We start from the raw sequence: 258538 nt of genomic DNA, 5'->3' as shown, positions 1-258538 counted from the left end.
GGTGGTGGAAAACGTAAGTGTCCACTAAGTTGTATATTACTAATTACCGCTGTCAGGAGAAATTAGGAGTCCATCCTTTAAACTGGTGTGACAGAACTCCTACATCGACATTACCACTAATACCGTACCGGAGGGGTTCAAGGAAGCCAGAGTTACTCCTCTCTTCAAGAAAAATAGTAGATCTAATGTAAGCAACTATAGGCCTGTTAGTATACTCAGTATAATATCCAAGATTCTAGTTAAGTACCTTAATGACAACAACATTCTCCACAGCTATCAATCAGGCTTTAGAAGATCTTACTCAACTGATACCTCCCTAATTAATCTGATGGATTACGTGAGAACTGAAATGTCAATGGGGAACCTCATAGTACCTTCGGTACTGTCAACCACAATATATTAGGTAAGAAACTTCAAGCTATCGGTATAGGTTCTGTAGACTGATTTTAGTCCTACCTTAGCAACAGAAGACAAATTGTCAAAATCAACAAAACGGAATCAAAACCCCTGCCGACAGCATGTGGAGTTCCTCAAGGTAGTATTCTGGGTCCCTTATTAACATAGCATAGGAATCTGTGCTATGTTAACGACATGCTTATCAGTGTCAAGTGCAAACTCCTACTGTATGCAGATGACAGTGCTCTGTTAGTGTCAGGTAAAGACCCACAAGATATAGCTAATGTATTAACACTAGAACTGGAGTCCTGCAGGAAATGGTTAGTAAACAACAAACTATCGTTACACCTCAGGAAAACTGAAGCCATTCTCTTTGGCACGAAACAAACTGAGAAGGGTAAATAATTTTAATGTTCAGTGTAATGGGGAGCCCATCACTTCAGTTTACTCAGTAAAATATCTGGGAATCTCCTCTGACACATACATGTCAGGACAATTAATAGGGAACAGTGTGGTAAAGAAAGCGAATGCCAGACTGAAATTCCTCTACAGACAAGCACAGTGTCTACCTACTGAGGCTCGCAGGACCCTATGTCTAGCCCTTATACAGTGTCATATGGATTACGCTTGCTCTTCATGGTACTCTGCCTTGACAAAATAAATGAAAGATAGACTGCAAATCACCCAGAACAAAATAGTAAGATTCATCTTGGACCTGGGACCAAGAGAGCATGTAGGCCAGGATGAATTACAGCAGTTGGATATGCTGAATGTTGAAGACAGTAAAATAACTGAAGCTAAATCATGTTTATAAAATTGCTCACAAACAGTGTCCAGAATATCTTGCTGCCAATTTTGTCAAGGTTGGGAACCGGAACAATCATAGTACTAGGGGGAGAGAACACAACTTTGTAGTAGCCACAGTCAGTGGCCAGGCTTCAAACACCTTTTATTGTACAACAATAAAGGAATGGAACAGACTGCCTGCACATGTCAAAGCCAGTCATAGCATGAACCAGTTCAAGAAGAGTGCCAAAAGGTGTCTGATGAATGTAGCTACAGAAAGGGAGGGGAATGATTTTTTATTTTTTTAGCTAACACACGTGTAATTTTACCTTATTCCTAGTAATGACCCTCGTATTGTAGATAGTATTAATGACCCTCCTGTAGTCGTGTTTTTAGTATGATAATAAGATATTATCTCAATTATAGAATAAGATATTATAACCTTTATACATATTATAATAATATGGTAACAGGACCCCAATGGAAATAAGTCACTCTGCCTGATTTCTTTGTGTTATCCCAGGTTCTCTACACACATGCTGCTATGTATGATACTCTACTTAACTGTATTTGTGTATACCTGAATAAACTAATTTATAAGAGGAGACATTTGCAACATGCAAGATACTCGGCGACGTATATATAAAGTTGAAAGCAGGATAAGGTCCAGTTCATACTGGAATAAAGTTTAAAAGAAAGCTATTCCTAGCATTGAGCAAGTGCAATGCGTGTAAGCTAATTCCATAAATGGACCATTCAAAAGTAAATACGACAGTCCAACAGATCCGGGAGTAGTAACAGGCGTAGTCAGCAGGCGTCAGCTAAGGGGGATGACAAGACCAGGAGCTCAAACCTCAGACACAACTTATATGTACGTATGTCAAGGAGCCCAGACTCGCCTAGTGCTAACACAACAGATGAAAGCAAGACGTATAATATACCGTACTCGTACTGTACGTGGATAAGTACTGTTACAATGTAACAGTACTTATCCAGTTACATGAAGAATAAGTCTTTATTTTAAGTTTCGGTCTAAGCGGACCTTTTTCAAGACGATAAAGTTCTGCTAAAGTATATCCAAATAAGGGTTTGTTCACGATATTGTGTATTTTCCCCATACACTTGTGGGCGTTACCCCCCCCCCTCCCCCAGACAGCAAGAGGTGAAGCATCTCTCAGACGGATCCCAGAGGCTGATCGGGCGAACCTCAGGATGAAACAGCCGATGCTGCGGTAAGAACAAGCTTAATTCAGTCATGTGCTCCGCCTGGTAACTAAAGCGACATCCTGGACACCTCCCACCCACCCGTTGCACACCCCAATCTCGCCCACCAACCAGGAGTCCCCCCCCCCCCCCCCCACCTTCTCGTCCTCACCAGCCATCACAAAGATTCAGCTGAAGAGGCATCATTCAATCTGGACTCCTGATAAGGACAGTCTCGAGACGATAGTGGCGGACTCCTAAAACACACACTCCCCTCCCTCCACACAGTTGGGTAAGTGGTGAAGGCCTTCTCGATACACAACTTCAACAACTGATATGACAATGTCCAAGAGATCAGAAATCAATAATGCTGGTCAAAGTAACCAAGAAAGCAAGCTTACAAGCGGAGCCTCGACTCCGCAAACTCAACTCGATTTACAGTAACAGACAAGCTATTAGCAACAATATATTAAATTTGATCGAAGGAAAAGGACGGTAACTTCAATTACCTAGAAAGAATTATTCACTAGCACAAAAACACCGTCCCCCCCCCCCTTGAAGGGAGCGCTAACAGCACCTGCCTGGCGTTCTGCCTCACACCAGCCTTCTCATCCCTCCCCACACACTAAAAAATAAAGTAACAAAAAAAAGGATTCAGAAATAAGCGGTAAAATTATGATTTCGCGAGTAATTAAATATGTATAATCGAAGTAAATATATATATATATATATATATATATATATATATATATATATATATATATATATATATATATATATATATATATTTCGCCCCGATTTGGTACAGGAGATAGAGCGATGCCAATGAAATAACAATATACAGCGAAGTGCTTAACAATTGGCAAACGGGCGTAGAGACAATGTTTATAAAATAAAGTATGAATCCATGTTTAGGAGGAAAATCATTTTGTCTTTCAGTAAGTTTGGTCAGGAGAGTTCTGCGACGAGTTTCCATCTATCTTAGAGTTGTAAATAAATGGTATAAAATACTGACACAGTGGAAATATAAACACATAAGCAGTATAATGTGACCCTTTATTGACAACATTTCGCCCACACAGTGGGATTTATCAAGTCACCAACAGATCTATCTGGGTGAAAGGTACGTGAGTATTTATAGGATGAAGTCAGGTGGAGAATGTTGGGTCAGGTGGAGAATGTTGGGTCAGGTGGAGAATGTTGGGTCAGGTGGAGAATGTTGGGTCAGGTGGAGAATGTTGGGTCAGGTGGAGAATGTTGGGTCAGGTGGAGAATGCTGGGTCAGGTGGAGAATGCTGGGTCAGGTGGAGAATGCTGGGTCAGGTGGAGAATGCTGGGTCAGGTGGAGAATGTTGGGTCAGGTGGAGAATGTTGGGTCAGGTGGAGAATGCTGGGTCAGGTGGAGAATGTTGGGTCAGGTGGAGAATGTTGGGTCAGGTGGAGAATGTTGGGTCAGGTGGAGAATGTTGGGTCAGGTGGAGAATGTTGGGTCAGGTGGAGAATGCTGGGTCAGGTGGAGAATGGTGGGTCAGGTGGAGAATGTTGGGTCAGGTGGAGAATGTTGGGTCAGGTGGAGAATGTTGGGTCAGGTGGAGAATGTTGGATCAGGTGGAGAATGATGGGTCAGGTGGAGAATGTTGGGTCAGGTGGAGAATGTTGGGTCAGGTGGAGAATGTTGGGTCAGGTGGAGAATGTTGGGTCAAGTGGAGAATGTTGGGTCAGGTGGAGAATGTTGGGTCAGGTGGAGAATGCTGGGTCAGGTGGAGAATGTTGGGTCAGGTGGAGAATGTTGGGTCAAGTGGAGAATGTTGGGTCAGGTGGAGAATGTTGGGTCAAGTGGAGAATGTTGGGTCAGGTGGAGAATGTTGGGTCAGGTGGAGAATGTTGGGTCAAGTGGAGAATGTTGGGTCAGGTGGAGAATGTTGGGTCAAGTGGAGAATGTTGGGTCAGGTGGAGAATGTTGGGTCAAGTGGAGAATGTTGGGTCAGGTGGAGAATGTTGGGTCAGGTGGAGAATGTTGGGTCAAGTGGAGAATGTTGGGTCAAGTGGAGAATGTTGGGTCAGGTGGAGAATGTTGGGTCAGGTGGAGAATGTTGGGTCAGGTGGAGAATGTTGGGTCAGGTGGAGAATGTTGGGTCAAGTGGAGAATGTTGGGTCAGGTGGAGAATGTTGGGTCAGGTGGAGAATGTTGGGTCAGGTGGAGAATGTTGGGTCAGGTGGAGAATGTTGAGTCAGGTGGAGAATGTTGAGTCAGGTGGAGAATGTTGGGTCAGGTGGAGAATGTTGGGTCAGGTGGAGAATGTTGGGTCAAGTGGAGAATGTTGGGTCAGGTGGAGAATGTTGGGTCAGGTGGAGAATGTTGGGTCAGGTGGAGAATGTTGAGTCAGGTGGAGAATGTTGCATGTGACAATCTGTATACATGTTGGTAGAATTACCGACAATATGTCAAGTAAAAGAACACATGTGCAACTAATGTGACATTTTATTGTGACAACGTTTCGCTCTCCAAGAGCTTTGTCAAGCTTGACAAAGCTCTCTGTGTCCTTTTAAAAACTTTACACGTGACAATCTTCCGAGAAGGGTGGTGACCTGTACTTAACTCTGTGAAGAAGTGTCTTGTGTGCTATCCGTGGACTGAACCAAGATGCCCTCCGTCGAGCAACTTTACCAGCAGCTTAATGAAGAATTGAGAGTAGCGAAGATGGAAATACGGCGATTGACTGAGGAAAACAAGAGGATTCGTAGTAGTCCTCCTGTTTTGAGTCCTCAGGTCAAGAAGGGAACGTGGTCAGTGGCTGGACAGCATGGAACGAAGTTGACGATCAAGAAGAATGGAAAGACAGAAACGATGAAGAAGAAAGAGACTACTGTGGAAACATCTAATGCATTTTCCGTGCTACCCGACGAGTGAGAGTCGACTACTGGGAACGTCACGACGAACGACGCCATTGAAGGTAAGAATATTGTTGTTGTTGGGGATAGCCAGGTTAGATATATGGATAGGGCGTTCTGAAACTACCCAATGTCCTAGCCTCAATAACCCAACTAGGTAGACTGTTCCACTCATCAACTACCCTATTTCCAAACCAATACTTTCCTATGTCCTTTCTAAATCTAAACTTATCTAATTTAAATCCATTACTGCGTGTTCTCTCTTGGAGAGATATCCTCAAGACCTTATTTATATCCCCTTTATTTATACCCATCTTCCACTTATACACTTCGATCATGTCTCCCCTCATTCTTCGTCTAACAAGTGAATGTAATTTAAGGGTCTTCAATCTCTTCATAAGGAAGATTTCTAATGCTATGTATTAATTTAGTCATTCTATGCTGAATGTTTTCTAACGAATTTATGTCCATTCTGTAATATGGAGACCAGAACTGAGCTGCATAATCTAGGTGAGGCCTTACTAATGATGTATAAAGCTGCAGTATGACCTCTGGACTTCTGTTGCTTACACTTCTTGAAATAAATCCCAATAATCAATTTGCCTTATTACGTACGCTTAGGCATTGCTGTCTCGGTTTAAGGTTGCTGCTCACCATAACCCCCAAATCCTTTTCGCATTCTATACGGCTAAGTTCAACATTATTAAGCTGGTAGGTGATAGGGTTTGAACATTTCCGAGCTTTAGAACTTTACATTTATCTACATTGAACTGCATCTGCCACTTTTCTGACCACGAACTGGGTTTGTCTAAATCCTCCTGAAGTTGTGAGACATCAACGTCTGAATCTATTATCCTACCTATCTTCGTGTCATCAGCAAATTTGCTTATATCACTAGTAATTCCCTCGTCAAGGTCGTTTATGTATATTATAAACAACAATGGGCCTAAAACTGATCCCTGCGGAACGCCACTTGTTATAGATCCCCATTCAGATTTAACCCCATTTATGCACACACTCTGCTTCCTATTAGTGAGCCATGACTCGATCCATGACAGCATTTTTACCCCAATGCCATGAGCAGCCACTTTCTTCAACAGTCTCTGATGTAGTACTCTATCAAAAGCCTTACTAAAATCTAAATAAACGATATCGAATTCTTTATCCTGATCAACGGCCTCAAAAGCTTTGCTGAAGAGGGCTAATAAATTAGTTAGGCAGGAACGGCCCCTGGTGAAACCATGTTGAGTATCATTCACCAAATTATGCCTATCGAGATGACTTCTTATATTATCAGCTATAATTGACTCTAGTAATTTACCTACAATTGAGGTTAGGCTTATTGGGCCTAACCTCAAAACTCCATCCCCTGGAGTCTTGATTATTAATTTGAGATTTCTTGTAATTTGTTGCAATACTTCTCCAAATGCATCAGCTCCCTCATTACTTGAATTTGTATCCACATTTGTTTCTACCATTTTTATATTTCGTATTTCCCTCCAACAAGATATTTCTGGAGTTTAAAATGATGAACAAAGCTGAATCCGAAGATACAGTTGAGCTAATTCTTATTTTTTTTTTAAATTTCAGTAGGTAAGTCAAGGTCAACTAATTCAGCCTGGGTTGATGATGCAAGTTCTGGACTCTTACAACCGTTTCAAGATTAATGACAAAGTTTTGGTTTCTAGCTACAGTAATGGCTGATACAGCAACAATACTAAGTATATACTGCTCCATCGGTGAATATCTGGTGCAAATCTCTATCACATTCAGTGTTGATAATAATAAGTATTCATTCATTCACTATCATTAGCAAGGTATCCGAGTTTCTCAAGTTGGGTTTAGTTAATTTACTCTCTTTCCTCACACGACGGATCCATTTTCCTGTCGTTCCTACTACGCCAGAGTTACTTATGCAGTTTATAATAATTTAAGGCCTTAGCAGTTACCTTTAACAACTACTTCCCCAATCCTGCCTTTAAGTCCAATTTTCATGTCTGTATTAGATTTTTTTATGCTTCTTAATAATTTAATGAAAAAAATCGTTACCGTCTTTAGAAACTAGTTTCATTGGTAGGGCTCAGTCTCCAAAATGCACTTGTTTAAATAAAGCATTATAAATTATCATAGAATATTAGAGTATTTCACATTTTTATTACAGTTCCATCTATCATTTTTCTAATTGTTTTTCACTATCATTTTTCTAATTGCTTTTCACTAATTGCTTTTTCACTGCCGCTCAAACAATGGGTATTGAGTGCACAATATACTATGAAGCTAACAGAGTCAACGTGGTTTTAGAACAGAACGATCCTTTAACACAACTATTAGAAACCTACGGCATAACCAGAGGCACTGAAGGATAACCAAATACCAATGTGATTTGCAATCCGAATAAGCATTTGATGAATTGTACCGTCGAGTAATTGCTTACAAAATGAGGTCAAAAGGCAGTCACAGAATGAGGCAGGCAGGCAGCAACCGAGGTGGCGGGACCTTGCGGCGCCTACCCTGCTATGCAACAAGCTGTACACAAATGAACCAGAACACACACCTCCCGTTTTTGTATGCCCTGCCTGCAACGCGAGGGGGGAGGGCACTAAGGAAATTAGCTTTTTGCTCCCCACATGAGAAAAAAATGTATTAAGATCAGCAGGATGGCGATTATGATGATAGGTGAGTGGTAGAGGAGGAAAAGGAGGCAGCAGGACGAAAAAGAAGTAGGGAATAAATGAAGGCGGAAGATGAAAAGGAGGTAAGAGGAAGGGAAAAAGGGCAAAGGAATCGGGAAAGACAGGACGAGAATGAAGTGGAAAAGGAAGGAGGAAAAGAGAAGTCATAAGGAGAAGGTGACTGAAGGAGGCAGTGGCAGAAGACGGCCAGAGGAAGAGGAGGCAGAAGGAGAAGGCTTAAGGAAGAGAAGGCAGAAGAGAAGGTAGTGGAAGGAAGAAAAGAAGGCAGAAATAGGAGGCGGAGACGGTGGCAAGAGGATGGTGGTGGTATATTCGTCAGGAAAAGGCAGTGTCAAAGACAGTGGCGCGGATCTGACCCATCCCAACTAGGTCTCTACACCTTATACAAGAAAACTAAGGACTTTTACATAGTGGTGTATCCTAAGATGTAGATCCTCTCATGGTATCCTTGGATCAGTCAGGAGAAGGAATTATGAGAGTGGCCTACGTGAATAAAGAACATTAGCTATGTAATAAATTCAACGTGTCGTAATATAAAAACGTCTCTCCAACTTCCTAAACAGAAAAACGTTAATCAAATTACAAAACAAATCAGATAACCTCTACCTTAAACGTCGCTAGCGTACCACTTCCCCCCCCCCCACCTCCCATTCCCCCTAAACTCAATGTTGCCCTTGTCCCCACACTATTTACTGTAGTCTACACCAAGGATGGCTAAAACGTCGATAACAATCCACCAGGAGAGTGCAGAGTAATTTCTAATAGATCGCAGGATGACTAGTATTGCCAAGCAACAGCGACTTCTCATTACAGCACAAAAAAGCACAAGACCCGACCCTTATTAAAAACCATAAATTACAGTTATGTTATCACCTCTGTCAAAAAAAAATTGTATATTATCTTTGTATTTACCTGTCATTTAACAAGAAATAAGACGCCTGTCTTATTTGCGAATGGAGGATGACAGATGAGAAAAACTGGACTGAGGTAGATCATATACCGAGAACTTTAAAAAAAAAATCATTCTCGTCTCACTAAAGCCCAGCCACCCCTGTTCTACACAAACCCAGGCATCCCCCAGGGCCCCTGGGGTCAGGGTCCCCCCCCTCAATATTCACCCTGTACACAAACCCATTATTATTAATAATATAATAAAATTAAACGCTAACCTCACAAGGGTCACAGCTCTGCTTTACACAAACCCAAGTTATTACCTCAGCTTTTCAGAAGTCCTCCCCCAGCTCTCCAGAAACCCTCCGTAAAGTCTGCAGGAAGTATGCTTCAGGGCTCAGTACTGCTCCCGCATATTACTCACCCATTTAACCGGTGGTTCTTAACCTTTTTGGAGGCCGCACCCCTTTAAATCTCGATTATCTTGTACCGTTTATCAAAAATCAGTGACTTAGGATGGATAGATAATTTATAATTACCTGGGGTACCTACAGGCACCCAGGTAGTTATGAAAACCACGACTTATACGAAAAGGCCGAAGCTGTGACTGAACAGTAAATATCCTCCACAGTCGACTGTAAGTGGCGCCACCAATAGGAGGTGGTGGGGCGAATGCATCTGATCCTCGCTCACTTTACAGCCACGTCTCTCTGGCAGCCCCCTAGTGTCACCTGCACTCGATGTTTAAGACCCTAAGGGAGTTGCTCTCAGCAGGGGAAACTCTCACCCCCCACCTCCACACCTGCATCATAAATGAGGGTCTCCGGGTGTACACGTCAAGTGTTCTCTTTCCCCTCACGTTCTCCCCTCGCCATAAACTACGATGATTAATACACAAGCCAGATAAAGTGTTTTAAACTGACAAAAAAAAAATGCAAGTTAAAGCAAATCATGCATTAATGTAACCTATTACGAGGACAAAAATTCCTACCCTTGGTCTACATAACCTGGTTCACCAAGCATCTTCTGAAGCAACTTGTCGAGTCTCCTGTAGTACACTTCTCCCTTTATACATGACTTCTTTTGCTTGCTAGATAAGGGGTTGAAGTGCCAAGGACCTCAGATGTTGATACAATGATCTTAACTGCTATGTATATATACAAGATTGAAATTTGTTGATCATTTAGTTTAAATGATTTGAAAGATGAGAGGAAGAGCCCACCACTTAACGCAAGTTACTGATCATGGACATCAAAAAATATGGAAACAGACTGGAGGTGCAAGTGGTGACGGAAAGCTTCATGTATCAACATGTCTGGTGCACAACTTATCTAAATGAGAGAGAACAACTGTGTTTGATGATTAAGACACATATGCAACACTTGGATATCTTTATTGCCCAAATGTGTCGCCTGCACAACAGGTTCCTTCAGTCGAATACAGGAAACATGACTGCTGTAGGTTAGAGGGACTGACCATCTCCCACCGAGGGTGACTGACGGACTGATCATGTCAAAACTACTAATACTACTACCAAAATTCTACTGAAGAAACATATGCACCAGTTAGGTATCTTTATTTCGAAACGTTTCGCCTACACAGTAGGCTTCTTCAGTCGAGTACAGAAAAGTTGATAGAAGCAGAAGAGACTTGAAGACGATGTAATCAGTCCATCACCCTTAAAGTTTTGAGGTGGTCTGATGGACTGATTACATCGTCTTCAAGTCTCTTCTGCTTCTATCAACTTTTCTGTACTCGACTGAAGAAGCCTACTGTGTAGGCGAAACGTTTCGAAATAAAGATACCTAACTGGTGCATGTGTGTCTTACCTAACAATCTGTCGGTATTTTATACCATTTTAATGTTCAATCTACTGAAGAAACCTGTTGTGTAGGCGAAACGTTTCGGCAATAAAGATATGTAAGTGATGAATATATGTTTTATTCATCAATTTGTCAGTATTGTATTCAATACGAAACAAATACTTTTATAAATACAGTACCATCAGTAACGTGGCATCTCTTGACTGAAATGTTCACAGTCAAGGTTTTTATTCTCAATGTTTTGTGACCGGTTTAAAAGGTTCATCTACCCTCGCAGCCCGACCTCGGCGTCCTTGATAACTCACAAATACCACACACTTTGTAGACGACAATATTAGTCACTAATAAGTCAATAATGGTCGAGGAAAGACAAACAATGTCTGAAGTTTCCTCTCCACAGTGTGGGTTACCTACGAGTTGTTCCAGCCAGGTTTTTTTTCCTTCATAACTGCCTGTTTAACCAGGTTGTTGCTGTTAACAATAGGATAGGTGGAACAATAGCCCTTAACTTATAAAAGGAGCTAAGTACTTAGCTTGTAAAATAGCTCAGAATGAGCTAATGTATCATAACATCACTTGTAAAATGAGCTAATGTAACAATTGCACGTAGCTTGTAAGCAGCCTGAGGTAAGATAACATCACTTGTAAATTAAAGACGAGTTGTTTTACCTGGAGAGAGTTTCGGGGGTCAACGCCCCCGCGGCCCGGTCTGTGACCAGTCCTCCTGGTGGATCAGCGCCTGATCAACCAGGCTGTTGCTGCTGGCTGCACGCAAACCAACGTACGAGCCACAGCCCGGCTGATCAGGAACTGACTTTAGGTGCTTGTCCAGTGCCAGCTTGAAGACTGCCAGGGGTCTGTTGGTAATCCCCCTTATGTGTGCTGGGAGGCAGTTGAACAGTCTCGGGCCCCTGACACTTATTGTATGGTCTCTTAACGTGCTAGTGACACCCCTGCTTTTCATTGGGGGGATGGTGCATCGTCTGCCAAGTCTTTTGCTTTCGTAGTGAGTGATTTTCGTGTGCAAGTTTGGTACTAGTCCCTCTAGGATTTTCCAGGTGTATATAATCATGTATCTCTCCCTCCTGCGTTCCAGGGAATACAGGTTTAGAAACCTCAAGCGCTCCCAGTAATTGAGGTGTTTTATCTCCGTTATGCGCGCCGTGAAAGTTCTCTGTACATTTTCTAGGTCGGCAATTTCACCTGCCTTGAAAGGTGCTGTTAGAGTGCAGCAATATTCCAGCCTAGATAGAACAAGTGACCTGAAGAGTGTCATCATGGGCTTGGCCTCCCTAGTTTTGAAGGTTCTCATTATCCATCCTGTCATTTTTCTAGCAGATGCGATTGATACAATGTTATGGTCCTTGAAGGTGAGATCCTCCGACATAATCACTCCTAGGTCTTTGACGTTGGTGTTTCGCTCTATTTTGTGGCCAGAATTTGTTTTGTACTCTGATGAAGATTTAATTTCCTCATGTTTACCATATCTGAGTAATTGAAATTTCTCATCGTTGAACTTCATATTGTTTTCTGCAGCCTACATCCTGTAACAGGATCTGGGAGGTGTAAGGAAAGAGGGAGTTATTCACTGCCCTAACAGAATAACGTCAGAACCTGCATAAATCCTCTCGCAGGTTAAGAAACTATTGCACAAAATATTAGTGGAAGACTACCCCGCCAGTGCCGCCGCCGCCGCCGCCACAACTACACCACTACCCCTTATAATAACAACCACCATCATACAACCAACAATATTGTCACCACCACCGTTACAAGACCACGTCTGATCTACTCCACGAGGGAATGACCCAAGCTAGTAGCGAGTCTTACAAGACACTAAAGAATGACTTGGCAACTAAACCAAAGACCACGTATATGGTGCCACAGATGACCACCACTATGCACCACACGTACCTCGCCTCTAACACCACCTGCAAGTCCCCTCTACCCTCCCACACCACCTGCATGCTTCACTCCCACTACATACCACATGCAAACATCCATACCCCTCCCCCTAAAACATGAGAACACACAACATACCCTCTTTCTCCATCACTTACGGGAAGACACCTTTCCCTCTCTTTCACCTTCAGGCAAGCATCCCCTCTCCACCACCTACAGGCAAGCATCCCCTCTCCACCACCACCTTCAGGCAAGCATCCCCTCTCCTCCACCACCTTCAGACAAGCATCCCCTCTCCTCCACCACCTTCAGGCAAGCATCCCCTCTCCTCCACCACCTTCAGACAAGCATCCCCTCTCCTCCACCACCTTCAGGCAAGCATCCCCTCTCCTCCACCACCTTCAGGCAAGCATCCCCTCTCCTCCACCACCTTCAGACAAGCATCCCCTCTTCTCCACCACCTTCAGCCAAGCATCCCCTCTCCTCCACCACCTTCAGGCAAGCATCCCCTCTCCTCCACCTTCAGACAAGCATCCCCTCTCCTCCACCACCTTCAGACAAGCATCCCCTCTCCTCCACCTTCAGACAAGCATCCTCACCTCTCCATCATCTTCAGGCAAGCATTCCCTCTCCTCCACCTTCAGACAAGCATCCTCACCTCTCCATCATCTTCAGGCAAGCATTCCCTCTCCTCCACCTTCAGACAAGCATCCTCACCTCTCCATCATCTTCAGACAAGCATCCCCTCTCCTCCACCTTCAGACAAGCATCCTCACCTCTCCATCATCTTCAGGCAAGCATTCCCTCTCCTCCACCTTCAGACAAGCATCCTCACCTCTCCATCATCTTCAGGCAAGCATCCCCTCTCCTCCACCTTCAGACAAGCATCCTCACCTCTCCATCATCTTCAGGCAAGCATTCCCTCTCCTCCACCTTCAGACAAGCATCCTCACCTCTCCATCATCTTCAGGCAAGCATTCCCTCTCCTCCACCTTCAGACAAGCATCCTCACCTCTCCATCATCTTCAGGCAAGCATCCCCTCTCCTCCACCTTCAGACAAGCATCCTCACCTCTCCACCACCTTCAGGCAAGCATCCCCTCTCCTCCACCACCTTCAGACAAGCATCCCCTCTCCTCCACCACCTTCAGGCAAGCATCCCCTCTCCTCCACCTTCAGACAAGCATCCCCTCTCCTCCACCACCTTCAGACAAGCATCCCCTCTCCTCCACCACCTTCAGACAAGCATCCCCTCTCCTCCACCTTCAGACAAGCATCCTCACCTCTCCATCATCTTCAGACAAGCATCCCCTCTCCTCCACCTTCAGACAAGCATCCTCACCTCTCCATCATCTTCAGACAAGCATCCCCTCTCCTCCACCTTCAGACAAGCATCCTCACCTCTCCATCATCTTCAGACAAGCATTCCCTCTCCTCCACCACCTTCAGACAAGCATCCCCTCTCCTCCACCTTCAGACAAGCATCCTCACCTCTCCATCATCTTCAGACAAGCATCCCCTCTCCTCCACCTTCAGACAAGCATCCTCACCTCTCCATCATCTTCAGACAAGCATCCCCTCTCCTCCACCTTCAGACAAGCATCCTCACCTCTCCATCTTCAGACAAGCATCCCCTCTCCTCCACCTTCAGACAAGCATCCTCACCTCTCCATCATCTTCAGACAAGCATTCCCTCTCCTTCTCCACCTTCAGGCAAGCTCCTCCCATGCTGATATCTTCATAAATTCCATTTCCCCTGTGAGGAAGAGGCCGTGTTGAGAGAGGCTAATTCCCGAAAAATAAAACTCCAGCTCTTCGAAATGAAACCCGACTATTCAACAGTCTCCCATCAGCGGGCTGATGTTCGTCCGTAGGACCACACGGGGCCTGCAGTTAACAGCCTGTCTAATTGGTTATTGATCCACCAGGCCTGGTCTGTGACCCGGCAGCGGGGGCGCTGATTCTCGGTCTCAGTAGTACCAGTTACCAGTAACCATTTACCAGTAGTATGACTCACTACCAACCGTCTGTGTGAATCAGACTGTTATTCACGTTGCTGCTGACCATAGCATGTTTTTGAACGCCGCTCACCCCCTAGGCTTCACTGGTGGGTCAGTCTTAAGATAGAGAGGCAGGGCGGCTGATGGTTCTTCCCATACTTTCCGTTATAATTATACGTAAAAAACCTACAGTAGAATTCTTGGCGACATCCTCATCCCTCTACTCAAGTTGACAGACTTCATTATCTGATGACAGAAACCCATCCTGTATAATGAAATTTAAGGAAACACAGCTAATTTTATTACCACTATGTATCTATAACTATTATATAACTATTATACGGTAGCAGGGTGTTCCATAGGTCTGGAACTATTTACAAGCGCTCATCATCGACGCATGTAACACCATCACTCCTAACACCATTTGTCATTTACTTACTGACTGGACATCTAGTATGCATTCGAGTCGAGTTGGGTAGTAACATAATGCTGTACTCAATTCTGTTTAATTAAAGGACCTGCCTAGTATGGGCCAACAGGCCTCCTGCAGTGTTCCTCCTTTCTTATGTTCTTATGTTCTTAAAAAAAAAAAGGCATCCCTCCTCGAGTCATCCTCACTAACAGGATTTGTACAGCTAGACTTGTCAGGTGTCATCTCCCACACTTCCAGGATCTGATCTCACCCACCTCCCTAATTAAGGGAGAGAATATATGAGGCAAGACAGGAGGGAGAGGGGGTAAGGGAATGCAAGATAGACGGGAGGGGAAGGTGGGAGGAAAGAGAGTAGGAAAGGGGGATCCAGTACGTATCACAGCGGAAGTTATTACGGACCAGTTATCCTGATACATCCCCAGACCGCCGCCGCCGCCTTATCTCCGCCCACTGTAGTCTACCTCAACACCCCCTTACCCCAACACTTCTACTCAACACCCTCATACCAATGAAATCGCCTCCCTTCACTTTCATCACCATTAATCACCTTCCTTCACTTTCATCACCATTAATCACCTTCCTTCACTTTCATCACCATTAATCACCTTCCTTCACTTTCATCACCATTAATCACCTTCCTTCACTTTCACCATTAACCACCTTCCTTCACTTTCATCACCATCACCTTCCTTCACTTTCATCACCATTAATCACCTTCCTTCACTTTCATCACCATTAATCACCTTCCTTCACTTTCATCACCATTAACCACCTTCCTTCACTTTCATCACCATCACCTTCCATCACCATTAATCACCTTCCTTCACTTTCGTCACCATTAATCACCTTCCTTCACTTTCGTCACCATTAATCACCTTCCTTCACTTTCGTCACCATTAATCACCTTCCTTCACTTTCATCACCATTAATCACCTTCCTTCACTTTCATCACCATTAACCACCTTCCTTCACTTTCATCACCATCACCTTCCTTCACTTTCATCACCATTAATCACCTTCCTTCACTTTCATCACCATTAATCACCTTCCTTCACTTTCATCACCATTAACCACCTTCCTTCACTTTCATCACCATCACCTTCCTTCACTTTCATCACCATTAATCACCTTCCTTCACTTTCACCATTAACCACCTTCCTTCACTTTCATCACCATCACCTTCCTTCACTTTCATCACCATTAATCACCTTCCTTCACTTTCATCACCATTAATCACCTTCCTTCACTTTCATCACCATTAACCACCTTCCTTCACTTTCATCACCATTAATCACCTTCCATCACTTTCATCACCATTAATCACCTTCCTTCACTTTCAATTATATCCACACACCCTGGCCCTTTTACATACCTGAAAAATCTTAGAGGTGCTAGTCCCAAACTTGCACACCCAAATCATTCCGTTTGAAGGTACGAAGGAAACTTGGCCGACGGTGCAAAGTACCTCCAATGAAAAGCATGATCTCGACGAGTGAACCAAGAAAAAACTCGATAAGTGTCAGAGGTCCCTGACTTTTCAACGCCCTCCCTTCGTGCATAAGGGGAATCAACAACAAACCATTGACTGTTTATAAGAGAGAACTTGATAAATTTCTGATATCGGTTCCCAATCACCCGGGCTGTGATTCGTACGTCGGATTGTGTGCGGCTAGCAGCAACAACTTGTCTGATCAGTCCTTGATCCATCAGGAGTGTCATGGATGCACCCTCGGTATGACAGGCCTGGTCAGAGACCGGGCCGCGGGGGCAATGACCCCCGGAAGCATCCTTCAAGTACACGCCCCTCACACTCCTTTTACCCACTAATTATCAATCATCATTCCTCCTAGCACCACCCGTGTGGCTCACTGATGAGAAAATTCGATGCACAATAGCAGGGCCTCGGGTCCGATTCCCTGCCTCTGAGAAAAATACAGGCACGTTTCTTTATACCCCTGCCCACCTAGCAGCAAAAATACGAGAGTGCAAGCTAACAGTTGTGGGCAGTATTCAGGGGAAAAAAAGTGAAAACTCAGTCCTGGGAATGTCTTATCCTTTGTAAGAACACTCCAGTACCGGCCGGAAATATTGAAGTGTCTGACATAAGGCATCGTGTACTTACCCATGTTAATTACAAAAAAAAAAATCGCCCCAGCCATCACACCCTTTGTCCCCACCAGTCAACTCCAATCATAACCCCTCAATGAAGTTACAGTACAACGGGAAAAGACTAGACCTAGATATATATATACTAAGGGCCCAGACATGGTATGTTGAGTATATGAGAGCTGTGGATCAACAGCGATCATTAACATGTAACCTGGAACTTGGCAGCTACCAGATACATGGAACACAGCAAATTATGTACTGCTGCATAAATTTTGACACAAAGGAACCACTACACTTCACCCAAGTAGCACTGACAGCTGTATATCCCAAGTGACGGATATAGCAATAACGAAGAGAGCACAGAGAAATGATATATAATACCGATACCATGAAAAAAAACGACAAATGCAGTATAATGCAGTGTGTTTTATCGAGTTATCAAAATAAAGTCCATTGTGTTGGCGAAACTGTTAATAAAGGATCGCATTATACTCTCTCTCTCTCTCTTTCTAAAGAAGAAAGCAGCTGAGCACCTGGAGAGGAATACATATCTTACCGATAGTAATCTGATTATAATCAACAGATACGTGTTTATCAATGGCAAAATCTGCCTCTCACATCTTGAGTTTCGCTATTATCATCAGTATATATCAGTAAAGTTTACACGTCGCCTGGGATATGAGCGGCAATTAGCATCGAAACAAGGCGAGGGTAACTCCAAATCCTTGATCCGAGAACCCTTCACAAGCATCAATGAAGTTTCACGAAAAAGTCACAGAACATTGAAGAGTGAGTTGAACACAAGAAGGTCTTCGTGCGCCACCAGAGTCTGGTCCACAAACTTAAGAACACACAGGGTTAAATGTGGAAAATAAAAACTAACTCAAGGAATAACTGTAAAACAACAGTGACAGTGAGAAAGTATCAAAATACTCCAGTGTTGAGAGCGGGGTTCACCCGAGGATTAGTATTAGAACCTACACTATATCTAATAAGTGTGTATTTATCAGAGAGGATAATGTGAAACTAATGTTTAAAAGTACAATCGGCACACGACTGAGAGAGTAACGGCAGTGTAAAGTGTGCGGAGAGAATAAAAAAAAAATATGGCACATCACATTTAGACAAGCTGAGTATCTAACAAGTGGTTACTCTCGGTTAACGTTAACCCTCAGCAAATTTAAGGTAATGACAACTAGAGAGGACAAACATAAGACCGGAGACAACTCAGTTTAAGAACCTCTTCACATCGAATAAGGGAAAAGACTGTGTATTAGGACAGACCATCACGCTGGAAGCATCATCATCCTGAAGACATGTAAGGCTAGTGAACCTAATAACTTCCAGGAACTTAAACAATATTTGAGTACACTATACACATCATATGCTGATATTTGAGTATACAGAACCAGCCTGAACTAACACACAATCAAACATGTACAGAACTTCGAGAAAAAAAATATAGATATTCCGCGAGGACGCTGGTTGCAAACGTGAGGGAAGTTTACTATGAGGAGACTTGAGAATTGAGCCTAACATATTTAAAGGATGAAAATGAAAGGGAAACATGATAGATACATACCAGATACCCACAAAGTATTAACGGTACAGATCAGAAATGTCTGATATGAAACCTGAGAGCTGAAAGCTCAGGGATATTAAGAAAAATCACTTCAATCTAAGAGCAGCTGTAAGAGAAAGTGCTAAAACAAACATCATACATAATGGATAACAGAAATACTGCTGAAACAAATGTAGACGTTTTTAAAAAAGAAAATAGACCACTAACTCAGCCAATTAATAGATCATTCAGGCTGTGATGGCGATGCGAGCCCGAGGGCCGCTAACAGTCAACCTCCTTGTTGAACAAAACAATCAACAATGAAGGCTGGCCTTAAGACGGGATGCAAGAGTTGGAAAAAAACCCTCGAAAATGCCACAAGTATGCCACAGATATATCACAGGGTTACGAACCAACGTCAGCCGCTTCCACGTTAACAGGTGGCGCCCCCAACTGATTTCTTTGCAGATGTAACGCTAATATACGCTTGGTTTGCTATTATTATTATTATTAGTAGTAGTAGTAGTTAGTTAATAGTTTTAGGGATTTATCGCCCCCGTGGCTCAGTCTCAGACCACGCCATTAAAAAAAAAAAGGACAGTAAAGATGAGCATATAATCAATGTAAATTTAAGTTGTTAAGATTTACCTGTCATTTTACATGCTTACGAAACAAAGAAAAGTCCAGTAATCCTGTTCAGCGTGCAAAATATTTAACAAGCTTCCTTTTCATAGTCCACTGACAAAACAACGATCCATAACCTCCCTGGATGACTCACGAAATCGTAATGACACAATGGTTAGTCTACCAACATATTACCTGACATAAATAAAATGCAATTCCTGAAGCCCAGCACAGGCAGCCAGAGGAAGCCTTCCTGAAGTCATCTCTAGTTAAGCCCACTATACGACCTCGCCAGTCCTTATCTCTCCCCTCCCTCCTGCATCATCCCTCACCACGCCGCCTGATAACACCCCAGGATAAGCTAAGCTTTTATCACCACTAAAAGTTTCCTCGAGGGGTTTATGCGTGTTATGTGTTCATTTATTCTCTGCTCCCTCTCACTATGACGATTCTTCCACACGAGCTTCCTTTACTGCAGTGTTCGCCTGTTCTTTGCTCCCTCTCACTATGACAAAACCTCTTCCCTCTGTGACATAACCCGCTACCTAACTTTCCTTACTACATACACAAACTGCCTCAATAATTATTGCAGATAAAATAAGATCAACAAAACTAACAAATCAAGTGACCCACTTCAGTATTAGTTGATGTTACTTCTTAACCACTGAGACTAAGTTAGGAGCAAACAAAAGAACAATTGAATTATGTGACTTGATTGTTTCTGCCACACTGCCGTCTTTTTTATTGTCGTTTTCTCACTGCTTGGAAAAATAAATAAATTACCAGCATGTGGTTTCGAAAGCGATTTGTTGACACCAGCTCCAGACTAGCGTAAAACTGGGTCAGACTGAAGTAAACTTAACGAGAAAATCAGCTGAATTCTTCAATTATAAAAGCATCAAAAGGATAAGTGTGGGGGGCAGTGTGAGCGTTTTGATCAAAGTTCAACTTAATAAAGAAATATAATTTTTTAATTAAACATATTCAAAAAAATAATTAAATAGATTCAAAGATGTATATACAAGACAAAAAACAACTCGGACTGAACAAGATCAAAATCCAAGGTGTAAGAAAAAAAAAAAACGGAATTATGTAAGGTTAGGTAAATCTTATTTTCCACAAATTGTACATTACTTTGTAAAGGAATACAATAATAGAGAATATAATCTACAAAGTTATCCATTACCTTATAAAGATAATACTTGTGATCGTTATCGAGGGCTTTTCTACTCGGGTCTTCAATTCCCGTGGTGTCGACTGGATTGCTAGTGATGATTGATACTGTTCTTTCAGGATCGAGTTCATTTCTTTGTCATCATCTGTGACTTAAGAAATCGTAATGACACGATTGCAAATAAACCATACCCCCGGCCGGGATTGAACCCGCGGTCATAGAGTCTCAAAACTCCAGCCCGTCGCGCTAACCACTAGACCAGCTAGCCACAATAAGATTCATCCAACTAGGTATATTTCTACACCATAGGAAGGTTAGCACAGGCACCTCTGTGACCACAAATGCAAGTTTTCACAGACGAATCTCCAGCTAGCGTGGCCGTGACGAACTCTAGCTCAAGTCCCTTCACTGCCGTCAACATGACGGCAGTGAAGGGACTTGAGCTAGAGTTCGTCACGGCCACGCTAGCTGGAGATTCGTCTGTGAAAACTTGCATTTGTGGTCACAGAGGTGCCTGTGCTAACCTTCCTATGGTGTAGAAATATACCTAGTTGGATGAATCTTATTGTGGCTAGCTGGTCTAGTGGTTAGCGCGACGGGCTGGAGTTTTGAGACTCTATGACCGCGGGTTCAATCCCGGCCGGGGGTATGGTTCATCATCTGTGTATGAATTTTTCATTAGATAACCAATACTATAAGAGGTTTCTTACTTGGACTTTGCATTATGTAAAAAGTATTTAGATTTTTCCTCAAGTTCCTCAATATCTTTGTTCTGTCCGGTATGGTGCTTTAGTTTATAAGAACATAAGAAGGAACACTGCAACAGGCCTACTGCCCCATGCCAGGCAGGTCCAATTCTCCCACCAATCCAATTCTACTTGTCTGGTCAGTCACATTCACAAAAGGCATCTGACCTAGCAGCACAAGCTAGTCACATCCAACTCTCACCCACTCATGTATTTATCCAACCTATTTTTAAAACTACTCTATATCTACAATTTTTCGGTCTGTCCAGAATGGTGACAGTTGTAGTTAGTGCTTGTGGACGCTGTTACTGTTTTTCCAGTTTGTGTTCTTTGTCCCACCTGATGTTTTCCCATATTTCTATCTGCAACTGTCGTCTCTCTCTTTGTTTTCGGCTATTTTTACGCTTATAAACGGTGCGTATCTGTACCTTTCAGGGTTGTTAAGTGAAAAAATGGCCAGTCTAGCTCGTAACATTCTTTTCTCACGCGAGTTTTTCATTTCAAGATGGCAAAAACTACATCTTTCTCCAAAGCGACAATTTCTCTTTATTGTTCTTGAAACATCTGTTTGGGCAGTCACTAAAAACGACAGATATAGCCCCACTCCATAAAGGTGGCAGCAAAGCAGTAGCTAAGAACTATAGACCAATAGCTTTAACGTCCCACATAAAAATCTTTGAGAGTTCTAAGAAGCAGGATAGCAAACCACCTGGACTCCCAAAAATTGCACAACCCAGGGCAACATGGTTTCAGAGCAGGTCGCTCCTGCCTTTCACAACTGCTTGACCACTATGATATGGTCCTAGATGCACTGGAAAACAAACAAAATACGGATGTAGTATACACAGACTTTGCAAAAGCCTTTGACAAGTGCGACCATGGTGTAATAGCACACAAAATGCGTGCCAAAGGGATAACCGGCAAAGTAGGCAGATGGATCTTCAACTTTCTAACCAATCGCACACAAAGAGTAGTGGTAAACAGAGTTAAATCAGATGCTGCCATAGTGAAGAGCTCTGTCTCACTAGGCACAATACTTGCACCTATCCTGTTCCTTATTCTCATATCAGACACAGACAGAGATGTAAACCACTGCGCTGTATCATCTTTTGCAGACGATACTAGGATCTGCATGAGAGTGTCATCCACTGAGGACACTGTTAACCTCCAAGAAGATATAAACCAAGTTTTCCAATGGGCAACGGAGAACAATATGATGTTCAATGAAGACAAATTCCAACTACTCCGTTACTGAAAACTGGAGGAAATAATAACTAGAACTGAATATACTACAAACTCCAATCGCATAATAGAGAGGAAAAGTAATGTGAGAGACCTGGGAGTGGTAATGTCAGAGGATTTCACCTTCAAGGATCACAACAATGCCACTATCACATCTGCTAGGAAACTGATAGGATGGATAATGAGAACATTCAAGACAAGAGATGCTAAGCCAATGATGATCCTTTTTAAATCACTTATTCTTTCTAGGCTGGAATACTGCTGTACATTAACATCCCCATTCAAGGCAGGTGAAATTGCAGAGCTAGAGAATGTACAGAGAACCTTTACTGCACGTATAAGTTCCATCAAACACCTTAACTACTGGGAGCGCCTGAAGCACTTGACTTGTACTCACTAGAGCGCAGGCGAGAGAGATATACCATAATCTGCACCTGGAAGATTCTGGAGGGACTGGTCCCTAATATGCACACAGAAATCACTCCATACGAAAGCAAAAGACTTGGCAGGCGATGCAACATACCCCCAGTGAAAAGTAGGGGCGTCACTGGTACACTAAGAGAAAACACAATAAGTGTCCGGGGCCCAAGACTGTTCAACAGCCTCCCACCAGCAATAAGGGACATTACGGGAAGACCCCTGGTTGTCTTCAAGAGGGAGCTGGACAGATACCTAAAGACGGTGCCGGATCAGCCGGGCTGTGGTTCGTACGTTGGATTACGTGCGGCCAGCAGTAACAGCCTCGTTGATCAGGCCCTGATCCACCGGGAGGCCTGGTCGTGGACCGGGCCGCGGGGACGTTGATCCCCGGAATTCCCTCCAGGTAGATACACACTTTTCTTCATATCCGGGTATTTCCCTGGCATAATATTTACAATTTCCTTAATACGTGCTGACGCTATCTGAAGAGTTTGATTTTTTTTTTTTGTAAAAGTTTTGCATTACTTTGCATCCAAGGATCAACAATACTGTTTTCCACAAGTTACGAATTACCCCAAACGCTGTGTATAGCATGGTCTTTCAAATTACTGTGTATGCTTGTACAATAATTTGAAAGTCATTATTATTATTATCAAGGTCGAGGTAATTTTTATTTTCTAGAAGCTGTGCATTAGCCTGAACCCATGGTAGCAGTGACCACCTGAGATGGATGTATATTTGGTGTTGCAGGAGGATCGTGGCTGGTAGCTGCTTGCAACTGGTAAGTAAATCGTCCTTCTCTTTGGTTACCTTCACTCACACAACTACACCCTCACCACCAGCCTTCTATCATCAAATGTAACTTTCACCCACCCCCCTCCTCCCACGACCAGCCCTCACCCCCACCCTAACACACCTACTCGCCTTCATCCAACGCTCACCTCTCCCCCAGATACATTTTCTAACCCCTTCCCCCTCCCATAAGCATCCTTCTTCCTTCAAACCCGCCTTACCAGACTGAAGAACATTAAACTCCCCTATTCTAATAAAGGATCCTCTTTTCCCCCTTCCTATAAATAACCATATTCGCCCCCCTCCCTTAAAAAGTCCTCCTCACCCTCCCCTCACCAGCCCTCTTTCTCCCCCTCCCCTCAACCGCTCTCATCAAACCTCCCTGTCAAGAAACCTCAACCTCCCTCCCCCACCCTCAAGCATCACCACCTGACCTTGCCTCAATCTTCAAACTCCTTCACAACACAGGCTTTCTCAACACTGCCTTTCAAACTTCAGTACACCAACACAAAACAATGAAGCACGAAGCCTTGGTAAGGCTCCGTGTTAGGCTGTGCTACATGTAGGGGACAAGCCACTCTTAACAGATAGGGAATACAACATTTAACAGGTAAGGGAATACACCATTTAACAGGTACAGTGTAAGGGAGAGGAACATTTAACAGGTACAGTATAAAGGAGAGGAAAAATTTAACCTCTGAGTGGGCTATACTATCACGTGACCTCCATGTTTCTCCTCCTGACCTTTAAAACTGACAAGAAAACAGATTTGAAAACTCACAAAAATATATAAATATAACAAATGTATCCGGTATCATAGTAACGCGGCGAACGGAGAACCGAGCCTCTACACAATGAATAAATCACACGGATTCAATGCTACCTGGAGTTTACCTGGGAGGGTATTCCGGAGATCAACGCCCCCGCAGCCCGGTCCACGACCTGGCCTCCCGGTGGATCAGGGCCTGATCAACCAGGGTGTTACTGCTGGCCGCACGTAGTCCAACGTACGAACTACAGCCCGGCTGATCCAGCACCGACTTTCTTGGGCCCCAGACACTTATGGTGTTTACTCTTGGTGTACCAATGGCGCCCCTACTTTTCATTAGGGGTACTTTGCATCGCCTGGCAAGTCTTTTACTTTCGTAGGGAGTGATTCCTGTGTGCAGATTCGGGACCATTCCTTCTAGGATTTTCCAAGTGTAGATTATGATATATCTCTCTCGTCTGCGTTCCAGCGAGTACAACTCAAGTGCTTCCAAGCGTTCCCGGTAGTTCAGGTGCTTGACAGAACTTATACGTGCAGTAAAGGTTCTCTGTACACTCTCTAGATCTGCAATTTCACTTGCTTTGAACGGTGATGCTAATGTACAGCAATATTTCAGCCTAGAGAGAACAAGTGATTTGAAAAAGATCACTGGCTTGGCATCTCTTGTTTTGAACGTTTATCATTATTGTGATCGTGGCACTGTTGTGATCCTTGAAAGTGACATCCTCAGACATTACCACTCCCAGGTTCCTCACATTATTTTTCCGCTTTATTGTATGATCAGTTTGTAGTGTAATCACGGTTCTAGTTATCTCCTCCAGTTCTCCATAACGAAGTAGTTGGAATTTGTTTTCATTCATCGTATTTTTCCCGTTGCCCATTGGAAAACTTGGTTTATATCTTCTTCTTCTTCTTCTTCTTATGACCAGAGCTTTGGTAAGATGGGTAAGGAAGAAGGATGGGTAAGGATGGAAATATTGGAAAAGGGTGGGAGGGGGGAGAGAGGTAGGATATAAAAGGGAAGTGGCCCAACCACTTTGGTGTAATTTAAAAAGTGTATGTGAAATGATAAGATATTCTTTAAGGGGTATAATACTAACCCATCAGTCACATAGATATAACAGATATATAAGTACATGACTCTGAATTGGTAGTAATTATACAGGTTGCAATTGCTTCTTTTTTTTTGCGATTGCACAACGGATATTTATGCGACAATGAAGGCAATAATTTTCTGGCCAGTTTATAGAATTACGTGACAATGGTTTCTTACAGGTGGTGTCCAGCCATGGTAAATAGCATAATTTTTACATTAGATTGTTATATAAGATGTCTCCCTAATTGGGGGCGATGATTTTCTCAGTATACATAGAAGGGTTCTGGTGCTACCCAATCTTCTTCATCAGGGAGGTTGCTCAATATCATGGGTCGATGGTAATCATCTTTATGTATAAAACGACGGACCCTCTGTGGGAGAGTCATTCTTTGAGTCCTGTGAGGAGTATTGATATAATCCGTGGTATTTACCACTTGTATAGGATGTTCTCTATCTGGCATGTATTTATATCTTCTTGGAGGTTAACAGTGTCTTCAATAGATGACAGTCTTATGCAGATCCTAGTATCGTCTGCAAAGGATGACACGGTGCTGTGGATTACATCTCTATGTCTGATATGAGGATGAGGAACAGGATGGGGGAGAGCACTCTGCCTTGAGGAACAGACCTGTTTACTATGGCAGCTTCCGATTTAACTCTGTTGACCACTATTGTGTGTGTTCGATTTGTTAGAAAGTTCAAAATCCATCTCCCCACTTTGCCAAATATTCATTCTGCACGTATTTTGTGCGCTATTACACCATGATCACATTTGTCAAAGGCTTTTGCAAAGTCTGTGTATATTACATCTGCATTCTGTTTTTCTTCCAGTGCATCCAAGACCATATCATAGTGATCCAGTAGTTGCGAGAGGCAGGAACTACCTGCTCTGAACCCATGTTGCTCTGGATTGTGCAGTTTTTGGGAATCCAAGTGGTTTGCAATCGTGCTCCTTAGCACTCTTTCCAAGATTTTTATGAAGTGGGACGTTAGAGCTATTGGTCTGTAGTTCTTAGTTAATGCGTTGCTGCCACCTTTATGGAGTGGGGCTATATCCGTTGTTTTAAGTGACTGTGGAATTTCACCCATGTCTAAGCTCCTTCTCCATAGTGTACTTAGGGCACGTGAAAGGGGTTTCTTGCAGTTCTTAATGAACACAGAGTTCCACGAGTCTGGGCCTGGGGCTGAGTGCACGGACATGTTGTCAATGGCTTTCTCAAAATCTATCGGAGTTAGGGTAATGTCGGAAATCTGGCATACGCTGATGAAGTTTTGAGGATCATTCATGAAAAAAAAAACATCCTTTGGACTGTCGATCTTCAGATGCATTAGTTGTTCGCTAAGCACAGAGTCGTATTGGGATTTCGGTATCTCACTCATTTCTTTGTTGTCATCTGTGTAAGTCCAATCTTGTCTGAGCATGGGCCCGATACTATATGTGGTATTTGCCTTGTTTTAGGAATATGAAAAGAAATATTTCGAATTTCTTTCAATTTCACTAATCGCTTTTAGCTCCTGTCTCTCCTGGGTCCTGTAAGAGTCCTTTAACTTCGATACTTTCCACTTCTCTGGTCAGCGCTTCCTTCCGTGTATCAGATAATCTAGCGTTCTTGCGAAGCTCAGCGATTCTTCGTCGTCTTCTGTAGAGGGAGCGTGTATTGAACCAGCATCGACTCAGAAACAGGTGGTGGTGTTTAATAACCATATAGACCTATACGATAAACGGAGACAAAACAGGAGGAATAAATGCATATTCCTAGACAGGAGAAAATTTTTAGATATAGTTAACACAATAAAATACATTAATTATATGTTACCACCGCCGATGATATAATTTACCGAGTCATACATTCCAGAGGAAAATGTACACGGATGCATACACTTAGGAACAATGAAGATATTTCAATCACGAGACCTTGATTACTTCAAATCCATGCATCTGAAGTGATAAAAGCCAAAACGTTACCAATAAGGTATAACTCTGATGACTTCCGAGAGTCTTTCTACTCCCTTTAGTAGTTGGCAGCCATTTGCCTTCTTACCACTGACACCCCAGACATCATAAGTACCACCAATTACATAACTTAGCTGACATCACAACCACAACCTATAACAAGTGGGTACAAAAGCGAGAGTTCAAGCCCTGAGTTCATTAATGACAACATATACAAAGATAAACAACAAAAAAAAGCTTACAATAGCAAGGTCTCGCCACAATAGGAGTCGACAAAAGCTGACTCAACAATAACTTACTCTCTCACAATGATGTTAATATTAAAATAGTAAAATTAACAAATGGAAAAGTCAACGTTGCAAATCACAACTAAATCATATTACAAAGACACAATGTTATATAACAAATTAAAGTTACAAAAACGAGATGAGCAGAACAAACAATTGTAAGAATAGTAGTACAAACAATTGCAGGAATAGTAGCACAAACAAGGATGAGATTAGTACAAACAATTGCAAGAATAGTAGTACAAACAATTGCAGGAATAGTAGCACAAACAAGGATGAGATTAGTACAAACAATTGCAAGAATAGTAGTACAAACAATTGCAAGAATAGTAGTACAAACAATTGCAGGAATAGTAGCACAAACAATTGCAAGAATAGTAGTACAAACAATTGCAAGAATAGTAGTACAAACAATTGCAAGAATAGTAGTACAAACAATTGTAGGAATAGTAGCACAAACAAGGATGAGATTAGTACAAACAATTGCAAGAATAGTAGTACAAACAAAGACGAGATGAGTAGTACAAACAATTGTAAGAACAGTAGTACAAACAATTGCAATAATAGTACGAACAAGGACGAGATGAGTAGTACAAACAATTGCAACAATAGTAGTATAAACAAGGATGAGATGAGTAGTACAAACAATTGCAATAGTAGTACAAACAAGGACGAGATGAGTAGTACAAACAATTGCAAGAATAGTAGTACAAACAAGGACGAGATGAGTAGTACAAACAATTGCAAGAATAGTAGTACAAACAAGGACGAGATGAGTAGTACAAACCAAGGACGAGGATAGTAGTACAAACAAGGACGATGGGAGTACAAACCAGGACGATGAGAGTACAAACAAGGACGAAGATAGTACAAACAAAGACGAGGAGAGTACGAACAAGGACGAGGATAGTAGTACAAACAAGGACGAGGATAGTACAAAGACGAGGAGACTACAAACAAGGACGAGACGAGTGATACAAAGCTACTATTTACGTTACCTCCACAATTCCAGAAGGGGAGGGGAGATGAGAGAGGTGGGGGGAGGGGGAGGAGGAGGGGGAGGGGGAGGAGGAGGGGGAGGAGGGGAGGGGGAGGAGGAGGGGAGGAGGAGGGGGAGGGGAGGGGGAAAGCCATGGCTTCCGCGGCCTGGTCCAAGACCAAGCTTAATGGTTAATCATACGCTGTAAATCAAGCTTTTACCGAGACAACGTTTCGCTGTATGTCGAGCTTTATCAAGCGGCCGAGACTTGAAGCTTGACACAGAGCGAAATGTTGTCCCATAAAAGCTTGTTCCGCAACACGTCTCTTTTCTTCAACGTCGTTGGCTGTACGACATTTGGCTCGAAGCCTCCTGATTAATGCCATGATCGGTCAGGTTATTGGTGCTAGCAGCACACGCAGTCCAACGTCACTACTACAGCCTGGTTGATCATGGACTGACTAGCCTCTGCAGTCATTTTTTTACATCACTGAATTTAGTGTTAACATACCTACCTCTGCAGGCGGGAGAGAGGAGGGGGGAGAGAGGAGGGGGGAGAGAGGAGGGGGAAGAGAGGAGGGGGAAGAGAGGGGGGAGAGAGGGGGGAGAGAGGAGGGGGAGAGAGGAGGGGGAGAGAGGAGGGGGGAGAGAGGAGGGGGGGAGAGAGGAGGGGGGGAGAGAGGAGGGGGGAGAGAGGAGGGGGAGAGAGGAGGGGGGAGAGAGGAGGGGGGAGAGAGGAGGGGGGAGAGAGGAGGGGGAGGGAGAAGATTGCCGTAATGCTGATGAAGGGTTCGTTATCCCTCTCTTCCCTCAAAAAAAAAAAAAAAACAGGTTTAGATCTTCTCAGTGTATATAATAATAATAATAATAATAAATAATACTTATTCTATGTACTATTCCAAAGCCCAAAGGTATATTACCGCCCCCACGATGCCACACACAACAAAGGTACATACTCAATAACCCACATGGAGACAGAAGCTCAGAAGACTGCTCTGTATATTTTGACTCAGTACTCTGGGATTCTCGTCAGGTAAACAGGATACCAGAAGGGATCGAAATAAACAGAACAATCAGAGTGTCTGTCCCCATGTGGGTTATTATTGAGCACTAACAAATGTTCATTACGTTTTTGTTATTTATAAAGGTACAGGTATCCAGGTACCAGGTATACATATTTACTACTAGATGAACTGGGGAGCAGGTGTAAGGAGACTTGTCCATACCTCTACCTCTGATATACCTTTGATGAGTCTCCAATCTCACTAGTCTCGGAGCCCGGCCATGGGCCAGGCTCGCCTGATGCTTGCCTGGTCAACCAGGTTGTTGTTACTGCAGGCCCGTTGCCCCAAATATCAATCACAGCCTAACTGATCTGGCACCAGGTGAAGATGCTTGTCCAGTTTTCTCTTGAAGACCTCTACACTTGTTCCAGCCGTGTTTCTGATATCTTCTGGTAAGATGTTGAATAGTTTGTACATGTTCTTATGTTCCAGCTCCAATATTTCTCCAGTCTTGAACGGGGCCGTCACCACTGAACAATATTCCAAATGGGGAAGCACTAGCGATTTCAAGAGTGTTACCACTGGCATTATTTCTCTTGATTTGAAAGTTCTCAATATCCACCCAGTGATCCCTCTGGCTGTCGTGATCTTTGTCTTATTATGTTCTTTGAAAGAAAGGTCAATCATACATCTCTTCTCGCCCTAGATTTAACCCGGGTCCTTCGGTTGCTGAGTTATGAGAACTTCCCTGTAACACGTTGTAATATTCTTCTGGGCTTGTGAAACATGAAAATCCAAAGGCACTCGCAGGAAACAGTCGAACAAACGTCACCAAAATGAAGGTCAACTGAATATATTGTTTTTAACACACATGCACACACACACACACACACACACACACACACACACACACACACACACACACACACACACACACACACACACACGCACACACGCACACACACGCACACACACGCACACACACGCACACACACGCACACACACGCACGCACACGCACGCACACGCACGCACACACAGTGAAGAGGCGGGGCCAGGGGCTATGAATCGACCCCTGCAACCTCAAATAGGTGAGTACAAATAGGCGAGTACGTACACACACACACACACACACACACACACACACACACACACACACACACACACACACACACACACACACACACAGTTTATATATACTGATCACCTTCGTTTACTGAAATGTATATATTAGACTATGAACATCAGTGAATTAGAATAAACTAGAATTGAACTGGACTAAATAAATGCAAATAAAGAGATAATTCGGCAAGAAAATTAATAAGCAGAGATACAAAGCGGCTGTGTGTCTACTTCTTTACTATTAAATTAATGGAAGGAAGTAAAAACGTTAGGGAGTCGTACAGCGCCAGAGACGTGGGAGGTAATGAGGGTCAATGTAGGGAGGGAGAGCACGAGTATAATTTCTTGAATCAAGAGCTCCACACCGGCATCCAGGAACCTTCCTTGACGGTATCTGAAACTCAACCACGCTTCAAAGTCATCACTCCTCAACCACGCTTCCAAGTCATCATTCCTCAACCACGATTCAAAGTCATCACTCCTCAACCACGCTTCAAAGTCATCACTCCTCAACCACGCTTCAAAGTCATCACTCCTCAACCACGCTTCAAAGTCATCACTCCTCAACCACGCTTCAAAGTCATCTCTCCTCAACCACGCTTCAAAGTCATCATTCCTCAACCACGCTTCAAAGTCACCATTCCTCAACCACGCTTCAAAGTCACCATTCCTCAACCACGCTTCAAAGTCATCACTCCTCAACCACGCTTCAAAGTCATCTCTCCTCAACCACGCTTCAAAGTCATCATTCCTCAACCACGCTTCAAAGTCACCATTCCTCAACCACGCTTCAAAGTCATCACTCCTCAACCACGCTTCAAAGTCATCACTCCTCAACCACGCTTCAAAGTCATCACTCCTCAACCACGCTTCAAAGTCATCTCTCCTCAACCACGCTTCAAAGTCATCATTCCTCAACCACGCTTCAAAGTCACCATTCCTCAACCACGCTTCAAAGTCACCATTCCTCAACCACGCTTCAAAGTCATCACTCCTCAACCACGCTTCAAAGTCATCTCTCCTCAACCACGCTTCAAAGTCATCATTCCTCAACCACGCTTCAAAGTCACCATTCCTCAACCACGCTTCAAAGTCATCACTCCTCAACCACGCTTCAAAGTCATCATTCCTCAACCACGCTTCAAAGTCATCATTCTTCAACCACGCTTCAAAGTCATCACTCCTCAACCACGCTTCAAAGTCATCACTCAACCACGCTTCAGTCATCATTCCTCAACCACGCTTCAAAGTCATTATTCCTCAACCACGCTTCAAAGTCATCATTCCTCAACCACGCTTCAAAGTCATTATTCCTCAACCACGCTTCAAAGTCATTCTTCAACCACGCTTCAAAGTCATCACTCCTCAACCACGCTTCAAAGTCATTCCTCAACCACGCTTCAAAGTCATCATTCCTCAACCACGCTTCAAAGTCATCATTCCTCAACCACGCTTCAAAGTCATCATTCCTCAACCACGCTTCAAAGTCATCACTCCTCAACCACGCTTCAAAGTCATCACTCCTCAACCACGCTTCAAAGTCATCATTCCTCAACCACGCTTCAAAGTCATCATTCCTCAACCACGCTTCAAAGTCATCATTCCTCAACCACCACGCTTCAAAGTCATTCCTCAACCACGCTTCAAAGTCATTATTCCTCAACCACGCTTCAAAGTCATCACTCCTCAACCACGCTTCAAAGTCATTCCTCAACCACGCTTCAAAGTCATCATTCCTCAACCACGCTTCAAAGCCATCATTCCTCAACCACGCTTCAAAGTCATTATTCCTCAACCACGCTTCAAAGCCATCATTCCTCAACCACGCTTCAAAGTCATCATTCCTCAACCACGCTTCAAAGTCACCATTCCTCAACCACGCTTCAAAGTCATCATTCCTCAACCACGCTTCAAAGTCATTATTCCTCAACCACGCTTCAGTCATCACTCCTCAACCACGCTTCAAAGTCAGCATTCCTCAACCACGCTTCGAAGTCAGTATTCCTCAACCATGCTTCAAAGTCATCATTCCTCAACCACGCTTCAAAGTCAGAATTCCTCAACCACGCTTGAAAGCCAGAATTCCTCAACCACGCTTCAAAGTAATCATTCCTCAACCACGCTTCAAAGCCATCATTCCTCAACCACGCTTCAAAGTCATTATTCCTCAACCACGCTTCAAAGTCATCATTCCTCAACCACGCTTCAAAGTCATCATTCCTCAACCACGCTTCAAAGTCATCACTCAACCACGCTTCAAAGTCACCATTCCTCAACCACGCTTCAAAGTCATCATTCCTCAACCACGTTTCAAAGTCATCATTCCTCAACCACGTTTCAAAGTCATCATTCCTCAACCACGCTTCAAAGTCATCATTCCTCAACCACGCTTCAAAGTCATCATTCCTCAACCACGCTTCAAAGTCATCATTCAACCACGCTTCAAAGTCACCATTCCTCAACCACGCTTCAGTCATCATTCCTCAACCACGCTTCAGTCATCGTTCCTCAACCACGCTTCAGTCATCATTCCTCAACCACGCTTCAAAGTCATCATTCCTCAACCACGCTTCAAAGTCATCATTCAACCACGCTTCAAAGTCACCATTCCTCAACCACGCTTCAAAATCATTCCTCAACCACGCTTCTAAGTCATCATTCCTCAACCACGCTTCAAAGTTATTCCTCAACCACGCTTCAAAGTCATCATTCCTCAACCACGCTTCAAAGTCACCATTCCTCAACCACGCTTCGAAGTCATCATTCCTCAACCACGCTTCTAAGTCATCATTCCTCAACCACGCTTCAAAGTTATCATTCCTCAACCACGCTTCAAAGTCATCAATCCTCAACCACGCTTCAAAGTCACCATTCCTCAACCACGCTTCAAAGTCATCATTCCTCAACCACGCTTCAAAGTCACCATTCCTCAACCACGCTTCAGTCACCATTCCTCAACCACGCTTCAAAGTCACCATTCTTCAACCACGCTTCAGTCACCATTCCTCAACCACGCTTCAAAGTCATCATTCCTCAATCATCGACAAAAAAGTCACCTTCGTGTTTGAACACCAGGGGAGTTGAACAGTGAAATTACTTGACGGACAATGATAACTTTGGCAAGTGTGGCAATACGCCCACGTTGTGACGTTAATGTGAGCCAGCGGTCGCTAGAACCAACTGTTTGCTCGTATTTATCCAACCTATTTTTAAAGCTACACAACGTTCTGGCCTCTATAACGGTACTTGGGAGTTTGTTCCACTCATCCACAACTCTATTACCAAACCAGTACTTTCCTATATCCTTCCTGAATCTGAATTTTTCCAACTTAAAACCATTGCTGCGAGTCCTGTCTAGGCTAGATATTTTCAGCACACTATTTACATCCCCTTTATTTATTCCTGTCTTCCACTTATACACCTCAATCATATCCCCCCTAATTCTACGTCTTTCTAGAGAGTGCAGTTTCAGGGCCCTTAGTCTATCCTCATAGGGAAGGTTTCTGATACATGGGATCATCTTTGTCATCCTCCTTTGTACATTTTCCAGAGAATTTATATCCATTCTGTAATACGGTGACCAAAACTGTGCAGCATAATCTAAATGAGGCCTAACCAAGGATGTATAGAGTTGAAGAACAACCTGAGGACTCCTATTATTTATGCTTCTTGATATGAAGCCAAGGATTCTATTAGCTTTATTGCGAACACTTATGCACTGTTGTCTTGGTTTCAGATTACTGCTAACCAGAACTCCTAAATCTTTTTCGCAATCCGTAATATTAAGATCTACATTATTTAGTTTATATGTGGCATGGTTATTGTCCTGTCCAACATTTAGAACTTTGCATTTGTCTATATTAAACTGCATCTGCCACTTCTCCGACCACTGCATCAGTCTATTCAAATCTTCCTGGAGTGCTCGAATGTCCTCGTCAGAATGAATTCGACGGCCTATTTTGGTGTCATCGGCAAACTTGCCGATGTCGCTCTTTATGCCCTCATCTATGTCGTTTATGTAGATTGTGAACAGCAGGGGGCCCAACACTGACCCCTGTGGAACACCGCTCGTGACGCTTCCCCACTCTGATTTCTCCCCATTTATGCAAACTCTCTGCTGCCTATTTGTCAACCATGCCTCTATCCAGGAAAAAATTTCTCCTCCTATTCCATGTGCTTTAATTTTCCTCAATAGTCTCTGATGTGGGACCCTGTCAAAAGCCTTACTGAAGTCCATATACACAATATCATATTCATTACCATGATCTACCTCCTCAAATACCTTAGTGAAAAAAGTTAATAAATTCGTAAGGCAGGAACGCCCCTTTGTAAAACCATGCTGAGATTCGTTGATTAATTTATGCTTTTCAAGGTGGCTACGAACTGCCTCGGCAATTATTGATTCCATAAATTTTCCCACTATGGAGGTTAGGCTTATTGGTCTATAGTTCGAAGCTAAGGACCTGTCACCTGTTTTGAAAATAGGTATCACATTTGCCATTTTCCACTTATCTGGCACCATGCCAGTTTGTAGTGATATGTTGAAAAGATTAGCCAAAGGTGTGCTAAGCTCCTCTTTACATTCCTTTAGAACCCTTGCATACAGTTCATCAGGGCCTGTGGATTTGTTAGGTTTTAATTTATCTATTTGCCTAAGGACCATGTCACTTGTGACCCTAATAGTGCACAGTTTATTATCGTCCTGTTCTACATAATTTATCATTACTGGAATATCACTGGTATCCTCCTGTGTAAAAACTGAGAGGAAGTATGTGTTAAAAATTCTACACATTTCCTTATCACTGTCAGTGAGCTGACCCGAGGAACTTTTGAGTGGGCCTATCTTGTCCCTGATCTTACTTCTGTATACCTGAAAGAATCCTTTTGGGTTAGTCTTCGATTCTCTTGCAACTTTAACCTCATAATCTCTTTTTGCTTTTCTAATTCCCTTTTTTATTTCTCTCTTTAACTGAATATATCGATTTCTTAATTGCCCCTCTCCTCTTTTGATTTGCCTATATATGCCTCTCTTTTGACCAATCAGATATTTTAATCTATTGTTCATCCATTTAGGATCATTTTTGTTTGATCTGATTTCCCTATTTGGAACATAATTTGACTGAGCAGCTAGAACTATGCCCTGGAAAGCATCATATCGGCAACCATCACCACCTACCTGACCCTTAGTCAGGTCATTCCAGTTCAGCCCACCTAAGTAATTTTTCAGTCCTATGAAATCAGCAAAGCGAAAGTCAGGGACGGAGACTTGATTGCCATTATTAGGGGAATTCCATAATATGTTAAAACTGAGTGATTTGTGATCACTCTCCCCAAGCTCATCATTAACCTCAAGATTATTAATTAGTGTTTCCCTACTGGCAAGAACCAAGTCAAGGAGGTTATTTCCCCTAGTTGGCTCTGTCACAAACTGTTTTAAAAAACAATCCTGGATCGAATCAAGAAAGTCACCCGACTCTAAATTTCCTGTCAAATTGCTCCAGTCAATCTGTCTATAGTTGAAATCTCCCATTAGCACAACATTTTCGTATGTAGATGCCTTACGAATTTCGTCCCATAGAAGTTTACTGCACTCCCTATCAAGATTTGGGGCCCTGTAAATCACACCCAAAATTAGTTTTTCTCGGCCCTCGAGAAGCTGTAACCAAACAGATTCAGTGGCTGACGCTTCTAATTTAATATCTTGTCTAACACAACAATTTAAATTGTCTCTGACATACATCGCTACTCCACCACCTTTCCTGTTGACCCTGTCAGTGTGGAATAATTTATAGCCTTGTATGTGACATTCAGAGGGCATCTCTCTATCTTTCAGATTGAGCCAGGTCTCTGTTATAGCAATAATATCTATGTTTCCTGCACTTGCAATTAATCTTAGCTCATCTATCTTATTTCTAACACTCCTGCTATTAGTATAGTAAACCTTAAGGGAGCTAGTCCCTTGCTGCCCTCTGCTGTCCCCCTTTGTTTGCTGACCTGTTCTATTGTCTTTATTTATAACTTCATGCTGAATGCCTTTTATACATTTACTGTTTTCAACCCTAGTGTTGCAACCTGCTTGTTTCCCACACACACCCATACCTCTATCTTCCATCAGTTTAAAATCATAGGCATTTCACCAATGGCCTTCTCAATCGAGTCTGCAAGTGCTACCACCCCTGCCCCAGAGAGATGTACCCCATCCCTTGCATACATATCATGTTTGCCATAAAAGTTGTTCCAGTTGTCAATGAATGGGATTGCAAGTTCCTTGCAGTATCTGTCTAGCCAGCAATTTACACCAATTGCCCTAGACAACCATTCATTTCCTACTCCCCTTCTAGGCAAGATGCTACATATGATTGGGATCCCTCCCTTAGACCCACCCCACGCCTGGACACGGAGGTGTGAACACCCACCCCACGCCTGGACACGGAGGTGTGAACACCCACCCCACGCCTGGACACGGAGGTGTGAACACCCACCCCACGCCTGGACACGGAGGTGTGAACACCCACCCCACGCCTGGACACGGAGGTGTGAACACCCACCCCACGCCTGGACACGGAGGTGTGAACACCCACCCCACGCCTGGACACGGAGGTGTGAACACCCACCCCACGCCTGGACACGGAGGTGTGAACACCCACCCCACGCCTGCACACGGAGCTGTGAACACCCACCCCTCGCCTGGACACGGAGGTGTGAACACCCACCCCACGCCTGGACACGGAGGTGTGAACACCCACCCCACGCCTGGACACGGAGGTGTGAACACCCACCCCACGCCTGGACACGGAGGTGTGAACACCCACCCCACGCCTGGACACGGAGGTGTGAACACCCACCCCACGCCTGGACACGGAGGTGTGAACACCCACCCCACGCCTGGACACGGAGGTGTGAACACCCACCCCACGCCTGGACACGGAGGTGTGAACACCCACCCCTCGCCTGGACACGGAGGTGTGAACACCCACCCCACGCCTGGACACGGAGGTGTGAACACCCACCCCACGCCTGGACACCGAGGTGTGAACACCCACCCCTCGCCTGGACACGGAAGTGTGAACACCCACCCCACGCCTGGACACGGAGGTGTGAACACCCACCCCACGCCTGGACACGGAGGTGTGTGAACACCCACCCCACGCCTGGACACGGAGGTGTGTGAACACCCACCCCACGCCTGGACACGGAGGTGTGAACACCCACCCCACGCCTGGACACGGTTTGAACACCCACCCCACGCCTGGACACAGAGGTTTGAACACCCACCCCACGCCTGGACACGGAGGTGTGAACACCCACCCCACGCCTAGACACGGAGGTGTGTGAACACCCACCCCACGCCTGGACACGGAGGTGTGTGAACACCCACCCCACGCCTGGACACGGAGGTGTGAACACCCACCCCACGCCTGGACATGGAGGTGTGAACACCCACCCCACGCCTGGACACAGAGGTGTGAACACCCACCCCACGCCTGGACACGGAGGTGTGAACACCCCCCCCACGCCTGGACGCGGAGGTGTGAAAACCCCCAACGCCTGGACACGGAGGTGTGAACACCCCCCACGCCTGGACACGGAGGTGTGAACACCCCCACGCCTGGACACGGTGTGAACACCCCCCCCACGCCTGGACACGGTGTGAACACCCACCCCACGCCTGGACACGGTGTGAACACCCCCCACGCCTGGACACGGTGTGAACACCCCCCCCACGCCTGGACACGGTGTGAACACCCACCCCACGCCTGGACGCGGTGTGAACACCCACCCCACGCCTGGACACGGAGGTGTGAACACCCACCCCACGCCTGGACACAGAGGTTTGAACACCCACCCCACGCCTGGTCACGGAGGTGTGAACACCCCCCCACGCCTGGACGCGGAGGTGTGAACACCCCCACGCCTGGACACGGAGGTGTGAACACCCACCCCACGCCTGGACACGGAAGTGTGAACACCCCCCACGCCTGGACACGGTGTGAACACCCACCCCACGCCTGGACGCGGTGTGAACACCCACCCCACGCCTGGACGCGGTGTGAACACCCACCTCACGCCTGGACACGGAGGTGTGAACACCCACCCCACGCCTGGACACGGAGGTTTGAACACCCACCCCACGCCTGGACACAGAGGTTTGAACACCCACCCCACGCCTGGACACGGAGGTGTTAACACCCACTCCACGCCTGGACACGGAGATGTGAACACCCACCCCACGCCTGGACACGGAGGTGTGAGCACCCACCCCACGCCTGGACACTGAGGTGTGTGAACACCCACCCCACGCCTGGACACGAAGGTGTGAACACCCACCCCACGCCTAGACACGGAGGTGTGTGAACACCCACCCCACGCATGGACACGGAGGTGCGAACACCCACCGCACGCCTGGACACGGAGGTGTGTGAACACCCACCCCACGCCTGGACACGGAGGTGTGTGAACACCCACCCCACGCCTGGACACGGTGGTGTGAACGTACACTCACACCTTCACACGGTGTGAACGTACACTCACACCTTCACACGGTGTGAACGTATACCCACACCTTGGCACGGAGATATGTGAACGTACACTTACGCCTTGATACGGTGTGTGAACGTACACCCACGCCTTGACACGTTGTGTGAACGTACACCCACGCCTTGATACGGTGTGTGAACGTACACCCACGCCTTGACACGGTGTGCGAAAGTACACCCACACCTTGACACGGAGGTGTGAACGTACACCCACACCTTGACACGGAGGTGTGAACGTACACCCACACCTTGACACGGTGTGAACGTACACTTATACCTTGACACGGTGTGAACGTACACTCGCACCTTGACACGGTGTGAACGTACACTCACACCTTGACACGGTGTGAACGTACACCCACACCTTGACACAGAGGTGTGAACGCACACCCACACCTTGACACGGTTTGAACGTACACTCACACCTTGACACGGTGTGAACGTACTCACACCTTGACACGGTTTGAACGTACACTCACACCTTGACACGGTGTAAACGTACACTCACACCTTGACACGGTGTGAACGCACACTCACACCTTGAAACGGAGGTGTGTGAACGTACACCCACACCTTGACACTGTGAACGTATACCCACACCTTGACACAGTGTGAACGTACACTCACACCTTGACACGGTGTGAACGTACACTCACACCTTGACAAGGTGTGTGAACGTATACCCACACCTTGACACGGTGTGAACGTATACCCACACCTTGACACAGTGTGAACGTATACCCACACCTTGACACGGTGTGAACGTACACTCACACCTTGACACGGTGTAAACGTACACTCACACCTTGACACGGTGTGAACGCACACTCACACCTTGAAACGGAGGTGTGTGAACGTACACTCACCTTGACACGGTGTGAACGTACACTCACACCTTGACAAGGAGGTGTGTGAACGTATACCCACACCTTGACACGATGTGAACGTATACCCACACCTTGACACGGTGTGAACGTACACTCACACCTTGACACGGTGTGAACGTACACTCACACCTTGACACGGTGTAAACGTACACTCACACCTTGACACGGTGTGAACGCACACTCACACCTTGAAACGGAGGTGTGTGAACGTACACTCACCTTGACACGGTGTGAACGTACACTCACACCTTGACAAGGAGATGTGTGAACGTATACCCACACCTTGACACGGTGTGAACGTATACCCACACCTTGACACGGTGTGAACGTACACTCACACCTTGACACGGAGGTTTGTAAATACAGATGAATAGAGGTTCATGCTCTCACCACCACACAAACACTGAACAAATGGGAAAATGTAGGGCAAGGTGATCCACAGGTGGTATTGTATGTACACGTGATGCTACTGATGCTGCTGCTGTTACTGCACCACCAGCAGGTGATGGTAATAGTAGTGGTGGTAGTAGTGGTGGTGTAGTTACTGTTGATGCTAGCGACGGTGGTGGTAGTGGTGTGGTGGGTGGTGGTGGCAGTAGTGGTGCTGTTGGTGTAGTTACTCTTCTGTTGCGTGTATTTCATCCAACACTTGTCGGTATATCCCTTGTTGGTGAACCCCTCTGTTTGTCTTCCCAGTGTCTCTTCTGTCTCCAGTGTAAATACTTCCTTATCTCGTGTTGAGCTCCTCACACACCTCTTGGTCGTTGCTTGTGAACTCCCCACCTGGTCCTTGACTTGTCTTCCTCCTAATGTGGCTATAAAACAGTTTCGGGTCAGACTTGACTCTCGATGCTATGTCGTTTTCCTACTGCTGCTGGGCCTCCCTCCTTATCTGTGCATACTCATTTCTGGCTCGTCGACTAATCTGTATTGTCCAGGGTTCTTTGCGTTCTGTACTTTTTCCATTCTCTAGAGCACTCAGTTTTTGCCTCCCTATACGTTCGGGTAAACCAAGGGCTCATTATGGCCTTCCCATTTTTTCTATTGTCCTTAGGAACAAACATTTCCTCTGCCTGTGTGTGTGTGTGTGTGTGTGTGTGTGTGTGTGTGTATGCATGCATGTGTATGTATGCATGTATGTATGCATGTATGTGTGCACATACATATACGTGTGCACGTATATATGTGTGTGCATGTATATATATGTATATATATATATATATGTATATATATATATATATGTATATATATATATATATATGTGTGTGTGTGTGTGTGTGTGTGTGTGTATTTGTGTGTGTGTGTGTGTGTGCATGTATATGTATGTGTGAATGTATATGTGTGCATGTATATATATATGTGTGCATGTATATGTATGTGTGCATGTATATATATGTGTGCATGTAAGTATTAATCTCAGGTCGAAGGAGACTCGAACCTACGAACCTTAGAACAAGGTACGCAGTGCTCTACCACCGTACCACGCTGGTCCAATACCTTGGCACCCAGCTAACGCAGCCAGCTTTCAGCTTTTCATCTCATCCTCTGCATGGCTGAAGGACTAGGCACCTCAAAACTACTTCAAGACTGATGGGCTGATCACTTCATCTTCACCTCTCCACTGTTTCTGTCTCCATATTTAGGCACATATGAATTCAAATTATATAGAATCTTAAAAAAAATATGTGAGTAAAGTCTGCCAGCGGGCCTCGGACAATAGAATTAGAACTTTGAAGACAAGGGATGCTGGGCTACTGATAATTTTTCAAGTCACTTGTTCTCTTGAGACGAATACTGCTGCATTCTAATGGCGCTATTAAAGGCAGACGAGATTGATAAGTTGAAAAACGCGCAGAAAACTTTCACTACTTGTACACATTAAAAAAATCTTAACTACTGGGAACATTTAAGTCTCCTCAGCTTTATACTACCTTGAAATGTAGGCGAGAAAGATTCATCATTTTCACCTAGAATTTTCTGCTTCAAGCGGGAACTTGACAAGTTTCTCAAAGTTGGACTGTGTGAGGCCAACAGTAACAGCCTTGATCCAAGGAGAGACCCGGTCTGGGACCGGTCTGTGGGGAAGGGAGGCGAAGACTGAAGAAGCCTTCAGGAACCTTAACAGAGAATCTTAAGACTGTGCATGGCATATTTTTGGCCTATCTTAATGTAGAGTATGGAACAGCATGGAGCTCATATTTGGTCAAGTATGTTCGGAATCTCAAGGTCAAGAAGCTTGCAACAAAACTAGTCCAGGAGTTCAAGGGTTTGAACTTTAATCAGAGGCTAAGGTACTAAATTTGACAACCAATAAAGAGAAACAAAAACATAACTGGAGGGCGAATAGAGACATTAAAAACAGACGAGAAGAAAAACCTCTTCATCTCTGGTAAACAAGTGGAATAAACTAGATGAGGAAGTGGAGGAGGGAAATTCCATACAGGTTTCAAGAGTAGATACGAAAGGACCCAGAAGCTGAGACAAACACATACAAAGAAGCTAGATTTTGGGCCTGGAGTTTACCTGAAGAGAGTTCCGGGGGTCAACGCCCCCACGGCCCGGTCTGTGACCAGGCCTCATGGTGGATCAGGGCCTGATCAACAAGGCTGTTACTGGTGGATGCACGCAATCCAACGTACGAACCACAGCCCGGCTGGTCAGGTAGCGACTTTAAGTGCCCGTCCAGTGCCTGCTTGAAGACAGCCATGGGTCTATTGGTAATCCCCCTTATGTATGCTGGGAGGCAGTTGAACAGTCTTGGGCCAATGAGATGCTAAAATTTAGATGCTTGTAATGTGATCCACATGTACACACAGTATTCACAATACAACACAGAGCATCTTTCACCCACCCGCATTCCTGGGACCTAACACACACAACTCACAACACAGTCTTCTGGATCACCCAGGCAGGCAGTGGGTGAACACTTCACAGGCGCCTAGCATGGACATACAAGCACTCACTCACTCACACTCACACTCTCACACTCTCTCTCTCTCTCTAATGTCGTGCCGAATAGGTAAAACGCGATTTTACGGCAAACATAAAAAATAGAAATAGACAAATATATGGCACCAGCGTTATTGCCTAAAGGAAATACGAGAGAGTTGTGGAAAAGAAAATAAGACAGTTTCTCCATTACTAGCAATTATCCAGTAAATATCGAAGTTCACACACACTCTTCAATGTTTAGCACTGGAGACAACATGTACTCTCTTCATAGGAACAGATTACTTTCCGAAAATAGGGAGATGTTGATATTCCTCAACTTCAATTTGAGAATTTCAAATTTTAGCTATTAAAAGGGTCTGTGTATTTTCTTTTAATTTCAGGCATTAATTTTGTTTTTCTATTTTTTTCAAGGTGTCAATTACTGAGAGCGCTTGAAGTTCCTGAACCTGTATTCCCTGGAACGCAGGCGGGAGAGATACATGATTATATACACCTGGAAAATCCTAGAGGGACTAGTACAGAACTTGCACACGAAAATCACTCACTACGAAAGCAAAAGACTTGGCAGACGATGCAACATCCCCCTAATGAAAAGCAGGGGTGTCACTAGCACGTTAAGAGACAACACAATAAGTGTCAGGGGCCCAAGACTGTTCAACTGCCTCCCAGCACACATAAGGGGGATTACCAACAGACCCCTGGCAGTCTTCAAGCTGGCACTGGACAAGCACCTAAAGTCGGTACCTGACCAGCGGGGCTGTGGCTCGTACGTTGGTTTGCGTGCAGCCAGCAGTAACAGCCTGGTTGATCAGGCTCTGATCCACCAGAAGGCCTGGTCACAGACCGGACCGCGGGGGCGTTGACCCCCGGAACTCTCTCCAGGTAAACTCCAGGTTTGTGTAAAGTTAAAAAAAAAAAATTGACCTGGATAATGGAAATATGTCAGTTAATTCAGTTTACTAATATAAAGATTGTTGCTGAATTTCTGAACTATAATTTAAGAGTTTTCAATTTCTAATTATAATAAAGTACTTTTTCAAGTGTTCAAAATGCTTTTAAAGCTTCATAAATATAACTAACCGGAAATTATTCACTTTTATTTTCCTAAATTATTTCTGATTATGTTATCAGATTGCTAAATATGGACACAGGCGGGGCCCCGCTTTACAGCGCTTAACTTTACAGCGCTTCACTTTACAGCGGTTTTCAATTATATCCATTCTTCAATTATTCAGACTTCCTACAATAAATATACTGACCATTCACTATAAGCTAAGGACGAAAATATTTATAGGTGAGTAATGTGTGTACTGTATATCCATTTTTTTTAGTCCTAGCTCTATTGGTCACTTAATATATGAGAGTTTAAACGTGCTATCAAGATTTAATATTCATTTGAAAGTGAAGAAATGTTATGTTTCACTTTACAGCGATTTTCGCCGTACAGCAGTAGCCCAGACTCTAAGCTGCTGTATAAGCAGGGCCTGCCTGTATTCTGAAATTTTATTTCTTTTAATTTGTAAGCGTCATGGGGGTTCCTGTCATCACTAACGAGTAATGACACTGGCATCTTAAAGAAATTAAGTTATTTAATATTTAACTTCTATGGACTGACAAAAATCTATTGAGCAATAGCAATTCCCTTGTTTATTAAACATGTTTAGCATAATTTCAAAAATATATTGAAAAAGTAACGGTATCTGTAAAAAAGTTGGGTATCGTGCCATAATACGTACTGCAATCCAAGAGGAACTTGAGGGTGTACAACTACTGGACTGGTATCCAAGATGAACCAGATGGTATACAACTACTGGACTGGTATCCAGGAGGAACTAGAGGGTGTACAACTACTGGACTGGTATCCAAGATGAACCAGATGGTGCACAACTACTGGACTGGTATCCAAGATGAACCAGATGGTATACAACTACTGGACTGGTATCCAGGAGGAACTACAGGGTGTACACCTACTGGACTGGTATCCAAGAGAAACTCGAGGGTGTACAACTACTGGACTGGTATCCAAGAGGAACTCGAGGGTGTACAACTACTGGACTGGTATCCAAGATGAACCAGATGGTATACAACTACTAGACTGGTATCCAAGATGAACCAGATGGTATACAACTACTGGACTGGTATCCAGGAGGAACTACAGGGTGTACACCTACTGGACTGGTATCCAAGAGGAACTCGAGGGTGTACAACTACTGGACTGGTATCCAAGAGGAACTCGAAGGTGTACAACTACTGGACTGGTATCCAAGATGAACCAGATAGTGTACAACTACTGGACTGGTATCCAAGATGAACCAGATGGTATACAACTACTGGACTGGTATACAAGATGAACTCGAGGGTATACAACTACTGGACTGGTATCCAAGATGAACTAGAGGGTGTACAACTACTGGACTGGTATCCAAGATGAACTAGAGGGTGTACAACTACTGGACTGGTATCCAAGATGAACTAGAGGGTGTACAACTACTGGACTGGTATCCAAGATGAACTAGAGGGTGTACAACTACTGGACTGGTATCCAAGATGAACTAGAGGGTGTACAACTACTGGACTGGTATCCAAGATGAACTAGAGGGTGTACAACTACTGGACTGGTACCCAAGAGGAACTAGTGAGTGTACAACAACTGGAAACTTTACAAACGGGTAATTACGAAACAATTACATTGTCGACCCATGTTAAACACACAAATAGCGATGAAGAGGATGTCATTACAGTAATTCTATGAACAATGTTACGCAGAACAGGAACTGAAGCAACAATAGTACCAGCAACAAAACGATATTATTTACTAACAACAGCAGCATCAGATGGTATGGAAACAAATTAACTAATAAAAGCAGCATCATGAATGTAAAAAATAATTAGCTAACAGCATTAGAAAGTAAAACAACCAATTAACTAATAACAGCAGCATCAAGGAGTATAGCAACCAAAGTTCTGAGAAGGAAAAGCATGAAACAAAGAAATATCTACAAACATTGTAACCAATGTAACACTGGGAACATCATTTGATTAAAAAAAAAACACCAGCACATCTACGGTAGAGTAAAAACTGGAGGGATCATAAAACGTAGCAGTAGCAGCTAAACAAGAGTGGCAAAAGTGACAGGAACAACCGCACTGGCTGACCCCACAATGCAGACCTCTGGAAACAGCGACAAGCAATGGCTATAAAAGATATTTACTGCAGTAACCGTAGAGATCATGGCCACAACAGCCAACTCCCAATTGTTAATCCCTATATTCAAGTTAGGATTAAGACGGGAGGGAGGGAAGGAAAAAATTGTAAAAGAAACTTTTACTGGGGCAGCGTTCTGCAACTAGTCTTTTCTTCACTATTGTCTGCAGCAAGACATCTGTATCCAAGACCGGAGGAGGTTGAAAATAAAAGGGAAGTGGGACGACAAAAAAACAAAGGCAACAGGACACAACACTAGAAGACTGATCGACGATCAACTCCCTTTGCATGAACCGTAAGTGGGATTCCACAGTGTCAAGAGGGGTTCCAAAGCGTCTCAAGAGGGGTTTCCACCATGTGAAATGGGGATTCCGGTGTCAAGGGAGTCCTACAGTGTGAAGTGGGATTCCAGTGTCAAGGGGGTCCTACAGTGTGAAGTGGGATTCCAGTATCAAGGGGGTCCTACAGTGTGAAATGGGGATAACCAGTGTCAAGGGGGTCCTACAGTGTGAAGTGGGATTCCAGTGTCAAGGGGGTCCTACAATGTGAAGTGGGATTCCAGTGTCAAGGGGGTCCTACAGTGTGAACTGGGGATTCCAGTGCCAAGGGGGTCCTACAATGTGAAGTGGGATTCCAGTGTCAAGGGGGTCCTACAGTGTGAACTGGAGATTCCAGTGTCAAGGGGGTCCTACAGTGAGAAGTGGGATTCCAGTGTCAAGGGGGTCCTACAGTGTGAACTGGAGATTCCAGTGTCAAGGGGGTCCTACAGTGAGAAGTGGGATTCCAGTGTCAAGGGGGTCCTACAGTGTGAACTGGGGATTCCAGTGTCAAGAGGGTCCTACAGTGTGAAGTGGGATTCCAGTGTCAAGGGGGTCCTACAGTGAACTGGGGATTCCAGTGTCAAGGGGGTCCTACAGTGTGAAGTGGGATTCCAGTGTCAAGGGGGGTCCTACAGTGTGAAGTGGGATTCCAGTGTCAAGGGGGTCCTACAGTGTGAACTGGGGATTCCAGTGTCAAGGGGGTCCTACAGTGTGAAATGGGATTCCAGTGTCAAGGGGGTCCTACAGAGTGAACTGGGGATTCCAGTGTCAAGGGGGCCCTACAGAGTGAACTGGGGATTCCAGTGTCAAGGGGGCCCTACAGTGTGAAGTGGGATTCCAGTGTCAAGGGGGTCCTACAGTGTGAAGTGGGATTACAATCTCAAGGGTTGGGGGGGATCCTCAGTGTCAAACGGAGTCTCACGAAATCAGAATTGTCTTGAGTGTTTGAGAGCAAGGGTAGATTACAGTAAATGTTGAGTCTGTCACACACGATTAGACTTTCTTAACGCTTAACAAGTTGTATAACCCTAGTCTAGATTTACTGGCACGTCCACATATGATGCCTCGATGTTCTTTCTTGTGACACAAGTTTCTTCCCTGCTTGTAGCACATCAAACTTCAACCAGTGGACAAAGACACTAACATGGAGGAGCCATTCTTTAGATAATGTTTCATTCTAAGAGTCATGAATACAGCGAGGGGTGGTGATACCAACTCTTTTAAGGGACTACAATGAGTCCCAGGATAAGCTTAGAAGCACTTGACTTGCACTCGTTGGAACGCATGCAAGAGAGATGCATCATAATGTACACTTGGAAAACCCTAGAAGGAACGGTCCCTAATCTGCACACAGAAATCACTCCCTACGAAAGCAAAAGACCGGGCAGGAGATGCAAAATACCCCCAGTGAAAAGCAGGAGCGCCACTGGTACACTAGGAAAAATCACAGTAAGTGTCCGGGGCCCAAGACTGTTCAACAGCCTCCCACCAGGTATAAGGGGAATTACCAATAGACCCCTGGCTGCCTTCAAGAGGGGGCTGGACAGATACTTAAAGCCGGTGCCGGATCAGCGGAGCTGTGGTTCGTGCGTTGGACTACGTGCGGCCAGCACTAACAGCCTAGTTGATCATGCCCTGATCTACCGGGATGCCTGGTCGTGGACCGGGGGCGTCGATCCCTGGAATACCCTCCAGGTAGGTAGGTAAGCCTCCGTTAATGCTCTGTGGTTATTTTCCGTCAACTGTACGTAAATATTGGATTTTTTACGTTAACCTAACCTAGAATAACAGTTTTATGTAAAGCATGAGCTCGGGCAAAAATCAATGAACTGAAAGGCATGCCAAAACGCCCCTTCTATTTGGAAATGCTTTGCTACTCTTTTAGACAAAAGTTTCTGCTCTATGGTACGTGCTGAATCTAGCCAAGACAGAACTCGCAGCAATGTGTTCAAGTTCGAAGTAATAGTTTGGCAACAAGAGTTGTTAAGTGACTCCCAAGTAGCGTTACTGGCTGGCTAGAATCCTGAGGGTGAGTCGGACCTGCCTAGTATGGGCCAAAATGCCTTCCAGAGTGTTTCTTTGGTCTTATGTTCCTATTTTTTATCACCATCTCTATTCAAAATTAGCACTAGCTCTTCCCATATGCCGACAATTTAAAACAAATCGATCAGTGTAAAATATAAATTATATATATACATAAACCATAATATCCTGGTCAAGTAAGTCGATATCCTTGTATACTAAGCAAATCCCTCAATATACTCGACAAGTACAGTACTCCGCATCTCAGGCAGGTGCCTCAAATATAGGCAGGTAATTTCATATCCTAATGTATTATCCAATGAATCAGTCTAATATTGCAGCATTCTGCTCAAATTACATATATTAATCATGAAATGTTGGTGTTGTGTCTCACTCCCGAAGTGTTTCATTTCAATACAATTACAAAACAAACTAAAACAATTTTAATTAAAATACTAAACAACATACTTCATTAGCATGTATACATATCCCTCATGAAATCGAAGTATGTTTCACTAAGAGAACAAAATGCGATATATAATTTTATTAAGAAAGCTACACTCTTCAGGTTGGTGCGGACCACGGCAGGGGTTACGCAAGTGCTAAGATGGAGTTATATATATCACAGGGTCTGGAGCGCCACCCCAGTGATTCATTTTGCTGTGCTATGCTTTGTGAGGCTGCTGCAGTGGTGCACTCGGCAGTCATCCGATTTTATGATGCATACCGTTTATGTCTGTCTGCATCTCTGTCTCTGACACACGCAATAATATAATTATATATATATATATATATATATATATATATATATATATATATATATATATATATATATATATGTATATATATATATATATATATATGTATATATATATATGTCGTGCCGAATATGTAAAACTGGTCAATTAGCAAGAACTCATTTAAAATTAAGTCCTCTCTGAAATTTTCTCTTATACATTTAAAGATATATTTTTTTCATTAATGTTAATGTAAAAATTTTTAATTTTGCACCAAAAGAATCTTAGAAAACTTACCTAACCTTATTATAAAAAGAGCAATTTATTTTAGCCTAACGCAACTAAATACATTTCAGATTTGTTTACAATAATTTAATACTAAACAAACACAGTGAAATATATTTTTTTCGTTAGGTTCAGGATGATTTTGGCGAAATTATTGCATACACAAATTTTCACTTGTCCTATATGGCAAGATGAGCGTTGCTATTTAAGCCAAGATCGCAAATTCTGCCTATTCGGCACGACATATATATATAATATATATATATACATACATATATATATATATATATATATATATATATATATATATATATATATATATATATATATATATATATATATATATTGTTAAGATCGTCTGTTTCAGATTGGCCATCTTGGAGTATGTAATACCAACATTGAACCTGCACCAAATCAAACGTGTTAAGAAACTGGAAAAGCTGCACAGACTATTCCCGAGCTCTGGGGTACGAGTTATGAAAATAGACCAAAGGAACGACATTTTGCTAATTAAGAGGTGGGAAACATCTACACAAGAGCATAGTTAAACGTTAAAAACGGTCGTCGCTGGGATTTAAAGCTATGCAAAGTTCTCGCCTCAATGACTACCTGGGAGTTTGTTACGCTCGTGTACAATTCTACTGTCAAAACAGTATTTCCCTATCTCTCTTTAAATCTATAGTCATTCAAGTGCGACCATGGGATAACTGCGCACAACATGCGCGTAGTCGAAAAGGCGGGCAAACTGATATTTAACTTTCTAACAAACAGAATCCAAAGAGTAAGAGTAAATGGTGAAACCAGGAGCTGCTACAGTGGAGTGTTCCGTTCCCCAAGGAAGAGTACTAGACCCAGCGCTTTTTCTCATCTGACAAACTATAGCACTGTATCCTGCTTTGCAGATACTAGAATCTTATTCTGGAGGGATTACCTGGAGTGAGTTCTGGGGGTCAACGCCCCCGCGGCCCGGTCTGTGACCAGGCCTTCTGGTGAATCAGAGCCTGATCAACCAGGCTGTTACTGCTGGCTGCACGCAATCCAACGTACGAGCCACAGCCCGGCTGGTCAGGTACTGACTTTAGGTGCTTGTCCAGTGCCTGCTTGAAGACAGCCAGGGGGCTATTGGTAATCCCCCTTATGTATGCTGGGAGGCAGTTGACGTCTCGGGCCCCTGACACTTATTGTATTGTCTCTTAACGTGCTAGTGACACCCCTGCTTTTCATTGGGGGGATGTTGCATCGTCTGCCGAGCCTTTTGCTTTCGTTGTGAGTGATTTTCGTGCAAGTTCGGTACTAGTCCCTCTAGGATTTTCCAGGTGTATATAATCATCTCTCCCGCCTGCGTTCCAGGGAGTACACGTTCAGGAACTTCAAGCGCTCCCAGTAATTGAGGTGTTTTATCTCCGTTGTGCGCGCCGTGAAGGTTCTCTGTACATTTTCTAGGTCAGCAGTTTCACCTGCCTTGAAAGGTGCTGTTAGTGTGCAGCAATATTCCAGCCTAGATAGAACAAGCGACCTGAAGTGTGTCATCATGGGCTTGGCATCCCTAGTTTTGAAGGTTCTCATTATCCATCCTGTCATTTTTCTAGCAGATGCGACTGGTCCCAAATCTACACAATGACATCACTACTCGTGAAAATGACTTGGCAAACGGTTCCGGATACCACTGGTGAAAAGCAGGGTCGCGAAGTATACATAGAGAACAAAATACGTACAAAGGAACCAAGATTCTACACTTCCCTCCCTTCATACGTAAGGGGAATTACCAACAAACCTCTAGCTATCTTCAAAAGGGAACTTATCAATTCTTCAAATCAGTTCCTAATCAGCCGGGTTGTACTCACCTTTATGTATTCGCCTTTTTGTGGTTTGCAGGGGTCGAGTCTCAATTACTGATCCCACTTCTTTGCTGGCCACTACAAGGTTCACTCCTGGCTTCTTGAGCTTATCACATCGCAAAACGGGTGGGGCTCGAACCCAGGGTAAGAGTCTTAAATCTGAAACCAGTGCTAACCACTGGCTTACGAGTTTTAAGACTCATTTGCCATGGGTTCGAACCAGACCTATTCTGTAATTTGTTTGTAATCCTGTTATTAATTTTCGTGATTCGAAAACACTATCGTACCTGCATGAACTGTATTACTGTAGGCAACAAGAGCATTTCACCCCTCCATGGAAGATGTGTTCATTTAATATCACATACCTACAAGTCCCTCCCAAGAAGCTCATTGCTAGTAATTCCTTCCTTAAATCACTTGTTAAAACAACTGCTCAAGAAGAAATTTCTCGCCTAGCTGGTAGTAATAAGTTATCACAAATTATATACACTGATGTATCTAAACAGGAGTCTTCTGGCAGGGCTGCATCTGCTCTTGTTGCCACCTCCCTAGTTAAGAACCATAATAAATTTGAGTTAGGCATAAGAATTAACAACTGGGCGTCTACACTGCAAACTGAATTGTTTGCAATCCTAATGGCGCTAAAGCTAACCTATGACACCGAGCTTGACTCTATCATCATTACTGATTCTATGTCATCATTGAAGGCTCTTGACTCATATGACTCCAACAACATGCTCATTCGAGAAGCCAGGTATAGATACTTAAAAATCAGGGAGTCTACCTGGAGGGCATTCCGGGGATCAACGCCCCCGCGGCCCGGTCCACGACCAGGCCTCCCGGTGGATCAGGGCCTGATCAACGAAGCTGTTACTGCTGGCCGCACGCAATCCAACGTACGAACCACAGCCCGGCTGATCCGGCGCCGTCTTTAGGAATTAATGTACAATTGCTATGGATCCCATCACACATTGGATTACTCCTTCATGATAAAGTTGATATGTTAGCCAAGAAAAGTACCCAGGAGAATGTAGAATATAACTTGGGTATATCTGTGTCTAGCATTAGGAATAATATTAGGAGAGAAGTAAATAATGAAAATGATTGTTATAGGAATGCAGTTAGAAGCCTGAGTAGATCTATAACCCACTATGATAACATGAACCTAGATAAGTATGTTTATGGAGCAACTTGCAATGTGAACAGACTGATGTTGTAGTGGCCAGGCTTAGGCTTGGTTACAAGTACTTCTGGCAGTTTGGGAGAGACACAGATGATGATCAAACTAAATGTAAATTATGTGACCAGGCATATGGTCATTGTCTTGAACACTATGTGCTTAATTGTCCACTTATTGAGGAATAAAAAGATACAGTATAATAACCTACGTGACATGTCAAGATATCTTATTAATGAAAATAAGATACCAGATATACTAAGCAAATTTCCTAAATTTGCTTGTAACAGATAAGTGAACTGTAAATATGTAGATAAATAAAAACCCATATGTACACCTATTAACCCTTTTGGGGCCTAGTTCCTAGGCCTTTTGTGTATCAATATGCTCTTGCGCTACCGTCCACATAATGGATATGGGGTGCACAATAAACTAGCCACTTCGGTGGCAAAATCTAAAATCTAATCTATCGTACCCCTTCTTAAAGCTATGTATGGATCCTGCCTCTACCACTTGTGCAGGTCGTTCAACTTTCTAAGAGTGAATATCCCTATGAAATTGTTTTCAACTTTCAGCTGTGCCCTCGTTTTCCTGTTTCCTGTCTCTTGAAGAATGTCCCTGTCCACCCTATCAGGCTTAGTTCCCTTTTTCTCTCTCTTCATGGTACATATCCATTAGCTCCAGGACTAATCTTATTGCAAAACTCTGTACTTTCTCTGCATATATATATTGCAGGCGGCGGCCACCAACAGCCTGATTGATCAGGCCAGCACCAGACCAGGCTGGGATCGGGCAGCTCCCCTCAGGAAGTGACTACAAGTAAAGTACAGGTATTAACGGTAACCATTCAATAACCGGAGAATGCCTCTTCTTATCGGCTTCAAATCTTAAAGGCTGGTGTGTCTTAGAGGAAGGTTCGGATTGATCTTCGGCTGTGTAGGTGCAATCTGGCCTATCTACTAACATAATTAAAAGATGTCCATTTGTTTAGTGTAATTTACCGGCAAAGATCTGTTGTATTACCTCAGCTTATTTCAAAACCCAGCTCTAAGGTATACTGCCGCCCCCATAACAGTACAATCGCATAGGTACATTACTACTAGGTGAACAGAAGCATGAGGTACAAGGAGACTTGCCCATAATTATGTTTTTTTCCAAGAGACTTGCCTATACATAATTATGTTTCTTTCCAAGCTCGGGAACCAAACCTGAGCTGAGTGTTAGGTGGTAAGGGCCGAATGCTCTACCAGCTAGTGCGTCTCTTTCTTCTAACACTAATTAAATTACAAGTGTTCTCGGAATTTTAAGTTGTATATCCCGCTGAATACATTACGATCACAAGCTATGCACTGTAGTCACTTCTCCCGGATGATGTACATACATGCTTCCAATATTGTCAATGTCTTTGCTACTCTAAATTAAATGTGTGTTGTGCTGTCTAGCTTATAATGACCTAATCCTAGATTAGAAAGTGTTGATAAACCTAGATTAGAAAATGTTGCTATTTTACTTTAAGCCTTGATTAGGTGTCGCTAATCCTAGATTAGGAGCTGGTAAAAATAGATTAAAATGCGTTGCTAATCTTTCATCAGAATGCGGAGGGTTTTGATGATTTTAGATCAGAAGGTGTGTGTTTTACTAATTCAAAATTGGCATTCTATGTTGTTGCATTCATTCATTTTCTTAACATTTTATCCAGTCTTTCCAATAGCAATTTATATTTTTTTTTTACTTTCGCCAGTTAAGCGTTAATGCAAGAACAACTTTCCCTTTGACGTGGTGGCTTCTATATAACAAAGTGTATTTTTATACATATGTCATATCATCAGCGAAAAAAAATTCTAGCTGTTCTTCACTTACCAGATTTATCTGCAGCCCGCTTCTTCCTCCTGGTGAAGTAGAACCAGAATCGCCACTTTTCCTTCTTTCCACTAGGAACGGTTGAGTCTTCCTTGTCTATGAGACTCAGTGCCATCTCAAGGCACACTCTGGCATCACACACACACCAAATTTAAGTTTTCAACATTTTGCATTTTTCAGGACTCCACATGTACTTCAACATGCCCACTGATATTAACCACTAATAAATGTATCACTTCCGTTCATTTGCTACAAATTTTTAACTGTTACAAAGTAATAACCGAACAAGTTTTCGTGTACTGGATGAATACCATAGTGAAACTGGCATATAAGAGTAAGCTCGTGTGGTGTCATACCTGGTCTCTATTGGTCAACACAAGGCTCCATCCTCACCACTCGTGTTTTAAGTTTCAGGCATAGTAAAGAAAGAATAAAAAAAATCACTTCACTTTCACGTTTATCCTGGTTAATCGGTGTTTTCGCATTATTATAATCATTTTAAGTAAATACAGCTTTCTGATTCAATCAAAATATGTGAATCCGAAGTAAACTAAAGTTACACTATGCTAATAAATAAACATTTTAAAACAGTACTTTTAATTAACTGACTCTAGATAAAAAAAAAGTTCGGTATATATAGAGAACACGGAACTTACGGCGTTGAACGTACATGTATATTTATCATGAAGAATTCCCCGGCACGCGTGCATCAAGCATTGCAACAGTGGCACACCATCTTCTAGTAATTATTTCGTAACTAAAATTATTAGTGGTAGTATGCTAGTGTCCTTATCTTGGTGGAGCTCTTGGTCTGCCATCTGCGGTTAAGACTAATGTAGAGCTCCGGTCGATGCCTGGTGTTATATGCCACACCCTCCCCTAGCATAAGTACACGCGCGCACGCACACATGCACATTCGCTCCCTTAAGCAATCTATCCTCATTGATACTGTTCGTTTTTTAGCACATTACCCCAACGTTAATTTCTGAACGCTCTGTTTACAGAGAATCAGCTTTTATTTTAGGCTAAATTACTGTAAGGTTAGTCACATACAGAAAAAAAAAAGTTTATTTAATCATAAGTAAATAAATAGTGCACCTGCCTGGCGTTTTGATGAAAATGCCCAACGATTTTTTTCACGATGGTGAGGGGCGGGTTTAAAACAGGATCATACTTAAAATTACGACGGAAGACAAGCCTCTTCCACTTTATTTTTACTAATCAACTGCAATAAACAACGAACTTAGCATATTTCAAGTTAAAAATTAAAAATATAAATTTCATTGCATAATTACTTTTATTTACGTAATTTCTTTGTGTAACAGCGTCGACAATCAACGTTTAAGGCCCGGTGGCCTGGTGGCTAAAGCTCCCGCTTCACACACGGAGGGCCTGGGTTCGATTCCCGGCGGGTGGAAACATTTCGACACGTTTCCTTACACCTGTTGTCCTGTTCACCTAGCAGCAAATAGGTACCTGGGTGTTAGTCGACTGGTGTGGGTCGCATCCTGGGGGACAAGATTAAGGACCCCAATGGAAATAAGTTAGACAGTCCTCGATGACGCACTGACTTTCTTGGGTTATCCTGGGTGGCTAACCCTCCTTAACGTGTAACACCCACAGCATCAACACACCGCACCCACAGACTACACGCAGCACAGCGTCAACAAGCTCAGCTTGAATCTGGGGCTTGTGCAAGGGGCGAATATTATTAATTAGCATTCCCTTCGAGGAAATGTTACAGGCGACCTCATCGACCTCCGTGGTCTTAAACAGGTGCAGAATGAGCAGTACTTCCTGGTCCACCATAGCGGTTTCCCCTCTTCTCTTGTGCGTCTTGGTAATACCTTCCGGGTACAAGGTCAGGACATTTCTAGCACCATTTAGTCCGTGCTAACAGTTGATAAAATTAACAGATTATTAGTTTGAGAAAGCGTTAAAACCGTATGGATCATACGTTTGGAACACGAGGGTAGATCAAAGAAAGCAGCAAATTGGACACTGAACCCAATCTGTAACTTTTTTGGTGTTTATACCTCTTACGCCCAAAAGGATGGTAGCTCCTAGCTCTTAGATCAAGCCCTTCACAGGCATCAAGGCACCTGAAGGCATAAAATTAATAAAATCCATGAATACATAGCCGGTAAGAACTTCCGATCAGCACCTAGCACTGGTGCTAGACTTGTAACATTATGATTCAGAAATTTAAAAAGTTTTATGGAATTGGCACAAGTTGGCGAATAAAACATGACCCAGAGCATCACGTTAGCTACACATGGTAGTAAAATTAAAAATATTAATTACAATATTTCACTTATGTAATGATTCAGTGAAATTAATGTAGCACCCCTTAATGATGCACCTCTTGCCCGATCCGTTCTCCTTAGACAACACATTATTCCTAGGGCCTTCATGCGGATTTACTTGTTTTGTAGTGTATTCTGTATAATACTTTAATAAAACGCATTAAGGTTCAAATGGACTTGTTTTAAAGTAGTAACATCCATCATATTCACAGGCTGCCATGATTATGCGCGGCTCATCTTCGACGCCAGATGTTCTCAGTATAACCGTTACACAGTATGCCATAAAATTACTTGAAATTTACGTCACTGTTAAGACTCCGTAGCTATTCCACAGCGACAAGCTTATCCTCAAACGAATCGCAGCATGTGTGAGCCCTGGCTTGCACAGTACTCTTCGCAACACCTTGACATCCACGAGGCTGCCTCACTAAAACTTCTAAGAGGACTTATTTTTAAACATATACTCGAGATTTAAGTCTAACTTTTTATTTCGGTTAGTCACAGCCCAGTATTCAGCCTATAAACTCATTCGAGGGGGAAGATCCTTCAAAAAAATAAAAATTCACACAACACTATGATGGACACACGCTTCCACGGAGCGAAACTGCCTGTGAGGACTTGCTGACTGGCAAGCGTCGGGAGACAACACAACCACCACCATCCCTACCACTACCACCACCACCTTACCAACACCACCAACAGCGGCAAAAGGGGTGCCCAATCTTCTCCACTGATAACTATTTTTTTTATCTTATCATGATTAATAATACTTGGAAATATAAACACGATGATGGCAATAAAGATAATTCCACCCTATTCTCTTCAAATACCCAAGCACTTCCGCCATGCTTTAACAATGGACAATTGTGCTGCGGCATCCTTCAAGCATCCTGTATTATGACAGTAAATAAAGAACTGTTTGCACGTCTTACATACCAAGATTAGGAAGGAATTATCACTATGTTCTTTTATTTCCTAAATCGAGAAAATTTTTCCTGTTTCTCGTGGAAAGATACGCAACAGCAAGATGATAATTTTCAGTGTTTTACCCTAAAGTGAATTTGTTTTTACATATCTGCTGTTATTTATAAGTAACCCTCAAATGTCATTCATTTTCTTTCAACTCTACCGTGCCAAAAGGTACCGTGACGAGGCTTTTCAATCTCAACAATATACAAATTCACCAATATCTCTCCCTCAATTTTTTGTATACAAGCAAGATATAATGCCGTATACTTCAATCTCCATTTTAGGAACTAAAGTATTAATCCCTAGTTTATGAATTAGGGTATTTATATGTTAATCGTGTTAATGATTATTATTATTATTAAAGATTTGCCGGTATTCTCTCGGCCCGGGCCTTTTCCAAGTGGTGGCCCGGCCTTGGCTCCCTCTTTAGGAAGTGTCTGAGACCTAAGTCTCCCATGGGAGGAGGCACAAGTACCTCATCTTTGGGACCAACTGTCCCCAGGCCTAGCCACAAGCTAGGCCTCTCTGGTCTGCCATCCCCGCCCCAAGGAGGCAAATGGGAATGACAGTCTTATGAGCTAAAGGCTCGGGCTCAGGCACCTACCCTACCCTAGAAGGGTTAGGCATGGTAACGATGTGCGTGTTAATGATATACGGCTTAATGGCCCTCGTGTAATGAAAGGCTATAAATACAAAAAATATGTACTTTACATTACATGTAATGCATATCAACAATAAAATGGAGCATTCCCTTTCATACAACTGACACTAGTCATTTCTTATAAGGAGAACCATTTTAAATGAATAAAACACCAGTTAAACACAATTAAAGAGAGAGGTCTACAGGTGTCAAGATAAGCAACTTAAAAACCTCTATAAAGGGGAAAATTCGAGGATTGAGAAAACGTGAGGCTGAATATACACACACCAATAACAACCCCAACATTCTGAGGAGGAGACACTGGTGTTGAAAATTTAAGGTCGGTCAGAAGAGGCATCAAATCATAGCATGAAAACCATAATCGGGAATGGTCTGTACAAAACTGATCATAGGATGCCTGCACAAGCTAAGTCTTGGGAACCTTCGCTTACAGTTCATCAGTGTTGAAAATGTGAAGCAGATTCAATAAGATTTTCTAAGTTATAAATGAAAGTCTTGGGGAGAAGAGAAAGAAAAAGAAAGAACAGTGTACTTGAGTATGATTTATTAATTGGCCTATCGACTACCCAAAGAGTTATTAAGGCTGCATATCACCTATTCGCCACTAGTCAAGATTACTTTAATACTCAAATTTGGATTATACTAAACTCATTATACATATACAAACATACACCTCTTGGTGTATATATTCTAGAGCATATGACTGGCTCTGGACAATAGCTGTAAGAAAATGTGATATTTAAGGGCTCACTAAACTTGTGGAACTTAAAAATGTGTTTCCAATATTTCTCAAGCTTTCTTTTCTTAATGTTCTATTTAAAATTCTCTAGTAGATGAATATGACATGTGCAACAGGTGTCTTTCTTTATCGCCAACAATAAAGATACCCAACTATTGAACATGTCTTATTCATCTACCTGGAGTTTACCTGGAGAGAGTTTCGGGGGTCAACGCCCCCGCGGCCCGGTCTGTGACCAGGCCTCCTGGTGGATCAGCGCCTGATCAACCAGGCTGTTGCTGCTGGCTGCACGCAAACCAACGTACGAGCCACAGCCCGGCTGATCAGGAACTGACTTTAGGTGCTTGTCCAGTGCCAGCTTGAAGACTGCCAGGGGTCTGTTGGTAATCCCCCTTATGTGTGCTGGGAGGCAGTTGAACAGTCTCGGGCCCCTGACACTTATTGTATGGTCTCTTAACGTGCTAGTGACACCCCTGCTTTTCATTGGGGGGATGGTGCATCGTCTGCCAAGTCTTTTGCTTTCGTAGCGAGTGATTTTCGTGTGCAAGTTCGGTACTAGTCCCTCTAGGATTTTCCAGGTGTATATAATCATGTATCTCTCCCTCCTGCGTTCCAGGGAATACAGGTTTAGAAACCTCAAGCGCTCCCAGTAATTGAGGTGTTTTATCTCCGTTATGCGCGCCGTGAAAGTTCTCTGTACATTTTCTAGGTCGGCAATTTCACCTGCCTTGAAAGGTGCTGTTAGAGTGCAGCAATATTCCAGCCTAGATAGAACAAGTGACCTGAAGAGTGTCATCATGGGCTTGGCCTCCCTACTACAGTTATTAATATGACTGAAATGCTCAAGTCTACAATAAGAAAATACTGCCTGTTAGTTTTCAATAAACTGGAATTTACATATTTCCTGAGTTATCAGACAAAGACATTCGAGGGGTTGAAGTAAAATTTTGCAACCTGGCTCCTACACAGACTGAAATCTGTGGAGAGTGAAATCAGGGCACACGAAGAATACAGATTGTGATAAAATAGTGTCTGACAGAGAAAAGGGGCCTAAGAGTTACTATTTAAAAAAAAATAACTTCATGATCATATAAACAATTTTGAGAAATTCTGACGCTATTCTGGCGATTTATAAAATAGCTCTTAAATATGGAGATGGAGAAATACAAAAGACAATGACCACACACGTCATAAAAGGTTCAGAAAATTAGATACAAAAGGATTTTTTTCCTTCCTGCAACAGAGATAACATGAAGAAAAAGTTGTAAGAAAAAAAAAAGGTAGAGCCAAACGTATACTAAAAACAAAAAAATTCTTCGCAGAGTGATAGATTTACGGAATGAATTAAAAGAGGATTAAATGAGAGTTACAACCATTTTAAATTTAAAATGTACAAGATGAACAAATTATGGAAGACGGGACACCATGAACATAGCTCTACTGTAGCTGCACCTAGGCAATTACAAACAGATAATTACAGTTTCATAACAATTCAAAGCTACATGAGCATTAAGAGTTTGATGGTAATTGGATGAGGTATTTACAAATTATCTCATGAAAACCATTATTAAAATTCTCACAACATATTCAATCAACTTAGCTAACTGGTATTTACACGTTCAAGGGAAAGTTAAAAATGCCTACTAAAGATATACCATCGTTTAAGGTTTGAAGTCGATCAGAAGATGCATTTTTCAGTTACTGAGTGGAAAACAATTTGTTTAATAAAACTGAAATACGGCCTTACTTTAAGCCCAAAATCAATACAAACCTTCCTTTGGGCAAAGCCCGCTATCGCTCATCCAATTATTGTTCAGAATCCAAAAATTAATAATAATAATAATACTCATTTTGGCAACAAACTCACCCATTAACTAGTCATACAAAATCTGTGCCATTCTTTTGGCACTGTAAGGTACTCTTGCACCAACAGATTACCACACAGCAAATGTGGAAAAACTGATTTTTTCCATTCTAGGTAACGCTAGAATACCTGAACCGTTAACAAGCAGGATGGGGAGAATTAGGAGCGAAGGGAAAAGCTTCAAGATGGTTTCCCTACTACAAAAGGTTTGTCGAGAGCCGTGTTGCCACACTGCCACCCCAGACTTTAAATTGTAAGATAATTAACTGTTTATAATTATATAATTATAATTATGAGGAGCGCTAAACCCGTAGGATTATACAGCACATGTGGGGGGGGGGAAGGTATTCGGGCTCAATTCAGGGAACCGGCGTACAGATCCAATTCCCTAGATCATGAGTCACTCACCAGCGTCAAGGAACCTCCCTCGAGGGGTAGACTGTAGTTTAGATAGGTAAGTTATACTAAGTATATAGGCGTAAACAGCACTGCCTCGCTATTATAGATCTGTCAAATCTCGGGCACCGAGTGTCCCAGTTCCAGCTTCGTGCCGACTACTGGAGCTTGAAGAGATTTTGCCACCGAAGTGGCTAGTTTATTGTGCACCCCATATCCAACCCGTGGACGGTAGCGCAAGAGCATATGGATACACAAAAGGCCTAGGAACTTTCCCCAAAGGGTTAACAGGAATACATATGGATTTATATCTACATATCTATAGTTCAATTATCTATTACAAGCAAATTTAGGAAATTTGCTAGGTATATCTGGTATCTTATCTTCATTAATAAGATATCTTGACATGTCACATAGGTTATTATACTATCTCTGTATTCCTCAATAAGTGGACAATTAAGCACAGTGTTCAAGACAGTGACCATATGCCTGATCACATAATTTACATTTAGTTTGATCATCATTCCGGCATAATTAACCACGGAACTAAATTCTATAGTATAGATTCTGGTTCATTCATTTCAGCCGGGACCAAATTTTGCTGCACAGAGTCTGTGGCTCATTCATTTCAATCAGACTCGGTAGAAAGCCAGTATACCAACACGTCACATCCAAGGAATTTCCACACTGTAAGTCTAAATGAGGAACCTAGTTTAACAGACTATACTTTAAATAAGCCTCTTTACACATTAGTTTTCCCTGTTAAGTCATTACTAGCGTAACAATGTTAAAAACTGCATAATTACCGTAAACACTTAAGTATTACTGGTTTTACCAAGGGCCGGTTTGTGGGTCTAGTGTTGCGTCCAGGCCACATCAAGATATAAATAACAAAAAAAAAGGCACATTACCGTGACTGGAACGATACACAAATAACCCGCACGTAGAAGAGAGGAGCTTACGACGACGTTTCGGTCCGACTTAGACCATTTACAAAGTTACACTTTGTGTGACTTTGTAAATGGTCCGAAACGTCATCGTAAGCTTCTATGTGCGGGTTATTTGTATATAGTGAACACATCAAGATATATCCGTCTAAAGCAATGTACATCAGTCTACACACCGTAAGTGTATACCGGTGTGCATTTTTCCTACAGCCCGGTGGGGTAAGATCGAGCCATTTAGTTATACTAAGACTGGAACAGGTGGCACTGAACGTGGAATTGCTTAATGTGATATTAGTGTCAGCCAGGTAAAGTCCTTTCTCGACAGCATATACAATAGTAACTCAGAATGAATAGTTTAAAATCGTGCCACTAGATTTCGTCACTCATTAATTTAGAATAGCTAGTGCGTTCTTTATCATATCCAATCACAGTTTCATAAACGAGGTAATGAAGCCAGTCATCCTTCTAATAGCAAACTGCTTTTCCACTGTTATTGTTTTTCTATATTAATTTTGGCACGATCTATGCAGAGGCCTAAATTCAATGATTGTTACTTTAAAATAGATTAAAATTTCTGCTTTATTCTTAATAATTTAATATTTACCCGTAGTTAACAGCCAATAACTAAGGTACATAAAGGAAAGGACAACACCGCCCCCCTTTTTTTTTTACTGTTAGGGACGGGGGGTGCACCGATGGGGATATCGTTAAGAGAACATAACTTATGGTTAAAACATTGCATATTCACTTTCTAGATCGTATACGTTAGCAGACACGGAAGCTGAAAGGCGGTACGTGGAGGAGTGATGTAGGAAGTGTGTTGGGGGTGACTTTAATGTGTAAGGCGGAACGAGAGGAGGCGGGGGAAGGGAAGGGGAGGGAAGGATGGAGCAGAGGTGCCGGAGGTGTTGAAGGAACAAGACGGGGTGGCGAAGGATGCCTGAGTGGACAGGGATGGGGCGGACAGAGTAATTGAAGAGGTGAGAAATCAGGATTTTTTATTCTTAAAAATTAAGCACAATCGTATTATGCAATCACAATGAAATAACTTCAGGCCGAGCTTCGAGAATGTAACTCGCGAAATCAGTCACAGGTTTGTCTGTATGAGATGATTTACAAGGTTAAAGCAAGAGTTATGCTTAGTTATGGTGACGGCGCTAAAGCCTGAGGTGCGGCTGTGGGAGGGAGTAAGGATGAGTGGGAGGCGAGTGAGGCATGGAAGTTTAAATGGGGATGTAGACGAGACAGAAGTGAGGGGATTGAAGAAGAAACATGAAAAAGTTCAAGGAAGAGGGATTGGAGGAGGCGTAGAGGGGAAAATGAGGGATACGGAGAGAGGGAAATATCCTTGGTTTCTCAGCTAGAACCATATCTATTTAATTAGCAGGGTAACTACGGCTGGGGGGTGGTGTGTGCTAGTGTATGGACATTTTTTTTTTTTGTATCCATCAAAGTTCGGTATACCCCGCAGTGCGCAGTTACATTAAATAAGCAACTTATATGTTGGGAAAAAAAGCTGTTTCCCTCTCATATTACACCACACAGGGTGGGTTTTACATCAGGTAAAGTCTTTAAGCCTTATCTGGGACATTTCAGGAGGGTGATGAAAATATCGTTAAGTATTCCACTATGGGGATCATCTGAGAAAGCTTCTGAAGGTTTCATTCCAGCAGATGTGGGAATTATAATGCCTTTGAATGGCCTATGTAGCACCCAGGGAAAGAAATTTACGAGTACACCTGTTTTGGGTATTGAGAGATGCATGCACCTAAGCCACGATTTCTTATGACGCGAGAATACGACCCAACGGCTACAGCCAAAATATTACTTCTCCAGTCTCTTGCTAATCAATTAAATTCTTTGCCTTCATATTATCTTGCATATTATACTGCATAATTACACGTAGTGTTCCTAATCACACACACACTACACTCTTCGTCGGAACTAATAGTAAGTTTCCGCCTCGTATATATCAGCTTAAGATAATCTTGTTAATACAAGACAAACAAATACCTGTACGTGTCAGGATGACAGGTACTATGAAACCAATATTTTTTTTAAAACCAAGTCGATTCGTTAAAGAACGAATTAGGTTATTTACCTCCAAGCACACATTTTAATATACCATGACCTTTAATCAGAACGTGACCTAAACTGTAAGAAGTATCTTCTTTTTTTCTTCTTTTAGCCCCAACACGGACATTCTAACAAGGCATTGTGGTCGAACAAAGAACCAGGTGCGCGCTCATGTTTAATCAGCTGCACTTTGGTAGCGTAGGATTTTCCCGGTTGAACCTATCTTGCGTGGCCAGCACAATGACCAGGTAATGCTTAGCAGGTCACACGTGCAACACAGTGCACAGGTATTGAAATCCTAACTCATGGATGATTAAAGCCTTTGTTAACCAAGAACATTACTCAAATCACCAGAAGACTCACCCAGCCATCATCTCCAAGGTCTACCTGGAGAGTGTTCCGGTGAAATATAATACAGCATTTTTTTTTATTTAATCATTTTAATTTCGTGCTAAAACAAACCTAGCAGGCTAACTTCCAAATTACACGCAATATAAAATAAAAATTTACTTGGAGATAGAAAGCTGAATCTTAGTTGACCCCATTACTCATATTAATATCACTTTATCAAAGACGTCTATATCAGCTATGAAAGCTCTGCTTCAAATTTTGTGCACAAACGCTGCACTTTTAATATTTCCGGCACCGAGACCTTGAGCCCAATACATCAACATCAATTCCACTTAAAATTCACAGGTCGCCAAGCACGGAGTAATAAACTGCCCATCAATCAAAACGTATACTACTAGTATTGTGATTTCCACTGGACGACAAAACCGCTCGACACTTTTAAGCTTATTTAATCTCTGGGGGTTATTACATCAAGATATCTGTGATTTACCTGTGACCTGTATCCGGAGTTTCCCCTACTCCAGCTGCCCAACCCGGGTTCAGGCCTCCTTGTTAATTGCCTGGTCGACGCTGTTGGCAGCCCGCTGGCCAACATGTCCATTCTAGCCTGGCTGATCTGTCACGCCGCAGAACTTCTACATTTGTTCCAGCATTATTTCTTATATCTGCTGGTATCAAGTTGAAAAGTCTAGGTCAACAGATGTTTATACAATGTTCTCGTGCTGGTGGTGCCCTAGGAAGTCCTAGTATGGCTCATTTCCTCTGGGATTCTCTCAAAGGCTAAGACCCACAATAGTCCACTAACACCAAGGTAGGTAGGTGGATGTAGGTAGGTGGATATATATATATATATATATATATATATATATATATATATATATATATATATATATATATATATATATATATATATATATATATATATGTGTGTGTGTTGGTGTGTGTGTGTGTGTGTGTGTGTGTGTGTGTGTGTGTGTGTGTGTGTGTGTGTGTGTGTGTGTGTGTGTGTGTGTGTGTGTGTGTGTGTGTGTGTGTGTGTGTGTGTGTGTCTGTGTGTGTGTGTATGTGTGTGTATGTGTGTGTATGTGTGTGTGTCTGTGTGTGTGTGTGAGGCAGTAGGTAAAATGAAAGGGGGTAAGGCAGCCGGGATTGATGGGATAAAGATAGAAATGTTAAAAGCAGGTGGGGATATAGTTTTGGAGTGGTTGGTGCAATTATTTAATAAATGTATGGAAGAGGGTAAGGTACCTAGGGATTGGCAGAGAGCATGCATAGTTCCTTTGTATAAAGGCAAAAGGGATAAAAGAGAGTGCAAAAATTATAGGGGGATAAGTCTGCTGAGTATACCTGGTAAAGTGTATGGTAGAGTTATTATTGAAAGAATTAAGAGTAAGACGGAGAAGAGGATAGCAGATGAACAAGGAGGCTTTAGGAAAGGTAGGGGGTGTGTGGACCAGGTGTTTACAGTGAAACATATAAGTGAACAGTATTTAGATAAGGCTAAAGAGGTCTTTGTGGCATTTATGGATTTGGAAAAGGCGTATGACAGGGTGGATAGGGGGGCAATGTGGCAGATGTTGCAAGTGTATGGTGTAGGAGGTAGGTTACTGAAAGCAGTGAAGAGTTTTTACGAGGATAGTGAGGCTCAAGTTAGAGTATGTAGGAAAGAGGGAAATTATTTCCCAGTAAAAGTAGGCCTTAGACAAGGATGTGTGATGTCACCGTGGTTGTTTAATATATTTATAGATGGGGTTGTAAGAGAAGTAAATGCGAGGGTCTTGACAAGAGGCGTGGAGTTAAAAGATAAAGAATCACACACAAAGTGGGAGTTGTCACAGCTGCTCTTTGCTGATGACACTGTGCTCTTGGGAGATTCTGAAGAGAAGCTGCAGAGATTGGTAGATGAATTTGGTAGGGTGTGCAAAAGAAGAAAATTAAAGGTGAATACAGGAAAGAGTAAGGTTATGAGGATAACAAAAAGATTAGGTGATGAAAGATTGAATATCAGATTGGAGGGAGAGTGTATGGAGGAGGTGAATGTATTCAGATATTTGGGAGTGGACGTGTCAGCGGATGGGTCTATGAAAGATGAGGTGAATCATAGAATTGATGAGGGAAAAAGAGTGAGTGGTGCACTTAGGAGTCTGTGGAGACAAAGAACTTTGTCCTTGGAGGCAAAGAGGGGAATGTATGAGAGTATAGTTTTACCAACGCTCTTATATGAGTGTGAAGCATGGGTGATGAATGTTGCAGCGAGGAGAAGGCTGGAGGCAGTGGAGATGTCATGTCTGAGGGCAATGTGTGGTGTGAATATTATGCAGAGAATTCGTAGTTTGGAAGTTAGGAGGAGGTGCGGGATTACCAAAACTGTTGTCCAGAGGGCTGAGGAAGGGTTGTTGAGGTGGTTCGGACATGCAGAGAGAATGGAGCGAAACAGAATGACTTAAAGAGTGTATCAGTCTGTAGTGGAAGGAAGGCGGGGTAGGGGTCGGCCTAGGAAAGGTTGGAGAGAGGGGGTAAAGGAGGTTTTGTGTGCGAGGGGCTTGGACTTCCAGCAGGTATGCGTGAGCGTGTTTGATAGGAGTGAATGGAGACAAATGGTTTTTAATACTTGACGTGCTGTTGGAGTGTGAGCAAAGTAACATTTATGAAGGGGTTCAGGGAAACCGGCAGGCCGGACTTGAGTCCTGGAGATGGGAAGTACAGTGCCTGCACTCTGAAGGAGGGGTGTTAATGTTGCAGTTTAAAAACTGTAGTGTAAAGCACCCTTCTGGCAAGACAGTGATGGAGTGAATGATGGTGAAAGTTTTTCTTTTTCGGGCCACCCTGCCTTGGTGGGAATCGGCCAGTGTGATAATAATAAAAAAAAAAATATATATATATATATATATATATATATATATATATATATATATATATATTACTGTTAGGTGAAAAGTAAAAAAAAAATCGTACCACAGGCCTTTGGATTGCGAGCCGAACGTTACAGAATGCCTCTTGATACGCAACCAACAACAAAGTTTAGATTGCCCAGAAAGCCATCAACAAAATACGCTCTTGGGATGTCCGTCTCGTGAAAATCTGGGAGCCTGTCCAGAAGAAATTCTAAAGCTTCCACGCTTCTCACTATTGACACTACATTCTCACTCGGCCTGCAGTGGCATCTGAAATGGTTGTGGCAGCTGTGTATTCACTATGTGAGAGGGGGCACGTGTGTTTCAACACCTGAACCTGGGGGGGCACAAGTGTTTAAACACCTGCAGTTGTGCTCCTTGCCCAGGATGACTTCAGCCCCGTCCCCGTCCAGGTAGGTAGGTAGGTCCCCATTTGTCCCTAACCGAAGTGACCTAGTAATTCTATCTTGGTTCGCTGAAACACGTTTATTGCAGTGAAAATGAGAGATAATAAATAAAAAGGTTTTATAAAACAGACTCCTCTCAGTCCTCTTAAGCTGCAGAGTTAAGATTAGAGACACTCCCATAGGTACACCACTAGGTAGTCTCATGCTATTTAATGTATTAATTAATGCTCTTCTACCCACTTCACTTTAAGCTGCAATCTATCCTGATAACATGATCCACACCACAAGACAAAACAATGAGTACAATTCTTAATGAAGTTCAACAGACTCGTCTAAGACGGAGTGAAGCATCTGTCTGCAAGATATACTAGTGAGCTACGTCAAATTTAACAAATACACTTTCATGTCAGCGTACTCTTCAATAAATCCACTGTAATGCAACAAAATAAGAACTGCAAAGATATGACAAATGTTCTCAAAACTGTTGACAACTACAACTCTAACTTTGGTGCTAGTATAAGATAAGCGAGAATGTTGTTCATAGCGTATATTAGATCTTATATAGCTGGTCTAGTGGCTAACGCGACGGTCTGGAGTTTTGAGACTCTCTGACCGCGGGTTCAATCCCGCCCGTGGCATGGTTTAAATAGATTATTCTGCTCATATGTTAACTAACGAAAAAATATCGTCGATTTTTTGAATTAATGCAATACAAATCCCTAATTTTTTCTTGGTTGACCTAAAAATTAAAGAACACAAGATAAACATAAACTTGCCCAATATCACATGGAGCCAGAGCACTATATATAACGAAATATATTGTACCTTTATTATATCGTTGACAGGTGTCCAGTTTTCCTACCCTCGACGCCCGGTCCTGGGCTAGGTTTGCCTGATCAATCAAGCTGTCGATTCGTGGTCCCATTACACTATCGAGTTTTCTGTGTAATCATCGCTCGAGTTCTCTGTGTAATCATCGCTCCTCTGCTTTTCACCAGAGGTATCCTGCACTATCTGCCAAGCCTTTTGTGTTCATATGAAGTGGTTTCAGTGTGCAGATTTGGAACCAATACTTCAAGTATTTTCGAGGTGTAGATTATGATATATCTTTCTAAAAAAGTAAAGGTCGAGGGACCTCAAGCATTCCTACTTTAAATTAAGGTGCTTGATTGAGTTTAATACGACTGTGAAGGTTCTCTGTATATTTTCAAGCTCAGCAATTTCGCCTGCCTTGACAAGGGTAGTTTGTATAATTCATTACTCCAATATACAGAGAGCAAGTGACCTAAAGAGCATCACCATCATTGGCTTGGTATCTGTTTTTGAAAGTTCTAATTACTCAACCTATTAACCTTCTTGCAGTTGTCATAAAATTAGGCTTTTTAAACGCAAGATCTTGATATTATCACTCCTAAGTCTCTCACATCTGACTTACGCCCTATTAAGTGATCTGAGTTTGGGTTAATAACCGGATGATGATGATGATGATGATGATGATGATGATGACGATGACGATGATGATGACGATGATGATGACGATGATGATGATGATGATGATGATGATGATGATGATGATGATGATGATGATGATGATGATGATGATGATGATGATGATGATGATGATGATGATGATGATGATGACGATGATGATGACGATGATGATGACGATGACGATGACGATGATGATGATGATGATGATGATGATGATACTCAGCTCTTAAAAAAAACACGAAAGCTAAGCTCTGCTTTATATTCACCTGGGTGCTTTGGTTCCCTTTGAGGATGCGACCCACAACAGTCTACTAACTCCTTGGTATCTAATGCAAGGCAAAGGGCAGCAGCTCTTAGGGAGTTTCCCATATGTCTAGTTCCAACCCGAATTGAATCCTGATTCTTTCATTTGAGTCTAAAACTCTACCACTAAGATACAAATTACTAAGATATTTACAGGTCCTGCGAGGACCAGGAACAAGGTGAAAGCTGCTACAATCTTAGGGTGTTAGAAAATTAGAAGGTCAACAGCCTGGTTGACCAGGCTAGCACCAGACGAGCCTGGCCCATGGCCGGGCTACGAGAGTAGCAAGACTCAAAACTCAAAGGTATATCTTTATGGAGCGTTGGATTAAAAGTGGCGGTGGTAAACTCCTTAACTTACACAGTTTAAAAAGTACGGTAGATATGATAAAGCAAAAGAGGTTAGGGAACAATAATGCCGGTTGACGAAGCATAAGAGGTCGAGTAGGGAGCAAAGACTAGATTACAGACAACACAAAGGTAATTAGTACACACAACCCAGGTCAACATGGGTTCAGAACAGGTCGCTCTTGCTTTTCGCAATTTCTGGACCATTACAAGATCTTGGATGCACTTGATAAGCAAAATGCAGATGCAGTATACAATGACTTTGCAAGTCTTCAACACGTGCGAATATGGGGTCTACCCTGAGGTTACCTGGAGGTTATTCCGGGGATCAACGCCCCCGCGGCCCGGTCCACGACCAAGCCTCCAGTAGTAGCAAACAGTGAAATCAGGGGCTGCTACAGTGAAAAATTGTTTCCCAAGGCACAGTACTCGCCCCACTTCTCTTCCTCAGTCTCATTTCTGACATAGACAAGGACAAAAATAATAGCATTGCATCATCCTTTAGAATGCGTAAAGAATAAAGACAATATATAGGAGACGTTTCGGTCTAACTGGATCATTGAAACGTTCCAAGTCGGACCGTAGCGTCGTCTTAAGTTCGTCTCCTACATGCTGGTTATTTGTGTCTAGGATCTGTATGGAAGTGGCATCCATTGAAGACACAAATACAAGCTGATATAAACCAAGTCTTCCACTAAGCTAACAACACTGATGGCCAATGTGAGAAACCTGGGAGTTATGATGGCATAAGATCTCACGTTCAAGGAGCACAGCGATGTTGTAATTGCGAATGCAAGGAAAAAAATATATATTAAAAATGTATTAAAAATAACACGTACGCTTTTTTAAAGCCTCTGGCTCGTTTGACATGCCTACTGTATGAATGTAGGGAAATCAAATATATTAATACAATATACAACAAATAAAACTGAAAAATCGATTTGAAATTGACCTGATGGGTATGACTGGTCGGTCCGCCTGAAAAGCATCTCACGACCCAGTACTAGGTACGCTACCCGTAATTTGAAAATTCAACCAAATCACTTACCCGCCCTCACCCTTTCCCCACACAACCACCTGTCTTGACTTCCTAGCGAGTTTCTTAATAATTTTTATTCCCATGTTCACAATAACCCTGGTGGTGTGGGTTATTCTCCGCCGCAGCTACTGTGCGTGTTGTAGTCTACTAACACCCTGGGAACAAGGGGCTGCTTACTCACTTTTTATATGTATGCGACATTTTTTCCGAATAAAGAGGAAACGAGGAATAGAAAGAGGAAGGAAAGCAGAGAAAATGAGGGAAAGAAGAGGAAGGTGAGGAGAGGGAAGAGATAGTGGAGGAAGGAGGGGGGAATGGAGATAAGAGGGGGGGAAAGGCGAAGACGAACAGGAAGGGGGAAGGAGGAAGGAAAGGAGGGGGAGAGGGTAACAGAAGTAGGGCTCAGGTGGGAGGGAACTAAGCACACACACGAGTAAAAAACGTGGGCGACTGAAGGTGTGAGGTGTATGAGAGTTCAAACGTTGGCGTGTTTACCTCCAGGTTTTGTGTGGTGGGTTTTGATAACCCTGCCATACATGGCTGGTATACCTCCTGCCACACCAATTCAGCACAACATCCTTACTACCTCCTGCCACACCAGGTTGGTATGGAGGCCAGCACATCCACACACCCGCCACAACAGGCCAGCACCCCACTCTTACCACCACCTGCCACACCAGGTTGTGCAGTCACGTCACTAAGGCAGCTGAATTACAAGTCATACTGGTGATTCCGGGCCAGCTTGTACTGGTAAGCTTTGAGATACACTCATCATTAATATCAATTTTTCTTTCCACACTAACGGATGTGAAAGCCTACAAACGCCTTGATACATACCAGTACTTTGGGGCTGAATAACAAGTCTACCTTTACCTTTGCCTAGCCTTTGATGAGCTCCTAGAGTTTTTCTACTCAGAGCCCGGCCTTGGGCCAGGCCCATCTGGTGCTTGCCTATCAACGAGGCTGTTGAAGCTGGTCTGCTGACGCACACATCCATCATAGTCTGGTTGATCTGGCACCTGGCGTTAGTGGCATCTGGAGCTGGTACAAAAATAAGCATGAATAGCAAAAGCAGGCCTATTAAATAAGACATTTTACCCATCAGAAGTTATTATCTAATAATAAATCCTCGTTACGTGAAATGTCGCACTTAAAAATGAAAAAAATCTGTTTTTGCTTCACTTGTAATTTTCCAGCACTTGGCAATGCACCGTCTCACTCCGCTACCTGGGTACACCACGCAATTTCACAAGTACCCACCAAAATAAATAAAATAAATATACATACACACACACATAAACGCCCTATAAATTATCCATCCATGCGTCAACCAATGTGAAAGTTTGACTTTCCATATATATTTCACCTTCAATCCATCAACTGATATGAAAGTTTGACTCTCCACATATTTTCCATCTCAAACTACACTTATAACCAGCTGGTGACGCTGTGAATACACAATTCATTAATCGTACAATAAAAAATGACATGTTATAATGACTTTACATAGAAAATTCACACTAAACAATACTCAGTTTCTCTAGTGTCTTGGGCGAAGGGCTCTTCATTATAAGCAGTGGAGCTACCACTTATTTATTATTATTATTATTAACACACTGGCCGATTCCCACCAAGGCAGGGTGGCCCGAAAAAGAAAGACTTTCGCCATCATTCACTCCACTGTCGTGCCAGAAGGGTGCTTTACACTACATTTTTTAAACTGCAACATCAACACCCCTCCTTCAGAGTGCAGGCACTGTACTTCCCATCTCCAGGACTCAAGTCCGGCCTGCCGGTTTCCCTGAATTCCTTCATAAATGTTACGTTGCTCACACTCCAACAGCACGTCAAGTATTAAAAACCATTTGTCTCCATTCACTCCTATCAAACATGCTCACACATGCCTGCTGGAAGTCCAAGCCCCTCGCACACAAAACCTCCTTTACCCCCTCCCTCCAACCTTTCCTAGGCCGACCCCTACCCCGCCTTCCTTCCACTACAGACTGATACACTCTTTAAGTCATTCTGTTTCGCTCCATTCTCTCTACATGTCCGAACCACCTCAACAACCCTTCCTCAGCCCTCTGGACAACAGTTTTGGTAATCCCGCACCTCCTCCTAACTTCCAAACTACGAATTCTCTGCATTACATTCACACCACACATTGCCCTCAGACATGACATCTCCACTGCCTCCAGCCTTCTCCTCGCTGCAACATTCAGCACCCATGCTTCACACCCATATAAGAGCGTTGGTAAAACTATACTCTCATACATTCCCCTCTTTGCCTCCAAGGACAAAGTTCTTTGTCTCCACAGACTCCTAAGTGCACCGCTCACCCTTTTCCCCTCATCAATTCTATGATTCACCTCATCTTTCATAGACCCATCCGCTGACACGTCCACTCCCAAATATCTGAATACATTCACCTCCTCCATATTCTCTCCATCCAATCTGATATCCAATCTTTCATCACCTAATCTTTTTGTTATCCTCATAACCTTACTCTTTCCTGTATTCACTTTTAATTTTCTTCTTTTGCATACCCTACCAAATTCATCCACCAACCTATGCAACTTCTCTTCAGAATCTCCCAAGAGCACAGTGTCATCAGCAAAGAGCAACTGTGATAACTCCCACTTTATGTGTGATTCTTTATCTTTAAACTCCACACCTCTTGCCAAGACCTTCGCATTTACTTCTCTTACAACCCCATCTATAAATATATTAAACAACCACAGTGACATCACACATCCTTGTCTAAGGCCTACTTTTACTGGGAAATAATCTCCCTCTTTCCTACATACTCTAACTTGAGCCTCACTATCCTCGTAAAAGCTCTTCACTGCTTTCAGTAACCTACCTCCTACACCATACACCTGCAACATCTGCCACATTGCCCCCCTATCCACCCTGTCATATGCCTTTTCCAAATCCATAAATGCCACAAAAACCTCTTTAGCCTTATCTAAATGCTGTTCACTTTTATGTTTCACTGTAAACACCTGGTCCACACACCCCCTACCTTTCCTAAAGCCTCCTTGTTCATCTGCTATCCTATTCTCCGTCTTACTCTTAATTCTTTCAATAATAACTCTACCATACACTTTACCAAGTATACTCAACAGACTTATCCCCCTATAATTTTTGCACTCTCTTTTGTCCCCTTTGCCTTTATACAAAGGAACTATGCATGCTCTGCCAATCCCTAGGTACCTTACCCTCTTCCATACATTTATTAAATAATTGCACCAACCACTCCAAAACTATATCCCCACCTGCTTTTAACATTTCTATCTTTATCCCATCAATCCAGGCTGCCTTACCCACTTTCATTTTACCTACTGCCTCACGAACTTCCCCCACACTCACAACTGGCTCTTCCTCACTCCTACAAGATGTTATTCCTCCTTGCCCTATAGACGAAATCACAGCTTCCCTATCTTCATCAACATTTAACAAATTCCTCAAAATATTCCTTCCATCTTCCCAATACCTCTAACTCTCCTCTCTTATTTTTAACTGACAAATCCATTTGTTCTCTAGGCTTCCTTAACTTGTTAATCTCACTCCAAAACTTTTTCTTATTTTCAACAAAATTTGTTGATAACATCTCACCCACTCTCTCATTTGCTCACTTATTCAGTTTTCATCAAATCTGACTGCTTATACTGTACATGTATTTCGAACGCTGTATGAATCCTGTGGGTTTAGCGTTTCCATCAATGTAATATATTAAAAATGAGCGCTAAACGTACGTGGCTTATACGGCGTGTAACTCTGGTTTATTACTTGCTTTATTATATATTCATGGTGAAGCACTGGTGAAAGGGAGGTTATAGGGTTTGATCCGAGGAAAGACAGAGTAGCCCCAAATCTCTGAACCCTGCAAGAGCCCTTCACCAGCATCAAGGTACCTCCACTGAAGGGAAATTTTTGTCGACAGTATTTTCATCTCAAGACAGAAATCTTTTGTTTTCGTCTTGCATAATAATAGAGGAACCTGTAAAATATTTGATATGAATCATCGTGTCGGTTAATACACACCAAAATCACACCAACTGATAACCACTGTAGAGGCCTAGAAAGATTTGAGAAATCTTTCTCATGTGCAGTATGTGTATGCAGTTGTCAATGTGGCTTCACTTCCAACACAAGGCTGACATGTAACCCATGACTTCACAAACAAAACCTGAACAAAGACCAACATCCCATCCTCACTACCCCTGCTGTTGACAAACACTAACCTAGAGCTTTTCAGCCTTTTACGAGAAGAGTTCTCTTGTCAAGTGAACCGAATTTAACTTGCACTCTGTAGGTTCTTGTCACTCTTATCTGTGTAATACAACCCTGTGTAATACAAGCCTACAGTTTTTATAATGAAAACCTTGATCCGACATGTCAGCGATTGTATAATTAATTCCCGAAAAGTTAAATAAGTGTGACGTGTGTGCTTAATGTTACGCTAACACTTACTTCCAGTTAAAACACAAAATTATTATAGCATTATAGAGTATTAGTTTTATAAACATAGCTATACTGTTCACTATGGTACTGCACTTACCCCCTCCCTGTATAACTACAGCTTAGTCTTAAGAAAATTTATCAGAATGGACTGGTCCGGTGTTCGGTAATGGAAGCACAAGCGTTAAATCATCATACAATATCACGTAAACTGTGAGTGGTGTACTGTGGCATCGTTTTAAATGAAACATTGTTATATTCATGGAGAATCGCTAAGTCTATAGGGATTGTATAGCTCCTGGGAAATTACATGTAAACTGCCCTTGATTCAATTACGTGAATCAAGGGTCTCTTCCCCTCACTGGCATCAAGTCACCCCTTGTGGGCATTCATATGTCCCTTTTGAGGGCTACAGTAGGGGCACTGTTTTGAGGCAGAAACTCTACCCTGAAGTTGGGGTGACCTTGGGCGAGGTTGTCTGGTTGGCTGGGAGCATCAGATTGCAGAATGGAAACCTTTATTGAGACATTTTGCATGGAGACCAAGCTTTTACAGATTTATAAAAGGTTTCCTACAAATCATCTAAATATGACACTCATAAAACGTGCCTGTTTACTGCTAGGTAAACATAGGTAGCAGGTGTAAGGAGATTAGTCTCAATATTTTACCCAACTGCAGAAATGAACCAGAACCCCTTCAGTTGATAGCCAACTGCAAGAACACCATAGAACTACAGATCTACTTCCTTTTCTTATATTTCTCCATGGTGAAAGATGCTGATGAGAGTGGATGCCTTACTTTCCTTTCAAAATATGAATAACTGCTTTTAACACTATTTTTACCTTTGACTGCATGTGAATTAAGTAAATGATAATGTAAAATACAGGCTTCCTAGTACAATACAGGAAAGACTCAACCTAGCCTTAGCTGTCTTGAAGCCAGAAGCAGAATTTTAATATACAAATTGTTTGTTTAGGCGTGCATCTATGATCATCTTGAGCAGAACATCTTGCCATGCTTGATCTGCAAGTGTAGACTTACCCATCACCTGGATGTACACACTGCAATCTACCTCCTTAAATTTTATAAACAGTCCTTGGACCTGCCTCGCATGGGCCAGTAGGCTTGCTACAGTGTTCCTTCTTATGTATACTACTACAGTTTTAGCTGCTGATGCTTGCAAGTCTGCCATTTAACAGTGATGTCCATATAGATGCCTTTCTGATGCACATCCCCAACCCACAAATTTGGGCTTTTCTCTAGCTTCCCCATGGTATCTGTCATGCATAAATGAAAGAACCTTAACACCTGCTGTACTGGTCACCACACCTACCCAAATCCTCTCCTGTTTCCTAAATAACAAAACATGAATTCACAAATGCCTTGTCTTCCAATAGACCCCTGGTTGTCTTCAAGAGGGAGCTGGACAAATACCTAAAGTTGGTGCTGGATCAGCCGGGCTGTGGTTCGTACGTTGGACTATGTGTGGCCAACAGTAACAGCCTGGTTGATCAGGCCCTGATCCACCAGGAGGCCTGGTCATGGACCAGGCCATGGGGGTGTTGATCCCCGGAATACCCTCCAGGCAGACTGCCTCTCACCCTGTCCAAACTCATTCAAGTAATCCCATTTCTTTAGGATCTCAGAGATTGAAATACTATACAACTCATGTTTTAGTGAATAATAATAATAATAATTATTATTATTACTATTATTAAATCCCTGTTGGCTATGCAGCACAAAATGTGGGAGACTAATCATAGTCTGCTAATCAATGTCAACCAACAAAGTCTGTGTAGAAAAAATTACAAGTTACTGTGTATAAATACCACCAAAACAAATATTTCTTAAGAGTAATAATAAGAAATCAGACACAAATTATTGTCAGCATACAGGCAAAAAAGTCAGCACTCACATTCACACTATATGTACTCTAAGAAAATGAAAAGCAGCAGGTAAATTTTCTAAAGAAATTATGTATTGTACTCAGTTCTATTCTGAAAAATTTGGAATACTGTATAACACTAACATCCACATCTCATATGTGATCTATTCATCAAAAATGACAACCAGTTCCTTTCTCAAGCCAATTACTGTATGACAATATAAAAAGTATAAAGATTCCTAACTTACTCAAACTTTAGACAACTCACAACACCCACATCAAAATGCCTAAAACTCTGGTCATCTCTGAATGACAGGCAACCCGAAAAAGAAGGAAATGCTTTCAATTTCACTCAAACACTGTCTTGCAAATAGCTGGAAGACATTAAAGTTCAGATAACCTTCCAAACCACACCATCCCCAACCCTCCCTCAGAGTGCAGGCACTGTACTTCTCAATACTGTAATATATTCAATATATATCTAGAGAATTCCGAACCACAATTTCAAATATGGCTGAAATAGGTCCCCTGGGCACAACCCAAGAAGTCTCTTTGGTATGCTCAATGTACATCAACTAACACAGAATCCTGCTGATAAAAAAGGTTCCAAAATACAGAACTGAATACCAGAAGTAAAAGTTTGAAAATGGTCATCAAATTTAAATCCATATTTAAAGAACAATACCCTAAGTAATGTACTGTATATCTTATTCTTGTAACAGTGTCCAGAATATCTTGCTGTGAATTTTGTCAAGGTTAGAAACAAAAACCAGTATGGTACTAGGGTGAGTGAACATATTTTTGTAGTACCTACAGTAGGTGGTCAGGCCTCAAATACCTTTTATTATACAGCAATAAAGACGTAGAGTGGATTGCCTGAACATGTCAAAGTCTCTCCTAAGCACATGAGCCAGTTCAGGAAGAGCACTAAAAGTTTCCTAATGAATGAAGCGGCAGAAAAAGAGGAGAGCGATTTCCTGTATAGTTACTAAACATTCGTGTATTTTTTATTGTAAACTGATTTTGTATTTAATGGTCATGTAAATAACTGTTCACTTTATTCCTACTGTAACTGATTTTCACACAGGTGAGTTACCCGTTTTAATTTTTAAGGTTATAATCATAACTGATTTAAGCCGTATCCTATACAGCATGACCCCCCATATCCACAGGTCCAGTATCCATGGTTTCAGTTATCCACTGTTTACTGTGGCGGAAATTCTTTAAAGATTAAGAGATGCTGTAAAGTGCTTCTCATCAGTGAAAAATTGATAATTCTCTACTTATTGTGTGTACTTTATCAATTAAACTTTATAATAAGTATGTATATTAATGAAAAAACTTACATATAGGGTTCATTAGCTATATACAGTGGGACCCTCGTATCCCCCTCAGATACAGGGGTCCTACTGTATATAGCTAAACTTTAAATAAGATATTACAGGGACCACAATGGAAATAAGTCACTTCCTATGACTTTTTTGGGTTATCCTAGGTAATTTGCACATGTTATTATGCATAATTGTAATCATCTAAATTTCTATAACTGCACTAGTGTGTATCTGTACCTAAATAAATTTACTATCATCATCTTCCCACTACTAGAAGCTACATAGTTCTTGTAACTAGTGTACCTCAATCCTATGTATCGTTACCTCAACAATAACTACTGTACTAAGTGATACCAAGGAAAGTAATCACTATTCAAGGAGAGGCTATGTAAATGAGTGCTGACATTCATAATTAAATGTAGAGTAACATGACTATATACTTATGTAAAGCCCTAAACCCATACGAGTTTTATGCAGTACACAGAGTAAAGGTTCAATGCTGTCATCTAACAGGTAATTCAAATAAGGATGGACAGATTCTGTGGACTCGGAGCTGCCACCACCTTGTGAATGGAGTTGAAAAATACCAATAAATAAACTTTCTTGAATTTTATATTTGCAGTTGGTTTAGAAGAAAGAATTTTGATCTTAGCCCTGCTTTATATGTACAGTAAAATATTCTTATGAAGAAACCTCGGAATGTGACTCCTCAGAAAACCATTATGCTTGTTTTGGTCAAATACCTTAGGTAAATTCTGCTAAAAGTACACACTACAGAAAAATAATTATTTTTCTGCATTATCATTACATTCCCAAGAAAGCACTAAACCTGACAAAATCAATAATTTAGCACATACTTAACCTTCAACATATTTAACGAACAGTATTAAAATTTGCAATACCTGCCTGGCCCTTTAACAACTGACATTAAAAATAAAGAATATTAGAAAGTCACGCAAAATCACTCCCATCAAAATGATATACATTATACAACATTTGCAAAAGAAGTGATGCAAATGTAATACAATATACACCAACATTTACCGTACCTAATACAATACAGTATTTTACAATATTAATAAGAGAACACTAATACATGGTACAATACATCCACCATTAACAAGCAAGCACCAGTAAGTGCATTATATAATGCACAGAACTATTAACAAAGGAACAGTGATACATAATAGAATGCACAGCACATAATAATAAGAGCAAAAATACCTTAGGTAATATGACAGCTTAAAATTAAAACTTTCTGAGGAATTGTAGGTGATCCTAGGTTAAGTTATCAGTGACACATATGTACATCTATAACTGGTATATGCAATATTGTCAGATTCCTGTTTTAAAGAAAAGTTATATCGTCTGTAATTCTTCTACAGAAGAATCAATTAGAACAGAGAAATAAATGAGTTGGTACAGAAAGCATCTAATAACCCTCAATGGTACACCTGTAAAGTATTAATTAATATTTCCTATTAGATACAGTAATTTTATTCTAGCCAGTGTAAGGGTAATGTGTGTGTTTTTCAATATTGTGGTGTTTGCTAGACAGCTGCTGCAGGAGGTATAAAGCTGTTAAATCATTGATGGAGCAGCTCCCCTACACCATTGATTTATCAACAAAAACAATACCAAAATAATATGTGGCAACTGGCCAGGTTGACAGGTAGCGGTTCGTCATGATGTAACCCTTGACCCCTCATGACCTGTGACCCTGGTATTCATATTAGGGCAAAGTACGATGCAGGAGTGTCTAAGGAAGAGCATAAAAGAGTCAAGAGCTGAGGCAGAGGTGACCTCAGCTCAGGGAATCCATACAACTCCTGACCACCTTCATCCCTATTTCTCACCTCTCACTACCCACCAAACAAATGAGAATTTGGGCAAGCAACACTCACCTATGTTGTCTGTGTTGGAGGAAATGTTGGCTGGCGAGCAGAGACACTTGCAACGAGTCAAATTTTCCCGACAAAAGTGAGCCCGACAATGGCCTGGTCTCACCTGGTGCCGCGGAACGCCCGACTCACCCACCCTCCGCACTCACTCTTACACAAAGTAGGTCTTTTAGGCTCACAGTTAAAATTTTACGACTCTGTCACCCACACACCCACGCCCGTGCCCTTCTTAGACTATTTGCCCAGGGAAAATGAGCGGAGTGCGTTTCCTACGCAGGTAGTGAGAGCGACCCAGCGACACTGGTTTGTCATCCCGTTGTGATGCCGCAGCCACCAACAGAAAACTTACACACTTACTGGGTTACTAAAGTAATCATTTCTTCCATCCATGTACAGTATGTATGTACGTGTATAATGTTCGCCAAGACCGTAGTCCTGGCACAGGTCTCAATCTTGCGATGACCCATCTCTGGCTCCCGAGGGAGAAAGGTTTTTACAATGATGCGACGTATGCTGCTCTTCTGGTCAGTTCATCTGGTGCATCTCATAAGGGACAACACCGTATGTACTCCTAACTGTAGACACTGGCGAGGAGGAGGATATGTCGTTATCACGGGCAACAGCTTGTCTGGTTCGTTGACTCCATGGTACACTAGTGTGATCGCAGTCATCTCTGGGTCCTCTTCGGGAGGGGATATCAGTGCTAGTTGCCTGCGGAATGTCTCAGTAACTTCGCGCTCCAGAAGATAGTGTGTTAGGTGGCGTTGGACAACGTGCTGGCAGTACTGGCACATCTCCTCAGCCTTGTCTACCATCATGTTGGCTATGGGAAAGCCCAAACGAAGCCGATGGATGGCGGTACACTGCGCTCTGGACCAACTTCTATCATATGGAGGGAGTTCTCCCTGAGTCGCTGCTCGGTTACCACTGTTGAGATGGGGTATCACCTAAGACCTCCCCAATAAGTTTAATTGCTCTGGCAGCCACCAGTTTGGTCTGTCGTAGGCTGATGGGGACAGTAATCCCAACATGTGGATACCCTGTGGCTGCCTTGGCTGCATCATCTGCCGCCTCATTTCCCCGGATGCCAGCATGGCTGGGGATCCAATTCAATGTCGATCTGTTACTCTGAACTTCTAAGGCTGTCATTATGCTCAGGATCGATGTGATGAGGTGAACATTGTCCTGTGGTTGAGGATGGGAGAGGGCATTGATTGCAGAGGTGTAATCAACATGTATGACAGGTCGGAGTCGATGTCGTAGGGCATGTGACAATGCCTGCTGAATCGCCACCAGCTCAGCTGGAAGGACCGTGCAGTGGTCAGGGAGTCGCCAGCCTTGTGTGTGACCATTGTGGTACAGTCCAGCTGCTGCTCTCTTCCTGTCAGGGTCGACAGAACCATCAGGTCACTCCTGGTTCTCACAACTACTGGACTAGTATGACATGGTCTTGGATGCTCTGGAGAACAAACAAAATGCAGATGTAGTATGCACAGACTTCACGAAAGCCTTCAACTAGTGCGGGAGAAAACATTACGAAGTTCAATGAGGCTGCCATCCCCACGAGCCCCTTCGAGGCGGGGTAGATGGCAGACCAGAGGCCTAGCTTCTCCCTACGAGCCCCGTGAGGGCGGGGAATGTGGCTAGGCCTGGGGACAGCTGGTCCCAAAGATGAGGAGGTACTTGTCCTTCCTCCCATGGGAGACACTCCCCAGATAGGGAGCCAAGGCCGGGTCACCACTACTTGGAAAAGACCCGGGCCGGGAGAATACCGGTGAATAAAAAAAAAAAAAAAAGTTCAATGAAAGCAAATTTCAGTTACTTTGCTATGGAAAACTCGAGGAATTTAAAAACGGGTGATCCCGTGGCCTGGTCGCCCACAGGATGGGTATGTGGTGCATAATAAACATATTAAACTAAACTGGTTGGCAAAGCTCTCGCTTCACACAGGGAGGGCCCGGGTTCGATTCCCGGTGGGGTAGAAACATTTCGACGCGTTGCCTTAGTAAGTAAGTAAGTAAGTTTATTCAGGTAAACACAAATACAGTTACATAGAATTATCATACATAGCAGCATATGTGTAGGGAACCTAGGATAACCCAAAAAAGTCAGACAGAGTGACTTATTTCCATTGGGGTCCTTTTACCTTATTATTATAATATAAAGGTTATAATATTAAGGTAAAAGGACCCCAATGGAAATAAGTCACTCTGTCTGACTTTTTTGGGTTATCCTAGGTTCCCTACACATATGCTGCTATGTATGATAATTCTATGTAACTGTATTTGTGTTTACCTGAATAAACTTACTTACTTACTTACTAAGGCAACGCGTCGAAATGTTTCTACCCCACCGGGAATCGAACCCGGGCCCTCCCTGTGTGAAGCGAGAGCTTTGCCAACCAGTTTAGTTTAATATGTTTATTATGCACCACATACCCATCCTGTGGGCGACCAGGTCACGGGATCACCCGTTTTTAAATTCCTCGAGTTTTCCTGTTCACTTAGCAGCAAATAGGTACCTGCGTGTTAGTCGCATCCTGGGGGACAAGACTGAAGACCCCAATGGAATTAAAACAGAGAGTCCTCGATGACGTGCTGCCTTTCTTGGGTTATCCTGGTTAACTAACCCTGCGGGGTTGAAAATCCGAACGAAATCTTATCTTATCTTAGTATAAAACAAATTCCAGTTACACAATAGAGTGAAAACTAATGTGAAGGACCTGGGAGTGATGATGTCAAGGATCTCACTTTCAAAGATTCAATTCAAATTCAAATTCAAAGTTTATTCTCTATAAGGATTACAATGCTGAGTACAGAATCTGGTTATTGTGTGGTTTACATGTAGTAAAATACTAATTACAGAGGGAGCCACTAGAACACCTAGCATGGCTAGGCATTTTGGGCAGACTTAGATTAATTCTTAACTTTAAAATATTACAAATTATGAGGTAAGTTGGTATTATGGCTAAGTGACTAAATACTAGTTTGTGAGTTTAGCAATGTGAATGCTTTTGTTTTGGCACAATACATAGTTTCAGTATTGGAGTATCACAGGCCAACTTATGACTAGTTAGGATTCATTATTTTAAGATTGAGATTGATATTTCTGTTTATGGTCAAATGGGTGAGTGAGTGTAAGTGTGAACCACCAGGTGGTATTCGTGTAATTAGTTGACGGGGTGTATCAGGGAGATAAGATGTTTTCTAATGGTAGTTTTGAAGGTGATGAATGTGTCTGTAGTTCTAGAGTTTTCAAGTAGGGTGTTCCAGATTTTAGGACCTTTGACATACATTGAATTTTTGTAAAGGTTTAGTCGGACACGGGGAATGTCATAGAGATGTTTGTGTCTGGTGTTATGGCTGTAGGTTCTGTCACAACTATCAAGAAAGCATTTCAGGTCAAGGTTAATATTGGAGTTTAAACCATACCCCCGGCCGGGATTGAACCCCCGGTCATATGGTTTATTTGCAATCGTGTCATTACGATTTCTTGAGTCTTGGAGTTTAAGGTCCTGTATATGTAGGTTGCACAGTAGTAAGTGTGGATGTACTGAACAGGGAGTAAGTTTAGATCTATGAAGAGTGGGGGGGGGGTTGTTGCCAGGGATGGGATTTAGTGATTATTCTTACTGCAGCTTTTTGTTGGGTTATTATTGGCTTTAGGTGTGCTGCTGCAGTTGATCCCCAAGCACAAATAGCATAAGTGAGGTATGGATAAATAAGTGAGTGGTATAGTGTGAGAAGGGCATTTTGCGGCACGTAGTATCGTATCTTGGAGAGGATCCCAACCGTTTTGGATACTTTTTTTGGTTATGTGTTGGATATGGGTGCTTAAATTCAGGTTGTTGTCGAGGTATAGGGCTAGGAATTTGCCCTCATTATGTCTGGCAATTAGAGTGTTGTCGATCTTAACGTTAATTTGCGCAACTCCTGCTCTGCTACCAAACATAATATAGTAGGTTTTGTCAGTGTTAAGCGTAAGTTTATTGGCTGTCATCCAAGTCGATATTTTGATCAGCTCCTCGTTAACAATGGTGTTGAGGGTTCCTGACCAGCCGGGCTGTGGCTCGTACGTTGGTTTGCGTGCAGCCAGCAGCAACAGCCTGGTTGATCAGGCTCTGATCCACCAGGAGGCCTGGTCACAGACCGGGCCGCGGGGGCGTTGACCCCCGGAACTCTCTCCAGGTAAACTCCAGGTAAACTGTCAACTATTTGTCCATACCTCGCTGCATTACACCGCAGCCCACAGCAAAGAGAATGGGGTTCAGGTATTGCGATACGATGGGAAGATCATTGATGTATATGAGGAAGAGCAGGGGACCAATGACACTTCCCTGCGGAACTCCAGTATCAAGTGGCCATGTTGTTGATGCTGTGTCTTTAATGGTGACATACTGATACCTATTAGTAAGGTAAGATTTGAAATATGCAAGCGCATGGCCTCTTATACCATAATGGTCAAGTTTGTGGAGTAGGATGCCGTGGTCTACTGTCAAAAGCTTTTCTTGGGTCAATAAAAATTCCTAGCGGATATTCCTTATTTTCCAATGCTGTGTAAAGCAGATCTAGCATTTTTATAATTGCATCATTAGTGCTTTTATTTTTTCTGAATGCAAATTGGCAGGGGTTGAGTATGTTTTGTGCCGTTATAAATTAATATAGTCTCCTGTGCACGAGTTTCTCAAAGATTTTGGATAGCAATGGTAAGTTTGATATTGGCCTATAGTTGTTTAAATCTGTAGGGTCACCACCTTTATGTATTGGTGTAACCCTTGCCGTCTTGAGTAGTTTCGGGAAGGTGCTAGTTTCTAGTGACTTGTTAAAAAGTAATGAAATAGCATGCGAAAGGACATGGGCCGCTCGCTTGTACAGTAATGGTGGGACATGAGACAGATTCCCCGAGTTATTTTTAAGTGACTTTATAATCTCGATGACTTCCGTGGGCTCAGTTGGTGCAAGATAGATGGAATTTGGGAAATTCCCATTAAGGTAGTCCCCGGCATGGGGAAGGAGGATTGACGATACTAGGGGTAACGAAAGTGATCAAAGGGTCAATGATAATTCTCGTTTATAGGATAAACGAGACTTGTCTTATCCTGAAGAAGCCTTGACAGATTTAACCAGACTAGATCAACCCACACAAAACTTCACCTCTTTACGATGTCAGTCTGTACCATACTAGGGTACCATGGCACTTATTTTTAGAAACTCTAAAACTAAGGTTTGTTGCTAACATGAACCTCAGAATGAAGATGGAAGATTAACACACGGACTTCACTGGATTTATATTTTGCCACCGAAGTGGCTAGTTTATTGTGCACCCCACATCCATCCTGTGGAGGGTAGCGCAAGAGCATATAGATACACAAAAGGCCTAGGAACTAGGCCCCAAAGGGTTAACAAGTGTACATTTGTTTTTTTTTTATCTACATATCTACAGTTCACTTATCTGTTACAAGCAAATTTAGGAAATTTGCTTAGCATATCTGATATCTTGACATGTCACATAGGTTATTATACTGTCTGTCTCTGTATTCCTCAATAAGTGGACAATTAAGCACATAGTGTTCAAGAGAGTGACCATATGCCTGATCACATAATTTACATTTAGTTTGATCATCATCTGTGTGTCTCCCTTCACTGTCGAACCTGTAAATAGAAAAATACACAAGCAAATGAAGAGGCGATTTGGGAAAATGAAATATGTTTTAAATAGCGAACTACTATTCAGGTATAAGCCATATCCACGACCGAGAGAATTTACCACCAGTATTTATGTATAACTTACCTGATCAGTGGCCGGATTAAGCTTGGATATGTACGCAAACATCATTAAACAAAAGAAAAAGAGAGAAGAAAATGCGTATGTAGTGTGTACATATAATGTATTAGCTGCCATTAAATATGTGAATATGTTGAAGTATGATAAATAAAACTCAGCCCTCAGAGACAGTACCAAAGCACAAGAAAATTACTGTTGACATTAGTTTCAGCACCAGACCTCATCACCAGCAGCCAGTAATGTGGCACCAGTATTTGTCTAACTAGCAGCAGTCTATCAGGAAAGTAATCCCTGAACTAACGTCGCCAGTAAAGCCCTTTTTGTAGACAAAACGTTGTCAATAAAGCCCTCTGTGTGGGCTATACGTCAAAAAAGGTTTCATACAGTATTTTTTGTATCTTTACTAAGCTTTATTGCCAGAGCAATACGTCTAATAATCTAAAGATAACGCAATTTATCTTCATTTTTATTAAAATATGTTTCAAAGTGCAAAATAGTGGTTTTGAGGCAGGAACCTGATTGACTTCCAACTCTGTTATTATTATTATTATTGTTATTATTATTATTATTATTATTATTATTATTATTATTATTATTATTATTATTATCTACGCAGAAAACTGTCTCCCCATGGACATATTAAATTAACTAAAAACAAGGATCTTTCGGCGTTGCTACTACGTTATTTCTCTTAATCAGCTTATGATAAAGGTTCATGAATATAAAAGCCTGGTTGTCAATGCCACAATTACCAATGATTACTACCACCCACAGCGCCTTACACACACAACTGCGCCTGACACAAACTCGTGAACAATGCGCCTGTAGGAAACTGTAGTAGAAGGGCAGCAATAGCAATGTACAGCAGCAAAGGGAAGGCCAGTAGATAAATGTAAAAAATTTATATAGCTGAAGGTTAAAGGGTTGGGAGTGATGGAGATAACAAGTATCTGTTGTTATCAGGAGGAGGCCAATAGAACGTAGGAGGGTACTGTAAGGCAGTTTGCTGGTACCATTCCTCATCGGTTACACATAGCTTCCCTCCTTATCAAGGTAATTATTATTATGTTCACGTTAAGCGCTTAATTACCTTGTTGAGGTAAGTCGCTTTACATCAGGAATATTTGCAAGGGCAACTTTAGTCCACATTGCTTAAAAATTTTGGGTCTAAAGGACCCCAATGGAAATAAGTCACTTTGGCTATTTTGGGTTATCCCAGGTTCTATACACATATGCTACTATGTATGATAATCTATGTAACTGTATTTGTGTATACCTGAATAAACTTACTTAGTCTACTGTATGAAAAGGAGTTCCGAAGGGACTCAAGCTTCAGGGCCCCGAAGATGTAGGCCCGCCACTGAATATATTCATGAGGCAGGCTGCTTTGGCCTGCCTCATGGTTGGCGAAAACACATGACGCCCTAATCCACTGGACCATACGATCCTTAGAGGGTCATGGGTTTTCGCTCACCATGAGGCGGGCCAAAGCAGCATGGGTTCGAGTCCTTGGCTAGTCGCAGTGTTGTTATTGATCAATACCACTTGTTCGTGGTCACAGTAATATATATATATATATATATATATATATATATATATATATATATATATATATATATATATATATATATATATATATATAAACATTAAATAGAACCAGGATGAAACTCACCATTTTGTTCTGAGTGATTTATAGTTCGTATTTCATTTTTTATTAAAGAAGAATAATTAATCTACATGGCACTATAAGAGCTAAAACCAGGTCCTGTGCGCCTCAACAGGTAGACACTGTGCCTGTTTATAAAGGAACTTTCGCCTGGCATTTTTTTACTACATTGTTCTCTATCAATTCCCTTGATATGCATGAGTCAAAAAGAATTCCCAGGTATTTCACTGAATATACTGAAGTGATGGGTTTCCTATTATACTGAACTTTAAAAGCATTTACCTTTTTCAAAAAAATTTTCGTGCCAGAGAATATGGCTTCTGTTTTCCCAAGATATAGCGATAGTCTGTTGTCTACTGACCAGACATGCAGGACTCTAGTTCTAGTGATAATATATTAGCTATATCTTGTGGGTCTTTACCTGAGACTAGCAGCGCATTGTCGTCTTCATACAAGCTTACACCTGATACTGATGGCCATACCATTCACATAACAAAAATAGTGAAATCCTCAGAATACTGCCTTGGGGAACCACACATCTTATCGGCAGGGGTTCTGCTTCTGTATTATTGATTTTGACAATTTGTTTCCTGTTGCTCAGATAGGACTTAAACCAGCCTGCAGGGCCTATGCCGATAGCTTGTAGTTTCTTACATAATATATTATGGGTTACTGTATCGAAGGCCTTTTGTAAGTCTAGGGGCATCAATACTTATGATATTCCCTAAGGCCTTTGAGTTCTCAGGTAGTCCATCAGATTAATTAGGGAGGTGTCGGTCGAGTAAGAGTTTCTGAAACCTGATTGTTAATTATGGAGAATGTTTTTGTTATTAAGATACTTAGCTACTTTACAATACACCGTCTTTCTCTAAAATTTTGGACATCACACTAAGCAACACAGATCGGGCCGCGGGGGCGTTGACCCCCGGAACTCTCTCCAGGTAAACTCCAGGTATGACCTGTCTTTGTAATACTCATTTGTGCTTGTTATCTGTTTACAATAATGTTTTACCACTGAATACTTCATTGCTTAGTTAATCTTAAGTTAATTTTAAGCCTGCCCGTAATGCTCTGAATTCAAGTGGCTTTGGCATGCTGCATTTAACTGTATTCTTTTGTACTTCTCTGTATCATGTTCAAATTAATAAATAAATAAATAAATAAAAAACAGGTCTATAGTTGGTGACATCAGACCTACTGTTTTTCTTGTAGAAGTAACTCTGGCCTCCTTGAACCCCTACCTGGAGGGTATTCCGGGGATCAACGCCCCCGCGGCCCGGTCCATGACCAGGCCTCCTGGTGGATCAGGGCCTGATCAACCAGGCTGTTACTGCTGGCCGCACGTAGTCCAACGTACGAACTACAGCCCGGCTGATCCGGCACCGACTTTAAATATCTGTCCAGCTCCCTCTTGAAGGCAGCCAGGGGCCTATTAGTAATTCCCCTTATGCCTGGTGGGAGTCTGATGAACAGTCTTGGGCCCCAGACGCAGTTCTTAAGTTTTCAAGCAGGGAGTTCCTGATTTTAGGCCCTTTTATGTACATTGAATTTTTGTATAGATTTAGCCGGACACGGGGAATGTCATAGAGATGTTTGTGTCTGGTATTATGTCTATGGGTCTTGTCACAACTATTAAGAAAGTGTTTTAGTTCAGGGGTAATACTGGAATTTATGGTTCTGTAAATGTAGATTGCAGAGTAGTAAGTGTGGATGTTCTGAACAGTAAGTTTAGGTCTTTGAAGAGTGAAGGGGGGGGGGGAGGGTGTTGCCTAGCATTGGATTGTGTGATAATTCTTACTGCGGCGGCTTTTTGTTGGGTTATTGGCTTTAGGTGGATTGTTACTGTTGATCCCCAGGCACAAATGACGTATGTGAGGTAGGGATATTATTATTATTATAATCAAGGGGGAAGCGCTAAACCTGGAGGATTATACAGCGCCTGTGGGGGGGGGGATGTGGAAGGCATTCAGGCTTAATTCGGGGAACTGGAGCACAGATCCAATTCCCTAAATCAAGAGCCCCTCACCAACATCAAGGAACCTTCCTTGAGGGGGAGGTAGGGATAGATGAGTGAATAGTATAGTGTGTGTAGGGCTGATTGTGGTACGTAGTAACGTATCTTAGAGAGGATCCCAATTGCTTTGGATACTTTTTTTGTTATGTGTTGGATATGGGTGCTGAAATTCAGGTTGCTGTCAAGGTGTAGACCCAGGAATTTGCCCTCATTATGCTTAGCAATAGGAGCACTGTGGATCTTAATGTCGAGTTGTGCAACACCTGCTGTTACCAAACAGAATATAGTAGGTTTTGTCAGTGTTAAGTGTAAGCTTACTGGCTGTCATTCAGGTTGATATTTTTTTACTAGCTCTTCGTTAACAATGGTGTTGAGGGAGGCAAGATCTGGGTGGGAGATGACGTAAGTCGTGTCGTCAGCAGAGAATTGGTTTCAGGTATTGTGGTACGTTGGGGAGATCATTGATATATAAGAGGAAGAGCAGAGGACCAAGGAGACTTCCCTGAAGCACTCTAGTATCAAGTGGTCGGGATGATGAGGTTGTGTCTTTAATGGAGACATGTTGATACTTGTTAGTAAGGTAGGATTTGAAGTAAGTGCATGGCCTCTTATACCATAATGGTCAAGTTTGTGGAGTAGGATGCCGTGGTCTACTGTACCAAAAGCTTTCCTTTGGTCAATAAAGAGTCCTAATGGATATCCATTATTTTCCAGTGCTGTGTAAAGCAGGTCTAGCATTTTTACTATTGCATCGTTTGTGCTTTTGTTTTTCCTGAAGCCAAATTGGCAGGGGTTGAGTATGCTTTGTGCTGTTATAAACGAATATAGTTTCTTGTGCATGAGTTTTCGAATTATTATTATAATAAAAAAGAAGCTCTAAACCACAATGGCTATACAGCACTGCTTGAGTTTTCGAAGATTTTGGATAGTAACGGTAAGTCTGATATTGGCCTGTAGTTATTTACATTTGTGGGGTCACTTTTGTGCACTGAATTTTTGTATAGATTTAGCCGGACACGGGGAATGTCATATTATTATTATAATCAAGGGGGAAGCGCAAAACCCGTAGGATTATACACCGCCTGTGGGGGGTGTGGCAGGCTTTCAGGTTTAATTCAGGGAACTGGAGCACAGATCCAATTCCGTAGATCAAGAGCCCTTCACCAGCATCAAGGGGGGAATGTCATAAAGATTTTTGTCTGGTATTGTGCATATGGGTCCTGTCACAACTATCAAGAAAGCGTTTTAGTTCAGGGTTAATATTTTAATTTATGGTTCTGTAAATGTAGGTTGCACAGTAGTAAGTGTGGATGTTCTATGAAGGGTGGGGGGGGGGGTGTTGCCTAGGATTGGATTCCGTGATAATTCTAACTGTGGCTTTTTGTTGGATTATTGGCTTTAGGTGGGTTGTTACTGTTGATCCCCAGGCACAAATGGCATATGTGAAGTAGGGATAGATGAGTGAATAGTATAGTGTGAGTAGGGCTGATTGTGGTACGTAGTAATGTATTTTAAGAGAGGATCCTGGAGTTTACCTGGAGAGAGTTCCGGGGGTCAACGCCCCCGCGGCCCGGTCTGTGACCAGGCCTCCTGGTGGATCAGAACCTGATCAACCAGGCTGTTACTGCTGGCTGCACGCAAACCAACGTACGAGCCACAGCCCGGCTGATCAGGAACCGACTTTAGGTGCTTGTCCAGTGCCAGCTTGAAGACTGCCAGGGGTCTGTTGGTAATCCCCCTTATGTATGCTGGGAGGCAGTTGAACAGTCTCGGGCCCCTGACACTTATTGTATGGTCTCTTAACGTGCTAGTGACACCCCTGCTTTTCATTGGGGGGATGTTGCATCGTCTGCCAAGTCTTTTGCTTTCGTAGTGAGTGATTTTCGTGTGCAAGTTCGATACTAGTCCCTCTAGGATTTTCCAGGTGTATATGATCATGTATCTCTCCTGCCTGCATTCCAGGGAATACAGGTTCAGGAACCTCAAGCGCTCCCAGTAATTGAGGTGTTTTATCTCCGTTATGCGCGCCGTGAAGGTTCTCTGTACATTTTCTATGGCAGCAATTTCACCTGCCTTGAAAGGTGCTGTTAGTGGGCAGCAATATTCCAGCCTAGATAGAACAAGTGACCTGAAGAGTGTCATCATGGGCTTGGCCTCCCTAGTTTTGAAGGTTCTCATTATCCATCCTGTCATTTTTCTAGCAGATGCGATTGATACAGTGTTATGGTCCTTGAAGGTGAGATCCTCCGACATGATCACTCCCAGGTCTTTGACATTGGTGTTTCGCTCTATTTTGTGGCCAGAATTTGTTTTGTACTCTGGTGAAGATTTAATTTCCTCATGTTTACCATATCTGAGTAATTGAAACTTCTCATCGTCGAACTTCATATTGTTTTCTGCAGCCCACTGAAAGATTTGGTTGATGTCCGCCTGGAGCCTTGCAGTGTCTGCAATGGAAGACACTGTCATGCAGATTCGGGTGTCATATGCAAAGGAAGACACGGTGCTGTGGATGACATCCTTGTCTATGTCAGATATGAGGATGAGAAACAAGATGGGAGCGAGCACTGTGCCTTGTGGAACAGAGCTTTTCACCGTAGCTGCCTCGGACTTTACTCTGTTGACGACTACTCTTTGTGTTCTGTTTGTGAGGAAATTATAGATCCATCGACCAACTTTTCCTGTTATTCCTTTAGCACGCATTTTGTGCGCTATTACACCATGGTCACACTTGTCGAAGGCTTTTGGAAAGTCTGTATATATTACATCTGCATTCTTTTTGTCTTCTAGTGCATCTAGGACCTTGTCGTAGTGATCCAATAGATGAGACAGACAGGAGCGACCTGTTCGAAACCTGTGTTGCCCTAGGTTGTGTAATTGATGAGTTTCTAGATGGGTGGTGATCTTGCTTCTTAGGACCCTTTCAAAGATTTTTATGATATGGGATGTTAGTGCTATCGGTGTGGAAAATTGCATTTATCTGAATGTATTATTATGTACATAACAGTAAATGAACAGATAATTATTATTTATCAGTTAGACAAGTAGGAATTTGGGACACCTAGATCGCAAAAAATGTCCCCCTTTGATACCTACCACTGTCATATCCACAAGTTGCTCTGGACCTATTAATTACCAATGAAATATGTATCACCAGGAATACTGGTAAATATATAAATTTGTGGACTGTATATTAAAAATAATAAATGGTTATATATATACACAATTACATAACAGAAGGAGAATATCTTAATCATAACACTCACCAATTTGACTGGAGATGAATGTATCATGTACAGGACCCCCCCTTTTGCCTACATTTATGAAAATTTTACTGGCCAGAAATTAAATATAAATTAGACAGCTTATCTGAGGTTCCTGGAGTTGTCCTGTCCTGTCGCCTGATATCTCAAGTTATGCAGGAATGCACATCCAACAATTTCGTCTCCTATTTGAGAGGTGTCAGTCCAATTTTAACCTCTAGAGCACGAAAAATTCTTCCCATTACACTAACGTATCCAATTCAAAAACCAAAATGGCGACTCTCCTCCCCAGCCGCAGGTTTCCCATTTTCGATAACATACTTCTTTTAAAAATACAATATAGGGCATCTACTTACCTATAAATTACCGTACTTCCGGAAAATATATACAGTATTTTCCACAATCGGTCTATAGCTCTTTGCTATTGCTTTACTGCCCCCTTTGTGGAGTGGGGCTATGTCTGTTGTTTTTAGTGAGTGTGGGATGACCCCTGTGTCCATGCTCCCTCTCCATAGGATGGTAATTATTATTATTATAATCAAGGGGGAAGCGCTAAACCCGGAGGATTATACAGCGCCTGGGGGGGGGATGTGGAAGGCATTCAGGCTTAATTCGGGGAACTGGAGCACAGATCCAATTCCCTAAATCAAGAGCCCCTCACCAACATCAAGGAACCTTCCTTGAGGGGATAGGATGGTAAAAGCTCGTGATAGGGGCTTCTTGCAGTTCTTGATGAACACGGAGTTCCATGAGTCTGGCCCTGGGGCAGAGTGCATGGACATGTCATTTATCGCCTGTTCGAAGTCATTTGGCGTCAGGATAACATCAGATAGGCTTGTGTTAACCAAATTCTGTGGCTCTCTCATAAAAAATTCATTTTGATCCTCGACTCTCAGTCTGGTTAGCGGCTTGTTAAAAGCCGAGTCATATTGGGACTTGAGTATTATTATTATAATCAAGGGGGAAGCGCTAAACCCAGAGGATTATACAGCGCCTGGGGGGAAAGGATGTGGAAAGGCATTCAGGCTTAATTCGGGGAACTGGAGCACAGATCGGGACTTGAGTAGCTCACTCATTTCCTTGCTGTCATCTGTGTAGGACCCATCTTGTTTAAGTAGGGGCCCAATACTGGACGTTGTTCTCGACTTTGATTTGGCATAGGAGAAGAAATACTTTGGGTTTCTTTCGATTTCATTTATGGCTTTTAGTTCTTCCCGCGATTCCTGACTCCTATAAGATTCCTTTAGCTTAATTCAATGCTTGCTATTTCTCTGACCAGTGACTCCCTACGCATTTCAGATATATTGACCTCTTTTAGCCGCTCTGTTATTCTTTTCCGTCGCCTGTAAAGGGAGCGCCTGTCTCTTTCTATTTGATGGTGATTCCTTCCTATTCCATTTAAGAGCTAAATTTTTTTTTTTTAACATACTGGCTCTCTCCTACTGAGGCAAGGTGATTCCCCTCCCCCAAAAAAAGAAAACCATATTATTATTATTATTATAATCAAAAAGAAGCGCTAAGCCACAAGGGCTATACAGCAAGAAAACCATAAAGCTTATATTCTTTAAACCTTTAATAATTTATACAGGAGAAGGGGTTACTAGCCCCTTGCTACCAGCATTTTAGTCGCCTCTTACAACACACATGGTTTATAGAGTAAAGACTCTTTTAAAAGGGGAAACAACACTTGTGCAACATTTTGGATATCTTTATTCTGGAAGCGTTTTTGCCATGCAGTGGCTTCTTCAGTTCGATGCAGAAAAGGTGGAAGATGAGGAGGAATTTGAGGTAATCAGTCCCTCAGCCTGGACTGAACATATTGACTCCAGGCTGAGGGACTGATTACCTTAAACTCCTCCTCATCTTCCACCTTTCTTTGCATTGGACTGAAGAAGCAACTGTGTGGCAAAATGTTTCCAGAATAAAGATACCCAAATGTTGCACAAGTATCTATTTATCAACATGTTGGTCTTATAAACCATTTGTTCACAAAAGGGGAAATCTTTCTTTCTTTCAACACACTGGCCACATCCCACTGAGGCAGGGTGACCCAAAAAGAAAAACAAAAGTTTCTCCTTTTAAATTTAGTAACATACACAGGAGAAGAGGTTAGTGGCCCCTTGCTCCTGGCATTTTAGTCGTCTCTTACGACATGCATGGCTTACGGAGGAAGAATTCTGCTCCACTTCCAAAGGGGTAAATATCCTTTCTAATAACGCCAAGAGGAGAGGGATTGTTGGAGTTTATTTAGATTCGACCTAAGGAAGTTTCAATCCCTTAGATCAAAAGCCCTTCATTACAGGTGGGGCCTTTCCTTAAAGGGGGGTTGTCTGTAGTAGTAGTAATATTAGTTATGCTTTGTGATGTCCTGTGCATCTGTTCCATCAGTCTCCTCAAAAAAAAAAAAAAAAAAAAAAAAAAAAAAAAAAAAAAAAAAAAAAAAAACTCATTTTGTTTGAAATTTCCTTAGCTTGCATGTTATTCAGAATTTTTACACAATTAAAATATCTGAATGGAATAAACTCATTATACTTTATTAATTATATGTAGAGAGTTTTTGTTGCTTCTGTGCCAAAATACATTTCAGGGGTCTTGAATATATTCACAAGAATAAACTTTTGTGGGTCATTCATTGCTGCTCCATGGGGCCTGAACTTCATGTTAAACAAGTTTTCCTCAGAAATTATACTACCCTACATTATCCGTACCACAGTTCTCTGCGAAAGTAATCCACAGTACCTAAATATTTTTTCATGCTCAAATACATAACTTCTCCCTCTATTTGCAGTTAAGATACAACATGGAGGTGAGAGCGCCAAAGGATGATGATCTGAACCAAGAAAATCCTTCTGAGGGAGGTGATGACAAAGCATGGATGAAAGTCAGTGACATACCTCGGAGGTTTGATGAAATGCCCCAAGAAGAAGAAGAGTGGATCCCTGTTGCAAGCATTATTCGTGCCCAGAGGGAAGAGACTGCAAGAAAGGAGGCAGAGCAAAACAAAATTAGGCCACCATTAGGGCTTCATTTAAATTCAGTGCCTGTACATCAGCAAAAGCCTGTAAAAAAGAATCCAGAACCCAAGAAAGAGGTTACAAAAGAAATGAGCAAGAACAAACCACCAGAAAAAAATACTAATTTAAACACTGAATTATTAGTTGAAGACAGGAAGGAATCTGATGAAGAGATTGATAATGTAACTAAGGCCATGATTGACTGGGGTCTTAAGGCCTCAATCCTGTATGATCCAGGGAAGAGAAGAAGTAGTACTGGCCAGCTTGGTTTGAAAAGCTCTCCTGTTAGTCCAGTCAGTAATGTGGAGAGATTTTCAAAAATATCAGCAGAGAGTTATAATAAAAATTATGAGGCTAAATACAGCTCCTCACATTCACGAGACAAACCCGAATACGGACATGACCGCGAAGGCCTCCCCAGTGATTCTTACCAATATCACAGGAGACGGGAAACACTCCCTGAATTGTATGGTAGGTCTCATAGTCATGAAAATACTGAAAGGCGGCAAGCATTCCATAAAGATCCTCATTATGAACAACGATACCGAGAGAATTACGCTCACAAACAATGGCGGGATATTCATCATGATACTGAACCAGATAAGGACTATGATTATCGTGAGCCTAAGCAAGATTATGATCAGGATCTAAGCAGAGACAAGGATTATGAGTACTATCAGGAACATGATGGTCAAAGACAAGAATACAGGCAAGATTACTACAGGTACCACGACTCAGATCCATACTATGAAGAAGATCATGATCTTGATCACAGACAAGAATATGAGCATAAAGAACATGAGTACAACAAAGATGACAAATATGGATATAACAATTACCAAGGTCACAAAAACTACGATCAACATTATCATCGTGGTCATGACTTGGGTTACTAGGACTGTAAACCTGCTAATGTGTACAAATTCCTCTCTTTAATACAACTACAAACAGCAGCTCCATGTGGTTGAATTAAACTTACAAAATAATTAAACTGCAGCACTTGGGTATACTGTATACAAATATCTTTTGCTAAGCTGAAATGAGTTGAGCCACCAGGAGCATAAGAGAGGTTTTTCCAAAAAGGTGACTCCTAGTGATAATGGAAGATTTTACATGAGTGAGATCGTTAATAGAGCTTCAGTCTTTATGATGATGAATAGGTACACTTATCACCAGGTCCACATTAAAACTGGAGCTCTAAATATCAACTTAGGTGCCATGGTAAACCACAAAACTTTGCAATATTAGAAATAATAATCACTTTCTTGCACTTATGTTATTTCCTTGTTGGAATCTTCAAACCAGTTATCTAATAATCCACAAGGGATTCCTTTGAAAAACTTAAGGAATAACATATATGAATCCATTCTTACACTGTAAGTGTTACAAGTGCAGTTTTGAACATCGCTTAGTTTTGCCCACTCACTGCGCTGCCAAATGTGTTATAACAGTCTTTTTAAATTTGCTTATTTGTTAAATACATGTTTTACAGGTTTATGTAACCCTACCATAACCTAAAGTACAATTAAAAAAAATTCAGTTGTGAATATTTAGTAACCGAGGCTGGAAATCATATATAAAAAAAATGAAGAACGGCTGCATATCTTTAATGGTTGTCCTAGGCAATAAGAGATGTTTCAGCAGTCACTTGAAATAATCAAAGCTCTTAAAGTACAGCATGTATATTAAAACTAGCTACAAAATTTCTCATATCAGTAAAATTATTTAGACTGCATTATTATTACATTTATGGGGAGAGTGCTAAACCCATAGAGGTCATAGAGAGCCCTTCACCAGCATCAAGGAATCCTCATTATGGAATATTTAGCTTAAAAAAGATAACTGTATATTCATAGCATGAATATTTGGTTGATAAAAATAATTCTTTTCCATGGGGAAGTGGAACAGAATTCTTCCTCTGTAGCCTATGGGTGTCATAAGAGGTGACTAAAATGCCAGGAGCAAGGGGATAGTAACCCCTTCTATTGTATATATGACTAAATGTAAAAGGAGAAACTTTGGTTTTTCCTCTCGGGCCGCCCTGCCTCATTGGGATACAGCCGGTGTGTTGAAAGAAAGAAAAATAATTCTTTTGCTACTGCATTAAGAATGACTCTTAACCCAACTAATAAATAAAATTTCAGTGCTGTATTTAATTTTTTTTTATATGTTGTAGTTATCAACAAATATATGGGTATTTTTTATTTCAACACCAGCCATCTCCCACCGAGGCAGGGTGATCCGAAAAAGTAGAGGGGAAAGATTTGTTTACATTTAGTAATTTATACAGAAGGGGTTAAAAACAGTATTATGTGATTTTAATTAAATGAGAAAAATGTGAAAAAGACATATTTTATTAGATAGTAAGTCTTAGAAAGTCAATACAATAGTATATTGTGTGGGGTTAGTAGTTTTCTTGTATTTCTTGTGGTAATACTGTATACACGTAAAAGCATTTATGTACTTTGGATAAACAGTACAATATTATATCTTGAGAAGGTTTGAATACCTATTAATGCTAATGATTTTTCTCTCATATTTATTTCCTATCACATATACTTATAGTAGTTGGGAATTAGTGGTGATATAGAATTAACATGAATTTCTCTTATATATCAATAATAAAGATCACATATTTATGTCTAATAAATCCTTTATCACTAGCTTAATAAACTATAAGCATAACTACTGAACTTAACTACAATAATGAAATTGTATGCTGAATTTCCTTTTAAAATTATTATTCCATATATTAGTTCCTATCTCCATATTTGTGATTGTATTTAGTAGTAAATATTAATTTTAGTCTGCCTGAAATGCTTCACATACCAATGTGATTGTATTTAGTAGTAAATATTAATTTTAGTCTGCCTGAAATGCTTCACATACCAAGAGGATTTTAAAAAACTAATCATACTATATAGAGATATAATTCCCAAAAATTCTAACTGTATTCTTAGAAATAAAATTTGTATTAGTAACAGGATAAATTAACACTTGTGCTTTTGACCATTGGTAGTTGAAGTGTTATATATTTTATAGTTTAAAATAAGGGAGCAAGAGACTAGTAACCCCTTCTCCTGTATTCATTACTAAATTTAAAAGGAGAATCTTTTGTTTTTTCTTTTGGGCCACCCCTCCTCGGTGGGATACGGCCGGTGCGTTGAAAGAAAGAAAGTTTAAAATAAAATATAAATCCCTGTTTGCTCTTTTTTAGCACAACATAGATCTCTCACCAATGTAGGGTAGCTCAAATTATTATTCGTATATCATCAGGAAATACCACAACAAGCACTGTGAGGGACACAGTGCATAAGAGGAATGGGAGGTAATCAGGTTTAAACTCAGGAAGAGAGGGTAGCTCAAATTCACTGGATCAAGTACCCTTCACCAGAGTCATGGCATTTTCCCTTGAAGGGAGGGTGATCCAAAGAAGGAAACACATTTACCATCACTGTTCAGCAGTGCATAGATGTTACAATACAAATAATCTGCTGAACCACATCATCTTAACTCATGATCTTCACTTCTTATTCTTTGCATATTTCCACCACACCCTGACCCCATATATGACACTTCCATAGACCCCAGCCAACTCCTAACTGCAACATTCAAAAACCAGGATTCACAACCATAAAAAAAGTGGTAGTACATATTCTTGTATATAGTAGGGCACCACTTACATGGCAGGTTAGGTTCTAGGCTACTGTCGGAAACCAGACATCGCCGGAAAGCAGAATGCCTTTTTTTCCCACTTATAAATGCATATAAATGCCATATAGCAAGTTTACACTAACATATACAGTGGACCCCCGGTTTACGATCAGCTCCCAATGCGACCACGTATGTAAGTGTATTTATGTAAGTGCGTTTGTATGTGTATGTTTGGGGGTCTGAAATGGACTAATCTAATTCACAATATTCCTTATGGGAACAAATTCGGTCAGTACTGGCACCTGAACATACTTCTGGAATGAAATAATATCGTAAACCGGGGCTCTACTGTATTAAGTTAGCAATAGAACTAGGCATTAAAAACAATAAAAAGTAAAATACACATACAGTACATTCATTAATCACCTTAATATATTTGTAGTCTTAATGTAGGGCAAGAGGTGAGTTTTATTTGTAGGAAGTCAGGTTTGGGAAGTTTGGTAGCCAGCCAGGTCAGCCCACCCCACCAGAGTGATAAAATACACATACAGTACATTCATTAATTACCTTACAATATTTGCAGTCCTAACATAGGGTGAGAGGGAGTTTTATTTGTAGGAAGTCAGGTGGTAGCCAGCCAAGGCAGCGCCCCCCGCTCCACTCCACTCACACGTAATGTAAACAAACCAGGCGAACACATCTGGTTTTTGTCACTTTACACTGTGTACAAGTTGTCTCCACGTTGATACAGTAGAATAAATAGAGAGAAACACTCCCATTCTCCTGTAACACCGTTTTTAGAAGAAATGATGCCCTGAGTGAAGGCATACTAAAGGAATAATTTTCTAGTTACCCTCAGTAATGTTGTAGTGACACATTTTCTCTAATGTTGGACTATAAGTCGCCTGGCTAACCCATCTCATATTTATGTTTATTTATTCTACTGTGTGGTGTATTTATCATGTTTATATGTTACAAACGAGTGTTTATATAATTTTGAAAAAATATCACAAATGGATTAATGGAAATGTCTATATTAATGTAATATACAACATTTAATGCGCCCAAGAGATTACGTATTACATGAAGAGTAGAGAGACTCTTATTGATTTTAATGTGTACCTGCATACCAGCACAGTGTGTAAGTATATTTAGGTATAGGTACACACATGTATAATTATTGGAGTACATATAAATATGCAATAACTTTAAAACACTTGAAATTTTGGAAAAAATTCAGACATAATAGAGAGATGTGCACTGTATTTGAAAGACCACTCGCTGTATAGCAAGTTTTGGTCATAATTTGAAATCGCCATATTAGCAGAATGCCACAAGGCAAAATGCCATAAAGCGGGGCCCTACTGCATATAATTTTTGAATCACTGATAATTTCCTTTATCTTTCTAAAGACTTCTCTTTACTGCAATTGTCCTCTTTCTTTTATCCCTTCTATCATTCAATTCGTCTTACATGAACAAATCTGCCAACACATCCACTCCCCAATTTTTTTTAACAAGTTAGCCATCTCCCACTGAGGTAGGGTAACCCAAAAAGAAAGAAAATCCCCAAAACAAAAATACTTTCATCATCATTCAACACTTTCACCTCACTCATACATAATCACTTGTCTTTGCAGAGGTGCCCAGAACACAACAGTTTAGAAGTCCCTCCAAACTGTCAATATCCCAAACCCCTCCTTTAAAGTGTAGGCATTGTACTTCCCATTTCCAGGACTCAAGTTTGGCTAACTAGAAAGGAAGGGACCTGGGAGTAGTAATGTCTGAAGATCTCACTTTCAAGGATCACAACAGTGCCACGATCGCACATGCAAAGAAAATGATAGGATGGATAATGAGAACTTTCAAAACGAGAGATGCCAAGCCAATGATGATCCTTTTCAAATCACTTGTTCTCTCTAGGCTGGAATACTGCTGTACATTAACATCTCCATTCAAAGCAGGTGAAATCGCAGATCTAGAGAGTGTACAGAGATCCTTTACTGCACGTATAAGTTCTGTCAAGCACCTTAACTACTGGGAATGCTTGGAAGCACTTTGCTTTCTCCATATTCATAATTAAACACTTAATTAAGATTGTTTTGCAACATATTTAAAATTGATTTGAAACATAATTCCTGTATGTGGAGCACAGATACAGTAAACTAAAAGTACACTTAGTTCTTGTGTAAAAATAAAATATAAATTTAAGATTCCAAAAGAGGCTTCTAAAAACATTAAAAACACAAATTGTAGAAGGTCTCAAACAACACTGAAGTGTTCATATAACTCAGTTTCTAATTAGAAAAAACAGGTGGGGTGTATTTTCATTCTTCATAGTTTTATCATGGCATGAGACATCAAAATAAAAACTTCATCTGCATCTGTCTTCTCTTCAGTACCGTCAACGGTATACCTTTGTATCCACCATCACGTCTAATTGAGCACATCTCCATTCTTTGTAGAGCTGACATGAAGTTCATCAAGGGTCTGCTGTCTACCCATTGCACCCTGTGGAAAACACAGAAACAAAAATATACAGTACACAAAAAACAAATCTTAAATTACCTTTGATGAGTTTTGAGTTTTTCTACTCCCAGACCCCAGCCTTAGGCCAGGCTCATCTTACTCACATACAGAAAAGCATAATAAATTTTTTTTAACCCTTTCACTGTCCATCACGTAGGACTATGTTATTGATGCCAGGGGTCAGTCACATAGATCTGTGTCATGAGCTCAGATCACCCAGATAAACTGTTAGCAGTAAATTTTGACCTAGATATGAGAGTGGGTCTATGTAGTGAGTATGTACAGTGTAATAAAAAATCCTGCCTCATGTGGCAAATGATACGAAAAGCAAACCTCTGACCCTGTGTTTGTTTTAAAATACAGTCGAACCTTGGTTGTCAATTGCATTACTTGTCAAATAAATCAGTTTTTGAATGAAGTGTTTGAGAAAAAAATGTCCTGGTTTTTGCACATTCTCTTGGTTGTCAACGGACAAGTTTTTGCGTGTACAGAATAGGACAAAGCAGCTCAGGTCACATGCTCAGGGAATGCATGCTGGGCACTGGGTTGAGAGCATGGGTATGAGTCAGTATAGCCACTAACTTGCATGCTGTAAAGATCTCTTGAGCTTTTTTGTGCATCTTGTGATTTTTTTTTATTATTTTGCAGTTTTGGTGCAATTTTATTTTATTGTGAGATAAGCCATCACAGGTCCAAAGAAGGATATCCTATAATATGTAAACCCCACATTGTAATCTTTATAGAGAATAAAGTTGATTTGATTTGATTTGATAAAAGTGAAAAGTTGTAAAAAGCACTGTTGAGTATAAAAAAGAAGTTATTAGAAAGTATGAAGATTGACTCTGCGTGGTTGATAGAGCACCTGTCAAGGAAATGTGCGTTAAATGGCCTGAAGTGCAGGAGTTTGCTGAAAAATACCATCCAGACAAAGCAGTGCCCATTAGTCTCTCTAACATGTACAATGACAGCGTAATGTTTCAATTGAGGCGAGTGTTAAAATGGGGCCTGAAACAAACCTCACTGGACAGGTTTTTAGAGACAAAGAACCAGTGAGCCAAAACAAGGTGTTAGTGGTGAAAAGAGACAAGAAAGAAACAATACCAGAAGGACAGTTGCCTGACATATTAATAGCTGACTCTCCTTCTAGGAAGTAACATCCCCCATCCTCTCCTCCACCTCCTGCTTCCAGTATGCCATTAGCTCTCTGACAGGTAAGGGGCAGTTAAATTTTCATTTACTGTACAGTATTTCAGTTAAAATTTTCATTCAGTATTCATTTTTACAGTTTTCCTGTGCTGTATAATTTTATACATTTTTTACGTATTAGTACATTTTTAATATACCCCATGGGGAAGTGGAACAGAATTCTTCCTCCGTAAGCCATGCGTGTTGCAAGAGGCGACTAAAATGCCGGGAGCAAGGGGCTAGTAACCCCTTCTCCCATATAAATTACTAAATTTAAAAGAGAAACTTTAGTTTTTCTTTTTGGGCCACCCTGCCTTGGTGGGATATGGCCAGTGTGTTGAAAGAAAGAATTATTAATATACAGTGGAACCTCTACTTACGAGTGCACCCACGTGTGAGTTTTTCCAGACATGAGCAGTCGCTCAGTCGATTTTTTGCTTCCAGACACGAGCGAAATTTCCAGATATGAGTGGGCCTCAAGGGAGGTTCCTTGAGGCTGGTGAGGAGTTCTTGCTCTTGATCTAGGGAACTGGATCTCATTTGTTTGTTGGACTATCTTTGAAACTTGGGCAATGTATGATGGAAAGATGCTTCATAACGTACACCAAAATTGAAAGAAATTGGATCATAAAAAACAGAGTTCACTTCTCAGCCATTAGCCACGCCTTAGCGGTATACGTGTATTTTCGTGTGGTTTTTACATTTGTATTCTCATTTTTTTGGTCTCATTTGATAGAATGGAAGATATACTGTACTACAGAATTAGATACAATTTTGATTGATTTCATGATGAAAAGTACCTTGAAATTGAGCTCAATGTAGCAGAAATGTTTGATTTTTGCCGATGTTCAAGAGTAAACAATACCTGTCCGAGTGGCCATTCCAAATACGCAGTCAAAAATAGATTGACATTATTTATACAATTATTACAACAATGCAGTAGTTTGCATAACAGTAAATCTTCTATTTTTTTGTGTGTGAATAAAAATTCCAAATGGTAAGCAAGAGTATTATAATAATTATTATAATAATAATACAGTGGACCCCCAACATTCGATAAATCCGACATTTGATGCATTTTAACGCAAAAATTTGGCCTCGACATTCGATGAAAAACCCGACATTCGATACGATTCGTACAAGACGTGTCCATGTGTGGCCTGAACTGCACCGTGTGTGCCAGTGTTTACAAGCCAGCCAGTGTGCGCGCATCTAAGGATACATTCGGTACATTCTATATTATCCATATTATCACTGTTTTTGGTGCTTGTTTCTACAAAATAAGTAAGGATGGGCCCCAAGAAAGCTTCTAGTGCCAACCCTTCAAGAAAAAAGGTGCTAATGACTATTGAAATGAAGAAAGAGATAATTGCAAAGTACGAAAATGGAGTGCGTGTGTCGGAGTGCATGATGATTTGGTAAAGAAATTGCCTGCAACTAGTGGTGATGTGAGTGAATTTAAGGCCAACAAAGGTTGGTTTGAAAGATTTAAGAATCGTAGTGGGATACACAGTGTGGTAAGGCATGGTGAGGCTGCCAGTTCAAGTCCTAATGGAAGGGGATTCCCCTTCTAAACACTAACACCATCCACACTCTCCCCTCCTCCCATCCCATCAATCATCACCATATCTTCGTTAAAGGTAAGTGTCAATTATTCTATTGTTATTAATCTATTATTATTGTAATTATTCTATTGCATTAATATTTCATGTGGTAAAATTTTTTTTTCATACTTTTGGGTGTCTTGCACGGATTAATTTGATTTCCATTATATGTATTTCTTAGGGGGAAAATTAATTCGACTTTCGATATTTTCGACATTCAGTGGCTCTCAGGAATGGATTAATATCGAATGTCAGGGGTCCACTGTAATAACATGTATAATATAATAATTATACAAGAGTTTGTACATTAAGAGTAGCATTAAGAGTGTAGCATTAAGAGTGAAGCATTAAGAGTGTAGCATTAAGAGTGTACCATTAAGCGTGCAGCAATTAAGCGATTAAGTGATACAGAAATGACAAAATGAAATGAACTCCTGACAGCATACGCCTCTGTGCCCAGCATCTCTTCTCCCTCATCAACCTTTACCAGCATCTCTTCTCCAAGGTATATGCTGTATTATTATTTATTATGTATTATTATTATTATTATTGTTTTCCTTATGAAACTACGTAGTGATCTAAAGGAGTTTGCCTTACAAAAGCATGGGAAGGTATGTAGTCAGGAGCAGGAACAATGGCCGCTGTGCTGCTGCCTCCACTACCACTACTCAAATAGGTAATGATGTACAGTGGTCCCTCATTGTTCGTAATTAATCCGTTCCTGGAGCCATTACTATAAACGAAATTTACGATTTACGAATCAATTTTCCCCATAAGAAATAATGTAAATACAATTAATCCGTTCCTGACACCCAGAAGTATTAAAACAAAAAAAATTTAACATGAAATATACATGTAGTACATAAACAATACAATGGGAAATGATGAATGAAACATTAACAGCATAACACTTGCCTTTATTGGAGATTCTTCTTTGTGTATGGAAGACTGGAGGAGGAGAGAGAGAGGATTGTTTATAGTTTGGAAGGGGAATCCCCTTCCATCAACACCTCAGGTACCATTTGCTTTTCTGGGGTTGCTTCTCTTCTCTGTTTCTTAATGCCACTAGGACCACCTTGAGAGTCACTGGAGTCCTGTCTCACAAAATAACTGTGGAGAGAGCTCTGTTTCTGGCGTCTCTTTAACACTTCCCTAAAATGGCCCAAGACTTTGTCACTGTACATGTTGCCAACCTGGCTTGCAACAACCTTGTTAGGGTGATGTTTCTCCATAAAGCTTTCCATCTTACCCCACATAGTAAAAATCTCTTTAATTTCTGAAGAAGGCACCTTCTTCCATCTCTCTTCTTCCTCCTCTGCAGCAAGATTCTGAGCTGCAATGTGTTGCTCTTCCTGCTGAAGCTCTTGCAGCTCCTCAGTGGTGAGCTCTTCATTGTGGTCTTCCACCAATTCTTCCACATCCTCCAAACTCACATCCAACCCCATGGAACTCCCCAGTGCCACAATTGATTTTACAACAGACATAGGCTCATTAGGGTCAGTCCCAAATCCTTCAAAATCCCTCTTGTCGACACAATCTGGCCACAATTTTCTCCAGGCAGAGTTCAAAGTCCTGGTAGTCACTCCCTCCCAAGCCATATCTATAAGGGTTATGCAGTGGAGGATGCTGAAGTGTTCTCTCCAAAATTCCCTTAGGGTCAAGTGAGTGTCTGTGGTCACAGTCAAGCACCTGTGAAACATTGCTTTTATGTAGAGTTTTTTAAAGTTTGCAATAACCTGCTGGTCCATGGGTTGGAGAGGAGTGGTATTCGGGGGCAAGAACTTTACTGTGATGAACCCAAACTCCTCGAAAATTAGGTCATCCAAGTTTGGAGGATGAGCAGGTGCATTGTCCATTACTAGCAGGCACTTGAGATCCAATTTCTTTTCCAGGAGATACTCCTTCACACTAGGACCAAACACTTCATTGAACCACTCGACGAAAATTTCCCTCGTGACCCATGCCTTACTATTAGATTTCCAAAACACACACAATTTATTCTTCATAACATTGTTTTTCCTGAACACTCTGGGATTTTCAGAATGGTACACTAGTAATGGCTTCACTTTGAAATCTCCACTAGCATTAGCACAGAACATTAGCGTCAGCCTGTCTTTCATAGGCTTATGTCCTGGCATTGCCTTTTCCTCTTGTGTAATAAAGGTCCTCTTTGGCATTTTCTTCCAAAAGAGGCCTGTTTCGTCACAATTGAACACTTGTTCAGGTTTCAGTCCTTCAGCCTCTATGTACTCCTGGAATTCATGCACATATTTTTCAGCTGCCTTGTGGTCCGAACTGGCAGCCTCACCATGCCTTACCACACTGTGTATGCCAGTACGGTTCTTAAATCTCTCAAACCAGCCTTTGCTGGCCTTAAATTCACTCACTTCACCACTATTTGCAGGCAATTTCTTTACCAAATCTTCATGCAACTGCCTAGCCTTTTCACAAATAATCAAAGTCATAAGAGTATCTCCTGCTAATTGTTTCTCATTTATCCACACCAATAATAACTTCTCAACCTCTTCCAGTACTGGTGATCTCATTTTTGTCAGCATAGTTACTCCCTTTGCAACAACAGCATCCTTTATTTCCTTTTTCTTGGTCACTATGGAACATAAGGTTGTGTAGGGTTTCTTATACATCCTGGACAGTTCGGCCACACTTGTACCACTTTCATATTGTTCAATGATGGTTTTCTTAAATTCAATCATATTTCTCACCTTCTATACCACAGGCTTGGCACAAGGAGCTTTCTTAGTACAGTGGACCCCCAGATAACGATATTATTTCAATCCAGAAGTCTGTTTGTGTGCCGTTATAGACCGAATTTGTTCCCATAAGAGATATTGTGAATTAGATTAGTCCGTTTCAGACCCCCAAAAATACACCCACAAAAGCACTTACAAAAATACACTTACATAATTGGTTGAGTTGGGAGCTGATCGTTATGCGGGGGTCCACTGTACTTGCAAGCACTAAAATAAATGGAATATTATGAAATATTTCGCTGGAGCACGTGAGGGGACCTTCGCTCACTGGTAAACAATGCCAGACTGGCTGCCGCCCTGGCTCACTCCGTGGGTACGCGTCCCGGACGAACTACGACTCGCAAGTCAACCTATGAAAAGCGAGTCCATGTTTATGTGAAAATACCTGGAGTTTACCTGGAGAGAGTTCCGGGGGTCAACGCCCCCGCGGCCCGGTCTGTGACCAGGCCTCCTGGTGGATCAGAACCTGATCAACCAGGCTGTTCCTGCTGGCTGCACGCAAACCAACGTACGAGCCACAGCCCGGTTGGTCAGGAACCGACTTTAGGTGCTTGTCCAGTGCCAGCTTGAAGACTGCCAGGGGTCTGTTGGTAACCCCCCTTATGTATGCTGGGAGGCAGTTGAACAGTCTCGGGCCCCTGACACTTATTGTATGGTCTCTTAACGTGCTAGTGACACCCCTGCTTTTCATTGGGGGGATGTTGCATCGTCTGCCAAGTCTTTTGCTTTCGTAGTGAGTGATTTTCGTGTGCAAGTTCGGTACTAGTCCCTCTAGGATTTTCCAGGTGTATATAATCATGTATCTCTCTCGCCTGCATTCCAGGAAATACAAGTTTAGGAACCTCAAGCGCTCCCAGTAATTGAGGTGTTTTATCTCCGTTATGCGCGCCATGAAGGTTCTCTGTACATTTTCTAGGTCAGCAATTTCACCTGCCTTGAAAGGTGCTGTTAGTGTGCAGCAATATTCCAGCCTAGATAGAACAAGTGACCTGAAGAGTGTCATCATGGGCTTGGCCTCCCTAGTTTTGAAGGTTCTCATTATCCATCCTGTCATTTTTCTAGCAGATGCGATTGATACAATGTTATGGTCCTTGAAGGTGAGATCCTCCGACATGATCACTCCCAGGTCTTTGACGTTGGTGTTTCGCTCTATTTTGTGGCCAGAATTTGTTTTGTACTCTGATGAAGAGTTAATTTCCTCATGTTTACCATATCTGAGTAATTGAAATTTCTCATCGTTGAACTTCATATTGTTTTCTACAGCCCACTGAAAGATTTGGTTGATGTCCGCCTGGAGCCTTGCAGTGTCTGCAATGGAAGACACTGTCATGCAGATTCGGGTGTCATCTGCAAAGGAAGACACGGTGCTGTGGCTGACATCCTTGTCTATGTCGGATATGAGGATGAGGAACAAGATGGGAGCGAGTACTGTGCCTTGTGGAACAGAGCTTTTCACCGTAGCTGCCTCGGACTTTACTCTGTTGACGACTACTCTCTGTGTTCTGTTAGTGAGGAAATTATAGATCCATCGACTGACTTTTCCTGTTATTCCTTTAGCACGCATTTTGTGCGCTATTACGCCATGGTCACACTTGTCGAAGGCTTTTGCAAAGTCTGTATATATTACATCTGCATTCTTTTTGTCTTCTAGTGCATTTAGGATCTTGCCGTAGTGATCCAATAGTTGAGACAGACAGGAGCGACCTGTTCTAAACCCATGTTGCCCTGGGTTGTGTAAGTGATGGGTTTCTAGATGGGTGGTGATCTTGCTTCTTAGGACCCTTTCAAAGATTTTTATGATATGGGATGTTAGTGCTATCGGTCTGTAGTTCTTTGCTGTTGCTTTACTGCCCCCTTTGTGGAGCGCGGCTATGTCTGTTGTTTTTAGTAACTGTGGGACGACCCCCGTGTCCATGCTCCCTCTCCATGGATGGAAAAGGCTCGTGATAGGGGCTTCTTGCAGTTCTTGATGAACACGGAGTTCCATGAGTCTGGCCCTGGGGCAGAGTGCATGGGCATGTCATTTATCGCCTGTTCGAAGTCATCTGGCGTCAGGATAACATCGGATAGGCTTGTGTTAACCAAATTTTGTGGCTCTCTCATAAAAAATTCATTTTGATCTTCGACTCTCAATCTGGTTAGCGGCTTGCTAAAAACTGAGTCATATTGGGACTTGAGTAGCTCACTCATTTCCTTGCTGTCATCTGTGTAGGACCCATCTTGTTTAAGTAGGGGCCCAATACTGGACGTTGTTCTCGACTTTGATTTGGCATAGGAGAAGAAATACTTTGGGTTTCTTTCGATTTCATTTATGGCTTTTAGTTCTTCCAGCGATTCCTGACTCCTATAAGATTCCTTTAGCTTAAGTTCGATGCTTGCTATTTCTCTGACCAGTGTCTCCCTACGCATTTCAGATATATTGACCTCTTTTAGCCGCTCTGTTATTCTTTTCCGTCGCCTGTAAAGGGAGCGCCTGTCTCTTTCTATTTTACATCTACCCCTCCTTTTTCTTAGAGGAATAAGCCTTGTGCATACATCGAGTGCCACCAAGTTAATCTGTTCTAGGCATAAGTTGGGGTCTGTGTTGCTTAGTATATCTTCCCAGCTTATATCGGTTAGGACTTGGTTTACTTGGTCCCACTTTATGTTTTTGTTATTGAAGTTGAATTTGGTGAATGCTCCCTCGTGACTAGTCTCATTATGTCGGTCTGGGGCTCCACGCATACATGTCTGAACCTCAATTATGTTGTGATCTGAGTATATTGTTTTTGATATGGTGACATTTCTTATCAGATCATCATTGTTAGTGAAGATGAGGTCTAGTGTATTCTCCAGTCTAGTAGGCTCTATTATTTGCTGGTTTAAATTGAATTTTGTGCAGAGATTTAAAAGCTTGTGTGAGTGTGAGTTTTCATCAGAGCTGCCTCCTGGTGTTATTACTGCAACAATATTATTTGCTATATTCCTCCATTTTAGGTGCCTTAAGTTGAAATCCCCCAGGAGCAAGATGTTGGGTGCAGGAGCTGAAAGATTTTCCAGACAGTGGTCAATTTTTAACGGGAACTATGAAAAGCGGGGGACCACTGTATGTCATTCATGTAGTGGTATGGGTGGTGTCGGTGGTGGACGAGAGTTTGTCTGGAGACCGGGCAAAATACTTTATGAATAATTTCACTAATATCATCTATACGGCTTATTTATATATCACAGTTCATCTAATATGACATAACAAACAATATAAATAACATAGAAACATGATATATACTCTAGAATGAATAAATATGTCATTATGTAACAGGTGGAGGTGGCCACAACCACTCCCTCTTTGTTGTGGTAAACACTGCCATCTAGTGAAAGCCTTTTGAAGCCGTCTATTATTATAATTATTATATGTAGTACATTATTATATATGTATTATTAATATACATATATTATTATTATTATTGTATTATTATTATTATTATTATTATTATTATCACACTGGCCGATTCCCACAAAGGCAGGGTGGCCCGAAAAGGAAAAACTTTCACCATCATTCACTCCATCACTGTCTTGCCAGAAGGGTGCTTTACACTACAGTTTTTAAACTGCAACATTAACACCCCTCCTTCAGAGTGCAGGCACTGTACTTCCCATCTCCAGGACTCAAGTCCGGCCTGCCGGTTTCCCTGAATCCCTTCATAAATGTTACTTTGCTCACACTTCAACAGCACGTCAAGTATTAAAAACCATTTGTCTCCATTCACTCCTATCAAACACGCTCATGCATGCCTGCTGGAAGTCCAAGCCCCTCGCACACAAAACCTCCTTTACCCCTCCCTCCAACCTTTCCTAGGCCGACCCCTACCCCGCCTTCCTTCCACTACAGACTGATACACTCTTGAAGTCATTCTGTTTCGCTCCATTCTCTCTACATGTCCGAACCACCTCAACAACCCTTCCTCAGCCCTGTGGACAACAGTTTTGGTAATCCCGCACCTCCTCCTAACTTCCAAACTACGAATTCTCTGCATTATATTCACACCACACATTGCCCTCAGACATGACATCTCCACTGCCTCCAGCCTTCTCCTCGCTGCAACATTCATCACCCACGCTTCACATCCATATAAGAGCGTTGGTAAAACTATACTCTCATACATTCCCCTCTTTGCCTCCAAGGACAAAGTTCTATGTCTCCACAGACTCCTAAGTGCACCACTCACCCTTTTTCCCTCATCAATTCTATGATTCACCTCATCTTTCATAGACCCATCCGCTGACACGTCCACTCCCAAATATCTGAATACGTTCACCTCCTCCATACTCTCTCCCTCCAATCTGATATCCAATCTTTCATCACCTAATCTTTTTGTTATCCTCATAACCTTACTCTTTCCTATATTCACCTTTAATTTTCTTCTTTTGCACACCCTACCAAATTCATCCACCAATCTCTGCAACTTCTCTTCAGAATCTCCCAAGAGCACAGTGTCATCAGCAAAGAGCAGCTGTGACAACTCCCACTTTGTGTGTGATTCTTTATCTTTTAACTCCACGCCTCTTGCCAAGACCCTCGCATTTACTTCTCTTACAACCCCATCTATAAATATATTAAACAACCACGGTGACATCACACATCCTTGTCTAAGGCCTACTTTTACTGGGAAAAAATTTCCCTCTTTCCTACATACTCTAACTTGAGCCTCACTATCCTCGTAAAAACTCTTCACTGCTTTCAGTAACCTACCTCCTACACCATACACTTGCAACATCTGCCACATTGCCCCCCTATCCACCCTGTCATACGCCTTTTCCAAATCCATAAATGCCACAAAGACCTCTTTAGCCTTATCTAAATACTGTTCACTTATATGTTTCACTGTAAACACCTGGTCCACACACCCCCTACCTTTCCTAAAGCCTCCTTGTTCATCTGCTATCCTATTCTCCGTCTTACTCTTAATTCTTTCAATTATAACTCTACCATACACTTTACCAGGTATACTCAACAGACTTATCCCCCTATAATTTTTGCACTCTCTTTTATCCCCTTTGCCTTTATACAAAGGAACTATGCATGCTCTCTGCCAATCCCTAGGTACCTTACCCTCTTCCATACATTTATTAAATAATTGCACCAACCACTCCAAAACTATATCCCCACCTGCTTTTAACATTTCTATCTTTATCCCATCAATCCCGGCTGCCTTACCCCCTTTCATTTTACCTACTGCCTCACGAACTTCCCCCACACTCACAACTGGCTCTTCCTCACTCCTACAAGATGTTATTCCTCCTTGCCCTATACACGAAATCACAGCTTCCCTATCTTCATCAACATTTAACAATTCCTCAAAATATTCCCTCCATCTTCCCAATACCTCTAACTCTCCATTTAATAACTCTCCTCTCCTATTTTTAACTGACAAATCCATTTGTTCTCTAGGCTTCCTTAACTTGTTAATCTCACTCCAAAACTTTTTCTTATTTTCAACAAAATTTGTTCATAACATCTCACCCACTCTCTCATTTGCTCTCTTTTTACATTGCTTCACCACTCTCTTAACCTCTCTCTTTTTCTCCATATACTCTTCCCTCCTTGCATCACTTCTACTTTGTAAAACTTCTCATATGCTAACTTTTTCTCCCTTACTACTCTCTTTACATCATCATTCCACCAATCGCTCCTCTTCCCTCCTGCACCCACTTTCCTGTAACCACAAACTTCTGCTGAACACTCTAACACTACATTTTTAAACTTACCCCATACCTCTTCGACCCCATTGCCTATGCTCTCATTAGCCCATCTATCCTCCAATAGCTGTTTATATCTTACCCTAACTGCCTCCTCTTTTAGTTTATAAACCTTCACCTCTCTCTTCCCTGATGCTTCTATTCTCCTTGTATCCCATCTACCTTTTACTCTCAGTGTAGCTACAACTAGAAAGTGATCTGATATATCTGTGGCCCCTCTATAAACATGTACATCCTGAAGTCTACTCAACAGTCTTTTATCTACCAATACATAATCCAACAAACTACTGTCATTTCGCCCTACATCATATCTTGTATACTTATTTATCCTCTTTTTCTTAAAATATGTATTACCTATAACTAAACCCCTTTCTATACAAAGTTCAATCAAAGGGCTCCCATTATCATTTACACCTGGCATCCCAAACTTACCTACCACACCCTCTCTAAAAGTTTCTCCTACTTTAGCATTCAGGTCCCCTACCACAATTACTCTCTCACTTGGTTCAAAGGCTCCTATACATTCACTTAACATCTCCCAAAATCTCTCTCTCTCCTCTGCATTCCTCTCTTCTCCAGGTGCATACACGCTTATTATGACCCACTTCTCGCATCCAACCTTTACTTTAATCCACATAATTCTTGAATTTACACATTCATATTCTCTTTTCTCCTTCCATAACTGATCATTTAACATTACTGCTACCCCTTCCTTTGCTCTAACTCTCTCAGATACTCCAGATTTAATCCCATTTATTTCCCCCCACTGAAACTCTCCTACCCCCTTCAGCTTTGTTTCGCTTAGGGCCAGGACATCCAACTTCTTTTCATTCATAACATCAGCAATCATCTGTTTCTTGTCATCCGCACTACATCCACGCACATTTAAGCATCCCAGTTTTATAAAGTTTTTCTTCTTCTCTTTTTTAGTAAATGTCTACAGGAGAAGGGGATACTAGCCCATTGCTCCCGGCATTTTAGTCGCCTCATACGACACGCATGGCTTACGGAGGAAAGATTCTTTTCCACTTCCCCATGGACAATAGAAGAAATAAAGAAGAACAAGAGCTATTTAGAAAAAGGAGAAAAACCTAGATGTATGTATATATATATGCATGTGCGTGTCTGTGAAGTGTGACCAAAGTGTAAGTAGGAGTAGCAAGATATCCCTGTTATCTAGCGTGTTTATGAGACAGAAAAAGAAACCAGCAATCCTACCATCATGCAAAACAGTTACAGGTCTTTGTTTCACAGTCATCTGGCAGGACGGTAGTACTTCCCTGGGTGGTTGCTGTCTACCAACCTACTACCTACTACCTACTACCAACCTACTACTTATTGTATTATACTATTATTATTATACAAATTATTATTATTATTATATAAATACAGTGGACCCCCTGTTAACGATATTTTTTCACTCCAGAAGTATGTTCAGGTGCCAGTGCTGACCGAATTTGTTCCCATAAGAAATATTGTGAAGTAGATTAGTCCATTTCAGACCCCCAAACATACACGTACAAACGCACTTACATAAATACACTTACATAATTGGTCGCATTCGGAGGTAATCGTTATGCGGGGGTCCACTGTAATTTGTAATTTTTATTCACACAAAAATATAAGATTTACTGTTAGTCCTTATTGCAGTTGTATAAATAATGTCAACCCATTCACAACTGCATGTTGGAATGGACAGTGATGTCATTTGTTTACTCTGAAACAGCCAAGCAATGGACCATTTCTCCTAGGTTGAGCTCTATTTCAAGGTACTTTTCATCATGAAAGCAATTAAAATCATATCTATTTCTGTAATATATCTTCCATTCTTTCAAATGAGACCAAAAAAACGAGAATACAACTATAAAAACCATTCAAAATTACTGCAAAAGGATGGCTAATTGCTGAGAAGTGAACTCCATTATTTATGCTTAGATTTCTTTCATTTTTGGTGTACGTTAAGAAGCATCTTTCCATCATACATTGCCCAAGTTTCAATAAGATAGTCCGACAAACAAATTAGATACAATTCCCGAGATCAAGAGCAAGAGCCCCTCACCAGTGTCAAGGAACCTGCCTTGAGGTCTGCTCGCTTGTGTAAATTTTGCTCGCGTGTGGAAGCAAAAAATCGACCCATCGACTGCTCGTATTTGGAAAAACTCGCACGTGGACACGCTTGCAAGTAGAGGTTCCACTGTATTAGTACTTTTTTTAAACACACCGGCTGTCTCCAAGTGAGGTACGGTGACCTGAAGAAGAAACACTTGCACCATCACTCACTCCAACACTGTCTTGCCAGAGGCATACTACAGTTCAAAACTGCAAATATCCCCACTCACTTTAACTTCATTGTATAGTGAACATAGAGACATCTCATTTAATATGTTTCACAGGGACTGTGCTGTAGAACTACGTGATGCGCTCAGCTAACTCAGATAACCAGTGAGCAGTAAATTTGGACCTAGACAGAGAGAATGGGTCTATGCAGTGTGCACCATATACAAAAAACCTGCCCTATGCAGTGCATGGTGAGAAAAAAACTGCCTGAATTTGGTTTAAAATAATGAATTTGTGGTGTATTTTCAGATGATTTTTAACCCTTAAACTGTTCAAATGTAGATCTACATTCACTCACATAGCCCTCCGAATATTTTTGGAAAAAAAAAAAGAAGTGTATTTTTCTACGTTATAGGATAAAAAAAAATTAGGGTCGGTACTTACCGAGATATAAGCCCGGGAAGTTGTGAAGTTGGCGCTGGATGCTCACCTGACAGCAACATTGACTCCTACCGCTTGAAGAGGTGTTGCCGATATACCTTTTTTTTCTCGTTTTTATTTTAATTTGTATATTTTTTATGTTCTGATAATTATAATTTATAATAGTTTTTGTGATTTCATAGCCAATCTTTGTTCTGACACTAATATTAGGTACCGAAATAGCACTCAAATAATCACAATCACATTGACAGGTGAACATTTTCACCTGACTGGGTCATTTACTATTGTCTAGAAATATATAAAAAGTATTTATAGGTCCCAGCAATGTTTTAGACACGCTGGAGTATACCTTGAAGCAAAGTGTTATGAAAAGTGTCCCTATACTGTTGACAGCCCAGTGACACTTGATAAATGGGCACACAGGGAGTACTGATTTATTTCTTTTCACTCTTCCACACAAACATGTAAGAATATAAGAATACAAGAAAGAAGGAACACTGCAACAGGCCTACTGGCCTACGTGAGGCAGGTCCAATTCTTCCACCGGCTTAAGCCAATGCCTTAACCTAGTCAGGTCAGTCACGTCACTAAAGGGAGGAGCACGGTATCTGACCTAGTAGCACAAGCTAGTCAGGTTCAACTCACACCCACCCACACCCACTCATGTATTTATCCAACCTATTTTTAAAACTACACAACGTCTTAGCTTCTACGATGGTACTCAGGAGTTTGTTCTACTCATCCACAACTCTATTACCAAACCAGTGCTTTCCTATATCCTTCCAGAATCTGAATTTTTCCAATTTAAAACCAATACTGCGAGTCCTGTCTATGTTAGATATTTTTAGCACACTATTTACATCCTCTTTATTAATTCCTGTTTTCCATTTATACACCTCAATCATATCCGCCTAATTCTATGCCTTTCTAGAGGGTGCAGATTCAGGGCCCTCACTCTATCCTCATAGAGAAGATTCCTGATACATGGGATCAACTTTGTCATTCTCCTTTGTACGTTTTCCAGTGCATTTATATTCATTCTGTGATATGGTGACCAAAACTGCACAGCATAATCTAAATGAGGCCTAACCAAAGGTATATAGAGTTGAAGAACAACCTGAGGACTTCTATTATTCATATTTCTTGATATGAAGCCAAAGATTCTGTTAGCTTTATTGTGAACACTTATGCACTGTTGTCTTGGTTTCAGATTACTGCTAACCAGAACTCCTAAATCCTTTTTGCAATCCGTAATATTAACCCTTTCAGGGTCCAAGGCCCAAATCTGGAGTCACGCACCAGTGTCCAAGAATTTAAAAAAAAAAAATTTGTTATTTTTTCTTATGAAATCGTAGAGAATCTTTTTGTGAAGGTAATAAAACAAAAAGTACGAAATTTGGTGGAAAATTGACGAAATTATGCTCTCACGAATTTTGATGTGTCAGCGATATTTACGAATCGGCGATTTTGCCGACTTTGACTCCCATTTTAGGCCAATTACATTATTCCAATCAACCAAATTCTTAGCTATTTCACTAGTATTACTTCTATTCTATCGATTGAGCACAAGAAATCGCCAAGTCAACTGTTTCAACTACAAAATAAAGTGATCGGAAATTGTTAATTTGGCCAATTTAACACAAAGTTCAAAATATTCCAATTTCAAAATAGGGTCCAGAATGAACAATGTAGGCATTCCTGGCACTAAACTAACATTTCTTCTGTTCATTAGTTATGTTTTGAGGCTTTACAAATAAATTCCATTTTGATTTTTTATTCACATAATGAATTTTTATTCACACCAAAAAATAGATTTACTGTTATGCAATACTGTAATAATTGTATAAATATCATCACCATATTTGTGAATGTATATTAGACCCACCAGCTGGTGTGTATTAGACGTGTGAGGTCGTTTGTTTACTCTTGAATATCGGCAAAAATTTAACATTTCTGCTACTTTGAGCTCAGTTTCAAGCCATTTCCAGTGCTAAAACCAATCAAAATCATCTCTATTTCTGTAATATGTCTTCCATTCTATCAAATGAGACCAAGAAATCGCAAATACAACTATAAAAAACATACGAAAAAACACTGCAAAGTTGCTGTTTTAATCGAAAAATCATGATTTAATTTTTTTTCTCTCATTATACACAGTGTGCTGCAGGATCTGTTTTATGTGGTGCACACATACCACATAGATGTATTCTCTCATATCTAGGCCCAAATGTACCACTCACAGTTTATCAGAGTGAGCTGAGCTCATGGCGTAGATCTACGGTTTGGACCCTGAACGTAAAGCCGAAGATCTACGGGACGGACCCTGAAAGGGTTAAGATCTACATTATTTAGTTTATATGTGGCATGGTTATTTTCCTGTCCAACATTTAGAACTTTGCATTTGTCTATATTGAATTCTATCTGCCACTACTCTGACCACTGCATCAGTGTATTCAAATTATCCTGGAGTGCTCTAATATCCTCATTAGAAGGAATTGGACAGCCTATTTTGGTGTCATCAGCAAATTTGCTTATGTCGCTATTTATTCCCTCATCTATGTCTTTTATGTAGATTGTGAACAAGGGGCCCAACACTGACCCCTGTGGAACACTGCTTCTGATGTGCCCCCATTCTGATTTCTCCCCATTTATGCAAACTCTCTGCTGCCTATTTGTCAACCATGCCTGTACCCAGGAAAAAATTTCTCCTATTCTGTGTTCCTTAAATATTCTCAAAAGCCCCTGATGTGGAACTCTATCAAAAGCCTTACTGAAGTCCATATACACAATATCATTTTCAATACCATTATCTACCTCCTCAAATACCTTAGTGAAGAAAGTTAGTAAATTCGTAAGACAGGAATGCCCCTTTGTAAAACCGTGCTGAGATTCATTAATCAATTTATGCCTTTTAAGATGGCTACGAATTGCTTCAGCAATTATTGATTCCATAAATTTACCAACTATGGAAGTAAGGCTTATTGGTCTATAGTTCGAAGGTAAGGACCTGTCACCTGCCTTGTAAATAGGTATTACAAGTTTTGAGTTTTGAGATTCTCTGATCGCGGGTTCTATCCCCGCCCATGGTATGGTTTGGTAGGTATTACATTTGCCTTTTTCCACTTGTCTGGCACTATGCCAGTTTGCCAATCTGTTTGTCTGTCTGTCTGTCTGTCTAGCTCTGCTTATCTGTCTTTCTGTCTGCCTGTGTGTGCCTGGAGTATATATGAAACTCCTTGAAGAATGGTGTTTTGACAACTGTTGACAGCCCAGTGACATTTGATAAATGGGCACTGGGGAACCCTTATTGTATCTGTTTTCACTGTTACACACAAACATTTTTGTCTGTCTGTCTATCTTTGCCTACAATATTAGGGTTATCCTAGGTAATTTACACTATGTATAATAACTGTACTTCTGTGTACATGTGAGAGAGACAGAGATATAGACAGATACAGATATAGATACAGAGATATAGAGAGAGAGACAGTCAGAGACAGCCAAAGCCAGCCAGCCTGCTGAATACATAAGAACATAAGAAAGAAGGAACAATGCAGCAGGACTACTGGCCCATGCAAAGCAGGTCCATGTCACCCCCCAGCTTAGACCAATGACCCACCTAGTCAGGTCACATCCACTGAAGGAAGAAGCACGGCATCAGACCTAGTAGCACAAGCTAGTCAAGTTCAACTCACACCCACCCACACCCACTCATATATTTATCTAACCTATTTTTAGGTAGTGTTTAAAATACAGTTACCTCGAGTTTCGAACAGCTCCCAACTTGAACAATTATGTAAGTGTATTTTTGTAAGTGCTTTATTAAGTGTATTTTTGGGGGTCTGAGAAGGACTAATCTAATTTACATGATTCCTTATGGGAACAAATTCGTTAGTTAATGGCATTCGAACAGCCTTCTGGAACAAATTAAGTTCGTAACTTGAGGTATCACTGTATGTATTTGGTGACACCCCATGTACAAGAAAACTTGAGTAATATGATGTAAATACACAGAATAGTGGTGGAGCGAATGATGATGAAAGCCCTTCTTTTTCAGGTCACCCTGCCTTGGTGGGAAATGGCTGTGTTAATAATAATAATATTAATAATAATAATAATAATAATAATAATAATAAAAGAACAGATTCAAAATTTGCACTCACCATTTTCCCCCTCCATTTCTTAATCACCAGATGGGCAAAGAAGCGAAAAACGGTAATGTTTACGTCATCCACTTTGTCTCGTTTAGTAGAGGCAATAGGATTTATTAATTCTACAATCTTCTTTAGTTCTTTCTGCAATAATAAAAACATACATATCAATACTTACATACCACAAAAACCAGAAAACAAACTGATATGGTTCAACTACATTCAGGTAACTGAGAGAATTACATAAACAGTATCTCTAGTTTCCATCAACAGTATCTCTAGTTTCCAATCCCTGTATAATTCACAATGCAAACAATATATGAAATAATCTTAAGAGCAAATTCTTTCCTCTTCCTCTTTCTCTTAGTTACTCCCTTCCCTTCCTCTTCATCAGTTTCCCCTACCCTTGTTCTGTCTTGCAGGATTACTTTCCTCAAGCAAGGTTCCATGATGCTGATGAGTGGCTCTTGATCCAAGGAATTTGGCTTGTTCTCCCCATATTTTTGGACTGAACCTCAATGCCTCCCATTCCCCAGGCATTGCAAGACCCCTATGGGTTTAGTGCTTCCCTTTAAAGTTTATATACATAAACAATAATGTTAGCAATACTCAGCTCTCCTACTTCAACCATATACATAATATAATTGTTAATAAGTAATGTGTGTATGTGTGTGTTGAATTACAGTATTTAAAATACAACTGAACAAAATTTGCAATCTTTTTAATTCAAATGTTTTGCTTACCCAACAACTTTTATTGAAGTGCATCTCACAAATGACGTTGCCTGCCTACTCAGGAGTTTTTTCATGGTGTAGATTTTTGTGGTTTATTACATGACACCTAAATTGAAAAACGAATATAGGATTGTATTCAAAATGTCTTCAATGCATATGCCATGTTCAAATCTCTTTTTTTGGGACATTGGTAGCCCATGTGAGGCAGGTCCAGGTCTCCCACCAGCTTAAGCCAATGGCTCAACCTAGTCAGGTCAGGTCACATTATGATGGAGTATGGCATCAGACCTACCAGCACAAGCTAGTCATGTCCAACTCACACCCACCGACACCCACTCATGTATTTATCTAACCCATTTTCAAAACTACACAATGTCTTGGCTTCTATGATGGTACTCGAGAGTTTATTCCACTCATCCACAACTCTATTACCAAACCAGTGCTTTCCTGTATCGTTCTTGAATATGAATTTTTCCAACTTAAAACGACTGCTGCGAGTCCTGTCATGGCTAGATATTTTTAGCACACTATTTACATCCCCTTTATTTATTCCTGTTTTCCATTTATACACCTCAATCATATCCCCCCTAATTCTAGAAAGTGCAGATTCAGGGCCCTCAGTCTATCCTCATAGGGAAGATTTCTGATACATGGGATCAACTTTGTCATCCTCCTTGTATGTTTTTCAGAGCATTTACATCCAGTCTGTCATACGGTGACCAAAACTGTGCAGCATAATCTGAGGCTTAACCAAGGCTATATAGAGTTGAAGAACAACCTGAGGATTCCTATTATTTATGCTTCTTGATATGAAGCCAAGAATTCTGTTTGCTTTATTGCGAACACTTATGCACTGTTGTCTTGGTTTTAGATTACTGCTAACCAGAACTTCCAAATCCTTTTAGCAATCAGTAATATTAAGATCTACATTATTTAGTTTATATGTGGCATGGTTATTTTCCTGTCCAATGTTTAGAACTTTACATTTGTCTATATTAAACTGCATCTGCCACTTCTCCGACCACTGCATCAGTCTATTCAAATCTTCCTTGGGTGCTCTAATGTCCTCATCAGAATGAATTCTTCTGCCTATTTTGGTGTCATTGGCAAACTTGCTTCTATTGCTACTTATTCCCTCATCTATGTCGTTTATGTAGATTGTGAACAACAAGGGGCTCAACAGTGACTCCTGTGGAACACTGACGAACTTAATTCATTCCAAAAGGCTGTTCGAGTGCCGATACCGAATGAATTTGTTCCTATAAGGAATAATGTAAATTAGATTAGTTTGTTTCAGACCCTCAAAAATACACTTACAAAAGCACTTACAAAAATACACTTACAAAATTGTTCGAGTTGGGAGCTGTTTGAAACTTGTGGTACCACTGTACTGATTCCATAAATTTTCCCACTAGGGAGGTTAGGCTTATTGGTCTATAGTTCAAAGCTAAGGACCTGTCACCTGCTTTGAAAATAGGTATCACATTTGCCATTTTCCACTTATCTGGTACTATGCCAGTTCGTAGTGATGTGATAAATGGTTTAAAACCAACAAGTTGAAGATTGAGACACTTATGCAACATATAGGAATCTTTATTGAAGAAACGTTTTGCCACACAGTGGTTTCATCAGTCCAGTACAAAGCAGAAAGGTGTAAGGAAAGGAGGAGTTTGACGTAATCAGTCCCTCAGCCTGGAGCTGGTGTGTTCAGTCCATCAATCTTGTAGAAAGTACAGCACAGGGCCGTAGAAGTGGCTTATATACTGTAGTCAGGTGAGGCGAAGCAAGAGGAGGCAGGGTCATAGTGGAACCATCATCCACTAGTCTAAGTAGGTCTTCGTCCAAAGGTTGGACAAGTGTTGAATAATTCTTTGTATCAAGATCTAATGATGTTGCAGTGTCTGACAGATGTGATAAATGGTTTAAAGATTCCCATTTGTTGCGTAAGTGTCTCAATCTTGTAGTGATATGTTGAAAAGATTAGCCAAAGGTTTGTTAAGCTCCTCTTTACATTCCTTTAGAATCCTTGTGTACAGCTCATCAGGGCCTGGGGATTTGTTAGGTTTTAATTTGTCTATTTGTCTAAGGACCATGTCACTTGTGACCCTAATCGTGCATAGTTTATCATCATCCTGTTCTACATAATTTATTATTTCTGGAATATCGCTAGTATCTTCCTGTGTAAAAGCTGAGAGGATGCAAGTGTTAAAAATTTTGCACATTTCCTTATCACTGTCAGTGAGCTGACTCAAGTAACTTTTGAGTGGGCGTATCTTGTCCCTAATCTTACTTCTGCATACCTGAAAGAATCCATTTGGGTTAGTCTTCAATTCCCTTGCAACTTTAACCTCATAATCTCTCTGCTTTTCTTTCTTCTTCTTTCAACACACCGGCCGTATCCCACCAAGGCGGGGTGGCCCAAAAGGAAAAACGAAAGTTTCTCCTTTCAAATTTAGTAATATATACAGGAGAAGGGGTTACTAGCCTCATGCTCCCGGCATTTCAGTCGCCTCTTACGACATGCATGGCTTATGAGGAAGAATTCTATTCCACTTCCCCATGGAGATAAGAGGAAATAAACAAGAACAAGAACTAGAAAGAAAATAGCAGAAAACCCAAAGGGGTGTGTATATATATGCTTGTACATGTATGTGTAGTGTGACCTAAGTGTAAGTAGAAGTAGCAAGACATACCTGAAATCTTGCATGTTTATGAGACAGAAAAAAAGGACACCAGCAATCCTACCATCATGTAAAACAATTACAGACTTTCGTTTAACACTCACTTGGCAGGATGGTAGTACCTCCCTGGGCAGTTGCTGTCTACCAACCTACTACCTAGACTGCTTTTCTTATTCCCTTTTTTATTTTTATTTTTAACTGAATATACTGATTTCTTAACTGCCCCTCTCCTCTTTTCATTTGCCTATATATGCCTCTCTTTTGACCAGTGAGATGTTTTAATCTATTGTTTATCCATTTAGGATAATTTTTGTTTGGTATGATTTCCCTATTCGGAACATAAGTTGTCTGAGCAGCTAGAACTATGTTCTGGAAAACGTCATATCGGCAACCATCACCACCTACCTGACCCACAGTGAGGTCATTCCAGTTCAGCCCACCCAGGTAATTTCTCAATCCTATGAAATCAGCCAAACGAAAGTCAGGGACAGAAACTTGATTGCCATTATTAGGGTAATTCCATGATATATTAAAATTGAGCGATTTGTGATCACTTTCCCTAAGCTCATCATTAACCTTAAGATGATTAATTAGCGATTCTCTGCTGGAAAGAACCAAGTCAAGCAGGATATTTCCTCTAGTTGGTTCTGTCACAAACTGTTTTAAAAAACAATTCTGAATCGTATCAAGAAAGTCACTTGACTCTAAATTTCCTGTGAAATTACTCCAGTCAATTTGTCTAAAGTTAAAATCCCCCATTAGCACAGCATTTTCGTATGTAGATGCCCTACGAATTTTGTCCCACAGAAGTTTACTGCACTCCCTATCAAGGTTTGGGGGCCTGCAAATCACACCCAAGATTAGTTTTTCATGACCCATGAGAAGCTGTAACCAAACAGTTTCAGTGACTGACACTTCTAATTTTATACAACTATGTATCATGTCCAAATAAAAATAAATAAATAAAAAAAAAATATCTTTTCTAACACAACAATTTAAATTATCTGACATACATCACTACTCCACCACCCTTCCTGTTGTCCCTATCAGCGTAGAATAATTTATAACCTTGTATGTGGCATTCAGAAGGCATCTCTCTTTCAGATTCAGCCAGGTCTTTGTTGCAGCAATAATATCTATGCTTCCTGCACTTGCAATTAATCTTAGCTCATCTATCTTATTTATATACTCCAATAACAAATGTTGATTGGCAACAAGAAAGGAGAGAATGGCGTACAGTATGGGTTTCAAATTACTTTCAACTTGTCCAAATGTAATATCCCCAGACTGTAATTTGAGTAAACTTACTGTCTGCTATAAATAAAAACAGATATACACCTTTTACCCTTAAACTGTCCAAACGTAGATCTACGTTTTTTCAACATTTGAAAGCATGTAAAAAAAGTAGATCTTTTCTTTTTTTATAGATTTGAAAATGTGTAAAAAAAAAACTTTGATCTACTTTTTATTTCTGTTATATTTGAAAATATGTAAGAAACGTAGATCTACTTTTAGAGCATTACGCATGTCAACGTAAATTTGTTTGGACAGTTTAAGGGTTAAAAAAAAAACAACAACAACTATGATCAATTTCTCTAGTATTAAGTAGTCTGTAAGCCATTAAATTTAGTCTGCCCATAATGCCAAGGCATGATAGTGGCTCTTTTTGCACTGCAACTCATTATTGTAAATACATAATCTCAATGTAAACTTGCAAGGAAATAAAAAATTGTATTTGTATCATGCATGTTAAATATTCATATGCTTAGCATGCAAAAGTATGCATATTAGCATGCATATTTTTAACATGCAAAAGTATGCATGCTAAGCATGCATATGCTTAACATGCAAAAGTATGCATGTTAAGCATGCATATGCTTAACATGCAAAAGTATGCAACAAGACTAATTCCAGAGCTAAGGGAGTGAACATATAAAAACATATTAAATACACAAAAACAGAAGCCTGTTTACATGATAGTAGGATTGCTGGTGTCTTTTTTCTGTCTTATAAACATGCAAGATTTCAGGTATATCTTGCTAATTCTACTTACACTTAGGTCACATTATACATGCATGTACAAACATATACATACACACCCTTCTGGGTTTTCTTATATTTTCTTACTAGTTCTTGTTTATTTCCTCTTATCTCCATGGGGAAATGGAATAGAATTCTTCCTCCATAAGTCATGCGTGTTGTAAGAGATGACTAAAATGCTGAGAGCAAGGAGCTAGTAACCCCTTCTCCAGTATATATTACTAAAGTTAAAATAAGGAACTTTTGTGTTTCTTTTTGAGCACAGGATGGATATGGGGTACACAATAAACTAGCCATTTGGTGACAAAATCTAAAAATCTTTATTAAAGTTAAAAAGAGAAACTTTTGTTTTTGTTTTTGGGCCACCCTGCCTCAGTGGGATATGGCCGATTTGTTGAAAGATGATGATAAAACACTCAGAGGAATTGATAGGACAGACAGGAACAGGTTGAATGAGAGGTGGGAAACAGGTACTTGGGGGCACAGCTGGAAGTTAGAAGCATGGATGAGTCATAGTGATGTCAGAAAGTAATTCTTGTCTCAAGGTGGCCAGGAAGTGAAATGACCTTGACAAAGAAGTGGAGGCAAAAATAATCAGTACAATAAGACCCATGACCCTATTAGAGTGAATCTGGCGAGCAGCAAGTTGAGAGGTGGGGCCTGGAACTAAGACTTGATCTCTGCAATCAGCTAAGGGTGAGTAGCTTAACCTGTAAATGGTCCAAATGTATATACGTATACGTTTTTACCGCTAGTGCCCCAAATGTATATATACGTTTTATTTGTCATACATTCAACATTGCCATGATAAGCCTGAGTCACCTAGACATGAGAGAATGGGTGTGCGCACTCACTGTGCGCCTTATTAAAATAACTGAGGATGCCTGGGTACCATATGCTCTTTTTTTCCTATTAAAAAAAAAGAAGATTTTTTACTTAAAAAATTTGGGGCTCTATGGGAGAGAACGTATATATACGTTTGGACCATTTACGGGTTAAAATGGAGCTTCCATAAATCTAGCTTAAAGCAACTTATTATTGGTACAATTATTATTATAATAAAAAAGAAGCACTAAACCTTCAAGGGTCATTTATTATAGGTAACTAACTGTGATTTGGAAATGGGGACAGTCATTAATTATATGATTTAACAAGTTGAAGGACAAGCAAGGAATAAGGCTAAATAAATTTGGCTAATAAAATTAGGGCCCTCAGTTTGATTATTAAAAAAATTGTAATTTAATTTCTATGATACACTGCACCAATTAAGATAAAGGAAAAGAAACAATCCATTACTGTATATTTATAGAACTCAGATGACTCTGCATGTCCAACTGTTTCAATGGAGATTTTACTGCATTCCCAATACTTTATTCAAAGACTGCACCAAAATGAGAGACACTGTATATCATTTGTGTGTCATGTGTTAATAACTAACCTTTCGGGCTGCAGAGAGTGGCTCATCTGTTATACAGAAGTCCATCAGCTTCATGACAGAGTGTAAAACACACCCATCCTCTTCGTCATAAAATATTTGCAACTGTTCCTCAACCAATTGTGCAACATCTTGAACCTGTTCAAATTTCAATTATCAGGTGGAGCTAATGAACAATGAAAGTGATAAAATATGTAATGTATGTGCGAAATTGTAAACAGGTAAAGGGGGCAGGGGGAGGGCCAAGACAATGCAAAAATATGACAAATGGAAAATGCTGGTACAGCCGACCTCTGTGTGACCTTGATATGGTACATGGAGAAATGATTAAATAAGCAAAAACCAGTCAAAGTCAAATTTAAGTGATTTTCTAGAATTAAAAGGTGCTGAGTAAGCTCAGGGCTTACATTCTTTTTTAACACATCGGCCATTTCCCAATGAGGCAGGGTGATCCGAAAAAGAAGAAAGACTTTCATCATTCATTCATTCAATCACTGTCTTGCCAGAGGCCTGTCTACACCAGAGTTAAAAAACAGCAAGACATCAACACCCCTTCTTTAGACTGCAGGCACTGTACTTCCTACCTCCAAAACTCAAGTCTAACTAACCAGGTTCCCTGAATCCCTTCATATATGTTACTGTGCTTACACACCAACAGTACATCAAGATATAAAAACCATTTATCTTCACTCACTCCTATCTGACAGATTGAACATTAAAATGGTATAAAATACCGACAGGTTGTTAGGTAAGACACATATGCAACAGTTAGGTATCTTTATTTCGAAACGTTTCGCCTACACAGTAGGCTTCTTCAGTCGAGTACAGAAAAGTTGATAGAAGCAGAAGATACTTGAAGACGATGTAATCAGTCCATCACCCTTAAAGTTTTGAGGTGGTCAGTCCCTCAGTCTGGAGAAGAGCATTGTTCCATAGTAGGAAACAATATGGAGATGAAGTGACAAATTGGAGCCTTATATAGCGCCAAGAGGTGAGATGCAGGTCACTAGAAGAGGTAAGAACTCAGATGTTGTGAGGTCAGGTCCCTCTCAAATCCAGCCATTCTCACTAGTGGAGGTTGTCGAAGTTGATTGCAGGTCTGTACCAAGATACCCTTGTGTTGCAGTGTCTGACAGATTGAACATTAAAATGGTATAAAATACCGACAGGTTGTTAGGTAAGACACATATGCAACAGTTAGGTATCTTTATTTCGAAACGTTTCGCCTACACAGTAGGCTTCTTCAGTCGAGTACAGAAAAGTTGATAGAAGCAGAAGATACTTGAAGACGATGTAATCAGTCCATCACCCTTAAAGTTTTGAGGTGGTCAGTCCCTCAGTCTGGAGAAGAGCATTGTTCCATAGTAGGAAACAATATGGAGATGAAGTGACAAATTGGAGCCTTATATAGCGCCAAGAGGTGAGACGTAGGTCACTAGAAGAGGTAAGAACTCAGATGTTGTGAGGTCAGGTCCCTCTCAAATCCAGCCGTTCTCACTAGTGGAGGTTGTCGAAGTTGATTGCAGGTCTGTACCAAGATACCCTTGTGTTGCAGTGTCTGACAGATTGAACATTGAGTGGGACCTGACCTCACAACATCTGAGTTCTTACCTCTTCTAGTGACCTACGTCTCACCTCTTGGCGCTATATAAGGCTCCAATTTGTCACTTCATCTCCATACTGTTTCCTACTATGGAACAATGCTCTTCTCCAGACTGAGGGACTGACCACCTCAAAACTTTAAGGGTGATGGACTGATTACATCGTCTTCAAGTATCTTCTGCTTCTATCAACTTTTCTGTACTCGACTGAAGAAGCCTACTGTGTAGGCGAAACGTTTCGAAATAAAGATACCTAACTGTTGCATATGTGTCTTACCTAACAACCTGTCGGTATTTTATACCATTTTAATGTTCAATCTGTCAGACACTGCAACACAAGGGTATCTTGGTACAGACCTGCAATCAACTTCGACAACCTCCACTAGTGAGAATGGCTGGATTTGAGAGGGACCTGACCTCACAACATCTGAGTTCTTACCTCTTCTAGTGACCTACGTCTCACCTCTTGGCGCTATATAAGGCTCCAATTTGTCACTTCATCTCCATATTGTTTCCTACTATGGAACAATGCTCTTCTCCAGACTGAGGGACTGACCACCTCAAAACTTTAAGGGTGATGGACTGATTACATCGTCTTCAAGTATCTTCTGCTTCTATCAACTTTTCTGTACTCGACTGAAGAAGCCTACTGTGTAGGCGAAATGTTTCGAAATAAAGATACCTAACTGTTGCATATGTGTCTTACCTAACAACCTGTCGGTATTTTATACCATTTTAATGTTCAATCTGTCAGACACTGCAACACAAGGGTATCTTGGTACAGACCTGCAATCAACTTCGACACCTCCACTAGTGAGAACGGCTGGATTTGAGAGGGACCTGACCTCACAACATCTGAGTTCTTACCTCTTCTAGTGACCTACGTCTCACCTCTTGGCGCTATATAAGGCTCCAATTTGTCACTTCATCTCCATATTGTTTCCTACTATGGAACAATGCTCTTCTCCAGACTGAGGGACTGACCACCTCAAAACTTTAAGGGTGATGGACTGATTACATCGTCTTCAAGTATCTTCTGCTTCTATCAACTTTTCTGTACTCGACTGAAGAAGCCTACTGTGTAGGCGAAACGTTTCGAAATAAAGATACCTAACTGTTGCATATGTGTCTTACCTAACAACCTGTCTGTATTTTATACCATTTTAATGTTCAATCTGTCAGACACTGCAACACAAGGGTATCTTGGTATAGACCTGCAATCAACTTTGACAACCTCCACTAGTGAGAACGGCTGGATTTGAGAGGGACCTGACCTCACAACATCTGAGTTCTTACCTCTTCTAGTGACCTACGTCTCACCTCTTGGCGCTATATAAGGCTCCAATTTGTCACTTCATCTCCATATTGTTTCCTACTATGGAACAATGCTCTTCTCCAGACTGAGGGACTGACCACCTCAAAACTTTAAGGGTGATGGACTGATTACATCGTCTTCAAGTATCTTCTGCTTCTATCAACTTTTCTGTACTCGACTGAAGAAGCCTACTGTGTAGGCGAAACGTTTCGAAATAAAGATACCTAACTGTTGCATATGTGTCTTACCTAACAACCTGTCGGTATTTTATACCATTTTAATGTTCAATCTGTCAGACACTGCAACACAAGGGTATCTTGGTACAGACCTGCAATCAACTTCGACAACCTCCACTAGTGAGAATGGCTGGATTTGAGAGGGACCTGACCTCACAACATCTGAGTTCTTACCTCTTCTAGTGACCTACGTCTCACCTCTTGGCGCTATATAAGGCTCCAATTTGTCACTTCATCTCCATATTGTTTCCTACTATGGAACAATGCTCTTCTCCAGACTGAGGGACTGACCACCTCAAAACTTTAAGGGTGATGGACTGATTACATCGTCTTCAAGTATCTTCTGCTTCTATCAACTTTTCTGTACTCGACTGAAGAAGCCTACTGTGTAGGCGAAACGTTTCGAAATAAAGATACCTAACTGTTGCATATGTGTCTTACCTAACATACACTCCTATCTAACATGCCCATGCATGCTTGCTGGAAGCCCAAGCCCTTCACACACAAAACCTTCTTTACCCCCTCCCTCCAACCTTTCCTAGGATGACCCCTACCCTGCCTTCCTTTCCCAAAGATTTATATGCCTTCCAAGTCATTCTATTTTCTTCCACCCTCTCTAAATGTCTGAACCACTTCAACAACCCCTCCTTTTTCCTCTGGATAATACTTTTAAAACTCCAGCACTGCCTTCTAATCTCCAAGCTACAGATTTTCTGCATTATATTCACACTGCACATTGCCCTCAGACAGGACATCTCACAGCCTCCAGCCTTCTTGTTGCCACATTCGCCACCCATGCTTCACACTTATATAAGAGTGTTGGTACCACTATACTCTCATACATTTCCCTCTTTGCTTCCATGGATAATGTTCTTTGTCACCACAGACTCCTCATTGCTCCACTCATCATTTTCCCTTTATCAATTCTATGATTCACCTCATCTTTCAAAGACCAATCTGCTGACAAATCCATTCCCAAATACTAACTAAATACATTCACTTCCTCCACACTCCCTCCCTCCAATGTGATATCCAATGTGTCATTACCTAAAGATCTGTTATCCTTATCACCTTGCACTTTCCTATGTTCACTTTTAATTTCCTTCTTTTACGTACCTTTCTAAACTCATCCATCAAAAAAAAAAAAAAAAAAAAAAAAAAAAAAAAAAAAAAAAAAAAAAAAAAAAAAAAAAAAGCAACTGCAACAATGCCCACTTTGTGTTAGATTCTTTATCTCTTAATCCCACACCTCTTGCCAACACCCAAGCAAAAGAAAGAAGGAATGCTGCAGCAGGCCTACTGGCCCATGCGAGGCAGGTCCAATTCTCCTAACGGCTTAAGCCAATGCCCTAACCTAAGTACAACTCCATCTGTAAATATATTGAACAACCATGGTGACATCACACATCCCTGTCCAAGGCCTACTTTTGCTGAGAAATAATGTCCCTCTCTCTTACATACTCTAACCTGAGCCTCACTATCCTTGTAAAAACTTTTAACTGCTTTCAGTAACCTACCACCTATTCCACACATTGCAACATTTGCCACATTGTCCCCCTATCCACCCTATCATATGCCTTTTCCAAATCAATAAGTGCAACAAAAGCCTCTTTACTTTTATGCAAATACTGTTCACCTATATACTTCGCTGTAAACACTTGTGTCTACACACCCCTTACCCTTCTTCAAGCCTCCTCGTTCATCTGCGATCCTGCTCTCCATTTTACCTTTCTTTCAATAAAAACTCTACCATACACTTTACCAGGTATACTCAACAGGCTTATTCCTCTACATTTTTTACACTGTCTTTTGTCCCTTTTGCCTTTATACAAAGGTACTATGCATGCTCTTTGCCAGTCCCTAGGTACCTTCCACCTCTTCCATACATTTATTAAAAAAAACCAACCATTCCAAAATTATATCCCCACATGCTTTTAACCCTTTGACTGTCACAACCCCAAATCCTGAGGTGTCTCCTAGTGTCACAAAATATTGGAAAAAAAAAGAAAAAAAAAAAAAAAAACTTATGAAATGATAGAGAATCTTTTTCCAATGGTAATGACACCAAAAGTATGAAATTTGATGGAAAACTTATGGAATTACGCTCTCACAAAGTTAGCGATCTCAGAGATATTTACGAATCTGCAATTTCGCTCACTTTGAGCCCTATTTTCGGTAATTCCATTGTTCCAGTTGACAAAACTCATAGCTATTTCTTTATAATTCCATTTGTTCTATCGACTGAGTACAAGAAACTGCCCATTTACTGATTCTGACTACCCAATAAAGTGGTCAGAAATGGCAATTTGGCCAATTTCACACAAGTTAAAAAATACAGGTCTCCCTCAACATTCGCGAGGGTTAGGGGATCAAGAGCCTAGTGAATGTTGAAAAACCGTGAATGTTTGGTGCCCCAATATATTGTACGGAAATATAATACAATACTGCTTCCTTAACTTGTTGAACCATGAACAATCATAAAATACATGAAAATGTCATAAATTGTACTAAATATATACATGTTATGCTTTAATAACATGTATGTTATTAAATACCACAGACTCCACCAATGCCTCCACCACTTCCTCAACCACTGGGAGTCCCTACTACCCTCCCTCCAACCCCCGCAACTGGCAGCCAGCCCTCCCACCACTCAGTGTGGTGAGTGTTTTGTTTGTTCATTATTTGCTATTAAACTACAGTATAAATAATGTAAACCCATTCGTGACTGCATATTGGAATGGCTATTCGGAAAGGTATTAGACGGTGACATCATGTGTTTACTCTTGAACACAGCAAAGAATCGAACATTTCTGCTACTGCTAATAATAATAACAATAATAATAATAATAATAATAATAATAATAATAATAATAATAATAATAAATACGATATAATTGAAGAAGGAAATTGTACAAAAATATGAGGGAGTGGTTGACACATCGTCAATGTGACTTTGTTTATGATGGAGTGAGCATTAGTCTCCCTGCTCTTCCAAACATTTCACAATAATTCAGCAGTTGAGGCAGTGGTATTTAATAACATATATGTTATAAATAATAATAGTACATGTTATTATTAATAACGTATTATTATTATTATTAACATGTATGTTATTAAATACCATTGCCTCAACCGCTGCCTCAACAGCTGCCTCAATCGCTGCCTCAACAGCTGCCTCAACCACTGCCTCAATCGCTGCCTCAGTCGCTGCCTCAACAGCTGCCTCAACCACTGCCTCAATCGCTGCCTCAATCGCTGCCTCAACAGCTGCCTCAACCACTGCCTCAATCGCTGCCTCAACCACTGCCTCTACCACTCCAGTCGCACTCAATCTACAAGCACCAAACACAATGAATTATTGTGAAATGTTTGGAAGAGCAGGGAGACTAATCCTCACTCCAGCATAAACAAAGCTACACTGACGATGTGTCAACCACTCCCTCGTATTTTTGTACAATTTCCTTCTTCAATTATATCGTATTTATTATTATTATTATTATTATTATTATTATTATTATTACTACTATTGTTATTATTAGCAGTAGCAGAAATGTTTGATTCTTTGCTGTGTTCAAGAGTAAACACATGATGTCACCGTCTAATACCTGTCCGAATAGCCATTCCAATATGCAGTCACGAATGGGTTTACATTATTTATACTGTAGTTTAATAGCAAATAATGAACAAACAAAACACTCACCACACTGAGTGGAGGGAGGGCTGGCTGCCAGTTGCAGGGGTCGGAGGGAGGGTAGTAGGGACTCGCAGGTGGCGGGAAACTTAAATACGATTTGGCGGATGGGAATTTGGTGGCTGGGAATTTGGCAGTTGGGAATTCGCGAATGTGTGAAGCCCATGAAAGTTGAAAACGTGAATGTTGAGGGAGACCTGTATGCCAATTTCAAACTAGGGTCCAGAATGAACAATGCAGACATTCCTGGCTCTAAAATAACATTTTCTTTGTTCATCAGTCATGTCTCCCAGCCCCTCTGATATTACAAGATCTTGCTTTCTATTTTGAATTTTTATTCAAACAAAAAATAGAAGATTTACTGTTATGCAGACTACTGCAATACTGTAATAATTGTATAAATAATGTCAACCCATTCATGACTGCATATTAGAATGGCTAGTTGGACATTTATTGGGCAATGACATCATTTGTTTACTCTTGAACATCAGCAAAAATCAAACATTTCTCCTACGTTGAGCTCCATTTCAAGGTCCTTTTCATAGTAAAACCAAACAAAATCACCTCCATTTCTATGTTTCCATTCTTTCAAATGTGACTACGAAAATGAGAATATAACCATAAAAACTATACAAAAATACACCTCAAACTCAGTGTTTTAATCCAAAAACAAGGTTGGATTTTTTTTTTCTCATTATGCAGTGCTTGCTTTAAGATTTTTTTTTATTTTGTGCACACTGACCACACAGACTGATTCTCTCACATGTGAGCCTACCAGCTTTCTCCTGCTTGATTTGAAGCCACTAGAATTTTTGAGTGTATATATACGTCAAACACATTGGCTCATAAGACATATATATACGACCGAAACAGTTTGACGGTTAACATTTCTGTCTTTATCCATCAATCCCAGCAGTTTTACCCCCTTTCATTCTACCCACTGCCTCATGCACCTCCCCCACACTCACAACTGGCTCTTCCTCACTCCTATAAGATGTTATACCTCCCTTTCCAGTGCAAGAAATCACAGCTTCCCTATCTTCAACATTTAACAGATCCTCAAAATTCCCTCCATCTTCCCGATACTTCCAACTCTCTGTCTAATAACTCTCCTCTCCTATTTTTCCCTAGGCTTTCTTAACTTATTCTCACTCCAAAATTTGTTCTTATTCTCAGCAAAATTTATTTACAGCATCTCACCCACTCTCTCACTTGGTCTCCTTTTATATTCCTTCCACACTCTCTTAACCTCTCTTTTTCTCTCCATATACTTCCCCCTCCTTATATCACTTATTTATTTATTTATTTATTTATTTATTTATTTATTTATTTAAAATTTGAGCACACATACAGAGGTACAAAAAATACAGATAAGAGCAGCATGCCAAAGCCACTTATACTATGCATAGCATTACGGGCTGGCTTAAAATTAACTTAAGATTAACTAAGCAATGATGAAATCAGTGATAAAACTTTAATGTATTACAAAGACAGGTCATATGGTTGTATGCATTGTTGTACATTCAGTAGAATGGAGTATTCTGTTAGGTAGTGTATTTAAAAAATAATAAAGTTAGATTGGGTTTTAGGTTTAACATTTATGTGATATAATTGTGAGAAACATTTAAGATATACAATTTATAAGGTTCAGTTATTCAGTATTTATTTGGTTTTGGGTAAGTGATCTTTGAGAAGAGACTTGAATTTATAAACAGGTAGTGTTTCTTTTATATTTACAGGTAATGAATTCCAGATTTTAGGGCCTTTTATGTGCATTGAGTTTTTGCATAGTGTGAGATGGACACGAGGAACATCAAAGAGTGATCTGTGCCTTGTGTTATGGTCATGTGTTCTGTTGAGGTTGGCAAGGAGATGTTTGAGGGGAGGGTTAATATCAGAGTTAAGTGTTCTATGTATGTAATAGGTGCAGTAATAAGTATGGATGTTTTGTATGGTGAGTAGGTTTAGTGTATTGAATATTGGTGGAGTGTGCTGCCTATAGTGAGAATTTGTTATCATTCTAACTGCAGCCTTTTGTTGGGTAATTAGTGGTCTGAGATGGTTACTTGTTGTTGAGCCCCATGCACAAATTCCATAGATGAGATAGGGGTAAATAAGAGAGTGATATAGGGCCAGGAGGGCTGACTGTGGAACATAGTACCGTATCTTCGATAGTATGCCTACAGTCTTGGAAATTTTCTTAGAAATTTGTTGTATATGTGTATGAAATTTGAGTCTATTATCAAGGTGGATTCCTAAGAATTTTCCCTCTGTTAGCTTTGTGATAGGTGATCCGTTTATCATTATGTTAAGAGGGACATCTGTAGCTCTGTTACCAAACTGAATGAAGTAGGTTTTGTCAATGTTTAGTGTAAGTTTGTTAGTCCTCATCCAGGTAGATATTTTCTGTAATTCGGTATTTACAGTATTGGCTAGCGTGACTGGGCTCGGGTGGGAGAAGACGTATGTAGTGTCATCTGCAAATAGTGTGGGTTTGAGTAATTGCGAAGCATTTGGTAGGTCATTTATGTATAGGAGAAAGAGAAGAGGGCCAAGGACACTTCCCTGTGGGACACCAACTGTAATTGGTTGTGCAGAAGAGTTTGCCCCATTTGCATACACATATTGGCTTCTGTTGCTGAGGTATGACTTGAGGTAGTTGAGGGAGTGCCCTCTTATACCATAATGTGACAATTTTACGTGGAGCAAGTCATGGTTAACTGTATCAAAAGCTTTACGTAAGTCAATGAAGATCCCCAGTGGGACTTCTTTTTTCTCTATTGCAGTGTATATATGTTCTAGCATGTGTATAATAGCATCATTAGTATTTTTATTTGGCCTGAATCCAAATCGGCAGGGGTTGAGTATGTTTTGGGAGATAAGGTAGGAGTAGATTCGTTTATGAATTAATTTTTCGAAGATTTTTGAGAGAGGGTGTAAGTTGGATATTGGCCTATAGTTATTCAACTCTGTTTGGTCTCCTCCTTTGTGGATCGGGGTGACCCTTGCTATTTTGAGTACTGTAGGGAAGGTGGAGGATTCAATGGATTTGTTAAAGAGTGTTGCAATGATTGGTGATAGCACTTGTGACACTTTTTTGTATATAAAGGGTGGTAAGGTATTTAAATCTCCTGCCTTGTTTTTTAGTGTGTTGATAATAAGGGAGACTTCGTATGGGTTAGTCGGAGCTAGGAACAGTGTGTTCGGGTAGTTGCCGGTGAGGTAGTCATTTGGTGGGGTATCTGAGCTTGGGATTTTATTGGCAAGGTTTTGTCCTATAGTGGAGAAGAAGCCATTGAGTCTATTTGCTGTTTCTGTTGGTGGGAGTTGGGGTTCATCTGATTTTGCTAATTTTATTTCACTATTTCGTGATAACTTTTTTGTTCCTAGAATTTCTGATAGGGTTTTCCAGGTCTTTTTTATATCACCTCGTAAGTTGGATAATCTGTTCTCATAATACAATTTTTTTGCCCTTCTTATCAGGCTGGTTAGGATTGACGAGTAACGTTTTGTTTGGTCTCTGGTTATGTGACCCATTCTGTACTGTTTTTCATATTGGTGTTTTGTATTTATGGATTTGAGAATGCTGGGTGTTAACCAGGGACTGTTCAGTCTCTTAGCTGTCATCTGTTTAGTTTTTTTAGGGCAGTGCTTGTTATAGAGGTATTGGGTCTTTTTTAGAAAATTATTAATACATTTGTAAAAACTTTGTAAAAACCTCTCATTTGCCAACTTTTTCATTATTCTACCAATTGCTTTTCTTTTTCCCTCCTGCACCCACTTTCCTGTAACCACACACTTCTGCTGAACACTACATTCTTAAATCTATCCTATACCTCATCAACCTGGTTGCCCATACTCTCACTAGCCCATCTTTCTTCCAATAGTTGTTTATATCTTACCCTAATTGCCTCATCCTTTAGCTTATAAATTCACCTCTCTTTTACTTGCTGATGCCATTCTCCTTGTATCCCATCTACCTTTTACTCTCACTGTAGCTACAACTAAAAAATGATCTGATATATCTCTGGCCCCTCTATTAAGATGCACATCCTGAAGTCTACCCATCAGTATTTTATCTACCAATACACAGTCCAACAAACTACTACAGTCATTATGCCCTGTATCATATCTTGTATACTTTTTTATCCTTTTTTTGTTAAATATGTATTACTTATTACCAAATCCATTTCCATACAAAGTTCAATCAGCCTATAACCGTTGGAGTACCAATGGGCAGTGTCCTTGGCCCTCTGCTCTTCCTCATTTACATCAATGATCTCCCCAACACATCTTATCTCCTTAACCCTTTCAGGGTCCAGACCCCCGATCTGAAACTTGTCCACAGGGTCCAAGAATTAAAAATTTTTTTTTTTTTCTTATGAAATGGTAGAGAATATTTTTTTGAATGTACTGTAACAAAAGAGTATGAAATTTAATGGAGAACTGATGAAATTACGCTATCGCGAATTTTGCTGTGTCAGGAGTATTTACGCATCAGCAATTTTGCCCAATTTGAGTCCTATTTTAGACCAATTACATTGTTCCAATTGATCAAATTCTTAGCTATTTCAAGAGTGTGCCTTCCATTTTATTGATTGAGCACAAGAAACCACCCAGTCAACTATTTCAACTACCTAATAAAGTGATCAGAAATTAGTAATTTGGCCAATTTCACATAAACTTCAAAATAGGGTCTAGGATAAACAATGCAGGTATTAATGGCACTAAAATAATGTTTCCTCTGTTCATTAGTTATGTTCCCAGGCTTTACACATGAAGTCCATTTTGAATTTTCATTCACATAAAAAAATATTAGATTTACCGTTATGCAGACTACTGCATTACTGTAATAACTATAAATAATGTCAGTGCATTCGTGAACACATATCAGACTGACCAGTGGACGTGTATTGAACGAGTTACATGATTTGTTTACTGTGGAATATAGGAAAAACAGAATATTTTCACTATTTTGAGCTCAATTTCAAGCTATTTTCAGTCCTGAAACCAATCAAAATCATCTCTAGTTCTGTAATACATCTTCCATTCTATCAAATGAGACCAAGAAACCATGAATACAACCATAAAAACTATATGAAAGTACACTGCAAATTCACTGTTTTAAACCAAAAACACAGTTGTCGTTTTTTCCCATCATGCACTATGTGTTGCAGGATTTTTTATGTGGTGTACACTTACCAAAGACCCATTCTCTCATATCTAGGCCCAAATTTAGCACACACAGCTAATCTGAGTGAGCTGAGCTCATGGTGTAGTTCTATGGCACTGACCCAGAGTTCAAAACTGTAGATCTACAGCAATGACCCTCAAGAGGTTAAACCAGCTCTATTTGCAGATGACACTATTTATGTCTTCTCCCATTCCAACTCAACTGTGCTTAGTGACAGTGTTAACAATGAGCTACTAAAAATATCTATGTGGATGATGACCAACAAACTCACTCTCAATTAGACAAAACCTACTTCATGCTGTTTAGAAACAGGGCTTCAAATATCCAACTTAACATATTGATCAATGGTTCCCCCATTACAAGACACACTGAGGACAAATTTTTTTAGGTCTTCACCTTGACTGCAACTTTAAATTCAGACCCACATCCAACATATAGCCAAGATCTCCAAAACAGCAAGCATCCTTGCCAAGATACGGTACTGTGTACCCCAAACGGCAATAATTACACTATACCACCCTCTAATTTACCCTTACCTCGCCTGTGGTATTTGTGCATGGGGATGTACTATGACTAATCACCTTAAACCATTAATAACACAGCCCTCCACTCTTCATGAATTTGAACTTGCTTAATACACAAAATATGCACTCATATTACTCTGCCTACTACATACATATATAGAAAATTAAACTCCAATATAAACCCTCCTCTCAAACTTCTCTTTGATAGTTACAAAAGAATACACAGGCACAACAATAGGCACAAACTCTCTCTGGCATCACTCGTGACACTCACCCTATGCAAAAGTGCAATGCACATGAAGGGTCCCAACCAGTAAAAAGTCCCCTTTCTGCCATTAATTTAGGGCTAAAATAAAAAATCACCTCATCTCCCAAATTTAAATACACCAACACTAAACTATGCCTGAAACCACTGAAATCACTAAATGAATTTTAGGGATTAAATACACACTTAAAATTGTATTATTGTACTAATGTAAATTGTACTAAGTACTGTATAATATACTTTGCTAAATCTCTAATATGAATTTTATTAATTATTAATTTAATTAATTATTAATTTTGCTGTAACAATACATAATTAAAATTTAACACTCTGTAACCCATTTCTAGTTTTAACCCTTTCAGGGTCCAAGGCCCAAATCTGGAGTCACGCACCAGTGTCCAAGAATTTTAAAAAAAAAAATTTGTTATTTTTTCTTATGAAATCGTAGAGAATCTTTTTGTGAAGGTAATAAAACAAAAAGTACGAAATTTGGTGGAAAATTGACGAAATTATGCTCTCGCGAATTTTGATGTGTCAGCGATATTTACGAATCGGCGATTTTGCCGACTTTGACTCCCATTTTGGGCCAATTACATTATTCCAGTCAACCAAATTCTTAGCTATTTCACTAGTATTACTTCTATTCTATCGATTGAGCACAAGAAATCGCCAAGTCAACTGTTTCAACTACAAAATAAAGTGATCGGAAATTGTTAATTTGGCCATTTTAACACAAAGTTCAAAATATTCCAATTTCAAAATAGGGTCCAGAATGAACAATGTAAGCATTCCTGGCACTAAACTAACATTTCCTCTGTTCATTAGTTATGTTTTGAGGCTTTACAAATAAATTCCATTTTGATTTTTTATTCACAATGAATTTTTATTCACACCAAAAAATAGAAGATTTACTGTTATGCAATACTGTAATAATTGTATAAATATCATCACCATATTTGTGAATGTATATTAGACCCACCAGCTGATGTGTATTAGATGTGTGAGGTCGTTTGTTTACTCTTGAATATCGGCAAAAATTTAACATTTCTGCTACTTTGAGCTCAGTTTCAAGCCATTTCCAGTGCTAAAACCAATCAAAATCATCTCTATTTCTGTAATATGTCTTCCATTCTATCAAATGAGACCAAGAAATCGGAAATACAACTATAAAAAACATACGAAAAAACACTGCAAAGTTGCTGTTTTAATCGAAAAATCATGATTTCATTTTTTTTCTCTCATTATACACAGTGTGCTGTAGGATCTGTTTTATGTGGTGCACACATACCACATAGATGTATTCTCTCATATTTAGGCCCAAATGTACCACTCACAGTTTATCAGAGTGAGCTGAGCTCATGGCGTAGATCTACGGTTTGGACCCTGAACATAAAGCCGTAGATCTACGGGACGGACCCTGAAAGGGTTAAGTAGCCTGTAAGCATTAGAATTAGTCTGCCCAAAATGCTCATGCAAGCTAGTGCCTTTCTTTGCGCTTGACAATATTTTATTATTTATTATTTGAACCAAGTGAGAGAGTAATTGTGGTAGGGGACCTGAATGCTAAAGTAGGAGAAACTTTTAGAGAGGGTGTGGTAGGTAAGTTTGGGGTGCCAGGTGTAAATGATAATGGGAGCCCTATGATTGAACTTTGTATAGAAAGGGGTTTAGTTATAGGTAATACATATTTTAAGAAAAAGAGGATAAATAAGTATACAAGATATGATGTAGGGTGAAATGACAGTAGTTTGTTGGATTATGTATTGGTAGATAAAAGACTGTTGAGTAGACTTCAGGATGTACATGTTTATAGAGGGGCCACAGATATATCAGATCACTTTCTAGTTGTAGCTACACTGAGAGTAAAAGGTAGATGGGATACAAGGAGAATAGAAGTACGTATTAGGGAAGAGAGAGGTGAAGGTTTATAAACTAAAAGAGGAGGCAGTTAGGGTAAGATATAAACAGCTATTGGAAGATAGATGGGCTAATGAGAGCATAGGCAATGGGGTCGAAGAGGTATGGGGTAGGTTTAAAAATGTAGTGTTAGAGTGTTCAGCAGAAGTTTGTGGTTACAGGAAAGTGGGTGCGGGATGGAAGAGGAGCGATTGGTGGAATGATGATGTAAAGAGAGTAGTAAGGGAGGAAAAGTTAGCATATGAGAAGTTTTTACAAAGTAGAAGTGATGCAAGGAGGGAAGAGTATATGGAGAAAAAGAGAGAGGTTAAGAGAGTGGTGAAGCAATGTAAAAAGAGAGCAAATGAGAGAGTGGGTGAGATGTTATCAACAAATTTTGTTGAAAATAAGAAAAAGTTTTGGAGTGAGATTAACAAGTTAAGAAAGCCTAGAGAACAAATGGATTTGTCAGTTAAAAATAGGAGAGGAGAGTTATTAAATGGAGAGTTAGAGGTATTGGGAAGATGGAGGGAATATTTTTGAGGAATTGTTAAATGTTGATGAAGATAGGGAAGCTGTGATTTCGTGTATAGGGCAAGGAGGAATAACATCTTGTAGGAGTGAGGAAGAGCCAGTTGTGAGTGTGGGGGAAGTTCGTGAGGCAGTAGGTAAAATGAAAGGGGGTAAGGCAGCCGGGATTGATGGGATAAAGATAGAAATGTTAAAAGCAGGTGGGGATATAGTTTTGGAGTGGTTGGTGCAATTATTTAATAAATGTATGGAAGAGGGTAAGGTACCTAGGGATTGGCAGAGAGCATGCATAGTTCCTTTGTATAAAGGCAAAGGGGATAAAAGAGAGTGCAAAAATTACAGGGGGATAAGTCTGCTGAGTATACCTGGTAATGTGTATGGTAGAGTTATTATTGAAAGAATTATGAGTAAGATGGAGAATAGGATAGCAGATGAACAAGGAGGCTTTAGGAAAGGTAGGGGGTGTGTGGACCAGGTGTTTACAGTGAAACATATAAGTGAACAGTATTTAGATAAGGCTAAAGAGGTCTTTGTGGCATTTATGGATTTGGAAAAGGTGTATGACAGGGTGGATAGGGGGGCAATGTGGCAGATGTTGCAAGTGTATGGTGTAGGAGGTAGGTTACTGAAAGCAGTGAAGAGTTTTTACGAGGATAGTGAGGCTCAAGTTAGAGTATGTAGGAAAGAGGGAATTTTTTTCCCAGTAAAAGTAGGCCTTAGACAAGGATGTGTGATGTCACCGTGGTTGTTTAATATATTTATAGATGGGGTTGTAAGAGAAGTAAATGCGAGGGTCTTGGCAAGAGGCGTGGAGTTAAAAGATAAAGAATCACACACAAAGTGCGAGTTGTCACAGCTGCTCTTTGCTGATGACACTGTGCTCTTGGGAGATTCTGAAGAGAAGTTGCAGAGATTGGTGGATGAATTTGGTAGGGTGTGCAAAAGAAGAAAATTAAAGGTGAATACAGGAAAGAGTAAGGTTATGAGGATAACAAAAAGATTAGGTGATGAAAGATTGAATATCAGATTGGAGGGAGAGAGTATGGAGGAGGTGAATGTATTCAGATATTTGGGAGTAGACGTGTCAGCGGATGGGTCTATGAAAGATGAGGTGAATCATAGAATTGATGAGGGGAAAAGAGTGAGTGGTGCACTTAGGAGTCTGTGGAGACAAAGAACTTTGTCCTTGGAGGCAAAGAGGGGAATGTATGAGAGTATAGTTTTACCAATGCTCTTATATGGGTGTGAAGCATGGGTGATGAATGTTGCAGAGAGGAGAAGGCTGGAGGCAGTGGAGATGTCATGTCTGAGGGCAATGTGTGGTGTGAATATAATGCAGAGAATTCGTAGTTTGGAAGTTAGGAGGAGGTGCGGGATTACCAAAACTGTTGTCCAGAGGGCTGAGGAAGGGTTGTTGAGGTGGTTCGGACATGTGGAGAGAATGGAGCGAAACAGAATAACTTCAAGAGTGTATCAGTCTGTAGTGGAAGGAAGACGGGGTAGGGGTCGGCCTAGGAAAAGTTGGAGGGAGGGGGTAAAGGAGGTTTTGTGTGCGAGGGGCTTGGACTTCCAGCAGGCATGCGTGAGCGTGTTTGATAGGAGTGAATGGAGACAAATGGTTTTTAATACTTGACGTGCTGTTGGAGTGTGAGCAAAGTAACATTTATGAAGGGGTTCAGGGAAACCGTCAGGCCGGACTTGAGTCCTGGAGATGGGAAGTACAGTGCCTGCACTCTGAAGGAGGGGTGTTAATGTTGCAGTTTAAAAACTGTAGTGTAAAGCACCCTTCTGGCAAGACAGTGATGGAGTGAATGATGGTGAAAGTTTTTCTTTTTCGGGCCACCCTGCCTTGGTGGGAATCGGCCAGTGTGATAATAAATAAAAAAAATGTAAACTACACACTGTACTGTACAAAGAAATAAAGGATTTGATTTGATTTAATTTGATCATTCACACTATCACTGTCTTGTCAGAGTTGCACAGATACAACAATTTAGATGTCACTAAACAGCAAATATCCCAAACCTGTCCTTTAGAGTGCATGCACTGTAAACATGACAACTTGAAACATGAAAATTCTTGGAAATATAAATGAAAACCATAATAAATTTTGAAGTTCACTTACATCAACCACATCAAAAATATTTAACTCCTCTCTCTGCAGGCTGATCTGTGCTTGAATAATTGCAACAGCTGATCGGAGTGCTCTTCCATAGTGAGTAGCAGTATACGACAAATACATAGAGCAAATATGGGAGACATTGAGGTGGTCAAACTTGCCATACTCTATAATGTTTTTTGCTAGACTCTGAACATACTGTAATAAAATAATTTTAGTTAATGCAATATAGAGTATTATATAATTAATGGAGTGACATAAATAATACCCTTGTTAAATTCATATTCACTGGTCTACTGAAAGCTGACATTGAAACTAACCTGCCAATACAGCATGATGTTCATATGTAAATTATAAAAAATGCAGTAACCCTTAGTCAATAAAATTAACTTTTTTTTTTTAATACAGTATATCCTGTATTAAGATTGGAGGGAGAGAGTATGGAGGAGGTGAATGTATTCAGATATTTGGGAGTGGACGTGTCAGCGGATGGGTCTATGAAAGATGAGGTGAATCATAGAATTGATGAGGGGAAAAGGGTGAGTGGTGCACTTAGGAGTCTGTGGAGACAAAGAACTTTGTCCTTGGAGGCAAAGAGGGGAATGTATGAGAGTATAGTTTTACCAATACTCTTATATGGGTGTGAAGCGTGGGTGATGAATGTTGCAGTGAGGAGAAGGCTGGAGGCAGTGGAGATGTCATGTCTGAGGGCAATGTGTGGTGTGAATATAATGCAGAGAATTCGTAGTTTGGAAGTTAGGAGGAGGTGCGGGATTACCAAAACTGTTGTCCAGAGGGCTGAGGAAGGGTTGTTGAGGTGGTTCGGACATGTAGAGAGAATGGAGCGAAACAGAATGACTTCAAGAGTGTATCAGTCTGTAGTGGAAGGAAGGCGGGGTAGGGGTCGGCCTAGGAAAGGTTGGAGGGAGGGGGTAAAGGAGGTTTTGTGTGCGAGGGGCTTGGACTTCCAGCAGGTGTGCGTGAGCGTGTTTGATAGGAGTGAATGGAGATGAATGGTTTTTAATACTTGACGTGCTGTTGGAGTGTGAGCAAAGTAACATTTATGAAGGGGTTCAGGGAAACCGGCAGGCCGGACTTGAGTCCTGGAGATGGGAAGTACAGTGCCTGCACTCTGAAGGAGGGGTGTTAATGTTGCAGTTTAAAAACTAGTGTAAAGCACCCTTCTGGCAAGACAGTGATGGAGTGAATGATGGTGAAAGTTTTTCTTTTTCGGCCCCCCCCCCTGCCTTGGTGGGAATCGGCCAGTGTGATAATAAATAAAAAAAATAAAAAATAATCCTCAGGCACATACTGGAATAAGTGTGCCAGTAACACATCTTCTCTCACACTTTATCTTTCTAATTACAAACTTTTTTTATTTTTTCAAAATAAATATTTCAATCAACACCTCTGAAAAATAGCCAAAAATATTCTTGCTAAATACAACATTTTTAAGGCTGAAAACCTCATTTCTGTGTAGAGTTTGACAATATTATTATTTATTTTTTTTTATTATCACACTGGCCGATTCCCACCAAGGCAGGGTGGCCCGAAAAAGAAAAACTTTCATCATCATTCACTCCATCACTGCCTTGCCAGAAGGGTGCTTTACACTACAGTTTTTAAACTGCAACATTAACACCCCTCCTTCAGAGTGCAGGCACTGTACTTCCCATCTCCAGGACTCAAGTCCGGCCTGCCGGTTTCCCTGAATCTCTTCAAAAATGTTACTTTGCTCACACTCTCACACGCTCATGCATGCCTGCTGGAAGTCCAAGCCCTTCGCACACAAAACCTCCTTTACCCCCTCCCTCCAACCTTTCCTAGGCCGACCCCTACCCCGCCTTCCTTCCACTACAGACTGATACACTCTTGAAGTTATTCTGTTTCGCTCCATTCTCTCCACATGTCCGAACCACCTCAACAACCCTTCCTCAGCCCTCTGGACAACAGTTTTGGTAATCCCGCACCTCCTCCTAACTTCCAAACTACGAATTCTCTGCATTATATTCACACCACACATTGCTCTCAGACATGACATCACTGCCTCCAGCCTTCTCCTCGCTTCAACATTCATCACCCATGCTTCACACCCATATAAGAGTGTTGGTAAAACTATACTCTCATACATTCCCCTCTTTGCCTCCAAGGACAAAGTTCTTTGTCTCCACAGACTCCTAAGTGCACCACTCACCCTTTTCCCCTCATCAATTCTATGATTCACCTCATCTTTCATAGACCCATCCGCTGACACGTCCACTCCCAAATATCTGAATACATTCACCTCCTCCATACTCTCTCCCTCCAATCTGATATCCAATCTTTCATCACCTAATCTTTTTGTTATCCTCATAACCTTACTCTTTCCTGTATTCACTTTCAATTTTCTTCTTTTGCACACCCTACCAAATTCATCCACCAATCTCTGCAACTTCTCTTCAGAATCTCCCAAGAGCACAGTGTCATCAGCAAAGAGCAACTGTGACAACTCCCACTTTATGTGTGATTCTTTATCTTTTAACTCCACGCCTCTTGCCAAGACCCTCGCATTTACTTCTCTTACAACCCCATCTATAAATATATTAAACAACCACGGTGACATCACACATCCTTGTCTAAGGCCTACTTTTACTGGGAAATAATTTCCCTCTTTCCTACATACTCTAACTTGAGCCTCACTATCCTCATAAAAACTCTTCACTGCTTTCAGTAACCTACCTCCTACACCATACACCTGCAACATCTGCCACATTGCCCCCCTATCCACCCTGTCATACGCCTTTTCCAAATCCATAAATGCCACAAAGACCTCTTTAGCCTTATCTAAATACTGTTCACTTATATGTTTCACTGTAAACACCTGGTCCACACACCCCCTACCTTTCCTAAAGCCTCCTTGTTCATCTGCTATCCTATTCTCCGTCTTACTCTTAATTCTTTCAATAATAACTCTACCATACACTTTGCCAGGTATACTCAACAGACTTATCCCCCTATAATTTTTGCACTCTCTTTTATCCCCTTTGCCTTTATACAAAGGAACTATGCATGCTCTCTGCCAATCCCTAGGTACCTTACCCTGTTCCATACATTTATTAAATAATTGCACCAACCACTCCAAAACTATATCCCCACCTGCTTTTAACATTTCTATCTTTATCCCATCAATCCCGGCTGCCTTACCCCCTTTCATTTTACCTACTGCCTCACGAACTTCCCCCACACTCACAACTGGCTCTTCCTCACTCCTACAAGATGTTATTCCTCCTTGCCCTATACACGAAATCACAGCTTCCCTATCTTCATCAACATTTAACAATTCCTCAAAAATATTCCCTCCATCTTCCCAATACCTCTAACTCTCCATTTAATAACTCTCCTCTCCTATTTTTAACTGACAAATCCATTTGTTCTCTAGGCTTTCTTAACTTGTTAATCTCACTCCAAAACTTTTTCTTATTTTCAACAAAATTTGTTGATAACATCTCACCCACTCTCTCATTTGCTCTCCTTTTACATTGCTTCACCACTCTCTTAACCTCTCTCTTTTTCTCCATATACTCTTCCCTTCTTGCATCACTTCTACTTTGTAAAAACTTCTCATATGCTAACTTTTTCTCCCTTATTACTCTCTTCAAATCATCATTCCACCAATCGCTCCTCTTCCCTCCCGCACCCACTTTCCTGTAACCACAAACTTCTGCTGAACACTCTAACACTACATTTTTAAACCTACCCCATACCTCTTCGACCCCATTGCCTATGCTCTCATTAGCCCATCTATCCTCCAATAGCTGTTTATATCTTACCCTAACTGCCTCCTCTTTTAGTTTATAAACCTTCACCTCTCTCTTCCCTGATGCTTCTATTCTCCTTGTATCCCATCTACCTTTTACTCTCAGTGTAGCTACAACTAGAAAGTGATCTGATATATCTGTGGCCCCTCTATAAACATGTACATCCTGAAGTCTACTCAACAGTCTTTTATCTACCAATACATAATCCAACAAACTACTGTCATTTCGCCCTACATCATATCTTGTATATTTATTTATCCTCTTTTTCTTAAAATATGTATTACCTATAACTAAACCCCTTTCTATACAAAGTTCAATCAAAGGGCTCCCATTATCATTTACACCTGGCACCCCAAACTTACCTACCACACCCTCTCTAAAAGTTTCTCCTACTTTAGCATTCAGGTCCCCTACCACAATTACTCCCTCACTTGGTTCAAAGGCTCCTATACATTCACTTAACATCTCCCAAAATCTCTCTCTCTCCTCTGCATTCCTCTCTTCTCCAGGTGCATACACGCTTATTATGACCCACTTCTCGCATCCAACCTTGACTTTAATCCACATAATTCTTGAATTTACACATTCATATTCTCTTTTCTCCTTCCATAACTGATCATTCAACATTACTGCTATCCCTTCCTTTGCTCTAACTCTCTCAGATACTCCAGATTTAATCCCATTTATTTCCCCCCACCGAAACTCCCGTACCCCCTTCAGCTTTGTTTCGCTTAGGGCCAGGACATCCAACTTCTTTTCATTCATAACATCAGCAATCATCTGTTTCTTGTCATCCGCACTACATCCACGCACATTTAAGCATCCCAGTTTTATAAAGTTTTTCTACTTCTCTTTTTTAGTAAATGTCTACAGGAGAAGGGGTTACTAGCCCATTGCTCCCGGCATTTTAGTCGCCTCATACGACACGCATGGCTTACGGAGGAAAGATTCTTTTCCACTTCCCCATGGACAATAGAAGAAATAAAGAGGAACAAGAGCTATTTAGAAAAAGGAGAAAAACCTAGATGTATGTACTCACCTAATTGTACTCACCTAATTGTGGTTGCAGGGGTCGAGACTCAGCTCCTGGCCCCGCCTCTTCACTGATCGCTACTGGATCCTCTCTCTCTCTGCTTCCTGAGCTTTGTCATACCTCTTCTTAAAACTATGTATGGTTCCTGCCTCCACTACTTCACTTGCTAGGCTATTCCACTTGCTGACAACTCTGTGACTGAAGAAATACTTCCTAACGTCCCTGTGACTCGTCTGAGTCTTCAGCTTCCAGTTGTGACCCCTTGTCCCTGTGTCCCCTCTCTGGAACATCCTATCTCTGTCCACCTTGTCTATTCCCCGCAGTATCTTGTATGTCGTTATCATGTCTCCCCTGACCCTTCTGTCCTCCAGTGTCGTCAGTCCGATTTCCCTTAACCTTTCCTCGTACGACATTCCCTTGAGCTCTGGGACTAGCCTTGTTGCAAACCTTTGTACTTTCTCTAACTTCTTGACGTGCTTGACCAGGTGTGGGTTCCAGACTGGTGCTGCATACTCCAGTATGGGCCTAACATACACAGTGTACAGTGTCTTGAACGATTCCTTATTAAGGTATCGGAACGCTATTCTCAGGTTTGCCAGGCGCCCGTATGCTGCAGCGGTTATTTGGTTGATGTGTGCCTCCGGTGATGTGCTCGGTGTTATGGTCACCCCAAGGTCTTTCTCCCTGAGTGAGGTCTGTAGTCTTTGTCCACCTAGCCTATACTCTGTCTGCGGTCTTCTTTGCCCCTCCCCAATCTTCATGACTTTGCATTTGGCTGGATTGAATTCGAGAAGCCAGTTACTGGACCACATGTCCAGCCTCTCCAGGTCTCTTTGCAGTCCTGCCTCATCCTCGTCCGATTTAATTCTTCTCATCAACTTCACGTCATCTGCGAACAGGGACACTTCAGAGTCTATTCCTTCCATCATGTCGTTCACATATATCAAAAATAGCACTGGTCCTAGAACTGACCCCTGTGGGACCCCGCTCGTAACAGGCGCCCACTGTGATACCTCTTCACGTACCATGACTCGTTGCTGCCTCCCTGTCAGGTATTCCCTTATCCATTGCAGTGCCCTTCCTTTTACGTGTGCCTGATCCTCCAGCTTCTGCACTAATCTCTTGTGTGGAACTGTGTCAAAGGCCTTCCTGCAGTCTAGGAAAACGCAATCTACCCAACCCTCTCTCTCGTGTCTTACTTCTGTTACCTTGTCATAAAACTCCAGGAGGTTTGTGATACAAGATTTGCCTTCCATGAACCCATGCTGGTTTTCATTTATAATCTTGTTCCTTTCCAGGTGTTCGACCACTCTCCTCCTGATAATCTTCTCCATGACTTTGCACACGATACATGTCAGAGACACAGGTCTGTAGTTTAGTGCCTCGTTTCTGTTTCCTTTCTTAAATATGGGGACTACATTAGCTGTCTTCCATTTCTCAGGTAGTTGCGCAGTTTCAAGGGATGTGTTGAAGATTGTGGTTAGAGGCACACACAGCATCTCTGCTCCTTCTCTAAGGACCCATGGGGAGATGTTGTCCGGTCCCATCGCCTTTGAGGTGTCAAGGTCACTTAAGAGCTTCTTCACCTCCTCCTCAGTTGTTCGTATGTCATCCAACACTTGTTGGTATATTCCCTCTTGATGTTCCCTTCTGTTCTGTCTTCCCACAGCCCTTCCTGTCTCTACTGTAAAAACTTCCTTAAATCTCCTGTTCAGCTCCTCGCATACCTCCTGATCATTTCTTGTGAGTTCTCCACCTTCTGTCCTTAATCTGATCACCTGGTCTTTGACTGTTGTCTTCCTCCTGATGTGGCTATACAACAGTTTCGGGTCAGTCTTGATTCTCGATGCTATGTCATTTTCATACTGTCGCTGGGCCTCCCTCCTTACCTGTGCGTACTCATTCCTGGCTCTGCGACTGATCTCCCTATTTTCGTGTGTTCTCTGCCTTCTGTACTTTTTCCATTCTCTATTGCACTTTGTTTTTGCCTCCTTACACCGTCGGGTGAACCAGGGGCTTGTTCTGGTCTTCCCGTTGTTACTGTTTCCCTTGGGAATGAACCTTTCCACTGCCTCCTTGCATTTTGTTGCTACATATTTCATCATTTCATTTACTGGCTTTCCTGCCAGTTCTCTGTCCCACTGGACCTCCCGCAGGAAGTTCTTCAACCCTATGTAGTCCCCTCTTTTATAGTCAGGTTTTTCCCATTCTACTCCTGTTATTCTCTCCACTTGCAGCTCTACTATGTATTCAAAGCACAGAACCACGTGGTCGCTAGCTCCTAGGGGACTTTCATACTTGATGTCCTCAATGTCTGAGCTGGCAGGACGGTAGTACTTCCCTGGGTGGTTGCTGTCTACCAACCTACTACCTTAGTCCATTTCAGACCCTCAAAAATACACTTATAAAAGCAGTTACAAAAATACAATTACATAATTGGTTGAGTTTGACAAATCACTTGCAATACAATCTAGCACAAGTCCTTTTAAATCCATTGTTACTGACATGCAAAAATGTAAAATGCCTGTGTGGTCTAGTGGACAGAGAACTGGCCTACAAGTTTTAGGACTAGTTAACCTTGCTAACTTTAACATAATATGAATCAGCCTAAATTTTGTAATACAATATTTAATAACAATGAACCTCAAATATCGAACTTTCTTCAGTCTAGAAGGTTGTCCGAGTGCCGTTACCGAATGAATTTATTCCTATCAGGAATAATATAAATTAGATTAGTCCATTTCAGACCCTCAAAAATACACTTATAAAAGCACTTACAAAAATACAATTACATAATTGGTTGAGTTGGGAGCAGTTCGATTTTTGAGGTTCCACTGTATTAATATACTAATAAGCAGGTTGACTTCTGCAGTTTTTATAACGAAGGATTTACACTGCTTGCTTGGTACAGTAATCACTGCTTTATAAGCCACAACTGCAAGTTATGCCAGAAAATCCCATGTATGCTACAGGGCAATGATGTTGACTTTGTGTTACAGCATTGCTCTACTCCCAGCTGATGACAGATGTAACAAATGAGCAATGACTAGCTAGGAAAGTAGAGGGCCTTTCCCTATACTGAGTGAAAAAATGTGCAATGGACTGTACTGAGGCCAAGTTGATGGGTAATGACATGTGTGACGTATAATATAGGCTAGGCTGACTGTCTATTCCTACGAGGTTCAAATGCAGAATAAATTTTTTTGTGACTTTTAAAGATACAGGCTGGCCATCACTAATCTGGTAATCAGTTATCCTGTTCCATCAGTAAGCCAGCACTAATTTCGGCTAGCATAATTTCAAATTTCATCATTATACTGACTCAGAAATTGTGCAGATGGTTGTAACTCCACAGCAGCAAGCCAGTGGAAGAGAAAGCAGTGATGAAAATGAGGAAGATGTAGCACAGTCTCTACTGATAGGATAAATAAGTATTCTAATCTAACCACTCTGTGATCTGGCAAACTCGCTAATCAGGCACATTACAGGTCCCAATGATGCCGGATTAATGATGGCCGATTTGTAGTGTTTTCTGGTTTAGAAGTTATCAACAGATAAAAATATAATCCTTATTGTTTAATTAAATTGTCAAATGTGTTTAGAATGAAAAACTACAAGATTATTAATCAGAAAATAAATGGAAAGGGCTTAGTATTGTCATAAAATTCCAGATATGGAACATTCATTCCTCTCAGCATTTCAGAGAAAATGTCTTTTTTTTTTTTGTATTAAGATAAAAACCTGAAACTACAGTCTGTTTACTGTGAAAATGTAACAGAAATAAACAAACAAAAACCTGGTAGAAGCTCTCATCCGAAGTATAAAGACTGAGCGTGTTGGCCACACAATTAGCGATGTGATTATCCATCCCAACATCAATCATCCTGGGATCCAAACCAATAGCAAGATACATGCAGATTAAATTATCTGCATCCTTGCTTTCGTACTTCTTCTTGGTGAGTAGGAGCACTTGTAACTGCAGTATCTAGAAAATAATTTTGTTTAACTACCTCTTCTAGCATAGATAAACTCACTCATTTTCTTTGTCTATTTACTGTATATACAGTATTTATCTATCAATTTACCTCCAACTGAATGATTAACTACAACATCCTCACCTCTCCTACCAAGTGTGGGGCACTGACTTCCTGCCTCCAGGATTCAAATATGACTAAAGAGTTTCCATGAACCCCTTCATAAGTATTACCTAGCTCACATTTCAACATGTCAAATTTTGAAAAAAACTCGTCTCCATTCACTCCAATCTAATATGCTTATACACTCCTCATGGATGCTGAAGCCCATACCACTTACAACCTCCTTCACACCCTCTCTTCCTTCCTGGGATGACCCATCCCCTCTTTCCTTATCCCCCACATTCCTACATCTAGGTCATCCTACTCTGTTTCATATTTTCTAAATGACCAAAGAACATCAACAGTTCTTCCTCCATCATCTCAGTTATACTACCTCTTGTAACTTCATAACAGTTTCAAAATTTCTGACCTAAAATTCTCTACAAAATATTCATGGGACACATTGCTCGCAAGCATGGGATCTACTGTGTCCAGCCTCCTCCTCACTAACGTGTAAAGAATATGTCTTTCCTTTTAACATACTTTTACATCTCTCAGAGACTGGGTGACCCAATAAAAGGAAACACAATTACAATCATTCATTCAATTGTTGTCTTGCCAAAAATGTGTTGATAATGCAATTTAGATGATCCTCTGAACTGCAACATCCTCACCTCTCCTTTAGAGTGCAGGCCCTGTACTTCCCATCTCCCAGACTCAAGTCCAACTAACCGATTTTTTCCTGAATCCCATCATGTTACCTCGATCACACTTCAGCAGCCCATCAAGTCATAAAAACAATGTGCCTCCACTATCTCTAATCTAACATACTCACAGAAGCCTGTCAGATGTTCAAAATTTCCATCACCTGGTCCCCCATCCCTTCCTGGGTAACCTTTACCCCTCATTCCTTCCAACCAGATTTATATACCCACTTAGTCATCTTATTCTGCTCTATCCTCTTTAAATTTTCAAACCATCTCAACAACCCCTCCTCAGCCCTGTGAATTATACTACTGGTAACCTCACACAATCTTGTATGGTAATCTTTAAGTTCTCTACATAAAAGTTACATCACATGTTGCTCTCAAACACATCTCCACTGCCTCTAGCCTTTGTCATGCTGCAACGTTTAAAGCACATATAAAAGTGTTGGTAGCTCTATCCACTGGTACATTCCCTTTTTTGACCTGTTTAGATAAATTTCTGTCTTTTCACAGATGCCTCAACACCTACTTTTACCCCCCCTCCCCCACCTCATATACTGTATGGTTTACTTCATCTTTTATAAGACTTTTCTGCTGACATGTCCCCTCTAAAATGTCTGAACATATGCACTGCCTTCATACTCCATCTGACATCCAATCTTTCTGATACTCTCACCATTTTGCTCTTTTCTATGTTCACTTTCAATTTCCTTCTTTACAAGCTATACCCAGCACCCACATATAAATTTTTTTAGTACAATTACACTCTGGTACATTCCTCATTAAGATTCCATAGATACTCATCTTTTTTTTTTTAATGGTTTCTTTGAAAAACTGAGAAGTTGTAATGAGGCTTTCTTACCAAGGAAATGGTTTCTTTTAACACCTTCAAAGGAATCCTCTTATCAGATCCATTCAAGCAAGTACCAGTGGAGGGGATTACAGGAGATGTGAAGTTCGAAACATCTTTTTTCAACTTGCTTAAATCAGCACCTAATAACAATTAAAGATAACATCACTATGAAGAGTTACCAATATTAAGTAATCAGTGTAAAACATGGAATACTAAAATTACCATCAAAATACAAACAAAAATTCTTGGTATGTACAGTTACTTACAGGATTTGAAGAATAGTCAAAATACCAGGGTTAACAATTAACAAATAACCCACAAACTAGAGGTGAAATTAGACTACCAATATGTTTCAGGCTGCCTTAAACCCTTATCAAATTATAAGTGATAACAGTAGGTAGTAGGTCGGTAGACAGCAACCACCCAGGGAGGTACTACCGACCTGCCAAGTGAGTGTAACACGAAAGCCTGTAATTGTTTTACATGATGGTAGGACTGCTGGTGTCTTTTGTCTGTCTCATAAATATGCAAGATTACAGGTACGTCTTGCTACTTCTACTTACACTTAGGTCACACTACACATACGTGTACAAGCATATATATATATATATATACACACCCCTCTGGGCTTTCTGCTATTTTCTTTCTAGTTCTTGTTCTTGTTTGTTTCCTCTTATCTCCATGGGGATGTGGAACAGAATTCTTCCTCCGTAAGCCATGCATGTTGTAAGAGGCGACTAATATGCCGGGAGCAAAGGGCTAGTAACCCCTTCTCCCGTATAAATTACTAAATTTGAAAAGAGAAACTTTCGTTTTTCTTTTTGGGCCACCCTGCCTCTGTAGGATACGGCCGGTTTGTTAAAAAAAAAAAAAAAAAAAAAAAAAAAAAGGAGAAACTTTCATTTTTCCTTTTGGGCCACCCCGCCTCGGTGGGGTACGGCCGATGTGTTGAAAGAAAGAAGAACAGTAGGTAGTAGGTTGGTAGACAGAAACCACCCAGGGAGGTACTACCGTCCTGCCAAGTGAGTGTAAAACAAGAGCCTGTAATTGTTTTACATGATGGTAGGATTGCTGGTGTCTTTTGTCTGTCTCATAAATATGCAAGATTATAGGTATGTTTTACAACTTCTGCTTACACTTAAGTCACACTACACATACATGTACACGTTTATTTATACACACTCATCTGAGTTTTCTTTGATTTTTATCTTAGTAGTTCTTGTTCTTATTTTTCCTTTTATATCCATGGGGAAGAGGAATAAGAATCTTTCCTCCGTAAGCCATGCGTGTTGTAAAAGTCAACTAAAATGCCGGGAACAATGGGCTAGTAACCCCTTTTCTGTAAAGATTACTAAAAAGAAGAAGAAGAAGAAGAAGAAGAAGAAAATTGTCAAAGTGGGATGTCTGAATGTCTGTGGATCTTGTGCAAATGATAAAGAGATGATTGTGGATACTATGAATGAGAAGAAGCTGGATGTTCTGGCTCTAAGTGAAACAAAGCTGAAGGGAGTGGGAAAGTTTCAGTGGAGAGAGGTAAATGGGATTAGGCCAGGGGTTTCAAATAATTAGAGCTAAAGAAGGAGTAGCAATAAGCTATGGCAGGAAAAGAGGAGTATAAATGTATTCACTCAAGGATTATGTGGAGTAAAATAAAGGTTGGATGTGAAAATTGGGTTATAGTAATCGTATATGCACCTGGAGAAGAGAGAAGTGTAGAGGAGAGAGTGAGAGGTTTTGGGAATTGTTGAGTGAGTGTGTAAGGAGTTTTGAACCAAGTGTGAGGGTACTTAAGGTTGGGGATTTCAATGCTAAAGTGGGTAAAAGTGTTGTGGAGGGAGTAGTAGGTAAATTTGGGGTGCCAGGAGTAAATGAAAATGGGGAGCCTTTAATTGAACTATGTGTAGAAAGAGGTTTGGTAATAAGTAACACATATTTTGTGAAAAAGAGGATAAATAAATATACAAGGTATGACATAGCACGTAATGAAAGTAGTTTGTCAGATTATATATTGGTGGATAAAAGGTTGATGGGTAGGCTTCAGGATGTACATGTTTATAGAGGGGCAACTGAAATATTGGATCATTATTTAGTTGTAGCTACAGTTAGAGTAAGAGGTAGATGGGACAAAAGGAAAATGGCAACAGCAAGTAAGAGAGAGGTGAAAGTGTATAAACTAAGGGAGGAAGAAGTTCGGGTGAGATATAAGCGACTATTGGCAGAAAGGTGGGCTAGTGCAAGTATGAGTAGTAGGGGGGATGTTGAAAAGGGTTGGAATAGTTTGAAAAATGCAGTATTAGAATGTGAGACAGAAGTTTGTGGCTATAGGAGGGTGGGTGCAGGAGGAAGGAGGAGTGATTGGTGGAATGATGAAGTAAAGGGTGTAATAAAAGGGAAAAAGGTAGCTTATGAGAGGTTTATACAGAGCAGAAGTGTTATAAGAAGAGCAAAGTATATGGAGAGTAAAAGAAAGGTGAAGAGAGTGGTGAGAGAGTGTAAAAGGAGAGCAGATGATAGAGTGGTAGAGGCACTGTCAAGAAATTTTGATGAAAATAAGAAAAAACTTTGGGGTGAGATAAACAAGTTAAGAAAGCCTAAGGAACAAATGGATTTGTCAGTTAAAAACAGAGTAGGGGAGTTAGTAGATGGGGAAATGGAGGTATAGGGTAGATGGCGGGAATATTTTGAGGAACTTTTAAATGTCGACGAAGAAAGAGAGGTGGTAATTTCATGCACTGGCCAGGGAGGTGTACCCTCTTTTAGGAGTGAAGAAGAGCAGGATGCGAGTGTGGGGGAGGTGCGTGAGGCATTATGTAGAATGAAAGGGGGTAAAGCAGCTGGAACTGACTGGATCATGACAGAAATGTTAAAAGCAGGGGGGGATATAGTGTTGGAGTGGTTGGTATTTTTGTTTAATAAATGTATGAAAGAGGGGAAGGTACCTAGGGATTGGCAGAGAGCATGTATAATTCCTTTATATAAAGGGAAGGGGGACAAAAGAAACTGTAAAAATTATAGAGTATACCAGCAAAAATTACTGAGTATACCAGGAAAAGTGTACAGTAGGGTTATTATTGAAAGAATTAGAGGCAAGACAGAACATAGGATTGCTGATGAGCAAGGAGGTTTTAGAGTGGGTAGGGGATGTGTAGATCAAGTGTTGACATTGAAGCATATATGCGAACAGTATTTAGATAAAGGTAGGGAAGTTTTTATTGCATTTATGGATTTGGAAAAGGCATATGATAGAGTGGATAGGGGAGCAATGTGGCAGATGTTGCAAGTATATGGAATATGTGGTAAGTTACTAAATGCTGTAAAGAGATATTATGAGGATAGTGAGGCTCAGGTTAGGGTGTGTAGAAAGAGAGGGAGACTACTTCCCGGTAAAAGTAGGTCTTAGACAGGGATGCGTAATGTCACCATGGCTGTTTAATATATTTATAGATGGGGTTGTAAAAGAAGTAAAAGCTAGGGTGTTTGGGAGAGGGGTGGGATTAAATTATGGGGAATCAAATTCAAAATGGGAATTGACACAGTTACCTTTTGCTGATGATACTGTGCTTATGGGAGATTCTAAAGAAAAATTGCAAAGGTTAGTGGACGAGTTTGGGAGTGTATGTAAAGGTAGAAAGTTGAAAGTGAAAATAGAAAAGCGTATGGTGATGAGGGTATCAAATGATTTAGATAAATAAAAACTGGATATCAAACTGGAGAGGAGTAGTATGGAAGAAGTGAATGTTTTCAGATATTCGGGAGTTGACGTGTCAGTTGATGGATTTATGAAGGATGAGGTTAATCATAGAACTGATGAAGGAAAAAAGGTGAGTGGTGCGTTGAGGTATCTGTGGAGACAAAAAATGTTATCTATGGAGGCAAAGAAAGGAATGTATGAAAGCATAGTGGTACCAACACTCTTATATGGGTGTGAAGCTTGGGTTGTAAATGCTGCAGCGAGGAGATGATTGGAGGCAGTGGAGATGTCCTGTCTAAGGGCAATGTTTGGTGTAAATATTATGCAGAAAATTCAGAGTATGGAAATTTGGAGAAGGTGTGGAGTTAATAAAAGTATTAGTCAGAGGGCTGAAGAGGGGTTGTTGAGGTGGTTTGGTCATTTAGAGAGAATGGATCAAAGTAGAATGACATGGAGAGCGTATAAATCTGTAGGGGAAGGAAGGCGGGGTAGGGGTCATCCTTGAAAAGGTTGGAGGGAGGGGGTAAAGGAGGTTCTGTGGGCGAGGGGCTTGGACTTCCAGCAAGCGTGCATGAGTGTGTTAGATAGGAGTGAATGGAGACAAATGGTATTTGGGACCTCACGAGCTGTTCGAGTGTGAGCAGGGTAATATTTAGTGAAGGGATTCAGGAAAATCGGTTATTTTTATATAGCTGAACTTGAGTCCTGGAAATGGGAAGTACAATGCCTGCACTGTAAAGGAGGGGTTTGGGATATTGGCAGTTTGGAGGGATATGTTGTGTATCTTTATACGTATATGCTTCTAAACTGTTGTATTCTGAGCACCTCTGCAAAAGAGTGATTATGTGTGAGTGAGGTGATAGTGTTGAATGATAATTAAAGTATTTTCTTTTTGGGGATTTTCTTTCTTTTTTGGTCACCTTGCCTTGGTTGGAGATTGCCAACTTGTTAACCCTTTCAGGGTCCAGAGGCCAAATTTCAAAGTGTGCACCAGGGTCCAAGAATTTTCAAAAAAATATTGCTATTTTTTATTATGAAATGGTAGAAAATCTTTTTCTGAAGGTAATAAAACAAAAAGTATGAAATTTGATGGAAAACTGACGAAATTATGCTCTTGCGGATTTTGATGTGTCAGCAATATTTACGCATTGGCGATTTTGTCGACTTTGACTCCCATTTTAGGCCAATTACATTACTCCAGTTAACCAAATTCATAGCTATTTTACTAGTATTACTTCTATTCTATTGACTGAGCACAAGAAATCACCATGTCAACTGTTTCAATTGCAAAATACAGTGATCGGAAAATGGTAATTTGGCCAATTTAACGCAAAGTTCAAAATATTCCAATTTCAAAATAGGGTCCATAATAAACAATGCACGCATTCCTGGCACTAAACTAACATTTTATCTGTTCATTAGTTACGTTTTGAGGCTTTATAAATGAATTCCATTTTGATTTTTTATTCACATAATGAATTTTTATTCAAAGCAAAAAATAGAAGATTTACTGTTATTCAATATTGTAATAATTGTATAAATAATATCACCACATTTGTGAACATATATTAGACCCACCAGCTGGTGTTTATTAGACGTGTGAGGTCATTTGTTTACTCTTGAACATCGGCAAAAATTTAACATTTCCTCTACTTTGAGCTCAGTTTCAAGCCATTTCCATTACTAAAACCAATCAAAATCATTTCTGTTTCTGTAACATATCTTTCATTCTATCAAATGAGACCAAGAAATTGCAAATGCAACTATAAAAAACATACAAAAAAAAAAAAAACTGCAAAGTTGCTGTTTTAATAAAAAATTACGGTCTCAGTTTTTTTCTCTCATTATGCACTGTGTGCTGCAGGATTTGTTATATGTGGTGCACACATACCACATAGATTTATTCTCTCATATCTAGGCCCAAATTTACCGCTCACAGCTTATCAGAGTGAGCTGAGCTCATGGAGTAGATCTATGGTTTGGACCCTCAACTCAAAGCCGTAGATCTACAGCATGGACCCTGAAAGGGTTAAAAAAAAAAAAAAACAGTTTGAGAAGGGCTAAACATGATAGAGTTTAATATCCGTTATGAAAATAGTAATTACTTAAAATATTGAAATTACCTTCAGTAATAGTACTTGTAGTTATAAGCATAGAACTATACTTATAGTGAACAGTCTTCCCTAATTGATTTATCATGCTTATGGAATTGCATATATGTTAGAACCCTGATATGGAGTCTGTTTTTAGAGTATTGTTGTGTAGGTCATCGGCAATGTAGTGCCCCACTGTCTGATGCTGTGCTTCAAGAAGTTTCATATACTCCAGCACTTCTAAAAACATTGCTGGGACTTATAAATAATTTGTATATATCTCTAGACAACAGTATGTGATCAAGGTAGATGAACATGTTCACCTGTCAGTGTGTTTGTAATGTTTGATTACTATTTCCACACCTAATATTTGTCAGAGCAATGGCTGACTATGAAATCACAAGATCTACTATAAATTGTAATTTTTTTTTTTTTTTTCAACAAGTCGGCCGTCTCCCACCGAGGCAGGGTGACCCAAAAAAGAAAGAAAATCCCCAAAAAGAAAATACTTTCATCATCATTCAACACTTTCACCACACTCGCACATTATCACTGTTTTTGCAGAGGTGCTCAGAATACAACAGTCTAGAAGCATACACATATAAAGATACACAACATATCCCTCCAAACTGCCAATATCCCAAACCACTCCTTTAAAGTGCAGGCATTGTACTTCCCATTTCCAGGACTCAAGTCCGACTATATGAAAATAACCGGTTTCCCTGAATCCCTTCATTAAATATTACCCTGCTCACACTCCAACAGATCGTCAGGTCCCAAGTACCATTCGTCTCCATTCACTCCTATCTAACACGCTCACGCACGCTTGCTGGAAGTCCAAGCCCCTTGCCCACAAAACCTCCTTTACCCCCTCTCTCCAACCCTTTCGAGGACGACCCCTACCCCGCCTTCCTTCCCCTATAGATTTATATGCTTTCCATGTCATTCTACTTTGATCCATTCTCTCTAAATGACCAAACCACCTCAACAACCCCTCTTCTGCCCTCTGACTAATACTTTTATTAACTCCACACCTTCTCCTAATTTCCACACTCCGAATTTTCTGCATAATATTTACACCACACATTGCCCTTAAACAGGACATCTCCACTGCCTCCAACCGTCTCCTCGCTGCTGCATTTACCACCCAAGCTTCACACCCATATAAGAGTGTTGGTACTACTATACTTTCATACATTCCCTTCTTTGCCTCCATAGATAACGTTTTTTGACTCCACATATACCTCAACGCACCACTCACCTTTTTTCCCTCATCAATTCTATGATTAACCTCATCCTTCATAAATCCATCCGCCGACACGTCAACTCCCAAGTATCTGAAAACATTCACTTCTTCCATACTCCTCCTCCCCAATTTGATATCCAATTTTTCTTTATCTAAATCATTTGACACCCTCATCACCTTACTCTTTTCTATGTTCACTTTCAACTTTCTACCTTTACACACATTCCCAAACTCATCCACTAACCTTTGCAATTTTTCTTTAGAATCTCCCATAAGCACAGTATCATCAGCATAAAGTAACTGTGTCAATTCCCATTTTGAATTTGATTCCCCAAAATTTAATCCCACCTGTCTCCCGAACACCCTAGCATTTACTTCCTTTACAACCCCATCTATAAATATATTAAACAACCATGGTGACATTACACATCCCTGTCTAAGACCTACTTTTACCGGGAAGTAGTCTCCCTCTCTTCTACACACCCTAACCTGAGCCTCACTATCCTCATAAAAACTCTTTACAGCATTTAATAACTTACCACCTATTCCATATACTTGCAACATCTGCCACATTGCTCCTCTATCCACTCTATCATATGCCTTTTCTAAATCCATAAATGCAATAAAAACTTCCCTACCTTTATCTAAATACTGTTCACATATATGCTTCACACATCCCCTACCCACTCTGAAACCTCCTTGCTCATCCGCAATCCTACATTCTGTCTTACCTCTAATTCTTTCAATTATAACCCTACCGTACACTTTTCCTGGTATACTCAGTAAGCTTATTCCTCTATAATTTTTACAGTCTCTTTTGTCCCCTTTCCCTTTATATAAAGGGACTATACATGCTCTCCGCCAATCCCTAGGTACCTTCCCCTCTTTCATACATTTATTAAACAAAAGTACCAACCACTCCAACACTATATCCTCCCCTGCTTTTAACATTTCTGTCATGATCCCATCAGTTCCAGCTGCTTTACCCCCTTTCATTTTACGTAATGCCTCACGTACCTCCCCCACACTTACATTCTGCTCTTCTTCACTCCTAAAAGATGGTATACCTCCCTGACCAGTGCATGAAATTACTGCCTCTGTTTCTTCCTTAACATTTAAAAGTTCCTCAAAATATTCTCGCCATCTACCCAATACCTCCATCTCCCCATCTACTAACTCCCCTACTCTGTTTTTAACTGACAAATCCATATTTTCCCTAGGCTTTCTTAACTTGTTTAACTCACTCCAAAAATTTTTCTTATTTTCATTAAAATTTCTTGACAGTGCCTCTCCCACTCTATCATCTGCTCTCCTTTTGCACTCTCTCACCACTCTCTTTACCTTTCTTTTACTCTCCATATACTCTGCTCTTCTTATAACACTTCTGCTTTGTAAAAACCTCTCATAAGCTACCTTTTTCTCTTTTATCACACCCTTTACTTCATCATTCCACCAATCACTCCTCTTTCCTCCTGCCCCCACCCTCCTATAACCACAAACTTCTGCCCCACATTCTAATACTGCATTTTTAAAACTATTCCAACCCTCTTCAACCCCCCACTACTCATCTTTGCACTAGCCCACCTTTCTGCTAATAGTCGCTTATATCTCACCCGAACTTCCTCCTCCCTTAGTTTATACACTTTCACCTCCCTCTTACTTGTTGTTGCCACCTTCCTCTTTTCCCATCTACCTCTTACTCTAACTGTAGCTACAACTAAATAATGATCCGATATATCAGTTGCCCCTCTATAAACATGTACATCCTGGAGCCTACCCATCAACCTTTTATCCACCAATACATAATCTAATAAACTACTTTCATTACGTGCTACATCATACCTTGTATATTTATTTATCCTCTTTTTCATAAAATATGTATTACTTATTACCAAATTTCTTTCTACACATAGCTCAATTAAAGGCTCCCCATTTACATTTACCCCTGGCACCCCAAATTTACCTACTACTCCCTCCATAACATTTTTACCCACTTTAGCATTGAAATCCCCAACCACCATTACTCTCACACTTGATTCAAAACTCCCCACGCATTCACTCAACATTTCCCAAAATCTCTCTCTCTCCTCTACACTTCTCTCTTCTCCAGGTGCATACACGCTTATTATAACCCACTTTTCACATCCAATCTTTATTTTACTCCACATAATCCTTGAATTAATACATTTATAGTCCCTCTTTTCCTGCCATAGCTTATCCTTCAACATTATTGCTACTCCTTCTTTAGCTCTAACTCTATTTGAAACCCCTGACCTAATCCCATTTATTCCTCTCCACTGAAACTCTCCCACCCCCTTCAGCTTTGTTTCACTTAAAGCCAGGACATCCAGCTTCTTCTCATTCATAACATCCACAATCATCTCTTTCTTATCATCTGCACAACATCCACGCACATTCAGACTTCCCACTTTGACAATTTTCTTCTTCTTATTCTTTTTAGTAATCTTTACAGGAAAAGGGGTTACTAGCCCATTGTAATTATCAGAACATAAAAATTAGGTTAATTAAAATAAAAGAGAAAACAGGGCTCCATGCTGCCATCACGTGAACATCCAGCGACAACTTCGCTGCCCTATATCTCAGCAAGTACTGACCCTAAAATTATTTTTTTTATCTTATTACACATGGAAAATTTACCTCTTTGAAAAATTAGAAATAAATAAATTTCAAAATATTTGGAGTGCTAGCAGAGATGCACTGATCAGTGCCATGACAGTTAAAGGGTTAAGGGATCTGTTCATTGATTTATTGATTGTTAAAAATTATTGACTAATTTTGGGTATTTCTTTTTTTTACTCATTAGATGCTGAATTTTTCCATCAAACTCATAAAGTTGTTTATACAGTGGACTCCTGGTTTTCGGCTGGTGCAGAAATCATACAATTCAGAAACTGAGTACTTTTTCGGCGAAATTTCCCCCCGGATTTTGTTGATCCGCTTGAAAATCATTGATATAAGACACGTCTACCCGCCAGTGACGCCACTACCTCACACGTATCACACTCAGTCTGCGTCTCTCTCTGTTGAGTTAGAAATATTCTACGCATTCATCCATTGTTTTTTGTGCTTCTTTATTGTTTTTGTGCTTGTTTATTGCTTACTGTGAAATAAGCCACCATTCATTCATTCATTCATTCATTAGAGATTTGGCGGTACTTCCGGCCTGGGTCTTCTCCAGATGGTGACCCGGCGGTGGCCCCTGGGGTGGGGGTGTCGTTCCTCTTCTTCATTCTTCTATCTTCTCTCTTGGGCCCTCCAGTTGGAGGGTAACTTCTTCTTCTATCTTGCATGGACTCCCCCAGTGGGGAGTGTCTTCTTGCTTGGGATCTTCAGTGTCACAGTTGGGCAGAGGCAGAAAACAGGGTCCCATTGGAGCCACACCCCAGCTTTAGCAGATGGCAAAGTGCTGGGGAAACTTGTCTTGATAGTAGTGCTAGAGGGGGGTACCGTCTGGAGGTATAAGCCTGTTCCTCAGTGCTACGTGGTTGATTCAAGCGTTGTTGAGGGCGGTGTAGAGACGGTTGGCAAAGCGTTCCAAGTTGGGTGACAAGATGTCGTTGATGTTTTGCTCACATTCTGGAGTTCGCATTGGGTTCTTCTTCTCGTTGGTTGTGTAGTGTGCACCACTCTTGCCCTTGGCTTCTTGTTGCCATGGGGGACTGATAGTGGCCTGGGGAGCTGCAGCCCTTGGTTCTTGAGTCTTGGCAGTCTTAGCCTTGGCTCCTTGTTGCGGTGGAGGAGTGCTAGCTGTATGGGTAGTTGCAGCCCTTGGTTCTTGAGTTTTAGCTTTCTTGGCTGGTGGTTGAAGTGTCAGAGGCAAGGCCTCGGCGGTGGTAGTGGAGGCGGTGGTGGACTCTCATTGGTGGGATTTGCCGACGCATCAGTGGTCTCAGATTGGTCCATCTCAATGTCGAGTGGAGGATGTGTCAGTGGTGGAACAGCAGTTATGCTGGCAATATTTGCAGTGGCTTGTAGGATCTCAGTGGAAGGTGGCGATGCAGGGAACGTGAGTCCACACATGTTGTTTAGTTGGAATACTTCGTTGATGGTGGTGTTGAAGGAGCCAGGCTCAGCTGCATTCTGTACATGAGCATACATGATGCAACATAGGATCTTGGTGGGATCGGCAGCAGGTGCTGTGAGGAAAGTGGTAGGAGCAGCTTGCGTGGCTTGTAGTATCTTGGTAGTGTCTGCTTGAATCTTGGCAATAGCAGAATATGTGGGTGCTTGCGGTTTGGACTTCCTTTGTTGTTGTTGTTTCTTGAGTATGTCCCTTCTGACAGGACACCTGGCAGCAAGAATATGGTGGTTATCCTTGCAGTTCAAGCATTTTGGTGGGGAAGCAGTAGTGCAATTCTTGAAGTCATGGCCCTCGAGGCCACAGGTGGAGCAGTACTTCTTGTCTTTGGCAGGGCAGTTTTTGGTGATATACTGGTATGAGTAACAGTTATAGCACTGTGCGATTTGTTGGTATTTTTCTGCTTCAATGAAGGCTGGATTGATATGGAAATAGTGTATAGCCAGGCCCTCAGCGAGGGCTCTGGCTGCCATGTTGACGTCACTGAAGGTGACCTTCAGCATGGAGGAGGCGTTGGGTATCTTGGTAAGAAATTCCACCTTGGCCCAGGGATTCTTTGCTTCAATGGACAACTTGATCTCTTCAGTAGTCTATGTAGTGATGAGTCTGTCGAGTCTCTTGAGGAACACAGTTCTCCTGGCCCTCAGTGCTGGGGAAGGCAGAACAGAGAATCCATATTTTTGTAGAGTGGACATAGCAGTAGTGGTGAGCAGTTTCTCAGCCTCGGTGTCGTCAGTACAGATGACAACGAAGGCTTCTTGGAGTGATAAGATCACATTACATTTAACCTGCATTTTGCCACTAACGACAGATGCAAGTGCTAGCTTAGATGAGTCGTTGATTGTTCCACTTGCTGGTTGGATCTTTACTCTATTAGAGTGATACATCATGAGTAAGCAGTGTTCCCCTCCCCAACGGGGATCGCAGGGATGCCTAAAATATTCTCATGTGCTTGCGGTAGAGGCGTCGTTGATTGGTCAACGCGGTGACCAATCACAGAGGCGCTCAGGCCGCGGCTAGCTTGCCGGCCGGTGCTACACGCACGTCCGCACCGTTGGCTGGCTGCTACTCAAACGTCCATGTCTGCTGCTGCTGCTGCTGCTTTCTCTCTCTCTCTCGGCACGAGTCACTCTGAACACTGAGTAATTCACTCTGAACACTGAGCACACCATCCCAGGCGGCTACCTGGGTCGGGAGCGCGGCCTGATCTGACCTGGCTAAGGTCAGACCTCTCTCTCTGAGAGGAGAATAAGCCACCATGGGGCCAAAGAAAGTTCAGAGTGCCAGCCCTTTGGTAAAGAAGGTCAGAAACACGATAGAATTCAAGAAAGAAGTTATAGCAAGACATGAAAGTAGCGCACGTGTGGCAGAGCTCACCAGGACGTATGGGAAATCGACATCAACAGTCACTTCCATCCTGTTGAAGAAAACTGATATCAAGGAAGCTGATGTTGCATAAGGGGTAAATATGCTAACAAAACAGAGATCACAAACAATCGAGGATGTGGAGTTGTTGTTTGTGTGTATCAATGAGAAACAATTAGTGGGAGATAGTGTTTCGGAGGGGATAATTTGCGAGAAGCCAAGGCAGTTGTATGTGGAGCTTGTAAAGAAAATGCTGGGAATGAGTGCTACTGTTAGTGAATTTAAGGCCAGCAAAGGTTGGTTCGACAGATTCAAGAAGCCAAGTGGCATACACAGTGTGGTAAGGCATGACGAAGCTGCAAGTTCTGACAAACATGCTGCCGAAGCATTAGTTGATGAATTCAAGGGGTATGTAGAGGCTGAAGGATTCCTCCCCCAACAAGTGTTCAATTGTGATGAAACAAGCCTGTTTTGGAAGAAAATACCAAAGAGGACCTACATCATGCAGGAGGAAAAGGCACTGCCAGGACACAAGCCTATGAAGGATAGGCTAACTCTTTTGTTCTGTGGTAATGCTAGTGGGGATTTCAAAGTGAAGCCTTTACTCGTGTATCACTCTGAAAATCCCTGAGTGTTCAAGAAAAACAATGTCATGAAGAGTAAACTGTGTGTGCTGTGGAAGGCTAACAATAAGGCATGGGTCACGAGGCTAATTTTCATTGAGTGGGTCAATGAAGTGTTTGGCTCAAGTGTGAAGAAATACCTCCTGGAAAATAATTTGCCAATTAAGTGCCTCCTGGTAATGGACAATGCTCCTGCTCATCCTCCAGACTTGGAAGAGCAACTGGTTAGCCAGACTTGAGTCGTGGAGGTGGGAAGCACAGTGCCTGTATTCTAAAGGAGGGGTTTGGGATATTTGCTGTTTAGAGTGACATCTAAACTGCTGTATCTGCATGCCTCTGGCAAGACAGTTACCATTATTATTGTGAATTATGGTTAAAGTGTTTCCTTTTCAGGTCACCCTGCCTTGGTGGGAGACGGCCTGGGCAAAAAAATAAAAACTCTAAAACGGTCAACATTTACCAAATACAGTGGACCCCCGCCTTACGATATTATTTCATTCCAGAACTCTGTTCAGGTGCCGTTATAGACCGAATTTGTTCCCATAAGGAATATTGTGAATTAGATTAGTTCGTTTCAGACCCCCAAAAATACATGTACAAAAGCACTTACAAAAATACACTTACATAATTGGTCGAGTTGGGAGCTGATCGTAAGGCGGGGGTCCACTGTAATGAGTTAAATCATAATACCAGGGAGAGAAAAGCCTTCAAAGTTTATTATACAACATTATACATACCACCTATGGTAATGTTAGATTTTTTTAATGCACTGAGGCAGGGTGACCTAAAAAGAAAAACAAAAGCTTTTCTTCTTAAATTTAGTAATTTATACAGGAGAAAGGTTTACTAGTCCCTTCCTCATGGCATTTTAGTCACCTCTTATGACACACATGGCTTACAGAGGAAGAATTCTTTTCCACTTCCCCATGCAGATAAGAAATAACAAGAAACAAGAACTATGTATTAAGAAAATAGAAGAAAACCCAGATGAGTATGTGTATACATATGTGTGCACAGTGTACATGCATGTGTAGTGTGACTTAAGTGTAAGTGCAAGCAAGATATACCTGTTATCCCATGTGTTTATGAGACAGAAAAAAAAAAGACAGCAGTAATCCTACCATCATGTAAAAAAATTACAGGTTTCTGTTTCACACTCACTTGGCAGGATGGTAGTACCTCCCTGGGTGGTTGCTGTCTACCAACCTACTACCTAGGAATGTTAGAAATCTTCCTTTCCTTTCAACACATTGGCCGTATCCCACCGAGGCGGGGTGGCCCAAAAGGAAAAACGAAAGTTTCTCCTTTTACATTTAGTAATATATACAGGAGAAGGGGTTACTAGCCCCTTGCTCCTGGCATTTTAGTCACCTCTTACAACAAACACGCATGGCTTACGGAGGAAGAATTCTGATCCACTTCCCCATGGAGATAAGAGGAAATAGACAAGAACAAGAACTAGAAGGAAAATAGAAGAAAATCCAGAGGGGTATGTATATATATGCTTGTACATGTATGTGCAGTGTGACCTAAGTGTAAGTAGAAGTAGCAAGACATACCTGAAATCTTGCATGTTTATGAAACAGAAAAAAGGACACCAGCAATCCTACCATCATGTAAAACAATTACAGGCTTTTGTTTTACACTCACTTGGCAGGACGGTAGCACCTCCCTGGGCGGTTACTGTCTACCAACCTACTACCTAGGAATGTTAGAAATATTTGTATCAAATTTCAGTAAATCTGAGTGCTAATTTATAAGATTGTTTTGGTTGTCCTGGTGCAACTGAATAGTATACAGCTGTACTTCTTGTCACTCACAAAATTATATGTCACAAATAAGGTATCTTAAGGTCCTTCTTGTGAAGTCATATATTACAGCCAAAGTGGCCAGGTACTGTCAAGTACTAGGCATTTTCTTATTCATACTGACCAATTATGGGTCAACCTTGCCTTGGCAGAAGAGAGCCTGTGGGGAGAGAAAACTCTTAACTTGATTCACCTTAAATACAAAATTTTATTCCAACTGGAGGAACATTCTAAAATGTCTTTCATACAACTCTGTCTCCAATACTGTGATGGACTAATATTGACATTTGGCAATGATGTGAAAAAAAATTTTGGTTTCCAGAAAATATATATTGGTATACAAATATTATTGAGTTCATTAACCCTTTCAGGGTTTCGGCCGTACTAGTACGGTTTACGAGCCAGGGTTTTCGATGTACTAGTGCGCCTAAATTTTAGCGCCCTCAAATCTAGTGAGAGAAAGCTGGTAGGCCTACATATGAAAGAATGGGTCTATGTGGTCAGTGTGCGCGGTATAAAAAAAATCCTGCAGCACACAGTGCGTAATGAGAAAAAAAAAACTTTGACCGCGTTTTTGGATTAAAACAGCGACTTTGCACTGTATTTTCGTATGGTATTTTTTGTTGTATTCTAGTTTTCCTGGTCTCATTTTATAGAATGAAAGACATATTACAGAAATTGAGATAATTTTGACTGGTTTTTACAAAGAAAAAGTACCTTGAAATTGAGCTCAAAGTAGCAGAAATCTTTGATTTTTACCAAAGTTCCAAAGTAAACAAATCATGCTATGCATCCAATACACCTCAATTGGTGAGTCTAATATTCTTTCACAAGTGCGTTGATATTATTTATACCATTTCTACACCAATGCAATAGTCTGCATAACAGTAAATCTTCTATTTTTTTGTGAGAATAAAAATTCTAAGTGGAAGGCAAAAGAATGTAAGAGAGACATGGGGACACGACTAATGAACAGAGGAAATGTTATTTTAGTGCCAGGTATGTCTTTCTTGTTTATTCTGGACCCTATTCGGAAACTGGCATCTTTTGAAATTTGTGTGAAATTGGCAAAATTGCTAAATTCTGACCATTGTACTGGATAGTTGAAATTGGTAAATGGGTGGTTTCTTGTACTCATTCGATAGAAAAAATAGAGTTCTAGCGAAATAGTTATGATTTTCGTCGACAAGTATGACGGAATTGACTGAAAATAGGGCTCAAAGTGGGCAAAATCACCGATGTGTAAACATCGCCGAGACCGCTAACTTCGCGAGAGCATAATTCCGTACGTTTTCCATCAAATTTCATACTTTTGGTGTCATTATGATCGGGAAAAGATTCTCTATCTTTTTATAAGAAAAAATAATTTTTTTTTTTTTTAAATTTGGCCGACCCTGAGAACAAGTCTCTGAGAGGGCCTGTCGACCCTGAAAGGGTTAATTTCATAAATTATCACTGACACTTAGTAAAACCAGCATACCTAAACTTTATGCAGAAATAATTAGCTTATAATACCTTCTTGAGTGCAAGTAAATTGTTCCACAAATCATATAATCCCCCTGTATCCATGGGTGATACGTTCCAAGACCTACTGAGGATACCCGAAACTACAGATAGTAGTGAACCCTATATACGCTGTTTTTGTTTACATACATACCTATGATAAAGTTTAATTGATAAATTATACACAATAAGTCAAGAAGTAGCTCTTTTTCACTGATGGGAAGCACTTCACGGCTTCTCTCAGGCTTTGAAGAACTTCCACCATCACTACTATTGTGCTTTGGGGCCATTATTAAGCAAAATTAGGAGTTACTTTTGGGCCACAGTAAACTGCGAATATCAAATCTGCAGATATGGGGGTTCTACCATACATGAGTCTTGATTCACCAAACAATAGTTTTCAAAAAAAAAAATATTATTTCAGGAAGAATTATTTAATAGTATTTTAAAATTTTATCAAAATTACAATTCCAGAGAAAATAGGAAGAAATGATGTCTTATAAGTGTACTTTATGGAAGTGACGGTATGAAGTAATATCACACAATGAAGAGCGTGTATGAAAATGGATAAAACAAGTGTGCCTGGTCATCTCTCCCCTGAATAACTTTAATATTTACCCGAGGATTATAGGGATTGTGCTTACATTTTCACGTTTTTTAATCACCAGCCATTTCCCACCTAGGTAGGATGACCCACCAAAAAAAGAAAAGCTTTCACTATCATTCTATCACTATCTTGTCAGAGTCATATCAACATTACAGCTCAGATGCCACTATTTTCATGTGCAACTGTGTTACAATATAGCCACTAAAACAAAATGCTATTCACATCTGACTGACTGAGTGACAAATATCCTCAAGAGACACTGAAGAAAATGAGGCTGATTGTCTTGTTTTCCCATTTCATCATCTCTCACAATACAGTAATTTTTTTTATAAAATGTTAAAATAAAAAGAAATCCATCTCTTTCTCATCCTCCAATTTTTCCCCAATAGTTGCAAGGTCATGTATAGTCATGAATACACACACGAGTGCCAATCCTATATAGATCAGCTTACAGGTTTCTTGCAAATTAAAGGGAACAGATGTACAGTAATTCAAACTTACCTAGATTATCAAAGGCTAAATAATAATCTTGAATCATATTGATTTGCAGCTCTTTTATTGTGAGCAAGTAGCAGATGGTACTGTATGCAGAGTGACGCACTTGAGAATCCATGGTGCAGCACATAGTATGGAAAAGATACCTTATCAAAAGGATAACTGTTTTTTGTGATGGGAATCCTCTCTGCAACACACATTTGCTATTATTATTTATAAACTTACAAAGTTTTTATTCTGGTTTTATTTTATTTATTGATACAATTCCTCTTATATATTGCACATTATTCTAGACTATTTTAACATACCATCTGTATACACCATGATAGGGTGACCCCCCCTGAAAAAAATATTCACCATCACTTATTCAATAGGTGTCTTGCCAGAAGTGTGCAGACATCACAATACTGACCCTCCAAACTGCACCCCTTCTTTCAGGGTCCAGGCAAAGAATGTCCCACCACCAGGATTCAAGTCTGGCTAACATGTTTTCATGAATGTTACCTTGCTCATACTCCAACAGCACATCAAGCCATATAAACCACTTGTCCCCACTCACTCCAATCTAATACACTCACACAAGCCTGGAGGATGCCCAAATCATCATCACTCAAAATCTTCCTTTACCCTGTCCTTCCAACCCTTCCTTCCTGTTGGGGAGGCACAGGTAAGGCAATCTGCACATAAATAGCAAAGCAAGGTATCCAAACCACCAGCACTTACAGAAATTGGGGAGGGGGAAAGAGCTCTGTTACCATTAAGTGGTTACTTGCTGAAGACATGGAAGTAGGGAGCTCACCATCACCTAATGTTAATTTGGCAACATTGATCAGGTATAGTACGTTTATTTTCCTCATGAGGGATGGACAACAGTGTCTGTTTTGAGACTGGGTAGCTACTGCAGTTGCAGTTCCTGGAAAATATCGTATGCATGTAAAGTAAGTGAGTGTTTATGTACTAACAAGTGAGGAAGGATGACCATCCCACAGCATGTAATAAGGTGGGTATGCCTAAGTGAGGTAATAAACTTGTTATCTACAGTTCAAATCTGTTAGTTTGTCCACTTGAGTGGTATAATTCATCTGCACTATACATACTCTTATGCTGAGTGTGTAAATTGACCTTCGGGCAAACTGCTCTCAAGAATGAACATTAAAATGGTATAAAATGCCGACAGGTTGTTGGGCAAGACACATACGCAACAGTTAGGTATCTTTATTTTGAAACGTTTCGCCTACACAGTAGGCTTCTTCAGTCGAGTACAGAAAAGTTGATAGAAGCAGAAGAGATTTGAAGACGATGTAATCAGTCCATCACCCTTGAAGTTTTGAGGTGGTCAGTCCCTCAGTCTGGAGAAGAGTATTGTTCCATAGTCTGAAACAATATGGAGTTGAAGTGAAAAGAAGGAGCCTTAAATACCGCCAGGAGGTGACATATAGGCCACTAGTAGAGGTAAGAATGTATTCGTTGGGAGGTCAGGTCCCTCTCAAATCCAGCCATTCTCACTAGTAGAAGTTGTCCAAGTAGATTTCAGGTCTGTACAAAGATACCCTTGTGTTGCAGTGTCTGACAGAGTCAGACACTGATTACATCGTCTTCAAGTCTCTTCTGCTTCTATCAACTTTTATGTACTCGACTAAAGAAGCCTACTGTGTAGGCGAAATGTTTCGAAATAAAGATACCTGCTCTCAAGAATGCTTGGCTGACTATGATCCAGCTTATCTGAGGTGTTTTGACCAGGTGTATGGGCTATATATTGTACCTCATGCAGAGATAATGAAGCCTGATGTAGAGATTTCTCATGACTATGGTGAGGAGGAGGTTGAGAAGTATTGGGTACAGGATTTAAAAAAGGAGTAGTTGCATTAGCTGTAGAACAAGAGGAATGCTGTGGTGTATCACAAGGATGACTTGTAAACCACCTCTGTGTAGTCAAAGATGGCAAGGAGGGATCATTACTATTAAAACAGTAATAATTACTTTCAGCTCTGTGTTTCCCCACCCACTATCAAGTATCATAGAAGAGGCTTACATGTTTACTAAACAAATGACTCCAGGGCTAACAGAGAGGCACATGAGTGATTGCATGACTAAAATGGTTACTGCTCTCTTATGTCCACTTGGTCCTAGCTGAATACACCACCTCACACCACAGAAAGGAGAACAATGCAAGGCCAGCTGACTGATTCAATGGGGCCAGCAATGAACCTTTTACTTGACCTCTTATTCACTCATCAAAGAAATGTGTTGCCCACCCAAGGGCTGAAGCTCCACAGACAGGCTCAACTTCTAGGCAGTGGAAAGAATGAATTTACAGGTCACAGTAAAGTCATTCTTTCAGCATCTTATGTTCACCCCTAGGAAGCCAAAGCCTACCAAGAACTGTCACAACAACAAAGTTCATAATCCCAACACAGAAAATGCAAAAGACCTGCCAATAGGAGTCATTTTTAATTAGCTTTACAATTTGTAGACATGTACAGTACATCTTTTTACTATATCAGTCATCTCCTACCAAGGCAGGGTAACCCAAAGGAAACACATTCACCATTATTCATTCAAAGGCTGACAAAACGATTTAACTGATCATCTGAATCCCAACATCCTCACCCATCTTTCAGTGCACACACCAGTTCTTTCGACTTCCATAACTCAAATCAAATAGACACATAGTTATAGGTACATAAGTAGGTTTGTAAACAAACCACCCAAGGAAGTATTACCATATTGCCAAATGAATGTAAAGTGGAAGACGGCAACTATTTTACACAATGGTAGGATTACACATACATTTCCTTTCTGCCTTATAAAGATGCAATATGACAGGTATATATGGCTACTACTACTTACACTTAGTTTATACTCCACATGAAGTTGTCCATGTCCAAATATACATACTCATCTGAGTTTTCTTTTAATTTGGGTGGGTATGTAAAAGAAGGCAATAAAAAGCATAGGAAAGTAATAAGAGTAACCAAAATTTGAGGCAATAAAAGATATCACATTGGAGGCAAGGAGAACAGAGGAGGGACATCTGAACTGTTGTATCTGTGCACCTCTGGCAAGAAAGTGAGTGTGAATGATGGTGAAGTGTTTCTTTTTTGGGTCACCCTTCCTCAGTGGGAGATGGTCAGTGTGTTAAAAAAAAAAAAGGGTAGTGGATTTGTTGGTAGGTGGGTTTATTGAAGATGAGGTGAACCACAGAATTGATGAGGAAAAAAAAGGTGGGTGGTGCATCAAGGGATCAGTGGAGACACAGATCCTTATCTATGGAAGCAAATAAGTGTGTGTGCCAAGGTATAGTGGTATCAATACCGTTGTACGGTTGTGAAGCAAGTAGTTTGAATGTTGTAGAGAGGAGGATGGAGGCAGTGGAGATATGTTTGAGGACAAAGTGTGGTATGAATATTAAGCAGAGAATCTGCAACTTGAAGATTAGGGGAAATTGTAGGGTTACCAAAAGTATTACTCAAAGGGCAGAGGAAAGGCTGTTGAGGTGGTTTGGAAATACTACAGAATGTTTGGAACAAAATAAGATGACTAGGAAGGTACATAAGGGGAGGGGGTAAGGGAGGTATTGAGTGCTAGGGGCTTGGACATCCAACAGGCTTTTGTGAGCATGTTAGATAGGAGCAAGTGGAGGCATGTGGTTTTTGTGATTTGACTTGCTGCTGAAGTGTAAGGTAACATTTAAGAAGGGATTCAGGAAAATCAGTTAGCTGGACTCGGATCCTGGAAGTGGGAAGTAGTGCCTGCACCTTGAGGAAGGGGGTAGGGATGTTGCAGTTCATAGAGGTATCAAAGCTGTGATGCTGGCACACTTTTGGCTAAGCAGTGGTTGAATGAATGATGGTTAGATTTTTTTTTTCCATGTCAGCCTACCTTGGTGGGAGACAGAAGCAGTAAAAAAAAAAGTAGTTACAATTGTTTATTAACCCTTAAACGGTCTAAACGTATATATACATTCATGCGCGTAGCGCCCCAAACGTATATATACGTTTTCTTTGTCATTCATTCAACATTGCCACAATAAGCCTGAGTCACCTAGACATGAGAGAATGGGTGTGCACACTCACTGTGCGCCCTATTAAAATAATTGGGCATGCCTGGGTACCATATGCTCTTTTTTCCTTTTAAAAGAAAAGATTTTTTTTTCCTCAAAAAATTTGGGGCGCTACGCAAGTGAACGTATATATACGTTTGGACCGTTTAAGGGTTAAGGCTCAACAGCAGTACAAATACAATGAATAAGGTGATAACAGATCATTCCAATTTTGAGGAAAAAAGAGTCAGGCATATAAATAAATATTTGAACAACATGTATATCTTTTACAAGAAGTCCTCAATGGACTAGAGATTTGAATTCAGAAAATGAACTGCAGATATAGACATACTGTACTTTATATCTTACCATAAACCAATCTTCACAAATATACTTTTTTATTTTGGGTGGTTTAAGATCTGCCAAGATTTGTGGCGTCTTCTGAAACGGCCATATAAGCGTATCTGAAAAAAAAAAAAATATATATATATATATATAGTTGTATTTTTTTAATAAGTCGGCCGTCTCCCACCAAAGCAGGGTGACCCAAAAAAGAAAGAAAATCCCCAAAAAGAAAATACTTTCATCATTCAACACTCACCTCACTCACACATAATCACTGTTTTTGCAGAGGTGCTCAGAATACAACAGCTTAGAAACATATATGTATAAAGATACACAACATATCCCTCCAAACTGCCAATATCCCAAACCCCTCCAGGACTCAAGTCCGGCTATATAAAAATAACCGATTTCCCTGAATCCCTTCACTAAATATTACCCTGCTCACACTCCAACAGCTCATCAGGTCCCAAATACCATTTGTCTCCATTCACTCCTATCTAATACGCTCATGCACGCCTGCTGGAAGTCCAAGCCCCTCGCCCACAAAACCTCCTTTACCCCCTCCCTCCAACCTTTTCGAGGAGGACCCCTACCCTGCCTTCCTTCCCCTACAGATTTATATCCCTCCAAACTGCCAATATCCCAAACCCCTCCTTTAAAGTGCAGGCATTGTACTTCCCATTTCCAGGACTCAAGTCCGACTATATGAAAATAACCGGTTTCCCTGAATCCCTTCACTAAATATTACCCTGCTCACACTCCAACAGATCGTCAGGTCCCAAGTACCATTAGTCTCCATTCACTCCTATCTAACACGCTCACACACGCTTGCTGGAAGTCCAAGCCCCTCGCCCACAAAACCTCCTTTACCCCCTCTCTCCAACCCTTTCGAGGACGGCCCCTACCCCGCCTTCCTTCCCCCTATAGATTTATATGCTTTCCATGTCATTCTACTTTGATCCATTCTCTCTAAATGACCAAACCACCTCAACAACCCCTCTTCTGCCCTCTGACTAATACTTTTATTAACTCCACACCTTTTCCTAATTTCCACACTCCGAATTTTCTGCATAATATTTACACCACACATTGCCCTTAAACAGGACATCTCCACTGCCTCCAACCGTCTCCTCGCTACTGCATTTACCACCCAAGCTTCACACCCATATAAGAGTGTTGGTACTACTATACTTTCATACATTCCCTTCTTTGCCTCCATAGATAACGTTTTTTGACTCCACATATACCTCAACGCACCACTCACCTTTTTTCTCTCATCAATTCTATGATTAAACTCATCCTTCATAAATCCATCTGCGGACATGTCAACTCCCAAGTATCTGAAAACATTCACTTCTTCCATACTCCTCTTCCCCAATTTGATATCCAATTTTTCTTTATCTAAATCATTTGATACCCTCATCACCTTACTCTTTTCTATGTTCACTTTCAACTTTCTACCTTTACACACATTCAAAAACTCATCCACTAACCTTTGCAATTTTTCTTTAGAATCTCCCATAAGCACAGTATCATCAGCAAAATGTAACTGTGTCAATTCCCATTTTGAATTTGATTCCCCATAATTTAATCCCACCCCTCTCCCGAACACCCTAGCATTTACTTCCTTTACAACCCCATCTATAAATATATTAAACAACCATGGTGACATTACACATCCCTGTCTAAGACCTACTTTTACCGGGAAGTAGTCTCCCTCTCTTCTACACACCCTAACCTGAGCCTCACTATCCTCATAAAAACTCTTTACAGCATTTAATAACTTACCACCTATTCCATATACTTGCAACATCTGCCACATTGCTCCTCTATCCACTCTATCATATGCCTTTTCTAAATCCATAATTGCAATAAAAACTTCCCTACCTTTATCAAAATATTGTTCACATATATGTTTCAATGTAAACACTTGCTCTACACATCCCTTAGTCACTCTGAAACCTCCTTGGTCATCCGCAATCCTACATTCTGTCTTACCTCTAATTCTTTCAATTATAACCCTACCGTACACTTTTCCTGGAATACTCAGTAAACTTATTCCTCTATAATTTTTACAATCTCTTTTGTCCAATTTCCCTTTATATAAAGGGACTATACATGCTCTCCGCCAATCCCTAGGTACCTTCCCCTCTTTCATACATTTATTAAACAAAAGTACCAACCACTCCAACACTATATCCCCCCCTGTTTTTAACATTTCTGTCATGATCCCATCAGTTCCAGCTGCTTTACCCCCTTTCATTCTACGTAATGCCTCACGTACCTCCACCACACTTACATTCTGCTCTTCTTCACTCCTAAAAGATGGTATACCTCCCTGGCCAGTGCATGAAATTACCGCCTCCCTTTCTTCCTTAACATTTAAAAGTTCCTCAAAATATTCTCGCCATCTACCTAATACCTCCCTCTCCCCATCTACTAACTCCCCTACTCTGTTTTTAACTGACAAATCCATACTTTCCCTAGGCTTTCTTAACTTGTTTAACTCACTCCAAAATTTTTTCTTATTTTCATTAAAATTTCTTGACAGTGCCTCTCCCACTCTTTCATCTGCTCTCCTTTTGCACTCTCTCACCACTCTCTTCACCTTTCTTTTACTCTCCATATACTCTGCTCTTCTTATAACACTTCTGCTTTGTAAAAACCTCTCGTAAGCTACCTTTTTCTCTTTTATCACACCCTTTACTTCATCATTCCACCAATCACTCCTCTTTCCTCCTGCCCCCACCCTCCTATAACCACAAACTTCTGCCCCACATTCCAATACTGCATTTTTAAAACTATTCCAACCCTCTTCAACCCCCCCACTACTCATCTTTGCACTAGCCCACCTTTCTGCCAATAGTCGCTTATATCTCGCCCGAACTTCCTCCTCCCTTAGTTTATACACTTTCACCTCCCTCTTACTTGTTGTTGCCACCTTCCTCTTTTCCCATCTACCTCTTACTCTAACTGTAGCTACAACTAAATAATGATCCGATATATCAGTTGCCCCTCTATAAACATGTACATCCTGGAGCCTACCCATCAACCTTTTATCCACCAATACATAATCTAACAAACTACTTTCATTACGTGCTACATCATACCTTGTATATTTATTTATCCTCTTTTTCATAAAATATGTGTTACTTATTACCAAATTTCTTTCTACACATAGCTCAATTAAAGACTCCCCATTTACATTTACCCCTGGCACCCCAAATTTACCTACTACTCCCTCCATAACATTTTTACCCACTTTAGCATTGAAATCCCCAACCACCATTACTCTCACACTTGATTCAAAACTCCCCACGCATTCACTCAACATTTCCCAGAATCTCTCTCTCTCCTCTACACTTCTCTCTTCTCCAGGTGCATACACGCTTACTATAACCCACTTTTCACATCCAATCTTTATTTTACTCCACATAATCCTTGAATTTATACATTTGTAGTCCCTCTTTTCCTGCCATAGCTTATCCTTCAACATTATTGCTACTCCTTCTTTAGCTCTAACTCTATTTGAAACCCCTGACCTAATCCCATTTATTCCTCTCCATTGAAACTCTCCCACCCCCTTCAGCTTTGTTTCACTTAAAGCCAGGACATCCAGTTTCTTCTCATTCATAACATCCACAATCATCTCTTTCTTATCATTTGCACAACATCCACGCACATTCAGACTTCCCACTTTGACAATTTTGTTCTTCTTATTCTTCTTCTTATATATATATATTCTTTCTTTCAACACACTGGCCGTATCCCACCGAGGCAGGGTGGCCCAAAAGAAAAAACCAAAGTTTCTCCTTTCAAATTTAGTAATATATAACACAGTATATACATATTTTTTTTTTTTCAACAAGTCGGTCATCTCCCACCGTTGGTAGACAGCAACAGCCCAGGGAGGTACTACCGTCCTGCCAAGTGAGTGTAAAACGAAAGCCTGTAATTGTTTTACATGATGGTAGGATTGCTGGTGTCCTTTTTTCTGTCTCATGAACATGCAAGATTTCAGGTACGTCTTGCTACTTCTACTTACTCTTAGGTCACACTACACATACATGTACAAGCATATATATACATACCCCTCTGGGTTTTCTTCTATTTTCTTTCTAGTTCTTGTTTATTTCCTCATATCTCCATGGGGAAGTGGAACAAAATTCTTCCTCCGTAAGCCATGCGTGTTGTAAGAGGCAACTAAAATGCCGGGAGCAAGGGGCTAGTAACCCCTTCTCCTGTATGTATTACTAAATCTGAAAGGAGAAACTTTCGTTTTTCCTTTTGGGCCACCCTGCCTCGGTGGGATACGGCCGGTGTGTTGAAAGAAAGAAAGAAAGATATATATGTATATATATACACACACACACACACACATACACAGAGTATACATTAAATACAGTAGACTGTTATATTACATGGTTTTATTTTGCACGTTTTGGTTATTGCACAACTGAAAAATTGTGGCACAATTTTATACAACACTTTGTAAAATTGACTTAACAAGGTTCAGTTTTACGGAGGAGAAAAAAATTGGAGTGTCGCCTGCGGGATACTTCCCCAACACAGCTAGGAGCTAGCTGTGTTTGTTATTATGTTTGTGGATTGAGTTTAGATCTTTTAATTGCCATATCTTGTATCTGCCAAGCAATCATGGCACCCAGTAGGCATACAAGTGTTGCTGAAAGTGGCAAGAAAAGGTTTAAGCATTTAAGTCTAGGAGTTACGAAGAATATGAAGATAGTATTAGACAAGCTTAAGAGTGGCTCACGTGTGGTGGATATCGTGAGGGCCTATGTCCTTTAATGAAGTGTCAGTTCGTACAATTAAAAAGAATGAGGTGAATATACGAGCTAGTGTAATGAATAACCGAAGATGTCATCTCATGAAAAGAATGATACACAGATTACAGCAAGTAAATAAAACTGAAAACTTGTTGCTTAAGTGGATTGAACAAAAAACAAAGAAAGATACGCCACTTATTTTCATTTTAATTAGGGAAAAGGCCTTACAGTTGTTTAAAGCAGTGTGTGATAAGGAAGGCCTGAAAAAGTGTGTATGTTTAGCACAGGCTGGTTCCACAACTTTAACCCTTTTACTGTTGGTGCCGTAGTACTACAGCTTACGAGGCAGTGTTGGTGCTGTAGTACTACAGCTTACGAGCCAGTGATGGTGCTGTAGTACTACAGCTTACGAGCCAGTATTGGTGAGGTAGTACTACAGCTTACGAGCCAGTGTTGGTGCCGTAGTACTACAGCTTACGAGCCAGTGTTGGTGAGGTAGTACTACAGCTTATGAGCCAGTGTTGGTGCCATAGTACTATGCCAAAATTCTAGTGGCTTCAAATCTAGCAGGAGAAAGCTGGTGGGCCTACATGTGAGAGAATGGGTCTGTGTGATCAGTGTGCTTAGTATAAAAAAAAATTGGGGAGCCAGTGGTGCACTGTGGGAACGTCATTTCAGTAGTCCTTGTTCAGCATGCCTAGTGGTAAGAAATACCTGACTCCCCGGTGAATTTGGAACTCTTCTCTTCCCAAGATGGAAGTGTCAGAGAAGATGAATTTCAAGGTTTTGGGGAGTTTGTGACCAAAAGCAATGTCCAGGTTGCCAGATACAGATAGTGAAAAGGGAAGGCAGCCTGGGTGGTGGGGAAGACAGCTTGGGTGTTGGGGAAGGCAGCCTGGGTGGTGGGGAAGACAGCTTGGGTGTTGGGGAAGGCAGATTGGATGGTGGGGAAGACAGCATGGAAGGTGGGGAAGATGGTGCGGGTGGTTGGGAAGACAGTGTGTAACTAAGTTTATTCAGGTATACATGAATACAGTTACATAGATTATCATACATAGCAGCATGTGTAGAGAATCTAGGATAACCCAAAAAAGTCAGTGACTTATTTCCAGCGTGGGTGGTGGGGAAGACAGTGTGGGTGTAGGGAAGGCAGTGTGGGTATGGGGAAAGCAGCGTGGGTATGGGGAAGGCAGTGTGGATGGTGGGGATGATGGTGCAGGTGGGGAAGGAGGCATGGGTGGTTAGGAAGACGGCATGTAAATAAGTTTGTTCAGGTATACACGAATACAGTTACATAGATTATCATACACAGCAACATGTGTAGAAAACCTAGGATATCCCAAAAAAGTCGAAGTGCTTTATTTCCAGCAAGGGCGGTGGGGAAGGCAGCGTGGGTAGTGGGGAAGATGGTGTGGGTGGGGAAGGCAGCATGGGTAGTGGGGAAGATGGTGTGGGTGGGGAAGGCAGCATGGGTTTGTGCAAACAATATAATGATAATGTTTGTGCAGTTATTGTGTTGCATACAACGAGTGATATATACATTATGCATTATTCTGGTCTCACATGCCACAAAAGTTACTTGAAAAAAATAAAATACAGTGGTACCTCGGGATACGAACAGCTCAAAATGCAAACAATTATGTAAGTGTATTTATGTAAGTGCTTTTGTAAGTGTATTTTTGAAGATCTGAAACAGATTAATCTAATTTCCATTATTCCATATGGGAACTAATTCGTTTGGTATCAGCACTCGAACAGCCTTCTGGAATGAAATAATTTCGTATCCTGAGGTACCACTGTATTAGAAAAGAAAAGAAAAAAATTGAATAAAAGTAAAAATATTACTGTGTGAGCGGCAGTCACCGATGTTGCTGTAAGCGGTTCACTTTCTGTCAGCTTCAAGCTTCTATATCTTGGTAAGTACTGATCCAAATTTTTTTTTCTTTTAAAACAATCATAAAAATATTCTTAAGATATTGGTAAGAAAAGAATTTTTTTTTTTTGAATACGTAGTTTTTTGACACTGAGAGCAGGTTTGTGACCAAAGGTCTCGACAGTGAAAGAGTTAAGCTGCGTAATGAGTTACAATATACAGTGGACCCCCGCTTAACGATCACCTCCAAATGCGACCAATTATGTAAGTGTATTTATGTAAGTGCGTTTGTACGTGTATGTTTGGGGGTCTGAAATGGACTAATCTACTTCACAATATTCCTTATGGGAAAAAATTCGGTCAGTACTGGCACCTGAACATACTACTGGAATGAAAAAAGTTCGTTAACCGGGGGTCCACTGTATTAAGTTTTCTAGTGAAAGTACTTCAGCTGATCATACAGCAGCAAGTAATTTCCCTGCTGAGCTGCAGGAATATATTTCTGAGGGTGGCTATGAGCCACATCAAGGGTTTAATGCTGACGAGACAAGTGTTTTTTGGAAGAAAATCCCAACAAGAACTTACATCAGTCAGCAAGAGAAAAGTGCTTTAAAAGGTGTGGATAAAAACATCTTACCAGTAATTTCGAGGCCAAACCAGTCAGCATGGATGACAGAGGAAATATTAATTGACTAGTTTAACCCTTTCAGGGTTTCTGACGTACTAGTACGGCTTAGGCACCAGGGTTTTTGACGTACTAGTACACCTAAATTCTAGCGCCCTCAAATCTAGTGAGAGGAAACTGGTAGGCCTACATATGAAAGAATGGGTCTATGTGTGCAGTATAAAAAAAAATTCTGCAGCACACAGTGCATAATGAGAAAAAAAAAACTTTGACAGTGTTTTTGGTTTAAAACAGCGACTTTGCACTGTATTTTTGTATGGTATTTATGATGGTATTCTAGTTTTCCTGGTCTCATTTTATAGAATGGAAGACATGTTACAGAAATTGAGATGATTTTGATTAGTTTTACAGTGAAAAGTACCTTGAAATTGAGCTCAAAGTAGCAGAAATCTTCGATTTTTGCCAAAGTTCAAAAGTAAACAAATCATGCTACGCGTCCAATACATGTCAACTGGTGAGTCTGATATTCTTTCACAAGTGCGTTGATATTATTTATACCATTTCTACACTAATGCAGTAGTCTGCATAACAGTAAATCTTCTATTTTTTGTAAGAATAAAAATTCAAAGTGGGAAGCAAAAGAATGTAATGTATCTTTTGTTACAGACACTTAGAGAATTACCTAATGTATCTTTTGATATCGTTTATTAAATCACTGCTCACTCCTGCTGTTTACCTAAACTGTTTGTAAGATGCTATAGTGCAAATTCTTGAAATAAAAAAAAATTATATCGGCAATTAAAATCCAAATACACCATCTATTTACCCTCTGTATAAAGATGGTGGTGCCTCTTAGTAAAGAATGGAACTCCTGGTGGCTGCAGTACTACATTTCTCTGCTGCTTCACATCAATATCTACTGGTAGTTCTAGTACCAGAGGTTTTGTTTCTGAAACAAAAAAAAAATAAGCATACTTTAATTTTTTTGCTTGGCATTTTTGTGAGACTTTCTTAAACTTAGTGGATACTTATTTTCAAGATATTCACATACAAAATACTTGAAACATTACTCAGGAACTTTCACACCTTAGTACCTTTTTTACTTCCTAAGGAATTAAATCTGTTTGGTGACATCATTTTACCTGTGTTCCAATGTAGTCCCCTCTTTTATAGTCAGGTTTTTCCATTCAACTCCTGTTGCTCTCTCCACTTGCAGCTCTATTATATATTCAAAGCACAGGATCACGTGGTCGCTAGCTCCGAGGGGACTCTCATACGTGATGTCCTCAATGTCTGAACTGCCCGGGGTGAACACAAGGTCCAATCTTGCTGGTTCATCCTCCCCTCTCACTCTGGTAGTGTCCTTAACATGTTGGTGCATGAGGTTTTCCAGCACCACGTCCATCATCTTGGCTCTCCATGTTTCGGGACCCCCATGTGGCTCCAGGTTTTCCCAGTCAATCTCCCTGTGGTTGAAATCCCCCATAACCAGCAACTTTGCTCTGCTGGAGTAAGCTCTTCTTGCCACCTCAGCAAGTGTGTCCACCATTGCTGTGTTGCTCTCTTCATATTCCTCTCTTGGCCTCCTGCAGTTCTGTGGTGGATTATACATCACTGCAATGACCACCTTGTGTTCCCCAGACTGAAGTGTACCTACTATGTAGTCTCTTTCTCCCATCTCATCTATGCCTTCCATTTTCTCGAATTTCCATCTGTTTTTTACAAGCAGAGCAACCCCACCTCCCCCTCTGCCCCTTCTATCTTTCCTCATGATCTGGTATCCTGGTGGGAAGATTGCATCTGTTATTGTCTCCATGAGTTTTGTTTCTGTAACTGCTATGATGTCTGGGGACTTCATTGATTCTTTCTTGCCATTCCTCATGTTTATTCGTTAATCCATCTGCATTTGTGTACCAAACCTTCAACTTCTGTTCTAATACTGTAACTGTGGTGTGGGTGGTGGGAACAGAGGGATCGGTGTGTAATGGTTGTTTGGATTGTTCAGTTGCCTTGGGGGTGTCGTGGCTGGGGTCCTTCTGCAGGTGTTTCTGGGGGGTGTGCTTGTCCTTCCACTTGTTCTTGGGTTATTCTGCTCTCCTTTTTCATTTCCTCCCATTTCTGTGTGTGTGTACTCACCTAGCTGTACTCACCTAGTTGAGGTTGCAGGGGTCGAGTCCAAGCTCCTGGCCCCAACTCTTCACTGGTCGCTACTAGGTCACTCTCCCTGAACCATGAGCTTTATCGTACCTCTGCTTAAAGCTATGTATGGATCCTGCCTCCACTACATCGCTTCCCAAACTATTCCACTTCCTGACTACTCTGTGGCTGAAGAAATACTTCCTAACATCCCTTCGATTCATCTGTGTCTTCAGCTTCCAACTGTGTCCCCATGTTGCTGTGTCCAGTCTCTGGAACATCCTGTCTTTGTCCACCTTGTCAATTCCTCTCAGTATTTTGTAAGTCGTTATCATGTCCCCCCTATCTCTCCTGTCCTCCAGTGTCGTCAGGTTGATTTTCCTTAACCTCTCCTCATAGGACATACCTCTTAACTCTGGGACTAGTCTTGTTGCAAACCCTTGCACTTTCTTTAGTTTCTTTACATGCTTGGCTAGGTGTGGGTTACAAACTGGTGCCGCATACTCCAATATGGGCCTAACGTACATGGTGTACAGGGTCCTGAACGATTCCCTATTAAGATGTCGGAATGCTGTTCTGAGGTTTGCCAGGCGCCCATATGCTGCAGCAGTTATTTGGTTGATGTGCGCTTCAGGAGATGTGCCTGGTGTTATACTCACAACAAGATCTTTTTCCTTGAGTGATGTTTGTAGTCTCTGGCCCCCTAGACTGTACTCCGTCTGCGGTCTTCTTTGCCCTTCCCCAATCCTCATGACTTTGCACTTGGTGGGATTGAACTCCAGGAGCCAATTGCTGGACCAGGTCTGCAGCCTGTCCAGATCCCTTTGTATTTCTGCCTGGTCTTCGATCGAATGAACTCTTCTCATCAACTTCACGTCATCTGCAAACAGGGAAACTTCGGAGTTTATTCCTTCCGTCATGTCGTTCACAAATACCAGAAACAGCACTGGTCCTAGGACTGACCCCTGTGGGACCCCGCTGGTCACAGGTGCCCACTCTGACACCTCGCCACGTACCATGACTCGCTGCTGTCTTCCTGACAAGTATTCCCTGATCCATTGTAGTGCCTTCCCTGTTATCCCTGCTTGGTCCTCCAGTTTTTGCACTAATCTCTTGTTTGGAACTGTGTCAAATGCCTTCTTGCAGTCCAAGAAAATGCAATCCACCCACCCCTCTCTCTCTCTTGTCTTACTGCTGTCACCATGTCATAGAACTCCAGTAGGTTTGTGACACAAGATTTCCTGTCCCTGAAACCATGTTGGCTGCTGTTGATGAGATCATTCCTTTCTAGGTGTTCCACCACTCTTCTCCTGATAATCTTCTCCATGACTTTGCATACTATACATGTTAGTGACACTGGTCTGTAGTTTAGTGCTTCAAGTCTGTCTCCTTTTTTAAAGATTGGGACTACATTTGCTGTCTTCCATGCCTCAGGCAATCTCCCTGTTTCAATAGATGTATTGAATATTGTTGTTAGGGGTACACATAGTGCCTCTGCTCCCTCTCTCAGGACCCATGGAGAGATGTTATCCAGCCCCATTGCCTTTGAGGTATCTAGCTCACTCAGAAGCCTCTTCACTTCTTCCTTGGTTGTGTGTACTGTGTCCAGCACTTGGTGGTGTGCCCCACCTCTCTGTCTTTCTGGAGCCCCTTCGGTCTCCTCTGTGAACACTTCTTAAAATCTCTTGGCGAGTTCCTCACTTACTTCATGGTCATTTCTTGTCTCTCCTCCTTCCTTTCTTAGCCTGATTACCTGATCCTCGACTGTTGTTTTCCTCCTGATGTGGCTGTATAACAATTTTGGGTCAGATTTGGCTTTCGCTGCTATGTCGTTTTCATATTGTCGTTGAGCCTCCCTTTTTATCTGTGCATATTCATTTCTGGCTCTAAGACTGCTCTCCTTATTCTCCTGGGTCCTTTGCCTTCTATATTTCTTCCATTCCCTAGCACACTTGGTTTTTGCCTCCCTGCACCTTTGGGTGAACCATGGGCTCATCCTGGATTTTTCATTAGTCCTGTTACCCTTGGGTACAAACCTCTCCTCAGCCTTCTTGCACACTGTTGCTACATATTCCATCATCTCATTAACTGACTTCCCTCTGTGTGTGTGTGTGTGTGTGTGTGTGTGTGTGTGTGTGTGTGTACTCACCTAATTGTGGTTGCAGGGGTCGAGATTCAGCTCCTGGCCCCGCCTCTTCACTGATCGCTACTAGGTCCTCTCTCTCTCTGCTTCCTGAGCTGTATCATACCTCTTCTTAAAACTATGTATGGTTCCTGCCTCCACTACTTCACTTGCTAGGCTATTCCACTTCCTGACAACTCTATGACTGAAGAAATACTTCCTAACGTCCCTGTGACTCGTCTGAGTCTTCAGCTTCCAGTTGTGACCCCTTGTACCTGTGTCCCCTCTCTGGAACATCCTATCTCTGTCCACCTTGTCTATTCCCCGCAGTATCTTGTATGTCGTTATCATGTCTCCCCTGACCCTTCTGTCCCCCAGTGTCGTCAGTCCGATTTCCCTTAACCTTTCCTTGTACGACATTCCCTTGAGCTCTGGGACTATGGCCCGAAAAAGAAAAACTTTCACCATCATTCACTCCATCACTGTCTTGCCAGAAGGGTGCTTTACACTACAGTTTTTAAACTGCAACATTAACACCCCTCCTTCAGAGGGGTGTTAATGTTGCAGTTGTACTTCCCATCTCCAGGACTCAAGTCCGGCCTGCCGGTTTCCCTGAATCCCTTCATAAATGTTACTTTGCTCACACTCCAACAGCACGTCAAGTATTAAAAACCATTTGTCTCCATTCACTCCTATCAAACACGCTCACGCTTTCTCTAATTTCTTGACGTGCTTGACCAGGTGTGGGTTCCAGACTGGTGCTGCATACTCCAGTATGGGCCTAACATACACAGTGTACAGTGTCTTGAACGATTCCTTATTAAGGTATCGGAACGCTATTCTCAGGTTTGCCAGGCGCCCGTATGCTGCAGCGGTTATTTGGTTGATGTGTGCCTCCGGTGATGTGCTCGGTGTTATGGTCACCCCAAGGTCTTTCTCCCTGAGTGAGGTCTGTAGTCTTTGTCCACCTAGCCTATACTCTGTCTGCGGTCTTCTTTGCCCCTCCCCAATCTTCATGACTTTGCATTTGGCTGGATTGAATTCGAGAAGCCAGTTACTGGACCACATGTTCAGCCCGTCCAGGTCTCTTTGCAGTCCTGCCTCATCCTCGTCCGATTTAATTCTTCTCATCAACTTCACGTCATCTGCGAACAGGGACACTTCAGAGTCTATTCCTTCCATCATGTCGTTCACATATATCAAAAATAGCACTGGTCCTAGAACTGACCCCTGTGGGACCCCGCTCGTAACAGGCGCCCACTGTGATACCTCTTCACGTACCATGACTCGTTGCTGCCTCCCTGTCAGGTATTCCCTTATCCATTGCAGTGCCCTCCCTTTTACATGCGCCTGATCCTCCAGCTTCTGCACTAATCTCTTGTGGGGAACTGTGTCAAAGGCCTTCCTGCAGTCTAGGAAAACGCAATCTACCCACCCCTCTCTCTCGTGTCTTACCTCTGTTACCTTGTCATAAAACTCCAGGAGGTTTGTGATACAAGATTTGCCTTCCATGAACTCATGCTGGTTTTCATTTATAATCTTGTTCCTTTCCAGGTGTTCGACCACTCTCCTCCTGATAATCTTCTCCATGACTTTGCACGCAATACATGTCAGAGACACAGGTCTGTAGTTTAGCGCCTCGTTTCTGTTTTCTTTCTTAAATATGGGGACTACATTAGCTGTCTTCCATTTCTCAGGTAGTTGTACTCACCTAGTTGTACTCACCTAGTTGAGGTTGCGGGGGTCGAGTCCGAGCTCCTGGCCCCGCCTCTTCACTGATCGCTACTAGGTCACTCTCCCTGAGCCGTGAGCTTTATCATACCTCTGCTTAAAGCTATGTATGGATCCTGCCTCCACTACATCACTTCCCAAACTATTCCACTTACTGACTACTCTGTGGCTGAAGAAATACTTCCTAACATCCCTGTGATTCATCTGTGTCTTCAGCTTCCAACTGTGTCCAATCTCTGGAACATCCTGTCTTTGTCCACCTTGTCAATTCCTCTCAGTATTTTGTATGTCGTTATCATGTCCCCCCTATCTCTCCTGTCCTCCAGTGTCGTCAGGTTGATTTCCCTTAACCTCTCCTCGTAGGACATACCTCTTAGCTCTGGGACTAGTCTTGTTGCAAACCTTTGCACTTTCTCTAGTATCTTTACGTGCTTGGCTAGGTGTGGGTTCCAAACTGGTGCCGCATACTCCAATATGGGCCTAACGTACACGGTGTACAGGGTCCTGAATGATTCCTTATTAAGATGTCGGAATGCTGTTCTGAGGTTTGCTAGGCGCCCATATGCTGCAGCAGTTATTTGGTTGATGTGCACTTCAGGAGATGTGCCTGGTGTTATACTCACCCCAAGATCTTTTTCCTTGAGTGAGGTTTGTAGTCTCTGGCCCCCTAGACTGTACTCCGTCTGCGGTCTTCTTTGCCCTTCCCCAATCTTCATGACTTTGCACTTGGTGGGATTGAACTCCAGGAGCCAATTGCTGGACCAGGTCTGCAGCCTGTCCAGATCCCTTTGTAGTTCTGCCTGGTCTTCGATCGAGTGAATTCTTCTCATCAACTTCATGCCATCTGCAAACAGGGACACCTCAGAGTCTATTCCTTCCGTCATGTTGTTCACAAATACCAGAAACAGCACTGGTCCTAGGACTGACCCCTGTGGGACCCCGGTGGTCACAGGTGCCCACTCTGACACCTCGCCACGTACCATGACTCGCTGCTGTCTTCCTGACAAGTATTCCCTGATCCATTGTAGTGCCTTCCCTGTTATCCCTGCTTGGTCCTCCAGTTTTTGCACCAATCTCTTGTGTGGAACTGTGTCAAACGCCTTCTTGCAGTCCAAGAAAATGCAATCCACCCACCCCTCTCTCTCTTGTCTTACTGCTGTCACCATGTCATAGAACTCCAGTAGGTTTGTGACACAGGATTTCCCGTCCCTGAAACCATGTTGGCTGCTGATGATGAGATCGTTCCTTTCTAGGTGTTCCACCACTCTTCTCCTGATAATCTTCTCCATGATTTTGCATACTATACATGTCAGTGACACTGGTCTGTAGTTTAATGCTTCATGTCTGTCTACTTTTTTAAAGATTGGGACTACATTTGCTGTCTTCCATGCCTCAGGCAATCTCCATGTTTTGATAGATGTATTGAATATTGTTGTTAGGGGTACACATAGCGCCTCTGCTCCCTCTCTCAATACCCATGGGGAGATGTTATCTGGCCCCATTGCCTTTGAGGTATCTAGCTCACTCAGAAGCCTCTTCACTTCTTCCTCGGTTGTGTGCACTGTGTCCAGCACATGGTGGTGTGCCCCACCTCTCCGTCTTTCTAGAGTCCCTTCTGTCTCCTCTGTGAACACTTCTTTGAATCTCTTGTTGAGTTCCTCACATACTTCACGGTCATTTCTTGTTGTCTCTCCTCCTTCCTTCCTTAGCCTGATTACCTGGTCCTTGACTGTTGTTTTCCTCCTGATGTGGCTGTACAACAGTTTCGGGTCAGATTTGGCTTTCGCTGCTATGTCGTTTTCATATTGTCTTTGGGCCTCCCTTCTTATCTGTGCATATTCGTTTCTGGCTCTACGACTGCTCTCCTTATTCTTCTGGGTCCTTTGCCTTCTATATTTCTTCCATTCCCTAGCACACTTGGTTTTTGCCTCCCTGCACCTTTGGGTAAACCATGGGCTCATCCTGGCTTTTTCATTATTCCTGTTACCCTTGGGTACAAACCTCTCCTCAGCCTCCTTGCATTTTGTTGCTACATATTCCATCATCTCATTAACTGGCTTCCCTGCCAGTTCTGTCCCACTGAACCCCGTTCAGGAAGTTCCTCATTCCTGTGTAGTCCCCTTTCTTGTAGTTTGGCTTCATTCGTCCTGGCCTTCCTGCTTCTCCCTCCACTTGTAGCTCTACTGTGTATTCGAAGCTTAAAACCACATGGTCACTGGCCCCAAGGGGTCTTTCATATGTGATGTCCTCGATATCTGCACTACTCAAGGTGAATACTAAGTCCAGCCTTGCTGGTTCATCCTCTCCTCTCTCTCTTGTAGTGTCCCTTATGTGTTGGCACATGAAGTTTTCCAGTACCACCTCCATCATCTTAGCCCTCCATGTATCTTGGCCCCCATGTGGGTCCAAGTTCTCCCAATCGATCTCCTTGTGGTTAAAGCCACCCATGATCAGGAGCTTTGTCCTGCATGCATGAGCTCTTCTGGCCACTCTAACCAGTGTGTCAACCATCGCTCTATTGCTCTCGTCGTACTCTTGCCTTGGCCTCCTGCTGTTCTGTGGTGGGTTATACATCACTGCTATTACCACCTTGGGACCTCCAGAGTGAAGCGTTCCCGCTATGTAATCACTTTCTTCTCCACTGTCTCCTCTCTCCAGCTCATCAAAATTCCAGCGATTTTTGATCAGCAATGCCACTTCTCCACCCCCCCTGTTCCCTCTGTCTTTCCTCAGGATTTAGTATCCCGTTGGAAAGATGGCATCTGTTATCATACCTGTAAGCTTCGTTTCTGTGAGAGCTATGATGTCCGGTGATGCTTCTTTGACTCTTTCATGCCACTCCTCCCACTTATTTGTTATTCCATCAGCGTTTGTGTACCATACCTTCAGTTTCCTTTCCAACACTGTGGTTTGGGGGGCCTGTGAGGGTGGGAGACCTGGTGGCATACTGTGGGATTCTATAGCTCGGTGTTGGGTGGAGGTTGTGGGTATGGATTGTAGTGTGTGTTGGGATGGTGTGATAGGTTGTATGGTTCTGAGAATAGTTGTGTGTGTGCTTGCCCTTGCTGTTCTGTTCTGCTCTGACTGACCTCTGCTGGTTCCATCCTTGTCTCTTTTCCTAGCTCCTTTCGCTTTTTTGTCCTCTCCCTCAGCTGCTGTCGTTCTGATTTTGTTCTGTCTCTGTCTAGGAACACCCTCTTGTACTCTTCCGAGTATTTAAATCATGGTTTCTCTTGGAGGATCCTGTTCCGCACTGTTTCCGTCCTGAGAATCAGCTTGATTGGTCGGTTTCTCCCCTTCAAGTACCCCTCTATTCTCTGAAAATTTACAATCTCGTCCATCTCTTCACCTATTTCCGTGACGATTTTCTCGATCTCCTTTCTTTCTTCCTGCTGCCTTTCAGTGTGTGTCCTTTCCTCTCTCTCCTGAAGCCCATGTGTGTGTTCTCACCTATTTGTGGTTGCAGGGGTCAAGTCATAGCTCCTGGCCCTGCCTCTTCACTGATTGCTACTAGGTTCTGGCTCTCTCTCCCTGCTCCATGAGCTTTATCAAACCTTGTCTTAAAACTATGAATGGTTCCCACCTCCACTACATCACTTTCTAGGCTATTCCACTGCCTGACTACTCTATGACTGAAGAAATACTTCCTAACATCCCTTTGATTCATCTGAGTCTTCAACTTCCAATTGTGACCTCTTGTTTCTGTGTCCCATCTCTGGAACATCCCGTCTTTGTCCACCTTGTCTATTCCATGCAGTATTTTATATGTTGTTATCATGTCTCCCCTTGACCCTCCTGTCCTCCAGTGTCGTCAGGCCGATTTCCCTTAACCTTTCTTCGTAGGACAATCCCCTTAGCTCTGGGACTAGCCTTGTTGCAAACCTTTGCACTTTCTCTAGTTTCTTTACATGCTTGGTTAGGTGTGGGTTCCAAACTGGTGCTGCATACTCCAATATGGGCCTAACGTACACGGTGTACAGGGTCCTGAATGATTCCTTATTAAGATGTCGGAATGCTGTTCTGAGGTTTGCTAGGTGCCCATATGCTGCAGCAGTTATTTGATTGATGTGTGCCTCAGGAGATGTGCCTAGTTTTATTCTCATCCCAAGATCTTTTTCCTTGAGTGAGGCTTGTAGTCTCTGGCCCCCTAGACTGTACTTCGTCTGCAGTCTTCTTTGCCCTTCCCCAATCTTCATGACTGTGCATTTGGTGGGGTTGAACTCCAGGAGCCAATTGCTGGACCAGGTCTGCAACCTGTCCAGATCCCTTTGTAGTTCTGCCTGGTCTTCCTTCGAATGAATTCTTCTTATCAACTTCATGTCATCTGCAAACAGGGACACTTTGGAGTCTATTACATGTACTTCCGTCATGTCATTCAAAAATACCAGAAGCAGCACTGGTCCTAGGACTGACCCCTGTAGGACCCCGCTGGTCACAGGCACCCACTCTGACACCTCGCCACGTACCATGACTCACTGCTGTCTTCCTGACAAGTATTCCCTTATCCATTGTTTACCTGGAGAGAGTTCCGGGGGTCAACGCCCCCGCGGCCCGGTCTGTGACCAGTGCCTTCCCTGTTATCCCTGCTTGGTCCTCCAGTTTTTGCACTAATCTCTTGTGTGGAACTGTGTCAAACACCTTCCGTGTGTGTGTGTGTGTGTGTGTACTCACCTAATTGTAGTTGCAGGGGTCGAGACTCAGCTCCTGGCCCTGCCTCTTCACTGAACGCTACTCCCTGCTCCACGAGCTTTATCATACCTCGTCTTAAAGCTATGTATGGTTCTTGCCTCCACTACATCGCTCGCCAGACTGTTCCACTTCCTGACCACTCTATGACTGAAGAAATGTTTCCTAACATCCCTGTGACTCATCTGAGTCTTCAACTTCCAAGAGTGGCCCCTTGTTTCTGTGTCCCCTCTCTGGAACATCTTGTCTCTGTCCACCTTGTCTATTCCATGCAGTATTTTGTATGTCATTATCATGTCTCCCCTATCCCTCCTTCCTCCAGTGTCGTCAGGCCGATTTCCGTCAACCTTTCTTCATAGGACATTCCCCTTAGCTCTGGAACTAACCTTGTCGCAAACCTTTGCACTTTCTCTAATTTCTTAACGTGCTTGACCCAGTGCGGGTTCCAAACTGGTGCTGCATACTCCAGCATGGGCCTGACGTACATGGTGTACAGTGTCTTGAAAGATTCCTTTCTTAGGTATCGAAATGTTAATCTCAGGTTTGCCAGGTGCCCATATGCTGCAGCAGTTATCTGGTTGATGTGTGCTTCTGGAGACGTGTTCGGTGTTATAGTCACGCCAAGATCTTTCTCCTTGAGCGAGGATTGCAGTCTTTGGCCACCTAGCCTATACTCTGTCTGCGGTCTTCTTTGCCCTTCTCCGATCTTCATGACTTTGCATTTGGCAGGGTTGAATTCGAGAAACCAGGCCGTCCATGTGTGTGAAGTGGGAGCTTTAGTCACCAGGCCTGGTGACTTATTAACCCTTAACGGTCCAAACATATACAGTGGACCCCCGCTTAACGATCACCTCCCAATGCGACCAATTATGTAAGTGTATTTATGTAAGTGCGTTTGTACGTGTATGTTTGGGGGTCTGAAATGGACTAATCTACTTCACAATATTCCTTATGGGAACAAATTTGGTCAGTACTGGCACCTGAACATACTTCTGGAATGAAAAAATATCGTTAAACAGGGGTCCACTGTACAGTGGACCCCCGGTTAACGATATTTTTTCATTCCAGAAGTATGTTCAGGTGCCAGTACTGACCGAATTTGTTCCCATAAGGAATATTGTGAAGTAGATTAGTCCATTTCAGACCCCCAAACATACACGTACAAACGCACTTACATAAATACACTTACATAATTGGACGCATTCGGAGGTGATCGTTATGCGGGGGTCCACTGTATATATGTTTTTTTCAACATCTGAAAGTATGTAAAAAAATGTAATCTTCTTTTTTGTTTTACATTTGAAAACGTGCAAAAAAACTTTTATATACATTTTTTTTTTATATTTGAAAATATGTAAAAAAAAGTAGATCTACTTTTGTAGCACTACGAATTTGAACGTCGATCTCTTTGGACCGTTTAAGGGTTAAATTACAATTTACAGTATAACAATAAAAAGGTGGTATCAAGAAAACATTCTAAAAAATAAAATTACAGTGCAATATTATGCAATGTATGATAGTATTATTACATGTACTATATATGTATAAAATATTTATAGCCACAGTTTCAAAAGCTGGCAATTATTGTTAATAGCTGCAACGGTGACCAGTATATACTTACACTTGTGCTAACTATAGGCATGTCTAACAAGTAAAAAAAAGGCAATAACACCATACCATTTTCCGTCGAATCGTCAAATAATTTCAATTCCTTTGCAATGTTCACCAGGAAAGCATCAGTATGACGATCAGAAACCTCAGCCTTCACTAGGGATTCTATATCCATCCTGGATGACTATAAAGATAAGAGTACCAGGCATAAATACTAGTCAGGTTTAAAACAACTAAAGCAATTAGTTATGCAACAACTATGCCAGCCATAATGCTTTGCTTATGTTCATCTAAATATTATCTCAAGTATTTTCATCCATCCCCAAAATGGAATTAGCAAGCTTTTAATTAGCTTAAAATTTTGGTCTTATTATTATTAAATTTTTTAGGAAGAATTATTTGTAGATGACCTTGTTTAATCTTGCCTTGCACATCTTAATTTCAGTAAATTCATACCACTGTAAAATCTTTAAAAGTGCAGAATTTTATAATGATAACTAAATAAAATTGAACCCACCACTACTGTGGAATTATGTTTGAAATTTCAATTTCATTTAGCTTTTTTATTTACTAAATAAGAAACTTCAGGGGAAGTTATGTAAGGAAGAATGCAAGATGAAAGGCTCCAACACTCATTAGGGATGCAAGAGGTTTCTTAGGTTACTTGTGCACTATATGCCACCTACCCTGAAGATTAAATGTCTAAATTTCATTACAGAAAGCTTGGATTAAAATGTAATAGAAAATGACTGAAGCACAGCAAAAAAAAAAAAAAAAAAAAAAAATATGAATAAAAATATGAAATACAGGTAAGAGATATCAGTATACAGTGGAACCTCAGCTTACGAACACCCCACCATGTGAACTTTTCAGGATACGAACCATCGTTCAGTCGATATTTTGCTTCTGGATACGAAAAAAATTTCAGAATGCGTACCTACCCTTCAAGGGAGGTTCCTAAAATATATAAATAAAATATTTATTTTTTTGCAAAGGTTACAATGTGTGTTCACATATCATAATATGACTGGAGCAAAGAAAGCCACTATCAATTGAGGCATTTTGGGCAGACTTAACTTAATACTTAAAGACTACTTAAGTCTAGACAGATGAATAGTGGTGGTTACCAATGTTTTGCTGATGGTGACACTAACTACTGGCAGCCTTTTGAAGTTTCTCCTTACTCTTATTATTATTACAGTACACCTATCATCTGACTTACGACCGAGCTTGGTTCCGACCAATTGGTCGTAAGTCAAAATGGACATAAGTCGAACCTTACTACTGAATATCAACATCACATTTTTGTTATGATTTTATTTTATTGTTTCATTTTGGTATTTCATTTTTTACTTTACTTTTATGCTGTTAGTACTGTATTTTATACTGCAAGGTTTAGGATAAACACTGTGTACAACACAAACAGTTGTTTATTTCCCAGAAATTTGGCATACAAAACATTGTCTTAAGTCTAGTGGTTGTTTGTCGAGCAGGTCGTAAGCCGGATAGTAGGTGTACTATTACATTGTATTATTATTATTATTGTTATAATAATTATGTACAACTATGATATAATCCTTAGTGTTAAGTATGTAGTCTGTAAGCCAATAATGTTAAGTTGGCTCATAATGCCTAGGAATAATAGAGGCTCTCTTTGCATTGCAACCCACTATTGTCAATACAAAATCTCAATGTACTGTTTGCAAAGACATAAAATAAATAAAATAAATGAATAAATAAAATAATAAATTAGTAGTAGTAGCAGTATGTACATGGTGAGGGGCTCTTGATCTAGGGAATTTGATCTATGTTCCAGTTCCCTAAATTAAGCCTGAATACCTTCCATCCCCTCCCCCCCACAAGTGCTTCCCCATAATAATAATAATAATAATAATAATAATAATAATAATAATAATAATAAACCATACCCCCAGCCGGGATTGAACCCGCGGTCATAGAGTCTCAAAACTCCAGCCTGTCGCGTTAGCCACTAGACCAGCTAGCCACAATAAGATTCATCCAACTAGGTATATTTCTACACCATAGGAAAGTTAGCACAGGCACCTCTGTGACCACAAATGCAAGTTTTTACAGACGAATCTCCAGCTAGCGTGGCCGTGACGAACTCTAGCTCAAGTCCCTTCACTGCCGTCATGTTGACGGCAGTGGAGGGACTTGAGCTAGAGTTCGTCACGGCCACGCTAGCTGGAGATTCGTCTGTAAAAACTTGCATTTGTGGTCACAGAGGTGCCTGTGCTAACTTTCCTATGGTGTAGAAATATACCTAGTTGGATGAATCTTATTGTGGCTAGCTGGTCTAGTGGCTAACGCGACGGGCTGGAGTTTTGAGACTCTATGACCGCGGGTTCAATCCCGGCTGGGGGTATGGTTTATTTGCAATCGTGTCATTATGATTTCTTAAGTCGTAATAATAATAATATGTATAATAATAATATAATAATACAGTAGGGCCCCACTTATTTGGCAGGTTAGGTTCCAGGCTACTGCCGGAAAGCAGACTTCACCGGAAAGCAGAACTCCATTTTTTCCATTTATAAATGCATATAAATGCCAGGTAGCAAGTTTACACTAACATATACAGTGGACCCTCGACCAACGATGGCATCGATTAACGATAAATCCAACTAGCGATACATTTTAACACAAAAATTTTGCCTCGACTAGCGCTAAAAAACTCGACCAACACTATTCGTTCCGTCTGAGACGCGTCCACTTCTGGCCAGTGTTTACAAGCCAGCCAGCCACCGCGGTCGCTTTCAAGCATACAATCAGAACATTTCACATTATCACAGCCTTTTTAGTGATTGCAACTGCAAAATAAGTCACCATGGGCCCCAAGAAAGCTTCTAGTGCCAACCCTACAGCAAAAAGGGTGAGAATTACTATGGATATGAAGAAAGAGATCATTGCTAAGTATGAAAGTGGAGTGCGTGTCTCCGAGCTGGCCAGGTTGTACACAAAACCCCAATCAACCATCGCTACTATTGTGGCCAAGAAAACGGCAATCAAGGAAGCTGTTCTTGCCAAAGGTGCAACTATGCTTTCGAAACTGAGATCGCAAGTGATAGAAGATGTTGAGAGACTGTTACTGGTGTGGATAAACAAAAAACAGATAGCAGGAGATAGCATCTCTCAAGAGATCATATGTGAAAAGGCTAGGAAGTTGCATGAGGATTTAATTAGAAAAATGCCAGCAACTAGTGGTGATGTGAATGAATTTAAGGCCAGCAAAGGTTGGTTTGAGAGATTTAAGAATCGTAGTGGCATACATAGTGTGATAAGGCATGGTGAGGCTGCCAGTTTGGACCAAAAAGCAGCTGAAAAATATGTGCAGGAATTCAAGGAGTACATAGACAGTGAAGAACTGAAACCTGAACAAGTGTTTAATTGTGACACTGACAATGTTGTGAAACACTTTAGGAATGTCATTTTTAAACCGGAGGTACAGGCCTCTATGGACAGATATGTTGTGCGACAGAGGTCCAGTGACTCTCAAGCGGGTCCTAGTGGCATTAAAAGAAGAAGGGAAGTAACCCCGAAAAAGGACTTGCCACCTCAAGTCCTAATGGAAGGGGATTCCCCTTCTAAACACTAACACAATCCACAGTCTCCCCTCCTCCCATCCCATCAATCATCACCAGATCTTCAATAAAGGTAAGTGTCATGTAACTGTGCATGTCTTCTTCAGTTTGTGTGTATTAAAATTAATATTTCATGTGGTAAAATTTTTTTTTTCAATACTTTTGGGTGTCTTGCACGGATTAATTTGATTTCCATTATTTCTTATGGGGAAAATTAACTCAACTAACAATAATTCCGATTAACGATGAGCTCTCAGGAATGGATTAATATCGCTGGTCGAGGGTCCACTGTATTAAGTTAGCAATAGAACTAGGCAATAAAAAGTAAAATACACACACAGTATGTACACTCATTATTTACCTTAAAATACTTGTAGTCTTAATATAGGGAAAAAGGTGAGTAGTATTTACTCAAAGAAGTCAGGTGTGGTAACCCTCCTAGCCACCCCACCCACACATACTATATTACGATGCTTAAGCTCCCTAGAGCGACAGAATCCATATACAGTACACGCATTACTTGCCTTAAAATATTTGTAGTCTTAATGTAGGGTGGGAGGTGAAAAGTATTTATTTATAGAAAGCCGTGTGGGAGGTATGGCATCCTGCCTGGCCACGTATACCTACTACGACATTAAGCTCCCTAGAGCAATAAAATGCATATATAGTACACTCATTAATTACCTTAAAATATTTGTGGTCTTAATGTAGGGTGAGAGGTGATAATAATAGGTATAATAATAATAATAATAATAATAATAATAATAATAATATATGTATAATAATAATAATATAATAATACGTATAATATAATAATAACAATACGTATAATAATGTAATAATAATATGTATAATAATAATAATACGTATAATACAATAATACTTATAATAATATAATTATAATAATACGTATAATAATACAATTAAAATAATACGTATAATAATACAATAATAATGTACATGTACTATAATAATAATTATAATAATAAACAGCTTTGAAAAGCCATCATTAGATGGCAGCGAATACCACAACAATGCAGGAGCAGTATATATCATGTTTCAATGCAATCTATATTGTTTATTATGCTATTTTAGATCAATTATGATAGATAAATAAACTGTAGAGTTGATATTAGCATTATATTGAATGTATTTTTCCTGCCTCTGAGAGCAGGAACTCTGCAAAAACGGATTATTGGCTTTTCCATTAATTTAAATGAGGAAAATTAACTCAGCATACGAACAAGGTCACAGAACGGATTAAGTTCGTATGCAGAGGTTCCACTGTATTTTGGTCTCAGTCAGAGATCTACTGAAAAGGGCCTCTGATTTAGACCACAATATACAAATCTCGTTAAGTACATTTCAAATTTCTGTCCATGTTGTCCTTCACTTTTCATTACAGTGGTACAATGCAAATTAAGTCAGGTATAGAGTATTATGAAAACTGTTTTAAATAGTGACAAAAACCTTGACGTCTTCCATATTAACGCCACTCTCATTTCCAAGGCAAGGAAAGAAGTCATCATAACTGTCGGAGTCACTATCTTCACATGAAAACTCTTTACTTTTTTCCATGTTTTATCTGTAAACAAAAAAAATAAGTTAATGTTTGTAGAGGGGAAAGAGTTCAATGGATTAATAAGACATTCATTAGCTTTATCTTGAATTGTATAATGCTGTTACTGGCTTTGACATTATTAGGCAACCGCTTCCAATCTTTTCCAGCTGTGTTGTAATTGTTGTTCAGTATCTACCCACCAATTTTCCGACTATATTTTATAGACCAGAGTTTGGTTACCTAACTCCATGATAGCTAAGCAAGTTTGGGAGGCCTTCATTAATCAGAGACTGGTTACAACACACCATTTAAGAAATCCACATTAATGTGGAAAATAATTTCTAGTGCCAGTCCTTAACCTTACTGCCCTGTGTGAGGTAAAGTTAAGGCCTTACACTTATTACACTTGTTAAGGCCTTACATTTGTTTACACTAAGACAGGCCCGTGTTACAACTTAATAGTAAGTTTATTTAGGTACACGTACACATAAGTACAGTGGACCCCCGCATAACGATCAGCTCCCAACTCGACCAATTATGTAAGTGTATTTTTGTAAGTGCTTTTGTAGGTGTATTTTTGGGGGTCTGAAACGGACTAATCTAATTCACAATATCTCTTATGGGAACAAATTCGGTCTATAACGGCACCCAAACAGACTTCTGGATTGAAATAATATCGTTATCCGGGGGTCCACTGTACATACAATTATCATATAGTTACATACCTGTAAATTAACTAGGATAACCCTAAAAAAAAAAAAGTCAAAGTAACTTATTTCCATTGGGGTCTTTATGTTGACTGACTCATAAATGCTCTACAACCAAAATGAGTGTACAGTGGAACCTTGAGTCTCGGCCACCCCAAGTTTCAGCTGTTTTGAGTTTCAGTCACTTATTTTGGCTAAATTTTATCTTATGTTTCGAACAGTAACTTGAGTTTCGGCCATCATACCAGACCTGTATTTATAATTGTTTTGTGTTTGTAAAACTATGGTTATTCTTTAACTCTTAACCCTTTCAGGGTCCGTGCCATAGATCTATGGCTTTACGTTCAGGGTCCAAACCGCAGATCTATGCCATGAGCTCAGCTCACTCTGATAAGCTGTGAGTGGTAAATTTGGGCCTAGATATGAGAGAATACATCTATGTGGTATGTGTGCATCACATAAAACAAATCCTGCAGCACACAGTGTATAATGAGAGAAAAAAACTGAGACCGTGATTTTCGATTAAAACAGCAACTTTGCAGTGTATTTTTGTATGTTTTTTATAGTTGTATTTGCGATTTTTAAAGTTGTACTTGATAGAATGGAAGACATATTACAGAAGTAGAGATGATTTTGATTGGTTTTAGCACTGAAAATGGCTTGAAACTGAGCTCTAAGTAGAGGAAATGTTAAATTTTTCCTGACGTTCAAGAGTAAACAAACAAACGACCTCACACGTCTAATACACGCCAGCTGGTGGATCTAATATACATTCACAAATGTGGTGGTGATATTTATACAATTATTACAATATTGCATAACAGTAAATCTTCTATTTTTTGGTTTGAATAAAAATTCATTATGTGAATAAAAAATCAAAATGGAATTCATTTGTAAAGCCTCAAAATATAACTAATGAACAGAGGAAATGTTGGTTTAATGCCAGGAATACCTACATTGTTTATTCTGGACCCTCTTTTGAAATTGGAATATTTTGAACTTTGTGTAAAATTGGCCAAATTACCAATTTCCGATCACTTTATTTTGTAGTTGAAACAGTTGACTTGGTGATTTCTTGTGCTCAATCAATAGAAGTAATACTAGTGAAATAGCTAAGAATTTGGTCGACTGGAATAATGTAATTGGCCTAAAATGGGAGTCAAAGTCGGCAAAATCGCTGATTCGTAAGTATCGCTGACACATCAAAATTCGTGAGAGCATAATTTCGTCAATTTTCCATCAAATTTCATAGTTTTTGTTTTATTACCTTTAGAAAAAGATTCACTACCATTTCATAAGAAAAAATAATTTTTTTTTTTTTTTTTTAAATTCTTGGACCCTGGTGCACACTTTGAAATTTGGCCTCTGGACCCTGAAAGGGTTAAACTGTCCAAACGTAGATCTACGTTCACTTGTGTATCGCTCTTAACATAGATCTATGTTTTTTTACATGCTTTCTTATGGAGAAAATCAAGGTCAGAGCGCTATGCGAGTAAATGTAGATCTACGTTTGGGCAGTTTAAGGGTTAAATTTTTTTTTTTTTTAATATTTTTGGGTGTCTGGAACAGATTAATTGGATTTACATTATTTCTTACAGGAAATATTGCTTTGACTTTTTAACAATATGAGGTTTGGCTGAGCTTCTGGAACAGATTATGGCCAAAACTCAAGGTGCCACTGTATTATTTTCACTAATGTTTCCTAAAATCAATCACTCAATCAAGTGTATTCTCTATAAAGATTACAATGCGGGGTTTACATTTTATAGGATATTGTGTGGTTTATATATTATAAAATACTAATTACAGAGAGGGCCCCTATCAAACCTAGCATAACTAGGCATTTCAGGCAGACTAAGATTAATTCAATACTCTATATTGGTACAATTTATGGAGAATGTTGATATTAAGTCTAAGTAACTGCATTACAGTTCGTAAATTTAGCAATGTGAATGGTTTTGTCTTGGCACGATATATAGTTTCTATTGAAGCTCCTATATTGAAGTATCACAGGCAAACTTATGACTAGTTTTAGATTCATTAGGTAATAGTCTTATTACGTATTTCAATGTTTATAGTCAATTGGGCGAGTGTAAGCGTGAACTGTGGGGGAATCACAGATATCGAAGGAAGGTCTAGGTTGTTTTTTGTGTGTGTATGATACAAGAGAATAGGTGGTTTTCATGTAGTTAACTGACGGTGGGAGTGTCAGGGAGATAAGATGCTTACTAACAGTAGTTTTGAGAGTGAAATACTTTAGTATTTCTTGATGTATGAAGGTGTGTATATTGTAAAATGTAAACTAATGATAACGATAAAGATAAAGGTTTATTTCTTTGTAAAGGTTACAATGTGTAATTACAATTTTGGTTTGCTAAGTACAGAGAAAGTCACTATCATACCGGGGCATTTCGGGCAGACTAATCCTAATACACAGAAACTACTTAAAACTAGACGGATAATAATATGTTGTAACTACTTAAAACTAGACAAGATAGTAGTGGTTAACTGTATTACAATTTTATTTAATCTTAATACTAATGCAAGGTAGTCAAGGTGGAGTTTTTAAGAATAATAATCCTGAAGTTGGACATAGTAAAACAATATTACAAATAATGGTTCAGGCAGTAATATTTCATGGGCTGGCAGAAGTTTAAAAGTCTAGAGGTCACATAATATAACTAATTAGCATTTGTTTTGGTTGGATTAATTAGTATTGAGAGATAAAATGAATTTTTAGCAAAGTCCTAAATTTATAAGTAGTCGGGGGACCTTTATCGGTTCTGGTAGTGAGTTCCAGATCTTTGGGCCCTTAATGTGCATAGAGTTTTTGCATAGTGTGAAACTGACATGAGGGATGTTGAAAAGTGCTTTATGCCTTGTATTGTGACTGTGCATTCTGTTGTAACTGTCAAGGAGTAGTTTAAGTGGAGGGTTTATAGTGGAATTTAATGTTTTGTATATGTGGTAGGCACAATAATATGAGTGCATATCTCATATATTTAGCAAGTTCAGGCTTTTGAAAAGTGGTGGGGTGTGCCGTCTAGTGCAGGAGCTGGCAATCATCTGCACAGCAGCTTTTTGCTGGGTTATTGAAAGTTTAAGGGGATTGGCTGTGGTTGATCCCCAGGCACAAATACCATAGGCGAGGTAAGGATATATTAAAGAGTGGTATAGGGTAAGGAGTGTTGTTTGTTGTACATAATATTGTATCTTGGAAAGGATGCCTACTGATTTGGAAATTTTCTTGGATATGTGTTGGATGTGGGAATGGAATTCAAGATTACAGTCAAGAAGACCTAGAAATTTACCCTTAGTGTATCTTGATATGGGGAACCATTTATTGATATATTAAGTTGGATATTTAAGGCTCTGTTGCCAAATAGCATGTAGTAAGTTTTGTCTATGTCGAGAGTAAGTTTGTTGGTCATCATCCAAGTACATATTTTTTGGCAGCTCATTGTTTACAGTGTTTCTAAGTACAGCTGGGTTCGAATGGGATTAGGCATAAGTAGTGTCATCTGCGAATAGAACTGGTTTAAGGAGAGGGTTGCACTAGGGAGATCACTGATGCAGATGAGAAAGAGAAGTGGGCCTAGGGCACTACCCTGGGGCACTCCTACAGCTACAGGCTGTATAGCAGAGTTGACTCCATTTACATATACATACTGGTGTCTGTTGTTAAGATAAGATTTTAGGTAATCAAGGGAATGTCCTCTGATGTCATAATGATTTAGTTTTAGGTGCAGGAGATTGTAGTCGACTGTATCAAATGCTTTTTGTAGGTCAATCAAGAGCCCCAGAGGATATTCATTTTTATCGAGGGTTGTAAATATGTTGTTGGGTATAAGGTAGGAATAAAGGCGCTTGTGTATTATTTTCTCGAATATTTTGGAAATTGAGGGGAAGTTTGATATGGGTCTCTAGTTGTTCAAGTCAGTTGGATCACCTCTTTTGAGGATCAGGGGTTAAACTTTCCTGTCTTGAGTATAGATGGGAAGGTTGAGGACTCAACAGATTTATTAAACATTGTTGCAATAAAGGGTGACAGCACATGATCAACTTTTTTATATATGAATGGTGGCAAGTTATCCAGATGTCCTGCCTCGTTTTTTTTTTGTGATTTAATGATGAGTGAGACTTCAGTAGAATTAGCTGGAGTTAGATATAGAGTATTTGGGTAGGTGCCAATGAGGTAGTCTTTCGGCTGGATATTTGAACTAGGAATTGGACTTGATAGTTTTGATCCTACAGTAGAGAAAACATTAAATTCGAATTTGTAGATGAATGGTTCAGAGAACCGACATGTTGATAAATTAGACACATGTGCAACTCTTGGATATCTTTATTGAGGAAACGTTTTGCCACACAATGGCTTCATCAGTCCATACGTAGGAGAAACTTGAAGAACAGGAGGAGAATGAGGTAATCAGTCCCTCAACCTTGAGTCGATGTGTTCAGTCCATCAATCTTGAATAGAATACGGCATATGAGCGGAGAAGCAGCTTATAAACCGTATGGCAGGAGAGGTGCAGCAGTCATAGGTGGTGTCACCTATGACCATAAACAGAAATATTAATATCAATCTTAAAATAATGAATCCTGTGATACTCCAATACTGAAACTATTTACTGTGCCAAAACAAAAGCATTCACATTGCTAAACTCACAAAATAGTATTTAGTCACTTAGCCATAATACCAACTTACCTCATAATTTGTAATATTTTACAATTAAGAATAAAACTAAGTCTGCCCGAAATGCCTAGCCATGCTAAGCGTTCTAGTGGTACACTGTAATCATTATTTTACTACATGTAAACCACACAATAACCAAATTTCTGTAAACTCAGCATTGTAATCCTTATAGAGAATAAACTTTGAATTTGAATTTGAATGACTGCTGTTCTTCAAGTTTCCCCTACGTATGGACTGATGAAGCCACTGTGTGGCGAAACGTTTCCTCAATAAAGATACCCAAGAGTTGCACGTGTCTAATTTATCATTAAATTCGAATAATGGTAGTGGGTGGCCAGAGCCATCCTTTGTAACTGTCCACCTTGAAGTTATAATTCTATGTACACACTGGATTTACCTTAACTGTATAACGTGGAGTGAAGAAGAGAAGGAAGAAAACCGAGTGTTTGAGAGTGTAGGATGAGAGTCCATGCGAGACACGGTGCAGTGTTTACATTGTACCAGCTGTGTGAGGGATCCTACCAGTTAGAGGATCAACACCTCTAACACCACTTCTGATCCTCCTCTCACAGGTCCTCCAGATCCTCTTTTCTTCCTCGCTATAAACTCTGAAATAAACACTCGGGGAAAATCACTCAGAGGAGCAAGATGGCTGAATCCAATGAGTGTTTCAATATCGGCAGCACAGTTAGTTGCAAAACGTGCTTTAACGAGGAGCTGCAGGGAGAGGTGGTAGCCTTCGACCCGCATGTGAAACTTCTTACTCTGAGTATCCTTTGTCAGCAGCAGCAATAGTTAGGCACTGGCGGCCATACACTGCCCAGGGAGAGAAGGGAAGGTCATAAAATTTCAGGACTTACTTTGTTTTTTTTTCCATGGTGTTTTGAAAAATTGGTATGTGGAGCCAAAAAAAAGTGCGCAGTATTTATTGGTGTGTCTAAAGAAATTACAGGATTCTGTTTAGCCCTAATTGGCAGCCGTGACTGATGGTAGGAAGGTTAACCTACCAGATTGTTGCAACGGCACTAATCATGTCTTGCAGTTGCAAATATGTTGTCTTTCCCCATATTAACATAATTCTTAACTCCTACATTGTCTTAAGACATTTTAACTTAAAGATAGTTTGAGAGTTCATAATTGTCAAAGTTATTATTATAACAATGAACTTTTTCCTGGCAAATTTATCATATTTGATTACTTGGTAATTATACCACAACTAACTCATCAAAGTAATTGTACCTGCAGAAGTTAATATATGGTTTGTTATAAGTTCAGTTTGAAATATTCTCCTGGTACCAAGTGTTTGCAAATTCTAAAGGTGGTGTGTGTGTGTTTTACTGTACATCTTATGTAATTTATATAATAATGCCTGTCTAATTATAATCACCATGGTAGATAAGCTAATTTGGCCAGAATTTAGCTCCTATTCAAAAGCATAATAAATTTGGTTTTGGTAATTATAATAAAGTTAAGCGTTAAATCCAAAAGGGGTCATCGGTAATTATAGCCCTGCCAATATACATCTTGGAATATTAGAAAGGGGAATACATGTTCGAGTAAAGATGTACGACTTCTTGCTTATTAGCATTAAATAGATACCTAGGTGTTAGTCAACTGCTGTGGATCACATTTTAGAATGGACCTAATGTCTAAAGAATGTCAGCAGTACTTGGCTTACTTGGAGTAGCCCAGGTTAATAATCCAAGGAAAGTCTTGGATTTAGCTTATTTTTTTAATATGATAATTTCTCAATTGGCATCCGATAAAATTGCCAACTTTTCAAATCATTCATGTCCTAAAGTTATCGAGGTAGCAGAGTCTGTAGCCTCATTAAAATATAACCAAGAGTTATCCAACAACATTATTTAGATTTAGGTAGGTTAATAAAAGAATATTTTGAGGGGTCAGCATCCATGTGAACCAGTCTTGGACCAGTCCTCCAGGTGGATCAAGGCCTAATAAACCAGACTGTTACTTCTGGCTGCATGCAGTCCACTGTATAAACCACATCATTGTTACTTGTTAGGGTAGTGGTTGCTGATAGTTTTACTAAATTTATGTATGGGAGTACCCTTTGCAAGCAGAAAAATATCGGAGAATTTGCCTGATTGATTAGACAACTGCAACTGCAATATTTTGACATTTTATTATGGCAACGCTTTGCTCTCCAGGAACTTTGTCAAGCTGTTACAAACAGTACAGGGACATAGAGGGGTATAAATAGGTACAGAGTGAGGTACAGAGCATAATGTAAACATAGTAGTAGTAGTTGTAACACTTGTGGTGGTAGTGGTAGCAGCTTTGTGATGGCAGGGTTTATTGCTTTGAGGAGAATTCTTGCTAATACTTCATAGAGGCTTTTATTCCTATGGAAATTGGGTTCTTTAATCACTAGGCGGGCATCGTTGAATTTCATTGGGTGGTTGGCGGAATTCCGGTGTTGAATGCATGCATTGCTCAAGTTATCGTTTCTATATGCATTAACCCTCTGACTATTTTGGTTGTATTTGTACGTCTTACGAGCCACCGTTTTTGACATATATATACTCATAAATTCTAGCTGCTTCAAATCAAGCAGGAGAAAGCTGGTAGGCCCACATGTGAGAGAATGGGTCTGTGTGGTCAGTGTGCACCACAAAGAAATCCTGCGGCACGTAGTGCATAATGAGAAAAAAAACTCCGTTTTTTTTTAATTAAAATGTCAACTTTGTGGTCTATTTTCGTATAGTATTTATGGTTGTATTCTCATTTTCTTGGTCTCATTTGATAGAATGGAAAACATATTATAGAAAGAGAGGTGATTTTTATTGGTTTTACTATGAAAAGAACCTTGAAATGGAGCTCAAAGTATGGGAAATGTTTAATTTTTGCCGATGTTCAAAAGTAAACAAATGATGTCATTTTCCAATAAATGTCCAATTAGCCATTCTAATATGCAGTCATGAATGGGTTGACATTATTTATACAATTATTACAATATTGCAATAGTCTGCATAACAGTAAATCTTCTATTTTTTGTTTGAATAAAAATTCAAAATAGAAAGCAAGAGTAATATCAGAGGGGCTGGGAGACGTGACTGATGAACAAAGAAAATGTTATTTTAGAGCCAGGAATGTCTGCATTGTTCATGCTGGACCCCATTTTGAAATTGTCATATGTTTTAATTTTTGTGAAATTGGCCAAATTGCAAATTTCTGACCACGTTTTTGGGTAGTTGAAATCGGTAAATGGGCAGTTTCTTGTACTCAATCGATAGAAAAAATGGAGTTCTAAAGAAATAGCTATGAATTTGGTCAACTGAAACAATGGAATTAGCCGAAAATAGGGCTCAAAGTGGGCAAACTTGCCGATTCGTAAATATCGCCGAGGTTGCTAACTTCATTTTGTGTAATTCCATCAGTTTTCCATCAGATTTCATTCTTTTGGTGTCATTACAATTGGAAAAAGATTCTCTATCATTTCATAAGATTTTTTTTTTTGAAATTTTGCGATACCAGGAGACTCCTCAGGATTTGGGGTTGCGACAGTCAAGGGGTTAATGTTACCACTACTACTACCACCGTAGGTATTACAACTACCACTACTACAATGATTGTACAGTGGAACCTCAAATTTCGAACTTAATCCATTCCAGGAGCTAGCTCCCATAAGAAATAATGGAAATACAATTAATCCGTTCCAGAAACCCAAAAATATTTTCAAAAAAAAAAATACATTTTATAGAGATTAATTACAGTTTTACATACACACAACAAATGCTATAGTCTTTAATTATGTATAGTAATATAAAATAACAATTTTACTTACCTTTATTGAAGATTGGTGATGGCATTTGGAAGATAGGGAGGAGGAGAGAGGGAGTTGGGGTTATTGTTTGGAAGGAGAATCCCCCTCCATGAGGACTTCCGGTATCAAAGCCCTCTCTGGGGTTGCTTCCCTTCTCTGTATTTTAATGCCACTAGGACCAGCTTGAGAGTCATTGGACCCCAGTCTCGCAAAATAACTGTCTACAGTTCTCTGTTTCTGTCTCACAAAATAACTGTCCACAATCGTCTGTTTCTCACAAAAAACTCCACATTCGTCTGTTTCTGTCTCACAAAATAACTGTCCACAGTCGTCTGTTTCTGTCTCAAAATAACTGTCCACAATCGTCTGTTTGTCTCACAAAATAACTCCACAGTTGTCTGTTTCTGTCTCACAAAATAACTCCACAGTCGTCTGTTTCTGTCCCACAAAATAACTGTCCACAGTCCTCTGTACATCCTGGCAAGCTCAACAAGTCTCACTCCAATCTAATACTTCTGTATTATTTCCTTCTTCACATCTATGGTGTTTCTCACTTTCTTTACCACAGGGGTACTGCTAGCAAGTTTCTTTGAGCCCATGGCAGCATATTTCACACCCCCACAAGCACTAAACACAATTAAATAATCGTAAAATGTGTGAATGAGATCGCAGGTTAGTGTTCACTCAAGCATAAACAAAGCTAGACTGCTCACGGCGCCTGCAGGGACGTGGACAGAGTGGGCCAGCGGACAGGTTCCGTACCCGGCGGTCCGAAAATAGGGGCACGTTCGATAATAGGGACACAGTTTGTCTGAAAAAATGGTCTTATTTTCGAAACGTTCGATATGTGATACGTTCGATTTTTGAGGTTCCACTGTATTATGCTTTGCACCTCACTCTGTACCTATATGTACTCCTATGTGTTCCTGTACTGTTTCTAATGGCTTCACAAAGCACCTGGAGAATGAAATGTTGCCACAATAAAATGTCGCATTAGTTGTATTTGTGTCCTTTTACCTAACATATTGTTAGTAATTGTACCAACATTATTACAGTAATTTGGTTACAGCAGTAAGATCATTGGCATTCCTTTGGTAGCTAATCGGATAACATACCTTGCCTAATACACCTTACTGATCACCTCAGGATCCAAATATGAAAAAAAAAATCACAGTAAAGGTAACAGTAATGGCAACTTAAAAAAAAAAAAAAAGCATTTGGCCCCTTATGGGGCCAGTGAAGAGCTCTTAATTCAGAGAATTAGACCTATCCTCGTTTTCCCTGGATCAAACCTAATTACCTCCTATTCTTCAGTTGCTATGAGTGTATAGGTACCCCTCTGTATAAAAATATGATAGTAATGTAATACACTTAATACATTTCATTGACACTAAATATGGCAATTGCGTAAGTGTAGATTCCTATTTCCATGCTCTCTACTAATTACACTAATTTTATTGTAGCATATGCAGTCTGCTTGTAGTGTTCTTGAAGGGTTCTTGGTAAATAACTACTGTGTATGTACTTCCTTAACACATCACTTCAGAAGCAGCAGCAAGCAGTGGACGTGCATCTTTATGTGACATTCGCATGGTGAATCTTAGCTATGTTTCACACGTTACAGTGTTGAGGGAAGCGGCTGGATCCCCTTTACCCTCCCTGCCATCTTTAAATCTTGCTAAGGTTTGCATTTTCACATTATAGATAGTAAATGAATGAGTTTCTAGAGGAAGCTTGATTAGGCTGTTAGATTAGCCATGAGAGAACATACCCCTACAATATATTTATTTGTTATATTTTTTAAAAAGAAAGGTGTTATTAAAAATTGTATACAGTACACCATTATATAGTATAGTACTAGGGGGAGGGAGCACAACTTTGTACCCACAGTCATTGGCCAGGCTTCAAACACCTTTTATTGTACAGCAATAAAGGAATGGAACAGACTACCCGCACATGTCAAAGCCAGTCATAGCATGAACCAGTTCAAGAAGAGTGCCAAAAGGTGTCTGATGAATGTAGCTACAGAAAGGGAGGGGAATGATTTTCTATTTTTTTAGCTAACAAACGTGTAAATTTTACCTTATTCCTAGTAATGACCCTCATATTGTAGATAGTCTTTTTAGTATGATAATAAGATGTTATCTTCATTGTAGAATAATAAGAAAATATTATAACCTTTATATTATAATAATAAGAAGAATAAGAAGAAGAAAATTGTCAAAGTGGGAAGTCTGAATGTGCGTGGATGTTGTGCAGATGATAAAAAAGAGATGATTGTGGATGTTATGAATGAGAAGAAGCTGGATGTCCTGGCTTTAAGTGAAACAAAGCTGAAGGGGGTGGGAGAGTTTCAGTGGAGAGGAATAAATGGGATTAGGTCAGGGGTTTCAAATAGAGTTAGAGCTAAAGAAGGAGTAGCAATAATGTTGAAGGATAAGCTATGGCAGGAAAAGAGGGACTATAAATGTATTAATTCAAGGATTATGTGGAGTAAAATAAAGATTGGATGTGAAAAGTGGGTTATAATAAGCGTGTATGCACCTGGAGAAGAGAGAAGTGTAGAGGAGAGAGAGAGATTTTGGGAAATGTTGAGTGAATGCGTGGGGAGTTTTGAATCAAGTGTGAGAGTAATGGTGGTTGGGGATTTCAATGCTAAAGTGGGTAAAAATGTTATGGAAGGAGTAGTAGGTAAATTTGGGGTGCCAGGGGTAAATGTAAATGGGGAGCCTTTAATTGAGCTATGTGTAGAAAGAAATTTGGTAATAAGTAATACATATTTTATGAAAAAGAGGATAAATAAATATACAAGGTATGATGTAGCACGTAATGAAAGTAGTTTGTTAGATTATGTATTGGTGGATAAAAGGTTGATGGGTAGGCTCCAGGATGTACATGTTTATAGAGGGGCAACTGATATATCGGATCATTATTTAGTTGTAGCTACAGTTAGAGTAAGAGGTAGATGGGAAAAGAGGAAGGTGGCAACAACAAGTAAGAGGGAGGTGAAAGTGTATAAACTAAGGGAGGAGGAAGTTCGGGTGAGATATAAGCGACTATTGGCAGAAAGGTGGGCTAGTGCAAAGATGAGTAGTGGGGGGGGTTGAAGAGGGTTGGAATAGTTTTAAAAATGCAGTATTAGAATGTGGGGCAGAAGTTTGTGGTTATAGGAGGGTGGGGGCAGGAGGAAAGAGGAGTGATTGGTGGAATGATGAAGTAAAGGGTGTGATAAAAGAGAAAAAGGTAGCTTATGAGAGGTTTTTACAAAGCAGAAGTGTTATAAGAAGAGCAGAGTATATGGAGAGTAAAAGAAAGGTAAAGAGAGTGGTGAGAGAGTGCAAAAGGAGAGCAGATGATAGAGTGGGAGAGGCACTGTCAAGAAATTTTAATGAAAATAAGAAAAAATTTTGGAGTGAGTTAAACAAGTTAAGAAAGCCTAGGGAAAATATGGATTTGTCAGTTAAAAACAGAGTAGGGGAGTTAGTAGATGGGGAGATGGAGGTATTGGGTAGATGGCGAGAATATTTTGAGGAACTTTTAAATGTTAAGGAAGAAACAGAGGCAGTAATTTCATGCACTGGTCAGGGAGGTATACCATCTTTTAGGAGTGAAGAAGAGCAGAATGTAAGTGTGGGGGAGGTACGTGAGGCATTACGTAAAATGAAAGGGGGTAAAGCAGCTGGAACTGATGGGATCATGACAGAAATGTTAAAAGCAGGGGGGGATATAGTGTTGGAGTGGTTGGTACTTTTGTTTAATAAATGTATGAAAGAGGGGAAGGTACCTAGGGATTGGCAGAGAGCATGTATAGTCCCTTTATATAAAGGGAAAGGGGACAAAAGAGACTGTGAAAATTATAGAGGAATAAGCTTACTGAGTATACCAGGAAAAGTGTACGGTAGGGTTATAATTGAAAGAATTAGAGGTAAGACAGAATGTAGGATTGCGGATGAGCAAGGAGGTTTTAGAGTGGGTAGGGGATGTGTAGATCAGGTGTTTACATTGAAGCATATATGTGAACAGTATTTAGATAAAGATAGGGAAGTTTTTATTGCATTTATGGATTTAGAAAAGGCATATGATAGAGTGGATAGAGGAGCAATGTGGCAGATGTTGCAAGTATATGGAATAGGTGGTAAGTTATTAAATGCTGTAAAGAGTTTTTATGAGGATAGTGAGGCTCAGGTTAGGGTGTGTAGAAGAGAGGGAGACTACTTCCCGGTAAAAGTAGGTCTTAGACAGGGATGTGTAATGTCACCATGGTTGTTTAATATATTTATAGATGGGGTTGTAAAGGAAGTAAATGCTAGGGTGTTTGGGAGAGGGGTGGGATTAAATTATGGGGAATCAAATTCAAAATGGGAATTGACACAGTTACTTTTTGCTGATGATACTGTGCTTATGGGAGATTCTAAAGAAAAATTGCAAAGGTTAGTGGATGAATTTGGGAATGTGTGTAAAGGTAGAAAGTTGAAAGTGAACATAGAAAAGAGTAAGGTGATGAGGGTGTCAAATGATTTAGATAAAGAAAAATTGGATATCAAATTGGGGAGGAGGAGTATGGAAGAAGTGAATGTTTTCAGATACTTGGGAGTTGACGTGTCGGTGGATGGATTTATGAAGGATGAGGTTAATCATAGAATTGATGAGGGAAAAAAGGTGAGTGGTGCGTTGAGGTATATGTGGAGTCAAAAAACGTTATCTATGGAGGCAAAGAAGGGAATGTATGAAAGTATAGTAGTACCAACACTCTTATATGGGTGTGAAGCTTGGGTGGTAAATGCAGCAGCGAGGAGACGTTTGGAGGCAGTGGAGATGTCCTGTTTAAGGGCAATGTGTGGTGTAAATATTATGCAGAAAATTCGGAGTGTGGAAATTAGGAGAAGGTGTGGAGTTAATAAAAGTATTAGTCAGAGGGCAGAAGAGGGGTTGTTGAGGTGGTTTGGTCATTTAGAGAGAATGGATCAAAGTAGAATGACATGGAAAGCTTATAAATCTATAGGGGAAGGAAGGCGGGGTAGGGGTCGTCCTCGAAAGGGTTGGAGAGAGGGGGTAAAGGAGGTTTTGTGGGTAAGGGGCTTGGACTTCCAGCAAGCGTGCGTGAGCGTGTTAGATAGGAGTGAATGGAGACGAATGGTACTTGGGACCTGACGATCTGTTGGAGTGTGAGCAGGGTAATATTTAGTGAAGGGATTCAGGGAAACCGGTTATTTTCATATAGTCGGACTTGAGTCCTGGAAATGGGAAGTACAATGCCTGCACTTTAAAGGAGGGGTTTGGGATATTGGCAGTTTGGAGGGATATGTTGTGTATCTTTATATGTGTATGCTTCTAAACTGTTGTATTCTGAGCACCTCTGCAAAAACAGTGATAATGTGCGAGTGTGGTGAAAGTGTTGAATGATGATGAAAGTATTTTCTTTTTGGGGATTTTCTTTCTTTTTTTTGGGTCACCCTGCCTCGGTGGGAGACGGCCGACTTGTTGAAAAAAAAAAAAAAAAAAAAAAAAAAGGTAAAAGGACCCCAATGGAAATAAATCACTCTGTCTGACTTTTTTGGGTTATCCTAGGTTCTCTACACATATGCTGCTATGTATGATAATTCTATGTAACTGTATTTGTGTATACCTGAATAAACTTACTTATTACATGGTAGTTACGTTCCTGAAAACACTGTGTTAGGTAAATGTGTGTTAGATAAACTGAAGAACTTGTTGGAAAAATAGGGTTATGTTTCTGGGAGCCCCATGAAAGCCTAACAACTTTTTATTAGACCTCCAGATCTTACAAAAATAAAAGTGAATCTCTAATTGTTGTTCATTGTAATGATGTATTATGTTGCTTTTACTGCTTATGATTACAAATGCAACAGAAATAATAGTATTTCTTACCTTAAATTGTGGGTGCTGGTGTTTGTCAATGATTGTGGAAAGTTATACTGTGGGCCCTACTGGGCTGAGGTAGATGGTAGAGGTTCTGGTACTAAAGTCAATGGTTATACTGGAGTGTGCATAAATTCTGTAATGGATTTCTGGGTTATTTTACCCTGCAGTACATTAACAGGTGATGGTAAGGCATCAGCTGCTCTAGACACTGTTTCAGAGCACTGCTTCTAGATTTGTCAGGTTTCTCTTCAGTGAAAAAGTCTAACTTTAAGTCAGTCAGTCAGTCAGTAAGACAGTCAGTCAGTAAGACAGTCAGTCAGTCAGTAAGACAGTCAGTCAGTCAGTAAGACAGTCAGTCAGTCAGTAAGACAGTCAGTCAGTCAGTAAGACAGTCTGTAAGTCAGTAAGACAGTCTGTAAGTCAGTAAGACAGTCTGTAAGTCAGTAAGACAGTCTGTAAGTCAGTCAGTCAGTCAGTAAGACAGTCAGTCAGTCAGTAAGACAGTCAGTCAGTCAGTAAGACAGTCAGTCAGTCAGTAAGACAGTCAGTCAGTCAGTAAGACAGTCAGTCAGTCAGTAAGACAGTCTGTAAGTCAGTAAGACAGTCAGTCAGTCAGTCAGTAAGACAGTCAGTCAGTCAGTCAGTAAGACAGTCAGTCAGTCAGTAAGACAGTCAGTCAGTAAGACAGTCAGTCAGTAAGACAGTCAGTCAGTCAGTAAGACAGTCAGTCAGTCAGTAAGACAGTCAGTCAGTCAGTAAGACAGTCAGTCAGTCAGTCAGTCAGTAAGACAGTCAGTCAGGTCAATAAGACAGTCATGCCAGTCAGTCAGTAAGTCAGTCAAGTCATTCTAAGTCAGTCAGTGAGATGACATCCTGGGTTAATCATTACACAAACTCATATATTTACCTCATTCTTTTTAATTGTATAAACTGACGCTTCATTAAGGTTATAGGCACTCTCTTGTCTAATATCTATTTTCTTTTTAACTCCAAGACTTAAATACTTAAACCTTCTATTGCCACTTTCAGCATCACTTGTGTGCCTATTGGGTGCCCTGATTGCTTGGCAGATACAAGATATGGCAATTAAAAGATCAAAACACAATTCACGAATGCAGCTAGCTCCTAGGAGAGAATCGTACTAGACACGTATTCACGAAGCCTGGGATGGGGGTGTCGGGGGTGTCAGGGGATGCTGGTAGGTCTCCCCTGCTAACGCATTGGTTTGACCCACAGCCAGGCGGCAGCCTGAACTGGAGAAATTTTTTCCCACACCGCAAACAAAACCGTGTTAAATTGATTTTATGAAGTGTTGTATAAAATTATTCCGCAATTTTTCAGTGGTGTAATAACCAAAACATTGCAAATAAATCTATGTAATATAATGGTCTACTGTACAGACATGCAGTAAACCCTCTCGTAAAGCAGGGCATATGTTCCTGTAAATCACTGCTTTATGGAAATTAGCAGTATGAGAAGTGAGGATCATTTGGAGAAAAATAATGTTACTGTCTAGAGACTTTTAAATTTGCCAAACATTTTTTTTTAATATTCTTCTAGGATAAAATTACTACAGTTTATTTTGCCTCAGTCTGGTTATTGTTGCTTGTTGACATGGAATGGTGTGGAGAAGGTTGATGCCATTCTACGAGGCTGATGTGGATGCCTGTGGTTCTTGTGTTGATGTAAAAGCAGAGTTGTCAGTAGTTGATGGTTCTGGAATGTTCAGGTGTTCTATAAATGCATCTCTTACTTGTTTACTCTGCAGTATTGACCTCCATGGCATTTTTTTTCTCAAGGTCTCAATATGCACTACTATCATATTCTTTCCACGTCTTAAATTGTACCAATGATAGATTCTCTTGGACCAAAACACTCAACAATTGGGCCCACTTAGGCTCAGGAAAAATTTTATGGCATGTAGTACAACCTTTTCTCACTTAATGACGAAGTTCTGTTCCTAAGACCACGTCATTTAACAAATTCGTTGCTAAGTGAGGAGCATACTACATATAATGTAGTGAGTTTGTGTCAACCATCTCTGATATCGTTTTAATGTCACCTTTCTACCATTTATAAAATTTCTGGTATATTTTTAATATACAGTAGTGTACTGTATATTGAAATAAATAGAATAGAGGAAATCAGCTCTAATATACATGATTTAGATATGAATACTGGACAGAGAGCCCGTTGTAAGTCCGAGGCGTCAGTAAACGAGTACTTTGCTAAGTGAGGAGAGGCTGTACTCAGGTTTTGCACGTAATTTGATGCTTTCACACTTGTGAATTGTACTGTCAAGGTTTTTTTTTAAGTTCTTTGTAAAAAAAGTGTACTTCAGTCATGTCGGTTCTCTGAACCATTCATCTACGAAATCAAACTATATAGTGTAGTGAGAGATTTTACTGTATTGTAGACATATAAGGTTATGAATTGTTGTATTAAAATATGTGCTTTATTATTATGTATTACAGTTTACTTCTAAAATAATGAAATTTAGTTAGCACAATAGTAAATATAAATATAATAGTTTGAAATTCATAGCATACTCTCCATTACAATATGTAGGGGTGAGTACTGCACTGTAAATTACAGTAGCATCTTTAATGTGCACTTTTTTCTCAACAGCTTAATAGTCGTGCAAAGAGAAGCATAGAAGAAAAACAACGATTAATCCAGGCAATGCAGTCTGGGGTCTCTCCTGATGGTCAAAAGCTGTTCCTAACCATTTGTAAAACGTAAGATATTCTGTTGTTAACACACTTCCTTCCCTGGAATACTGTCCCCTTCTGGCAAGTTATGAGTATTAATTATGTTAAACTATATTTTATCTTCATAATTCTTAAGTGTTTGGAGTTCAGCTGGAGCTGTGTATGCCAATTAGTACTTCTGCTGGCTAAAACTTCCACACTTTGAGGTCTTAGTCGTTAGAAAAATGATGTACATTGGAAGAGACAATGCGGAAAAGAACACTGCAAATGAAGAAGGCGTTTGGATCATAATGAACAATTTTGCAAGGAAAAATGCAGTTTCCTTATTTGCACAAAAAGTGACAGATTTGGCTAAAGTCACAAGATAAATGCAGTGTAAATGTATTAGGATCACAATCAAAAAAGGACTGATCTTAAAAATTATTACTTTTTGCCAGCAAGTTTTCAAGGAAAGTCTTTAGAAAGTATAAGAGTATTGTAAAACACTAAAGAAATATCATTGTGAAATTGTTTAGAAGCTTCTTCATCATGGCTTACTTTCTCCAATAGGAGTTCATGAAAGAAATAAGACATAAATAATATACTGTAATTAAAAATAATTCACTTGCTTATTTGCTTGCCCATCTTATGTTTTTATAGTGAAAATAGCTATCAAGTGCTTTACTTTTTAAGTAACAAACTGCTGTGTAAAACTCATCAAGATATGTTTTGTCATTTGTTCTTAAAGATATGAAAATGTTTGATGTTCAAGTGTTACAGAAAATTCCACATATGTTGTCTTGCTTTTGATGTCAGTAGACAGTTATATTTGTTTAAGATGAATGTACTTAGGAATGTTTTATTTTCCTTAAAAAAAAAAAACCTATGGATCATTTGTACCCTTCATTTTTCTTATCCATTTCATTAAGTTATTTCTTTTATTTTTCCTTCTGAGAGCCATATCCATGTGCTTAAAAAGACTTGCTGGCATAATTCGTGTATTGAATGACTTTAAAATAATCTTCTCAGTCTTCAAAACTTTGATTAGGTAATCAGTGGATACTTTTCTATGTTTATATAATCAGTTTGAGCTCTTCTGATGTTGGTTCTTTGTTCTGGGATATGGTTAAACCACTCTGAAGGAATTTTTTGACCCTTTGAAGTAGGGGATGAGGGGGGTGCATGATGCTGGTGAAGGGCGTTTGATTTGAGGAATAGAGTTAGCCTTCCTTTCCTCCAATCAAACTAAATTACTTCTCAATTCCCAGGTGATGTGAATATTTTAGAGGTTTAATGTTGACCAGTGAATAATTGTAATCAGATTTTGGACCATCTGTAATTACCTAGATTCAGTACTTCAGTAGATATTTACTTGTACGTATGTGTAATTCCTTGAGTAGCAATTTTTGTTTAAATCCAGAATTCTTAATCTTGATTTTGAATACTGTGCATCATTGCTTTATCACTTAATTTTTAAGAAAAGAATTTTGTTGAATGCAAAAGCAGTTACAATTATAGTAGTAGTTCTTATCTGGGAATTTCAGATTAGCATCAATAATTTACTTGGTACCTTGAATCCAGTAGCAAGAATCATTTTCAAATAATGTATGGGAAAGTATATAAAGTAGTTAAAGATAGCCCCAAACTGTCTCCTGAAAAGCTCAGATAATTGATATAAGTTCTTGCTAATAAATAAAAAATGAGTTTCTTCCTGGTTGCTTCTTTCTAGACACTACCCACCAAGTGGAACATTATACAGTAATTACATAATAACATCAGATGTATGCCCTACATCTCAGCCATGGGAAGTCAAGGCACTGCACATTTGGGCCAGTGAATGTTGAGAGAAAATGACCAATGTAACAATGTGTTGAATAAATTGTTCTGCATTTAGTTCTGTAGCCATTAATAATTTTCTTTTGGGTTTAATGTTTTCCTTGAATATAATAATAAGAATAATAATTTTGTTGTAGCAGTGATTTGTGGTTATTTTGTCATTCTGTTAAATCGATATCTGTTTAATTAAACCATATTTCAACACATTATATTCCTGCTTATCATCTGCTATCATTTTGTGTGTTATATATATAGTCACTTGAAAAAAATCAGTATCTAGTCCTTTGGGGGGTCAGTCAGATACTCTGGGTTGTCTTGTGGTCACCCTGAAAGATGGCTTTGGCATTCATCACCAAATACTATAGTGCAACAAAATTATATCTAAAAAAAAATTTAAATCAAGTAATAAACAGAGGAAATAAGAAAGATTTGAAATAACATCAGTATCTAATCCCACTATTGTTTTTGGGTAATTTAAACTTAATAATATTGCTGTAATATTGTATTTATCTTGTCTTACTGTAATGTTATTTTGGCTAAATATAAACACTATTAAAATAGTTAATTTTGTAGCATTTTTTTTTACCTAAGAATTATCTGGCCAAGAGAATATATAATGAAAATTAATATGACAGTGTTGCTGGAGATAAGTTACTTAAATTATGAACTTAAGTCTAATCAGCTTTCTTAAATACTGCTGGAACATCTTTAAAGTGCTTGGATTGCAATATGTTTAATAGAGTTTAGGTAATTTAAAAATAGCAAATGCAGTACCTGGTCTGGCCTTTCCTTCACACAAAAATATAAATTTACTGGTGTAAGAGATTTAGGTTAAGTTAAACAGTTCAAAGTATGGGTGCCCTAAGCACAGTCAGAGAATGCAGCATAAACACGTGTCATTGCTCCAAAGTTTAATCTTATACCAGCAATTGTAAGGAAGAGTTGGGTGTTAATAAATATGTAAAATACTGTATCTTTAACAGTACTGTATTACTTTCTTATCTTCAGATTAATTCTTCCTCATATAGGTGGTAAATGATGTAAGAAATGTTACTAGCATCAGAATTGGTAACTTCAGTAGAATATGACAAGTTTATTCAAAAAGTGCCTGATCAGCCAAGTTATGATCATTATATTGGCTTGCAGGCTGCAAGCAGTAACAGATTGAGTGGTCATGCAGTCACTAGGAACTCTTGGCTCAGGCCATGGTGCGAGAATAGGTCTCAGAACCATCTTCAGGTAATACATATACCTATCATTGGTGTGTTCATCTGAACATTATCATATCCATATCTTACTTATAACTGATACCTGCAGAATTATGATGTAAATTTGTTTTTTAGCAATAATTAGAATGACTCAGGTTTTAAGTGCAAAAGTGAGTTATGACCTAATTCTTGTATAACTTTAAACTTCCACATACAGGATAGAAGAGGTGACGTGGGCTGGAACCAGCATCCTGGTGATGGGTCAGGTACTCATCTCGCCACCATACATGCCAGAGAATGTCAGAGAGCATAAGGAAGGCAAAGAAACTAATGCCAAGACTCTTAGTTACATCAGGAAAATAGTATGTAATTTATTGTATTTGTTAACTTTTTAAAATAAAATTGTTCACTGTTAAGAAGTGCTTACTGTATTAATTAATGTTTTGATAATGTTAAAGTTGGCATATTTATTGGCACTCTCTGTATGTTAAATATTTTTAAAATGTTTTGTCATAGACTGAAAACTCTACAGTATATGGAGTATATTTGTCCTTCATTATAATGCTGTAGTTTGTTAGAAACTAAGGTGTATGAGAAGTGCCTCAGGCAGATCTGCAAGGATAGAAGAACCCTTAAAACTGGCCACTGATACATATACAATTTTTTTTTAACACTAGCCATCTGTCACAAAGGCAGGGTGACCCAAAAAAGAAGAAATGCTTTCATAAAGTTTTTCTTCTTTTTACATTTAGTAATTTATGAAGGAGAAAGGGTTACTAGCTCCTTGCTCCCAGCATATTAGTTGTCTCTTATGACACACATGGTTAATGGAGGAAAAATTCTTCTCTACTTTCCCATGGAGGACATGTGCATTTATGAACAAACATAATTAAAGATATTGTAAGTTCATTCTTTAATGAAATAATTAAAAAAAAAAGAAAATTGATTATGTATTGAGTGTTTATGGTACATAAAGTTTAATTGAATATTAAGGAAGAGGGTTCCATTAAGTTTAATGGAGCCTTCTTCCTTCAGTTCAATTAAGCATAAGCAAAATTTATAAAATAATCACAGTAGTTTAGATAGCTGTTTAGATATCATTTTGGAAATACTGTATTGTATATGAAAACTTTAAGTTTTGGTTTAGAGAGATGAAGGATGGTGTATTGAGTTCTTGTAGTAGGAAACATGTAATGTACCTAGAGTTTACCTGGAGAGGGTTTCGGGGGCCAGTGTCCCCGTGGCCCAGTCTGAGACCAGGCCTCATGTATGATTATAATAACTTAAGAAATGTGCATTTGAGATGAATATTGAACCTCTGGTGGAGGGATTTGAGGGGTGTTAATGTTGCAGTTTAAAAACTGTAGTGTAAAGCACCCTTCTGGCAAGACAGTGGAGTGAATGATGGTGAAAGTTTTTCTTTTTTGGGCCACCCTGCCTTGGTGGGAATCGGCCAGTGTGTTAATAAAAAAAAAAAAAAAAAAAGAGTGAGGCATGAATTGTGTAGTGGCTAAAATGTTAGAGATAGTTTAGGAATTTTTCAGTAAAAAAATTTTTTCCCCACCTAGGCAGGGTGACCCAAAAAGAAAGAAAATCCCCAAAAAGAAAATACTTTCATCATCATTCAACACTTTCACCTCACTCATACATAATCACTGTCTTTGCAGAGGTGCCAAGATACAACAGTTTAGAAGCATATGTAAAGATATATAACATATTGCTCCAAACTGCCAATATCCCAAACCCCTCCTTTAAAGTGCAGGCATTGTACTTCCCATTTCCAGTACACAAGTTCGGCTATAAAAAAAAATAACCGGTTTCCCTGAATCCCTTCACTAAATATTACCCTGCTCACACTCCAACAGCTCGTGAGGTCCCAAAAAATCATTCATCTCCATTCACTCCTATCTAACATGCTCATGCATGTAAAGTAAAAGGACACAAGTGCAACTAATGTGACATTTATTGTGGCAACGTTTCGCTCTCCAGGAGCTTTATCAAGTCATTACAAACAATACATGGACACAGAGGATATATAAAGGCTCTGAGTGAGGTGCAATACTAGTGAGGTACCCTTTCGATGTTCACTAGTGGTAGTAGTAGTAGTAGTAGTAACAAAAATAATACAATATGGTAGAGCAATTAATTCGTACATGAGTAAAAGGATATAAAAGCTATTACTTGGGTAACATAAAAATAGGTTGGACAAATATAGACTGGAAAGAGGCAGGTTTTTTCAGTGTTCACTCTCTGTAATGTGCTTTGTGTAGTATAACAGGAGAGACTATGTGATGGCAGGGTTTACTGTTTTCAGGAGGATTCTTGCCATCACATAGTCTCTCCTATTATACTACACAAAGCACATTACAGAGAGTGAACACTGAAAAAACCTGCCTCTTTCCAGTCTATATTTGTCCAACCTATTTTTGTTACCCAAATAATAGCTTTTATATCCTTTTACTCATGTACGAATTAATTGCTCTACCATATTGTATTATTTTTGTTACTACTACTACTACCACTAGTGAACATCGAAATGGTACCTCACTAGTATTGCACCTCACTCAGAGCCTTTATATACCCTCTGTGTCCATGTATTGTTTGTAATGGCTTGATAAAGCTCCTGGAGAGCGAAACGTTGCCACAATAAATGTCACATTAGTTGCACTTGTGTCCTTTTACTTTACATATTGTCGGTAATTCTACCAACTTTATTACATGCTCATGCATGCTTGCTGGAAGCCCAAGCCCTTCACCCACAAAACCTCCTTTATTCCCTCCAACCTTTTCAAGGATGACCCCTACCCCACCTTCCTTCCCCTACAGATTTATGCACTCTCCAAGTCATTCTACTTTGATCCATTCTCTCTAAATTACCAAACCACCTCAACAACCCCTCTTCAGCCCTCTGACTAATACTTTTATTAACTTCACACTTTTTCTTAATTTCCACACTCCGAATTCTCTGCATAATATTTACACCACACATTGCCCTTAGACAGGACATTTCCACTGCCTCCATCTGCCTCCTCATTGCAGCATTTTCAACCCAAGCTTCACACCCATATAAGAGTGTTGGTACCACTATACTTTCATACATTCCCTTCTTTGCCTCCATTGAAAACATTTTTTGTCTCCACAAATACCTCAATGCACCACTCGCCTTTTTTCCTTCATCAATTCTGTGATTAACTTCATCCTTCATAAACCCATCTGCTGACACATTAACTCTCAAATATCTGAAAACAATCACTTCTTACATAATCCCTCTCTCCAGTGTGATATCCAATTTTTCTTTATCTAAATCGTTTGATACCCTCATCACCTTACTCCCAGTTGTGAGTGTGGGGGAAGTTCATGAGGCAGTAGGTAAAATGAAAGGGGGTAAGGCAGCCGGGATTGATGGGATAAAGATAGAAATGTTAAAAGCAGGTGGGGATATAGTTTTGGAGTGGTTGGTGAAATTATTTAATAAATGTATGGAAGAGGGAAAAGTACCTAGGGATTGGCAGAGAGCATGCATAGTTCCTTTGTATAAAGGCAAAGGGGATAAAAGAGAGTGCAAAAATTATAGGGGGATAAGTCTGTTGAGTATACCTGGTAAAGTGTATGGTAGAGTTATAATTGAAAGAATTAAGAGTAAGACGGAGAATAGGATAGCAGATGAACAAGGAGGCTTTAGGAAAGGTAGGGGGTGTGTGGACCAGGTGTTTACAGTGAAACATATAAGTGAACAGTATTTAGATAAGGCTAAAGAGGTCTTTGTGGCATTTATGGATTTGGAAAAGGCGTATGACAGGGTGGATAGGGGGCAATGTGGCAGATGTTGCAAGTGTATGGTGTAGGAGGTAGGTTACTGAAAGCAGTGAAGAGTTTTTATGAGGATAGTGAGGCTCAAGTTAGAGTATGTAGGAAAGAGGGAAATTTTTTCCCAGTAAAAGTAGGCCTTAGACAGGGATGTGTGATGTCACCGTGGTTGTTTAACCAAATCTGGAGTCACGCACCAGTGTCCAAGAATTTTCAAAAAAAAAATTTGTTATTTTTTCTTATGAAATCGTAGAGAATCTTTTTGTGAAGGTAATAAAACAAAAAGTACGAAATTTGGTGGAAAATTGACGAAATTATGCTCTCGCGAATTTTGATGTGTCAGTGACATTTACGAATCGGCGATTTTGCCGACTTTGACTCCCATTTTAGGCCAATTACATTATTCCAATCAACCAAATTCTTAGCTATTTCACTAGTATTACTTCTATTCTATCGATTGAGCACAAGAAATCGCCAAGTCAACTGTTTCAACTACAAAATAAAGTGATCGGAAATTGTTAATTTGGCCAATTTAACACAAAGTTCAAAATATTCCAATTTCAAAATAGGGTCCAGAATAAACAATGTAGGCATTCCTGGCACTAAACTAACGTTTCCTCTGTTCATTAGTTATGTTTTGAGGCTTTACAAATAAATTCCATTTTGATTTTTTATTCACATAATGAATTTTTATTCACACCAAAAAATAGAAGATTTACTGTTATGCAATACTGTAATAATTGTATAAATATCATCACCATATTTGTGAATGTATATTAGACCCACCAGCTGACGTGTATTAGACATGTGAGGTCGTTTGTTTACTCTTGAATATCGGCAAAAATTTAACATTTCCGCTACTTTGAGCTCAGTTTCAAGCCATTTCCAGTGCTAAAACCAATCAAAATCATCTCTATTTCTGTAATATGTCTTCTATTCTATCAAATGAGACCAAGAAATCGCAAATACAACTATAAAAAACATACGAAAAAACACTGCAAAGTTGCTGTTTTAATCGAAAAATCATGATTTAAGTTTTTTTCTCTCATTATACACAGTGTGCTGCAGGATCTGTTTTATGTGGTGCACACATACCACATAGATGTATTCTCTCATATCTAGGCCCAAATGTACCACTCATAGTTTATCAGAGTGAGCTGAGCTCATGGCGTAGATCTACGGTTTGGACCCTGAACGTAAAGCCGTAGATCTACGGGACGGACCCTGAAAGGGTTAATATATTTATAGATGGGGTTGTAAGAGAAGTAAATGCGAGGGTCTTGGCAAGAGGCGTGGAGTTAAAAGATAAAGAATCACACACAAAGTGGGAGTTGTCACAGCTGCTCTTTGCTGATGACACTGTGCTCTTGGGAGATTCTGAAGAGAAGTTGCAGAGATTGGTGGATGAATTTGGTAGGGTGTGCAAAAGAAGAAAATTAAAGGTGAATACAGGAAAGAGTAAGGTTATGAGGATAACAAAAAGATTAGGTGATGAAAGATTGAATATCAGATTGGAGGGAGAGAGTATGGAGGAGGTGAACGTATTCAGATATTTGGGAGTGGACGTGTCGGCGGATGGGTCTATGAAAGATGAGGTGAACCATAGAATTGATGAGGGAAAAAGAGTGAGTGGTGCACTTAGGAGTCTGTGGAGACAAAGAACTTTGTCCTTGGAGGCAAAGAGGGGAATGTATGAGAGTATAGTTTTACCAACGCTCTTATATGGGTGTGAAGCGTGGGTGATGAATGTTGCAGCGAGGAGAAGGCTGAAGGCAGTGGAGATGTCATGTCTGAGAGCAATGTGTGGTGTGAATATAATGCAGAGAATTCGTAGTTTGGAAGTTAGGAGGAGGTGTGGGATTACCAAAACTGTTGTCCAGAGGACTGAGGAAGGGTTGTTGAGGTGGTTCGGACATGTAGAGAGAATGGAGCGAAACAGAATGACTTCAAGAGTGTATCAGTCTGTAGTGGAAGGAAGGCGGGGTAGGGGTCGGCCTAGGAAAGGTTGGAGGGAGGGGGTAAAGGAGGTTTTGTGTGCGAGGGGCTTGGACTTCCAGCAGGCATGCGTGAGCGTGTTTGATAGGAGTGAATGGAGACAAATGGTTTTTAATACTTGACGTGCTGTTGGAGTGTGAGCAAAGTAACATTTATGAAGGGATTCAGGGAAACCGGCAGGCCGGACTTGAGTCCTGGAGATGGGAAGTACAGTGCCTGCACTCTGAAGGAGGGGTGTTAATGTTGCAGTTTAAAAACTGTAGTGTAAAGCACCCTTCTGGCAAGACAGTGATGGAGTGAATGATGGTGAAAGTTTTTCTTTTTCGGGCCACCCTGCCTTGGTGGGAATCGGCCAGTGTGATAATAAAAAATAAAAAATAAAAATTCAGGGAAACTGGCAGGCCGGACTTGAGTCCTGGAGATGGGAAGTACAGTGCCTGCACTCTGAAGGAGGGGTGTTAATGTTGCAGTTTAAAAACTGTAGTGTAAAGCACCCTTCTGGCAAGACAGTGATGGAGTGAATGATGATGAAAGTTTTTTTTTTTCGGGCCACCCTGCCTTGGTGGGAATCGGCCAGTGTGATGATAAATAAAAATCACCTTACTCTTATCTATGTTCACTTTCAACCTCTACACACCCTCCCAAACTTGTCCACTAACCTTTGCAACTTTTCCTTAGAATCTCCCATAAGCACAGTATCATCAGGAAAAAGTAACTGTGTCAACTCCCATTTTGTACTTGATTCCCCATAATTTAATCCCACTCTCCCCAACACCCTAGCATTTCTTTTACAACCCCATCTATAAATATATTAAACAACCATGGTGACATTACACATCCCTGTCTAAGACCTACTTTTACCAGGAAGTAGTCTCCCTCTCTCCTACACACCCTAACCTGAGCCTCACTTTTTTTTTTTTTTTTTTTGACCATCACTATCCTCATGAAAACTCTTTACAGCATTTAGTAACTTACTACCTATTTCATACACTTTTAACATCCGCCACGTTGCTCCTCTATCCACTCTATCATATGCCTTTTTTAAATCCATAAATGCAATGAAAACTTCCCTACCCTTATCTAAATACTGTTCACATATTTTTTTTTTTTTAACAAGTTTGCTGTCTCCCACCAAGGCAGGGTGACCCACAAAGAAAGAAAATCCCCAAAAAGAAAATACTTTCATCATCATTCAACACTTTCACCTCACTCACTCATGATCACTGTTTTTGCAGACAAATATCAAAAAATATATAAAATCAAATAAATACAGCTTGTGATGTTGATACAGTACTCTGCTTTTGTGTGTAATTTATCGATATACTGCATTTGTTATTATTATTATTATCACACTGGCTGATTCCCACCAAGGCAGGGTGGCCCAAAAAAGAAAAACTTACACGATCATTCACTCCATCACTGTCTTGCCAGAAGGGTGCTTTACACTACAGTTTTTAAACTGCAACATTAACACCCCTCCTTCAGAGTGCAGGCACTGTACTTCCCATCTCCAGGACTCAAGTCCGGCCTGCCGGTTTCCCTGAATCTCTTCAAAAATGTTACTTTGCTCACACTCCAACAGCACGTCAAGTATTAAAAATCATTTGTCTCCATTCACTCCTATCAAACACGCTCATGTATGCCCTGTGGAGGTCCAAGCCCCTCACACACAAAACCTCCTTTACCCCTTCCCTCTAACCTTTCCTAGGCCGACCCCTACCCCGCCTTCCTTCCACTACAGACTGATACACTCTTGAAGTCATTCTGTTTTGCTCCAGTCTCTCTACATGTCTGAACCACCTCAACAACCCCTCTTCAGCCCTCTGGACAACAGTTTCGGCAATCCCGCACCTCCTCCTAACTTCCAAACTACGAATTTTCTGCATTATGTTCACACCACACATTGCCCTCAGACATGACATCCCCACTGCCTCCAGCCTTCTCCTCGCTGCAACATTCATTACCCATGCTTCACACCCATACAGGAGCGTTGGTAAAACTATACTCTCATACATTCCCCTCTTTGCTTCCAAGGACAAAGTTCTTTGTCTCCAGAGACTCCTAAGTGCACCGCTCACCCTTTTCCCCTCATCAATTCTATGATTCACCTCATCTTTCATAGACCCATCCGCTGACACGTCCACTCCCAAATATCTGAATACATTCACCTCCTCCATACTCTCTCCCTCCAATCTGATATCCAATCTTTCGTCACCTAATCTTTTTGTTATCCTCATAACCTTACTCTTTCCTGTGTTCACTTTTAATTTTCTTCTTTTGCATACCCTACCAAATTCATCCACCAATCTCTGCAACTTCTCTTCAGAATCTCCCAAGAGCACAGTGTCATCAGCAAAGAGCAACTGTGACATCTCCCACTTTATGTGTGATTCTTTATCTTTTAACTCCACACCTCTTGCCAAGACCCTCGCATTAACTTCTCTTACAACCCCATCTATAAATATATTGAACAACCATGGTGACATCACACATCCTTGTCTAAGGCCTACTTTTACTGGGAAAATAATCTCCCTCTTTCCTACATACTGTAACTTGAGCCTCACTATCCTCGCAAAAACTCTTCATTGCTTTCAGTAACCTACCTCCTATACCATACATCTGCAACATCTGCCACATTGCCCCTCTATCCACCCTGTCATATGCCTTTTCCAGATCCATAAATGCCACAAAAACCTCTTTAGCCTTTTCTAAATACTGTTCACTTATATGTTTCACTGTAAACACATGGTCCACACCCCCTACCTTTCCTAAAGCCTCCTTGTTCATCTGCTATCCTATTCTCTGTCTTACTCTTAATTCTTTCAATAATAACTCTACCATACACTTTACCAGGTACACTCAACAGACTTATCCCCCTATAATTTTTGTGCACTCTTTTGCCCCCTTTGCCTTTATACAAAGGAACTATGCATGCTCTCTGCCAATCCCTAGGTACCTTACCCTCTTCCATACATTTAATAAATAATAGCACCAACCACTCCAAAACTATATCCCCACCTGCTTTTAACATTTCTATCTTTATCCCCTCAATCCTAGCTGCCTTACTCCCTTTCATTTTACCTACTGCCTCACGAACTTCCCCCACACTCACAACTGGCTCTTCCTCACTCCTACAAGATGTTATTCCTCCTTGCCCTATACACGAAATCACAGCTTCCCTATCTTCATCAACATTCAACAATTCCTCAAAATATTCCCTCCATCTTCCCAATACCTCTAACACTCCATTTAATAACTCTCCTCTCGTATTTTTAACTGACAAATCCATTTGTTCTCTAGGCTTCCTTAACTTGTTAATCTCACTCCAAAACTTTTTCTTATTTTCAGCAAAATTTGTTGATAACATCTCACCCACTCTCTCATTTGTTCTCTTTTTACATTGCTTCACCACTCTCTTAACCTCTCTCTTTTTCTCCATATACTCTTCCCTCCTTGCATCACTTCTACTTTTGTAAAAACTTCTCATATGCTAACTTTTTCTCCCTTACTACTAACTTTCCATCATCATTCCACCAATCGCTCCTCTTCCCTCCCGCACCCACTTTCCTGTAACCACAAACTTCTGCTGAACACTCTAACACTACATTTTTAAACCTACCCCATACCTCTTCGACCCCATTGCCTATGCTCTCATTAGCCCATCTATCCTCCAATAGTTGTTTATATCTTACCCCAACTGCCTCCTCTTTTAGTTTATAAACCTTCACCTCTCTCTTACCTGATGCTTCTATTCTCCTTGTATCCCATCTACCTTTTACTCTCAGTGTAGCTACAACTGAAAAGTGATCTGATATATCTGTGGCCCCTCTATAAACATGTACATCCTGAAGTCTACTCAACAGTCTTTTATCTACCAATACATAATCCAACAAACTACTGTCATTTCACCCTACATCATATCTTGTATACTTATTTATCTTCTTTTTCTTAAAATATGTATTACCTATCACTAAACCCCTTTCTTTACAAAGTTCAATCAAAGGGCTCCCATTATCATTTACACCTGGCACCCCAAACGTACCTACCACACCCTCTCTAAAAGTTTCTCCTACTTTAGCATTCAGGTCCCCTACCACAATTACTCTCTCAGTTGGTTCCAAGGTTCCTATACATTCACTTAACATCTCCCAAAATCTCTCTCTCTCCTCTACATTCCTCTCTTCTCCAGGTGCATACACTGCATTTGTCTTGTCATATATTCCGATGAGTAGCATACCCAAGCATTACAGTGGCGCCTCGGTTTTTGTTTGCCCTGATTTTCATTGAATTTGGTTTTCAATGACGTTTTTCATCAAAATATTGTTCCAGCTTTCGTTCATCACCTCAGTTTTTGTCTGCCGTACCGAATGTGTCTGTCTGCCCACACCTGCACTAAGCATTCCACGGACACATTCTGAGTCAAGTCTGGCTTTGTTTGTCGTCAGTGAGCATTACCCTGCGCATTCATACAAAACATTTCGTAATCATTGTTTTTTGTGTTTGTTTATTGAGTGTGACTGCTAAAAAAGCCACCATGGGGCCAAAGAAAGTTCCAAGTGCCAGCCCTTTGATAAAGAAGGCAAGAAACACAATTGAATTCAATGGTGGTAGAGGGTGGTAGAGGATGGTAGTGGTTGTGATGGTGGTAGAGGGTGGTAGTGATTGTGGTAGAGGATGGTAGTGGTTGTGGTAGAGGGTGGTAGTGATGGTGGTAGAGATAACCTCTCGTCCCTCTCTCCTCCTCACCGTCTTCCATACGCCAACAAGAGTCTTCAGTGAAGGTGAAAGTGATTTAACCCTTTCAGGGTCCAAGGCCCAAATCTGGAGTCACGCACCAGTGTCCAAGAATTTTCAAAAAAAAAATTTGTTATTTTTTCTTATGAAATCGTAGAGAATCTTTTTGTGAAGGTAATAAAACAAAAAGTACGAAATTTGGTAGAAAATTGACGAAATTATGCTCTCACGAATTTTGATGTGTCAGCGATATTTACGAATCGGCGATTTTGCCGACTTTGACTCCCATTTTAGGCCAATTACATTATTCCAATCAACCAAATTCTTAGCTATTTCACTAGTATTACTTCTATTCTATCGATTGAGCACAAGAAATCGCCAAGTCAACTGTTTCAACTACAAAATAAAGTGATCGGAAATTGTTAATTTGGCCAATTTAACACAAAGTTCAAAATATTCCAATTTCAAAATAGGGTCCAGAATAAACAATGTAGGCATTCCAGGCACTAAACTAACATTTCCTCTGTTCATTAGTTATGTTTTGAGGCTTTACAAATAAATTCCATTTTGATTTTTTATTCACATAATGAATTTTTATTCACACCAAAAAATAGAAGATTTACTGTTATGCAATACTGTAATAATTGTATAAATATCATCACCATATTTGTGAATGTATATTAGACCCACCATCTGACGTGTATTAGATGTGTGAGGTCGTTTGTTTACTCTTGAATATCGGCAAAAATTTAACATTTCCGCTACTTTGAGCTCAGTTTCAAGCCATTTCCAGTGCTAAAACCAATCAAAATCATCTCTATTTCTGTAATATGTCTTCCATTCTATCAAATGAGACCAAGAAATCGCAAATACAACTATAAAAAACATACGAAAAAACACTGTAAAGTTGCTGTTTTAATCGAAAAATCATGATTTCAGTTTTTTTCTCTCATTATACACAGTGTGCTGCAGGATCTGTTCTATGTGGTGCACACATACCACATAGATGTATTCTCTCATATCTAGGCCCAAATGTACCACTCACAGTTTATCAGAGTGAGCTGAGCTCATGGCGTAGATCTACGGTTTGGACACTCACCGTAAAGCCGTAGATCTACGGGACGGACCCTGAAAGGATTAAATGTTCATTTATCCATTTCATTAGTGCTTTATATTTATTTCTCATTGTTTTCTGTATGTAAAACTATAGTTATTCTCTATAAAAATGTATTTTTTGCTAATATTTTTGAGTGTCTGGAAAGGATTACAGTAATTAGATTTACATTATTTCTTATGGGAAATATTGCTTCAATTTTTATCGAATTCGGTTTTCGTCACACTCTCGAATAAATTCAAGACTAGAACTGAGGGTCAACTGTACTTGATACTAAAATTGATTTTCAGTTTTAGGCTGATACTGATACCCATTGATAATGCTACTGATACCACGACCATTAGCTAATACCAATATCAGTACTTTGCCACATCCCTGCCTGATACCTTTTCTTGTTTGCAAGTGGTGAACATTTTGCTGTAAAACTAATATGCTTACTCATAATCTATGCAAACTGCCACAACTATCAAACACAAAGGTTTGCTTCAACTGTGATTCAAATGTCATGTCATCATTTCCAGCTATCATTCATTGTTTATTTACAGGTGGATAAATTCCATAAGGACCAACAAACACTTTCCTTGAACAATGGAACAAGTGCAACACCAGTAGTAGCAGAGGTCCAACCGGTTTCCCAGTGAGACACCAGTGACTAGACACCTCAGGCATGTACAACATCAAGTTGGGAGATGAAGGTTCTCCCAAACGAATGTGCTCCATTATTTTAGTAATTGCCAATATGTAAGTGCAGGCCACTCATCAAAGTCATTTGTTTGTGAGTCAGCAAATTTTTGTGTGACTGATGATCATGACAGATCAAGTATGAAAGTTGAAAGAGTGTAGTTTATTATTTTTTGTACTGGGCTATGGTTTTTCACCGACTGTCCTTGTTCTTTGTCTACGGGTGACTACAGGATACTTTTCGGTCTTAGAATGTCCCACATTGTTACTCATGTGGACTTTTAAAACTTAAGAATAAAACACATAAATAATGATTATGGAATACAGTAAATCTGAAATTGGCACTACAGATAACAATATTTAGGTTCTTAGTAATGAATGCTACATGTTGTAGTATTATATGACAGAGCTTAGTGAAAATTAGTTATGAATATTGTATTTATAGTATGCTGAGCTCCATAAATTAATGGGAGAGGAATCTCTTATGTGAACATATAATTGGTCTTAAGTATTGTGTGTGTGACATGTGAACTTCTAACCAAGTGGATGACTGGCATAAAGCAAGTGTTGGTTTCTGGAATTTTTTTTTTTTTTTTGGTTCTGAAAGAAATTATACTTATCTATGTATTGTTTAAATAGTGAGCTATCATACCCAAATGTAAATCCACCGATGTTGTCAGTTATTAAGAGAATACAATGTTATGAATACTTGGTACATTCATATGATTTGGTGAAAAACATTGTATGAATATTTCCAAGCAGCTCCTTAATGATTATTACTAAAAAATGATCTTGCACAAGTATTCTATTGTCTACTTACATCAGTTTAAAGTTATGGTTGTGTTACATATTCTTACAAATGGGCTTACACAGATTGCTTTAATAATTTTTTTTTGACATTAATCCTTTTTAGATGAATTAAAATATCTTTTAACCTTGAAATATTTTTGTATGGCACATTTTCTGACAGACTTTCTTCATCGCTACATTTACAGTATTGCTGTAGTAATACAGTAATTTTTTCTAGTTAATGTTTCATTACTTTCTTGCTGATATTCCCACCCATTTAATTTTTCATGAAACCTTTTAATATAAAAATACCTATACAGGTATTTGTAAACCTCATCAACAAGCATTAGCACGTTATTAGTCATTCTTTGTGTATTCAATGATTTCAGGAATCTAAGCAGTGAATTTTTAACATTACTAAATATATAAATATCATAACTTTTCAGCTGTGCTCATAATATACAACATATGTATATTTTACCAAGCTCATATACCCCATTTTCTATTTTTGAAATAGGTTTTGTAACCCTCTCAATTCAGTAACTTTGATATACTTTGTTTTGTTTGCTAAAGGCATGCTTCTGCTTTTTTTTCTGTTGAAGAGTACAGCTTGGTGGATGTAGTTTGGGGAATGTATTTTAAAAAAAATTCACCACATAAAGGTATTTTCTGTTATTTGGTGGTATGTGCTGCAGTATGCTCAGCTCTCTCTCTTTACCAAGGCCTGGCCTGCTAATATTAGCTTCTCTTGGTAGTTAAAGTCTGTTCATGGTAAAATTGTATTTTTTTATATACTGTATATATTTATTTTTTGTTAGTTCCGTAAATCCCTTTTTAACTTATTTTCATTCTACATAATTTGTTATAGAATTTTGATTTTGAATATTTAGTAGATTAAAGGTACAGTATATTGTTTTAATCTTCACTCAGTTGTACACAGGCAAAGTATACTGAGACTGGAAATTAACATAAGTTTTATAAATTAATACTTTTCCTCTGTCTCCATTTGACAAACTTGTAGATACATGTGTTGTAATGATAAGGCAAGGTTTATTATAGTGGACTATGACTAACATATCTAAAACTTTTAATAACTCATGCTTGTTGCTCTTGAGGGTCTAGACCCCCAATCTGAAAATTCCCCACAGGATCCAAGAATTTTCAAAAATATAATATTTGTTGTTGTTTTCTTATGAAATGGTAGAGAATCTTTTACTGAAGGTAATAAAGCAAAAAGCATGACAATTGATGAAAAATTGACGAAATTATGTTCTTGTGAATTTTGCTGTGTCAACGATGTTTACACATCGACAATTTTGCCCACTTTGAGTCCTATTTTCAGCCAGTTACATTGTTCCGTTAGACCAAATTCTTAGCTATTTCACTAGTATGTGTTTCATTTTATCTGTTGAGCACAAGAAATTGTCCAGTCAACTGTTTCAGCTACCCAGTACAGTGATTGGAAATTGGTAATTTGGCCACTTTTACTCAAAGTTCAAAATATTCCAATTTGAAAATAGGGTCCAGAATGAACAATGCAGGCATTCCTGGCACTAAAATAACATTTTCTCTGTTTATTAGTTCCAGGCTTTACAGATGAATTCCATTTTGATTTTTTATTCACATTAATAATTTTTATTCACTCCAAAAAATAGAAGATTTACTGTTATGCAGTATTGTAATAATTATATAAATAATATCAGTGCATTCATGAACACACATTAGATCCACCAGCTGATGTGTATTAGATGTGTGATGTGATTTATTTATTCTTGAACATCGGCAAAAATCGAACATTTCCACTAATTTGAGCTCAATTTCAAGCTATTTTCAGTACTAAAACCAGTCTAAAATCATCTCTTTCTATAATACATCTTCCATTCTATCAAATGAGACCTAGAAACTGCGAATACAACAGTAAAACCCACTCGAAAATGCACTGCAAAGTCAGTGTTCTAATCCAAAAACATGGTCACATGGTTGCTGTTTTAATCCAAAAACATGCACTGTGCATTGCAGGATTTGTTTTATATGGTGCACACTTCAAACATAGATGCATTCTCTTGTATCTAGGCCTAAATTTACTGCTTACAGCTTATCAGAGCGAGCTGAGCTCATGACGTAGTACTACGGCTTGGACCCTGGCTTCAGAGCCATAGAAGTACAGGACGGTCCCTCAAAAGGTTAAGAATCCTTGACAATGACGTAAACACAATGAACAAATAAAGGCTATGGAAAGTGCAGTATAAGGTTTAGTAAAATCTACATTGGAAATTTGTATACTGTATTTATCGGCTGTACCATGTTTTCCAGTTTGGAGTATTGATGCATTAGCCCAGAAAATAAGGAAAATGAAATTCTGAGAAGCAGAGTTAAAAATATATGGTGATACTAAATCTTTTGTTCAACTTTCTGTACACTGAAATATTGCTCACTAGAAAAATATATACGTCAACATTTCAGTTGTTTTATAGGCGTCATGTATTTCATTGGAGTTAATGTATATTTATATATTTTTTTAATCACTTAGGATTATTTTTCTCTACGTAATTCTCAATAGGAAAAAATATTCGGTCTTCTGATATGCAATATTTTATTTTGCATGTGGGTTGACTTGGATTGTTTGTAATGTTCCAAGGCAATTAAATTAATTTTATAACAAATTAAGAAGCTTTAAGTTAGAAGCCTGATTTATAATTAGAAATTACATGAATTGGTATTACATTATAGTTATTGCTGCTTGTACTTGCATTTCAATAAATGGAAGCTGATTACAGTATTAGGTTTATTAAACTATGCTCACTGTTAATTTGCATTCACTTTTCTTTTCATTAGAAAAATGAGAGCAAAAGTTTGGCTTAATGGAGTTAAGGTTTCACATTTTATTTAGATTATTTTCAAAATATTTGTTGTCAGAAGGAAGTCTTGTCTATACATTTGTAATGTACACACACAAATTGCCATGTTGTTCTTGAACTGAAGACAGTTTTTGGGCTTGATTCATTTTCAAGCTATTCAGTGTTTAATATCAGTGTAGTTCAATGAACTATAACACTTATTATTTTCCATAAAGAAAATTTGATATCCATTTCTAAGTTTCCCCTTTTTATAATTACTAAAGTTATTTTAACCTTTTTTTAGATAATACTACCTTAACTTAGCTAGTAGTAATGTTGACATACATTTCTGTGTGGAATTGACAAATTCATGTTTATATAATTTATTGTATTTCACTTAATTATTGAAAGATTGTCATCATTTATCAGAGAAATAGAAATTTAACAGAACAGTTACTAATGGCACCTAATGTCAGTAGATTCAATGGGCATTAGTATATAGTAACTTAAGAAGTTTAGATAATTTGACTATTTAACCAGATTATTTGCGCTTGTCAAGATGATTATGTAGATGCACAGAATGTTGAAGTCATTTATGTTTTGTGTATTGCAAGAGCTTATTCATAATTTTATGGGTAAGCTGTTAATTATTTTAAAGTATTGTATTTTTTGACATGACCAAGTTCTTAGTCAATTTCTTGATGATATTCAGTTGGTAATAACATATGCATGCACACATCTATGTACATAACTTGACTCACAAAATCGTAATGTACATACACATTCCTTTGAGCAGTAAAACTTATAAACAGTGTTGTCTTCACTTTTGTTAGCATTCCACCATGTACAGCCTCTCCTCACTTAGTGACATACTCGTTTACCGATGCCTTGGACTTGTGACGGGCTCTCTGACCAGTATTTATACCTAAATAATGTATATTAAAGCTGATTTCCTCTATTCTGTTTATTTCAGTGTACAGTACACTACTGTATAAACATTTAAATATATACCAGAAATCTTATAAATGGTGCAGAGGTGACATTAAAACAACATCAAAGATGGTTGACACAAATCCACTACCATTATAGTATGCTCCTCACTTAACGGCGAATTCGTTTAACGAAATGGTCTTAAGAACAGAACTCCATTGTTAAGTGAGAAGAGGCTGTATTTCTTTTAACACATTATTTGCTCTCATAGCTATTAACATTTACCAGTAAATAGTTACCATTCATAATTTGCATTTATGCTATTTAGTTTAGTGATAGGCAGTTATTGTGTACAGTAGTGTTGTCTGTTACAGTGGTTGTAATTTTTGTTGGTAACAGTAACTAAATTGTTATTATTTTGAAGATTCAGAATAGGACCAAGGATCTATGGCAGTCTTTCTTAGTAAAGCTACCAGCAGTCTTTCTTAGTAAAGCCACTGGCAATCTTTCTTAGTAAAGCCACTGGCAATCTTTCTTAGTAAAGCTACTGGGTATAGTAATTACATTTAAACAGACAACACAACCTAACACTAATGATGTATAAAAAAAATTTAGTAACTTTTTCTAATTTGAGCTTTTAAAGAGTTGCATGCAAGTTTTTGAGCAAGAAGTGGTATTATCTTTATCGGCATTGGAAACAAAACATTATTAAGAGATTTAATATTGAAAATTTTTAATAATTGATAATATATGGAAATAGTTTCAAACAAAGTGGTTTGTTTCTTAGCTAATCTAGATCACTCAGAAATGCATTTAGTTTAGTAATATCTATGGTTCATATGCAGCTCCTTTGTTGTTTTAGAAAACACATGTGAAATCCTAAAGTTAATTTGTTTTATAATAGTTACACCCCTTAAGGGTGAGCTGTTCTTGATCCAAGGAACTGGACCTCTCTTCCTATTCCTTGGCTTGAACCTGATTTCCTCCCATTCCTCAGGTGCTATATGATCACTGGTTCAGCATTATCCATGATTAAAATTAATAAATAAATATAGGCATTACAGTGAAGATTGTAATAGAATGAATATATAAAAAATAACTAGAATAAAGGTTCAGGAGGGAACTGCCAGAAAAGTAAGTTCCTGCAGGAGGTGCTTGATTAGCTGGTTTGTGATGGTTATGTGGGCCTGTGGGCTACTTGCAGCAATAAGTTACCAGGAGAACTTAGTCTAAGACTGGGCTGTAAGAGTACACTAGAAATAAGGTAGGAAGGTCATTTTCCAGTAATAGAAACAACAGAAATTAGTTGTTGGATGGTATTTAAAATAAGCTGCTTTTGAAATTTTTGAGTGATATTAGATAAGGACTTATTATGTAATTTAACCACAAAGTTTGAATAGAAACAAATGATTTGTAGTATGGAAAGGTTGTGATAATATGAATATAGTATACAGAAGGTAATATATAATAGTTGTATTAAGAGGGATAGATTAAAAGAGGACTTTGCCTAGTGTCCTTCTGACCATTAGTAGGTGAATATGAGCATGGATAATTTTTAATGTGCATCATTTGCATTGATTTACAATTGTTGTGCACGAAATACTGTATCAGAATTGATCTTGTAAAACAAGCTACACATATACATTTCTGGAGAACACTTGATTCCTATCTCTACACTGGTGTTTCTTAGACACTGTGTACAGTATTTTCCAGATGAATATTCATTTTGTAATTTAGTAATTTGTTCCAATTTTGAATTCTTTTGTCAGTACTGAATAGAGTGAAGCTGTTCTGCATTTCTAGCTAGAAACATTATTTAGACACTATAGTACAGAGAATAGTACATCTTGGTAAAGCTTAATTTTATTTGTTTTAAAGACAGGATTAAAGAATTAGCATTTTTTATTTATCTAAAAGTGCATAAAAAGTGTTTCTTAATATGCATTATGAAGAATTACACTTCAAAATATTGTTGTAAATTAAATGGGATCATTGTTGAATCAGTTTAGGCGTATCTGCTAAAATAAATGTGTGTTTAGTCCTTAATCTTTATTCTGTGGTACTTTCATGTGCACATAGATACAGTAGGGCCTCGCTTTACAGCATTTCGCCTTATGGCATTCTGCTGATGCGGACATTTCAGATTATGACCAAAACTCACTATACAGCTCCTCCCACCTGACTTTCTAATATGGTCACTGTGCCCCATCCAGTTTGTTTACATTCTCCTTGAGCTCCCTGAGCACTACATCTCGCCATTATGTCTGGAAACTTTACAAAATTTTAAGTGTTTTAAAGTTATTTTAAGTTTTATATATATTTTTATTATTATCATCACACTGGCCGATTCCCACCAGGGCAGGGGGGCCCGAAAAAGAAAAACTTTCACCATCATTCACTCCATCACTCTCTTGCCAGAAGGGTGCTTTACACTACAGTTTTTAAACTGCAACATTAACACCCCTCCTTCAGAGTGCAGGCACTGTACTTCCCATCTCCAGGACTCAAGTCCGGCCTGCCGGTTTCCCTGAACCCCTTCATAAATGTTACTTTGCTCACACTCCAACAGCACGTCAAGTATTAAAAACCATTTGTCTCCATTCACTCCTATCAAACACGCTCACGCATGCCTGCTGGAAGTCCAAGCCCTCGCACACAAAACCTCCTTTACCCCCTCCCTCCAACCTTTCCTAGGACGACCCCTACCCTGCCTTCCTTCCACTACAGACTGATACACTCTTGAAGTCATTCTGTTTCACTCCATTTTCTCTACATGTCCGAACCACCTCAACAACCCTTCCTCAGCCCTCTGGACAACAGTTTTGGTAATCCCGCACCTCCTCCTAACTTCCAATCTACGAATTCTCTGCATTATATTCACACCACACATATCCCTCAGACATGACATCTCTACTGCCTCCAGCCTTCTCCTCGCGGCAACATTCATCACCCATGCTTCACACCCATATAAGAGCGTTGGTAAAACTATACTCTCATACATTTCCCTCTTTGCCTCCAAGGACAAAGTTCTTTGTCTCCAGAGACTCCTAAGTGCACCACTCACCCTTTTCCCCTCATCAATTCTATGATTCACCTCATCTTTAATAGACCCATCCGCTGACACGTCCACTCCCAAATATCTGAATACATTCACCTCCTCCATACTCTCTCCCTCCAATCTGATATCCAATCTCTGATAATTGTACTTCTGTGTATCTGTACCTAAATGAACTTACACACTGTGTAAGTTTATTTAGGTACAGAGTGTCTTATTAATCTTGAGGATGCCATATAAATAATGATGAATATAGATAAGAGTAAGGTGATGAGGGTATCAGATTATTTAGATAAAAATTGGATATCACATTGGAGAGAGGGACTATATTTTCAGATATTTAGGAGATGACTTGTCAGTAGATGGATTTATGAAGGATGAGGTTAGCCATAAAATTGATGAAGGAGAAAAGGTGAGTGACGTGTTGAGGTATCTGTGGAGTCAAAAAGTGTTATCCATGAAGGCAAAGAAGGGAATGTATGAAAGTATAGTAGTACCAACACACTTATATGGGTGTGAAGCTTGGGTTGTAAATGCTGCAGCGAGGAGGTGGCTGGAGGCAGTGGAGATGTCCTGTCTAAGGGCAATGTGTGGTATAAATATTATGCAGAAAATTCGGAGTGTGGAAATTAGAAGGTGTGGAGTTAATAAAAGTATTAGTCAGAGGGCTGAAGAGCAGTTGTTGAGGTGGTTGGGTCATTTAGAGAGAATGGATCAAAGTAGAATGACTTGGAGAGCATATAAATCTGTAGGGGAAGGAAGGAGGGGTAGGGGTCGTCCTCGAAAAGGTTGGAGGGAGGGAGTAAAGGAAGTTTTGTGGGCGAGGGGCTTGGACTTCCAGTGAGCGTGTTAGATAGGAGTGAATGGAGACGAATGGTATTTGGGACCTGACGAGCTGTTGGAGTGTGAGCAGGGTAATATTTAGTGAAGGGATTCAGGGAAACCGGTTATTTTTATATAGCCGGACTTGAGTCCTGGAAATGGGAAGTACAATGCCTGCACTTTAAAGGAGGGGTTTGGGATATTGGCAGCTTGGAGGGATATGTTGTGTATCTTTATACGCATATACTTCTAAATTGTTGTATTCTGAGCACCTCTGCAAAAACAGCGATTATATGTGAGTGAGGTGAAAGTGTTGAATGATGAAAGTATTTTCTTTTTGGGGATTTTCTTTCGTTTTGGGTCACCTTGCCTCGGTGGGAGATGGCTGACTTGTTAAAAAAAAAAAAAAAACGAAATGTTAGGTGTAGATGAACGTGCATGAACCAAAACCAGATGCGTTCGTCCGCTTGTTTATATACTCAGTGTCTCTCCTCTCATTTATTTGTTCTCGCTCGCTCTCGTTTATTCGTTTTACCTCGTTTACTCACTTCTCGTCCTACATTAAGACTACAAATATTTTAAGGGGCACTTTAAATGTCATAGTAAATTATGTGTGGGTGGGGTGACCTGGCTGGCTTCCTATTTCTGTATTCATATGCAAACTTTCTTCCACAGATTCAGCACTTGCAATTTTTTTTGCCTGTCTGTTCCTTGATTTACCCCCATCTTGTCTCTTTTTTACGTGTCTGTTCTTTGATTTACCTATTGGTGATCTGTTCTTACAGTCTCTTCCGAGTATCTGAATACTGTACATTTATTTCCTCTACACACTTTCCCTCCATTTTGATCATCAGTTTTTCATTTTTAATACTTACTAGTTTTCTCATCACTTTTTTATGCATTCATTTTTAAGGATGCTTCTTTTACACACCTTTTGAAACTCCTCTGCAACCCTTATCCACCCTGTAATATGTATCTTCTAATTCCATAAACATAAAAACTATATCCTTTTCCCTCATTTAAATAGTTTAATATAATTATATTTCTGCCATGCATTTTACTTGATACTGTATATGTTATAGACTTCTCCCCCAGTAATTCTTACATGCATTCTTGTTCTCTTTTCCTTTGTACAAAGGAACCAAACATGTTATCTGCCTATCCTTAGGCACCTTAACTTCCATTCACACATGGAATATGTGCACTGATCCCATTACTATTCCTAATTGTGTTTAGCATCTCGCTTGTAATCCTATCCACTCTTTCTTTTCTCTCTGTCGATGCTGTTTCTTCTTTACTGTTCATGTTCACTTCTAACATTCTGTTACCTCATTGTACATATTCACTTGCAGTATTCTGACTACTTTACTTGCTAGGTTCATTCTCACTTCAAACCCATTTCTATGCTTTGATTTCAAGACCTACATTAAAAAACTGTACATTATTCATCATCACTCCTTGTCATTTTTAACAGATCAGTCTGTTCTGTTGATTTCCTTATCTTGTTTTCCCCCTCCAACACTTTTATTCTTAAAAAAATTGTTGACATTGCCTCACCCATTCTTTCATTTGCTGTTCTTTTGCACTTGTTTACCACTTTTTTTTAACTACAGTGGAACCTTGACTTACGAGTTTAATCCATTCTGTGACCTAGCTTGTAACTCAATTTGCCCGTATATCAAATAAATTTTCTTCATTTAACCCCTAAACGGTCCAAACGTATATATACGTTCTTTCGCGTAGCGCCCCAAACGTGTACGTATATACGTTTTTTTTGTCATTCATTCAACATTGCATTGATAAGCCTGAGTCGCCTAGACATGAGAGAATGGGTGTGCGCACTCACTGTGCGCCATATTAAAATAATTGGGGACGCCTGGGTACCATATGCTCTTTTTTTCCTATTAATTTTTTTGTTTTTTTTCTCTTCAAAAAATTTGGGGCGCTACGCGAGTGAACGTATATATATGTTTGGACCGTTTAAGGGTTAAATTAATTGAAATGCCATTATTCCGTCCTAGTGGCAGGACAAAACATTTCAATATAACGCTATCAACTCTACGACTTATTTATTTATCACATTTCACCTAATATGACATAATGAACAATACATTTAACAGAGAAACATTATATATACTCTAGAATAAATAAAATAGGCCATAATATGACGAGTGATGATGGCAGCAGAAGTGGCAGCAGCATCCGCATTTCTTCCTTTTTCTATCGCTTAATCACTTAACTAACTTGCTACACTTTATCACCGAACTTAACTGATACAACTTGTTTTGTTTGATTGCTGAACTTAACTGATAGTTTCCATGGAAATCATCCTCTTTTTCTTCTCAGCAGTCTTTTGCACTTATTTTCTTAGGACCCATGATTAGAAAAAAGAAATTTGGCCAAATGACTAAAAAAAAATGCTAGCAAGCACGAGAGAACTGCTCCCATGGTGATGTAACATGTGGACTCCTTAACGGATGCTTTGCCATCAGCGGCTACGCCGTATCTCTACGAAGCATAAAGATATTATTTTTTGTTGGGTCCCTGGTCATGTCGACGTACAGGGCAATGAACAGGCAGACACTGCTGCGCGGTCAACAGTACATGACCTACCAATTTCCTATAGAGGTGTTCCATTTCTGGACTATTTTGCTACAATAGCTGCCCACCTTTGCGCCCGTTGGCAACAACGTTGGTCAACTCTGCTTGGTAACAAACTTCATTCTATTAAACTGAGCATAGGTTACTGGCCGTCTTCTTGTCATCAGTGCCGTGGTTGGGAGACCACTCTCTCCCGTCTTCGCATTGGCCACACTCGTCTTACTCACGGGTATCTCATGGAGAGGCACCCTGTACCTCTCTGTGAGCAGTGTCAAGTTCCAGTATCGATTAGCCACATTCTGTTAGACTGCCCTCTCTATCAACGAGCACACAGAATTTACCTCCAACGCCGTCTTCGTTCTACTACTCTCTCTTTACCTTCCCTTCTTGCTGATGGACCCTCCTTTAATCCTGACTCTCTCATTGACTTCTTGACAACGACTGATTTACTCCACAAACTCTGATGATGATACCTTACGCACTCCCCTCAGCCCTTTCTAGCTCAGTCTCTTGCTGCCCTTTACCCTTTCACCATCCACTGCTCCGCTGTTATCCGTAACCTATTACTCATCCACCTCCCTTTTGCCACCTGATGCCCTCGCTTCCTTCCTGCCCTGCAGCGCTGTATAGCCCTTGTGGCTTAGCGCTTCTTTTTGATTATAATAATAATGCGCCAACTAGTGGCAGCATTCTGAATTATTATTACGTATTTCATATGTATTATTATTATTATTATTATTATTATTATTATTAATATAGGGAACTGAAGCTCACTCATTATTATTATTATAACATTGTTATAATAATAATAATACAGCTGTAATAATAAATAATAATAATAAATATGTAATAATAATAATAATAATATAATGAGAGCTTCTGAACTCCACCAACTCAGTGCACTGTTAACCTTGGTGTAGGAGTGTTTCTCTTATGCTTTGCTTACATTTTTTAGTCATTTGGCCATATTTTGTTTTTCTAAGCATGGGTCCTAAGAAAGTAGGTGTAAAGGACAGTGCTGAGAAGAAAAAGAGGACGATTTCCATGGAATTAAAGCATGAAATCATAGACAAACAAGCGAGGTGTGCAGGTTTTGCGTTGAGGGGGAAGCTGGGGCAGCTGGCTCGTAACTCAGAGCAAAAAGTCGACTGAGGAACAGCTCGTATCTCAAAAAACTCGTACATAGGGACGTTCGTAAGTCAAGGTTCCACTGTACTTTTTCTATATAGCTTGCTTTTTTTTTTTTTAGTGACTTGTAATTCAAAATTTGTTCATATACTTTTTGCTTTTCTTGTTATTTTGTTCTATTGGTGATATTCAAATTATATTTTAACATAATGAATATTTATCTTTTTGGAGGACAATAGGTAATACTTTCATAAAATAACTTAAAATTGTTGGTGTTGTCACAAAATGAACATTATTTATAAAAATAAATACTAAGTGACCAATCTAGTAGAAATATAAGTTTTGTAAATTCATCCATGTGAAAAATTTCCTCTTACATTATTGCACTCAGTCTGCAGTAACATTACTTTTTTTTTTTTTTTTTTTTTTTTTTTTTTGAGACTGAATCATAATGAATTCTTCAACCTCTTTTGTCTTATATGTGCAAGATGAGAAAATCAAGAGGGAATATTTATTCAAGTTAAGTTTGTTCAGAGATCATTTAGTAGTAGAGTATTTGTAAACTACACTATAGTTTATTGTAATAAAATATTTTTCAGTTATATTTTGTCTTGCATTGATTTTTTATATAAATTTCAAAATGTTTATGCAGAATGTATGTGGTGCATTTTACAAACAATGTTTTGTAAGTAACAGTCTTGCCTAATTATGCTGACACATTGAAGTTTGAAAAACTTCAATCGTGTCTTTGCCTGTGAAGAAATAAATTTCTCATTGAGGGTCATGGCAGTGAAAGGGTTAAAGATATTAGAAAACTCATTATTTGCAAAATGTTATTGCCAGATAATTCAGATGTTGCTATATTAATTTTACAACTACTAGTAGCAACACCTACATTTTTAACAGGAAGTTCAGAAAAATAAATTTTTTATATGAATTATAATACACCTATGAAAAGATGCTAAACTAATACAGTATCATCATGTTGGCATAAAAAAATATGATAAACATAAGTGCTTATGATCCCGTAGACAAGAACTTGGAATAAATGTTGAATGAAAAATCTATACTTGTTATTGCTTTGTGTTTCTTTTTTTTTTCTGAAGTGCCCAGTGCAATATAAAATTTGGGATGTCTGAGGATTCAAATGACATTGTTGATAAAATATGAGAATTTATTTTGTGAGTGTGAACGAATTTATTTTGGAGTAATGTTTCCAGTACTATACTTGAGTATAAATAAGAGATGCTGAGGAACAAGTACAGAATCTTCTCTCTGTTTCATTGTTACTCTCCCACTGTGTATATATTATATCCACTAAATGCAAATCTCTTATGGGAATACCTTCAATTGGTTTTTCATATCTAAATAGAGAAATGAGGATAGTGTGATGTAATTATCACTGTGCAACATCTCAAGGATAGTGGAATGTATGTTGTGTATGGTGAGCAAGGGAGTTAAGTGGTAAGCACATTAACACTGATTGTGCAGAGCATAAAAATATAAGATAAGAACTCTGGCTTAGTATACAGATTACACAGTAGATGCCTTTTGGTTGATGTGCTCTACTGTATAATTAGGAGCCCTAGGCCTAGTGGTTCTTAATACCATTGTTGTCCCACAAAGTGTTCATACAAATTTTGATTTTTGTGTGCACTTTGGTGAGGGATGAGCTATATTGTTATAATTTTTTATGATAAATATATGTAGTTCAAAACTAAGGTGTATAATGAGTGGAATAAAAAAGAAAAGCTATGCATCCCACTCTGTTGTCATTATTATTTATAATTGTTTCTTATTGAATATAAGATTTTTTATAAAAGAATGGTAAAAGATAAAAGTAAAAATCGAAAACAGAGAACAAATTGCAGATTTAGTGACAAATGGTTGATGATTTGTAATTTATGAACTGTAAAAACTGTCAATAAAGACATAGAACTATATAATCGTAGTAGATTTCTTTATCCTCTAGGTTGATAAGTTATGTCTCTTCTCTAAAGAGGGGGGGGGGGTGTCTTGAAGCCAGTGAATGGGCTTTGATCCAAGGAACTGGACTTATCCTTTCTTCTCTTGGATTAAACCTGAAGACCTCTGAAACGGAATTTTGCATGCACATGTTCTTTCTTTAAAAGATTCCATCCTGTTCCACAAATAATCATAACAATGCAGTGACATGACAGAAACGTTCTCTCTCCTCAGTGGAATGACATGACTGACAGCACAGAAATTTGCCACGTTGCTTCACAAAGGAGTGTAGCATGATCTGTGCCACTGCCATATTACATTCGGGAAGTGCGTGAAAATTCAAGTACAGGAACTTTTTAATAGCATCTTGTTTGTAACATAAAACCTCTCATTAACAGATTTCGTCAATTTCGGATAAAAAATAATTGGCCAAATGCTCTAATTATTGGACAAAATGGACAAAAGTCCGTAATTCTTAATTTTGTCCACAGCAATGGTGTCTGGTTGTTTTCTGAAGTATCAGACCAAACCCATTGACTCCAGTGTTTGTCCAGTACTTGCCAGAGTGGCCACAGACAGAACCTGTCTGTTGTCATTGTTTTTCAGCCAGGCTGAACAAATGATTGAGAAAGGTTGGATTTCAGTAGGACCTACTAGCATGGGCCAGTAGGCTGCCTACTGCAATTCTCTAATGTAATCGGTGCGAGTAGGACCTGCCTAGCAAGTAGGTCTACTGCAATGCTCATTTTGGGATATATCTTAATCAAGTATTAGTTTTCATAACTTTTCTCTGAGTTTTGGCTAGAATAGTACTGCAGCACTACAATACTCGTATTATGAGCGTCAGGTTGTCTTCTGCATTAATGGACCTAGTCCAGTAGTTCAGAAGGATCATAATTCAGGAGTTGTAGAGACAACACAGTAAGTGTCAGGGGCCCAAGACTGTTCAACTACCAATAGACCCCTGGCTGTCTTCAAGAAGGCGCTGGACAGGCACCTAAAGTCAGTATCTTATCAGCTGGGCTGTGCTTCATATATTGGTTTGTGTGTGGCCAGCAGTAACAGCCTGGTTGATCAGACCCTGATCCACCACAAGACCTGGCCTCAGACTGGGCTGCAGGGGCATTGACCCCCAAGAACCTCTCCAGGTATAGTCAACAGTATCATACACCCCTCTCCTTCCTGTGTGCTGTATGACCCTTGTGGGTTTAGCACTTAGTTTTGATTATATATATTTCTCTCGGCAGCGCTGTATGGCCCTTGTGGTTTAGCACTTCTTTTTTGATTATATTAATAATCTCTCTCTCTTTTTAAGGATCCCTAGCTTTATTAACAAGCTGTTGACAGGTTAAAGATTCCCAACTTTATTGACAGGCTAAGAGCTGTTACCTACATCAGCTCATTTGAAAGCATTTTTTTATTGTTATGAGACATGCAAGTAGGGAACAGGATGAAGTTGGAGCGATCTGTAGGCCAGCATTTTCATTTGATCAACTGACTTTATCTCGTTGACATAATAATGCTGTACGAATGTGTTCCATACTAGAGTCATCCTGGGGATAAATGATCTCAGATGAAGATGTTCTGGAGAAGGGTACAACCAGAGTGAAGCTGCTGCTTTCTGCCCGTCTTGTGGTATAGAAGCTTGCTTCTCCCTGTCCTCGAAGTGGATCCAAGTCTGGTACTTTGACATTATTGGCCTTGTACATAACAGTAAGGCATCCCACATCCCTCAACCAATCACAGTCGGAGTCCCACAGGGAAGCGTCCTTGGACCACTCCTCTTTCTCATCTACATCAACGACCTACTGAATGCATCACAGCTTCTCAAACCCACATTATTTGCAGATGACACTACATACGTCTTCTCTCGCCCAAACGCAGTCATACTCGCCAACACAGTCAATGCCGAATTACAGAAAATATCTGCCTGGATGATGACTAATAAACTTACACTGAATACTGACTAAACCTACTTCATTCAGTTTGGAAACAAAGTTGCAAATGTTTCACTATAATAACGCTAAGCGGATCACCCGTCACAAGACTCAGAGGGAAAATTCCTAGGAATCCACCTTGACAGTCGCCTCAAGTTCCAAACACATATACAACAGATAACCAAGAAAATCTCCAAGACAGTAGGTATACTATCAAAGATACAATACTATGTTCCACAATCAGCTCTTCTTACACTGTATCATTCACTCACCTACCCTTATCTCACATATGAAATTTGTGCATGGGGATCAACAACAATAAATCACCCAAGGCCACTAATAACCCAGCAAAAGGCAGCAATCAGAATAACAAATTCCCACTCCCGCCAACATACTCCATCAATATTCAAAAGTCTAAATCTGCTCACCATTAAGAACATCCATACTTATTCATGTGCCTACTACATACATAGAACAATACACGCAAACATAAACCTTCCACTCAAACTTTTCCTCACCAATCTTAACAGGACACACGACCATAACACAAGACACAGATCTCTTTTTGATGTACCCCGTGTCCATATCAGTGTAAAAAAAACTATGCACATAAAGGGCCCCAAAATTCATTACCAGAAAATATTAAAGAAACCCGGTCTGAAAATCAATTTAAGACTCTTTTCAAAAGCCACTTAATCACCCTAGATTAATACTCAATATTTAACTTTACTAACAAATCTCCCAGTCGACAGGAATGTTATTGACTCATGCTTCATAAAAAAGCATTTTTGAAAATACGAATATATCCTTTGGTTTATATAAATTAGATTCATTTATAAATAATAGAACTACTGTACAACTATGATAAATTTCTTTGGTGTTAAGTAGTCAGTAAGTCTAATATTAAAGTCAGCCCATAATGCCTAAACATAATAGAGGCTCTCTTTGCACTCCCCCTCAAGGAAGGTTCCTTGATGTTGGTGAGGGGCTCTTGATTTAGGGAATTGGATCTGTGCTCCAGTTCCCCGAATTAAGCCTGAATGCCTTCCACATCCCCCCCCCAGGCGCTGTATAATCCTCTGGGTTTAGCGCTTCCCCCCTTGATTATAATAATAATAATCTCTTTGCACTGCAATGCTGTATAGCCCTTGTGGCTTAGCGCTTCTTTTTTGATTATAATAATAATTTGCACTGCAAACCCCTCAAGGAAGGTTCCTTGATGTTGGTGAGGGGCTCTTGATTTAGGGAATTGAATCTGTGCTCCAGTTCCCCGAATTAAGCCTGAATGCCTTCCACATCTTCCCCCAGGCGCTGTATAATCCACCGGGTTTAGCTCTTCTCCCTTGATTATAATAATAATAATTTGCACTGCAACCCATTATTGTAAATACATAAACTCAATGTACTACTTGCAAAGAAATAAATATATTTGAATTTGAATTTGAAGGCTCTGCTGAAATGACAGATCTATCCAGGATGGGTCCAGGCGAGAGATGAGACGTCTTGCTCTGTTCTCTACTCTGTCAAGCAGTCGCAGATGAGAGGGGGGGGGGGCAGGCAAACCAAGAAAGTGGAGCATACTCAAGGTGTGAGCGTACTTGTGCCTCGTACAGAATCTTGCAACTCCTACTGTCAAGCAGATGCGAGATACGGCGAAGTGCTGTGAGCTTCCTGGCTGCCTTGTTTGCAAGATTTACAACATGGTTCTTCATGGTTAGTATTGACGATGATCATACTTACAATTATAAAGGAATCTGCCTACTGTTGCAAAGACATAAATAAATAAATGTACAACGTGCTCAGAGTATATATATTCCCCAGAGAAAAATTAGGTCAAATAATAACGATCCCAAATGGGTTAACAGGAGACTAGAGCATCTATTAGGGGAGAAAAGGGGAATTTACAGGCGCATCAGAAGAGGAGAGGTTAACCTTACTGACCAATATGTTCAGCTTAAAAGATAAGTAAAAAGGGGATTAGAAAGGCTAAACGTGACTATGAAATTAGAGTTGCTAATGAATCAAAGACTAATCCAAAGGGGTTCTTTCAAGTGTATACCTGGAGTTTACCTGGAGAGAGTTTCGGGGGTCAACGCCCCCGCGGCCCGGTCTGTGACCAGGCCTCCTGATGGATCAGCGCCTGATCAACCAGGCTGTTGCTGCTGGCTGCACGCAAACCAACGTACGAGCCACAGCCCGGCTGATCAGGAACTGACTTTAGGTGCTTGTCCAGTGCCAGCTTGAAGACTGCCAGGGGTCTGTTGGTAATCCCCCTTATGTGTGCTGGGAGGCAGTTGAACAGTCTCGGGCCCCTGACACTTATTGTATGGTCTCTTAACGTGCTAGTGACACCCCTGCTTTTCATTGGGGGGATGGTGCATCGTCTGCCAAGTCTTTTGCTTTCGTAGTGAGTGATTTTCGTGTGCAAGTTCGGTACTAGTCCCTCTAGGATTTTCCAGGTGTATATAATCATGTATCTCTCCCTCCTGCGTTCCAGGGAATACAGGTTTAGAAACCTCAAGCGCTCCCAGTAATTGAGGTGTTTTATCTCCGTTATGCGCGCCGTGAAAGTTCTCTGTACATTTTCTAGGTCGGCAATTTCACCTGCTTTGAAAGGTGCTGTTAGAGTGCAGCAATATTCCAGCCTAGATAGAACAAGTGACCTGAAGAGTGTCATCATGGGCTTGGCCTCCCTAGTTTTGAAGGTTCTCATTATCCATCCTGTCATTTTTCTAGCAGATGCGATTGATACAATGTTATGGTCCTTGAAGGTGAGATCCTCCGACATAATCACTCCCAGGTCTTTGACGTTGGTGTTTCGCTCTATTTCGTGGCCAGAATTTGTTTTGTACTCTGATGAAGATTTAATTTCCTCATGTTTACCATATCTGAGTAATTGAAATTTCTCATCGTTGAACTTCATATTGTTTTCTGCAGCCCACTGAAAGATTTGGTTGATGTCCGCCTGGAGCCTTGCAGTGTCTGCAATGGAAGACACTGTCATGCAGATTCGGGTGTCATCTGCAAAGGAAGACACGGTGCTGTGGCTGACATCCTTGTCTATGTCGGATATGAGGATGAGGAACAAGATGGGAGCTAGTACTGTGCCTTGTGGAACAGAGCTTTTCACCGTAGCTGCCTCGGACTTTACTCTGTTGACGACTACTCTCTGTGTTCTGTTAGTGAGGAAATTATAGATCCATCGACCGACTTTTCCTGTTATTCCTTTAGCGCGCATTTTGTGCTCTATTACGCCATGGTCACACTTGTCGAAGGCTTTTGCAAAGTCTGTATATATTACATCTGCATTCTTTTTGTCTTCTAGTGCATTTAGGACCTTGTCGTAGTGATCCAGTAGCTGAGACAGACAGGAGCGACCTGTTCTAAACCCATGTTGCCCTGGGTTGTGTAACTGATGGGTTTCTAGATGGGTGGTGATCTTGCTTCTTAGGACCCTTTCAAAGATTTTTATGATATGGGATGTTAGTGCTATTGGTCTGTAGTTCTTTGCTGTTGCTTTACTGCCCCCTTTGTGGAGTGGGGCTATGTCTGTTGTTTTTAGTAACTGAGGGACGACCCCCGTGTCCATGCTCCCTCTCCATAGGATGGAAAAGGCTCGTGATAGGGGCTTCTTGCAGTTCTTGATGAACACGGAGTTCCATGAGTCTGGCCCTGGGGCAGAGTGCATGGGCATGTCATTTATCGCCTGTTCGAAGTCATTTGGCGTCAGGATAACATCGGATAGGCTTGTGTTAATCAAATTTTGTGGCTCTCTCATAAAAAATTCATGTTGATCTTTGACTCTCAGTCTGGTTAGCGGCTTGCTAAAAACTGAGTCATATTGGGACTTGAGTAGCTCACTCATTTCCTTGCTGTCATCTGTGTAGGACCCATCTTGTTTAAGTAGGGGCCCAATACTGGGCGTTGTTCTCGATTTTGATTTGGCATAGGAGAAGAAATACTTTGGGTTTCTTTCGATTTCATTTATAGCTTTTAGTTCTTCCCGCGATTCCTGACTCCTAAAGGATTCTTTTAGCTTAAGTTCGATGCTTGCTATTTCTCTGACCAGTGTCTCCCTGCGCATTTCAGATATATTGACCTCTTTTAGCCGCTCTGTTATTCTTTTCCGTCGCCTGTAAAGGGAGCGCCTGTCTCTTTCTATTTTACATCTACTCCTCCTTTTTCTTAGAGGAATAAGCCTTGTGCATACATCGAGTGCCACCGAGTTAATCTGTTCAAGGCATAAGTTTGGGTCTGTGTTGCTTAGTATATCTTCCCAGCTTATATCGGTTAGGACTTGGTTTACTTGGTCCCACTTTATGTTTTTGTTATTGAAGTTGAATTTGGTGAATGCTCCCTCGTGACTAGTCTCATTTTGTCGGTCTGGGGCTCCTCGCATACATGTCTGAACCTCAATTATGTTGTGATCTGAGTATATTGTTTTTGATATGGTGACATTTCTTATCAGATCATCATTGTTAGTGAATATGAGGTCTAGTGTATTCTCCAGTCTAGTAGGCTCTATTATTTGCTGGTTTAAATTGAATTTTGTGCAGAGATTTAAAAGCTCGTGTGAGTGTGAGTTTTCATCAGAGCTGCCTCCTGGTGTTATTACTGCAACAATATTATTTGCTATATTCCTCCATTTTAGGTGCCTTAAGTTGAAATCCCCCAGGAGCAAGATGTTGGGTGCAGGAGCTGGAAGATTTTCCAGACAGTGGTCAATTTTTAACAGCTGTTCCTGGAATTGCTGGGATGTTGCATCCGGAGGCTTGTAGACTACCACAATGACTAGGTTTTGGTTCTCGACCTTTACTGCACGAAGGTGAAGGAAAAAGTAGGACCTCTGAAAATTGGGAATGGACAGCTGACGGATAACGAACTGGAAATGTGTTCTCTATTTAATGACTATTTTTTGTCAGTTTTTAAACAGGAAGACTTAAATAATATTCCAGAAATTAACAATGAATTCAAATTAACTAATATTACTGTCACCAGGGACATGGTTATTAAACATATAGATAAACTAAAACTAAATAAGTCCCCGGGACCCGACGAGTTGTTTTCCAGGGTACTTAAAGAATGCAAGATGGAACTTAGTCAGCCATTAACGAGTATATTTAATGCGTCCATCTTAACTGGTGTTAGGTTAGGTTAGGTAAGGTTCGTCAGGAAACAGGACAAATGTTTCCTGACGCGGGTCTTAGTCAGATGATGACCCGCCTTAGGAGCTTTTGGTCATCTGACCGAGGCCTTCCGCTGGCTTACCGGTCCACCTCTTTAAAAATTATGGTTAACTGGTGTTGTGCCAGAGATGTGGAAGATGGTTAATGTACTTCCTATATTCAAATCAGGGGATAAGTCCATTCCTTCAAATTACCGTCCAATAAGCCTGACGTCTATAGTGAGCAAATTATTAGAATCAATTATAACTGATTTTATTAGAAGAGAGAGAGATTTTGCCACCGAAGTGGCTAGTTTATTGTGCAATTCATATCCATCCTGTGGACGGTAGTGCTGTATAGCCCTTGTGGCTTAGCGCTTCTTTTTGATTATAATGATAATGTGGACGGTAGCGCAAGAACATATGGATACACAAAAGGCCTAGGAACTAGGACCCAAAGGGTTAACTGGAATACATATGGATTTAAATCTACATATCTACAGTTCACTTATCTGTTACAAGCAAATTTAGGAAATTTTCTTAGTATATCTAATATCTTGACATGTCACATAGGTTGTTATACTGTCTATCTCTGTATTCCTCAATAAGTGGACAATTAAGCACATAGTGTTCGTGGCCAGGAGCTCGGACTCGACCCCCGCAACCTCAACTAGGTGAGTACTAGGTGAGTACAGTGACCATATGCCTGATCACATAATTTGCATTTAGTGTGATCATCATCTGTGTGTCTCCCAAACTGCCAGAAGTACTTGTAACCAAGCCTAAGCCTGGCCACTACAACATCAGTCAGTACTTGTAACCAAGTCTAAGCCTGGCCACTATAACATCAGTCAGTACTTGTAACCAAGCCTAAGCCTGGCCACTACAACATCAGTCAGTACTTGTAACCAAGCCTAAGCCTGGCCACTATAACATCAGTCAGTGTTCACATTGCAAGTTGCTCCATAAACATACTTATCTACGTTCATGTTATCATAGTGGGTTATAGATCTACTCAGACTTCTAACTGCATTCCTATAACAATCATTTTCATTATTTACTTCTCTCCTAATATTATTCCTAATGCTAGACACAGATATACCAAAGTTATATTCTACATTCTCCTTCTGGGTACTCTTCTTGGCTAACATCAACTTTATCATGAAGGAGTAATCGAATGTGTGATGGGATCCATAGCAATTGTACATTAATTCAATTCTCCCTGATATTTGAGAATCTATACCTGGCTTCTCCAATGAGCATGTTGTTGGAGTCATTATAAGAGTCAAGAGCTTTCAATGATGACATAGAATCAGTAATGATGATAGAGTCAAGCTCAGTGTCATAGGTTAGCTTTAGCGCCATTAGGATTGCAAACAATTCAGTTTGCAGTGTAGACGCCCAGTTGTTAATTCTTGTGCCTAATTCAACAAATTTATTATGGTTCTTAACTAGGGAGGTGGCAACAAGAGCAGATGCAGCCCTGCCAGAAGACTCCTGTTTAGATCCATCAGTGTATATAACTTGTGATAACTTATTACTACCAGCTAGGTGAGAAATTTCTTCTTGAGCAGTTGCTCTAACAAGAGATTTAAGGAAGGGATTACTAGCAATG

At 40.3% G+C, this 258538-nt stretch overlaps 4 protein-coding genes across 10 annotated transcripts in view; 2 read left to right on the top strand and 2 right to left on the bottom strand.

The window, feature by feature from the left end:
* Positions 1 to 81402, bottom strand: part of trc (Serine/threonine-protein kinase tricornered) — a 316149-nt gene extending 234747 nt beyond the window's left edge. For 2 of the 4 annotated variants that reach the window (XM_053771870.2, XM_053771868.2), the window contains exon 1: positions 81091 to 81402. Coding sequence is in view for 2 of the 4 variants with exons in the window: in XM_053771863.2 (XP_053627838.1) it covers positions 54716 to 54830 (115 nt within the window). In the remaining 2 variants the exon portion in view is untranslated. Of the gene's footprint in view, positions 1 to 54715; positions 57056 to 81090 lie in introns of those variants that run through there. The other 2 variants (XM_053771863.2, XM_053771862.2) reach the window with 2 other exon arrangements.
* A 6397-nt stretch (positions 81403 to 87799) lies between these two features.
* Positions 87800 to 100030, top strand: LOC128685364 (probable serine/threonine-protein kinase kinX). Its single transcript, XM_053771860.2, has 2 exons — positions 87800 to 87924; positions 96603 to 100030. Exon 2 carries the CDS (start codon positions 96615 to 96617, stop codon positions 97722 to 97724), a length of 1110 nt encoding a protein of 369 aa, XP_053627835.1. The 5' UTR covers positions 87800 to 87924; positions 96603 to 96614; the 3' UTR covers positions 97725 to 100030.
* Positions 99163 to 208484, bottom strand: LOC128685363 (uncharacterized). 4 transcript variants are annotated; one of them, XM_053771856.2, is made up of 12 exons: positions 208358 to 208484; positions 202467 to 202581; positions 197461 to 197578; positions 185935 to 186057; positions 177848 to 177942; positions 173443 to 173623; positions 155916 to 156046; positions 154067 to 154255; positions 145447 to 145638; positions 128069 to 128203; positions 121188 to 121319; positions 99163 to 102992 (listed from the first exon to the last, which is right to left on the bottom strand). In XM_053771856.2, the coding sequence occupies exons 2-12, from the start codon at positions 202572 to 202574 to the stop codon at positions 102918 to 102920; spliced, it is 1479 nt and encodes a 492-aa protein (XP_053627831.1). In that variant the 5' UTR covers positions 202575 to 202581; positions 208358 to 208484; the 3' UTR covers positions 99163 to 102917. The 4 variants fall into 4 exon arrangements, with proteins under 4 accessions (XP_053627831.1, XP_053627833.1, XP_053627832.1 ...); XM_053771858.2 differs by lacking the exon at positions 128069 to 128203; XM_053771857.2 differs by lacking the exon at positions 202467 to 202581 and having other exon boundaries at positions 208364 to 208448.
* Positions 208485 to 208568: 84 nt separating this feature from the next.
* On the top strand, positions 208569 to 249803 carry LOC128685366 (protein LSM12 homolog B). The gene is made up of 5 exons (XM_053771861.2): positions 208569 to 208729; positions 213294 to 213430; positions 220259 to 220368; positions 223582 to 223726; positions 235560 to 249803. The coding sequence occupies exons 1-5, from the start codon at positions 208609 to 208611 to the stop codon at positions 235653 to 235655; spliced, it is 609 nt and encodes a 202-aa protein (XP_053627836.1). The 5' UTR covers positions 208569 to 208608; the 3' UTR covers positions 235656 to 249803.
* The last annotated feature ends 8735 nt before the right edge of the window (positions 249804 to 258538 follow it).

This window comes from Cherax quadricarinatus, chromosome 8, assembly GCF_038502225.1.
Source record: "Cherax quadricarinatus isolate ZL_2023a chromosome 8, ASM3850222v1, whole genome shotgun sequence".
Taxonomy (NCBI): Eukaryota; Metazoa; Arthropoda; class Malacostraca; order Decapoda; family Parastacidae; genus Cherax; species Cherax quadricarinatus.
Note: the sequence above shows the minus strand (reverse complement) of the source record. Positions and strands in the feature narration are given on the sequence as shown.

Excerpts from the sequence above, each read along its gene's own strand:
- LOC128685364 (XM_053771860.2), top strand. The coding sequence starts at position 96,615 with ATGGAGGTGAGAGCGCCAAAGGATGATGATCTGAACCAAGAAAATCCT.
- LOC128685363 (XM_053771856.2), bottom strand. The coding sequence starts at position 202,574 with ATGGAAAAAAGTAAAGAGTTTTCATGTGAAGATAGTGACTCCGACAGT. Across the intron at positions 121,320-128,068 it reads CACTCTCTGCAGCCCGAAAG|AAAGAACTAAAGAAGATTGT; the intron begins GTTAGTTATTAA and ends TTATTATTGCAG. Across the intron at positions 102,993-121,187 it reads AGAAATGGAGGGGGAAAATG|GGTGCAATGGGTAGACAGCA; the intron begins GTGAGTGCAAAT and ends TGTTTTCCACAG.
- LOC128685366 (XM_053771861.2), top strand. The coding sequence starts at position 208,609 with ATGGCTGAATCCAATGAGTGTTTCAATATCGGCAGCACAGTTAGTTGC. Across the intron at positions 213,431-220,258 it reads CATCTTTAAATCTTGCTAAG|CTTAATAGTCGTGCAAAGAG; the intron begins GTTTGCATTTTC and ends TTTTCTCAACAG. Across the intron at positions 220,369-223,581 it reads TTCCTAACCATTTGTAAAAC|GATAGAAGAGGTGACGTGGG; the intron begins GTAAGATATTCT and ends TTCCACATACAG.